This window comes from Denticeps clupeoides, chromosome 20, assembly GCF_900700375.1.
Source record: "Denticeps clupeoides chromosome 20, fDenClu1.1, whole genome shotgun sequence".
In the NCBI taxonomy this organism is placed as follows: Eukaryota; Metazoa; Chordata; class Actinopteri; order Clupeiformes; family Denticipitidae; genus Denticeps; species Denticeps clupeoides.
In genome coordinates, this window is record NC_041726.1 from 14,397,489 (window position 1) to 14,673,454 (window position 275,966).

At 41.5% G+C, this 275,966-nt stretch overlaps 9 protein-coding genes across 19 annotated transcripts; 4 read left to right on the forward strand and 5 right to left on the reverse strand.

Annotated features, from left to right (window-relative positions):
* Positions 1–17,039: 17,039 nt before the first annotated feature.
* On the reverse strand, positions 17,040–49,403 carry ramp1 (receptor activity modifying protein 1). The gene is made up of 3 exons (XM_028963236.1): positions 48,925–49,403; positions 31,221–31,356; positions 17,040–19,178 (listed from the first exon to the last, which is right to left on the reverse strand). Exons 1-3 carry the CDS (start codon positions 48,989–48,991, stop codon positions 18,923–18,925), a joined length of 459 nt encoding a protein of 152 aa, XP_028819069.1. The 5' UTR covers positions 48,992–49,403; the 3' UTR covers positions 17,040–18,922.
* Positions 48,902–88,041, forward strand: LOC114769895 (band 4.1-like protein 5). Of its 3 annotated transcripts, none has more exons than XM_028963232.1 (26): positions 48,902–49,034; positions 57,764–57,966; positions 63,083–63,187; positions 64,655–64,697; positions 64,968–65,046; positions 65,195–65,239; positions 67,041–67,093; positions 67,905–68,025; positions 68,892–68,979; positions 69,066–69,154; positions 69,250–69,340; positions 70,612–70,781; positions 71,235–71,341; positions 71,426–71,444; positions 72,367–72,406; positions 72,529–72,650; positions 81,071–81,219; positions 81,402–81,502; positions 82,653–82,781; positions 82,944–83,008; positions 83,300–83,419; positions 84,813–84,894; positions 85,023–85,100; positions 85,324–85,374; positions 85,474–85,571; positions 86,419–88,041. In XM_028963232.1, exons 2-26 carry the CDS (start codon positions 57,787–57,789, stop codon positions 86,483–86,485), a joined length of 2,292 nt encoding a protein of 763 aa, XP_028819065.1. In that variant the 5' UTR covers positions 48,902–49,034; positions 57,764–57,786; the 3' UTR covers positions 86,486–88,041. The 3 variants fall into 3 exon arrangements, with proteins under 3 accessions (XP_028819065.1, XP_028819067.1, XP_028819064.1); XM_028963234.1 differs by lacking the exon at positions 48,902–49,034 and adding an exon at positions 51,629–51,882 and having other exon boundaries at positions 81,405–81,502; XM_028963231.1 differs by lacking the exon at positions 48,902–49,034 and adding an exon at positions 51,631–51,882.
* Positions 88,042–88,562: 521 nt separating this feature from the next.
* Positions 88,563–97,348, reverse strand: lix1l (limb and CNS expressed 1 like). Its single transcript, XM_028963235.1, has 6 exons — positions 97,030–97,348; positions 95,004–95,167; positions 94,082–94,222; positions 93,907–94,002; positions 93,349–93,426; positions 88,563–91,309 (listed from the first exon to the last, which is right to left on the reverse strand). Exons 1-6 carry the CDS (start codon positions 97,346–97,348, stop codon positions 91,055–91,057), a joined length of 1,053 nt encoding a protein of 350 aa, XP_028819068.1. The 3' UTR covers positions 88,563–91,054.
* Positions 97,349–99,158: 1,810 nt separating this feature from the next.
* Positions 99,159–100,344, reverse strand: LOC114770473 (type-4 ice-structuring protein LS-12-like). The gene is made up of 4 exons (XM_028964427.1): positions 100,114–100,344; positions 99,921–99,991; positions 99,533–99,656; positions 99,159–99,436 (listed from the first exon to the last, which is right to left on the reverse strand). Exons 2-4 carry the CDS (start codon positions 99,967–99,969, stop codon positions 99,223–99,225), a joined length of 387 nt encoding a protein of 128 aa, XP_028820260.1. The 5' UTR covers positions 99,970–99,991; positions 100,114–100,344; the 3' UTR covers positions 99,159–99,222.
* Positions 100,345–103,428: 3,084 nt separating this feature from the next.
* On the forward strand, positions 103,429–107,673 carry vps72a (vacuolar protein sorting 72 homolog a). The gene is made up of 6 exons (XM_028964110.1): positions 103,429–103,812; positions 105,130–105,282; positions 105,625–105,742; positions 105,964–106,140; positions 106,372–106,516; positions 106,993–107,673. Exons 1-6 carry the CDS (start codon positions 103,696–103,698, stop codon positions 107,384–107,386), a joined length of 1,104 nt encoding a protein of 367 aa, XP_028819943.1. The 5' UTR covers positions 103,429–103,695; the 3' UTR covers positions 107,387–107,673.
* A 623-nt stretch (positions 107,674–108,296) lies between these two features.
* Positions 108,297–124,176, reverse strand: mrpl9 (mitochondrial ribosomal protein L9). Of its 4 annotated transcripts, none has more exons than XM_028964592.1 (9): positions 124,100–124,176; positions 111,909–111,953; positions 111,418–111,528; positions 110,427–110,586; positions 110,229–110,353; positions 109,299–109,352; positions 109,044–109,145; positions 108,804–108,887; positions 108,297–108,634 (listed from the first exon to the last, which is right to left on the reverse strand). In XM_028964592.1, exons 3-9 carry the CDS (start codon positions 111,505–111,507, stop codon positions 108,479–108,481), a joined length of 771 nt encoding a protein of 256 aa, XP_028820425.1. In that variant the 5' UTR covers positions 111,508–111,528; positions 111,909–111,953; positions 124,100–124,176; the 3' UTR covers positions 108,297–108,478. The 4 variants fall into 4 exon arrangements, with proteins under 4 accessions (XP_028820425.1, XP_028820424.1, XP_028820423.1 ...); XM_028964591.1 differs by lacking the exon at positions 124,100–124,176 and adding an exon at positions 112,429–112,485; XM_028964590.1 differs by lacking the exon at positions 124,100–124,176 and having other exon boundaries at positions 111,909–112,207.
* On the forward strand, positions 123,280–177,831 carry LOC114770550 (semaphorin-6D-like). Of its 3 annotated transcripts, XM_028964569.1 has the most exons (20): positions 123,280–123,335; positions 123,661–123,936; positions 134,619–134,652; positions 162,218–162,422; positions 163,326–163,440; positions 163,808–163,865; positions 163,955–164,011; positions 164,098–164,199; positions 165,390–165,480; positions 165,570–165,695; positions 165,821–165,909; positions 166,092–166,309; positions 166,809–166,940; positions 167,135–167,293; positions 169,054–169,227; positions 169,633–169,770; positions 170,096–170,173; positions 171,149–171,207; positions 172,321–172,371; positions 175,483–177,831. In XM_028964569.1, exons 4-20 carry the CDS (start codon positions 162,293–162,295, stop codon positions 176,754–176,756), a joined length of 3,051 nt encoding a protein of 1,016 aa, XP_028820402.1. In that variant the 5' UTR covers positions 123,280–123,335; positions 123,661–123,936; positions 134,619–134,652; positions 162,218–162,292; the 3' UTR covers positions 176,757–177,831. The 3 variants fall into 3 exon arrangements, with proteins under 3 accessions (XP_028820402.1, XP_028820404.1, XP_028820405.1); XM_028964571.1 differs by lacking the exon at positions 134,619–134,652; XM_028964572.1 differs by lacking the exons at positions 123,280–123,335; positions 123,661–123,936; positions 134,619–134,652 and adding an exon at positions 136,104–136,230.
* A 14,703-nt stretch (positions 177,832–192,534) lies between these two features.
* On the forward strand, positions 192,535–198,557 carry LOC114770552 (leucine-rich repeat and immunoglobulin-like domain-containing nogo receptor-interacting protein 1). The gene is made up of 4 exons (XM_028964576.1): positions 192,535–192,629; positions 192,793–193,100; positions 195,240–195,324; positions 195,552–198,557. Exon 4 carries the CDS (start codon positions 195,564–195,566, stop codon positions 197,409–197,411), a length of 1,848 nt encoding a protein of 615 aa, XP_028820409.1. The 5' UTR covers positions 192,535–192,629; positions 192,793–193,100; positions 195,240–195,324; positions 195,552–195,563; the 3' UTR covers positions 197,412–198,557.
* A 4,414-nt stretch (positions 198,558–202,971) lies between these two features.
* Positions 202,972–252,957, reverse strand: syngap1a (synaptic Ras GTPase activating protein 1a). 4 transcript variants are annotated; one of them, XM_028964566.1, is made up of 21 exons: positions 252,907–252,957; positions 251,595–251,755; positions 235,639–235,698; positions 235,284–235,378; positions 230,760–230,881; positions 230,452–230,605; positions 229,509–229,607; positions 228,214–228,453; positions 222,954–223,289; positions 222,671–222,815; positions 222,010–222,154; positions 221,166–221,402; positions 216,870–217,071; positions 216,304–216,482; positions 216,012–216,213; positions 214,723–215,319; positions 212,470–212,904; positions 212,148–212,321; positions 211,403–211,614; positions 210,181–210,253; positions 202,972–208,075 (listed from the first exon to the last, which is right to left on the reverse strand). In XM_028964566.1, the coding sequence occupies exons 4-21, from the start codon at positions 235,326–235,328 to the stop codon at positions 207,818–207,820; spliced, it is 3,855 nt and encodes a 1,284-aa protein (XP_028820399.1). In that variant the 5' UTR covers positions 235,329–235,378; positions 235,639–235,698; positions 251,595–251,755; positions 252,907–252,957; the 3' UTR covers positions 202,972–207,817. The 4 variants fall into 4 exon arrangements, with proteins under 4 accessions (XP_028820399.1, XP_028820398.1, XP_028820400.1 ...); XM_028964565.1 differs by having other exon boundaries at positions 251,595–251,774; positions 252,907–252,928; XM_028964567.1 differs by lacking the exon at positions 252,907–252,957 and adding an exon at positions 252,127–252,845.
* Between the last annotated feature and the right edge of the window lie 23,009 nt (positions 252,958–275,966).

The following is a 275,966-nucleotide window of genomic DNA, read 5'->3' on the forward strand; positions in this document are numbered from 1 at the left end:
TGACTGCAAAGGATTTGCAACCAAGTATTGAAATGTATAAGTTTGATTTATGGTTCTTATTCTGTCCCATTACTTTGGGTCCCTTAACAAGTGGGAGGCACATATGCAAACTGTTGTAATTCCTACACCGTTCACCTGATTTAGATAGATACATCCAAATAAAAGCTGACAGTCTGTAGTTAAAGCACATCTAGTTCGTTTCATGTGATATACATTGTGGTGGTGTATAGAGCCAAAAATGTTAACATTGTGTCGATGTCCCAATATTTATGGACCTGACTGTACCTGCTGTCCCCATGTCTCTGTATGGTCGAATAAAATTAGTAACCCCCGCGTTGTCCGCTTGTCATTTCCAACTGTGATTGCACACGTTCTGCAATTTTGGAGAGACTCTGGCCGAGTGCTATGTGGTTACAGTAAAACTAGTAAAATACCTCTTACTGTTCCATTCTGGGATTCCCTCTGGGACAGAGAGAGAAGGAGAGGCTAATCAGCAGGCTTACTTCCTCAGGGGAGGGCTGAGTGACTGGCAGCACAGCTCTGGGACACTTTATCGGGTCCACAATTATACAGCTTGACAGACAGGGTTGACTGGCACCCTGGCCACTGTAAGGAACCACGGGCATGTGAACGGGCTGAAACTATCCCCAGCTATTGACTATTAATGACTTCCTGTCAACTTTTCCCCATAATGATGAAAATAAAAATGAAATCCACATAAATTGTACATCAGTCCAAAATCCCAAATCGATCTGACGTCAATCATTCATGAATATTTGTGACATTTGTGTATAGATACATCATTATCCTGGAATACAATCCTCAGTACGTGTTGTCAGTACATTTATTTAGGTGGAATGTGATGTGAAAAAATATTTGTTTAAAAAGTTGCAACCTAAACTTCAATTCAGCATGGGTTGCACCGTCGAGAAGAACTGCACAATGCTTCCCTTTCTTATAGTTGCACGCTGCTCGGTTAGATGCTGTTGATGTCTGGTCGCCGTGTTTATGCAAGTAAACACACTGACAATGCACGGTGATGTGACACTTTCAGACTGTCAGCAGCCTTACATAATCCAATTAATCCCATGAGCGTACACACTCCTCCTGCCATGACGGCTGCTCCAAATTCATCTTTCAACAAGACTGGCAGCAGTAACAATCATTGTGCCAATCATTAATACGCATATTTCACATAATACTGTCAAATAAATGTACATCGCAAGATCACCAGAAGCTGACAGATAAAAGCATCTCTAACTTTCTACAATCGAAATGTTTCTGAAAAGGATGGAAATTTCACATTTGATGATTTTTCATATAGGGAGCTCTTTGTAATTATAATATTTGCATCACTGGAATTTCAACATGGACTAGAAAGAGTGTAAAAATAATGTATTTAAATGGAATATTTAATTTCAGAAGTAAGCCTAAAATGTCTGGTACTGTAAATACTTTGGTCAACTTCCTCTTCTTCTCACTTGAGTTAAATGTAACACATTTTTTAGCATTTCGCCAACATTTGTTTCACACAATTGTAGAGTGAATGCAACAAGAAGAGCATATTCAGGTAGCTTTTCCCCAGTTTGCTATATTATTAAGAAATGGTCCAGTAAAAAGCAGCCCCGTAATCAGAAGGTTTCCAGTTCAAATCCCGAGCCGCCAAGGTGCCACTGATGTGTCACTGAGGACTGTCCTCACACACTGCTCCCCGGGTGCCTGTCATGGCTGCCCACCAAGGGTGATGGTTAACAGCAGAAGACACATTTCGTTGTGTCACCGTGTGCTGCAGTGTTTCACTGCATATATTATATATATATATATATATATATATATGACAATCACTTCACTTTCACTTTCAAAGCGAACATATCACTGGCAGAAAAATGTATGAATTCTACCCGTCTATAAATATCACTCCAAGCGTAAAACCAACATAAGGATCTGCAATGGAATATTTCAAGCATCATAAAAAGAAGAGTTTGAATGTGATTGTTTTGCCTCACTGCCTCATAATAATAATAATTCTCACAATGATGATAATAATAATATTAGTGGACTGTTGTACCAGTAAATGTAAATTAATCTTGGAAGGGGAAGGTGCAGTGGATATTGAGAAATAGAGACTGTTCCGTAAGTCGTGTGAGCAGTCAGGTAGCATCCGAGCATCGCTTGCAATTTATTCGTACAGTTTGAGCTGGATGTTTACCCCACGACAGGAATCGACCAGGAAAAACCACTCAGTTTAAGCAGGGAAGAGCAAAACGAACGGGAATTTCTACCGACTGGTAAGATAATTAACAACCAAAAAAATACATCTATATTTGTACAGCCAAATGGGGGCTAGTCCACTGTTCTTCTCACGGTTTCAGTCTCGTAGAGAAGTGTTTCTTTCTCGATCCCACAGGCACCAGTGGCGGCCTGCCCCTTTCTTTTGTTTTGTTAATATTGGCAATAGTGAGTATAAAAAGTGTTATATTTGGGTTTGAATATATATGTTAAAGTTTTGTTTTAGTTATAATCTGATTAATATTTCATTTTTAGTCCCCTTCCTGAGGAATTGCAATCTTGTCATGGTCAGGTGGTTTGTGTGCCTCTATGACCCTAAGCTTTGGCTGGGACATCCAAGTTGGACTGGTCTTAGGGTAGAGGCCAGACGAAGTGCAATCCTACCAGCTCCACCTACCACCTGCCTATTGGTCACCACCACCTATATAAAGAGACTTCGGATGGCTTTTGGGAGGTCCCCTGGGTCTGCTAGGCCCTCACTCTTTTGGGAGGTTCTCAGGATCCACGGAGAACTGCAAGGAGCTCCATTGGGGATCTCATTTGTGTTTCTTGTTGCTTTGTGTGATAGACCCTTTGTTGCCTGTGTTAGCCTGTTAGCTCTATGTGCCCTTTTCGTGAACTTTTGTGCATGTTTGAGTTGTACCCGCTGGACCGTCGCTTCCTTTAGGCCTTTAAGAACTAAATAAAAGCACTGTTTGTATGCTTTGTTTGGTTGTGTGTAACAGTGGACGTCCTCCTCTCCACACCCTTGTCGCGTTTCTTAGACCCCTAGACTTAGGAACGTGACACAAGACACCCCACATCACCCCTTTCCCACCGGCCCTGGTTACACACTGGAAACACGTTTATATATCTGGGCCCAGGAGCCAACAAGCTTTCCTCATTTCCATTTCCATTTCCATTTAAGGCATTTGGCAGAGGCCCTTATCCAGAGCGACTTACAATTTACAACGTGCTTCCATGTTACAATCAATAAAGAGATCAATTCCTCATCAGCCCTGGAGCATGAAAACTCCACACTAACATTCTGGAACATTAAGTCATCTTTATCTTTATGCCTTTTGATGATCAGTTCACCTTCTGTTCACTTTAATCAAAATAAAATATATTTTGCCAAACTTATGTGAAGTCCTGACTGAGCTGAAGGAAATGTGAATGAAGCAACATTCTTAACCAACATTCTTTACCAGTCTGTGGAATGTAGCCTCCATGAATGAATGCTGTCGATCTCTAGTACTCTTTTCAAAAACCCATTAATTAAATTAAATGGAATTAAAATGATGAACAACTCCAGACAGGAACCACTTCTTCACATCTTTGGGTTTAACAACCTTTCTAAGACTGGGAATAATACTTTCACTCAGTAACTGATCCAGGGGGCCTTGGAGGCTTTCTCCATCAGTGGCGGTATCCTTTTATTAGTGCTAAAGGTCCATGCCTCCACCTCTGCATTAATTAGCCCTTAACTTGACTGGTGATGGATGAGGAACACAGGTAATAAAGAGCACCCCTGCCATTTCTGGCATCCAGGAGCTCATTAGGCACCATGTTGAGGACACGTGTCTCTAATAAATGCTTATATAATTAGAGGCCTGGAAATCCCAGGCTGACGAAGATCTAATGACCACGGTGCTAATGGAGAGGCACAGTTGTCTGCTGCCACAATTTGTTGAGTCCTTCATGGACCTGGCCATTATTGGGATTTCTTGGCAGGCTTACACTGCAAACCAAACACGTTGTTTAAGAATGTCCTCTCAATCAGCAGCGAATAATAATAATTCTGCAGTTTTCATGTATTTATTGAAGCATTATGTACATTGTGTAGATATTGAGTGCCGTGAGTGTTTCAGAGACACTGGCACGAAGGTACAGGGTCGCTGGGTTGATGTGTCAACTACTGCCTTTTTAAGAGCAGAGATAAAATAGGTTATGAAACCATACTTTGTCTCACTGGGATCACATTACATGTAAAAAAAAAAAAAAAAAACTGCAAAATATTAAAAAAAAGTTTAGACAGATTCTAAGATAATAAAAAAATTTCAGCGGGTGAATCTCCTAACAGGATTTACACATTACCCCCTTAGCCTCCACAAAGACATAATGAACATGTTGCTTTAATTAACCTCAAGAAAGAAGTGAAATGGCTCCTCCTCTTTATTTCAATGAATGCAAATGTCGCAGGGACTTTTATGATGATCACTACAAATAAAAACAAAATTCACTTGTGAATAATTTGCGCTTTAAAGTTGCACAATTTAAAAATAAAAAGACAGACAGTCTATAAATCTATTCACAGGGGGTTGTAAAGTTGTTCCTTAATGGCAACCTAATGGTGTATGTGGTTGGTTGGAAGCAGATGGGAACTCTATCTCGGTCCAGGCTCGTTGTGTCAAGCTGACACAACGAAATGTGTCCTCTGCTTTTAACCATCACCCTTGGTGAGCAGTGGGCAGCCATGACAGGCGCCCGGGGAGCAGTGTGTGGGGACGGTGCTTTGCTCAGTGGCACCTTGGTGGATTGGGATTCGAACCGCCAACCTTCTGATTATGGGGCCGCTTCCTTAACCGCGACCACTGCCCCAAACAAGATTATCTGTCAGGGGGCGCAACACTCAAACACACTACGGGATTTAAATTTACCAGGAAGTTGTTGTCCATGTACGACATGACACGCAGGCAGAGACATAAACCCTAATACTGAGGGAAGGGGAGCGTGTCGTGGGGGTGGAGCCGGTGCGGATGTGACACAACCAACCGATTTATGTTTAACTTTTATTTTCCCTATTAACATCTAATTAAACAATTAGATAAATAATGATAATTAACTAAATAACTAAAATTACGATTCAAACAATTGAATAATCATAACAGGAGATTGGGCGAAAATTACTTTGGAATTTAATTACATTACTTGTGGTAGTACCCTGGGGGATAAGACACTTGCCTATAAACCCACTTACTACCATTGTGACCCTGATCAGGACTCTGAACCCTGAATGTCTCCAGGGGGACTGTCCCTGTCACTACTGATTGTAAGTCGGTCTGGATAAGGGCGTCTTCCGTTAAAGTGTGTGATGACTTCATCTCAGCTTCTGCTCTAAAGCACTGCCACGTTGTACACTTTAAATATTTAATTTAATGCCATTATATTTAATTATTTCTGGGATTACAAACAGCTCAAAGAGCATAACCGAAAAAACATTCAGCTGTTCCAGTGTGAAAACATTATTAACTTCCAATTAATTTCAAATTCTTCTGATTACAATTACAAAACAACTGGGAAAAAACAACGATTTTGCAAATTCTTTTGTTCTTGGCTGTAAAATGGATTCAATCATATTATACATATACTGTATAGTATGGAAACACTGTGAGAAAGAGCTTCATGAGTTGGTCCAGAAACTGCATTCAAAAATGAGCTCTCATACCATATAAATGCAAATTAATACGGAACTGTCTGTGTCATGATCCGGTCCGGCAGGGGCTACTCCGGGTCCGGAGTTTGGACCAGAGTTTCATGTTGGTCCTGTGTAATGTTTCCTGATCGTGTTCATCTGTGTCTGATTGTATAAAACTGCCCTGTTTGTGTCTGTTTGCCGTCGGGTAATTGTTTGGTGATGTTCCCATTGTCCATTGTCTACCATGTATTAAACCTGTGCGTATGCGTCCTTCTTCCTCGCCATGTCCATCCATCGTAACAGTCTGACATAAAGCCAAGCTGTTCAGTAATGTAGCTAATACTTTATATATTATTATTGAGATGAGATGCTTTGGGATGTTGAAACTGAACTAGAAATTACGTTTCCTTTCCGTTCTGTTGATCCCTCAGGACAATGATGATCATTCTGCTTTTAATTCAGTTCATACAGTCTATTCTAGCAGCTAAAAATAAACAAACCTAAAGAGACCAGTCTTGTTTCTGTGATTGATGCCCCATTCTAGTGAAGGTGGTTGGCCGAATAAATCACAGTTTAGCCCCTTTACAATCCAAAGGGGCAAATCAATGAAAGCAAGGGGCGGTAGACGGAGTCATAAATGGAAACGGGGGCACATAAACCCCATCAGCCTCTCCTTGTTGGCTTAGATTACATGGCAGCATAGGTTCGACATTACTGTCTAAGTAGTGGATAAAGTCCATGGGAGGACTCCTGATTCCATAAGTCCATGCCATGAATTAAAAAGAAGTTATTACTTCCCACCAACCGCAAACATTTTTGTTGCAGTGAAAACATTTGATCAAACAATATTCCTCTGTGCATACTCTTATGAATCCGAACGCAAGGAATCTTCTAGAACATAGCCAAAAAATAATGAAAGTTGAATTCTAGCAGTGACGTATACAGTATAGACCTCAGTTCCGTGGCCAGCGTTTTTGGTGCAGAAGTGAGCTTAATTTGTGGCCGTCTTCTCTCTTTTTTTGGCCTGGACCGCCTGAAGTGTTGCAGCACCTCTGTGGGTCAGAGTTTTATGTGTGTGTTCCTGTATACACATAATTGTGGGAAATGAGAGTGTCTGGATGACGCTCACAAGCTCCTGTGTGTGTGTGTGTGTGTGTGTGTGTGTGTGTGTGTGTGTGTGTGTGTGTGATTCCCTGCCAGTCTTTGTGCGGCTGCACCTCTTCACTGTCACCCGTATGCCTGGAACAGAGCGGAGCTCCTGCCCACATATCCACTGCATGGTATAACCTACCAGCCTCTCCCACACACACACACAAACACACACACACACACACACACACACACACAAACACACACACACAAACTCTGTTATGTCAACTCGTTCTAATTTCCTCTTTTCGCTTCCCCATCTTTACTTGGCAGACGCCATCTCTAACTTTATTTTCTTTCGGCTACTCTGCCTGCAAATTTATCCCACTACCATCCAGACGCCACAAAAACAGACTCTGAATTTAGCTCTTCTCTGTTTGTCTAGACAGCCAGCACGCAACATTATATTATAACATAAGGTAATTCCTTATGACAGTAAAAATATGTCAAACGTTTAGGATTTTCATAAATAGTATGTTACATTCAATGTTCTCGATACATGAATTAAGGACAATTTGATATAAAGACAGCGGGTTGCCATGTGCTTTCTGAGATATGTGCATAAATAAGATTATAATAGAGGAAATGATCTAGCCTGTGATGGGCTGTAACTGCAGATTGGGTTGAGAATGCAGGGGGTTCTTCACACCTTCAAACTGTATACATAAGGTAGGTGTACTTAATTTACAAGAGTAAGGAACGTAGGCACAAGTGGCCGGTGAGTGTTCTCTTTTAAGGGATGACGAGCATGAGCTGATGTCATCATGCTGCTGTTGATGCTCAACAGTGACACGTTGGGGTTAGTAGCCAGTAAAAATAATGAAATATAAGTCTGGGGTGGTGATAAATGGCTATTGCGATATCATTCACACAGACTTTATACACTTTCCATGCATTAGCCATTTATACTTTTCTCATTTTAACATTATGAGAAAAGTTTTGAAGTTAACTCTTCAAAACGTGCAACTATCATGTCATACCACACAATACTATGATTTCTCGGACGTGCAGAAAATATGTTGAACTGACTTCTGAATCACTGCAGTTCAAGGAAAAGTACAAAAATGGCCTAATCTCTCTGTGAACGTCACATTGCACAGGGACTGAAGGGCCGATTCCGCGTCACTGCCTGTCCGAGGAGAAGTGCTCCAGTCCTGGGCAACAATGCTGAAAGGAAGGAAAAACACTGATAGAGTGAAAAAGACTGATATAAATGTAAAGATTTAAAAGCTTTTCAAGATGTAGACAATTGTTTCCATGGCTTTTGAAATGTACCTTTTTAAAACATTTGACAGAATTCAGGACACTAATGGACTTATGTAAGTGAAAGGGCAAACTTAGGCTTTTATGAACAAGTATTTGATAATTGTTCTTTTTTAATGGAGTTAAATCGATTATATGTTACAGCAGAATGACTTTGAACAATCGAGCACATTTGTTCATTACACACAGTCAACACATTTATCATAGATTTTGTATGGATGATTGAATATCCCTGGGTTGCAGCTAATGTGATGATAGGCCTCCACTGGTTCCAAACGGCCGCCCAGATCCATGATGGTCACTACAGAGTGACTTGTTGCTCTTCACCTACCAACAAGAACACAGTTAGATTGGTTATATCCTCCTTCAAGACCACCGCACCCAAGGCAGTCCCATCCTAGGCTGTTCTCTCCATGGCAACCAGATGATGGAACACACTCCCAACCACCATCAGAGCAGCTCCATCACTCTTTGTCTTCAATAATCTCTCTAATTCAGGGATCGCCTCCTCTCTTAAACTAATAAGTATTTGCACTTTCTTTATTTTCTTGCCCAGGTCTGAGAGCATGAACACAAGGGAGGTACAGGTGGCGCAACTGCACAAGAGTTGTGTTTACTTGCAAACACATTAAACACTTTCCTGGTAATCTGTGAGACAAGACAAGGCACAATTATGGTCAAACTGAAGGTCAGATGTGTCCTAGCGGTTAAGGAAGCGAACCCCTAAGCGGAAAGTTGCCGATTCGCCTGTCATGGCTGCCCACTGCTCACCAAGGGTGATGGTTAAATACAGAGGACACATTTCGTTGGGTCCAGAGTGTCCAGTCCTTGTTAGGAGCACCCACTAAGCATGTGAATCTGAAATTACATATAATTTTATATTTCCAGCACCTCAAGTTGAGCATCACGTTCATCTTTTACTGTCTAAATCCTAATTTAAAACCATCTGTAAATTGCTCTGCATAAAAGCATTTAATAAATTAACATACTGTAATGTATTCATGTCAGTTACCTTGCTATAATTCAGGCATGCTGTCCCACACTGGAACCAGTTGTCACATTACTGATGGAATTATTATATCCCAATAAAACCTCCTCCTGCCTTCTGGGATGAGAGTTGTCAAAAAAATAATGGATTAAAAAGTGTCTTTTTTTGTAAATGCTGCATATGAAATAAAAACACTATTGACTTTGTACTTTAGCTTTCACATACTTTGGAAAGTGTTGATTTTATATTCATATTATATGCTAATAGAAGCTCCCGAGGTCATCATTCCTCTGTTTAGTAGATTTGGCTGCAAGTTCAGATTTATATTAACATAGTTTTTATTTGATTTCTTTTTTCATCCTGTTATTTGTTTGTGGTATGTGTTTGCGGTTGTTAATATTTTTTTAATCATCAAGAATATCCAGCATAAATGTTTATTCTTGCCCCGAGGTTTCACTTTTACAAATAGATTGTTAGTCTTATTTATCTGAATTACCCCTGAGCAGAATCTAGTTTCCTCATTTAGATGTTTACTTGTCCAGCACAGTTTATCCAATGTGACATTGCCTAGACTGCAAATAATTCTACCAAAATTATGTACAGAGAACAGACCTGTTGGGAGAGGAATGCTGAGGATGAAGCTGCCAGGCAAGAGGCATTGTGTCCCTCAGCAGGACACTGTCCTTGTATCTACTGTTTAGTCACTCTGGATGAGGGCATCTGATAAATTCTGCAAATATAAAAATGGAATTTTATAGGTGGTTGGTGTGGAGGATGAAGATGCAGGGTGAAACGGAGATGATTGATCCGCTGTGGTGACCCCTATCCAAAAAACAAAAAAAAAATTATTGGATTTATATTTATTTGTTTGCACAATATTTTAACTTCAATAAGAGGGTTGATTTATCTTTGAGGTGGAGAGAACCCTGGTAATATAATACACATGTTCCCACACGTTCATTATTTTTGCTGAAGAGTTAGGAGACTGACAGAAATGTGAGATGTTCGAACATGGCACTAAGTACTGGAGTATACTCACATATAGTATATTCTCGCCCCCCATATTTGCCTGATCTCGTTTGACCTCTCACCCCATTATAGCTCAAGGCACAAAGTTATTCTGGGTGCAATCGACAACCAGTTTAATTGAAGGATTCATTCAAATGATTAAACCACAGTAGTTCTTAAAGTGAGACTATGAGGAGGAGCATGTGTGGGGTGTCTACTCAAACCCCAGAGCTGAAAATCAGCACATCTCCAAACAAGTTAAGATTGCAGTAACACAGCTCCAGACTTCAAACTGTAAAACCTTCAACCCCCACCACCTCAAATGAAGGCTGTTACAGGCACTATGGACCACAGTCTTACCCATAAACCTGAAAAGTAAATAAAGCTTTACTACCCTGCTTTCTGATTGGTCCAGCCTGCGACATGGACATTTTATTGATTCTTTTGGGCAAATAGGCAAGGGCCTTTGGTTGGTTAATTACTGCAGTGATTCATATATTTATTCTTAACTGTTACAGGGAATAACTTCTAATTTCTTAAACAAGACAAATAGCATGGCCACTTGGACAAATTGTTGGACTTCATCAAGCAAACACATTCATGTGATTCAGGCTGTCCTAATTCCTTAGTTCAGTTAGTTCAGCTTGATTTTTCAAAGAAACAAATTATTTAATGAAGTTGATTAGAACGTGATTTGGCAACATAAACAAGAGAACCAGCAGCGAGAGCGAAAGGCTCACAGACGAGAGAGTAAAAGTGCGAGCTGAGCAAAAATCTTATCTGGTCAAAGAAATATATTTAAATGTTTTTCTTTCAGTTTTATATTTTTAGAAATATTCTAAAAAAAAAATGTTCATTGGGCCACTATCTTTCTATCTAGTCATCAAGAGCTCGTAGGTTGCAAGAAGCATCACTAGGGCTCAACGCTGAACCTTAATCAGCGCCCAGCTCATCATCTAACTTCCATGTGCTTGTGCTCAACGTGGCACAGCTGGCCGCATCCAGCGCCGAATCAATGCCGATTCAATGCCGATTCAATGCCGATTCAATGCCGATTCAATGCTCAACCCAATAAGCCCAATAAACAGTTCATGCAGTTAACCGTGCGTAATTAGTTACTTCTTGGCATAACAATGTGGAACCAAAGCTGATGTCCTTGCTGGTTTTGATTTGAATATGTGATTCAGTCATAATTAATTTAACACTGACCTGCACAGCCTGAAAACAGCACTGAGCGAGGCATTCTTTGCAGAGTGACACAGAGCAACTCTCACACGAGGGAGGAATTTAAATCACCCCTCATTATAACATAATGTCTTTACATTTCTCATTACCAGTGAACCCAATAACAGAAATAAAAATGTAAAAAAGTTAAAGTTACAAAAGCAGAACAGAGATGTACACTGGATTTAACAGCCATGAAGCAGAAGACCACAAAGTCACAGAGTAGGGTGTCGTGGCCACCACTCGTCCAACAGGCCAGCAGACCGGGGCGCCTCTGACCCAGAAGTGACAACAGCTAGCATAAAATGGCGCCACGCAGTGAAAACAACGCAAACTCGTTCGTAGTGTTTTGCGTCACGTTGCTGTAAACCTTTTTTTTATGATTGCCATTGCCTCGCACAGACTGTTGCCTCCCCTGACTATTCTCTTTGGACTACTCTCATTTTGCACATTAACAACAGTGTTATGCAGTGAGTAATACACAACAAGAATAATAATGTTGCGCAGTATAGTTCACAGTACCATTGGTTTTAAGAATTGCACAATTGATGAATTCCGGGGGTTAGACAACTGCATGCAGTCAGTGCATATGAGAGTTCAGAAGCGTAATGGCTCTTGGGGAAAAAATATTCTTGAGTCCATTTCGGTTGTTGTGATCCTCCAGTGGGGAATCATGGGAATGGGGAGTTGCTGGAGCATTGGATGAAAACCACACTGTACTGTCACAAATCAGTCAGTCAGACCTCCCTGGCTGCATTGTGTGAAGCTTTGTGAAATTTATAGTTTTATAAAATTTAGATTTTGAGTTATAAATGATAATACCAAAATAATGTCCAAAATAATAATCTTTGCACCGTTTGCTCCCTAAGTGGAAAAACAGGAAGCTGAAACAGCTTCTTCCAGAACTCTGCCGGTGCAATTTCAAATCTTCCTGTCACGTCCGAACCACTTAAACGGATTTGCGCTCACAGGAATTGTGTACAGGACCATGACTAACGATTGTATAATCCTCAGACGATAATTAGAGAGGAAATTTGTCTAAAGGGCTTTATATTTGCCACATCATTTGTCACCCCAATATTTTTAGATCCCCAAAAAAGGGGTAAAAATGTGATACATTCTAAAATGTCTCACCATGCACAATTATGGTTTTCTGTCAGATACAAAAATGCCGGTGCACTATCCTGTAACTGAAATGAAAAATGGGTGAAATGGGTTTACAATAAATCACACACACACACACACACACACACACTTAAAAATTATTTAACTTTTACATTTATAGCATTGGGCAGACGCTCTTATCCAAAGCAACTTCAAAAGTCTCTATTGTTGAATTTCAGACCACTGGCAGATCTATTATAAAATACTATCTGAAATGAAAACACAGCATCATTTACTTGATTTATCTCTAGTCACTTTTCTCAGGAGAAACAGATATTACACCATGAGATGTTATGAATGTGAGTCCCGCACGTGGACAATTCACAATGCAGATCCCTGGGCAGGCTTTGCAGCACCGGGCAGGGGGGACGCAAACGCTGAAAAGGGCTTCAATTACCAAACCATGAAACATGGCAGGAAACCCCCCGGGTGGCAGGAACAACGCACGCAGACTCAGAACATTTAGAACAAACTACAGGTGACGCCAGTCAAGGAAATTAGGAACACAAAAGAAACGGAACGCCCGGAAAAGCCCGGAGTGCCAGGGAAAGTTTGACATGGACATGAAAAATCCAAATTAGTCAATTAGTCGCTCCGCACATGACCCTCCCATCTGCTTGGGGGAAATCGTTGCTGTGCAGCGCTGTGCCAAAAACAAGTCTTAAAACGGGACCCTAGTTGTGTCACCTGTTGTGAAAGTGAGATATAAATTTCACGGGTGAAAAAGCACAGCAGACGGTGACACAAGGAAATGTGTCCTCTGCTTTTAACCATCGCCCTTGGTGAGCAGTGGGCAGCCATGACAGGCACCCGGGGAGCAGTGTGTGGGGACGGTGCTTTGCTCAGTGGCGCCTCGTGGCACCTTGGCGGATCGGAATGGAACGGGTCTGTTTCCTTACCTGCCAGGCCACCACTGCCCTGAAGATATCCGAGGTTCTGGTGAAGAGAGTCAAAGATGAGGCTGGGTGAGAGTGTCAGTGTCTCTCTCATTGTCCTCAACAACACACACACAAGGATCTTATACATTACTATCTACTGTGTGGGTCTGAAGCACATCTGGTGGCGTAAGAACCTTATCAGAGCTTGGCCTTGCAAGAAAACCATTATTTTTATAAAAACAAGGGACAGAGATTAGAGAAAACTATATACTATTTATATGTAAAATCCATCTAAATTAAAACCATCACACAATACTATTTTCTCTAACCCGTTTCATTAATGTCTTTCTTTTGAGTGTCTAGAGGAGCAGTGTTATTAGATTAGTTATTAATGCAGTTTTCCACGATTCTCTTCGCCTGTCTATCGTGGAATCATAAATGTTACAGGGAATAAAATTTGAATCAATCTGGTGAGATGGTGGTGATCGTGGAAAATTGAGAATTTTAAATGTTCATTATCCAATAAACAATATTTTTATTTTTTCTTGGAACGTGCATGTTAACTTTTAAGAAAAAGCTGTCTGATGACTGGGCTAATCCATGCCACATTGTCCTCAACGCTTAACAGCCTGTGGCTTAAATGAAGAGCTTGGCTGGGCACCGTTGCCAGAGCAGTCGCTAGTTGCCTCGATGCTCCAGACATGGTTTGTTCCAAAGCCAGCTTTGCTGTGCAGCAGAAAAATACAGGGATGAGTACAGCACTGATTCCTGCATCAACTTTCATCGCCCGGGACCTCCAGGTTTCACCTGCAACAAGCGTAAAGAGAAGTCCATTGAACTATGAGGTGCGTTCCTGAAAAAATGATAAATAATAAAATTCCAGGAACGGTGGGTTATATTACTCTGCAGCACCTTCTATGTATTTCCTCTGAGAGAAAATTATCTACAGTGGAGGTGGAGGGACAGTCGTTATGAAACACTGTGGCATCGGTGGCACCTTGGCAGTTCAGGATTCAGGATTCATACAAAAACGAAATCCCTGCATCTTAAAAAAAAGGTTATTTCACCGGCAACTGGACTTGTTATGGATCCTTGACAACGTTTCGCCCTTCCATTCCAGAGGGCTTTCTCAAGTCTTAAATCAGAGACTTGAACCCGAATTCAAGGAAGGGCGAAACGTTGTCAAGGATCCATAACAAGTTCAGTTGCCATTGAAATAACCTTTTTTGAGATAACCATGACCTGGATGACTGAGAACCTTCACAGATATAAATCCCTGTACCTACGTAACATGGAATATCTTGAGGGATATGGAGCAAGGTCTGCTACGTCAAGCCTCGGGTGTCTTCTCTGAGGTTGTTCGGCCCTTTCGCATCAGAGAAAGTATTCTACAATACTGTCAGAAGCACCCCGCTTTTTTGCACCAGGAAAACGTACTTTGTGGAACTAATTTACCTTCTACTTCCGGTTATTGTGTACGCCGCTACATTGGGAACCATCAGTGATGTAAGTGTGCATTGGTTGGTCGAACACACACTATACAAAACCACCAGTTTTCCTGAACATGTCCTTTATTCTGGTCTGTTTAAACATGCTATACCTCTTGTGTGGCCTTTTTGCAGGTTACAAGACTGATTTGCAAATATTACACATGAATCTGATTTAATGGAGTCACCTCTGTTTACCTTCATGGCTGCTTTGCTCACTATTGCCAAGCCGTTTGACGAGATGCTCATTAACATGAGTGAATGTTAAGAAGGTGTTCAGCATTAAACCTTCAGGACTGTTCGAACTCATCCCCATTGTCCAACTTAAGGCCAAGAGTGTGAAATGCGGCAATCACAGCAAAATTTAGGTTATTCTAGCCATGAGGTTATTTCAGTTTTAAATCCAACAAACGTGTGCAAACTCTGGTTTCTATGAATTCCTCTGTCTAAACATTTCATTATTAGCTTTCATATGACCTGCACAAGGATCCATGAGATGCACATTAAGACTGCTGTTTAAAATTGCTTTTGCAGAAGCAATTTTAGTCCAAAATCCTGATATATAAACTCTTGGTTACCTCTTCACTCAGTGTAGTGTGCTTTAAACCATCAAAACCACCCACTCACCTTGCTCTCAGAGCACCGGAGTGTCATTTTTTAGCCCTTTTTTGTGTTATTGAAGGGAAATGAAAAAAAAACCCCACACAATTACTGAATGTGTAGGAGGTACCGTGGAGAGAGACTGTGCTTCCAACGCCTTTCAGTTCTGCCAAATTAATTACAGGAAAAAATGACAGAAAACATTTAGCATTCTGGGCTTTGTGTTATGTCCCTTTTTTTAATGACTGCCCCCCCCCCCACACACACACACACACACACACATACAATGCAACTTTTTAATGGTTTAACCAGACGTGTTTTGCCAAGGGACAATTCAGCGACAAACACACAAAGTGTGGAACAAATAGTATTTTTTTATTTAACACGCTCACAGCGTTGTGATTGTCTCTCACTTTGTTGCTCAGAGGTTCAGACAAGAAGAATTTCGACCGCCTTTGAACTGCACATTTTGACCAGGTTAAGGTAAGTTTTCACAAAGATTATTTACAACACGAATCCTGGAAAAGTTAAATTGCTTAAAGTAATATAAAATGAGAAATAAAACAGTTTCTTATTTTATTCGCCACATGTCACAGATTGGACTGTCAAATTCTACAACTTTACCCGTAAAAAGGAGCACATTTCAAATTTGATCCCCACTACAGGTCCCAATAAAATTGACACAGGGGCAACTAATGTCTGAAAAAGCAAGAACAATTTAGCTGGGAGTAAATGTATATCAGGTCTGTAACATGATTAGCTATAAAAGGGATATCTCAGAGAATACAGAGGACACATTTCGTTGTGTCACCGTGTGCTGTGCTACAGCGTTTCACAGTGACAATCACTTCACTTTCACTAAAGCTCTATCATGCATATTTCAACACAGTCCAAACGTGAAGTGGAAGGAACTATGAATCCTGGAAGGTATATATATTCTTTAGAGTACAGAAGTCCTTCCCCTCCAGGGAAGACCATTAGTATTTCAGCTGGACAATGCAAAACCACATACTAAAGGGATTGTCATTGTGATGAAGAAATTGTGTCATTGTGAAGAACGAAATGTGTGGTGGTTCAGGATTCGAACTGGCAACCTTCCGATTACGGGTCCGCTGCCTTACCCACCAGGCACACCACTGCCCCCTTTACAGAAAATATGAACTAATTTGAAGGTGTTAGCCCCAACTGGAAAATATGGTCTTATAACAGGCATTTGAAGGAAGATATAAGAGAATTTTGTATTAGTTATAGCTTCTGATGGTAGTAACTAAACTCAGTATTTACTCATTAGAAATGTTTTCCCCTAATGTGTGTTTTTGAGGATTTTAAGGATAGATACTAAAGTTTGTTTTATTAGTCATAAGATATTATTTGTGACTTTTTTTAAAAACACATTTTGTCTAATTTTGTAATCTATTCAAAAACCACAAAAGTGGTTTTAATTAAACTAATTTTTGTAGTTGCCTGTTTCATGGAGGCATTCATGTGTTTTCTCGCTTGCCGAACAACACTGACGTAAAAAAAAAAATTACATATTACACTGCATGAATGTAAGGGGTTCACAGACAAGCCCATAAAGTCCATGGAGAGAACTGCAAAGAAAGTGTCCTTGTTCAAGGCCTAATATTCCACCATTTTTTATATAATTGGCTGTTTATTTTTATTGTCGTGGCTGCTTCTATATTGAAACATTTATTTTTAAAAATGTGAAACGCCCAAGAATTCTTAGAAGGAACATTCTGTCTCATGGATATTTTCCTGTTTGCGTAACCTCCTGTCACCAACGGGCACAGGGAATGCCCGGGTACAGCATTTAAAATAGATCTTTTTTAGGTTGGTTACCACTGATTTTTACACAGCAACATGCAGTCTCAGCTTCATTCATGTTTTGTCACTGTCGCAAAATTAAAATACTATTAAAAAAACAGAACCAACCAGACATAAGCAATAGCCCACCATTGGCTTATAACAGCTAGTCTTGATTTAAATGTACACGGGAACTTGTTAAGATTGTTTAGTCGCCCAGGGTGCCAATCAGGCCAGAATCACAACGGCACTATATACATTTTGTCAAGGTTTATGCATAGCTCTGATCAACAGTCTTATCAGTAGGGCATAAAGATTTGAATTAGCTTTTAACCATCACCCGTGGTGAGCAGTGTGTGGGGACAGTACCTTGCTCAGTGGCACCTTGGCTGTCCAGCATTCGAACCGGTAACCTTCCGATTACAGGACATTGATAGGCCACCACTGCCCCATATCAACGTGAGATTTTTTTTAGTGCTATTCAATTTAGTTTTATAATTAGTAATTTGCCAACAACAAGAACACCCATGACAGTCAGAGATTTTTAAGAAAGTAACTTTACCATTTTTTTGTCTCATATTTCACTTCATCCTGGCAGGAAAAAGCTCTAAAATTAGCTGCCGTGAGAACCCCATGAACAGCACTGCTGCTAACATCATCTCTCACATCAGTGTTACCTGTGAGAGCTATCCAGAGTAAGAAACTTACGTAAGAGGCTTTGGGAAACATGACGTCTAGCATGATGTGGCCCATTAAGATGTCTGTTTTCCTTATTATCCAGGAGCTTCTCCTTAACGCCCTGACAATCAAGCTGTTTTTTCACCCCTGTTTTAGTCCACTTTTATTCCTCTTGATGGGGATGGCATCGGTGTTCACCAGGAGTGAACTGGCCAATTCCAAGCAGTAACAACATAACTTCAAAATCACATTGTTCTTTGCATTTCCATGAGAAGAAATGGCTCGTTCATTTTTATTAACCCAGACACTTTGGATGCACGTGACAGTGTATTTCCTGGTGCCAGTTCCAAGCCTGTGTGCAGTGATTCCTAAAATCCTTCCAAAAAATTCAGCAATACTGGGTGCATTTATCTAATCAGCTAATGGCATCGGTGTTCAAAAAGAGCCCTACATACAACATGTTACTAGCTATGGAGGGAAAATATATTTTCCTGTGAATCCCCACTCTAGTTTACAGTACAGGCCACATTCTTAGCCAACAGCAATGATAAAAATAACCCAGTCTACAAGATTAACTTAATTTACATTTTTTTAATGCATCCTGACTTGGTTTAAAGTCGTCAGTCACCATGTGCACGGTATCAAGAAAGAAATGCAGTCCTTCATTGGGTAGAAAAGCTCATATTCTACACAGCATTTTCTTTCCAGTAATTTGTATAGTGGTGTACATGATGTGGCACATTATCAGGAAAGGTCAGAATTCATGGACAAGATCACAGCATTCAATTCAATACTTTTGCCAATTTAGCAGTGTCTCGTGTGAACAGACCACACCCACCCTCTGAGGACTTTTCCAGTTTTTTAAGTCTTTTAAGTCTTAAGAAATATCTTTATTATCTTCCTGCATCCTCTTCGTAGATGGTGCATTTCTAGTAATAAAATGTCACAAGTTGTCTTCATGCTGAACCTGTGAAACCAGTAAGTGCCCGCACTACACAATGCCCTCACTGCGTTTACTCCTCCACACCACCAGCGCCGTCATGAGCAGAGTGATGAGCACGGGCACCACGATGAACGGCCCCAGGACGCGATTGGGCGGGTCGCGTAGCAGGCGGCCCGTCAGGGAGCAGTCGTGGAAGTAGTGCCGGTGGACCTGAATGAAGAACTCGTCCACCAGGCGGTTGGGCCAGAAGCAGTTCATCTTCAGCGCCACCAAGTAAGTGCAGTTGGTCAACTCTCCATATAACCTGCGGGACGTGATAAAAGATGACATTTCAAATTAGTTATCCTTACTATAAGATATGCTATTTGGCAATTTTTCCCCATCAGATTTTTGAGCATTATTTGCACTCAAATTCAAACAAGCAGCGTAAAATAAATGATTAAGAGACGTTAAATCTACAACCCCAAATCAGAAAAAAGTTGGGACAGGGTGGAAAATGTGAACAAAAAAATAGCCTGAATGGCAAGAATGGATATTTATTTACAAATCAAATGATGTTGACAAGAAACAAAATGAACACACATTTTGTGTTGTGAACCAACACTGCCAACCAAGATGGCATCAGTTAGACATGCAGAGATTTTGAAAGCAGCATATGGATCTAAGGGAGGAAAAGAGAAGATGAGTTGTGTGTCATCAGCATAGCAGTGGTAGGATAATCCATGTGAGGAAATGACCTCACCAAGTGATCTCGTGTAGAGGGAGAAAAGGAGAGGACCTAGTACTGAGCCTTGAGGGACACCAGTAGAGAGTCTACGTGAGGCAGAGGTGAATCCTTTCCAAGTCACTTGGTAAGATCGCTTATCAAGGTAGGAAGCAAACCACTGCCATGCTGAGCCCCGAATTCCAAGCCTCTTCAGGAAAGACAAGAGAGTGGTTAACTGTGTCGAATGCTGCAGAGAGGTCGAGGAGAATAAAAACCGATGACAGTTTTGGCCGCATGTAGCTTCTCAGAAAGAGCCAGAAGGGCAGTCTCAGTAGAATGAGCTGTTCTGGACCCAGACTGGTTAGGATCCAGGAGGTTGTTCTGTAACAGATGAAGAGATAGCTGATTGTAGACACAGCGCTCAAGGATTTTAGAAAGAAATTAGGAGAGAAACTGGTCGGAAATTGTTGATGTCTGTAGGATCAGCGGTGGGTTTCTTTAGTATTGGAAGAACCCTGGCTGTTTTAAAGGCGGATGGAACATGGCTGGATGTGATTGAGCGGTTTAAGAAATTAAAGGGATGAAATCAGGAGAGATGGTTTAGAGCATTGTGGAAGGGTTTGGATCTACTGGACAGGTTGTTGGATAGTGTGTAGATATGATCTGAATGATTTCATCCGATGTGAGCTTAGAAAACTGATGTCGAGCAATTGTAGAGTCTTCAGAGGGTAGAGAAGGATTTGTGGTGAAGAATGTCTTGCAGATTTGTTCAATCTTCCCTGTGAAGAAGTTGCAAAAAATCATCAGCAGTTAGGGAAAATGGGGCAGGGGGAGTCGGAGGGTTGAGTGGAGATTAGAATAAGTTGTTTTTGAGGATTGTTGCACAGGGTTGTTGTACAGGGACAGTCCCCCTGGTGTCTTGCTCAGGGACACAATGGTAGTAAGTGGGGTTTGTGACTTTTGTGTAATCTACTAGACCACCCCTCACCCACTCACTTGCACATGTGAGATTTATTTTTGTTGAAGAATTCTAATATTTTCCAAAAAAAACCACCATATTTTGTTTTCTTGTTTTCTTATTTGATTACATAGATAATGTGATCGTATGATAAAGAACAGTGCTGCAATGTGTGACTGTCCGTGTCACTACTGATTTAAAGTCACTCTGGATAAGGGCATCTGATAAATGTCATAAATGTAATGTAGATGTATGAAACTGATCAAAATAAAATTAAATCTGCCAAAAGTGTTTTGTGCATGAGTGAAGTGAAAATGTCCAGTGCAAAGACCTTCTCATAGTAACAACACAGTGTGGCCACAAGCCACAGCCCATAACTTTCTATAAACCTTCTATAAATAAACTACCAGACACTTGCATTGGACGCCTGGCATAGATCAACCAAGGTGTTTCTTGGAGACGGCGGCAGATGTCCCCACAAAAAAAGAATCGACAAAAGCATGAAGCAGAGCTTGTGCTGTGCGCTGTCAGCCGCTCTTCTACAAAGATTCTACAAAGGGGTGTTGGAGGGGGTGTGAAGATGGGGTGAACTATAGATATTCCCACACCGCATGTCAGTGACAAGTTACTTCAGATCTTGGCTACTGCTGGTTCATTCTGAGCTCAAAACACTGCAGTATTAACTCCATTAAAACTCAGAAACCAGCTGGAATCAGTGCTCCTGCGGACAGATACTGCAGATATTAAGTATATTTAATATATTCAAGCAGTGATATTGAATCATTAAATGACTTAAAATGCATTAAATTATTATGAACATATGTGTGCATTTGCCCTATAACAAAAATACGGTTTGCTATTTGTGCCACCAGTGTTTCAGACATTAAGCTTTCATCCATATTTAAATACAACGAATGTGACAGTGCCATTTCCCCCTTTATTTAATTTTTTTTGTTGGTAGTGGTGAGGTGCTCGGTGGTGTGCAACCAGAACTGAAAGAATGGGGACACACTGTCTTTCTTTCTTTATTTATTTCTAATGGCCAAGTGCAACACACACAACTAAATGACTTAAAGAATTAAAGAAGAGTGATTGTTTAATTTAAGGGCTCAGTCGCTGCCTTATAACAGCCACAATGTTCCAGTGCAACAAACATGAAGTATTCCTCATAGCACATCTCCAGGATGGTGCTTTAGTTTTAGATAGATAGATAGATTAGATAGATAGATAGATAGATAGATAGATAGATAGATAGATAGATAGATAGATAGATAGATAGATAGATAGATAGATAGATAGATAGATAGATAGATAGATAGATAGATAGATAGATAGATAGATAGATAGATAGATAGATAGATAGATAGATAGATAGATAGATAGATAGATAGATAGATAGATAGATAGATAGATAGATAGATAGATAGATAGATAGATAGATAGATAGATAGATAGATAGATAGATAGATAGATAGATAGATAGATAGATAGATAGATAGATAGATAGATAGATAGATAGATAGATAGATAGATAGATAGATAGATAGATAGATAGATAGATAGATAGATAGATAGATAGATAGATAGATAGATAGATTGATAGATAGATAGATAGATAGATAGATAGATAGATAGATAGATAGATAGATAGATAGATAGATAGATAGATAGATAGATAGATAGATAGATAGATAGATAGATAGATAGATAGATAGATAGATAGATAGATAGATAGATAGATAGATAGATTAGATAGATAGATAGATAGATAGATAGATAGATAGATAGATAGATAGATAGATAGATAGATTGTCATTGTGTTTCACAATGACAATCACTTCACTTTCAACTGTGGGAAACAGGTGCATGTAGGACTGTATCTGAGAAAGTGGGAGACACGGACATGGCTGGAAAAATCGCTATAATGATGCTCTCGTCCATGCGAGTGGCAGTTCTGTCTGGTTGCTCTCGCTAACATTGAACCCAGTTCATCACAAAAGGACACATCTAGGTAATCTAAATGGTCTTAGGGGCCAGTCATCTTCATGGTCCCTGAACATGTCAGTCTTTTCCTGAACATGTCCGGCCAGGTTTTTAGGCCTGTCTAGGTGATTAAACATCCGTTGCGCCATTGGCTTCTACACACATATCTGTGCTAGTACCTGCAAGGAAACACATACAGTCATCATTGTGTTGCATAAAAAGGGCTCACAGGCAAGGGTGGTAGTAGCCTAGTGCGTAATACACTTGCCTATGAACCAGAAGACCCAGGTTCAAATCCCACTTACTACCATGAGCAAGACACTTAACTCTAAGTTGCTCCGGGGGGGACTGTCCCTGTAACTACTGATTGTAAGTCGCTCTGGGCGTCTGATAAATGCTGTAAATGTAAGAATATTGCTGCTACTAAGATTGCACCTAAATCAACCATTTATCAGATCATTAGAAACTTCAAGGAGGGAGGTCCAAGTGTTGTGAAGAAGGCTTCAGGGTGCAGAAGAAAGTCCAGCAAGCGGCAGGACCGTCTCCTAAAGATGATTTAGCTGCGGGATCGGGGTGCCGCCAGTGCAGTTTGCTCAGGAATGGCAGCAGGCAGGTGTGAGGGCATCTGCACCCACAGTGAGACGACACAGTAATGAGCTGGTGACGAGAAGTGCAGTAAAAGAAGCGACTTGTCTCCAAGAAAAACATCAAGGACAGACTGATATTCAGCTAAAAGTACAGGGATTGGACTGCAGAGGACTGCTGGGGTGAAGACATTTTCTCTTATTTGGGGCATCTGTAAAAATGATGGTCCGGAGAAGAAAAGGTGAGCGCCACCAGTAACTTGTGGTTAATTCTCAAGAGGCGGGTGGACAATCAAAAACCCACAAATTCCGACAAATTCCAAGCACTGATTATGAAGGAATGGGTCACCATCAGTCAGGATTTGGCTTAGAAGTTGATTGACAGCATGTCAAGGTGAATTGCAGAAGGCTTGAACAAAAAGGACCAACACTGCAAATATTGACTCTTTGCATAAACTTGATGGAATTGTCAACAATACTTAGAATAAAATGCTTATAATTATACTTCAACTTCACTCTACCACATGAACAACTGACAAAAACAGCAAAGTTTGTGAAAAACAGTATTTGTGTCATTCTCAAAACTTTTGACCATGACTGTACATCTTTATGTGACCCTAGTCTGGATTGTAGAATCATATGACCCTGAAAAAGATCTGAACCTTCAGTTAATAGTTGTTCACGTCCTCACAAGCTTACCTGGGACATGTCCAGTGGCACATGATTAGCAACCTTTTACTTATAGTATCATACTCCTAATGCTCCTAGGGCTCCATTTTGAAGATCTGACATATTGCCTAAAGTAAATCTCTTAATTATTCAGAGGTTATTTCGTACACAAGGTCGAATTGCAATTATAACTGCACGGCTCAGTTTATGGGTCAAGGAAACCTGTCTGTGTGAAAATGTGCAAGTACTGTACAGTAGAGCTGAAGATCTTTGCCCCAACCCAATGAGGCCCAATGAGTTTGGTTTGGTTTGGGCTTAATTTCTAGTATTTTACACATGCTTGGGCCAGGCTCACGCTTGCACGGTAAATGAGCGGTCAGGTGATTGTCAGGATTGCCTGCAGCTGGGCTCCACACCTGACTCAAATCCTGACGCCCCATAAATGCCGGAAGTTTCCGCCCCTTCTGGGTCTCTGGCATTTTCGTGGACTCTGCACGAACTTGACCTGGTTTTGCTTCATATGTGTTTTGAGTTCTGGCAATCGCCACACGCCTATGGGTTAGTTTATGTTCTTTATTTAAGTTAAATCGTTTTCGGCCACCGCGCCATTGTTTATTTGTATTTCTTTGAGTTTGTTTATTTGTTGTATAATAAAAACCCCTTCCCAGTATGTCAGACCTCTGCGCTTCCTTCCCTCGTAAGTCCGTAGTCGTGACAGAATGCCAGAGACCCCCCCCAAAAGCGATGATGACGTGGATTTTCGATGGGCGTTCGTTGCCGGGATGGCTCCGCCCAGCGTGCGCGTCCGAGATCATCGCGGCATCCGTGATGACCCATGTGACTTCCGGGGGTACGAGGTGGACACGGACGACGACCAGGATGACGCCGTTTGGGCAGTCGGTGCCGGGATGGCTCCGCCCATCGCGCCCATCCAGGATCGTCACGAGGTCCGTGGAGACCCACGTCCCTCCCAGCAGTGTGAGGAAAGCTGGTGGAAGAGGGCGACGGGAGGTCGCCAGCCAGCAACTGCGCTGCCGGGACTGCCTCGCAGGGAATCCTCCATTCCTGCTCCAGTCGCCGACCCGCCTTCCCTCTGCCCGGACGTTCCCCAGCGAAATGGCAGCGCAGCACCAGCGCCCACACCTGCTGGAGAAGACGTCCACCCCCCTCCACACCACACACCTACCACCATCTCCAGCGACGTGCCCAGCCCCGTGTGGGACAGCCCAATTGTCCCGGGACCCTTCAGTGGGGCAGCAGACACTGATAAGACCACCACCATCCTCTCGTGTCTGCTTGGGTCAGCATGGGGCTGGAGCGCAGCCCTCTGGCAGCAGGGAGAGACAGACAGCAGTTTTCGGGACTTCCAGCAGAGACTGAGGGCGGAGTTTGATCGGCCAGAGCCTGAGCCAGGGATCGAACTCTGCCCCTCCACCACGTCCAGCGCCAGTCAGGATCCGGGGCAAGAAGACCAAGCACTGGCGGGCGACGAGAAGGTCGCGCCTCCCGAGATCCTGGCTGTGCCCCCTGAGGAGGTCCTGGAGAGCTCAGAGAGGGAACTAGACGACCCTCTCTTCTGTCTGTCTCTGTGTGTGTGTGCGTGGCATATGTGTCCGTATGTCGCCCCCACTTCCCCTCTTTGTGTCCACCAGATGGCGACCCAGCCGCGGAGCCGAACCCCAGGGAGGAGGTTCCTGACCTGAATGTGCTGGTCCAAGGCGAGGTGGACAAGCCCCAAGGTACCCCTAAGTCCAGCCGGGGGGGGTGCTCCCCCAAATAATTTTTTGGGGGGGTGCAGTTCAGGTTGGGGACTCCTCCTGAGGGGAGGGGAGGTGGGGAAGCGATGGAGCTGGGTCCTCCGGTAGCCAGTGAGGAGGGCGGGCCAGGCATGGGCCTGCATCTGCCTCCAGAGGGGTGGAGTGCCATAGAGCCCCCGGGTAGGCATGAGGACCCAGCTGGGACAGACAGGAAGAGGGCCTGCTTGTCCCAACGGACGCAGAAGGGGCTAGCCGGATGGTCTGGCAATGCACCCCCCTTGGCACCAGGGCCGGGCAGCGAGAGGGGCTGCATAGTCCCAGAAGGCACCAGCCTGGGGTGCCTGGAACAGTCGCCGGAGGCTCTGGGACAATCTCCCTGCGCGGTGCAGGAGGTGACACAAGACGTGTCAGAGGGGACATGTGGAGACAGGGCCCACACGTACCCAGATGGATCGGCCCTGATTATTGTGTGCAGGTACGGGAGTCCGGGGCCGCCATGCGGGACCACGCCGGGGAGCCAGGCCGAGGGTCCGGGGCCGCCACGCCTGACCACGCCGGGGAGCCAGGCCGAGGGGACCGGGGCCGCCACGCCTGACCACGCCGGGGAGCCAGGCCGAGGGACCGGGGCCGCCACGCCTGACCACGCCGGGGAGCCAGGCCGAGGGACCGGGGCCGCCACGCCTGACCACGCCGGGGAGCCAGGCCGAGGGACCGGGGCCGCCACGCCTGACCACGCCGGGGAGCCAGGCCGAGGGACCGGGGCCGCCACGCCTGACCACGCCGGGGAGCCAGCCCGAGGGACCGGGTCCTCCAAGGGGAGGATACAGCAGGGCAGGAGCCCTGTGGTTGCCGCCGTCCGCCCCGCCGCCTCCACTGATGGTACTGTTGGGGCTCCGAGGACGTAGCCCTTGGAGGGGGGGCTCTGTCAGGATTGCCTGCAGCTGGGCTCCACACCTGACTCAAATCCTGACACCCCATAAATGCCGGAAGTTTCCGCCCCTTCTGGGTCTCTGGCATTTTCGTGGACTCTGCACGAACTTGACCTGGTTTTGCTTCATATGTGTTTTGAGTTCTGGCAAACGCCACACGCCTATGGGTTAGTTTATGTTCTTTATTTAAGTTAAATCGTTTTCGGCCACCGCGCCATTGTTTATTTGTATTTCTTTTAGTTTGTTTATTTGTTGTATAATAAAAACCCCTTCCCAGTATGTCAGACCTCTGCGCTTCCTTCCCTCGTAAGTCCGTAGTCGTGACAGTGATGTTTCGATTAGCGTGGGCTGAGGAGGTGAAATGGAGCGAAAGCGAAATCTGAGATGTGGAAAACGTATTCTTTACAAAAACAAAAGATCTGTGTGAATGTTCAAATGTGCTCAATGTCGAAATATTAACAGATTCAAGCTTTTAAAAAGCTTTTTTAAAAATCAAAAAATACTTATTGGGCTCGAGCCTTGTCAGGCCTAACTTTTAAGCCCTGATTATATCTCTACTCTACATCATGCAGGTACATTGTGGAACCACTATTCCAATAAATCAACTGCTTAGTCCTGCGCTGTGTTGGCCCATTCTGGGACACTGGGTCCAGGGCGGGGACTAACTCACTCACACAAGTCAGAGTCGCCAATCCACCCAGTGGACATTCCTTTGGATGGCAGCAGAAAATAAAATAACCCAGAGATAAAAACAGGTAGTGCCAAAGTGCAGACTGATACATATGCAGCATATATGTGAATAAGGGAAATAGAGGAAAATGATCTATGCAACCACAATAACCTACTGATGGAGTGACAAGCCTGGGTCTGAATATATGACATTTATTTGATAATATAATGCCACAAATTCTTTTGTTACAACTTCAACATTGATTTATATTTAGGGCCCGATTTATCAAACTGGTGTTAAGTGTAGCACTATGTGCTAAGCATGGGACTAGTTTGCTAGTGTACGGTCAATGACATCCTCATGACTAACAGAAATAAACACATGAAACAAATTATCATCAATAATGTCTCCACATGTGATAAATTGACAGGATGAGGTTTAAATCATCCAGAATGAAGTAGTACGTTACATGCCTTGCGTGTGACCTTTAACTTGAATCTAGTGCAGACTACCCTTTGTGAGACAGTTACGTGCTTTTCAAAACTCAATCTTTATGCAGTGAGCCCTCTACGCTACCCCTAATACTAGCCATAGGCTGCAGTGCTATAGGAAAACACAGGAAAAAACAGTCATTGCATGGGAGTCTCAGATGCTGAGTCAGTTGGTTTTCCTTTGACTCTTTATCAAAGCCAGTAAAGATTTTTAGCGATTTGGGGGTGCCTTAGGCATAAATTAGCATTGGGTTCCTACCTACAAATGCTACCCCCTGCGCTCAGAAACGTCAATATTTATTGGTCCGGCATGCTCTCAGCGGGGACAATATGTGGTACTGTTGAGACGGCTTGTGCAAATGCCTAAGGCAGTTTTTTGGTACCTTGTTGAAACACTAAATCAGTAAAAGCATTAAAACCACTTGCCTAGTGTTTATACCCCAAGTGTCCCGTGGTGCATTAGCAGCAGATCCTTTTTTTCAGAATACTGTATTATCCTGGTAAAAAAAAGACACTATAATTACAGAATGGTGTATGATGCCTGTGACAGTCTTTTGGTGGTAGGTGGTATGAAACATCTATATGAATGCAGTAGCCAAGTTTTCCCAGCACAGCATCTCATTCACATGGACTTACTGACCACATGGCACCGGACTGACTGAGGACATTTCTTGGACCTTTATTTGGTATCAACCACTGGATACTGAAAATACTCTTTGGTCCTACTTTCAACATCATAAGTTCCAGGGCTGGATGTTCATTTGTAATCAGTGTTATTCACTTCACATGTCAGTAGTATTAAGGAAGTTGACTGGCGCATCTTTAATTGTATATTTACTGGGGTATTATTGAGGTACTTTCCATAAAATGTATACCCGAACTATTGGATAAACAGTCCTGCGACTTAAATGCCCCCCCTTCCATAACCATACTGAATATTTGTGCATTTCCTCTTCATCATTCAATCATTTCACCATGTGGTTTGCACGGCAGCCTGAATGCAGTGCGCAATTCAGAGAGCTCATGATGCCAATCAGTCACCCAGCACCAAATGTTTCTCAAACTGACAGCAGAATGCAGTTAAGAGCTGAACCCCCAAGAGGACGTCTGAGGGCTGAGATGAATAATATGTCTGTGAAGGCTGAAAAACTATTATCAGTAACTGAAAATTCCCACAAAATCAAGAAAACATTGCACATATTCAGTGAAACTATATTTCATACGCAGATTTACATTATATATATAGCATACAAGCTTTGCTCTAAATAATGATATAAAACAAACCAAAAAAAATAGGAAATATATTGGAAGCAGGTTCGGTGTTATAAAGGATCAGGAACATTAATATGTTGGTATGATCGAAAATAATTCAAGCAGCCACTTTTTTTATGCCTGGTGATGCACCATGAACTTTGACCCTGGTTGTGAGCCCCTGTTTTATTGTTATTGGTTTAGTTCTGGAATGAACTATATTGCTTCCCTTCTCCTGATGACATATTTCACCTGAAAATGAATCTGGTTTGGCGAACAGGTCAGTGGGGTATGAAGGGATTAAACCCGAGCACTGGAGCACCTGTAAGCTGCGGACTGTGAGAGAGGCTCCCAGGGCCGTTCTCAGGGTTATGCTGATGTCACGTGTTTCTCACACTGCAGAAAATGACACTGCATACACCGCAGCCGGCCGGTGGGGGTAACAACGAAACAACAAGAGAAACTGAAAAAGTGCACGAATATATTATTCACATTTATGTCATCAAGTCTCACTGTCACCGCAGACAAAGCTATTGTTTCATTGTGTTTGATTTGTTTGGCTTGGGTAAATAAAGCTATGCAATTCAGAGCTGGCACATTTCAAATGTCAAACATTTCAAATCATTGTTTTTCTTGTGGAAGCACCAAGAGCCTAGTGTAATTTTATTTATTTATTATTTTGTCTATTCACGGCGCCAAGTAAACACAAAATCAAATGCCAGCGGTCAAGGTCAACTCCATCATGGCAAATATTACTCACGGTTAACGGAACCCATGAGTCACAGATGAAGGAAGGCAAACAAGCTGGCTAAACAGGCCAAGCGTGTAATTAAGGGCACATGCTTGGGCGAGTGGGAGCAGCCTGGGAGCTTCTCAACTGCAGGGTCAAAGTAACAGTGTGGACAGCAATCAGGCTCCCATCTGCATCCCTACCTGGACACTCAAGTAGAGCTTGGCAATATGGCAAAAAAAAAAAAAAAAATCCAATATACATTCCCATATCGAATTATTCGGTTTCTATCAGTATTTTTTTCTATTGTTGTCAGATTGAAACCGAAGACAGTGTCGAGTTTATTGACATATAAAACCAGGACAATCTCAGCCATAACAGTTATCAGTTTTCATAATTTCGGTCCTAAAATCTTGTCTGCACTGAAATCTGATATAAGCAAAATAAACCAGTCATAATGCTCTTTGTCTATGAAATCCGATTTGTGCCAAAATGATTGAACAAAACTTTTCTAATATTAAGCAAAAAAAAAATGCTAAAAGAAATAAAAAAAACTTCAGGTAGAGTACACAAGAAAAAAACAGCGAGCTGTAAGCCAAAAACGAATGTGGTAAAAGAAATTAAAACAAATGTTTACGCGATTACATAAATAATTTGGATGCACCTTTCAGCTTTTTATTTTTGCTTAATATTTGAAATGTTTTGTTCAATACATTGTCCAAAAATCTGATTCCATAAAAATGTAAATACACAAACAAAATATGCAAATTTCTGCCATTTTTATGATGATCGGCTGAATTTTATCGCAATCATTGATCAAGATCATATAATCGCCCAGAGCTACACTCAGGTCTCCAAAACCTATTTTCAAAGAGCATCGCCCACCAGTTTAATTAGGCATTCAAGTTGTTCACCGTAGTACTCATTTATCAACCAAAGAGCAGGGACATGTGGTAGTGTACTGATATTACATCCACATTTTTGTAGTCTAGCCATCATTATTGGCATCATCATCATCATAGAAAATGTCATTGCTGTCAGAATCTAAATATTTCATTGTAGGATAAAGGGGACCACTTAAATATGGTGAGCCTTCCCTTGAAAATGTCCTCCACAAATGAAAGTGAAAGTGAAGTCATTGTGATACTCTGCAGCAGAGCACATGGTGCACATAATGAAATGTGTCCTCTGTTTTTAACCATCACCCTTGGTGAGCAGTGGGCAGCCATGACAGGCAGTGGAGCAGGCAGGGAGCAGTGTGTGGGGACGGTGCTTTGCTCAAGGGGACCTCAGTGCGACCTTGGTGGATGGGGATTCGAACCGGCAACTTTCTGATTTAGTCTTTCATGCTGCAGAACATGTTCCTTTGGTTTAAATAAAGAGTTATTGGCACTGTATGAAAGTAAAAAGGGTGAAAGTGAAGTGGAACACAGGACAGCACGCAGTGACACACCCGAGGAGCAGTGTGCGGGGATGTTGCTTTCCTCAAGTTGGTCAAAAAAGAATCTTATCAAGCTTAAGATGTTCAAGATGGTTACAAGACATCTAACTAAAACAGATGCATGTAAAATGTTGCAGATGCATCTAAATAAACTGCTGTGTTTGCAGAGCTACTTACTCAACGGTATCTTCCCAGTTGCACCAATGGTGCTGATCCAGAACCTCCATGTCTAGCTTGAACCTGGCCAGACAGAATTCCTCAATGGCATACTCGTATGTGCTGCTGCAAGCCTGAGACAGCGTGAAGCAGTAAACTAGAACACAAAACAGATATTTTCAAAATTAACAGCAATAGCACACACCTTGCTTTGGGTTTGTGGGTGATACTGTTGTAATGGTGAGTACTGCAGCCTAGTCACAGGTTCAAACCCCACTTACTTAAATGTAAAAAGGAGTTTTGTAGAACTTATATGAACAATATTTGTTATGGTACTTTTGTACTCTTGTTGTACAGTTCCTGACAAAAATCTTGATGCTTGTGTACAAAGTGCCGCTGAAATATATTTCAATTTTTTTTTAAAGAAATGGTTCATTTTATTCCCAACAGCTTTTGTAATAATGTTTCAGTGCACAACAAAACTGTCAAAAAGTATTCTAATATTTAAAGCTTAGTATTGCCCAATGAGTAGATTTTTGCAAAGATATAAGTGTTGCCGCCTTGTCATATGAGCTTCATCTGTGACTAATAATGGATCAATTAGGTGTGAGGTGTGTATAAAAAGAAGCCCAGAACACTAGACCTTCACATCAACTGCAACTCTGCAAACATGCCTAAGATTCATCCTGAGACTAAAGTGTTGCTTATCAAGAGGCTGAAGACCAGATCCACTGCTGATGTGGCAGACACCTTCAATGTGTCTCAGAGTCAAGTACAGTGGATTAAAAAAAAAAAAAGAGACTGGAGATGTTTCTGACAAGCCCAGGTCAGGCAGACAACTGCTTGAGAGGACCATTTGTTGGCTCGAAAATCCAAGGCCAGCCCACTTCCCACTCCAGACCTGGTCACCTGAAGTCCCTGTGTCAACTAGAACAGTTTGTCGGATTCTGTCTCGAAATGGCCTCCATGGTGGAATCAGTGCCCAGAAGACCCACAGCCTGCTAAAAGGATGGATGCTGGAAAAGTGGCAGAAAGTGGGTTTTTCAGAATTACACCAAATATTACAGGAGACCTACTGGAGTCCACATGGATCCGAGATTCACCCAGAAAACAGTGAAGTTTGGTGGCAGAAAAAAAAATTATGGTCTGGGGTTACATCCAGTATGGGGGTGTGCAAGAGATCTGCAGGGTGGAAGGCAACATCAATAGTCTGAAATACCAAGAAACCTAAACTACTTTTAAAAGAGGCCAAACCATAAAAGAGGCCAAATTCTGTAGCAGGATGGTGCTCCATCACATACTTCCTTCTCCACATCAAAGTTCCTCAAGGCGAAGAAGATCAAGATGCTCCAGGATTGGCCAGTCCAGTCACCAGACATGAACACGTGTGGGGTAGGATGAAAGAGGAAGCATGGAAGACGTAACCAAAGAATATAGATGAACTCTGGGAGGCATGCAAGACTGCTTTCTTTGCTGTTCCTGATGACTTCATCAATAAATTGTATGAATCCTTGTCAAACCACATGAATGCAGTCCTTCATTTGGATTTGGATTTGTGTTTACAGTAAATTTGTTCAATTTCTGTATAGGCGACTAAACATTTGTCTTTCCAAAATTTGACCTTTCTGTCTTGATTAAATGAAAAAAAATTTCAGTGAAACTAATTCATTTCAATGCATTAAACATCATTTGGTAGGGTTTTAGCTTTTCATATGAGCTATTTCTAACATCAATTGATTAATTAAAAGGTTAATAGCAGGTGTTTCTACAAAATAGATAAGCGACAAGACTTTTGTCAGGGATGGTACAACAAGACTGCAACTTCACGTTTCATTTCATTACCAAAGGTCTTGTGAGGTCTAGTAACCTGCTATAGTCATCTGTTACATCGCTGGACGTATGCTCAAACATTTTCTGTGTGGCTGGCTGTCTTTTTGTGTCCTGTCTCTTTTAGGTTGACTTCGTGGGAGGAGTTGAAGCCAACTGGTTCCGCCTACCATCTGACTACTGGTCACTACCACCTATACAAAGGGACTTCAGATAGTGTTTGGGAGGTCCCCAGGGTCCTCAGAGAGCGAAGGAGCTCCACTTGTCATGTTTCATAACCCCTAGACTCAGGAACGGGACATCATGATTCAAACTAATTCCAGTAGTTCTTGTAGTTCAGGTGTCTGAATGTGCAATGGAAATGCCTCACCCTCTACAAAAATGTATTAATTTTTCATAATGTACTGATTGTAAGAAACTATGGAAATAGAGGGATATTCCATAGGCCAAGGAAGAAACCTCAGCAAAACCCTACTATCCTTGTCCTAATAATTCTGTAGATCCTGGAAAACTGAAATGTGATCAAACAGCCAGTGTAAGATTCCTACACGAATCAGTCGGGAATACATATATTCTACGGGAATATACTGTATGTAAATATTTCCAGACATACATAGTTTCTCCTCACACAAATTTGCAAATACCCTTGCTGGCGGTCTGCAATGTTTTTGAAGGAATACAGCAGTTTTACTGCAGTATGAATAGACGAATGAATAAAAAGTAAATTAACCAGACACATGAGCTGACATATGCATTGACGTTCATGGAAACGCCCCTCTCACGAACACCTCCCGCTATTAATTCTCCCAGCACGCACCATGAATAATGCAGTCTTCTTTAGAAACTAGAGCAACGTCAGTAACGTGGCTCTGCCGTCTCTGGTTCATCTGATATCCTCATACCAGCTGTCAGTGCGAGTGTGAAGTCTGCATGCACGCGCAGCTACATCCTGCAGCAGTTGTAAGGTTAATCCTTAAAGGGAAGTGAAGTTGAGTGCTTCTTTTCTCAAAATAGATGAACCAACCTCTTACTTTTGAAGGGGGTCGTTTAAAGGGCACCACTTTTTCATGCGAGAGACCCTGCCTCTGGCAAAGTTAAGCTCAAGAGATGAGGCTACGGGACGCGTTAAACACGGGTAAAGGCACTCATCACTACTGTAGCTGTGAAATCCCAATCCTTCCTTGCATCCATATTTAACCATAATGGTGGACCTCAGCAGTGAACTCAAACATCATGTTGAGCCAAGTCTATTGATCCTGGCTTGTTACCAGAAGACACTGGGCCTCACGCCCAATTCACGAACCATATTTCTTTCGAAACCATGATTTTTGAAAGTGGTTGACAACACTAATACTGTGTTCAAATGTAGGAACATGAAAACCTTTTCTTCATAATTTATAGTAATTAAAGGGACTGGACTATTCCTTTTATAAATACTAAATTACAATTAATCAGTATTGTGTGTGTGTCTATATATATATATATATATATATATATATATATATATATATATATATATATATATATATATATTTTTTTTTTTTTTTTTTTAGGCCACAGAGGTCTACACTAAGTATCATGCCCTGTTAAGTGGGGCTGTTTCTTATGTTAATAACTTATGTTAATAGAAATGATGATCAAGTGGGATTCTTTATTCAGCACTCAACTCTTCACGTCTGATCCTGCCCTTAAAAGAAAATTGTCATGCATGGTAGGAAGCCAGCGGCGAAATCCAGTCCTAATCCTCAGAAACATTCCAGGAATCCACTTTTACTTTTACTTCAAGTTCCATCCAATTACATCTAGAGAGTTGCGTGATTTGAGTGTTGTCTCCGGCACCAAATTAGATCGAGAGGACGAGCACCTCCTCCGATGCACACAAAGCTACCAAGGAATGGTGGCTTGGCTCAGGACACCAAATCCCGTTGTATGTAAACACCGTAGACATCATGGGGTGGCAGGATCAGGCTTCCTGAAGCTAAATATAAAACACAGCGCTTGTATTAGCAGAATCTCGCAGTGTGGACGTATTTATAGTGGAATAAGGATGCTGTGTTTTGTTGCATTCTCATGTTGCATTTGTTTTTTTTTTCTCTTAGATCTCAACATGACTGAGTCTTTGCACAACAGTCATTTAAACAGTGGACACATGCTAGACATTATCAGATTTATGTTCTTTTCCACTGCATGAGGATGAAAGACAGAAGAATATGAGGAAGAATGTTGGGTAATCCCGTAATTACTTGGTTGCATAATGCATAAATGCATGCCTGCAGACTTCAATAGGCTGTGGCATCTGCAGATAGACCGGGCCGTGCAGGAGCGGGTAAGTCGCTAGAAATCAGTCTGATGCATCCTTGTTCGAGCTGGAGCGCCTCCCTCTTCCCAAATGCTGCCTTATCATTCCTCGATTCCTCATTATGCTTTCTTGGGATGGCTGGAGTTCTGCATTTTTACTAATTAATAATGCAGGTAGGTGGGGCAGAGTGGTTTTAATGGCTGCAATGATGTGTGTGATAATAGATAATTATTGATGCTCATGCTCTTTGTGCTCCTTCACATCTTGAGCTTAATATGAATAAATTAGTGTAATTAATGATATGATGTTATAATGTGTTATTATTTACACGAATGGTAAAGAAACACTTTACATTTACATTTACATTTATGGCATTTGGCAGACGCCCTTATCCAGAGCGACTTAAAAACGTGCTTTCAAGTTACCATCGATGAAGAGATCAATTCCGGTTCACTAGGACCCCAACTATGAATACATCTATTTAATTCACTCTGTTGTAGATTCTGTACACAAAGTTCGACAACAAGAAAATTACAATTTAATCTAAATATTCTCTAAAGAGGAAGGTCTTGAGCTGTCGTTTGAAGGTGCTCAGTGACTGAGCTGTTCTGACCTTGAGTGGAAGTTCATTCCACCACCGAGGGGCCAAGACAGAGAAGAGTCTAGATGAGTGTCTTCCTTTTACCTTCAGAGATGGAGGGACCAGGCGAGCAGTACTGGAGGCTCGGAGTATACGAGGTGCAGTGCGGGGTGTAATAAGGGCTGTGAGGTAGGATGGTGCTACTCCATGTTTGGCTTTGTAGGCCAGCATCAGTATTTTGAACCTGATGCGTGCAGCTACTGGGAGCCAGTGGAGGGAACGTAGCAGAGGGGCGGTGTGGGAGAATTTGGGAAGGTTTGGGAAGGTTTTGCGGCAGTTTATTTTTTTCAGATTCGAGCCAGCAGGCATCAGCTTAATTTTGGCCACACTAGAAGGCATCATCTGGGGAAATCCTCCAGGAATTCCTATTTTCCTGCTTTTCTCCCATATTAGTCCTCTCTCTGACAAAATGTAGAAATATGAAAAGGAACCAACATGTAAATTAGACACATTACATGCACACCTTCCTATTCATTCGATATCATGAAGTCTGGACTTACAGCTTCTAGAGTTCACAAGGGGCCGATTGTTGTACTCTTAAAATTCTTGCATACTGAGTTACCTTAATAATCCGATGTTCATAATCTGTGGTGCTTCCTCATATGACAATAGCCTCATTGCTTGGACTTAATCGGTTCTAATCAGTTTTTTACCCAATTTGAAAAATGCTAATGCACATTAGCAATCATCTAGAAAATGTTCTGATTGTCAAACCATGACAAATGCATTGATCCCATTAATCCACGACAAAGGGTCAGAAGCAGAAAAAACTCTTCAATTGAAGCCCTAGGTGTAAATAAAAACCGTTTTCAACTTTTTCATATTTCTACTTCCTGTCCAGATAAGACAGTGTGAATATGAGACAGACCTCAGAGCCTTTTGTTAAGTCACCTGAACCTACACGCAATGAGCAATTCTTTGGAAACCGACGCAGTCAGCAATGCAAATTAGCGTCAGCGGTTAACGTACTAACGCAGAAATTCTCACGTGCTTTAACACACGCTGCTTCCCCATCTGTGGGGTGTTACGGACACGGGTGGGCCGTTGAGTAAATAGCTGCTTGCAGCATTTAGTGTTTAATGATTTGCATATGTTGCCTTGATAAGTTGATAAGTAAGTTGTGTAGAGTCACCAGACTTCCTCTTTGTCCGGGTTTTCTGGGTGATGAAACATTTGCCACGTCACCGGCTTCAGTATCACCCGGCTGTCCTTTACACGTGTACTCTGTGCCCCTGCCTGGCCCCCCCAAGCAAAAACTCTAGACGCGCCCCTGTTACAGAGGGGTCGACGTAGAGAATTTCTCAACTGTGAGAATGTGCATATTCACTCACTTCGGCGAATTAGCGAGAGCTAGCCTCTGCGGACAATGTGTTCGTATAATCTTCCGCTTGTCTGTGGGAGCGTGTGATTGAAAAAGTACAACGGCTCTAATTTCGACGCTGTGGTCACTGTAGCTTCAGACTCATTTGACCTGACCTCGGCATTAACCTCTATGGCATTAACCATTATGTTTAGGGCCAGTGGTGGCCTAGTAGGGGCAGTGGTGGCCTAGCGGTTAAGGAAGCAGCCCCGTAAACAGAAGGTTGCCGGTTCGAATCCCGAGCCGCCAAGGTGCCACTGAGCAAAGCACCGTCCACACACACTGCTCCCCGGGTGCCTGTCATGGCTGCCCACTGCTCACTCAGGGTGATGGGTTAAATGCAGAGGACAAATTTCACTGTGTGCACCGTGTGCTGTGCTGCTGTGTATCACAAGTGACAATCACTTCACTTTCACTTTTTAATCGTGGTGTCAGGATCAGGGAGAATCTACATTTTTTTTATGAGTTAAAAGCTCTGGTATACAGTTTCGTGCCGGCAGATTTTTACCTGTTGTCTCTGCTCTGCTGAATTTCTTTGTGTTGCGCTACGTTGTTTTTTCGTTTCTATCTTTCTTTTCTTTTCTGTTCTCAAAGCCTCAAATCTCCTGTTAGACAGGAAGTAATGTGCCTGCAGCTTCGCCCAGACAGTCAAGCAGAGCAACGTCAAAGGTCACGTCTGAGGACACGAAAAGCACCTGAGAAAGGTCTCATCTCCTGAAAGTGCCGTTTCTCCTGGTGATGCCATTTCAGAGGTGTGGGTGCCGATGTGGTCGAGCAGCAGGGGTTGAGCATTTCCTTGTTCTTACAACAGGGGTGGAGACCTCATCCTATTCCATGCAGTATGCAAATTGCATATTTAAAGCATCCAAACTATTTTACTGGCCCACCCTCTATTGTCTCTTGGTACTGTAGGTTGAAAGGTTATCGTTATTTTTTTGTGTGACACAGACTGTTGTGTGTCAACATGATCTACATGTTTTCTTTATTTTCTTGACCATTTACGTTGGTAGACGTTGGCATCAGAACTATGAATGAACACATGTGGAGTTATGTACTTAACAAAAAGTGGAGACCTGACCTCCACAGTCACCGGACCTGAACACAGTCGAGATGGTTTGGGGTGAGCTGGACCAACAAGTGCTAAACACCTCTGGGAACTCCTTCAAGACTGTTGGAGAAGCATTTCAGGTTACGACCTCTTGAAGCTCATCGAGAGAATACCAAGAGTGTACAAAGCAGTAATCAGAGCAAAGAAACTAGAATATAAAACATGTTTTCAGTTATTTCACCTTTTTTTGTTAAGTACGTAACTCCACATGTGTTCATTCATAGTTTTGATGACTTCAGTGAGAATCTACCAACGTAAATTGTCATGAAGATAAAGAAAACACATTGAATGAGAAGGTGTGACCAGACTTTTGGCCTGTACTGTACATTAAATCCATATAATCTACAGTGCAAATTCTATCTCTGCAAAAGACAGCATGCAAGAACATTAGCGTTTGCAGAACGTTTGCAGGCAAATATGGAGCACGGTATACAGGAGTATATTCAGTTATATCCTCCAACAAGGCTCTCTTTGTGCTGTCAAATCAGACACGCATCCATCATTTTTATTCTAATTGGGCCCAGAGACTCTGCCAGATAACTTAAAAAGTTTTTTTTATTTTACTTTCATACGTCAGAAAAGACTTTCTTTCATATGTCAGAAGATTTGATTGACCTCAGGATGTAACCATCGCTCCCTATCTCCCCCTCACACACTGCTAAACACACAGAGGGACGCACAGGCGCACACACACTGCCAATTTGTTATTCTCAATTGATAACGGCCCTTTTTGGTGTAGTAATTATCAGGACACAAAATGCCACCTCATTCAGTGGCACCACTGACAGATCACTCCCTGCCATTACATCAGCGCTCGTCTCCATTAAGAGGGGCATTTGGGAGTAGCTGCAGTAACTCCCAGCAGCACCAGGTAATGGTAACTTAACACTGCACAGCCATTTTCCAACTCAGCCTTTGCCGTAGGCAGGTCCTCACATGTGTTTTTATTTATAAATTTAAAGGCAAATGTGACTTTTTCATCATGAAAATTCATGTCCATATATTGTGATGTCATTTTCCTCCTGGAAAATCTCGACATTTCATTGTATTTACTGTTGTCCTTTTAGGATTTTTTTTTTTATAATGAAATCAGAACAGTTATGTCCTAGATTTAAGATATGTAAGATATGTAAAAATACTTGTAAATCACACAAACAACTGTATATATGAACTGCATTAAACATTTCCAGTGTATTCTAAAAATAAGACATGTCTTCACATATGTAAGGCCAAAGGTGTCTTCTGGAACGAGTTTACTAAATAAAAGTAGTATGTGGCAAATAAAATGTTAATTAAAACTCTTAATTAAAAAGTTCCTTCTTCAAAATGACTAGCATGCGCTTTTCTTGTATCTATTTTCTGTACTGCGCAAAAGTTTGACAACTTGCACAGTACTGTACATACATCCTAAGGATGCCTTTGACGTTACACTAGTGAACATTTATCACATGCTGCTGAATTTAGTGCCAGTTTGAAAATGTACATTTATCCTATATTTTCTTTAAAGAAAAAATCAAACTGAACTTAGAATTCAAATAAATTGAAAGAAACCAAAGAAATGCATTAGAAGACCCTAAATGCTGACAGTCACCCATAACAAATTCAGTGATGATCTCGCTCAGGCACTGAGGTGCATACTTAGACTCTGAGCAAAGGTCTGTGCAGGACGCACTGTGACTAAGAAATCACTCTCGTGCAACAGCAACAAGCGTGCAAGACGCGAACACAATGGAGACATACTTGTCCCAGGGATCTGTAGACACATATAGAGCATACATACAAGACTGGTCTCCTCTTTGGCCTGATCACTGAACCGGAATGAAAAACTACGCAAAAAACACCAACAGAAACGTCTGTTACCTACATGTCAGGTATCATGACAGTCTGTTATTATTATTATGATTTAAATTTAGAAATAACCCTTTAATCATTTATTTTATTGATTATTTATGGTCTTATTATTTTTTGCACAATGTGCTATGTGCGCGAATACAACCAAACACGGGATGCTGCTTTGTGATGTACAGTACAGGCCAAAGGTTTGAACATGCCTTCTCATTCAATGTGTTTTCTTTATTTTCATGGGCATTTACGTTGGTAGATTCTCACTGAAGGCATCAAAACTATGAATGTACTTAACAAAAAGTGGAGACCTGGCCTCCACAGTCACCGGACCTGAACCCAACCGAGATGGTTTGGGGTGAGCTGGACCGCAGAGTGAAGGCAAAGGGACCAACAAGTGCTAAACACCTCTGGGAACTCCTTCAAGACTGTTGGAAAACCATTTTAGGTGACGACCTCTTGAAGCTCATCGAGAGAATGCCAAGATTGTGCAAAGCAGTAATCAAAGGGCGGCTATTTTGAAGAAACTAGAATATAAAACATGTTTTCAGTTATTTCACCTATTTTTGTCAAGTACATAACTCCACACACATAACTCCAATGAAAATGGTCATGAAAATAAAGAAAACACATTGAATGAGAAGGTGTGTCCAAACATTTGGCCTGTACATCTTCCACCTCCTTTACATCTTCCACCTTAAATGATGCATTGTGCTTGAGTTTGCACAAACTAGGGCATGTTGCCATATTGGGCAGAATTAAATCTGATATTTTGGAGAAAATTCCTTGTTGGTATTAAGGAACTGAAAATCTATAGGTAAATTCTTATAAAATGCAGGTTTGAACAATTTAGGCCTTGCATGACTGGTGTGTGACTGCAGTGGGTTTAAATCTTCTAGAAGAAGAGCTGTCAATAATCACCATTAGCTTCTCCCATATTATGGTTATTAATTAGAGTTAATCTTCAGGTTGTCAGAAATAATTACACACAACTAATACAAACAACTGGTGGGTAGTTGGTTTCTCCTGTCCAAGAAGGCCATAGAAAACCAACGAGATTGCAGGTTTGGTGGATGACCAATGATAAATGAGTTCTTCTGAACAGCAGTTTCAGGCATCCCATTGTGCAGTCTAATATGGTTCAGATAATAGAGGTGTTCAAAACCAGTAGATGAGCTCAAACTCATCTCTTTGGGTAACCTCTACCCCCCACACAGCAAGTGACTGAAATAAAAATGAGGTCAAGTAAAAAAAACTGAGGCTGGACAAACCACCACGCTACCAAGCATCCATCAACACAGGGTTGACTTCATTCCTGCAGCGGGATCGTGGGAAATGGAAGAGTGGATGCCGTGTGTAATTCAGGCCACAGGAACAAACAAGAGAGAGAGAGAGAGAGACAGACCCCCCCTGTCACCATCTACACTTGATACATGTTTGTTCTAGATATTTTATGAGTAAAAAGTAACACCAATCTTGCTCATACCCTTTTTATTGTCCCCATGCCAGAGGGCTGTCATGTGAATAAATCTCTAATATCCCATTTCTTATTCCGAGGAAAATCACTCATGTCCGAATGGGTTTGTCCACTATTGAGTCGACGCTCCTCGTGCTTTGGGGAAGGCAATGGGGCATCCTGTCACTAAAAGCAGATTAGGAGCCACTGCAGACCCTCTCCCAGGCAGGGCTAATTATGCAGTAGCAGATCGAGCGGCATCATAATCAGTCTGGGCCCAACCATGGCAACCTCCAAGAAACATTTGGCTCTGAGGTTCAGTGGGCCCAGAGCGGTGCTTCCCCTTTTCACTCTGGCTTCGGATGCAGGAAGTGTCCTGCCAGTTGCACAGAAAGGTTGACGCATTAAGGCCGCATTCATCTTGTGTTCGCCTTGCCTAGAATAACGCACGCCATGGAGTCCTCTGAATTCTTAATCTGCATATTAGCTAATGAAAAAAGGAGTGTCTGACGTTGGTGGGGGAGGGGTGCGAACATAACTTTTCACTTCATACTGACATCTACTTCACCCTCTCACAACAGGGCTATTACCATTACCTTATTACCAAAACTGAAAAAAATTCTAAGAAAAATATTTACAATAGAACAAAAATGTGTCATGTTACAAACCAAAAAAAACTACGACAACACAGAGAACTGAAATATTAAATATGGGGCTAAGCTGAAAATGATATGTCCATGACCTTTTTCTTTTATACCTTCAGACTGTCTGCTTAACCACTGGATCCTACACTCAATGTGTTTCTGTTTTTGAATTTTAGTAAAGCAAAATAATTTAAATACTTGTTTTATACCAGAACTCTTTCTTTTCTTTTTTTAAAAACATGTTATCACATTAACTGAATTGCACAGAACAGCAATGATACCATCTCAACGACCATTTTGTGTGTGTGTGTGTGTGTGTGTGTGTGTGTATGTGTTTTTGCCTTTTTGACTCTTTACTCCTAATCAGTTTTAACAAAAAAGAACAACTACAGAAGAAGTTGTTCTTCTACAAAAGAACAAAAAATTATGAGCTAATTTTAGACTGATGACATCTAAGGGTTAATGCTGAGCCACTAGATATTTTATAGGACAGAATAACTTTAATATTCAGGTGAAATATTATTTTGAGTAAGTGTTATTTCTAAAAAGTGTTACTTTTGAAGGGTAGCATTCATTTCATTCACTGTTCGTGGTATTCAGTGTAAAATAAAATAGCGAAACATCTCAGTGTGCTGCTTCATTTGAACCTGCTGAACCTTCCATTTACCTCTTCACGCCTGTTGACTTCAGTTAGCAAATCCTGAAGGTGGGTCTCATTCAAAGATAAGTGGAAGAAGGGAACAGTGGCGAACGAATTAATAATGCAAGTTGGAGCTGCACTTTTCAATGCTGCCGCGTATCTCTCGCCTGGGATTTTTCTTTTATAAACTTCTACACCACTACTCCTGCTATGTGTGATGAAAGACATTTACCCTGGCATGACATTTACATTTACATTTAGGTTCTAAAAAGAGATGGAGAGGCTTCTACAACCCGAATTCCCCCCCCAAAAATTGGGACATTCTTTAAATTTAATACACACTAAGACACTTCCAAATAACTCAATATTTTATTTTCAGCACAACACGGCTAACATGACAAATCCTTAAATTGAGAAATTTTAGTATGTGTTGATGTAAAACCTTTATATACCTTCCAGCATTCATAGATCCTTACAAGACATGCAAGCTGCCCATACTGTATGCCCCTATGCGCCCCCATACCATCAGAGATGCAGGATTTTTTTAAATGAACCCTGGAAGAACTCCCTACTCTTTAGCTCGGAGGACACAGCATCCAGGATTACTTGCAAGAATGTCGAATTTAGACTCGTCTGAACATTTTCATACTTTGAAACAGTCCGTTTCAAATTAGTCTTGGCTAGTGTTGTTTTTGTCAACAAAATTTATGATGAAATATTTTAATCAAAGGACCTTTTTGACGTGATGAAGATGAGATGACGTGATGACAGCTATAACAAAATATATCTTGTAATATTGTTGACAAATAAAGATGAGACTAAATATGGATTACAAGGTAAAACCTATACAAAAAAGGCTCTTAATTTTTGTTGACTAAAACGAGACGCAACGTTATTTCCTCGAGTTTAATCCCGGTTTCTGTTTCCTGTATCTCCCATCCCGCCGTAGAGACAATGTCACTTCCGCAATACGCAATAGCAGCAATAATTCGATTTCAGGATACTTCTGATGGGTGGGAGAAAATGACGAATCTTCGGATGCCCTTTCTTTACAATGAAGTGGAAAAGAGAACATAACGTGGAAAACACGAAACAAATCAGAGCGTCTTCCTTGTCTGGAATGGATGTAGAATATTCTTGAGTCTATAAGGAAACAATAATATAATAGTAATATTTGACCCTTGGGACCTGAGCTCATTTGGTAAATAAAAGTGTACAATTTCTCAGTTTAAACATTTGTTAAAACATTCGTGTTCTGTTGTTAATAAATTATTGCCTTGTGTGATTTGAAAGTCTTTTAGTTTTCAATTGACTCAAATTTAAGGAACTTTTCAGCCATCCAGGATGTAGATGTAATGCTGTCTGAGAACTTGGGTGACTGGTTGTGTGGATGCTTGTTGATTTGTGCTGGTAGGAAGGTCACAGAGCATGTTAGCGCAGTAATCTAATCGGGAGGTAATAAAAACATGGATTACTGTTTCAGCCGGGAAATGAGAGGAAAAGATTTCGGCCAGGTGGGAGAAGCTGCCTTAACAGTTACACGAACGCCTGTATGGTATTGTAAGGAAATGGTTTACATTAAAGACAGTACAAGGGCTGGTGTGGTTCCCAGTGGTTGGTTTTATATTGTCCTTTTCCTGATATGAAGGGGGAAGTATAAAATATTTTAAACATATTTTATTAAAACATCTGTCAGAACAGAGGATCGGTGCAAACAGGACTCATACGTTCGACTTTCACAAGATGGCGGATTTATTCATAACAACAGTACACAAGACTGGACCATGGAAACACATGGACAAACATTCAATGACCCGACAAGGACTAAACACAAGGACGCAGTATAAATACAAAAAAAAGGTTGGAAAAAGTAAAAAGTTTGCAGCTGGTTGCCTTATATGTTTACGTTTTTACGCAAATCTTATCTTTTCTTATTTCTATCTAGTTCTGTGAATCCTGAATACTGAAGATGCTACAAGCGTCATTGCTCATGGATAAACAGGGCTAAAAATGCAGAGCAATCCATGACATGCAGTACTTATCACTACAGCCATTAACACAAACAAGACAGAGAGTCTTTTAATAATAAATAAGTGGAATAAGTGACATAAGTAGACATAACCCATGCAAACACCTACTTAAAGCCACCGATTGCAATGGCACTATGGGATGTCACATCATCATCAGGGGCAGTTGTGGCCTAGCGGTTAAGGAAGCAGCCCCGTAATCAGAAGGTTCCCGGGCAGAAGATTTGATCAGAAGGTTTGAATCCCGATCCACTGAGGTGCCACTGAGCAAAGCACCGTCCCCACACACTGCTCCCTGGGCGCCTGTCATGGCTGCCCACTGCTCACCAAGGGTGATGGGTTAAAAGCAGAGGACAAATTTCACTGTGTGCACCGTGTGCTGTGCTGCTGTGTATCACGTTCACAATCACTTCACTTTCCCTTTCGTCAAGTGTGCCTTCTGAAGATCTAATCTTGGAGAGGAGACACCCAGCTGTCATCTAGGGGGTGAAACTATTTCCAGAGATTTAAGGAAGTTTGTTAAACATATCAGGACCATGAATGCCAGTGGTTCCCAACCTTTTTTCCCTGAAGCCCTGCCTGCCTGCGTCCACGACAAGCCAGGACCCCCCAACCCCCAAAAGGGTGGTAGTAGCTTATTGGGTAACACACTCGCGTAAAACCCTTGTGTCCCTGAGCAAGACACTTAACCCTGAGTGTCTCCAGGGGGACTGTCACGGATCTCGTTCAGCCGCCAACATAAAAAGGTTGGCCTTCCCAGTGGCACCCCTTGGGTTTCATTGTTTGTGCAACACGCCAGTGCCATATGCTATTTCCATTGCTAAAACAACGAGCTACGGTGTCCCTCGACCTTCGCCGGCCCATCGTTTATGCTTTCTGCCTGCCGATTCCGTCAGACTGTCCACGCTGTTGCTGAACTTTTGCTGTGTGACTATGACTGTCCATTGTCGTCCCCCCCGCGGCACCACGGAACTGCCACAACATTAAGACCAGACGGCGGTCTTCACCTCATCCCAAGTGATGCTGGATGCTGCCTCCTCTCGCCCCATGTCCGCGCCGCGTACAGACAGGAAGTTCACCCGACCCGACCCGACCCGACCCCATCCCACCCAGGCCAAGATTTACAGCACTAGTCTACACAGGATAATACAGAGTTCTGATTATCCAATTGGCTGTGTTATTTGGATCATACACGTTTAATGTTTGTATAATCTTGCTGACGTCAGCACAGATACAATTTTGCCCCCCACCCCCACGATCTGTGGTGCCCCCCCAGGTTGGGAACCACTGATGTACACTACCAAACGGAACACGCAGATAGATTCTGAACTAGCGTCTTTGGTGGACAGAACAATTGTTTAACCAAAAAAAAAAAAAGGACGCTTCTAAACGATCCGAAACTTTTGAACGATAGCGTACGTGTTTATTTTTTCCGGAGCAGAGCGGCTTTCACTGATAACACAGACACTACGCTACACTTCGCACACGCGCGCGTGTGTGTGTTAGTGTGTGTGTTCTGATGCAGCGCCGCCTGCCCATCTCTCAATATTTGATGAGTTGGGGTGAGAATGGTTTTGGTTACATGACCCAAGTGATTGTAACGTAGACGTGAAAAGGGCCTCCAGGGGACACTCACCATACGACAACTTTGACTCATTGCTATAAGTTGTTTAATTATATATCATTTGATTCATTTAGTCATTGTTTACTGAATTCATCTAACTTCACCCAACATCCAATGATCATATCATACTTCACTAGGCTCAGCTAAAGTGAATTCAGTAAATGGAATTACTGACCACTGTAAAACCGGGGTAGAAAAGAGTAAAAAACTCTCTCTCTCTACACACAAAAGCACTGTATTCAAACCACTCCAACTTGATGTTTCCTGGCTGAAAGAGGCATGGCACAATAGAGGTTAAAAGGATGAACAGTTTCTAATTTATTAACACCAGTAAATGTTTATTGCAGTTACATATGAATATTGTAAGTAAAAAGGTACCAATGTTACAGAGAAAACCAAGATGAAAAGAAAGAGTAAAGGGAGAGAGAGAGAAAAGACTCAAAAAGCCGGAAGGCTTCCGATGGAAAACAGCTGAGAAAGAAAGATAAAGTCCCTTCCCCACATGTGAACAGATCTTTATACCCCTGGCCTACAGGAAGCTGTCACAGACCAATCAGAACCTGTTGTTTCTGACGTCACGCCCCCTGTGCCTCCTGTCTGGGGAAGACAAAGAGAGCGGGCGGTCCCGACGGTCCCGACCTCACACGTTTGGCTCGGAGGAGGGCCGGCAACTGTTGCAATGCCGTTCGACAAAGGGCATGCAAAAACGGGGGTGTTGAATCTCCATGGACAACAAAGGAACAGGAATGTCATGGCTCCATGACGTCCCATCTTACACCACCGAACAGAAACCGTGTGGGTAACATATAAAGAAATTAACTGTTGATTCTACACTCCTATAATTGATATTAAGGCAGTAACTATAATCAATAACTGTTGATATAATCATAATTTCTCATGAATTTTACCAGTTAAAGCAGACCGTGGGGGCTCTCACTGCTGCTCTCACTTTTCTCAAAAATCTCATTATATCTTATAATGCATTAAAAATGTACTGCGGATATACTGCAAAAATGTATAGCACTGCTACAAGGTTTATTGTCCGTGGAACAAGATGTCTGTCCTTTTCATTGAATGAATGAGAGAGGGAATAAAGGAATTAACAATTTTCACATGAAAAAAAGATTACAAACCTCACAACATGCATTTAGTAAATTTAATGTTAAATTTGCCCTTTTGGCAACACCAAAAAAAATGTTTTAAATCCTTGCATAATAATTGCACACAGTGGCCCTACAACTTTGTTCTTTGTATGAAGCTCAATGCCAATGAAATCTATTTGCCGCAATGTGCATCGAAAGCCCTTTCAGCATCTCCTTTCTCATTTCTGTGTCCATTACAACACATGTACACTAGTGGGAATCCTTCTGAATTCATCATTCGAAAAGCAGCAACTAAACGAAGTGGGACCTGAGTCGCAAAGCAATAATTGCGTTAAAAAAAAATAATAATAAAAACGCACCCATGTTAGCTTTTGCATTATAGGCAACCTTGTGGAAAAGTGCCAAGGGCCTAACACTGACCAAGCTTCACTGTCCTTCTGGTATCTCTGTCGCCAACACACACACACACACACACACACACATAAATAAATGCAGGACAATGAAACAAGCGCGTCAGACAGCCATTGTTCAGCATCACACACACACTCACACACACCCGATCTGTCAATCAGTCAAAAGGAGTCAGAGGCATGCAGTGACACGGGTGGCATCACCACCACCGCTGGAGATGGCACGATTCTGCAAAGTAACCGCCACTGCGTGCCCGATCCCATCAGGACACATTTCATTACATGGCACACTGAAATGTAGGACGGGGCCAGCGGGGTCCAGTTCAGATTGTTCCAGAAATAAGTGTCGGAACTAGTACTTATATACTATTTAAATGAGCCACAAAAATATGTTATACAAATCTCAATAAACTCATGAAAACATTATAAAACATGTTTAACACGAATGTACCTTTTTATAAATGTCTTCATAAATAGCATCACGGAAAAAGCTTCTTTTTGAGTTTTGTCGTCGATTATGAATTATTGTATTAGTCATGTGAGGATGGCATAAGGTCCCTGCTTTTTCTAGCGGTGACGGAAGGGGGGATGAAATAAAGTGTGCCAACTGTGCCCATCACGAAACGTGTATGTAATATAATATCATGTATATATATATATATATATATATATATATATATATATACACACACAACACACACACACACACACACACACACACACACACACACACACACACACTTACCCGCAATGAAGAAAAGCGGGAGCGGTATCGGCGCCAGGCAGGATGCCATCATCATCATCTTCATCATCGTCGCCGTCTCATCTCAGAATGTGACTCCGCTGCTGGTCCAGGTGACACCATCGCGACACCGGGGGTTGGAGTTCTCGGGTAATTCGCGTCTGATACGACGCGCTGCGTGTTCCCCCGCAGGACTCCCACGCCGCGAGAGACCTCACTTGCTGCGCTTACTCCGTCTCCGGGAGGGGGGGGGTCGCCTTGTCGCCTTGTCGCCGTGTTCAACGTTGTATTGGCGTTGTGTTAACGTTACGCCGTCTGGTGCAGGAAGCGTCTGGGAGGGACTGGCCGAGAACTTGCTTGGTGGGATTCTAACATGCTGGTGAAGTGGAGGTGTGTTTACGAACACGAAACTCGTTAAATCCTCTTAATTTCCCATAAAGTTGCCCTTTTCTATATTTTTCAAAATATATAAAAATGGGAAAAAAATGTCGGCTACGTGGTTTGCACTGAGCGCCACACTGAAAGTGTACGAGATAGAAATATTTTTAAACGTGTGCTATAAAACTACGGACAGAAGTGGAATTTGTTAATAAGCCTGTCAGCAACACGCCAAAAAAAAACATGCGAATGAACAAACTGCTATAACCGCATTTAATTTTCACACATTCTGCCACGTTAACTAACATACAGCGTCGTCTGCTGCCATCTACAGGCCACTGTGCGTCACTGCAGGCACCTATACAGCAGATACTCACTTAATTATTTGTGATCCGTTTTTAAATTCTACTATTTTTTTTTCGTCTTGTTGCCCGACAGAACAAAGTTGTGATATCATTATTAATGTGGGCAACACCGTGCCATATAAGAAATAGACGTTGTTAAGTATCATTTTGTAATGTCCCCTTTTTGGATGGGACACTACCTTTTGGCGCATTAAAAAGACAGTCCAGTCCAGACGTTGTTCATTCTGTAAACGACTGGGGGTCAGTGGTGGACTAGCAGGTAAGGAAGTGGCCCCGTAATCAGAAGGTTGCCGGTTCGAATCCCGATCCACCGAGGTGTCACTGAGCAAACCGCCTGTCATGGTGCCCACTGCTCACTAAGGGTGATGGTTAAAAACAGAGGACACATTTCGTTGTGTCACCGTCTGCTGTGCTGCGTTCAAGCTGTTTTTTGCTGTTTTTTTTTGCTGTTTCACAATGACAAGCACTTCACTTTCCTTTCCTATTTGGAAATGCCTGTATATCTACATACATGTAGAGAGGAACTTTATCAACAACAATTAAGCCTTTAAAAGCTTCACTGATTCACTTTTCTTTTTTTTTTCTTGTCTTTTTCTATTAAACCCCATTTCGTGGGAAAAACAAGGACATTTCTACATAACCTTAAACTTCTGAACGGTAACGTGTGTTGACAGTGTTCAGTACTGAGAGTTATCAGTATAATATGCTGCTTTTGCTTTTAGTTTTAAATAAAACCGGTGAACATCTGAATGAAATCTTGAGTAAATGGAGGCGTGTCCTGCATTAGTCCTGTATGGTCATTATCAGCCTTTCGATCAGCCTTTCCAAAACCGCTGAACACTGACTCATCCCGAGAGAACTCACTGTGTGTTGCCGTACGATCCCGTTTCATGCTGGGAGTTTAACTTTGTACACATCATGTGGTTTAGTATGTTGACCCGAACTGGAGCGTTTGGACATTCTTTGGTCTGCAGACGTCAATCTTCTGAGCACCACATTGCCGACAGTTGATCCGGCGGACTCAACAACGACAAGACGGGAAACATCTCAGACGTACACAAGACACAACATGTCATGACATGAACTACTTTTCTCTTTTAATGGATAAACAGTTTAGATTTCTCCACTTTTGAGCATGCAGTTACCATTGCTACATTACTTTAGCTAGTAGTATTATTTTCATTTATTTATCATGCCATGGGACCGGGGGGAAAAAAAGAATGGCATTTATAATAATAAGCTGTAAAATGGAAATTCTCCTGGGATTTTGGCTGAGACTTGTGAGTCAACCTAGTTGACTAACTGGTCAACCTCCCAGTTAGTTCCTCATTCTGAACAGGCACGGGGCTACCCGCTAGGGTACCCACTGCTCACCAAGGGTGATGGGTACACATTTTGTTGTGTCGCCGTGTGCTTCACAATGACAATCACTTTAACATTAACAGCATTTCCCAGACGCCCTTATCCAGAGCGACTTACAATCAGTGGTAGTAAGTGGGGTTTGAACCTGGGTCTTCAGGTTAATAGGCGAGTGTGTTACCCACTAGGCTACTACCATCCATTTGCACACTTCACTGTACAAACGTCTGGAAAAACAGCTGTATCAGGACCTCGAGGGCCCTGCCATAGTGGAGGGGGGGGGAAGTAAAATAGGTGACCAATAGATGGCGCTCTTGTAAGATAAATCGCTTAAGAAGCGGTCCATTTCACGGTCCAAATTTGTAAAAACTTTTCTCCGTCGATCGTCAGTTTCATTCGTACAACGCACTGTAAATTGGTGCAGGACAACATCGTGGCCCATGTTAAAACTATCGCGGAACAGCAAGAAAGTATCCGACCAGCATGTCTGGCACCGCGAGGTAATATCTCGCCCCGGAGCTGCCCCTTTAAATTCAAATCCACGTTTGTTTGGAAGGGGGGGGGGGGGGGGATTTGCGTCATCACGTCACTTCCTGGGAGAAACGCATCCTCGCGAAAACCTCCAACAGTGGCTTATTGTGTTTTAATTAGCAGCGGGGCTGCGCTCGGAACTTTTTTTTTTTTAAAGGGGGGACGGAAATATGGTTAGCGCGGAGTGCCACGTTTGTTTTTAAAGAGATAAAAAAAACCACAAGAAAATTACCAAGAAAGAGAAGCCGTCGCCATATCGGGGACTTTTGAATCCACAAGTGGACTGAGGGAGAGAGACGCAGTACCGCCGAGTCCCGAGTGAATGCTGGTAAAAAAAAAAACCGCTTTCTCTCTTAATTGTCTCCCGAAGCGAAACTATGTTTAGCCGACTTTGTGAAACTGTTTCGTATTTTACGTAAATTGGACGCTCTGTAGGAGGTTGGATAAAACGGAGCACCTGCTACCGCGAGGCGTGTATTCATGCGCCCGGTGTTGCTAGGCAATCCCGTAGCTTGTGAAAGAACTACATTCCTCGGCGGAAGAAGCTGCCACGCCGATTTCCACTGTCGTTAAAAAGTGCGCAACTTCGTTTTCGGCGCGGCCGTATTATCTTCTGTAAGCAGATTTGGCGCTGAGCTACGCGCCGGGCGCAACTGGCGTAAATAGCAGCGCGTTGCGAACGTTGCGTAAAGTGTGCGCCTCGAACCACCTGCTTTTTTTTTTTAATATGTTGAATTGGCTGCCCGCCCTGTTGAAAGCGCCACCTGCCTCATCGTTGCCCGAAATGTTATTTTCTTTTTTTTGTGCTCGGAGTTTTTTGGATATTTGCTCGGGCGGCTGTGAACACGGTGGCAGAGGGAGGTGAACTATTACGCAATGAACCGCGCCATTCTTGAACTAAAATGTCATACCTGTAGAGGTTTTGGTAGGAGATTAACTTGTTTTCTGTGTTAAGAGCAGAAGGGGATGATTCTGAATGATCCTTATCCCCCCTTTTTTGTATAATTGTATGTTTTAATATGTTCAGTGGATCCTTATGAAATATTGAATAATTCTTGTTACTGATTCATACAGCAGATTGGTTTAAATGTATATAAAGGATTGAAATCACAGGGTGACCCAAAGAAACATTATTTTTCATAAAAAAGATGGATCCCAAACATACGTCATTCTGCCAGTCCAGCAAAATGTGATGAATTGCAGTACATTCATCTGCAATATGCATATGTATAGAAAAAGAGTAAAATACATAAAAGTATATCAGTGTTATATTAGTAGCCCTGTCGTATTGATTTTTTTTTTTCCTCCCACCAGTAACCCTATACTGGCAGTTCAGGTTAACCGGTGTCCTTCTGTGTATAATTACACTAATACTTATTATGCCTGCTGCGTTAAAAACCGTGAACTGTGTTCGTCCTGAGAACCGATTATGAGATGAATTGTTTCTACAACATGAGTATAAGGCCCAGGGAAGGTGTCACGGGAGCATGTTAATGTGCATGTATCAGAGACGTCTGGACAAGGGTTGTAGTATCTAGGATGTCCTTGCCTGATCAGAGTATGGAATAATGATGTTAGACCAAGCAGTGTTGTGGAACTGGAGCCAGATGTGGCTGTGATGTTTAATAATGAGCCATTTATGAGGCAAGACATTGTTCCTGCTGCCTGAGGGGATGAGTTGGGAAAGTATTGTGGCTTGTGTGATTTTGGAAGCTCAGTGTGCTTCGAAGCCTGCTGACAGACAGACGTGCTGAACACGATACTAAATGTGAAGGTGAAGTGATTTCCATTGTGATACACTGCAGCACAGCACACAGTGACACATCGGTGACATGCAGCGCCCAGGGAGCAGTGTGTGTGAACGAACACACTGCTTCCGATCACGGGTCCGTTTCCTTACCCGCTGGGCCAACCACTCAGTAATGTTCATAAAGATGAAGTGAAGTGATTGTCTTTGTGATACAGTGAAATTTGTCCTCTGCATTTAACCCATCACCCTGAGTGAGCAGTGGGCAGCCATGACAGGCGCCCAGGGAACAGTGTGTGGGGGCGGTGCTTTGCTCAGTGGCACCTTGGCGCTTCGGGATTCGAACCGGCAACCTTCTGATTACAGGGGCCTGCTTCTTTAACCGCTAGGTCACCGCTGCCCCAGTAAGTTTAGATGCTGAAGATTCTAAAGATTTTGTGTGGTTTCAGGCACAGGTCGAAACTCCTCGTCCTAGAGGTGAGAAAGTTTGAAATAAAACCAGAAAGAATCATAATAATCAATCATGTTTTCACACGTGATTTGCTGCTTTGAATCATCCAGAATGAGGAAGATGTATGCGCAAGAGCTGTCAATCATCAGACTCCTCCCATTTTAATCTCTGTTTAAAAAACATCGTTTTAATAATTACATTATGCTGATTTACTATATCTAATGGCAGACGTGTGGCAATGTGACTTGGCTATCACTGCCTCGGTTATTAATGTCTTTGGGTCAGCTGACCTGGGCCAGGCATTCTGTCCAGACTTTGAACTGTCAGACCGAGTCACTTTCTTCCTTTGTTAGAATACCAGCCGGGCTGGCTTGATTGGTGACAGAGGCAAGCCTGATCTTGGCATGGTGGTGATGGTCAGGTGATGAAAATCTGTAAGTTAAGCCAGCTGACATCAGTGGCTGCTTCAGGAACATCTGGGAAACGATTGTCAGCACCTTATCACATCTCACTGGCGCAAGAAAAAATCATGAACATTCTAAACGTCTTTTAGTTTCTAAATTATTAAGATTTAAAGATCTGTTAATAGTTAATAATAATATTTTTTGTTTGTTTTATATATATATTTTTCATCTATAGTGAATTATATGTTAGATTTTGAAAGATTACCCTTCTATTAAGCGTTTATACAGTGGAGGGACATTTTATACCTACTTGCCAGAACAGAGACACATTTTGCATGTGATGGAGGGTTACCTGTAAGCATATTAGGCACCATATCACGATCCAAATAAATTTGGGTAGTATTTGGACTTCGGACAGCATTTTTGGGTAAAATAATACAGATGCCTCCAGTAAAATAGCTCTGTGATATTTTAGGTGGAAAATAAAGGGCTGTCGAATATGGAAAATTATTTCTGTTTGATTCCTTTTGATGCCAAGTGAGATGTGAAGATGGCTTAATTTTGGTTTACATCATAATTAAGTCATTATTATTTAATTATTACTGTTATAATCGTGTGTTAAACAAGACAACTTTATACCTCTATAAAGTTACTGCAGTTACTATAGTGTCAAGTATAGTTGTTTTTGTTGGAATGTTTTATACTAGTCTTAGTGTCAAGCTTTCATTTTATTCTTTATTAGTCTGTCATGTCCAGACTCATTTCAGTCGACTCAGTCAAGTTTCAGTGGACTAAAAGTAATAGCATTCTAGTCATATATTGACTCAATATTTAAAATTTTGTCTAGTTTTAGACTAAACTGATGACATTTTAGTCTAATTTTAGCCAGTGAATGGTTTATTGTAATCTCTTTAACGCAGTCAGTATAGTACAAGAACAGACAAAAGCAACATTTTGTTTGTCAAACCCATTTCATAATTAAAATAAGTTTATCTTATTATTATATTATTTAGGGCCGGCCCTGACAAATTTGGAGGCCTAGGTAAGATTTTAGGTGGCACCCCCTTACATCGCAGTAAATTCCACCGCTAGTGTGGTTTTCATTAAAAATTTTATTATTATTGTAGTTGTGAAAAGATATACATTGCACAGACAATTCAATAACATTATTTAACCTGTTTAGAGAGAGAGAGAATATGTCAGTAATCCTTTGGTTACTTGTTCTGAACAGGCGGTAAAACACTCAGCTTTGAAAAACTGATGTTAATTATCTGGGCATCGTTCTCTTAACAGCAGTTAGGGTTATCAAATCTCATTATCATGTGTCAGATAGGGGTGTTGAAATTAGTCGTATAATTGATGCCTCGCGATACAGGATGTGTACTGTATTGCATCAATGCAGTGGGTAATAATCAATAATCGACATAATGGATTACATCACAATGTTGCTTGATTATTTTTCTGCCGTCGGTATAAAAAGCCTTGGTAAAAGAGACTGCAGCGATTTGACCCGAGTACAGCGCCGCTTCGGGTAGGAGTTTAATGCTGGGCGGCGCAGCTCCCGGTGGTCTTGTTCTCCGAAGACAGTCATTTGTTGAACTTTGAACTTTGACCGCTGCACGCTGTGACGTATTTTTACTCAACCAATGGAATCCAAGCAAGTGAGTGTTCTTTCTGCCGTTTTGAAACACACACAGAGAGTGGGAATGGAGAAAAGGCTGATCTTTCTCTGAGTGTCCAGAGATGTACAACTAGGGCTGCACGATTTGGGGAAAAAGACATATTGCAATTATTGAGATCAATATTGCGATATGCGATTACGATATGATAAAGGACACTTGCTTGTATATCAATGAAAAGTCGCATACAAATTACTTAGTGAAATGTTTAATTTCAAAGTGAAACATACAAACTACTTATAACAACTTGAAATGCCCAGTGCTTTCAAAATACAAAATTAAATAATAACAAAAAACTCTTTACATTACTGTCAAACGACAAACCCTGATAAGGCTAAACAACTGTTTTGATTATATTTGGCCATTATAAAATCCCGTATTATAGTTCTTACGTTTAACCAAAACGTTGTTTGGAGGCTGACTTGAACACAGTGATGCATAGCTTTGCTAGCTTAGCTAAGGTTAAGATTTGTAAACTGAGGTGAATGTCTTTAGGAAACCTTCAAAGTTTGAGAAAAGTGAACTAAACAGCTAAGAACAGTCTAAATAGTTAATGCCTACGTTTAGCCAAAACGTTGTTTGGAGGCTGACTTGAACACATGAATGCATAGCTTCGCTATCTTAGCCTAGCTTAGCTAAGGTTAAGACTTATAAAACAGGGATTTTATAATGGCCAAATATATTCAAAACAATTGTCCAGCCTTACCTATGAAATGTAATCCCCCGGGATCTGGTTTGGAGCGTACAGCTGTTTGTACAGACCCAAGCAGCACAAGAGTGAGGCATTTTTATGCACTTCTCTCCATAGACATGTATATGCTTCACGCCACAGCAGAGCCTCTCGCAATATGGCGGCGATGTTGACGTACGATGCAGCTCATCATGCGACGTCTACCCAGTCACGAATCTGAGGTCTCCATTGAACCGAATCGAAAGTCATGTGACCAAACACGTCACATCAGACTGAAGTGAGACTTCAGTCAGCTCGCAAACTTTGAGAGAATGGAGCGGATATTTTGCCGATCCAATCCATGTACTAATCATTTAAATCACAGCTTTTTGCGTCATGTAATCTCACAAACTGACATCACGATTAGGATTGCGATTAGATTAATCGTGCAGCACTGTACAACACAACATAATTGTCTTACCGGGAGTTAAGAAAAACACCAACGAGATCTTAACGCTTGTATTTGAAAGCATCATGTGAACATATATAAAAAAAGTCTATTGGTTGCCATGCAATTCATGGATATTGAGGCATTGGTATAATCGTAATCGAATCGTGAAGGTTCAGACCTCTAGTGTCAAACAGGCTGTGAATTTGTTGTAACATAAAACAGAAGAAGGAGAATCACGGGAAGAATCACGGGAAGAAATCCTGGATGCCTTTTCAATAGTGGTTGTGTTGCATTTTACTCTGATTTGCTGTTGTCTAGTCCCTTTCTTTTTTGTGATTGGCTGGTGATTGACGGGCTCTAGGACCCAGCGGAGATATGCTTGTTTCATATTGAGGCACAACTGTGCCTCTGGATGGGAGATACAGGAAACAGAAACCGCAATATAATAACATAATTTAACGAGAGGAAATAACGAAAAGAGACATTTTAGTCTAGTTTTTATTTTGGACACTATTTTGTCTCATTTTTATTAGTAAACAATTTTACATGATATATTTCATTATAGTTATCGCATAACAAGCATTTATGTCTCATCTCAACTTAATCACGACAAAAAGGTTTGTTGATGCAGATATTTCGTCATAAATTTTGTTGACTTAAACAACCCTAGTATCAACAGCAGAGACTAGACAGATAAGAGTCTTGCAACTTTTCTGGTGACCATTACATCCCTAGATTATGGGCATGAAACAGGAAGCAGACCCTTCAAAATTCACAAGAGCCTTTTTCTTATTCCTCTCCTGACAGATAAAAGTCTCTCGACTCTGACGATGCTGAGTTTCCTCCGCCGGACGCTGGGCCGGCGGTCTGTCCGCAAACATGCCGAGAAGGCCCGGCTACGAGAAGCCCAGCGCGCCACCACCCACATTCCTGCTGCCGGCGACTCCAAATCCATTATCACCTGCCGAGTGTCATTGCTGGATGGCACAGATGTCAGTGTGGACCTGCCGGTGAGTAACTTTTTAAATCTTGTGTGAGCATTCCACAAGACCAACTGCAATAGTAGTTAGTAGCCACTATTCTAATTGGCTTTGGAATATTCTGGAATTTTTAGTTAGCTGAAGTCTTAGTTTCTGTTGCTGTTAGGCACAAGAAGATCTGACCCTGTGTTCCTGGCATTTCCCTGACAACTCACATCTGCCAAAGTCGGAACTGTATATGTTATGGACTGTGGCCCAAGTGGATATTTAAGGAGACCCAAATGCTTACTCCAAAATATGAAGGTTGCAACATGGAATGTCCAAGCAATAGTCGTACGTTATTGCTGCTACTTTTTCCTCATCATAACAATTTCTGGTGCATTTTATGCCATGGGCACACTTTCACCATGCACTCTGTCAGCAGCAGTTTTTGACTCTTGCTGTCACAGTGCAGTAGTATGGGGGTACGTTGTTGGGGGTATGTGGAAAACACAAGGAATGGGCAATACGGAAAAGAAATATATCAGGATATAAAGCAAATCACAATTTCTGTTAAACTTCTTGTGAATATGTGGTTATTATTACTATTATTTTTGTCTTTTGCCAGTTTTAACAAGTCAAATGTGGAAGGTGGGAAAGACTTCTTGTAAAATGCCTTTTGGACACTGTTGGATTGATTAAAATGTGAATGTTTTCGTCAGCAAAATTTATGAAGAAATGTCTTTCAACTAACTTTTTTGATGTGTTGAAGACAAGCCAGATGCTGGTGTAAAGTAAAGTGATTGTCATTGTGAAACACTGTAGCACACGGTGACTCAACGAAATGTGTCCTCTGTATTTAACAATCACCCTTAGTGAGCAGTGGGCAGTCACTGTCCCCCCAGTGTGTGAGGACGGTGCTTTGCACAGTGGCACCTCAGTGGCATCTTGAACCACCATCCTTCTGAATACCGTGCCCCTGTGTTATAATAAAATAAATTATATAACGTGATGTTAAAACTAAATATATCATGTAATATTGTTGACATAAAAATTAGACTAATTATAGTTTACATGTTAAAAATAAAAAATTAAAGTAAAAAATTAGACTTCATGTTAAGATGCTATTTCCTTTTGTTTAATCGTGTTATTGTATCACGTTATCTCCCATCCGGTTGTACAGATGGTCGCAATACGTAATCGCTTCATTAATTAGATTTCAGGGTGCTTTTGATGGATGAGCAGATGGCTGGGAGAAAAAGATGAAGTGTTTTTTGTACGCACTTTCTTTGCATTGAAATGGAAAAGAAAACCAAATGTGTGGTTGGAAAAACATGGCACAAATGAGAGCGTCTTCCGTGTTTGGAATGGATGTAGACTAATTTGGGTCTATAAGACAACAATAATATAATAATAATTATGAAATGGGTTTGATTAAAATATTTTTTTGTCTCTTCTGCTAGGTAGTATACAGTCCCTGACTAGTCTTGTCGCTTTTGTACAAATTGACCTAAAGTGTTGCTGAAATATATTTCTTTTTTTTTTTTATTTACAAGTAATGCCTCATTTTATTCCCAACAGCTTTTGTAATAATGTTTCAGTGCACAACAAAACTGTCAAAAAGCTTGGTATTTAAAGCTTGGTAAAGCCCAATGAGTCTATTTTTGCAAGGACAAAAGTCTTGTCACCTTGTCACATGAGCTTCATCTATGACTAAAAATGGATCAATTAGGTGTGAGGTGTGTATAAAAAGAAGCCCAGAACACTAGACCTTCACATCAACTCCAACTAGACCTCTGCAAACATGCCTAACATTCACCCTGAGACTAAAGTGTTGATTATCAAGAGGCTGAAGACCAGATCCACTGCTGATGTGGCAGACACCTTCAATGTGTCTCAGCGTAAAAAACACAGAGGATAAAAAAAAAATATTTGAAGAGACTGGAGACGTTTCTGACAAGCCCAGGTCAGGTAGACAACTGCTTGAGAGGACCATTTGTTGTCTTGAAAATCCAAGGCCAGCCCACTTCCCACTGCAGCAGAGCTCCACGAGACCTGGTCACCTGAAGTCCCTGTGTCAACCAGAAGAGTTTGTCGGATTCTATCTCGAAATGACCTCCATGGTCTAATCAGTGCCCAGAAGACCCACAGCCTGCTAAGAGGATGGATGCTGGAAAAGTGGCAGAAAGTGGGTTAATATCATATTAGGTATTAAATTTGGATTTGTATTTGCAGTAAATTTAAATTTCTGTATAGTGACAACTTTTGTCTTTCCAAAATTTGATCTTTCTGTCTTGATTAAATGATAAATCTTTTTTTCAGTGAAACTAATTCATTTCAATGCATTAAATATCATTTGGTAGGGTTTTAGCTTTTCATATGAGCTATTTCTAACATCAATTGATTAATTAAAAGTCAGGTTAATAGCAGGTGTTTCTACAAAATAGATAAGCGACAAGACTTTTGTCAGGGACTGTATTGACTGGGTTAAATTTTTTCCATTTTTTTAATATTCATTGACTAAAACTAGACTAAAATATTAATAGATAATTCTGACTAAAATATGACTAAAATGCTCAGACTTTTAGTCGACTGAAATGAGTCTGGATGTGACCAAGACTAATAAAGTCTAAAATGACAGCTTCACATAATGACTAGACAAAAACTAAACAACTATACGGCAAAAACAACTATACTAAGACCATTTTTACTATTAGGGTGTTAATACTTACTACAGAACTGCACATCTGGTATCAAATGTGAAATGAGCCCAATTTTTTTATCTATGTTCTGGGGTGAAATTTTGAAATTCTAATTTGTATTTTGTGACATTAGTGAACCCTCCCCAAGCAAAAATGTTCACCTTTACAGAGGCAACCTGTGCCTGGAATATCTTCTGGACAAAGATATAGAGATGATTGGTCATGAGCAAACCATTATTCTTTTTAGAGCATGTGTAACCTTGTCAGTGACCTTTATTCCGTGCTGGTTTGGTTTCCTCCACTCTTCAGAGAGCCTTGTAAATAATGTTACAATGATCTACTTTTCAGAACATCTTCAGTATGTACCTGAACATCCTGATCTGCGTTCTTCAGGCATGCCTGGCCTGCATGCAAGAAATATCATTAGGAGTGTAAGAGCCTCTAAAGACAAACTGTTGTCCTGGCTGGTGGCAAACCTCTGGTGAACAATGTGAGACCAAAGCCGGTGGAGTTTGCCGGAGAGCACAATGGTTCCTTTGTGTCCGTTTTTGCATGGGTGCTTTGTGCACTCTGCCAGTTCACTTGGGCCTGCGAGAGCCTCCACTGCTCCGGGCTCCATGGCTGCGGCACGGCTTCTTCAGCAGGAGGTATCTGCAGAGAGCTGTTCCAGTGCGAGGCGTGGAAACAGAAATCCACTCACAGGGAACAGATGGGATTAGGAACTCTGCTCTCGCTTTTCATTTTAATTGGAGACTAAACCTGTTCTTATTGATTTTTTTTTTTTTTTTTCCAGACACAATCCAAATGTAGAAAATGTTTCTTAATTTGTTTAAGTGCTATTGAAAAGTTCATATTTATTTTAATATGTACAAAGGTAAGGAACCCCTAAGATGTTCCTTAGGTGTTTTCTCACAATAACTTTTCCATTCCCACAAGATACAGATCAGTTCCTCTTGTCCACATTTATTTGCTGAAATGGACCAGCTTTCAACTAGGATTCACCAATCCAGCTATCTCAGCTGTGATACTGATACAAATAACTGGTATTGGATAACATGCTATGAATTTTTTTTTTTTTTTTTTTTATATTTTTGCTGTCTGACATAATGCTTCTGGGGTGTTTTATTAAGTTGATTTGGTTACACTTTGCTTTGTTAGCTATTGCTTTACAAAAGATGAAATTATATCTCTGCACCTTATACCCAAGCACAGGATGTAGTGCAGTGTAGGAAACCCACAATTTAACAGAATTAATCAGTTTCATAGGTCTGCACACTGTTATCGATATGTAATCATCTTATTCGAGACATCATTTGATATATGGATTGGATTGGTGCATCCCTACTGGAATCATCCATTAAATATGCATTTTGTCCGGCATGATCAACATCAATATTTAAACGTGTTTTTGAAATGTACTATAATCTTTAGGATGCTGTTGGTTTTATCTGTAGACAGTAACTGCATTCTGGACTGCTAAATAGTTATTGTATGGTACCACCAGAATGTTTCCTAGTTTTTTATTATAGCACCTTCCTCTCTTATTGGTTGCTATTGGTGTGGTTAATGACAACCAAAAAGCAACTTTACTGAAATTCGTGTACACCGTTATTGAATTTAAGGAAAGATTAAAAAAAGAAAAAACAGCTGTGACGTTTTTGAATGCGTCTTGTCTTAGTCACGTCAAAAAACAATGTAGTTGCTGGTCAATTTATCATTTAATATTGTTGTTGACTGATAAAAATTAGACTAAATATACAAAATTGCCTATTCCTTTTCATTGACGAAAACAAGACAAGACATTCATTCCTTTTGTTTAATTGGGAGGTTATTTGTATGTAGTATTTTTGTTTCTGATTTCATATCTGGTTGCAGAGATTATGTCGCTTCCGCAATACGCAATTGCGGCATTCGTTTAGATTTCAGGAGATTTGTGGTGGGTAAGCAGATGGCTAGGACAAACGATCTTTGGATGCACTTTCTTTACAATGAAGTGGTAAGGAAAACTGAGCGTGTGCTCAATAAACATGGAACAAATCAGGGCGTCTTACGTGTCTGCAATGAATGTAGGGTATTCTTGAGTCTATAAGGTAACAGTAATATCATTATGTGTTAACATTGTGTTAATTATGAAATTGGTTTGACTAAATTTTTTTTTCCTTCTACTAGGTACTTTATTGATTGGGTTAAATAGAATTGCATTACTTAAAAAAAAAAAAAACAATTTTCATGAACTAAAACTAGACTAAAAAGTCATCAGTTTTTGTTAACTAAAACCAGACTATAACTAAACTAAATTTAGACTAAAACTAAAATTAAGACATGCCACTAAATCAACTATACTGTTGGTCAGGGCTGTCATACCAGAAAAGAAACAGCTACCAGCATTTATCTTTTTTTGTCAATTAATTAAACAATTAAGTAAATATTTGTGAAGTTTGACATTTCCTGTCCCTCTTTCCCAGAAAAAAGCCAAAGGTGAAGAGCTATTTGACCAGATCATGTATCACTTGGACATTGTGGAGAAGGACTACTTTGGGCTGCGCTTCATGGACTCTGCACAAGTGCCAGTAAGAATCGCTTCTTACCACTTAGATTCTTTTGTGATTTCTTCCAACCCCACGTTCAGAATTCCCACTCAGATGATCTAATTAATCATGTGATCTATGATGAACATGTTTGTTTTTTTTTTCTTTGTTTCAATCTGTCCTAACATTGAGTGCTAATACCTGGTGTTGGCCATTCTTGTGCTGCCGCTTTTTCAGGGTCATCCACTTTCCCCTGATAACTTTTTATAAACATGGCAGACTGGTAGTTCTCCCTCTCAAAAATAAACACAAATGTTATCCATTCAGCAGTTTGTCAAGGTTGAAGATTTTAAGCATGTCTCTCATTCTGATTGGTTCATGAAACCTAGGTATGTAGGCTTGCATATTTCTGTTGTAACTGAAATAAAAAAAAAAATTAAAAAAAGATTAAATCCTTGCCGAGGACCCCAGGGGCCCTGGAAACCTTTTTGAATGCTTTAATGTCCAGTAACCCCAAAGATGTTATCGAGGCTATTTAATGGCATGACTCAGTGCGGGTCAGTGACTCTTGCTGGTGAACCTTGAATACTCATAAGCAATACGCTGTTTAAATAAATAAATGTGAGGTAACAATTTCTTCAATATACATCAAAGCATAATTTCAGTAAAGTATACCTAAGCAGTTAGGACAGATTCACTTCTCAGAAGAGTACACGATGTGTTGCATTAACCAGAAAAGACGCGTGGGGCATGCTGGGTACAAATGAAATGTAATCAAAATTCACTCTATTATTACATGAATTACATGAACCGAATGTAGAAATACAAATAATTCAGATGAAATTAAGTGATCAGTTAGACAACAAAAAGTGCAGTCATATAGATCATGCCGTTACTCAAACACGTATGATCACATTATCCAGGTTAATGTGCGCTGCGGTGTCTGTCAGCTTTAGGAATGTAGGGGAGACCAGAACAGGACTTTGTTATTCAGAGTCCCTCTTTCTTCCCCCCACCCCCCTGCTCCATTTCTACATTGTTCATGCCTCACAGATTCTCAAATTCAGTCCATTGTGGCCGAATAAGAAAGGATTTTCTGGTACTGTGGAAAAGCTACCAATCTGGTTTCTAAACATTTATAGACAGGCCTGTTTTAAACAATTTTGATGTTATATTCATCAAAGTCATATCATCATTTTGTATGAGTGACATATTATATACCTATTGGACTTGGATTAAAGCATAATATGTGAATGAGCAAAACCAAACCTTCTTCACAAGGTTCAAGGTAATTGTCCTGGGTTTTTATAGAGCTGTGTAAAGCGGCAGTCAATATTTAATTTATTGAACAATTCACAAAAATGTCTAAGGAGTGATGACGTGACATTACATTGTTCCAGTAGCATGAGAGAATCTGTAAAACATCTTTATCTGTTGGTTATTGAAAATGTTAAATGGATATTATCTTTACATTTTCTCAAAGGTTTCACATTTTGCCCTTTCTTGCAGCATTGGCTGGACGTTACAAAAAGCATAAAAAAGCAAGTTAAGAGTAAGTATGCAGCTGCCTGTCAGTTTAACACACATTTCCTACTGTGTTGATCTTTCTAGTTTTCAACTGTTGAGTGAGTAGTTTATCACATGGGAGGGAGGGAGAGGTCCCAAGGTTCTTTTCTGTTTGGAGACACTTCTTATCAACTCCCTTCTTCTTCTGGCTTTACCATAAGGTTAATAGTCTTTAAAATTGTGTCTTTTGTGTATAGTATAAGTGTGCACTTAGAATAATAAAAGTTCTGTGCCTGCCTTTTCATGTCTGCCACAGTTGGACCACCATACTGTCTGCACATGAGGGTCAAGTTTTATTCCTCCGAGCCCAATAACCTTCATGAAGAGTTGACCCGGTATGTTAACTCAAAAAATATATACACACACACACACACACACATATTATGTATTATTTAATACCAGAACCCTGTCAATGTAGGGTTGTTCCTTTCACTGGCTGAATGAGTGATCTAAAGAAATCTGCCACATCTCTTCCTTTCACAGATACCTTTTTGTGTTACAGCTGAAACAAGACATCCTCAGTGGCAAGTGAGTCAACTTGTACTTATTATTAATATTTTTTCTATCAACATAACAGCAGTGGTGGACGAAACTACTTGAGTAAGAGTAGTTACCCAGGTTAAAGTTTTAATCCTATAAAGTAAAAGTCCTCCATTTAAATTTTTGCTTGAGTAAAGGTACAACAGTAATTGCCTTCAAATGTACATAAATATGAAAAGTAAAATATTTTTTGTGGCTCTCATGTAAATATATGTACTTTTACGACATATATCAAATGCTCTTATTCAGAACAACTTACAATCAGTAGTGACAGGGACAGTCACCCTGTCAGTCATAATATAATATAATGGCTGGAATCGTATAATATAAGTAAAATGTATTAGATGATATGTGGTCTACGCATTTGAAAAGATTGTAAATACTATCACCTAATTGACCTGTTAATGAAGCGCATGGCTGTAGCCATGTTCATTTTACCCTTTCATTATATCGTTATTTTATGGTTATTTTATTAGCACGACCCTATAAAGATCTCTGTTTTCATCTGGCACATACATACTTTGCTTGTTTATGTGCAGTCATCTCACATGCTTTTACAGCCAATCAATGCAAAATGTAACACTTAGGCATCAAACTCACAAAATTATTTAATATAGATCTATTACAATGGGCTGATAGAATGAATCTCTGCTAACACAAAAACTACAAATCCCATAATGCAGTGCTTGTGTTGCCTTGCGAAACACGATCCGTTCTGTTGGTACTATAATATTCAGTCTATGATAATCTGCTTTAATAACACATTACCTGAGCAAATTATGTGTGTACAAAATTCTCAAAATACGATAATTTTAAGATGCTAATTTTAAGATGCTGGGGCAGAGGTGACCTAGCGGTTAAGGAAGTGGCCCTGTAATCATAAGGTTGCTGGTTCGAATCCTGATCCGCCAAGGTGCCACTGAGGTGCCACTGAGCAAAGCACCATCCCCACACACTGCTCCCCGGGCTCCTGTCATGGCTGCCGACTGCTCACTCAAGGTGATGGGTTAAATGCAGAGGACAAATTTCACTGTGTGCACTGTGCTGCTGTGTATCACATGTGACAATCACTTCACTTTATCATATTTTAACATTTAGGATCTGGCAACACTGAAAACATACCATATTATAAAATACAAGGAATGGACTAACACAGAAAATAAGTCCTTTTTCTTTTCTACAACAAAAAAATTCTCTCAAATAAGGCCATGGATGTCCTGGCAAACTGGATTATTGCAGGTGAATATCCTCGCGCTGTAATTTGATTGGTGTACTTACGTAAACCATAAAAAAGGAACACCTTGCTTTCAAAAAAGATTTGACATTGAAATTTGCCGGAGTAAAAATAAAAAGTCTCCACCAACGTAAATACTTTAGTTAAGTACAGATACACATAAAAAATACTTCAGTACAGTAACTTTTGTTACTATGCACAACTGCAGAACAGCTGCATGACAACACAAACTGCACAACTCATTGTCTTGTGATTCATTTGTAATGTGAGATCTCGCTCTGTGGTCATAAGCGTCATTGCATGTGAGGCACCAGTGTAACACACAAAATGCTTTACTCTACATTTCTAATTATGGCCCGCTTTGTTATGCTGGTTTCCACAAGGTAATCTTTTGTTGCCGAACATTATTCTATCTTAACGGTGACCTTGGAAGAGCGGCATTCCATCAGGGTTACCAGGTGACTGGGGAAATAACTGTGCAGATTTATATTCTGCTGAAAGACTGCGGAGAATGTGCTGAAAAGGTATCATTGTTCGCTTTTGCCTTAACGACAGGTTGGAATGTCCGTTTGACACGGCGGTGGAGCTCGCCGCCTTCTCTCTGCAGGGTGAGTGGACCCACCTGATTCCCTCCCCCTCCATTGCCCAGAGCTCGGGGCTTTACTGTAGTGCAATAACTTTCTGCAGATCTGGTTAAAATTTAATATCTTTGTGGGGCTCCTGTGCCTGGAGTATGGTGCAAAAGGGCAGCTCTTTCATTTCACTTTCACAGGTTAGTGGAAGCTGCAAATGTTTTTAGGTTGTACCCCCAGTGCTCGTTTATGTCAAAACATGTTGCGTAATGACCAGGGGGTATAGGGCTGTAACCCCTCTCTGACTGCCGCCGTCAGCTTCTCCGAAACAAGCCTTGGTTTTCCTGCCAGCTCATTAGAGACCGGGCCCCATTTCAGAGCCCTCTTCCCAGGCTTCCCCAGCACTGCCTCATGGGAGACGCTTCATAATAAATCACTTTTAGAGTTTTTTTCTTCTTTGTAGCTCCTGATTATACGTATGCCGCTCCTTATTCCATGACCAACTTCAAAACGTATTAGTAATTTTTTGTGTTTGTGTTTTTTCCTTTCTTTAGTCTGTGCTCCTTAGATTCTTATGTTTCTGTTGGTTCTGATTTAATGGCAAGCTTCTTTTAATTTCATGTCCTATATTAGCAATTTCTATTAAAACATTGATAATAACATATTTCTCCACACGTGCCCAAAAATGTGGACAATTATTCTGTTCAGACAACTAAGAATGTTAAGAATTCATGAAGAATTCATATTTATTTATCTATCCATCCCCAGACTATTTGTCATTTGGCATGAGTGTCTGTAAACATGCACTAGGTTTGGCATGATTGAACTTGGTTCTTTGATCTTTCAGCTGAGTTGGGTGACTGTGACCCTGCAGAGCACACACTTGACCTGGTATCAGAATTCCGATTTGTCCCCGAGCAAACAGAAGACATGGAGCTGGCCATCTACAACTACTGGAAGGAGTGCAGGTGAAAATCCAATCAACAGTTTTGTTTTTTAATTTTAATTATATGCTTTATGTATTTATAGCAACACATGACAGATCATGACATTGGCTGAGCTGCCTTTCTACACAGCTATGAATCTTTAAGCATAAACTATGTTAGCATTGGACTTAATTGTGTTCAGTAACTAAATCATATGCAATACCCCAGACAGAATGTCACTCAAACATAACAGGACATGCCTACCAGGGTTTGCATTTCCCCTAAAATTGCATAAATTGGAATATTTGGAATTTCTTTTTCTAAGAATTTCACGAGTCTAAAATTTCATGTATGTCTGGATGTGTGTCAGACATGTCAGGACTGGCAACTCGACATATTCAACTAACAATATCCGCTTCACAGAGCTCTGATTAGCTGACACAAATATCACTCCTGTGATTCCCACTACACCACTATTAAATGTTATCAGCAAGGTTTTTTATACTAAATTAAGAATGAACTTTTGAAGAATGAAAATTGTAATCATGAACCTTTCAATAACTAAGTAATTTAATTACACGTTTTCCTCCAGTAACTGTAACAGATAAAAATTATTGCATTTTCTTTTATGTAAACACAGTTACACAGTTACATGTAGCTCTTACTTTAGGGAGTAGGGTTGTTAAGTTGTCCAGTACAGCTACGTGTTGATAAAATGAAGTTACTCTATTGTGCCTGGTCTCTTAGCAACCTCTTAAAGTGATTATATTCTATAATAGAAATATATTTGGCACAGTAGGGAAAACGGTGGTGCTGGTCCTCCTATAGCAGCCCCAGGCATATGCATGCACTGAGATTTCCGTGCAGTGGAGGTGATGAGAGGGCTTAATGGCCTGTCTTCATTGTAGGGGACAGATGCCAGCTCAGGCAGAGATAAACTACCTGAACAAAGCCAAGTGGCTGGAGATGTACGGCGTGGACATGCATATGGTGAAGGTGAGCAGGGACTGTATCTTATGATAACGATGTAGAGATGCATTTATTTGTGATTTTCTCATGTTTATAATGATGTCACCTTGCAGGCTCGAGATGGTAATGAATACAGTTTAGGACTCACTCCTACTGGAGTGTTGGTATTTGAGGGGCAGACTAAGATTGGCCTCTTTTTTTGGTAAAGACTTTCTTCTTCGTTCCTGATTTGATCTAACATTTGAACTGGCTCTTCTGTGTGGAAATTGAAGTGTGTATGTGTGTGTGTTATGTTAGGCCTAAAATCACACGTCTAGACTTCAAGAAAAGCAAGTTGACCTTGGTTGTGGTGGAGGATGATGAACAGGTAGTGCAGGAGGCTGCAGAGGTAAAGATATGATTTCCTGTATTTTGTATTGCACACACACACACACAATTTAATACATAACACAGTAATGTTAATGTAAATCGGTGGTTCCCAAAGTTGAAAATATTTTCACACTAATTTTATTTACCAAAGCTTGTAATTTTGCTAGACAAAAACCACATTACAAGCAAAGAGATGTGTTGACAGTAGTGATTTTAAATAATTTAGAAATGACGTTGGCTGTGTGAGAGCTGTCAGTCACCCCTATAGGGTCCTTCCTTTCTAAACTTTTTTTGTAAAAACATCAGTAATATGTGCTCAGTTCTTTCTCCTTTTGTATTTATTTAATTCCATTTAATTTATTTAGGAATGCATACTTTGTATGATATTTAGTTAGTGTGTGTTAAGTCTTATTTGGTGCTCTTTTGGAACATCCTAAAGGACACCATGATACCACCATGCCCAATGCTCTCTTGGATAACTTAAGGTTCAGGTTATCCAAGTCATTTTAATTGTTCAGTAGCGTGTAGTTCAGCCTGCGCACCTGGATGTGCAGCTTCTTCATTTCTGTTCGTCTTGAGTTGCCCATGTATTCCCCCATTTGATGCCCCAAGCTGTCATCAGCTCTTGGTACTGAAGATGACTTTCCCCCAACAGCTGAACTGGGGGAGGTGGTATCCCAAAGGCCATCTTCAGTAGTCTTATATCCGCTTGCATAGCTTGAGATGAAGCTGATTCATGCCGGTTTTGAGCTGGTCTCTTGAGCTGGTTTCTTCTCTTTACACTTTGAATACCTTTATACCCTTTGGCTAGTGACACAATCAAGAAAAATGAAGTGATTTTGATTCATTTTACTCACCGAAATGATTCCCGAATTTTGAGTTGCTGGTTTGTATAGGATATGCTTTTAATTCTTCTCTCTTTTCTCATTATCTCATCTTAACCAAGGTTGCATTCCCAACCACACATTATTTTCTTGGAACCACAATATAACAATCGTTTTTATTGCAAGAAAAAAAACGTTGCATGTCCTCTACGCTGTTTGATTCCCAGACCCTTTGATTGACTGACTGTATTTAAACCGAGTTTTAAACCTCCACCTGTCAATTCATCACATGCAAACATCATTGGAGATCACGTCTTAGGGGGACAGAACTAATTATACACCAACAAAAAGGGTATTTAGTTTAGCTTCTTCGGGATCCAGATATACAAGATACAAGAGTCTGCTGCACTTTCCTGTTGACTCCTACATTGTAGGAGGAATGTTTATCTGTTCTTGCGTCGCACAGGGCAAAGAGCAGGAGCACACGTTTGTCTTCCGCATGGATCACCCCAAGGCCTGCAAGCACCTATGGAAGTGTGCCGTGGAGCACCATGCCTTCTTCCGCCTGCGCGGCCCCGTGCAGAAGGGCTCTGCCCGCTCCGGCTTCATCCGCATGGGCTCCCGCTTCCGCTACAGGTGAGGGCATTTCGGCAGATGGAGAGATTTCCTTCAGCTATTGTGCAGTTTTCTGTTAAACGTTGATTAATTATTGTTTCTTACAGAAAAACTCTGTATTACAGTATGAGCTATTGCAAGGAATATATACGTTCCCACAGGTCCCGGAGATCTGGGTGGTCTGTAGCCACCGCAGACCCTCCTGGTCTGCTGCGTTCCGGATCAGGCGCTCCCTGCATGCTTCGTTCTAATCTCTAATCAGCAGCCAGACATTCCAGCAGAGCTGTGTCAGCGTGTTGAGCATGCCGCCTCCTCCTCCTCTTCGATTATGAACAGATTAGCACATGCATACTGTCAAGGACGATTATTTAATTGCCGTCATTAGTCCCATTATATAACTGTCGAGCTCTTTGTTGGTCACGTGACCAGTCTGTGCATTCACACTAAAACTTTTACCAATTTGTCACTTTTCAGCGGAAAGACAGAGTATCAGACAACAAAGGCAAACAAAGCTCGGCGGTCAACGTCGTTCGAGCGGAGGCCCAGCCGGCGCTACTCTCGAAGGACCATGCTGAACAGGAGTGAGTGTTCTCTACTCCCCCAGTGATTCAAAAATACACTATTTTTAAACCGACTAGTAACCAAGGCTTGTCTTTTTCTTATAGGTCCAATCAAAACTCAAGAGTGAGTGTCTGTTTCCTTACTTCAAATGTCTCCATTGTAGTTTTTTGTTTAGGTTTGTGTATAATAGAAAATGGTGTCTACCTTGGCATAGTTGAATCCAATACATGGAATTTTCACACGTTGAATCGCAGACATCGAGGCATAACGAAGTGTAACATTTTAAAGCTTTCATGAAAGTCACTCTGGACAAGCGCGCCTGGCAAATACTGTAAATTTAAATGATTAGCTGAAAAGTTACTGTATAGGACAATTTCATTTTGCCTGTAGTTTGACAGTTTATTTTGGGTAATGTGAGTGAATGTGTAAAAACTATTACGAACATGAGTGGAATGATAACAGACAGACACAGGGTGGTAGTAGCCTAGTGGGTAACACACTCGCCTATGAACCAGAAGACCCGGGTTCGAATCCCACTTACTGCCATTGTGTCCCTGAGCAAGACACTTAACCCTAAGTTGCTCCAGGGAGACTGTCCCTGTAACTACTGATTGTATGTCGCTCTGGATAAGGGCGTCTGATAAATGCTGTAAATGTAAATGTACAGGCAGTTTTACCAAAAAACATGGTTCTTATTGCTGGTCTTCTGACAACAGCTTATTTTTGTCGTAAGCAAACCTTCTTATTTCATAATGACAAGAAAAAATGTTGAAGTGAAGTGACTGGCATTATGATGCAGAGCGCACGGTGCGCACAGGGAAATGTGTCCTCTGCTTGTAACCATCACTCTTAGTGAGCCGTGGGAAGCCAGGAAAGGCGCCCGGGGAGTAGTGTGTGAGGAAGGTACTCAGTGGCACAACCTTCCAATTACAGGTCCATTTCTTTACCCGCTAAGCCACCGCTGCCACTGTACAGCAGTACAAAACCTGTGAAATTTGCTTTTGTTTTTTTTTTCATTCTTTGTGCTCTTCTCTGTTCTCCAAAGCACACACAACAATGGCCTGAGCTCCAGGAAGGACAGCAAGGTATTGCGGATCATAGTTTTATTTTTCCCCCCTTCTTGTAATCATAAAAATGCACACAATAAGGCAGAATCACTTTTTAAATAATGTTTAAAATACATTTTCTGCATGCACTGGTCTTAAAGCCGACCCAGTCCCAAACGTCATGGTCTGGTATACCGGTGATGAGCGGACAACCCACAACTACAGGACCAATGGAAATTGAGACCCTCCCTCGGAGCCCTGGTGGGAGTCATGCAGGGAAGAGGTGAGTCTCAGTCTGTGGACATTCATTTTGAGCCAAAATAAAAAAAAAAAAATTCTAGTCATTGTATGTTTCAATACTAGCATTTTTAGATATTGCATGTATGCATAAATACATAGAATATTTTATATGCATCTGTAATATCAGCTAAAAAGCTAGAAATGAAAAAGCATTTTACCTTGTTTATTGTAGTCTGCGGTTCTGAATCCATTCTTGCATTAATGTGAGGTATGTACCCTTGAGTTCTCATCGGCTCCTCCTGTAGACTTGCTTCAAATCAAATGTCTTTGCTCATGGGATGGGGCTTTGGAGGCGTTTTTATTTTTTCCTGGCTGTTCAAATGAGCTTCTTTGCGTGTTTTGTCCTCCTTGTTGATTTCCTTCTCCTCTAATACCAACCCAATCAATGGAGGGATAAGTGCCTTTATGTGATGGTGGCTGTGGCTTTGACCAGTGCCCACTGCCATCAGCACATGCCCGTGCAGTAGGTGCTGCCTGGTAGCTGTTGCCAGATGCTGTGTTGAGAGCGTAATCATTTAGATGGTGAAAGCTTTAAGGAGTTGAAGACTTGAATTGAAGTATGACAATATGAATCGACATTGCATTTTATTATTTTTCCTCAGGGTCCAAAATTACATTAGTTACAATTACCAGTTACTGGTAGAGGCTAGTTACTTATTATCATAAGTACTTCTGCACTCTGTGTTAATCGAGATTACATCTCATAAACACACTACACAAAGATCACATGGACTTGACTTCACATGTCACGTCCATGTTTTTAGGGTTTTGTAATTTAGGGTTTTGTGGTTTTGCTTTATGAATCGCAAAATATCCTTCTGTAATGGCTTGGTAATAAAAGTGTGAAACTTTAACTCGATTTTATGAATAGAACAAAACCCATTTCTGCGGAGGCTGACCGTCTACTGGTAGTGAGCACATTCTGAAAATATATTAGGTTACAACTACATTTTGTGTTTGGTGCCCTGTCTTCATTTGTTTTTAGTTTAAGTCTAGTCTTTGTGTCAAGCTGTCGTTTTAGTTTTTATTAGTCTTAGTCACATACAGACTCATTTTAGTCTAGTCAATTTCAGTCGACGAAAACGATTGATTATCCCCTATATTATGTGTATTACAAACTGTAGCACAGCCGTACTGAAATATGAACTGAACTAGAATACCATGGCAGGAAGTAAATATGGTGAACCGATCAGGCAAGTGTTTCGGATTCAGCACTGACAACCACTCTTGCACCACGCAAAAAAAAAAATGTAAAAAATCAACCCTTGCGCGAGCGCAGTGAACTTTGTTTTACTCTGTGAACGGTGTCTCCCCACACTCCACCCATTCAGCTGCATTCGCCATTTCCCCCTGTCCTGTTCTCCCCACCACGCCATTGCTGCAGCAGCCTCTTCTGCCTGCATTCAGTCTCACTGACTGTCTCCAGCCAGCCCTGACATTGAATTGTTGCGATTTGTAAATCATGTTTATTCAGTGGTGGCAGTGGCCCCGTGATCAGAAGGTTGCTGGTTCAAATCCAGATCCGCCACATTTTACTGTGTGCATCGTGTGCTGTTCTGCGCTGCTGTGTATCACAATGACAATCACTTCATGTAAAATTGCGATTTTGATTCAATTTCGATATATATCGTACTCTAGAGTTTGACCAATTTGGCGACCTAGTTTCTCAATGGAGCGACAAAAAAAAAAAAAACGGAGGTTGACCAGGCGTTCGGGGGGAAAATAGACACATATTAGTTTTGTGTCGCAAACCAATCACAGATTGCGAAGATCAGAGCCTGCCTCTGATTGGCCATGGTCCTGATATTCCTGTACGTTTGAAAGTGCGTGTGCTGCTGCAGTAGGGTGAGTAGCCTGGACCTGTCAGATAGACAGAGCGGATGTAGCCATGAATTAGAGCTTTAATCAGGCCTTAAATGTTCGTCAAGTGAGCCTCACCTGACACCTGATGCATCACCTGACCGCTCATTTACCACCCAAGCCCATGTAAAATGATAGAAGTAATCAGCTGAAAAACCATAATGCATCTATAAAACACAAACTTTTCATTTAGATTTTCTATTTATTTAATATAGATTGTTTTCATTTCAGCTCAGTGAAGATCTTTAATCACCAACACATTTTCTTGTAGAATTGTGCTTTAAATAAAGAACTTTTGTAACCAGATCGTTAGTGAAAATTGTATTTTAGCCTCTTTTTATTTAGTAACGCAATTCTATTTAACCCAGTCAATATAGTTCAAGTACCTAGTAGAACAGGAAAAAGTCAAACCCATTTCATAATTAAAACAAGGTTATCTCATTATTTTATTATAGTTACCTTATAAAATGAAGAATACTCTACATCCATTCCAGACACTGAAGGCGCTCTGATTTGTTCCATGTTTTCCGACCACACGTTTGGTTTTCTTTTCCATTTCATTCTAAGAAAGTGTGTCCAAAGTCATTTTCACATTGCCATCAAACAGCTAAAATCTCAATTACGACACACATGCGGATTGAGGAAGCGATGTCTTCTATGTGACCGAATGGGAGACACTGAAAAAAGAAATACTGCATAATAATAACTCTATTAAAAAAGAGGAAATGAAATTGAAGATCACATTATAATGGTTCATTTACCCATTAGTTTGTCCCAAAAAATATTTGTATTTATTTTTTAATAGTTTTTGTCATCCCCCTGTGACTCATGACCTTATTTAAAACGGGTGGTTACCTTGCTATCCTCAGGTATTTATTTACCTGTTATAGAATCAGTGTGTATGATGGTTGTAAAGGAAGATTTTTCAAAAGTACAAAGTGGACAGAGACATGAATTGTTCAGTTTATTTCTACAGATATGCATCATGCATTTATGTTTACGGCATTTATCAGACGCTCTTATCCAGACCAACTTACTATCACTAGTGACTGGGACAGTCCCCCTGGAGACACTCAGGTAGTAAGTGGGATTTGAACCTGGTGACTTTGTAGTCTTCAGGTTCATACCCACTAGGCTACAACCACCCAGTTTTTTTTTTTTTTTTGCGGAATGGTTGTTATTTGTAACTCATTCTCAGGGTACATCATAGAGCTCTAGCGCTTTGGTGTAGTCTCTTTATGAACGACTGGATGGTTCAATTCTTTACCTGCAATGTTAAACAGTGCCTTCAAGTCTTCACACTGATTTTAATTAGCCACAGGGACTACAAGCAGGTTTCCTGCAGGTTTTGTCACAGGTTAAAAATGTGTTTCATAAAGGATTAATAAAAGTCAGCTTAAAAACAGCTAGCTTTGTAGTGAAACTTAATTTGAGATGGATTGAGGAAGGACCTGCTCCACCAAAAGCCATTAACTGAGAGAGAGACTTATAATTACAGCACGGCAGCTTTTTTCTGGTTTTTATGTTCTTTTATTTTGCGGTTCCACTGTGGCCAGCATGATTTCTGACCTTGTGAGGGCCAGGTGGGACTTTGGTGCTTCTTTCTTGACTAGCATGTTGCTCTTCATCCCTCACCTGATCATCTCTTCCACTAACTCACTGTCTTCTACAGTATCTACAGCAGGCCAATTAACCACAGTAAGCCACTGGATTCTGCTTGCATGTCATTGTTTATGTGCATGTGGTGATGGGCTGATATTGGATTTTTTTTTTATGATTGATTGTCATCCTGGTGTAACATCAGAATTCCATTATTCCTTTTGAGTCAGCATTCATTTTCTGTACTTAATTTTTGTCTGACCTACTGTAGTTGAAAATTTTATTAGTTCCAAAACATCCATGTCTGCTCAGACCTAAACAGTGACACACAGTGGGCTGTGGTTTGTTGCATTTTGATTGGAAAGTTGGCTGCGATGGTTCTGTGATGTCATGGGACTGCAAATAATAGTTACCTAGTAACTATAGTTAACCGTTCTTGGCTTGGGTGGCTGGAAGTGTAGTAGCAGAATCTGTCATTGTGCATAGTCATATTTTTAAAAATGACCATTAAAAATAGGTCTGTATGTAAGGAAATTAAATGAAATAAAAAAATCTAATTTGCACCCACATAAAGTAATGAATTTATTCATTATCTAAGGTTTCATTTTAATGTGTGATCCAAATATTTTTGTTCTGTCTTAAGACGGTGTAAGAGCTGTCTAACCAGTAATACAAACATTTTTTATATTAAGGAAAAATGTTCAACCACAATATATGTTATGTGCTCAGAGCACATTATTATGTATTATTGTTTCTTTAAAAAAAAAAAAAAAAAAGCTTATTATGAGAATTATTACATGCAAAGAAATATAATGTCAACGTGAGAAAAAAAAAAACAGGACAAGCATTTTTCAGACGTCCTTATCCACAGCACCTTACAATCAGTAGTGACATGGACAGTCCCCCTGGAGACACTCAGCATTCAGTTTCTTGCTCAGGGACACAATGGTAATATGGGGTTTGAACCTGGGACTTTGTGGTCTTGTGGTTCATAGGCGAGTGTCTTACCCACTAGGCCACTACCAACCCAGCATGATATTGAGATCCCAAGGCTGTCATTAGCCTGTTGTAATTGTGCGTGAAAGCTGTCTCATGCCACAGAACTATTACTCTAAGCAAATCGCTAAAAAAATGTTTAAAAAAAGGTAATTTTTGCATTCTGTCATAGTGGCCATGTTTTTGTTGCATTTTAATTCCTTTATCTTTTCAAACTCACTGTATGTTGCTTTATCTTTAGAATATAGTTTTTTTTATTTAATCTAAGCGGATGTCTGAGCTGTAAATGGCATTATTTTTCTTTCAGTAGTGGTGTGTAAAGGTTAAAGGTTTATTTCCTCGTTCCACTCAAAATTCCCACTTGTAGAGTTCCATCCTCCCTGTTTCTTATCAACTCTCCTTCACATTCCCCCCCCCACCTCTGCCACATTCCTCTCCTCTAACATTCACCTCCTCCCAGCCTCTCCTCTAGGCCCTCGTCCTGCACCCCCGCAGCTCCTGCTCCCACCGCCTTCGCCTGGACGCGGACCTGCAAGCCGAGAGCTCGGGGAGATGAAGCCAGTTACGTTGCGCAGCCTTTTCTTAAAAAAAAATTACTCATCCTTCTTCGGCGCGTCACCTCCCCCCCAGGCCTTATTTAACCTGCAGAGACCTCCGGCCCACCCCCTACCCCCGTCACTCAGACTGACCCTTGGCCGTATCAGTAGATGGGTGATAATGGGCCTGACTGAGGCGGAGGACCCTGTGCTCCCTCACCAGACGCCTTACTGAAGAGTGGTTTTTGTTACACGGAGGAATGTCCTCCAGCTTGCTTTTAGAAACTTTTTTTGTTTTTTTGTTTTTTTTTGCGGGTGGGGGGTCACATCTGGCTAGAATCTTGTATTTTTTGCACTTTGTATTTAACATGTTGAGCTATATTTTAAATCCAAAGAAGGAATCTAGTTGCGCACTTTGTTTAAGACCCAGCTCTTGGGTTTTACAAGCTTGGTCAATAGCTGAATGAAAATGTTGTATATATGCATGATTAATGAATACAGTGATTTTATATATCATGGGCAGGCTTGAAGTCTAAATGAATAAAAAAAATAAGAAGTGTAATTCTTGGGAGTCGTAAGCAGTGCTGACTTTACTGTGATGGGTGCAGGAAGCAGGACGTTTAGAGGGATTGGATTTATTCCTCCTTGGGGGTGTGGATCTCCGGTCATGTATGGAATGTGACCTGCTGTCTCCCCCAACAGGACATCTATATTATTCTTTGTGTGTGTGTGTGTGTGTGTGTGTGTGTGTGTGTGTTCAGGATTATATGTAAAGCCAATGCTTTAAAATGGGTACAAATAACACTCTGGACCATTTAGTGCCACCGTTATACTTTACTACTTCAGTATCCCTACTGTTGTTTTTCTTTTTTTTTTTAAATAGCATATTTTTTAAAGTAACACCAGAAATCAGAGTTGTATTTGATAGAATACGATGGCAGGTAAAAATTTTGAGTTTGTACTGAAATTACTAGTACGATTTCAAAATTTTAACCTGACTTGAGCCTCGCCAACCTTCAGATTCTAGCTGCTCTGAGCATAAAACTGTAGTGACCATCTGTCATGGAAAAATAATAAATTGTATCTCAGCACTCCTGTCTTGTTTGTTCTCAGTAAATCAGTTGTACACACACAAACAAGCGGCAATGGCTTGGTTTTCTAGCTTGTACTGGAAGGCGTTCCCACATCTGCGAATCCGAAATAGGGCTGAGTGATGGGGCCTAAAATTAACATTGCAATAACTTGCAATTTTCTCTTAATCGATCAATTCAGTCTGTTTGTATGGCACCCCGTTTCTATAGTGTGGGCCTGAATAGCGAGCAAATCGGACAGTGATGCAGCGTTCCGCAAACCTCTGGGGACACCATGGTTTTCATAAGAAGCACGGCATCAAAGTGTGCTCTAAAACAAGATGGAGGAGAGGTTGATTGTAGCAGTTGATTGTAGGAGTGCAGAATTATTAGGAAAGTTGTATTTTTGAGGAATAATTTTATTATTGAACAACAACCATGTTCTCAATGAATATCAAAGCTAAATGTTTTTGGAAGTAGTTTTTAGTTTGTTTTTATTTTTAGCTACTTTAGGGGGATATCTGTGTGTTCAGGTGACTATTACTGTGCATAATTATTAGGCAACTTAACAAAAAACAAATATATACCCATTTCAATTATTTATTTTTACCAGTGAAACCAATATAACATCTCCACATTCACAAATATACATTTCTGACATACAAAAACAAATCAGTGACCAATATAGCCACCTTTCTTTGCAAGGACACTCAAAAGCCTGCCATCCATGGATTCTGTCAGTGTTTTGATCTGTTCACCATCAACATTGCGTGCAGCAGCAACCACAGCCTCCCAGACACTGTTCAGAGAGGTGTACTGTTTTCCCTCCTTGTAAATCTCACGTTTGATGATGGACCACAGGTTCTCAATGGGGTTCAGATCAGGTGAACAAGGAGGCCATGTCATTAGTTTTTCTTCTTTTATACCCTTTCTTGTCAGCCACGCTGTGGAGTACTTGGACGTGTGTGATGGAGCATTGTCCTGCATGAAAATCATGTTTTTCTTGAAGGATGCTGACTTTCTTCCTGTACCACTGCTTGAAGAAGGTGTCTTCCAGAAACTGGTAGTAGGACTGGGAGTTGAGCTTGACTCCATCCTCAACCCGAAAAGGCCCCACAAGCTCATCTTTGATACCAGCCCAAACCAGTACTCCAACTCCACCTTGCTGGCGTCTGAGTCGGACTGGAGCTCTCTGCCCTTTACCAATCCAGCCATGGGCCCATCCATCTGGCCCATCAAGACTCACTCTCATTTCATCAGTCCATAAAACCTTAGAAAAATCAGTCTTGAGATATTTCTTGGCCCAGTCTTGATGTTTCAGCTTGTGTGTCTTGTTCAGTGGTGGTCGTCTTTCAGCCTTTCTTATCTTGGCCATGTCTCTGAGTATTGCACACCTTGTGCTTTTGGGCACTCCAGTGATGTTGCAGCTCTGAAATATGGCCAAACTGGTGGCAAGTGGCATCTTGGCAGCTGCACGCTTGACTTTTCTCAGTTTATGGGCAGTTATTTTGCGCCTTTGGTTTTCCACACGCTTCTTGCGACCCTGCTGACTATTTTGAATGAAACGCTTGATTGTTCGATGATCACGCTTCAGAAGCTTTGCAATTTTAAGAGTGCTGCATCCCTCTGCAAGATATCTCACTATTTTTGACTTTTCTGAGCCTGTCAAGTCCTTCTTTTGACCCATTTTGCCAAAGGAAAGGAAAGGAAGTTGCCTAATAATTATGCACACCTGATATAGGGTGTTGATGTCATTAGACCACACCCCTTCTCATTACAGAGATGCACATCACCTAATATGCTTAATTGGTAGTAGGCTTTCGAGCCTATACAGCTTGGAGTAAGACAACATGCATGAAGAGGATGATGTGGACAAAATACTCATTTGCCTAATAATTCTGCACTCCCTGTAATACGTTGCAATACTGCACCATAAAAGCCTGTTTTAAAATGGCATTAATATTTTTACTCCATGTTTATGATGTTAAGTCATTTACTGCATTGCACGCGGAACAAATCACGATTGGTAAAGTAGATTTAATATATCGCCCACCCCTCCATGTTAATATGCGGTCATTTTGCATTCTCATGCATTGTAGTTTGTGTCTTCTGATAATGCACCCCTAAAATAAATACTTGACTGGTTTGAATCTCCTGTGAAGATTATTGTCATGAGGTGCTTTCTGTGAAGCTGTCCTTTAGGTAAGTGGCCTCTACCAGCCTACCAGCGTTGTAGAAGGTGACTGTACCCAAAGCCGGTCTTGACCCATCTCCTCTCATCCCATCCTCCTCACCCTACTCCCCCAAAATCTGTACCCCTTTCCACTCAACACGCTACACAGCCTGCTTCACACCACGGACCTGCTGGAAACCTGCATTGATGACATCATCATGGCGCCAGTTTCCATGCAGATTGCAAACCCTCAAGATGAGGTGGCTCCCAGCGTGCCTCTCCCAGGCGTGGCTGTGGACGACGGAGTTTCTCTCACCGGTGGGTGCAGCATTTCTTGTACATGGCACCTTTAAAATGCAGAAGCGCGACATATCTTTCCATTAAAAACTAAACTCTGCATGGAATAACCTCACAATGGAATAATTGTGATAAAATAAGGGCACTTTTTTTATTATGCAATTAGAAAAAAATTAAAACATGAAAGTCTGGTTTCAACCTAGAAGCAGCCACGCGACTGAAGCAGCTGGAGTTTGAGAACAGCTCAGCGCTCACAACCCCGTCCCGACCGAACGTCAACATCAACGTGAACATGAACAACCAGGTCAGTGCATCCACTGCAAAGAAAGCCGGGTGGTCACACTTCACACGAGGTATACAGGGTTAAAGTGAGGACATTCACTTTGTGGCCTGTGCAGCTCACCATACATCTTTACCCCGCTACATCTTCATACTAGGATTTCCCATTCCTGCTGGAGGTCCCTGCTCAATGTTTTTTTTTGTGGTTGTTAAAAGGTGATAATTGTCATGGAGAATTTTGAGTCTATAGGTTCTTCAGAAAAAAAAGACAAGGTCTGAAAATAAAGAAGTGCTGCAAGCTTCTTTAATACGGATTTCAGCAGTCGTGGTCCTGTGGGAACAGCTTGCATTGCTTGAGCCAATATGGCCATTACAATATTAATTAGCATATAGTCGTGGCCAAAAGTTTTGACAATGCCACACATACTGGTTTTCACAAAGTTTGCTGCTTCCATTTTTATTATGGCAATTTGCATCTACTCCATAATGTTATGGAGAGTGATCAGGTGAATCACTATTCAAATTTTTGAATAGTCTAATAAAATGGGATAGGTTCAGTGTTTCAGTGATCGAGAATGGAAGGGCCCGTGATGGGTGGGGCATCAGGTGCAGTATTGGGAAACGCTGTAAGACCAGTTTGAGAGTAAGATTGTGTCGAGAGCTGTTTGATGGTATAATGTATACATCTTGTGTTGTAGCTGTTTAATAGTAAAACATTATGAAACAAGATTGCTGTGGGAATTTTCTTGGGAAATTTCCGTAACACCTGATCCTGCAGGAATCTTTGCGTCAGGCACATCTAATCATCGTTTATAGGCTTCCACTGCCATCTTGTGGTCATCCACTAAAATAATGTGCTTTATTTATCTAGGGCTAGTAGAAGAGGTATTGATAAATGAATTTAATCATAGTCTGTCTGTTGATTCATTTAAAACCGTAAATGTAATGTAAATTACATTTACATTTAAGCCATTTGGCAGACGCCCTTATCTAGAGCGACTTACAACGTGCTTCCATGTTAATCAATTAAGTGATCTAAAAAGTTATCCTGCAGATCTGAGTTTTGTGTTTTCTCTCATTCTGAGCTATACAGTTCATACAGTAAATGGTCCAGTTTTCTTTTGCGGGTGCCTGCACTGTAGACTGCAGGAAGTCATGCATTTGTCTGTGTCCAGGAGGATGTGGTCAAGCTGAAGGAGAAATGTCTGAACAGCATGAGCAGCAGCCCGGTCCTCACCCCAGCTCCACCCTCGGAGGACCTCAAGAGCAACATCCTCAAAGCCCAAGCTGAGGCTGCCCTCAAGGTACCTATATGCCTCGCTTATTTATATTCATTTCCTTTGATTCCCAAGTAAGAGGAAGCATTGCCCCTGGGCTGCATTGCTATTGCTAGCTGTAATATTTTAAATGAAAAATGAAAATCGAGTGTTTTGCACAACATAAACCCGAATTGTCTGGATTGTCAGAGCTCGTGGGAGGACCCAGTGTCAGCGGGAGACAAGAACACCAACCTCCATCAGGCGGCTGCCAGGTGAGCCGTGCTCAGGAAATCAGTTCTTAACCTTCTGGTATGATGGTCCCTTTCACTTTTACTCAGCTTCTCATCATGCCAAGTAAGAGCAGTTGCTTATGGAAGCAGTGCTTGGACGCATTTTTATCTGTTTTTTTGTCCCTCTTTAATATATAATAATAAAACAGACCTGTAGTGTAGTGAAAATGATAGCGGCATAATTAAAGCCAAAGGTTTTGCGGTAGAGGCTCTCCTAACTTGTGTATACTATCCATGTACAATGCCAGTAAAGGTAGTCATTCGCATTTTTAGGCTGAAGGGCTGCAGTGGCCGCCCGGGCAGCACCTCATCTCTGGTAGCAGTAGCACCTACGGAGCGGCAGGACTCCTGGGACCTGCTGAAACCAGCCATAGTCCAGAGCCCAGCTGCCGGGTATGTCTGTAGCTGTGTTGAATGGCCTCTGCAGGCACACGCTGACGTTAGATAAGACCACAATGTCTCAGTAACGTGGGTGATGATGAAATAGGTAATGCACAGCATTAAGCAGCAGAGTTACTCTTTGTTGTTGCATTTCAGTTTGCATTTATGACTCCAGACTCTCTTGGTCTAATAGGATTAGAATCAGCCCAGAAACGCAAACATTAGTTCATTTACACAAATGCATAAATAGCTTCCTGTGATTGTGTGTGTGTGTGTGTGTGTGTGTGTGTGTGTGTGTGTGTGTGTGTGTGTGTGTGTGTGTGTGTGTGTGTGTGTGTGTGTGTGTGTGGATTAACGGCTACCAGAGGTAATCCTGCTGGGAAACGGGCTGAGATTACCCACTGGGATTTTGGGAATAAACTGGGCCAGGGCAAGATTAAAAAGGAGCCACCTGGACCTCCCTCTAGATGTGGCCAAGCTCCATGAAAGAGCCACAAAAGAATGATAAGTTGCTCTGGGCAGATTCTGGGAAATAGTGCATTTTCATGGAAAACGCAACCGCAAGATACGGGAAATCATTGTGGCAACCTTTTTGAATATTGTTTATTATACTGTTTATTATGTTCTCTAAACCTTTTTCAGAAAGAAATCTATAGATCAATAGGTTTCCTAGTATTTGGTATCATGTGAGAAATCACCACTAGACTGATTACTGATCAATTTCAGAAACAACACCTATAGAGTTTGTATTGCCCCCTTGTGGTCTCCAAATTAAATAATTTCAGACTTCAGTGAAAGTGAAGTGATTGTCATTGTGATGCACTGCAGCACAGCACACGGTGACAAAACTAAATGTGTCCTCTGTTTTAACCATCACCCTTGGTGAGCAGTAGGCAGCCATGACATTTTGCTCAGTGGCACCTCAGGGATTCGAACCAGCAACCTTCTGATTATGGGGCCACTAGGGGGGGACCACTGTCCCTTAAAAAGAGGACTGGGAACAATTAACCGGAATATGGGCACATTTTTTCGGGAAGTCACTGCAGTTCATTTATAAGTATGTAACGAGTTAAAATTTCTGTTCGGTACCAGACCTATGGGGAACCACTTCATTCCAGCCAGAAACAATTCCTACATACAGGTGGAGACGGGCCGTTTCAAGGACTGCTCACCTTTTGCATGAATATTTGAAACATCTTCAAATGGCGATGCACGTTAAATGCGCACAGTGCATTGACACTAGATTAACAGCACTGCAATTTACAATTTATGGACATCTTATGTTGTCCGTAGTCTTATGTGCATTCACTACCATATTGTTATTTACTGCTATTTTATTTCAATTATTCACATTCTATTTTTTTTTTTTTTAATAGTAAATGTGTATATGTAATTATTTTCTCAGTGTTGAACCCAAGACAGATGACCTTCTTTCTGCTTTACCGGTGGCATCATTGGAACCTTTGACTGACCAGGTCTCCACGGAGGTAAAAAGTAACTTTTTCTTTTGTGTAATTATTATATTGTGTTGTGGGATGAGTTCCCCATTTAAGCCCTGGCATTGGTTCATGGATTACCAACTTGAATGCTCACATTGCTGCATCTCTCAATCCAGGATAAATCCAAGGAAATGGAAGCTCTTGTGCAGTCAGTGAGTGACAATCTGATAGACTTCACTGGGTCCACCAAAATTGTACGTTTTTTCCGCTGTTGAGTAATTATAATTCACTTTGATTAATGTATTATTTATAATGCATTGCTATATATCTCTTTATAAACTCTTAACATGCAAGAAAATTTGCAATGACATAATATGAACAGTATAATTGTTTAAATATGTATGTTTAATGTGGTGTACTTTTCGGGGTTTCAGTTTAAAAATATTTTTGTCTATGAACTACTTCTTCTTTCTTTAGGTGCAGCCTAAACCACTAATAACGCCTCGGTGGATCATTCCAGCAAATCCTGTGAGTTCTTTCCTCTGTGTGTTTTTATTTCCAGTCAGATTTCTCTCTCTCTCTTTGATGTCTTATTGTGACAAACTCTCTCCCCCCACTCATGTTCAGCCGGTCTCCTGTACCAACGGCCTTCTCGGCCCTGACTGTACGGCCCCCATTGCACCGTTTCACCCGGAGGCGGCAGGTCTCAACACTCACCCTCAAAGGTACAACCTCAGTCAGATACGTGCGTCACTGCACTTAAGCCAGTCTAATTAGATTTGAAGCACATATCATGAAGTCTCAGCATCATTATGTTGAAATATTTGGATAATATTTTTTTTGTATTAATGATGTATTATTTATTTGTTATTCATTTATTCATTTCAATACTAGTGAAACATTTGTTGCAAAATATTGTATTTAGTACCATCTGCTGGTATCCACAGATGACCATTCTTCGTTTTGGAATAGGTGTCCCAATATAAAACTCAGTAGGTGCTACTGTTTGCTAGTCTACGGTCAAATGCATACATGTTTATTTACATGTATAGTAGAGAGTGATAAGACAAGAACATGTGATTTATTGACAGGTGTGAGTTGAAATGATTCAGAATGAGGATGTAGCATGAGTGAGAGCTGTCAATCATTGGGCTATTCATCATTAAAGATCATGTTCTATGATGATGATGATGAGAACCCTTTATTGCTGTTGCAATATACCATGTCAATATTAACAAGTACCACTAAAAACCCGACCATACATATACACAACACAGTATCACATTGGGGGGTGGACAGGTCAGGAAGATAGGGAAAAGCAGGCGGGGGGTTAACCGAGGAGAGGGGAGGAGAATAAAAAATAATAATAATTAGACCACCATAAATGGTAGTTTGTTCCTTTTCTTCAAGATCCATGTAAAATACCAAGTGGTTCGTTCTTGTTAATGTAAACCTTGAGGACGTAGGACCTTCCAATAGCGATCAAAAAAGGCCAAAAAATAGTACTCACTATGTACAGTTGTCATCATTCTAAAGCTGAATGAATATCGTCAATATGTTTTCCCCCAAAAGCCTTGTGACCCACACACCCAAGTTGGACGCCCACAAGCCCAAGGGCCTGCTGACGACGGAACTGTAAAAGCTGGAGATTGTTCAGGACTGCGCTGTCTGTGGATGTACATGCTGCCAACTACACTGGCCAACAAAATGGAATCAGCACTTTTTTTTTTTCCTGGGACATCCCAGTGAAGGAGATCGCTAGCAGACTGTTTCCCTGCTCTCCCTGTTCTTCAACCTCTGCTTCTGAGCCCTGGATGCATCACCACTGTGATTCACAGTAGATCACCGACACTGGATTTTATATTTACAGAGACCAGGGGTGAGGATCCCGAAAAAAAAGAGCTTAATTAGTCAGTATTATAGTATAGTAAGTACAGTAAAGTGGCAGTATATCAGTAATCGTAAGTTACATATTTTAAAGTAAATCTTTCCCATTGGAGAGTAATCACATTTTAACAAATACTTAAGAATTGTCATAAATTGTGATGAGCATGGATGGTCAAGGATTCCTTTTTTTGCACCATTATCTCTATATCTAGAGTTTTAGAGTTTTTAAAAAAGTATGCATGTGGTTAATTAACACCTAATTGGATCATATGCGAGATGCACAACAGGCAACACTATTTATCTGGGAGCTCAGCATAAAAATACATTCCCCTGTTACATTTAAAACACAGTGGAACCCCAGTTGTACCCCGCTTTTATCACCACCACGTTTACTATAGCATCGTTTGTCACTGGTGTAAAAGTTAACATTACTCGGGAGGGTGTTGCTCAAGTTGAACACTGTGCCTGCCGTCTTTTACACTTGGTGGATGTTCGCGGTGCTCAGCTTACATTCGGGAGACTCACCCCAGGGGCAGATTGTTTGTTCTTATTTCGCTCTACTGTAGTCTTATGACGTCTCGTTCAACTTCACAATACTATTTTAAATGGACAACACATCTAGCCTGTATGGACACACTTAAGTTTTTACTTTTCATTGTTATTGTTGTCATCATTTTTTTATCTGAACTCAATGCTGTATTTTAAAAGTTGTAGTGACAAGCTGCCTTATTAGCCTTTTTTTCCAGATGTGAGTTACCATTCAACCTGTAGGCCTGGGTGCGACAAACAAAACATTGGATCGGCACGGTGGCTGGGACACTGTTACTGCGATGATGATGATGATGATGATGATGATTGTTACAGGTTGGAGGTGCCTCACTATAACAAAGCAGTAATTGCAGCTACTTTTAATGTGAAATATTATCTGAATGTATAGAGAATAACTTGGTTTTAGCCAAGTAGTCCTTTTAATGAACTCGTCAGCTCATTGGTCTGCATGAGCAATCATTTGAACATTATAGGGGCATATATTTCAGATTTTAGATGAAATGGGAAAACCTTACAGGGGATTTGTACATGTATTTTAAGTGTCCAGTGACTATAGGAACCTAACGCTGTGTTATCACATGGTAGTTGGAGCGTAATGATGTCACCATACGGTGTGATGTACGTTGTGTGTACAATTGTTAGGGCGTTCAAGACTAGCAGTAGCCTTGATGTGTTCCACGTTAGTCATAAAAATACTTTGTTACTGATCAAAAATGGAGGTAACCCCATTTTAAAAATACAATAAAACATTTGATAAGATCTTGTGTGTGTTCTTTAATTTGTATGTGTAAATACATATTTATTTTGTAACTGACTTAATTGAAACTTCTTGTAACTCCTTTTATTGGGGAAAAAAAATTATACTTGATTTGTGTTATAATCGTATAAGAAGGGGCTGGTATGGAGTGTATGTTTATGTGTATTAATTGATTTCATGTGCTGTATTGATTTTTAAACACATTTCCCACCTAATGTAAACAACTGAAATAAGGTGTTTGTTTTCCTTATATTTTATTTGACTGTACAGATTAACATCATGCACATCCCCAACTGCAAAAGCAAAAGCTTCCATTGAACTGCAACAGACATCACTGGACAGAAGCTGGTGTAGCCCCTTCCTTATTCAAAATATTTGCACAATAATGAAATATAACTAGAAATGTTTGGAATTTGGGGTTTGTTCTTGCTGTAGATTCCAATGCCATTTCTGGTTATTTTTCGAGAGTAAATGTCCACTTGACAGATTTCCATTAAATTTATGAAAAAACAGGACAGTGCAACTCTTTTAACTGGGCTACTTTATTGCCTTTGTGTATATATAAAATCCTACATTTATTTTTAAAAAGTTGACATACTAAAAAAGGCCTATATAAAATTGAATACATCGCTGCTGTATTCATAATACATGCACTGTTCAAATGAAAGCATTGAGTACAATTAGAAATTATAAAAAGCATTACTAATGTGAATATACAAAAATCGTAACAGTCTACATTTGTTTAAAAAAAGGCATTTTACATGTAATGAATCTCAATAAGCTGGCATTCTTCATACATTTAAAGGACATTAGTCACAAATTGGCTGCAGGTTTAGTGTAGTTGATGCATTAAAAACATTACATTGAGGAAGAGAATGGTACCTCTGTACAGGAAGCCAATCATAAGGTTCGCCAAGGCATTGCACTCATGCATTTGATTACTATAAACTGAAAAAACAAAGGTTCACTCAGTTGATGACACTTGTGTTTGCTGAAGAATGCTACAATAAATGAAATAGTCAAACACCCCATCTTTACCTGGCAGTTTTCACATTATGTTTGTCTTAATATTAGTGAACTGAACAATGAATGCACCTACTTATTTCCCGCACTTTTCCTTAATTTTTGTAATAGAATTTTGCCTAGCAGGCTTGTTCACGTGGTAGTTCACTAGAGTTCACGGTTTCCTCAGATCCCTTTTTTGTTACGTTTGATGTCAAATATGATGCTGGTCATCTATCCAATCTGCTCCAACCTTTGTACCTAGCCAGCTACCAACTGCACTGTGCACAAAGAATTGCATTTAAGATGCATGCCCACACAGTGTCGCATGAAGTGCAGGCTATGCAAGAGGATCTTCCAGAGGGATTATTTAAAGTTTCTGACACTAAGATCAGAAATTTGTTAAGATGACGCCAACATCCCTCTGCTACAGTGTCAGATATCGAAACTGCAGTAGAGATGGAGGTCTTACAATGTATTAGAATGCCATTTTAACAAACAATTTTCAAACAGAAGGTTAGGGAAGTGGTCTGAACCCTTGGTGGTATCTGGAGAGCCAACTAAATTTGGAGGTGGTATTCATCACGAAAAGTTTCAGAAGAACTGGTCTAAATTTGCCACAGTACATGGACAGACAGTTCAGATCAGAAAAGTTACACTGAAAAAGTGAGCTATTTGATCCCTAAAACACATTGAGGCAGGCAGTACTGCGTTATACTGCGGCCAGCCAGCTCAGTTAGACTTGTGATTGCTTTACTTCACTTGTGTGTCAATTTCAAGTTTTGGCCCAACTTTGCTGCTGTTGCATTTCTGTTGCTGACCCCCGGCCTAAAACTTTTAAAATTGTAGACGCGCACGTTAAAAATCACTACAAAACAGAATGGCCCAGAATGAATCCCATTCACCTGGGGAAGACTTGAGCAAGTTAACCAATATCAGTGACAAAAAGACAAAATCCCGGGGACGTTCCCAACGTCTACATAAAAATGGATTGCACTTGTGAATATGGCTTCTACATGGTTCTCCTTCATGTGCTTTTCTGTGGCATTGGGAAGAGCAATATTCCTGTTAGTACTGCATCCCCAAAAGGGATTCGGGGACATAAATATGATGTCAGTAAAATGGGAACAGTTGAAAATTGTAAAAAAAAATTCTATATTGCACAATTGTCCTCTTCTTGTGTTAAAAAAATATATATAAAAAATGAAATAAAATAAAAACAAGCATTTAAATGCAAAAGTATACTAACTTGCTATGCGATTGCCTTCTTGGTATCAAAAAGAACCTGAATTGTGAAATTCACTGTATGTAATGGCAACTGTATGAATATTGTCATAGTTTTGTTTGGTTACTATGAGTGTGAACATGTTTAGCTGTTTTTTTTTTTACGTATACACGATAACATTTTTAAAAAAATCACATATAAATGAATGCTCCATATAATTATTTAGTTTTTTTGGAAAAATCTTATTTGCTATTTGAGCACTAATGTGTTCTTCAAACAAACCGTGGTTAGCGTGGATAGTTTTGGGTGGATTACTTAGTTTACGCCAAATGGGGACACATGGGGACACAAAATGTTCCTATATTGACCTTTTAACGCCAGATCCCAATAGGGCATCCTTTACACAGCTTTGGCTTAAGGTATAGGGATTATTTCCTAAATACCCTAATAATGTTTATTGATGTGTTCACTCGACCCTCAGCCCACACAGATATAAGACCAACGAGGAAAAACGTGATCTGAACTGATGAAACACAATAATGTAAAACTCAATGTAGCAAAAATCTTGATTTTACGTGATGTAAAGAAAATGTTAATACCACGCCATCTCGGAATTCAGATCTTGGTTCATCTCTCAGTCTTACATGGAACAGGTTATGTGCATTTCATACTCTGGTATACTGGACAGACATTGGTCTAATTTGGCTTTGCGTTAACATGACACCATCCCATCAGGTCGTCTGGTACAATCAAAGCAGCAACATCTTTACCACCCTGACCCCTGACCCCTAACACGCACAAGGCAACGTGGAAGTGTTCGCACCACCCAACTGACCCACAGCCAACATCAGGATGTCCTTCTTTTCCTTGTAAAATCGCAGCTCCCGCCCTGCTAGCCTCGCGTCCTCCAGCTCCCGCTCTGTTGCGGCGATTTCTCGGTTAATGGTGCCGGAAACAGACTGCTCCCTGTTCACCCAGTCAGCAGCCATCTGGGTGCGCATGTCGTCGTCCAGCGCCCGATGGGAATAGTGAGCCAGCACTTCCTGTTGGAGGACACAGCAATGACGAGAAGCAAGAGTTGCAATCATATACAGTAAATAATACAGTAATTCTACCACTGATAGTTCTGGAAATTTGCTGCGCTATGGGGAAGCCTGGAAGTGACCGTGGGCCCTATTTTTATTGACATTTTAATTTTTACAAAACTTAACTGACTTCAGACCTGATACAGAAAGTATTTTCCACATTTTGTTACGTTACTGCCTTATGCCAAAATGGATTAAATGAACTATTTTTCACTCCTGGATGAAAAGCTGCTCCAGAGCGCTCTTGAACTTGAGACTGGGGTGACGGTTCATATTTCAGCAGGACAACAACCCTAAACACACAGCCAAGATGTCAAAGGAGACGCTTCAGGACAACTCTGTGAATGTCCTTGAGTGGCCCAGCCAGAGCCCAGACTTCAATCTTATTGAACATCTCTGGAGAGATTTTAAAAACGGCTGCACGAACACTTCACATCTTTCAGAGGTGCTGCAAAGAGGAACACGCCAAGGATAGGTGGGCCAAGCTTGTGGCATCAGATTCTAAACTTATCAGGTCTTTTTATTTTTAATACATTTGCAAAAACCTCAAGTAAACATTATTTTCACGTTGTCATTATGTGGTGTTTTATACAGAATTCTGAAGGGAAAATGAATTTCCCTAGGAAATTAGTGCTGCACGATTAATCTAATCGCAATCGTAATCGTGATGTCAGTCTGTGCGATTGCATGAACGCAAAAAGCTGCGATTTAAATGATTAGTACATGGATTGGATCGGCAAAATATCCGCTCCATTCTCTCAAAGTTTGCGAGCTGACTGAAGTCTCATTTCAGTCGGATGTGATGTGTTTGGTCACATGACTTTCGATTCGGTTCAATGGAGACCTCAGATTCGTGACTGGGTAGACGTCGCATGACGAGCTGCATCGTACGTCAACGTCGCCGCCATATTGCGATAGGCTCTGCTGTGGCGTGAAGCATATACATGTCTATGGAGAGAAGTGCATAAAAATGCCTCACTCTTGTGCTGCTTGGGGCTGTACAAACCGCTGTACGCTCCAAACCAGATCCCGGGGGATTACATTTCATAGGTAAGGCTGGACAATTGTTTTGAATATATTTGGCCATTATAAAATCCCTGTTTTATAAGTCTTAACCTTAGCTAAGCTAGGCTAAGCTAGCGAAGCTATGCATTCCTGTGTTCAAGTCAGTTTGGCTAAACGGAGGCATTAACTATTTAGACTGTTCTTAGCTGTTTAGTTAACTTTTCTCAAACTTTGAAGGTTTCCTAAAGAAATTCACCTCAGTTAACAAATCTTAACCTTAGCTAAGCTAGCAAAGCTATGCATCACTGTGTTCAAGTCAGCCTCCAAACAACGTTTTGGTTAAACGTAAGAACTATAATACGGGATTTTATAATGGCCAAATATAATCAAAACAGTTGTTTAGCCTTATCAGGGTTTGTCGTTCGACAGTAATGTAAAGAGTTTTTTGTGATTTATTTAATTTTGTAGAATATTGTATTTTGAAAGCACTGGGCATTTCAAGTTGTTATAAGTAGTTTGTATGTTTCATTTGAAATTAAACATTTCACTAAGTAATTTGTATGCAACTTTTCATTGATATACAAGCAAGTGTCCTTTATCATATCGCAATCGCATATCGCAATATTGATCTCAATAATTGCAATATGTCTTTTTCCCCAAATCGTGCAGCCCTATAGGAAATGATATATAATATACACACACACTATGGGCCAAAATTTTGATGCCTTTAGTGAGAATCTACCAACGTAAATGGTCATGAAAATTAAGAAAACATTGAATGAGAAGGCGTGTCCAAACTTTTGGCCTGTACTGTGTGTGTGTGTGTGTGTGTGTGTATGTATGTATGTGTATGTATGTATGTGTATGTATATGTGTGTGTGTGTGTGTGTGTGTGTGTGTGTGTATATATATATATACACACACACACATACACACACACACACACACACACAGAATACAGGCATTTTATAAATATTATTTATTTAATATACCTGACGGGAACACTGTCTCTCCCTCATTGCCTTTAGGCTTCCATTCCAGTGCAGAAGCTGGAAAACAGTCATCAGTTCCTAGGCACAGACATTTGTCAGAAATAACAAAATATATTTTTATTAGTAAACAAACACACACACATATATATTGTGTAAGTTGACTCATTAAAATTGGATATACCCCCTGCGTACCCAATACTGCGTTAATGTTGTGCAGAACGCGGCAGATTCAGCAATGCACACACACACTTAGCTGCAGGCTTTTCCACCTACACATACGTACGTCTAATGTAGTTTATGCGCATTTGATGTAATTAGTTGGTCAAAGTTGCACGTTATTTTTGAAAAAAAAAAAAAAAAACTTCTGACCGCCAAAGTCAACAAGCATTTTGACAATTTGCAATATTTCATAAGCCAATCTTTCTGAAGTCACGCTCCATGGGCATGATGTGACTGTGAGATGAAGCACATATCTGATCATACCAAAATCTGAAAACTGGATCCAATGTCAATACTTTTTTTTTTTTTTTTCGTCCCTTTTCCATGATATATATTTACCTGGAACTCAAGCATGGACTTTCCCTTGTTGGATTCCAGCATGAAACGGAACGCCCCAATCCCAGTGTTGGGGTTGTCCGCTTCTTCCCTGTTTCCCTGTGGATGGGGTTCAGTCATGTTATATTACTGTGGAGTCCACATTATATTCGAAAGTAAACGCATGTTCGCCGCTCACGTTAAAGGAGGATAAGGCTTCACACACGCTCTTCTCAATGAACTCATCTGTAATGCGGCGGGAGGGATGCTCATTGAAGACCGAATTCATTAAAGCAATTTTCGCTGCACTCCGTCGTGCCTCAGCCTTCGTTGGACAAAACTGTAACATAGGTTAAACAGCAGCTGCTGAACAGTTCCAATGGCTGTAGCGCAGCAACACAATGCAATAATATTTTCTAGGAAATTATTATTTGTATTACACGTTATTGAGATCTAAAAGCAGTATTTTTTTTAAATGCACAAAATTCGAAATGTATTATTTCCTGTGACAAAAAAACTTTTTGTGGCATCTGCTTGTAGTGGTTGAGTCTTCTTTATGTTGATAAATGAAATTGGTAAATGCCATGTAGCTAATAAATGTTCTATGTTTGGTTATGAAAAAAAGGGCAACATATTTTATATACACTCTCATAGTCACAATTCAGAGATGTCACTTCACCTAGTGTGGATGATGGGAGGAAACCGGAGAACACTGAGGATGCCTGTGCAAACGCAGGGAGGACCTTGCAAACGTGGAGGTCTAAGGCCATGTTGCTAACTGCTTATACAGTTTATTTTAAATGATGAAAATCTATTATTTAACACCCGCCCAATGTCCTGGGATGGGTTATTAATTAAACTATTAATTAAGTCATTCATTAATCTGACTTTTGTAATGCACCCTCACTGTGATTTCACAATGAGCATCACAAATCATTCAGTCCATGTGGACCAATACATGTGGGGACTATTTTACAGCCTTGAGGACATAAAAAAAAACATTTCTAAAATTTTTTATACTCAATTACACGGTAATGAGAAGCATGTGCTGGTGTGAGGGCTTCCTAGTAAATGTGTTTTGGGTTTGCAGCATTTGGAAATACGTGGTCAGGGGCTCTTACTTGGAAGCTTCCAAAGCAGCTTCCTCCAGGGAGGCTGACATAACACACGTAGGGCGGGCTGTTGGACGGAACCATTTCATACACCACCAGCGCCCCGTTTCTGAGGTCAGCGCCCCGTGACTGCTTCATCTGCCAAAACTCCTGCAACGCCTCCACCACGTTCACTGCGGAGACAACCAAACATTGAATCAGCAAAACCGAAGATGAATACTGAAAATAGAACTTGAGCGCTTCTCTCTTTAACAAATGCCTAGATGCATATAACAGTACGTACAAAACCAAACAAACCAAATAAAGGTTCTGTTGATTCTAGAGCTACGATAGTAAAGCTAGATCACTTTCTGGTTCGGAAAACCTAGATTTGATCCCACTAAAATATAAAGTGCCGCTCTAAAGTGGTTTACAGTCTGTCGGCACTGGCTCCAGAAGAAGAGCACACATTCAAGACTCTGTATACACACGCGTAGTACGTTTACTTTAGTGTAGCGGTGGGCGATCTACGTGTCTACGATCTGCCGGAGCAGAGAGGTCACGGTACGGTCGCTATTGACTACCTTCTATCTATCTTATCCGGTTCTATGTAGTTTTTCCTTCCTCAGCCAGATGATGACGATGTGTGTTATTAAATCAGAATTGGAATCATCTCTGTACGATAGAACAGTGTTGCACTTTTATTTTTAAGTTCACATTTACAACCTTTATTCACCCTTTTTATTCTGAAGTGTCATTTTTAGTGTAAAAAAACATTAAAATATGTTCAGCAATGTTCTTCCGCCTAAGTGCTGTTTTGTTCTTTAGGACTATATTTTTACAAAGGAAACTAGATCGCTTGTGCTGTTCGGTAACTTGCTGGACGCGGGCGAGACACTCGCCTATAAACCAGGAGGCCACAATGTCCACTTAATACCATCGTGTCCCTGAGCAGGACACTTAACCCCGAGTGTATCCAGGGGGACTGTCCCTGTTACTACTGATTGATAAGGGTGTCTGATAAATGCCATAAACTCTGGGTTTTATGTACACTACCGTTCCAAAGTTTAGGGTCATTTAGTAATTTCCAACTTTCAGATTTGGATTCAGAAATGTTTAGATGAAAATAACTCTGGAAGTTGGGTATGTCTGTTAGTGGTGGAATATCTGTACACGTGTAGAGAAGAACTTTATCAGCAACAAATAGTGTTGAGTTCCAGTGGAATGAGAAGTAAAGCTGAAAACAGTTACACAAATTAAACAAGCTCTAAACCTGGTGCGTCAGTTATTATTCTAGAAATTTCTTATTTATAGAATAATAACTCCTCTTCAAACTCATTTATCATGGGAAACAAGTCTATTTCTGCATGGCCCTGAACTTTTGAACCGTGGTGGAGATATTTTGAAAGTGAAGTGATTGTGATTATGAAAACACTGCAGCACAGCACACAGTGACACAATGAAATGTGTCCTCCGCTTTTAACCACCACCCTTGGTGAGCAGTGGGCAGCCATGACAGGCGCCCGGGGAGCAGTGTGTGGGGACGGTGCTTTGCTCAGTGGCACCTTGGTGGATCTAGATTTGAAGCGGCACCCTTCTGATTACGGGGCCAGGCCACCACTGCCCCATTTGGTTCATGGTATACAATGTTTGAACCTCATTTCAGTAAACACCTGATCTGTGACGTTCTGTGCATCTGTTATCATGGTACCCGTCACATTTTACTTTTTGCGCATGTTCAGTCTTTTATGTTCATTTTATAGTTACAGCATTTATCATACGTACGTACGGTCAGTAGTGACAGGGACAGTCCCCCCCCCCCCCCCCCCTCCCCCCCCACTTAGTGTCCTGATCAGGGTCACAATGGTAGAAAGTGGGGTTCGAACCCGGGTCTTCTGGTTCACTCTAGGCCTATTGCAGGTGATATTTGCTCATTTATTGTCCTGCTCGGTTTGCAAAACAGAAATTCCACCAATGACCCAGGCTGAGCTGGACTACAGAAAAGTTCTCCACGCGGTGAGGAGGACCAGAGAGGAACCTTTTCCACGGAACTCACCTCGCCCGTAACCCTGCGTGTGTTTCGCGAAACTCCGGACCACCGCGTCCACCGCCTCCCTCAGCACGGCGGGGTTGGCCGGGTTGCACAGCCCGATTCCGGCCATCCCGGCCATCCCGAGCCCCGCGGCGCCCATCACGCCCATCCCCACGCCGAGGCTGTGCAGCTGGAGCGGCGGCGGCGGCGGCGGCGGCGGCGGCGGCCCGGGGGAGGCGGACAGGGGAGAGACGCCGGGACGGAGGGACGAGCGCAAGGTCCCAGCGGCGCTCCCCCCATATCCTACCCCCGGCTGCAGGCGCTGAGGACGGAGAGAGTCCATGGTGCGAACAGGGCCGCCCGGGGAGGAAACGGAGAGCCCGATCCGGATCGGCCCGGTCGGGGCGGGGCGGGGCGGGATGGGCGATTTGTCGCCGGACAAAAAGAGACAAACAACGTCGGTTCGTTCGGTTCCGTGCGTCCCGGGGAGGATTAGACCGTCTGGCTGCCAGACCGTGTTGCCAGATCTCGCTTTTATTCACACGGTGTGATGTGTACACACATGAATAGAAGAAAATATCCAGCCTGACCCTTTATTACTCAGTTGAAGTACACGAGCCCAAAACAGCCGCATTTATTCGACGGAATCATTTTTTTATGTAGGAAAAAGCAGTCAAATTGGATCTTAATAATCAAACCTGCTAACCAAAGTTCCTATTTCGAAAGCTTTGTACTCTCGCCCACAAATAAATAAATGTGTTGCCTGCAAACAGGAATGATGTGATCGCATTTTTGGTGACCATGTTTTCTTATCTGAAACTAAACTCGAAAGAAACAAGCACATTTATTTCGGCCTATTATTGTTATTATTGTTTGCGGCGTTTTATTTAATAATTACGATGCCATGTCTGTCCCATTTCGGATCTGGACTACCTAGCTGAAGAATAAAACAACATTTTAAATCTAAATTTTCCCCAGAAATAAAATCCATTCATATTCGCTTATATTTAGCGGACATGGCAACAAGGCCATTCAGGCTTGCAAGCGGTCTGCTCCAGTTGGACGACGCGTTATGACGCAATCGCGTAGCCACGTTTAAGTCACCACTGAGAGAACAGTTGAAGGTAGAAATACAACAACTTGAACTCATTCTTGAAGACAGAACAGAGAGAGGTGGTCTATAATTTATAGTTCTATGTATCAAGAGTTCTGTAAACAGAACCTGGAGCAAAAATGTTAACAGAAAACACATTACAGTACATAGAGTACAGTAGAGTTTGTACGTTACTTTTTGTACATTGTGGCTGTTCTTGTTCATTTAGATTCGTATTTATTTCATTTTTCAATTTTATGTAAAGCATAGTGCAGCTCAGTCTTTGGTTTGGATTATGGTTGGATTTATCAGTGTTATTTCATTTTATCATAATAGTGCATGTTGTAATGCTGTTCTGCATAAGTTCCATAATTAAATGCATTTGGTGTGTACATTCAATCACCGTACATTTAATATGCCTGCATATTCCCGATCCCCTCCAGGCAGAGTCAAGCACTGTTCATGTTTAAGCTTGAAACGTAATATAAAACACAGTTTCATATAAAACTGGAACCTCTGCAAAGGTTCTTTATGGTGCTGAACCATTTAGGGAAAGTTGTTTAAATGTTGCTGTAGTGAAAGTTAAGTGATTGTCACGGTGAAATGTGACAATTAACCCTCACCTTGAGTGAGCAGTGGGCAGCCATGACAGGCGCCCAAGGAGCAGTGTGTGGGGACAGGGCTTTGCTCAGTGGCACCTTGGCTGATCGGGGGGTTTTGGTGTTATTATATTATTATAGAGCTGATCGGGTTTTGCTGATTTTGTCCTTGATGGGGACCTTGGCGAGTCGGGATTCGAACCGGCAACCTTCTGATTACAGGGCCACTAGGCCACCACTGTTTCTCTGAATAGCCAGTGAACCAGTGCAACAGTAATACACTGGCAAAGCCTTATCTTAAGATGTTGGTACTGGCGTGCTGAAGTTGATGACGAGTCCATCACTCATGGTGTAACACAACCTTGGGTGTATTACAGAGAATATTGCCATTAATATTTGTACTTTTAAAAAGTAATGAAAAAGAGTGGCTCTAGCCAATAAAAACCCACAGAGAAAGTGCATCAGTTCTAACAGTCTTTAATGATGTTCTTAACAACTGTAGGCATATTCAGAGGCAGGACAGCTTTACTGGCCAATGGCCTTGGTCTTCTCCATCAGCATCTTGAAGATGTCCTCCATCTGAGTCTGGACGGAGTCGGCCAGGGGTTTGAGTTGGGCCTGGACGGACTCGGCAAGGGGTTTCAGCTGCTCCTCCATATTAGCAGCCAGGGGCTTCAGCTGGGCCTGGATCTTCTCAGCCAGAGGTTCAATCTGTCCCTTACCCTCCTGGATGTAGGTCCTAAATGGTACGAGGCGAGGTGTCCGTTACAAATAAGAAACCCTAATTTGCTATTAGGTAGTGAAAGGTTAGGGTTAAAGCAGAAATGTTACTCACTGTGCCTGACTGACCAGGTCCTGGGTGGTGGATGACAGCAGGGCAGACATGTCCTCAAGGTACTTGGTCAGCTTCTCGATGTCGGCAGGGGCTTCACGTTTCACCATTGAGGCAGACTCACTTCCTGTATGTTTTTTTTTTTAGTATAGAGATGCAATGAAAGTGACGTGATTGTCATTGTGACACGACGTAATGTGTCCTCTGCTTGTAACCCATCGCCCTTAGTGAGCAGTGATCAGCCGTGAAAATATATCGCTATATTGTTGTAAGTTCAGTGCCAGATGAAGTTAACAGTCACATGTTGTGATGCTACTGTTCACATCTGGAAAAATGCTTTTACGCTTCCTTTTATTTTTCAGTAATAATGCAATAACAAAACATCCCTTACCGTGAGCCAGAGCCAGAACAGCAAGGACTGCAACAATGAGGACTTTCATGGCTGATGATTTCACAGGGACCCTAATGGACAAAGAACAAGGTATTACAACGTATTACATTACACCGCCTGCAGTGTCCTTGCGATCTGTAAACGTTGTACGTTATTTTCTACAGTGAAACGAGCAGGCTGAACCGACACTCACCTTCACGGCTGGACCTTTTGCACCCGATGGTACCGATGCCTTCGTTTCCTCGCTGTCTTATACGTGTGTGGAATGCTGGGTAGACGGTTTGGAGGGAAGCCCATTGGCTGCCGGAGGACGGGGCTGGCCGTTCGTGAGGTGACCCTTGTTACAGGGCCTGCCACCCGGGCATCTTTTTTCAAAGTCCAGTTGTCCCTCCCCGTCCTGTGGGAGTCGGCTAACAAACGGGACATTTCACCGTGCCGACTGGCGAAAGATCAGGAGCTTGTCTGATCTTCAGACACAACGTAACCCGATTCAATCAATCACTCACGTTTGATCTCTGAGCGAACAGTTACCGGCTTTAGAATAAACATTCACAGCACACAGGATTTACTCCAAGTATCGTCCAAATCAAAGTATGAACCACTTCGTATTGCTGATGACATTACACTGGTGTGACCAGTATAACATTACCACATAGTACCTGTTTCTTTATTGCACTTATTTACAGCACCGTTAAGCACAAGTTAAGGCTCATTTAGAAATGTCCTAAAGGGTTTTGTCCAAAAAAACAACATAATGTATTAAAAATTGTTGGTTTTGTAAATGAATGTGGTAGCTGGAAAGTGGTGTTAATGATTAAAATATCTGCATACGTGTAGAGAGGAACCTTTATCAGTCCTGAGTTCCGGCGGAATGATGTGTTCGCTGCGGCTGGGCTTCTACCTCCTACCACGTCATCATTCCTTTAAACCCAATGGGGAGGGTCGCATCCGCCATAAACCTGTTGCCGGGTCAACTGGCGACCCCTAATGGGAGCAGCCGAAGGGAGAAGAGGATGATTTTGAAATATTTCGCATCAAACTCATTTTTTCTGGAGGGAAAAAAAAGGAACTTTTTTTTTTTTTTAAACCAAATCGAATCAACCAATTCAAAGAAAACCGTGAAATTTACGCCATCAAGGCCTGGCATGAATGTCACCTTTTCTAAAAAGACAAGCAGCTGGCCTCTTCCAAACCATTAAAATTGTATCTTCTCCAAGCTGAAGGACAACGGCCGTAACAATGTGGTTTCTTTTTTCAGAACATCCGTAAGGGTTTTTGAAAATTGTCGCTTCTCCGAGCTGAAGGACGATGATTTAAATAATGTCGCTGCTTCTTTATTTAGAACATATGTAACTCGTTTTAAAATGCACCCCCGCCTCCTAATCATTTATTAGTGTACTAAGTTCCAGCTCAGACAAAGTACAGTACATATAAGCAGATACCATTCAATTCATATCGGCCCAATCGGAACTTTGACCTGCACTTTAAAATGGCTTTAAGATAGTCTGAGACCATGAGAACCCCAGCGTGATGAGTAAATAACTTTAAAGTTGACCTCAGCGTGGAGAGTTTCATTTCAACAACAGTTGGGTCACATGGCTTTGTAGATACAAGCCGTGGGTCAGCACAAAGATGCCAAACCACACGAGGACTGCAGAGGCGAGCAAGGCACCGTCAACACCTATTGTGGAACAGGTTCAGAGAGGGATCCAGTCAAATCGGGAGGCAGAGAAAAACTGATTAAATGGATTAAAACGGATTAATTTTTATTCACATTTACGGCATTTATCAGACGCCCTTATCCAGAGCAGCTTACAGTCAGTAGTGACAGGGACAGTCCCCTTGGGGACACTCAGGGTTAAGTGCCTTGCTCAGGGACACAATGGTAGTAAGCTGGATTTGAACCTGGGTCTACTGGTTCGTAGACGAGTGTGTTACCCACTAGTCTATCGCTTTCAATTTAAAAGAAGTAATGCAACCACCAATAAGGGACCGTCTACAAACTGCTGCAAGTTGTCCAATTATCTTCTGGTGGTGGTGGTGGGCCTAGTGGGTAAGGAAACAGACTCGTAACCGAAGGTACCGTCCGCATGTGCTGCTCTCAGGCAGACGGGGGACAGGCAGAGGACACATTTCGTTGTGTGTCACAATGACAATAAATAAATAAATCAATCACTTTCACTTTTTTTGGGACAAAACAATCCCTTTCACTTCTGAAGGCAGTTCCTTGTGCAAGTGAATGCGAGTCACAGTAACACACACACTGATACACAGTTGCTTTTCTGCAAATTCCACTGCCCAAGAAGTTAAATAAACTGGTCTTCAAAAAGGAATAGCTGTGCCGCGGATCTGTCCGGCTTCTTTCCCGCTGTCCAAAGTGCCTGGAATTAACCTTAACCTGTCCAGCAGCAATACAGCCCGCTATCACAGGCAAACGTGGTGAGTTATTTATGGGTGTGATAACAGTGCATGCGGCAATGTGTCTCGGTGGCAGACGGGGTGACTCATTGGGACAGAAACGGCATCACATCAACATTGCGAGAGAGGCGCTTCCGCTCTGCCAAAACACGACATGCAACAAGTGACCTGTGGAAAAAGAGGCGGCAGAATGGACCAAAATGACAAGTTTTTTTTTATTATTAAAAAGTGTGAATGTTTGCATTACAATAATGTAATTAGCATGATTGACCTTATATTTTGAGAGCATTGTGAGTGCATGTTCCCACCCAAAAAACCTGATAAAACCTCAGAAAGGGCCACCTGTGTGTTATGACACCTTTCAATCAGAATGGACTTTTTATCTGATTTAACCTGCTGTAGTTCCTTCCTGCAGCTTTAGTGAAAGTGAAGTGACTGTGAAACACCGCAGCACACGGCGACACGACGAAACGTTCCTTACTCGCCAGGCCACCACGGCCCTGAGATGTAGGCCATCTATTCATTTTACATTTACATTTACAGCATTTATCAGACGCCCTTATCCAGAGCGACTTGCAATCAGTATTTACAGGGACAGTCCCCCTGGAGCAACTTAGGGTTAAGTGTCTTGCTCAGGGACACAATGGTAGTAAGTGGGATTCAAACCCGGGTCTTCTGGTTCATAGGCGAGTGTGTTACCCACTAGGCTACTACCACCACCCTGTGACCCTATTCATCACATTAAAGCATGTTGCCAGGGTAACAGGGTTATCACTGACCTGTCCGTGGTCATAAGTGAAGGTGAAGTGATTGTCATTGTGATACACTGCAGCACAGCACACGGTGAACACAGTGAAATGTGTCCTCTGCATTTAACCATCACCCTTGGTGCGCAGTGGGCGGCCATGACAGGCGCCCGGGGAGCCGTGTGTGGGGACGGTGCTTTGAATTTGATTTGAACCGGCAACCTTCCGTTTAAATATAATTGTATACATATTGTAAGTGCAGGGCTGGTGGCCGGGTGGCTTACATCGATGTACAGTAGGTGGCAGTGTCAGCGCACCGTGCTCTGACAGCCAGTTCACGTAAATAAGAAGCGCCGTGTTGATGATGACGTATGTAACCCGCGCCGGATGTTCCGATATTATAAACTATTTGAGCCTCATTGTCTAAAAAAAAAAACGATATTTCTGAAAATAATTCCCACATCTTTGGGACACGCGTGTCGGTGTTTAACTGAGTAACTAAATGTGTAGTGTGGTTTGAAAAATCGTGAAATTTCGGTCTTTCGAATCCTAACAAGTGCTTCACTTCTCAGTGTGATTATTAGAATTTGTCCCAAAGTTCGTCAATAAAAATGAGTTTAGCAACGAGCCGGGAGCAGCGGGCAACTGCGGGGAACCGCATGTCCAAGCTGCTGGACGCGGAGGAAGAAGACGAGTTCTACAAGACGACATACGGCGGATTTAACGACGTAAGAACTTGCAGCTTCATTATAGTGGATAACTGGTCCTGCAGCTTCCTTCAAGTAGATCACTGGTCCTGCAGCTTCCTTCAAGCAGATCACTGGTCCTGCAGCTTCCTTCAAGCAGATCACTGGTCCTGCAGCTTCCTTCAAGCAGATCACTGGTCCTGCAGCTTCCTTCAAGCAGATCACTGGTCCTGCAGCTTCCTTCTAGCCGATCACTGGTCCTGCAGCTTCCTTCAAGCAGATCACTGGTCCTGCAGCTTCCTTCTAGCAGATCACTGGTCCTGCAGCTTCCTTCTAGCCGATCACTGGTCCTGCAGCTTCCTTCTAGCAGATCACTGGTCCTGCAGCTTCCTTCTAGCCGATCACTGGTCCTGCAGCTTCCTTCTAGCCGATCACTGGTCCTGCAGCTTCCTTCTAGCCGATCACTGGTCCTGCAGCTTCCTTCTAGCCGATCACTGGTCCTGCAGCTTCCTTCTAGCCGATCACTGGTCCTGCAGCTTCCTTCTAGCCGATCACTGGTCCTGCAGCTTCCTTCTAGCCGATCACTGGTCCTGCAGCTTCCTTCAAGCAGATCACTGGTCCTGCAGCTTCCTTCAAGCAGATCACTGGTCCTGCAGCTTCCTTCTAGCCGATCACTGGTCCTGCAGCTTCACCTGCAGCTTTCTTCTATCGGATCGCTTCTTCACGTGGTTGTTGCTTCTGTGTCTGTTTCTAACTTTACATTTAATATAAATTTGTTAAACCACACGTTTTTCCCTCTTTTTTATGATTGTTTTTCATATACACGTCTATACAAATGTTTCGTCTTTTAGACTTTCCCTTGTGTTTTAATAGAAATTATTTCAAAATGAATAAGAAATGTTAATTGACAATGTTTGAAATAATGATGTTGCACCAGATTCTCCATTCGTGCAAAGAAGGACATTTTATTGTTGATTTAATCAGTTTAACTATTTTCTGACAGACTTGCATAGGTGAACACAAGTGAAAGTGATGCAACAAAATGTCCTCTGCATTTAACCCATCACCCGGGGAGCAGTGTGTGGGGACGGTACCTTGATCAAGGGGACCTCATTGGGATTTGAACCCACAACCTTTCGGGTTTCCTTAACCACCAGACCAGCACGACATTCCACTGGGACTCAAGATTAATTGTTCATTTCTACATTTATATAGAAATTCTGTTTCTTCTCAGTTTGTTAGTGTAGCAGTATTTAATGGTTCTGTGTCATAACCAATTTTGCATTTTAAGTTAAAGCAATTTTCCTCATAAATACAGATGCAGTTAATAAAACATGTGATTTGTGTGATTTCATGTAGGAATCTGGTGATGATGAATACAAAGGAGATCAGTCCGACACCGAAGATGAGGTGGACAGTGACTTTGACATTGACGAGGGGGATGAACCAGACAGTGACCAGGAGGAAGATGCACCTCGCAGGAAAAGCAGAGTCGTCACCAAGGCCTACAAGGTGGGTTTAAAACACACAGATGCCCTGAACCTGGTAGGGTGGTAGTAGCCTAGTGTAACACACTTGCCTGTGAACCAGAAGACCCAGGTTCACATCCCACTTACTACCATTGTGTCCCTGAGCAAGACACTTAACCCTGAGTGTCTCCAGGGGGTGACTGTCCCTGTAACTAATGATTGTAAGTCGCTCTGAATAAGGGCGTCTGGTAAATGCTGTAAATGTATATGAAGCGGATCCCAGAAATATGTGCAGGTTACAGTGTCACATATGCTCTGTGGTCATTTTATTATATACTAATACTAATTAATATTTTCCACTTCTTGTAACCCCCCCACCCCACAGGAACCAGTCAAAGTAGCAAAGCCAAAAACCAAAAGGCCATCAGAGGAGCTGAAGAAAACAGAGAGAGCTAAAGCTACACAGAAGCGTAGTGTGCAGGAGTTCCAGGATTTTGGGGAAAGTGAGTTGACCATAAAAATACCATTGCTGTGGTTTGAAAACTTTTGTCATCTTAACTGTACATAAATCATAAAGGAATCCACCTGTTTCACCGTGTTTTATAGCATCAACTGGTTCAAGTTTAACAAAACCAAATTTTGAGCGTTTATATGTATTTGCAATTTAACAATGAAGTCTGGTGATCTTTTCAGCTGTTTGTAATATTTGTGTTTTTTTCCAAAGTTCGTAAGTCGGTGCGACAGTCGACCAGCGAACACACACGTAAAACCAACCTTCGGCTACAGGAAAGGCAGGAAGCCCCACGACGGAGGAGGGGAGCCCATCATGACCGGCCGCTCACCCAGGATGAGCTGCTTGCTGAGGCCAAGATCACAGCTGAAATCAACCTACGGTCACTAGGTAAGACAAGAAAAAACAAGAAAGGGGCAAGAAGGGGAGCCGTTTTTGCTTTGAATGAAGCCAAGAATTAGCAAAAAGTTGATATATCAGAGAATCAGGGAGATTATAATATAATTTATGTACATGAACGAAAGGGAAAGTTTACAGGGAGGACAGAAAAGGACCATGCGCTGAGCCCTGTGGGACGCCAGTGGAGGGTCTGCTTTGTCTTAGGGCATCTCTTGTTGACAGAAAACTATGAGCGGCTGGAGGCAGACAAGAAGAAGCAGGTCCACAAGAAGCAGCGTTTCGATGGGCCCACCATCCGATACCACTCTGTGCTCATGCCACTGCTGTCCGACTCCCTGCTTAAAGAAGAGAATGTGGATGTGGAAGGGTATGCACTCAGCTCGTGTTTGCTTTTAGTGTAAAATGAATACTCCTTAGTACATAAATCATCACTGGTATGACCTGAAGTTTTAAATATTATAAAAACTTTAAATCTATTCAAATGTTTTCCAAATATTCCATTATTTCCAATCTCCATTATTGTGGGTCATGCTCATAAAATCTGGTTCCAAAAAGTCTTACTGGATTGATTTGAATGTAATATAATTTAAATGTTACATATTTAACTAATTTGTAGTTTTATTCTGAAAATGGTCGTTAGTGACATGGTGTCACACCTCCAAAGTGTGGTGCATTGGTGCCCCGCCCATGGTCCCTAGATGGACTAATGAGTGAGAGTAACATGTTGCAAAAGGTTGAAACAAATCAACATTCACCAACAACTGATTATGCGAAGTGTTGTAGGTACTGCACATGTCTTAGTTACAAGTTTAGATCGCTGAAAAATCCCTTCCTTCATTTTAGGCTGGATCAAGACACACCACAGACCGCCGCCTCCAGCACCGCCTCCCAGAATTCCTCCGGGGCTCTGTGTTCCCGCAGCTTCATCACCCTCAGCGACCAGCAGGCGTTTGAGGCCGCATTCCCCAGCTCGGTGCGTGCCAGCCTCCCTCTCCCTGTACAGGAAGTGTGCCCCATTACCCACAAGGCAGCGCTGTACCGCGACCCCGTCACAGACATCCCTTACGCCAACGCCCGTGCTTTCCGCATCATCCGCGAGGCCTACCGCAAGTACGTGGCCGCCCACGGCTTTCCCAGCTCCGCGGGGGGGCTCGCGGGGAGCAGCAACGGCGACGCCTCGGCCACCGCTAGTGCCGCTAAGGGTGTTCGCCAGAAAATGGTGGTGAACGCGACATAGCGAGGAGTTGATGGCTCGTCTTGACCACACTGTGAACCGAAGCAGTTCGCCAGGGTTCAGGAGCATTTGGGATCAGAGGATCCAGTTTACGAAAGTCTGACAGTCAGAAGAAAGGTTGCTGTGATCACAAATCGATTTAGGTTCCCTCGGCAACAAATGGACAGCCACTTTGACACAATTCCCCACAAATTTACACCTTGATCTTTTTGCCTTTAATAGTTTTTGTAAGACTTTTTTTTTTTCTTTCAATAAATTGCTTGCGTCTTTAAATAAACTTCACTAAAGAATGGTGTGTTCTGTACCATTTGTTTGCAGTTGGTCTCTTTCTCAGATAAGGATGCATTATTTGGTGCTCTCGCACTTTACGTGTCAGATTAACGGCCACAATGCATGATCAATGAATGACCGCATGGAAATTCTCGGACTTGAGCAGCATGATTTCTGAAATATTGTGCAACATATAACACTGCAGCTAAACTGAACTATTAGGTACTGCTCATAAGGCACGTGATAACTGCCGCAGCTAATACAGGGTCCTTATACATTTTTACTAATGATTTCCATGACGTCCCCACACACTGCTCACCAAGGGTGATGGTTAAAAGCAGAGCACACATTTACACATTTCGCTGTGTCACCATGTGCTGTGCTGCAGTGTTTCACAGTGACAATCGCTTCACTTTTAAGGCAAAGTTTTGGGACCATATTTTTGTGGAAATTTCTGTGCGAATTTTAATAAAAATCACAATAGGAACCTTGTAAATATAATTAAAGGAAACGCAATTTAATATTAACAACAGGAACCTTAAGAGAGGTTTGGGAGTGACCTTAGGGATATATAGTAAAAAAAATTATATATCTAAAAGACACTGTATATAGCGGATGCCTAAACTAGAATAAACATGTAACATTTCCACACAAAGTATTTTATAATATATTAAACACACAAACACATTACAACTATACAACGTTGGCAATGCAAACTGGAAACAAAGCTTTGTGCTAACGATCCATTGGACATTTATTATTAATATTTGACATCATTATTACAGCAATTGTTCAGTCTCTATGGTGATGAAAAAAACCCTCTAGTTATTCCTTTGGGTTAGTGACCCCATCCTCCACTGACTCCTCCTGACTGGAAACGAGGCTCTGCTGAGCTTCCTGACGCCGCTTTTCTCGTCTTAATTTTGGTTCCACGAATGGGATGACCGACACAGGAACCCGAACTGTGTCCAATCCATTCACCTGCGAGGGCAACGTGGTAATCATTCTAATATAAACGCCACATTATTCATGTTTAAGTGAATCTTAACTGCTGAAAAGCTTCGTATTAGGATTCATAAAATGCACTATACTACTGAAACAAAATAATAAATGTAGGGCATATGTAGTAAATACTTTTCAGCAAACCTACCGTTACTTCACACCAATACTCCCCCGGCTGAGTGATGGGCTCGTCCGGCAACGTCAGAGCATGCGGAGGCACCACCAGCCCCAGCTGAGAAGGAGAAACGAAAAACACCAAATTTGGTTTCATCTACAAGCAGGTACGATCAGTTCAACAGATGAGTGGCGGCCTTGTAATGTACAATTCCATTTAACACAAATTAACACTTGGCATTTCAGGCTTCATATTTCACGGTTACAATGTTACCTTTCTTAGGAAGTGTCTGCAAACAATCTCTTTTGTTATCTGGTACTGGATGGAGGTGTGCAGCCCAACTTCAAGGTGCGTATTCTTCAAAAACTTGACTGTCTGCAGGTATATACAAAATAAAAATATCAATATATCACACACACACACACACACACATTAACAGCTAAACCTGGAACTAAATGGATCACACAAAATAGGGATTAAATGAGCAGCTCATTCATTAATTTCTTACATTTTTTTATTTCAACTCACCAGCTCTCCAGTACGAGTCTGGATTTTGTCCTCTGCTTTCCCTTCCCGTAGGAGCTTAAAGAAGACACAAGATTAGACTTTCAGCACCGCAACGAACAATCGATGCATCACGGTGTCGACACAGTGCAGATTATACATTACACAATCGTAATAAATTTAGCATAATAAAGCTGTTTGGTGATTTTCTGGCCACGGTATAAAAATTCTTGTTGAAAAAGTAGTGCCGGTAGTGACAGTGGCGACCTGATCTGAGAACAGCGCCACTCTGGGTCAGAGTTTCACGCTGCGTGGACTGTCCCTGTAACTACTGATTGTAAGTCGCTCTGGATAAGGACGTCTGATAAATACATGCAGAGAAAGGAGGCCCTCCCAGGAAGGTTTCCATCACGCTCTCTATTTATTAAGCGCCTCAGTTCCACCATGCTCCGGGTAAATGTGGGTAACCGCTCATACACGACAGGGACATTACATGTACCAAACATTACAGTTTTTATTTAATACAAAAGGAAATAATGAAGGGACCACGGGAGCTTGGACCGGTATCCTCGGTTCCTCTGCTTGGTGGAGAGTCGATCTGCATCAGGCAAACATTAACTCCACCCACAGCATTTAAAGGAGAACTACCAAGGACTGAACCCCGGGATGCATCATAATCCAATCGAATCGTGAGACCAGTGAAGGTTCACACCTCTAGTGATTATGGAACAATACATGACATGTCAAGGCATGTAGACATGAATTCATACAACCAGAGGTTCTCACACTTTCCACGATGACGAGCACCAACTCTGAAAATAGGTTGGTGCTCTCCGTGCACAGACATTACAAAACATTAGAAAGATTTAGACAATTCATTTGAGATTAACACTTAAGTTAAAGTTAACTTAATAGTTAACTTAAACGGTGAAGCATTTGATGAATTAAACTCACCCGTAGCTCATCTGCAAACATCGCTTTGTTTTCTGGAGACGGATACACAGCCAGGCCTTGGGGCAGCAGCTTATTTCGACCCACCGACTTCTTTACAAAAACAGTGTCACCCCGGCCCCCCAGCTCTGTGCAGAAATCAGTCTCTCTCATTTACACGAAAAAAATGTAATTGTATTCAATTTAAAAAATTATACTCACTGGACACGGTCTGTGTGAGGATGAGGGCCATCTTTTCTTTGGGGGCGTGTTTTGTATCCTCCACAAACCGGTATACTCTGTGTCGGCGAGGGTACAGTCGGGGTGGGCGGCCCTCTTGGGACAAGGGGACCTGCCACCAGCGTTCCACAATAACCGTGCTCTGCTTACAAAAAAAAAAACAATCAGGAATCACACTTTTAAAGGTCCCTAGACAATTTTATTAGGTTTTAGTGGTCCCCTAATACTGTCTCAGAAATACAGCCACTTTGATCCAGTTCCACAATGAGATTTCCCCAGGACGCGCCGTCTCAGTGTCTGTAGCTTTAAATGCAAATGAGGAGGAGTGAGGTGGGACGAGGAGGAGAGCGACCTATAGAAGTTGAGTGGGCATTCATGGAAATGACGTCATCAGCACCAAAAAATATGTAATTTGTGCTCATTTTTACATCCAATCATCGGGGGAGGGGAGGGAAATTCCCAGGGTGGAAAAAGCATGAGAAAGGGGAGGTAACCTTTCCCCTTATGACGTCATTAGGGGAGAAATTCCAGATCAGACCGCCTGAGCTGCCGCTCTCTGAAGCAGACTGACCAAAGCACTCTTTACACCTATCGCCAGGCTAGGGGAACTCCTATTAATGTTTAATAATCTCACAAATAGGGGACCTTTAAATACGTTCACTTTAAGAATGCCATTTAAGGTGCAACGATGATAGAAGCTGGTTAGGTGTTTTGACACATATTTTACAAAAAGCTTAGTCACCAAAATTTGACAAAGACGTTATAAGACGTTTTTTTTTCTTTCTTGAATGTGGCTAGTATTATAAACTGGAATAGAAGGGCTTGCTCGGGTCAGAACCGCAACCTGATGATAAGCCAAAATATAGAGATTTGAACGCTGTCGCGAGTGAAAAACTGAAAGCCAGACCAGGCTGAGGACCTCGTCCCTGAACGAACCGGTGGCCTGGTCGCCCTGATTAAAAACATCTCTTACTTTACATGTCGTCTGAGAGAAGCGCTGCGCCAGCTGCGCCCGGGGAACCTCCGTCAGCAGGTTAGCGACCGCCGAGCGACAACTCCACATGCTGCCACAGCCTGCTCTCTCCTGCGCGATACAAGTATGCGACTTTGGGAACCATGTAATTGGAGGAACGCGCATGCGCAGAGTACAGACGAAGGACCTGTAGGTGTCTTAAAGTGTGCCTGAACGTAACGTTACGTGGCCACAATACACACATACACACACACACACACACACACATACATACAGACATATACACACACATACACACACACACACACACACACATATACAGACATATACACACATACACACACACACACACATACAGACATTTAGATACATACACATATATACACACACATACACGCACAGATATATAGATACATACATAAATACACACACACACACATATATTACATGTATATATATAATTTTTTTGTAAGAAGAATTTTTTTTCTTACTTTACCAGTTGCGTTCTCTAGACACTAGGTGGCGGCAATACGTCACTGTGGAAACAAAAGAAATCTGACTTTAATATTCAAACATCCAAGCTGATTAACCATCTCATCTTCATGGAATTCAGAACAGAAGTTCCCCAGTTCGAATTCATATCAGAACACATGGAATGATTGAGATGTGCGTAACTGCCGGGATAATGTCGCTGGATCTTCTCATCTTTCTCCTCAGAGCAGAACTCCAGCGGGGTTGTTTTTTCCAGAAAAAAAAGATGCAGTAGGTCAACACTGGTCACCTTTCCAGCCCAAGATATGAGAACATGTCTTACAAGCAGTGGACAGAAGTTGTATCATTTTATTTAATGAAGAAATCCAATAAAAAAAAAGTATTTGAATCTTACCAATGCTGACTTTTGCACGGAATTATTATTTATGGTAAAGATCATATTTTATTAGGCTAGGACCATTATGGTTATTTCACAACAAGTTAAAATAGAATTAAGTCTTATTTATGTGATGTTTTTACCTTATAACGTATATTCCGTGAATAAGGCAGCACAGACCAAGTTTTTTTCTCTCGTCCATCTGTGCAGTGGGGGTGTGCTTTTAAACCTCTGAAGTGAGAGAGATCCTGGGAAATTGCCGCTCGGGCCTGTTGAGCTGCCCTGGCTTCAGTCATGCGGCTACCCTTAAGGTCAGGCCCCATGAGAAGGATGGCTGGATCAGGCTTAGCAGTGGGAAAAAAGATTACTTCCTTGCCTGGTGTCTGTAGATAAATATGCAGATGGTAGGTGGGGGTAGATATGGAGATGCAGAGTTACGTATGGGCAAGATGTTTCGCACCTCTGAATCAGGAGGCAATGGTGTTTCCACTCTCCCAGCAGAAGAGATCAACATTATTATTATTATTATTAATAATAAATCAATAATTACATTAGAAACCAAGAATAAAAATTAATTTGATCCCACCTACATACATTCACATTCAGCCATGAAACAGCTCACACAGAAAAAGTAGTGCTGGGCAAGATGCTAGAAAATATTCTGGGCAAGGCACTGTACTATTTTAGTAAGCTGTTTTGTTTGGAACACCTATGACACGCCATGCAATATGTTTACCCATCTGCTATGTAATAAACAAATGAAAAATGCATTGAAAAAGTAAACAAACCAAAATAAATTGCATTGCCTTTATATTAGATTTCTGTTTGCACCAAGGTTTGGAGGATATACTCTTCACCAATTGTGTCCAGATCCATACAAGAAGTGTCTCTGTGGGAGACTCGAATTCAGTTACAGAAATCTACCTTAGGTAATGTACCCCAGGTTAATGTAAAGAAACCGTATATATACATATACACATTTAATCGCTGTTCAACAAAGTGCTTGGGCATTTACTGTTCGCTCTTGTAAAATACTGTGTGCATTTCATGTAAAGAACTAGTTCACAATATTACACATTCTTCCTTTTGTAAAATAAAAGTGCTTCACATTTGACCTCAACATAAAAAAACATATCAAATAAATAACCATTGGGTAGAACTGGAATTTAAAAAAAACATGTGCGTGCTTGAGCTAATTTGCTTCTTTTCTCTGTTTCTGATATATGTTATTGACTGTAAGTGTACGTCACATATGTTACAAAAGAACTGCATCTGTGACTGTCCCAGGCCCTGTTATCAGGGGAAAAACCAGTCTGGACAAAGAGGAGTCTCCCGGGTGAATAACATGAAGCCCGTGGCAACAGCCCAACCCACAGAACACTCCACTGGCTGCCTGTTGAGCCCCGATTCACCTCGAAAGCTCCCTTCCTACCCTACAACAACCTTAATGGACCCCCGACATCCCTGACTCACTGCACCTACAACATCTACCCACTCCATGACAAAGCCGTGCAGCATGGGAGACTTAAATATATATTTTTTAACTGTTTACTGTGCTTGCATTTACATTTAAGGCAATTAGCAGACGGCCTTATCCAGAGTGACTTACTTAACCCCGAGCTCCAGGGGACTGTCCCTGTAGCTACTGATTGTGTCTTGCTCAGGGACATGATGGCAGTAAGTGACCTGTGACTTTGTGGCCTTCTGGTTCTTAGGTGAGCGTGTTACCCAATTGGCTCCTACCAGCCCTTACTGGATTATCATGAAACACATGAATGCTGGTTTTAATTTGGACAATTTCAGTGTCTTGTTAGATAATAACTTTCCTTCCCAGTTTCCTCCAGTTTTGGCAGATTATGCTGCTGGTTAAAACAATGGCACATACTCCTAGGCAACATACCAGCAAAAATAACTAATTTGACAAATGCATCTTAAAAACGTGACTTTTTTTTTTTTTACAACGCAAAGCCACCTCTAATAAATCACACCAGCCAGGAACCACAAGTGACAAGAGCTTGTAACTGAGGCAAGGCAGCGAATACATGTGAGACAGGCGATAGAGAACACCGAGCTGTCTGTCGGCTGTTCTCTCTCAGTACATGATGTCCTTGTTGTTTGGCTGCTTTTTAAACTTTAGCCTACGTCACTTCAGAATCTCTTACAGTGGTTTCAGCAGTCTTTGAAAATCCTTCGCTGATGAAACAGGTAAATGTAATAATTTGTGTGTGTTTCTTGAGCTGTATCTGATTGTGACTGACCATTGTTACACTTTAATAGTATCCTTAAAAGTACATTTTTTGCAACCTGGCGGTGAAACCTGACCCTGAAATCAGTTTCTTTTGCGATCCACTAACTCCACTAAAAAAAAAAAAAACTGCCTAAGAACACAAAATTCTTCACTACACAGAGACAAAGACGAACCAGGAGAGAACATCCTGCCTTGAAAACAGCTTTTCCGTAACCCACATCCTCCGTTCTGCTAGCTGCTCCTTCCTTTCATCTTCATCATCCGAGAGGAAGAGGACCTCTGACCCAGTGAACCCTTTGTAGTATACTCCTCACTTTGTAGCATAAAGAAATGTACTTCATACGGAAAGGTTCATACAAACAGCCCCACTTTGCCAATATAACAGAATCTGAGAACTGAGAAGTTATTAATATTCACTTTAAATAACTGTAATAAGATACACTTGGGGTCCAGCTCAGGTCAGGGGCAGATAATATGCTTTCTGTCCTTTAACTTTGGACTGTTATAAAGTCACATCTTGTATTTCTCTGAACAGGAAACATGCAGCAGCGAGAGATAAAATTGAAATCAGATAAACAAAACTGTACATAGACCACAAAGCAAGAGTTTTTTTTATTAATTCACTCACAGATGCTGTTGATCACCAGACTGTAGTAAAGGCCATTGTTGCCAGATTTGGACAGTTCTCTGACCTTTTTAAAAAGTAACACACGACATATCATACAGTATACCCAAAATGCAGGAAATGGATATGGAAAATGCTCCCAGGTTTTCCTCCTCTCTAGGGTATCTTGCTACATTTTTTCCTTGTTGTGTGTAATTATTTTGTGGTCTGCTTTTTACATTTAAAAAAAGTGTTAGAAAAGTGTTAAGTTACACTAAAATTGATTTGCAGTTTTCTGTATAAACTGGAGACCAACAGTTGACTCTTGTCTCTGAACATTAACTGAATGATATGAAAGCACATGTCTATTAGTGTCGAGGGAAAGAAGGCTTTTATCATTTACAAAAATTGGATGGACACCATGTCCATTAAAATGATGCCAATATCCGGCCTGAATAGGAATATTTACTGGGAAGGATGTAAATCCACACAAGACTGCTGTTGTGACCCACGGGGAGACTGTCACTGCTTTCCCAGGCTCCCTCTGGAGGGGCAAATGGCGATAGGAAGGGTGGGTGGGTTAAATATGTGCAAGGTCTGCTGGGGAAAAACAAAGTCCAAATATAGATGCAAGCAAGAACACCGCCTTTGGTGATTTACAGGCTGTTCATAATATGTGCTGTGCATATTTTAATGCATTTAAAAATAAGATGTTTGTTAAGACGCTTTCATGATGCAGTCTGATGCAGCTCTTAGGATGATCTTGAGCATTTTATCCTTAGGATTTCATCTTTAAAACCCTCAGATATGACTTAGAGCTGAAACCCATCATAGAATTAGGGACAAACATATTTAGCAGAAACATTTCTTTTTTTGTTGATTCCTTAATTCTTTATGGCTGTCCAGGTCACCACATGACCTAATTCAGGACTATGACTGTCATTATCTTTTTCAAATGTTGAATAAATGGTATTCATGCTCTTCCATACGGGGTGTGTCACATTGCAATTGATGAAGGGGTCTGTAGGCAGGCAGAAGATCTTCCAAACGGTGACTAATAAGTACTCCATTTTGGCCACCCTTTCCCTGCAGACCTGTCACATTTATATGCAGCACACTAACCCACTTATAGGCTGCACATACACTACAGGCCAAAAGTTTGGACACACCTTCTCATTCAATGTGTTTTCTTTATTCTCATGAACATTTACGTTGGTAGATTCTCACTGAAGGCATCAAAACTATGAATGAACACGTGGAGTTATGTACGCAACAAAAAGTGGTCACCAGACCTGAACCCCACCGAGACGGTTTGAGGTGATCTGGACCGCAGAGTGAAGGCAAGTGCTAAACACCTCTGGGAACTCCTTCAAGACTGTTGGAAAACCATCTCAGGTGGTTTTCACGACCTCTTGAAGCTCATCGAGAGAATGCCAAGAGTGTGCAAAGCAGCAATCAGAGAAAAGGAAATAGAATTTAAAACATGTTTTCACTTATTTCACCTTTTTTTGTTAAGTACATAACTCCACATGTGTTCATTCATAGTTTTGATGCCTTCAGTGAGAATCTACCAACGTAAATGGTCATGACAATAAATAAAACACATTGAATGAGGTGTGTCCAAACTTTTGGCCTGTACTGTACATAAAGCATACTTTACATGTGCACGCCATGTGTGCTATGTGACATACTAATGGTGTGCCCTCTCAATAATATATGCTCCAAAAGTAAATTCCATGCCTGCGATTTGACGGTTTGAGTGGTTCAGCGCGGAGGTGACTTGAACAATGTTTTATGAGAGCTTGCGGCAGCGGGTACAGGCTGCCGGCCTGCTGTTTGCCATCTGTTGAATTTATATTAGCTCTAATGTTCTCATATTGTCTCCAGTTCTGAAGGAGCTGAAGCAACACAGTAAATAATTCTTTCCAAAGCAGTACCATTCAATTACGGATATAGCTTGGCCAGATGTTTTCTGCAACAGATAATGACTAATTTTCACATCACAAATGCAGAAAAACTGAAAAAAAAAAAAGACAAAATCCGGAGTTTTTTTTTTTCAACTTTTGAAATACAGGAACTACTGAACATTATTACCAATTTGACTTATTTCCCTTAGAGAGGCAGAGTTAGCCATTCAGAGTTCATCTGGTGTATAGTGATCATTTGGATTTTTTTTATGGATGTCCTAATTCTCATAATCATTCAGTGGTGCATTCTTGCTATTTGCTATTGGGATTTGCTATTGAGATGGACATGGCTATATTACCTGGTTATTGGTTTGGTCCGTTGTGACATGTATAATGCCACGGTGTACCAATCAGAACAATAGTCAGGCTGTGTCATTTAAACAATGCTCAAATGGTACCAATGAGCCCATACAGCACCATCAGTTTAGGCTGTCGATACGAGGCAGGATGGATGGATCCCTGATGTCCAGCTTTAACCAAGACTAATCAGGCCAGGCAATTTTCTATCGTCTAATTTTGGTGAGCCTGTGCAAATTGTACCCTCGGTTCCTGTTCTTGGCTGACAGGACTGACACCTGATGTGGCCTTCTGCCGCTGTAGCCCAAGGTTCAAGGTCAGATGTGCATTCAGAGGGGGTGTTCTGCACACCTTGATTGTAACCAGTCTGCCTGTTCTTCTCTGACGTCAACAAGGCATTTGCAGCAACCGATCATGTGCACCTATTAACTTAAACAAATGCTCTAGTAGAGCATTAAAATAAACAAATAAATAAATAAATCTGATTTTTCAGATCGACTTAACCGCCAATGTCGAGTCAAAAAGAGTCATCTTTGCATTTGCAATCCCGGCCGTCAACTTTGCACTTTACCTCCTTATCTCCAAAGGGCATTTCAACACCCCCCCAAAACATATATTAATAATATAGTAAAACCAATCACACTGTAACGCATGGTAACACTGGTAGTAATGATCCATGCTGGCCAGGTTCCTGCAGCAGACTCTGCGCACACATCACCGCGGTGAATAGCAATCCTCCTGAACGACGGAGGGCGGCACGCGACATGTTCAGTTCCGCAACTTCTCAGTTTTACATTTACATTTACAGTGTCTTAAGTGTCTTGCTCAGGGACACAATGCTGGTTAAGTGTCTTGCTCAGGGACACAATGGTAGTAAGTGGGATTCGAACCCAGGTCTTCTGGTTCATAGGTGAGTGTGTTACCCACTAGGCTACTACCACCCTACAGGGTCTCATTTTCTCTTTTTTAAATCGCTGTGCATGTAGGCAATATTAAAACTTAATAAAGTTCACTGTCTACCCCTATTCCACAAACTGAGGGTTGGATGAAAGGCACGCTGCCTGGATTTAAATGAGTAAATAGACAATAGCCTTTGATTGGTTAATTGTTTCATTGATTAATATGTGTCAGGTGGCAAAATGTTATTTAATCTGAACTGAATCATTTCTTATTTAAACCACCTTGACAGAAGATAATTTCAAATGGTCATCAAATAGTTAAATGACCTTATTAAAAAAAACAAAGGCGATTGCTGAAAGGACAAAAAATTGGTTAAGAACTGTAAAAATGTCATTAATTTTTACATTTTCTCCTTTTTAAATCACTGTGCATATAGGCAATATTGACATGTAAATGATTGAATATCCGTCTGGTTAACATACGGTTCTTTATTTGAAGCGCTATTCTATAAGAAAGGTAACTAAAAAGGTGTTGGTGCTTAAAGTGCTTCACTGATCTGAAATCGAATCAAGATTTAAACGAAAAAAAAAGTGCATGTGTTTTAAGGGCTTGAACTTGATTATCATGTCGGTCTGATGATCTGTTTGCTGCTGCCTGTTGCTGGAAGGAAGAGTGGAGAGGGGACCCAGGGCCAGTACATTTATCACTGAGCGGTAAAAGGATGCTGAAGCAAAGGCTAGCTTCTGGCGTATACGAAAGCCAAGTATGGGGTTGTCGATTTATGCTTCTGACATTGATACGTTGGCTTTTCTGTTAATGCTGTAACTGTTACCAGTGAGAAACATGTATCTAATGAAAGGCACATAGCACATTTTCAGACAGTGGTCGGACAGTGCAAAAGTACAATAGGGCCCTTGTTGATGTGGTGGCATCGTAGTCTGTTACCACGACTTCTATACATGTTTGACTGCTACGCAGTGTGCTGCATTCATGTATTTATATAGGAATTTCTCTGCGTTTCTGGGTGGAACGCCCGTGGGCAGCTATTTGAATAGGCCAGTTTTAAAGTCTAAAATTATACCCTTTGAAAAGACTGGATTAACATCACTCTTACATATAATATGTCTACAAAAATCATGCTTCTTTCTTTGGAAGATTTGTAAAATTGGACACCCTCTGTGCTGAATTCACACATTCTCTGAATGCTTGAATGGACATCCAGAGACATGCATCCATGGTCCATCTGCATGGAACCATGCATCTGTGGGTTGTTCTGGGAAATGCTGGGATACGCTCCAGCTTTCCCACGGCGCTGATATGCATAAACGGATTTATGAAATGGATGGGTGTGTGATACGCCCACATCCTTATATTTGAGTACCTTACACCTGGATTAAGTATACATGATTCACTCAGGATTTGTTAATGGGACTATTTGAATCACACAATTTTTCAAGCATTTTTTTCCCCTAAAAAAATCTTCTCATTCCTTGAAACAGATTCGTATGGCTGGTGAGAGTCGGTCTAAGGTGTTGTGCTTTGTGCATTTTTATGAGCAGTATTTATGTGCAGAAGCCTTTCAGGAGAAATTGATTGGCCCCGTAATTTCGGTTTGAGATTGTAAACTGTTGTTTCTAGGTTCCAATTCACTTGCTGACCCTGCGTAATTCAAAACAGCCCTCAGTCAAAAGCAATTGGATTAAGCCAAGTCTCATTCCCTAGTTCACTGCCTACCCCTATTCCACAAACTGAGGGTTGGATGAAAGGCACGCTGCCTGGATTTAAATGAGCAAATAGACAATAGCCTTTGATTGGTTAATTGCTTCATTGATTAATATGTTTCAGGTGGCAAAATGCTATTTAATCTGAACTGAATCATTTCTTATTTAAACCACCTTGACAGAAGATAATTTCAAATGGTCATCAAATAGTTAAATGACCTTATTAAAATAAACAAAGGCGATTGCTGAAAGGACAAAAAAATGGTTAAGAACTGTAAAAAATTTGATTAAAACCTGTGACAGTGGAGACCCATCGTCTCAGCAGATGGTTCCTTCGTTCTTCTCTCATGTCATTGTCCATTTCACCTTCACCTGCTTCTTTTGGCCTCATCTCATATGTTTTTTACTCTGCCTTTGTTGCCTTGTTCATAAAATGGTGTATTATTTAATTGTTTCTAAATAAGATCTTATTTGTACATAACTTATTGTTTTTCGCATTGTATTGTTCTTTTAAGTGATACTCTATATAGTGTTGTGTCGCTTGACACTATGGCCTAAGTCAAATTCATTGTAAGTGTTACCATGAATTACTTAAACACCGCATAAGAGCACTTCAAATTGTAGAAAATTGACAATCGAACTCACAGCTCTGTTTAATAATAATGATTAAAAAAAAGATTTTCACATGCAATGTGAACTAGCTTGTTTGTGGAGCTAATCGTATAAGAGGCGCCAGGAGCACAAAGAGTGGACATGGAAAATGAATGGGGACAAGGTCATGTGATCCGACCTACACATCAGGGTAAGACAGGAAGTGCATCCTGCATAGTCCCTTCTGTTCAATCCTGTGGAGGCTGTGTTCAGATCGGGCGCTGCTGGTTGGCAGTAGCCTAGTGGGGGTAACACACTCGCCTATGAACCAGAAGACCCAGGTTCAAACCCCACTTACTACCATTGTGTCCCTGAGCAAGACACTTAACCCTAAGTTGCTCCTGGGGGACTGTCCCTGTAACTACTGATTGTAAGTCGCTCTGGATAAGCACCGTCCCCACACACTGGCTTGGGTTAAAAAGCAGAGGGCACAATCGCTCCACTTCCACATAAGTCAGTGTCTGAATAAACTCCATGACCAGATCTTTTTTTCCACAGTCCCACTGAGAAATGTTGGGATGTGTTGGGACTGTGGCCAACAAAATAATAGAATGCATGTTTTTGCTACGGCAGGCAGTGCATGTATTATATGCTTTCATAGTAAAAATCATGAAGAGACCGTTCCTATGTGTTGCCGTGCATGGAAAAGCGGATTTAGATATCTGGTGGCGGTGGTGGGGCGGGATCTTCTGCGTCACTTCTTCTTAATAAATACATTTGTCTTGGGACCCCATTGGCCCATGAGTGCAAATGCAAATAAAAAGGCTCATCATTACTCTTGCACGTCAGGCTAATTATCTGAAGCCAGTTTGGTTTGTCCAGGGTGGCGCAGGAATCAATTTCCATCCGGAAACGTGCGTCTTGTGCTCACGCCGCACCCACCCTGGTGACGATGCATCGTGAAGTGCGAACGCGCACAGCTCGCCGATGCCCGGTTTGCACACGTTTCGCCGTTTCTGACAACTTTGCCGCAAAGCACGTTACTTCACTTCGGCCCTGTTGTGCTCAGGGCTGGGGGTGGGGCAGCTTCTAGCCCTCGGGGGCCCAGACCGAGATAAGCCGCTGGTAGAGATTAATTAAGACTGAAAGAATCAAATGAATATGGATGAACAGGCACTTGGTACATGCATCCTAGGGACAAGACAAGAATCTTATTTGGCCAACTTAACCAAGGTTACACCGCTGTGTAACAAAGGCTGCATTTGTGGCCCACTTTGCACCGTTCTGAGATCAAAAGGGAAAAAATAACTGGGGCATACCTTTAGAGTCTGTAATTTAGAGCACCTTAATTTAGTTTGGGGGAAATTTAAAAAAAATAATAAAAAGACAAAACACTGAAGGATGTCAATGAGTGCGACCCAAATGGAACGTCTCTCAGCGGGTCGGTGACACCGTTTTTTAAATACATTTCGACCATTTTTTCCATTATGAAAGATCAATTATTCCACTACAAACAGAGGAGAAGCTGAAAAATGGAACCACCTGGAGGTACATGAACAAATAGACAAGAGCCTTTGATTGGTAATGTTTCAACCAGTGACATTTCTTTACCGAACATTTCAGGAGGGTCACATTAAGAGACTGAAGTGATTGTCATTGTGAAACACTGCAGCACAGCACACGGTGACTCAACGAATTGTGTCCTCTGCTTTTAACCAGAAAGCAAGCTAATTCTAAGAATCCCAAAGATGGGACCAATGGATAAAGGTTGTGGGGTCTAGAGTCACCTTGCTGCTGAGTGATGGGTGCATCCTGCATCGTCTCGCATAGACACAAACGTTCATTTTAATCAGTGCTACTGTGTCCTGCTATTTCCATTCAGGTTAAAAGTGGTAAAATAAGAGTGAATGGTACATTAAAGTCACTGAGTTTTACTAACTGACCCTCTTACTGGACATTTGTCAAATAAGCAGCGTTGAAATGCAAGCATTTTACTGACAAACAGAAGTGTTGGGTTGAACAGAAAGAGAGCATGATGGGACATGCCATGAACCGAATGATTACTATTATTATTTGTTATTTTTCTACTGTTGTAGTTGTTAGTTCTACTGTTCTCTGTTGTAGGGTGGTAGTAGCCTAGTGGGTTTGACACGCACCTATGAACCAGATGACAACAACATACCAGGTTCAAACCCCACTTACTACCATTGTGTCCCTGAGCAAGACACTTAACTCCAGTGTCTCCAGGGGGGACTGTCCCAGTCACTACTGATTGTAAGTCGCTCTGCATAAGGGCATGTGATACGTGCCATAAATGTAAAATGATGATATTATTAATTATGAATCAAACAAGAGTAAAATATAGAACAGAGTCCAAATGTTGGTACCTGTGTGGAAACTCTTTCATCTCCTAAACTACTTTTTCTTAGTATTCAAAAAACTTTTTCCCAAACATGTACATTAAACCTCAGGTACATGCATGCATGAAGGACTACAAACAACCTACAGAGACACACCGTTCAAGTTCATAATAGAACATTTTCATGCATATTCCAGTTATTTAGAAATGGTGTGAGGATGCTGATAGGTCGTTATCCTGGCGACCACCCCGTGCTTCCTAATTGGCCGGATAACTCACTGGAGGACACGACGAGGGTGTGTCCATTGAAAGGGAGCGAGTCAAAAAATGTTGCCAAGTCTGTACCTTTCCTGCAAACATGAGGTTCGTTTTAATCTTTGTTTTTCGTCGTTTAAAGGCTAGATATTCTATAAAATTATGTTGCATTTAGAGACATAAACCTACATTTAAAATACATTTGAATTAATCAAGTATTGATGATTCTATAGTAAAAAGAGCCTCAGGTTCCCCCACGTCTAAAGTTAATTGTTTTGATGCTGCCATGTGCTCTATTACATATAAATGATTAAAAATATATACAATTTATAATGTATATGTATTTATATTGTATATATATAATATACAACTATATACTTTTTTTAATATACTATAAAAATATTCATTATATAATGTATATATATATTTACAGATACGTTGTACTGTCTGGGTCGGACTGGTAGAGAGACAGGCTGCGTTTTTACTGCCACCTGGCAACACCGTCTTCGATCCCCACGGCGGCGATGTGGCCGTTTTGTTCCCCAGTTCTGCCATGGAGTGTAACGCAGCCGCACAGGTATCGGACCCGAGTCATTATCGCCAATTAACCGGGAAGGGAGGCGTTCAACGGCGCTTCACCTCATGCTAGTGGGACGGGCGGATTATCATTGTTCTCCGGAGGACGGCAACTAAACAACTGGCAAGAGAGGTGAGGCACAACAGTGCATTTTTATCCTGATTTTTTTCATATTCATGTTTTTTTTTTTTCATATTTACACACGATTTGGTTGTATTATTATCGGCACCCCGTAGACCACCATAACCTGTCCGCTTGCGCATCTCTGGCGTGCCGGCAGCCGTGGGTTCCGTACCGGCGTCCTGCGAGCTTTTCTCCTCTGGACATTTCCAGACAGGAGGGTTCCACGCAAAACCGCAGAAACTCTGTGACAAGACGAGAGGCGCTCCACGCCCGAACCCGCGCAGCCACGACCACGCACCACACTTTTTATTGTCCGGAACACGCGCGCTCCGTGGGCTTTTTATTTCAACGCAGACGGGTTGCCAGACACTCGCTCGTTTTTCCTGCAGGGACCGTAAACGTAACATTTCTTTTGAAAAAACTTCACAGGACCGCGCCGTTTATGGTCGGCGTGACGAGGACAAACTTCGCACGACTCCGGACTCGGATTCTTCATTTTCCGCGATGGTCTCTGGTCACGTCTCGTAATGTGACGGCATGAGCGCAGGATTAGGGATTTGGGTTCGAATGAGAATGGGGCAGGGTGGTCTTCCATCCACCCCCGCCATCCGCCTATTGTCCTAATTGTCCCCGCAGGCGGGCGGGGGAGGACGGGAGCTGCGGGCTCCGTGTCAGGGATGTCGGGTCCGGCCGGGTCCGAGAGCGATTTGATGCGGGTTTCGAAATTCAGGCGAGATTCCTCGGCGGCGTTGCCAGATGCTGTGAAAAACGTGCGAATAAAAAGGCCGATGATGACAGTCCAGATTTTCCTTCTATAAAATCAATTTACTAGCTACGTGTTGACGTCGGGGTTTTAAAAAACATTGCTTCTCAAATGCAATATCTATCTTTTTTTTCCAAATAAAAAAAGAGTGACAAACATGCCCCCGGTGACTTCACACACTGTAAGACATCTTGTTTTTTTGTGGCGTGTTTTTGCACAGTGTTTGAATTGATGGAACGACCAAAATAGCAAAGCACCTCAATATATTTACCGATGGACTAAAGATAAAAAATAAAACTGATTGACTAGTTGCCTAGACTAAGTCGTTTTCTTACAATCCCCTGCTCTAAAAAAAAAAAAAAAGGGAGGGGGGGTAATTTTTGGCTTATGCACCATTGATATTCCGTGTAAATACTGCCTAATCTGCCCCGCTCACTCCTACTGAGCACATGCTGCATTTACATGCCACCAGACTGTGCCACAGTTGTCCACATTTCAGCTTGCAGATCACTTATGGCGTGTTGGCAGCGACGTGTTGCCAGTTTATTTCACTCTCAAGCCTGTTTCAAAAGTAACCCATCTCGGTGTGAAAAAAAACCCCCCACGACTCTGGCAACCCTGACCCGCCTGGGAGTCGGTGGGAAATCCTCCTCAGAAGCAATATGGTCCAAAGAGAGCTGCGGGTCACCCTCCCCGCAGCCATCGTGTGCAAGACAAGGGGTTGATTAAGACAAGAGGACCGGTGATAATTGGTAGAAGATGGGGGGAAAAAAATACCCTACAATCCTCCACTGCTATAGATAGATATGTGGGTATCTGGGTTCAGATGCATGCGCCCCTCTTCAATGACGCACCCCGCTCAGAATGGGGATTGTCTGCTTGGAAAGGCTCTACATAATTTATAACCGTAGGACCTTATTTTATTGTCTTGGCCCGTAACAAGATCCTGTACTAATAAACCTTTACACCTTTATGCATCCATTCAAGCAGCGCGCAGTGTTGAATGTCAAACTGTCGGCAAAAACTTCTAATTACACTTTAGACTCGAAATTGACACTTTTTCTTGACTTGTCGATGCCGAGGACGAGTTTCCTTTTTTCATCCCCAGAATAATTTTTTTTTATTTTTCTCTCCAAGGTAACAATGACGGTACACAGATGGTGAAAGTGAAGTGATTGTCATTGTGATACACTGCAGCACAGCAGACGGTGACACAGCGAAACGTGTCCTCTGCTTTTAACCATCACCCTTGGTGAGCAGTGGACGGCCATGACAGGCGCCCGGGGAGCAGTGTGTGGGGACGGTGCTTTTGCTCAGTGGCACCTCAGTGGCACCTTGGCAGATCGGGATTCGAACCGGCAACCTTCTGATTACTGGGCCGATTCCTTAACCACTAGGCCCCCAATAGAACAGATGGTGTATTACTGCAGAAATTGTACTGATTTGCAGTTTTAGTGGACATTCTACTAACTGACACGTAAAGAAGAACGGATCGTATTCTTCAAACGAAGAATACGATTGTGCGGCGTCCCCCAGGAACATTGACTTGCATTCCATACGATCTCCTACGTCAAAAAGCATAATTCACACTCAAACTCCGAGTTCTTGTGCAATGGCAACAGCCATAGACAACCGTGCTCTAAATAAAAGTCAACTTAAAGCATGTTAATGAGTGTTTAATGAGTAATATATATGTTAATATGCTTTCATGTAGCCGCCATTGTTTCCTCGTGGTCATGTTTCATTATGATTTCCTTCTTTGAATGGAATGGCAGGTAAATAAGTTCTCGTCCCTGCATCAGTAATATTACTAACGTCAGAGCCCAAGGAAGCCCTTGTACCTTGTCCACACGTGCCCACACGCCACCAGCTGCCTCCTGTGGCGATTTTGCAGCATCTAGTTAGGTTTTTCTGAGGCTGATGTGACTTTTTGCCTTTTTGCCGGCCGTCTTCAGGCATAATTCTACAGGCCAGTGAACCACGTCATTTTAACGTGTTGAGTTCTAGTCGTCTCACCAGTGGTGTCTTTTGCAAGGTTCACACTTCTTAACCCCAAGAGCTGAGCTAAAACTTGGCTAAAACTCGCTCTGCTTTTGTCGTCTTTCACTCGACCTCAGAATTCGGAAGAACGCCGGCAATGTCAAATGACTAATCTCAGAAAACTGAAAAGGGTTCTACTCATCTCACCCAGACTTCAGTATCAGAACCAGAATTTTGCAGATCTAAGGATTTAGAACTTTGTCAGAGAAGGTGAATTTATGACCGAGGTGTCCCAGGTTTTTGCGGTTTCCGTTATTCGTAACAAGGTAGACCTCTAGGGGTCAGAATGAGCTGAGAACACCTGCCTAAAATGGACTAGTCCACCCAAGGACCTGGTTTATTGTATAAATTCAGAAGAAAGGCGCGGCGCATATGTGATGTCAGGGGGCGGGGCTTGCTGCACTGAACATGAGCAAAACATTTGCTGTATATTGTTGCGCTAATATTTAAAAAAAAAAATAGTCCCTATTAACTGCAAACATTTAGCTATACGACTGCGTTCGATGAAGTTACAAACAATACATTTACTTCTGCTGAACTGTTAATATGGCTTCTTTCATATGTTTTAAACGTTGCAGATTCCCACTGCCATTCAATGCGCAAAAATAACCGAGATAGTGTTGGGAAGTAGAATACTTCAGCGTCGTAAGACAAGAAACTGTAATAACTCATAACTAAAAAGGAACAGATTTTGCATAATGTAATGGAGGACTTCTATTTGACTTTGAAATGTAGCAGAGTTCAAATATAAAGTCACCCAGAGTGAAAATGTAAAGTGCAGATGCGTGACAAAAGGACAGAAGCGATTTACATTTCATTTGGTTTTTTTTTCCTGCAGTTCCGCACGCCCTTCCTCTATGCGCAGTCATTTGTACACCGGACTATTAAAAGGTACGGTTTACGTTTCGTAGGCGTTCGGCCGCGGCATATCGGAAATATGCTCGTGAGCGTTTCCTTGGCATCCCCGCGAAAGATTGGGCGGGGCCCTCTCCCCGAATTAGCGCTTAATCTCACGCCTAATCCCTTTTAATATTCTCCGCCAGCCTCCTCGGTACCAAATGACGCTGCGCTCTTGCCAGACGGCCCGAGGGTCCCGTCGCCGAGTGCCAAATGGCCTCTCATTCGCTTCACGATAATGTATCGCTCGCACCAACACTATTGATTTAATTGTTGGCAAACGCTCAACTGTACGGGCCTTTTTTTTTTTTTGCGGAAGGCCGCCGCTTTGTCGGAGGGAGCGAATGGTGGCATTTACAAGCACTTGTGTGTGCCGCCGCGTTCTATGAGAACCCATTCTGATAAGCCAATGCCGACGCCAGCAACGTTGTAATTAGAGCGTGTTGCTGTAATTAATACGGCGCGCTTATTAAGCGTGCATAAACTTCATAAAGGAATGCGTTCGGTAAGCGAGCGTCTTGAACCGGGGGATCGCGTCCCTGAAGGAACGGGCAATTTGAGTTTCTCCAATTTAGCGACTCAGATCGGAGCTGGTTTGTCTTCCTCACCTTCATGTTCCATGCCTGGCCGCTTGTTAATAAAGTGATAAAGTGATAAAGTCAAGTGACTTGCACAGCACACGGTGAACACAGTGAAATGTGTCCTCTGCATTTAACCACCACCCTTGGTGAGCAGTGGGCAGCCATGACAGGCGCCCTTGGAGCAGTGTGTGGGGACGGTGCTTTGCTTAGTTCTGGATTCGAACCGGCAACCTTCTGATTACGACTGCTTCCTTATCCGCTAGGCCACCACTGCCCCTGAAATCTTAGGGCGCTTTCCTGTTTTTCCCTCTCTGTTTCCTGTTTCCTCGTTTCCTTACCAAAGACAGAAGTGCTTTCAAAGGGCAAGCGCATGAAAACAGCCAAATGCTCCAAAATGTGGGAAGAATGTTTGAGTTGGAGCGGTGAATGGTGGGTTCCTCAGGCTGAACCATGTTTGTTTCATAGAGAGGAAGGAAGTAAAGAGGGTAATGCATGGAGTCCTGATATATATACACACACTCCACCATTAAAACCGCCTTTCCGAAACCTTCGCATGAATACGAGTGCCCCTGGCACTAGAAATGGCGCTTCGCCGTTCAGAGAGCGGCACATCAGACGGCCGGATCTGGAATTTGTCCCCTAATGTTGTCAACAAGACAACTTCCTGTCCATGCCAAACATTGTGGTTGGTGAACGGTGGTGTTGACGTCATTTCCGCGGATGCCACCTCAACTTGTATAGGCCGCCCTCCTCCTCATTTGCATTTAAAGCTACAGACACCGAAACGGCGCGTCCTGTGGAAATCTCATGGGATCAAAGTGGCTGTAATTCAGCACCAAGGCTGAATTTCGGAAAGAGACATCAGACACAGAATTAGGGGACCAATATAAAAGCAAAAAAAAAAAAAAACAGGGTCCCCCTCGTGCCACCAAAACAGCACTGATCCATCAAAGTTTGAATTCAACAGAACCTCTGCAGGTGTCTTGGTGGCATCGGCCTCATTTTGGAGCAGATCCCACAGATTGTAGACCGCACTGAGATCAGGGGCGCGCCTGTCCGGGTGCGTTATCTTGCTGAAAGAGGACGCTCACCACGAGGGGACAGGCGCTAGGTAGGTTACATGCACTTTATTGTAGGACTCAAGGTTCTTTGAGCCGAACGTTGACCATCTTGCGGCCCAGCTTTTTTTTTTTGTCTTCCCGTAGTGCATCCTGCTGTGCCTCTTATCCGTCCAATCCGTACGAGGGACTCACTGCAACCTTTTAGACCTGTCCCCGCGCACCAAGACGTGCTGTTTTGCAGATGCTCTGACTCAAAACATTACAAGTCTGGTCTCTCGGGTCTTTCATTTGTGAATTTTGTGCATGTGATTTATTTTTTATTGATGGTTGCATTATTATAAAGATGAAAAGATGGTCTACCTTCCACGCTACATAGGGGCAAAAGCAAATCTTTGATTTAATTATTAGCTGTTATTGGCTAAAATAGCCCTGGTATGCTTGTTCATTTACATTTCATTTATTTATGTTAAATATAGTCCTCGGCGCTGAACTGGAATCTAATTACGCAGCAGTGACACTCGCGTTTCGTTTCTTTGCCTTCAGTAGCTCATTAACGCGGTGCTGCCGCAGTAATCAGCCATCCTGTCCCCTGAACTAAAAAAAAAAAAAAAAAAAATCACTCATTGGTCAATTAACATAATTTATTCCGTCCAAAATGAAGATTCACAGCTTCAAAAGTCTTCCTCCACTTTTGGGGATAACGTCATTGAATTTTAAACACACTTGCCATGACCGTGCAATTACAGTGTCTTGGTGGTGACGGAACAGAATAATAAACGAGGCCATCTTCTCAACTGGATCTGGAAGAGCCGAAAAGAAGTGCAGTCACAGAACAATATTGCATTTGCCAATGAGAGTTCAAGGAAGAACTTGAAATCCTTGTGTTCTGCAGCGGTTGGTGGTGAAGGCCTTCCCTGCCAAAATGCACAATTCATAATTATTATAATAATAGAATGATTCAATGTTGTTGAACAATAGAAGGCAAATAAAGACGCTGCCAGACACAAAAAAAAACTGTTAGAACTCACAGTGATGTTGTCACAGGTGATAAAGAAGAAGCTTTTTTTATGCAGTACCGTTCATTTGTTCATTCATTGCATAAAAGATCATGCAAAAGAATAAGAAAAAAAATAGGAAATTAATGAAACAAGAATAATTAAAAATAATGGCGGCTGAAAAAAATTAAAACATAAAGGAAGATATGAGTGATGTTTTTTTTTTTTTTTTTTTATACAATTTCACCATATAGCTCTGCTTTAATGTATATTTTATTACAGTTTAACAAGTTTTTCAGCCTGGCTATTTTTGGAGACTTTCTGGTTTTCAGTCTTCTGTTTAAGATGAAGGGATTTTTCACAACCCCATGATGCAGTGGGTTAAAAAAAGAAACAAGTTTAGGAACAGGACTCTGGAACCTTGATCAAAAGGACTGTTTTTCTGTTGTGGTGGGTACAGTGACAACGCTTTGTATGCTGTGATGAATAACGGCAAGCCCTGTCGAGTTAGCAGAGGCCTTCACCCCCTTCTTCTGTGGAACGAGCTCAGAAATAATAAACAGTTCATTTTTCCAGGTCCCGCGGGAGGAGATGGGTTCTTGTATTTGGAAGCAGACCACGGTCCCTTGATCAGCCACGGCCAAATCGATTTCTCTCTCCTGTTTGCACAGTTGTACTTCGGAATTGTGTTGGGGGCTGGCATAACTGTGCAAAATGGGATCCCTGGATAACAGATAATCGAGAAATCCTTGGATTTGCACCGCAAAGGCTTCTTTGTAAGCCGCGCCGTCTAGATTGGAAGTATCGAGGACTTTTAGCATTACACAAGAGCAGAGTCCTTCAGGCCACTTTTCCTCTGGGAAAATCAGGGCACCACCTTGAGATGCCCTCTCATTCTCTTCCACAAAAGCCATTTGCAATTTGACTAATCACTGGAGTAGTCTGCAGACTTAGCCGGTCATCATCCGGGATCAAGCAACAGGAAAGGGGATCAGAGCCAGTACTTAGGACAAAGAGTCTGTCCTATCGTGCAAGTCACTTTAATAACATTAACACATATTTCCACAGAAGAATAATCGCGGCAGCGGTTGGAGATGCTTCCAGTCTTCTGGATTTTGGCGAAACGAACTGCTCGGTTTACTGGTGTGTCATTATTTGTCACCCAGAAAACAAACTGATTTTAAAGCGGGCAGAACTGGAGACAATAAGTGACAGCTGCCATGCGGCGTTTTAAACCCCGTGCTGTCGAAACATCACATGAACAAAGTTATTTCCACTAGCAGTCATACGTTTGAATGCACCTACTCTGTGGTTATGGAGACGAAGATGGAGCCATATTGAAGATTCCCATGCAAGAATCATATTTAGTATTTGTCCTATCAGGAGAAAGTGAAGTGTGTTTTTCCTCTTTTTACCTTCATGGCTGCTTTGTTCACTATTGTCATATTTAAAAGCTGCTTCATGAGATGCTCATTAACATGAGTGAATGATAAGAAAGGGTTCAGCATAAACCTTCAGGACTGTTGGAAATAGTCATGTGTTTTCAGTTTTGATCCATAATGTTAAATGTTAAAGACCCATAAATGAGTATACTATAAAAACTTTTCTCAACTGTGAAGAAGAAGAAGTACGGTTTATGCCGGACAGTTCATTTATTCAATACAGTGTAAAAAAAAAACGTAAAGATAATAAAGTGTGTTTGCATTTGTGTTTACATGAGGTTTGAGTTCCTCAGTACCAGCATGATTTCCCATATCAAGTCAAATCTGGCAACAGCGAGCTCCTGTTTACGTCCAGGTCCTGTCCTCAGATGTGGTCCACGTCCATTGCCAAACCAAACATGAAGACATATTATTAGTGCTTTTATGAAGAACTTCTGATGGCCGTACTAGTCAATCCCACACTCCTGAACACATCCATGTCTCAAATTAACGCCTCCAAAATGTCCCTCCCAAAACTCATACAAATATTTAATATTTGTTGAACATGTATTTCACCGTCAAACGTTTAACATTTGTGCGTCATCAGTAAAAGTTGGACAACAACCTCACACTGAAATATGTGTTCACATGCAGCACCAGACTTGAACTATGTGTTTATAATGCGTGGACATGTGGATCATGAGGAAATGCCTTTTAGTTCATGGTCATCTGGCTGACCTCTCCACAGGGTGAGCGAAACATTCGTTTTTCTTGGATTGGGTTCACAATGTGCGAGAATCAAATATTCTGCCTCAAATTCGAACCTGAACGTGCCAGGTTCAATTTAGTAACATGTACTTGTGAGGTTGCTTAATAGCTAATATTAGGTAATGACACAACAGAGCAGAAATTGGAAAACCTCCACGGGTTCCAGAGCGAGACTGTTCTCAGTTCCCCAATGGGAAATAGCACCAATATGCAGTAGTGGCAACAAGCATCTTTGTTGCTTTCCATCCCGTTTGCATTTAGTTATTCGGTGACAGATATGTCAAATGAGTTCCAATGCGTCATTCCAGGGACAGTCCCAGTGGAAGGAATGACTGCTCCCCTAAAATAAAATACTCATAAAAAAGAAATGGCCAAAGAATTCTATATGGAAAAAAACAATGAAGGTGGTAGAATCATTTGTTAGAATCTGTTCACCCCTGTGAAAATAGCAATGTCATGTATGTAATGTAACAATGTGATTTATCAGCTTTAATTCAATGTAATACATGAAAATTGTGATAATTATATGAATGCAGTTTTTTTTTTTTTTTTTAGAAGACTGATTGTCATTGTGATTGTCAAATCAAAAGTGATTGTCATTGTGATACACTGCAGCACAGTACACTGTGGCACAACAATTTGTGTCCTCTGTTTTTAACCATCACCCTTGGTCAGCAATGGGCAGCCATGACGGGGCGGTGCTTTGCTCAGTGGCACCTTGGCGGATCGTGATTCGAACCGGCAACCTTCCGATTACGCGCCCGCCTCCTTAAACGCTAGGCTTATAGTGTTATGAAGGTTTGAAAGTAAACACCATCATGCCAGCTCCGGCTTGGGTTTTCTCGTGCAAATAAGATCTCCAAGATGCCCTGTGTACTCTAAACCTCAATGGACGACCAAAACACATGGTATCACTTTTTAAAATGCGGTAATAATGTAATTGCTAATTAACATTTCACAATGTAACGTGTATGTGCATTGCTGGTTATGGCTTTTGCACACTTTTGACTGTTAAAATCAGACAAATGTGACCGTTCCCGCGGGGAAGTCTCTTGATCAGGGGCACCAGGGTAATAATAGGATCTGTAAGAATAGGGGATCCAACTTGTGACTTTGTGCCGGTTAATTGGCAAGTTGGCTGACGACGAGGCTTCCAACGCTCTAAACCTTTTGAGCTTTGTCTCGCCATTCAAGCTCCGTCACTGGAACTGATGATAATCCATCATTTGATGATCCATGTTAACGTCGTGAAACGGCACCGTCTGTGTCGCTCTGGAGACGACGGCATCGGGATCATTTCAAATTTGGGAAGCGCGCTTCAGATTAATTGGGGCTGCATTGTTCCTTAACCCATTAACCTTGGAATGCACTGTGCACAGTCGATTTAGTTCCTCAAAGCCAAGATCTGACGCAGCCTTCTAGCAGCGGGCCTTTATTTATTTATCCATCTAACTATTTATCTATTTCAGTTCAATCGCAGGCAGATGGCACGGGGTGTGTACACGATTAATCCTCTCTCAATTCAGACATGCAAGGCTGCGTGTCGGCCTGTGGTGTTGCCACGTCCCTTCCTCAGCATGGAAACATGGTGACATGGGGCATTAAATAACCTCTGAAGGCTCCAGACAAGGCAGCATCTAAGTGCTCTGATATAAAGGAACGCTTTATATAAGTAGGGGTTCGGTTCTTACACCATGGTACGTGGAGTGAACTTCACTGGGTGCTTGGATCAATGTACCCTGGCTGCTGTTCCATGCTAGTAGCTCAGCTTGTACTTAAAAGTCCGAAAACCAGACCCTCCATAAGCTTATAACATGACATGACATCACATGAGCTGCCGCTCTCCGAGCGGCGAAGCAGAATGGGCAAAGCGCGTTTTATGCCTATCGCCATTTCTAGCCACTGCAGGACCATAGGCAGGCTAGAACTCATATCAATGTTAAATAATCTAACAAAGTGAAATTTTCATCATAGGGGACCTTTACGAAATGTTAATTACGAAAATGTTCATTTAGATGCTTGGTGATTAAATATATAGTGATTCGGGGAGTCTAGGTCACGGGAAATTCCCATTAAATTGCTGTTGAGGCGTGACTCTCTGTAGTATCTACACGTGTTATAATTATGATACTCATTCAGCTTTTATTATACAACTTCTTCCACAGAAATAAAGCCTCTGCAAGCCACTCGATACCTCAGGTAAGAATTCTATGGTATATATTTTGATGTTAATAATGTTAATTTGCTATTAATCATGATTAAAAGGGCTCATTTGGTGGCATTTAAAACCTTTGTACTACAATGGATTATCTGCATAGATGGAGGGAGACGCTCATTATCTGCAACAGTTCCAATGAATGCCGGGTTCACTAATGCAAGTCTGTCACTTTGTTAATTGATTATTAGCTGAAAACTGTTGTATTGATTAAAGAAAGCAATAAAACTGTGAATAAAAATTCACGCTAGCTGCACATCTGATACATCAGCAAATGTGGGTTTTTCAAACTAATTATTCTTGTAATATTTTCTAATGATGCTCATTTAATTTTTTTTTTTTCATGGAAACAAGTTGGAAACAAGCAAATCTAATCTTTTAAAAGGCATTGTACATGCTAATTACAATAGTAATATTACATTAACATTAATGGCATTTAAGCCTCTTCTGCTGTTCCATTGTATGTAGAACACTGTGTTAATTGAATGATGAATTTAAAAGAAAAACTCAGCATTCCCCTATTTGTTGGGTTATTAGATGCAACTAGATCCTGCTGGTTTTCGGCTTTGGAAAATCTCAATCCATCTGAACGCCGGTGCAGAGTGCCGATTACACTCCATTTAACTAACCGTGGGGTTTGGAGGGATATTTAATTATCAGCTGATGCACTGCAGATGGCTTCAAATGACTGGAAACGTGGCGGAAATGGCCGAGCTATTGAATAAATGAATTAATGAACTGAACAATTAAAAGTACGTAAATCAGCTTCAGCGTTGGACTGTCGTGACTCAGTTCGCTGATGGCTTAACCCTACAAAATCCTACAGTTCCAACAAACAATGACCCAGGACTATTGTCCTGTAAATGTAGGGTGACCAGACGTCACCCTCTTTTTGAGATTTTAGTAATGGCCACGATCGGTCTCCCCCCTCTCGTGGACGTTGAAGTATCGCGGTACCCCTTCCCCCACTCGTGCCAAAGTGTCCTCTTTTTCCACAAGTTGAGGTCTGGTCACCCTATGTAAAAGTGCCTATTTTATCTCACACTTTGGTCCATGGTCTCTTGTGCATTTAGCATTTTATTGATTCATCCGGTCGCGTCTGATTTTGACTGGACAGCTATTACAAACCGTGGATGAAAAGCTCTATTTTATGTTCCCACTCAAACGAAACAACCAAAAAAGATATGTTTGATGGCTGAAGACAAGGTAAACCCCTTTCAAAAAGCCCATCTTAATCTTATTCGCTCTGGCCCTGTGGGGGAGGGGTGCTAAGAGATAAATGCATTTGCAGATAATTGGGTTGAGAAGCTCCTTGGTCAAGAATGAAAGGCTGCTCGGGGTAAGCTGGGGGAGGGGGGGTTCAGGATCTACAACTGAATGCAAAACCTTTGGGGAAAAAAAAAAAAACCCTCCTCGTTTCTGCCGTTCTGTACGGATGTTGTTCTGTACGGATGATCACAAGCCTTACCGTCATTATGACGGACATGCTTATGACAATGGATGCCCAGGTGATGCACAAGATGGTGGAGGGTGCAGCGGGCGAGTCGCAGTTTGGGGTCACGGTGAGGATAAAGTAAGATTTGTTTTTGTTTCTCTGCTGACCCCTTTAACCTGACCCGGTTAACCCGACCCTGTTAACAGAAAAAGGATTTGCTGATTGCTTTATTGGCTGAGAGACGGTCCGATTCTGGAGCAGATAGTTAACAACGGGCACTCCTCACGCTCAAGACTTTCTTATCAACAGCAATGCTTAACATGAAAGGAAACGTACTTTCATACATGGAATATCCATTCTGTATCTGAGCAGCCACGTGACTGGATGTATGTGATTCAAATGTATAATGTTACAGCAACATGCACAAAAAGATTAGGCAACTTAAATATTTCAGTGTTCAGTGCTCAAGCTTTATGGTTGAACTGACTGTTTTGGGGGGGGGGGGTGCATACCAGAGTGTGTGTATGTGTGTGTTCTGGCAGGGTCCTGCATCTGACTGTGGATTAGACAGGATAAGATTACCCCCCCCCCTTTCAGTGCGCTAAACACCCTCCGTTTAGCCTGATAAAACAGACGGCCCACCAGGATGTGAGGGTATTTGCCTTAATTTGAAATGTCATTTCCAGCTTTGGAGGTATGAAACGGCACATCTTTAAAAATGTGTCACTTCCACATTATATACAGAAAATATTCAGACCCCCTTTAATTATACACTCTTTGTTATATTGCAGCCATTTGCTAAAATCATTTCAGCTCTTTTTTTTCTCATTAATGTACACACAGCACCCCATATTGACAGAAAAACTGAGGTCTGAATACTTTCCGTACCCACTGTGTGTGTGTGTGTGTGTCTGTATGCGTGTGTGTGTGTGTGTGTGTATGTATAATCTTATCCTGTCTAATCCACAGCCAGATGAAGGACCCTGCCAGAACACACACATACACACACTCTGGTATGCAGTCACACTTCTGTAAAAAAATAACTGGCCACAAATATGGGCAATTAGCAAGACGTCCCCAATAAAGGCGTGGTTCTGCAGTTGGTGACCACAGACCACTTCAGTTCCTGTGCTTTCTGGCTGATGTTTTGGTCACTTTTGAACGCTGGCGGTGCTTTCACTCTAGTGGTGGCATGAGACGGAGTCTACAACCCACACAAGTGGCTCAGGTAGTGCAGCTCATCCAGGATGGCGCATCAATGTGGCAAGAAGGTTTGCTGTGTCTGTCAGATTAGTGTCCAGAGCATGGAGGCCTTTGTGCAAGGAGGAACAGGAAGAGCACTGCCAGAGCCCTGCAAAATGTCCTCCAGCAGGCCACAAATGTGCATGTGTCTACTGAACCAGGTGGGGTTTGTGAACACATGTTACAGACGTGACAGAGTCTGGAGACGCTGTGGAGAACGTTCTGCTGCCTGCAGGATCCTCCAGCATGACCGGCTTGGCAGTGGGTCAGTAATGGTGTGGGGTGGCAGTTCTTTGGGGGGCCATACAGCCCTCCATGTGCTCGCTAGAGGTAGCCTGACTGCCATTAGGTACCGAGAGGAGATCCTCAGACCCCTTGTATGCTGGTGCGGTGGGACCTGGGTTCCTCCTAATGCCACACCCACTACTGAGCCGCAATTTGACTTGTTTTAAGGACATTACATCAAAGTTGGCAGCCTGTAGTGTGTTTTTCCACATAAATTTTGAGTGTGACTAAATCCAGACCTCCATGCGTTGATAAATTTGATTTCCATCGATAAATTTTGTGTGATTTTGTTGTCAGCACATTCAACTATGTAAAGAAGAAAGTACAATAACAATATTTCATTCATTCAGGTCTAGGATGTCTTATCTTTGTGTTTTTTGAGCAGTGTGTGTATCTATATATGTATATATATGTAAATATGTTTTTTTTATAGTATCTATGTTTGACATGTTACTTACATGATATTTTCTTGAGGCACAGTCTGTCAATTTTAATTTGGCGAGATGATATTCAAATGTTGTATTTGTATCCTTTTGTATTGCTAGAAAAAAAAATTTGTATTGATAAAAATCTGTCCTCTGACTCTGAGTGACATCATTTCGGCATCATTTTTTTTACTTGGTCCTTTTGGTTCTAATGAACTGATGCTTGTTTGAGTTGTCATTGGTTGAATCTAGACTAAAAATGAAAGATTGTCCCTTTGAATCTCATCTTACAGTACATGAAAGCTCATTTGTTTAATGCAAAATGAAGTGCCAGATGCTCACCTCCCAGCTCTACACCTTCAGAGAACGTAAAAAAATGATGCAAAAGTAAAGATTTCTGCATTTCTTCTCTCCATCACCAATCTCCAATAGATTATTTGCTCTCTTGATAACATTTTTGTCAAGTTTTTACGTCTGAGTGCAAATCACAGTCACATAAAAACAGTGGCCAGATTTGGATGCTTGGAACCCATAAAAGGATTTTATGGCATCACTTTGATTTTTTAGCACAGACATTCCCGGGCATATCAGTCATCCACGTATAAGCTGCAATGGCCAAAAAATGCAAAACATATTCCAGCAAAACAGAGCAGCAAGTCCGTGAAGAAATCAGACATAGACATTTATTTATTTATTTGGTCTGTGGTCCAAGTGAATGACAGTCCAATGATTGATTTCCAAGCTTGTGTGTGTGTGTGTGTGTGTTGCAATAACCATAAAATCCTGTAGTTGGTGCCTATTTATCTTGAGTGCTATACACTTTTGTGGTTAAAAAAATCAGTAGCGTAATTTGTTTGTTTATTCCCTTATTCATTGATTTGTTTGTTCGTTCAGTTGTAGTCATATTATTAAAAATGTCCCGATCCCTTTGTCCTGACAAACACACACAGTCCAAATACTTTCTGGTTCGGTGAACTGGGAATTTTTAACTGACCCTGTGTGTGTGTGTGTGTGTGTGTGTGGTATTTAAACTGTCATGCAATAGCACTCTGTCCAAGGGTTCTTCCTGCTTTGCACCCAAAGAATGCTGGGATCGGATCCAGCCATCCTGCAACTCTGACCCAGAAAACTAGATGGGCTGATGTTTTTATTTTGTTATTATCCTGAGGGCATTAAACTAAATACCTACTTGGAACTTTGAATGCAAAATGATCATTTGATTTTTCCATGAATTCCCAATCCCCATGAATGCACAAGTGGTTAAAAATAATAATAACTTGATTTCCAAGAATTCACTCTATATATTAATATATTCATTTATACTTTTCATTGATTGTAGGTATTTTTTTGTAGATTGTATGTAGTCATTTCTGATCAGCAATAATTGTCATTATTATCTGAGTTATCTAGTCTGAGATACCGCATTCAGCAGGTCAGACTGACCTTTAACCCTGACCGTACAATCCACTGTACATACCACTGTAAAAAAGGGAATTAAAATCGCCGAAGACACCCACCATGGTATGAAGGTCACCTTGTCCTGATTCACACCGCAACTGAATTAATGTGTTTATTCAGTTTTGTTTGTGTGGTTATGCAGATATGAAATGATTCATACGCTCAGGGAGACTTCAATGCCGCCGTCCTGATCTCATGTCTTATCGCAGATTTGATTAAAGCTTTAGCATTTCGCTTTCGAAAACTGTCATTTGACCGGGACAATTTATTTACCCAGTATTCCTCTGATTAAAACATGACGAGGTCTTCATTTATATGGAATGGTTCTGCTTAAAATATAATACAAAATATATAAAAGGCTCTTCTCTGTTCTAATTTGAAGGCAAATTGTTAGTAAAATATTTCATTTCTTCTCTTAGGCGCAGTGCTGTGAGCAAAGACAATTTTCTATTATCAGCACGAGGCATATAAGAAGGGTGGGAGGTAGGACAGGAGCAGGCCGAGGAGTGGGTGGACATTTCAATGATGACGTGTCCATAAGATTTAGTGACCCCCCTCCAATCCCCAGAGAAACATGGGAAATCTGCAATAAAGAGTCAACAGAGAGTCACTATTTCTCTTACTAAGCAGAATTGGTTTAGTAGCATGAAAACGTTTTTTCCGTCCAACTGCAAGAAGTACTGTGTTTGTTGCCATGTTTGAGGGTGTTAATGTGACTGATCTATAAATACTGGTTCGGACGTTGCCAGTTCTCTGCTTTCATTACCTTTCTCTAGTGGTGTCCACGAGTAAATTACTTATTGTACAGGCTTCATCAGGAAATGAACTAGAATTTCATTATGCATCATATGGGTAGGTTTTAGTTTTGTGAAGCTAGTGTCTCTCAAGCAAAATTGTATTTAAAAAAAAAGAAGAGTAATTTACAATATAGTCAATTTGTATACAGATGTATTTAAGATTTCTGTAAATAATACTTACAGAATGTATACTGTATATTAATATTTTTATACTGTGGTGCTTGAGAGACACCATCAAATGGGATCAAATTCCTTGTATATGTTCGCTCACATAATAGGCCAATAAATGTGATTCTGACGCTGATATACTATCTGGGCATGATGGCATAATTTCTCCAAATCCTCAGAACTCTTGCTCATCAGTTTCTGGAATCAGTTTTTTTAATTCACGGGGTCATGTCTGTCTATCAGTGACGTTCCAGTGTAAAGTAATGTCTCCATTTTCACAGCAATACAGAAAGGCTAAGAACCTTCAGAGCAGAACAACCGTCAAAATAACGTGAAAATACGCATTTCACTGTCACGCACAGGCTCCTGTTTGCACACGCTCCCCAGTGCACTTAGCACAGTCTTCAAACGTATTCTTTTTATTTATTTTTTTGTGCTTTATCTTGCCCGCTGATCATAAGTACTGCATACTGTTCTGGCACATGCACTTAGATCTATATCTATACACACACACACACACACTCACAAGGGTCTCTACATTTATTTCCAGTATTCATCAGAGCTGCACTGTATCAGTGGTTGTCGGTCTGTTGGCTTTTAGACCATTGGTGTGTGTGTGTGCACCGTGTGAGTGATTAGAGTCATTTCTTAGGCCATTATTACAGCTGGAAACCCCTGTTTCTGCAGGAGATCATGGGAAAATGGACAAGTGATTATTGTTTATGCGCCCCGCAGACTGACTCTCCACCTTCTTCCGTATCATATCAGTATAATACGCACTCGACTGTGCAGTTGTGAGCCTGGTTAAACAAGGTTTAGGGTGGAACACTGGAATCCCTGCATAATCCCGTCATACAGAGTTGAGGGATGAATAATGGAGAATGAATAAGAGGATTGCATCTTTAAAAAGGAAAAAAAAAAAAACTTGTCCTTTTTGCTCCTCAATCTTCAGCAAACAGCAGGAGGGTCCTGGCACAAGAGAGAGAGAAAAATCTATTTCTTACCATCTGCTCAGTGGACAGGGCCAGATTAATTTATTATAAAAATGTTACCAAAGTCTATTACATTTAAACAGTACATTTGTATAAAGTATAAACTATTGAAATGTGTGCATTTGTCTTTGCTCTGTGATTGGCCGAGAGTCAAGTATGTTATTCCCTTATTTCTACTAGCCGTCATAAATATTAAGTGTGGTGTAACTCAAGGCGAGTGTGGTGAGCACCCAAATGGCAAAAAAACAGCTCTTTATCCTCTGTCCCCATCTGAGTTGGACTCCCAAGTTCATGTCCCCGATCATCTGAAGCCTCAGAAGCATTTGGCGGCTCTGTCAGACTACGAGATGAGAGAGAGAGAGAGCCGAGGCTGCATCTCAGGGCTTCTCATTGACGGCTGTCACCAGCGTGTTGACAGCTTGCCGCTGTCCGTGGGGCTCAGCATTGATTGCGTTTAAGTGGGAGGCGGAGAGTAAATACCACAGCAGCCAAACACCACATTGGTGGGGGGGGGCATCTATGGAAGTGGGATTTGGGAAAATAAGAATACTGTCTGGAATAGGACTAGGATGTTTTTATGTTTTGTTATTATGGATTTGTGCTGAATAAGGAACTGTTTTTGAGCATTCGGTGTTCCAGAAATATACAATATATAATCAATATATTTAATAATTGATCAACTATTTGATAATTGCAAGTTCTGTGCAACATTAAAGCAATTCTAAAATGTCATGAGACAAAGTAATTTGTAATATGTGGGTTCAGGGGGGTCATATGGGCTCAACAAAACAAAGCCAAAAGATGACATAAGCTTTATATATTAGGGTTAAATCGGACACGGGACAATAAAGATCAATTCGGGCAAATCGGGTGACATAATAAAAGTAAATGCTGGACATTCCCCCCAGGCTTATAAATGCATCCCTCACTGAACATGAATATGATTAACATAACAATTTGTGTGCTAGTTCTGCACCACAGTTTATATCGTCCATGCATATATTGAGACCTTTTCCACACCTTCCAGCCTGGCTATTTAACCTCCAAATGATATTTACACATGCATGTTGCATGGTATTATATGTGAGATCACAACAGTGTCTAATAAAAACATTAATATGGTTGCTGTATAAATCCATATGATGGACATACTGATTTTTTAACATTTTTTAGATCTGTATGTTTTCTATGAGTGGTGGCTTTATGGTGGTGGATTTATGGTTTAATCCAGCAAACGAGTTTATCATACAGTCTATATACACTTCCAGCCAAAAGTTTGGATGCCCCTACTCTGTGGAGGTTATGGGGACAAAGATGGAGAGCCCAATGCAAGAAACATATCTAGTATTTGTTGTAGGAGGGAAAGTGAAGTATGTTTGATGAGATGTTCATTAACATCAGCGAATGACAAGAAAGTTTTCAGCATAAACCTTCAGGGCCGTTTGAAACCGTCCCCGTTGTCCAACTTAAGGTGGAGGAGAGAAGACAAGAGTGTGAAATGCTGCCATCACGGCACAAGCTCCCTGATTTGGAGACACGCAAATGTTTTGCCTGGTTTGCTCTTTTTTTTATTTTGTTTGTTACATAACCTCACGTGTCACTTCAGTGTCCTTCAATGTACATTTTGAAACATAGTTCCATGATTGGCATTACCGATAATTCAGCTTTTTGGCTTGAACATGAAATTGCCCTGTACTCTGGAAGAAAAGGTTAACTGTGTAGATCAATTTCCTGTAATGGGAAGGAGTGAACCGAACAGAAATCAGTCCATGTGTAATCCTGTACGTCCTAATAAGGAAAGTGACCTTGAGATGTGTCCGCACTGCTGGTTACAAAATTACAATTTCCAGTCTATTAGAAGACGAGTTTGAACGAATGTGCTATGAATTGTTAATATTTAATCAGTCATGAGACACGTTTGAAAGGATGAAGAAATGTTAGGCTGTGCACTTTTCATTAGCTGCGTTTTTGGGAATGAGAATAGCTTGGAGGTCCAGAGGTTTCACTAACAGTTAATAATTGCTGTTTGGAATGAAAAAAATGAATATGAGTCATAATCACAATCAGCATTTCTTTTCAAAACTGCTTCCAGTTTTGTGGATAATATGTGGAACGTGTAGACTGCAGCAAGACACATGTAATGGTGATTCACATGAAGTATTTTTACTGCATTTAGTAGGGGTGTTAGATATTGATATTGCGATATTTTACATAGTGATATCGTAATTATACAGGGACATCAAATTTCGATCTTTTTGTATACAAATTTAGTCCACCGGGTGGTGCTGGCTCAGTCCTCTACAAGCACCCCTAATATTTACAATTTTTTTAATGCTAAAGAAACTATTGAAGTTTAGAAGTTTTAGAACAATTGGCTGCAATATCAAATGTTGATGATGGAAGATAAAACAAATATTGATGCTGATATGCCAGTTGACATGCTGGGATGTCCCATACAGGACTTCCATGTGTCTGTGACGATCATATTTAATGCTTCATCCATCAGTAATATCTAATGATCACATTGGTATTTTTTTTATGTTGATGCTGATATGGTAAAAAGCAGAGAGGGTGTTGTGCTCGTGGGTTATCACAGTGCAGTACTATGTCCAGTCATGCCTTTTAATGACAATAAAAAAGTACACAGTTTTAATCCATTGAAATGATAAAGTGAAAAACATTTCACTTATTATGGTTTGAGACTGAAATGATTTTGAGAAATTATATGTGTACTTCATGCATATAAAAAAGGGGATTTTGAATACATTATGCACTTTAACAGAATACATTACTGAATAATGTTCTCAGCATTCAGTAGTCAATACTATTTTGATGAGTCCTAATTGTAGAGGGAGTGATCAGTTGCTTCCATAATTCCTTCATTTGTTGAATCATTGGACTCTTGCCTGTCCCCTGGTTGACATTGTCCTCATTAGTCTACAAACATTTACATTTACAGCACTTATCAGACGCCCTTATCCAGAGCGACTTAGAGTCAGTAGTTACAGGGACAGCCCCCCCCCCCCCCCCCCCCCCCCCCCCCGGAGACACTCAGGGTTAAGTGTCTTGCTCAGGGACACAATGGTAGTAAGTGGGGTTTGAACCTGGGGCTTCTGGTTCATAAGCAAGTGTGTTACCCGCTAATCAACTACCTCCCTACATTGCGGACATTGCATTCCATTTGTTTTTTCATTTTTCAGAATTATTGTCTTATGAAAATTTCACCAACAAAGCATCAGTGAACAAATGAAATCAGAGCTTTTATGTGAGCTGATGGCAAGCTTGCTTTGACAGTCCTTGCCATCCACCACCACAGCCCCCAAGTTCTGAAAGTTTCATCAATCATCATAAAAATCAACTTCAGTCACATGCTCTCAACGTCTCATCAAAGCCCAAACGTGTACAAGCTGCAAACTCCCACCTCTGGTGCAGAGCATTTTACATTTTACATATTTACATTTACAGCATTTACCAGACACCCTTATCCAGAGCGACTTACAATCAGTAGTTACAGGGACAGTCCCCCCCTGGAGCAACTTAGGGTTAAGTGTCCTGCTCAGGGACACAATGGTAGTAAGTGGGGTTTGAACCTGGGTCTTCTGGTTCATAGGCGAGTGTGTTACCCACAAGGCTACTACCTAGTAGCGTTTAAGCAGGACTCGCTTCACCTCTGCTTCCTGCCACGGTAACAGACCAAAGGGACTAGAGCAGCAACCTCGATCCCGAGCGCTGCACATCATCTTGGCGATAGTAGAGTTGGTGCATTCCAGAACCAAGAGATGAGCGTAGATGAGCAAACCCGTTTAGATGGAATAAAGCCCAAATCATCATTAGACCCCTGTAATTATTTACGCCCGCACTGATGAGCCAACCGAGGGAATCATCCCGATTCCTCTTTTTGTCTTAATCACCAGTGCCGACGGCGAGCAATCACCAGGCCATTTTGCCGCCAAATGGAACGCCATGATTCGGTTTAGACGAGTGAGGCGGAGCTTCTGAGCCGTCTGCAACGCTACACAACCAGTCATGTAAACAGACATCATCGTCGATCGCCGACTCCTTAACTACAAAAAGAGCTTCTGATTGGGGAAGTTCCCTCAAATCATTGCCATGTGGACCGGGGCCCATTAAACTCTTCAAAATCAAGATGCAGGGAAGAGTCGGGTGATTCTCAGCATATACCTGATTTAAAACTGTATGAAAAAACGTTTTCGGAAGAATGATGGTGATGCCGCCCCTCAGTCAGATTCAGTGGCTGTATGAACGGCGTGAAATTATTGAAAACAGATATGCGCCGAGACGGTTCCTCCCTCTCGGAGATTATGACAGTAATTGAATTGAACTTATCTTAATGCTCCGTAAATCCGTCTTGCGCGCTCTTCGCATAAGCCTGCCCGCTACCTACCTGACTGCTGACTTTATGACGTTGCTTAGCAACAGCACCAGCAGCTGTTCGGCGATGGAACAATTTTGCATTGTTCAAGCTAAATAAAAAGTTTCTGCTTTTTAGTCTGTACTCTCATTCTCATATATAACAAAACCGAAACGTGATTATGTTCCGTTCCAGAGATCCGAAGCCTCTCAGCTAAATAATTCTGGGCTAGAGCGATATAGAACGGTTAAAAAGGCTTTTTAGTCTATATAATGTGGGGGTTAGGTTTTCATTCCGGTCCACTGTAGCGGACGCTTTATTCTCCTATTTTTCACGCATGTAGCAAAAGCCAACAGATAAACTATATTAAAATAATCATATTATCATTACATTTTTTTTGATCCACACTACAGAATTTTCTGACCAGGTGACCAGGTCATAAGGGTTCGTACCACACGCTTGATAAGTATGAGGCACGCACTACATGATGCACAGCCTTTCAAACAGAAGTTTTAAAAATGGATTCTGCTCTGTTCCAGAAGTGTGTCCCTGAGCGTATTACCGCAGAAGTAAAACACGAGCGCTTTGTCTCAGCGACACCGCCATTTGCAGTCGCTAAGTGGCCTTCATCCGGCGCCCCCGGCCACGCCAGCCGGCCATGAAGCACCTCACTACGGCGGCGGATCTTTAATTAGTTCTGCCTGGTGGCCCTTCCCTCTCCCACCCACCATGCGCCTCTCCCTCCTCTCGGTTTTCAGTTCATCTCAGTTTTCGCAGCTTTAAAGCCGCAGCCGTTCTGTTCTAGGTGAACAGGTGACCAATAGGTCACACACACACACACACACACACACACACACACACACACACACACCTCGTATCTCGTACACTGGTTAAAAAAAGAAAAGTTCATTTCGAATATTCAAATGTTTTGTTCTGTCAAGCTCACATAACTTTTTTTTCTAACACATCCAAGCATTCACACACAGACACGTTGCATTTTTTTTTTTTTTAAAGAGAATGAGCTTCTAAATGAACTGCCAGCTGGTGATGTGTTGGAAAGGATCTGACGATACGATACGTATCACGATACATGGGCCACAATACGGTCATATCTTGATATATTCGGATATATATTGCGATATTTTACAGTTCACTGAAAATGTAAAAACAGGGCTGATATACAAGATGCTGTAAATCATCAATTATGTATATCATTGTTACATTAACAATTCAGCCAACAGAACATCACTTGTATACAGAAATATTGATGTCCCTGTATCGATACAAAACCACGATATATTGCTGTATCAATATTTTTACTCTCAAGTAATGAGTGGAAATAATTTGTAATAAAAACATTTGAAACATGATTTGTACCATTTGTGGGTGTTGTTTGTGTGGGGGAGAAGTTTTGAGGTTCACTGGCTGTAGCTGGAGGTGGTCTGGTTTGTGTGCGGCTGCTCAAGTGCGGTGCTCCCGTTGACTGTTCGATTGTTCTACATGCTGTGCAGCGATGCTCAGGTCCCCGTCCGTCTGTTACCAAGGGCAACGAGCAAATGGCAGCCATTTGTGGCCCCGAAAGCCTTCTCCCGTGGTCCAGACAGACATGCCCACACCTTGTGAAATGATGAGGGGCATTTCGAAAAAACTGCAGGGGTGCAGAGGTGGGTTCAAAAAAATTAGAGGTACAACAGACGCGGTGGAAGGGCTGAAAGTAGAGCAGTTTTTCCACCTTAGATTTTCCACTACAACTAAGCTGTAATTGTATGTAAATAACCTCTAGATATGAATAATTTCACTGTTTTTATCATTAGGATAACCCTCTTACTGTAGGAGAAGGAGAAGTCTCCCTAATTTTTTTTTTTTGAGGTCTCCAATGGTCACGGCCCAAAATCGCAGCGGTGAGGCAAATCCACGCTTGATCAGCGATGGTTAACAGCGGCATCCTCGAGGACACAGAGATGAGGGGAAAATGTGTGCCAATCCACTGATCGTTGCACAAACAAGCCGTTTTTGCATTTGTCCATTCATCAAACTCCGTTTTCGTGACAGGGTCGGGTTACTTCCCTTGTTAATTCTGGATTCTCTGACAGAACGGTGTTTTTGGAGACCCGTCAGAGGTAAAAGTTTGTGTGGTCTGTAACCCCCAAATCAGTCACATGACAACCCCACAAGTGAAGATGTCTAGTGTGAACTGTGCGCGACATAACTACTTTCTGGCTGACTGACTACAACTTTTATAGTACTGACTATAAATCTCCTTCCAATTAGAACAACGCTTTTTACTTTTTCCGTGGTGGTGAAATTAGTGAAATAAAGCATGTTTATTGAAACATTATAATTAGATTTACTACAAATTGCAGATTATACCTGATATGGATGGCAATGGTTATGTTAATAATGCAATTTTTGTTTTATTCAACTTGTTCTAGATTTAAGAAATTCCTGTTCTCCTCTTTGGAGCCATCTCTTTTTGTTTGGTCATGCCCCTGTTGCTGATTGGCTGGAGGAGTTTGCATTTGGTCAGAACCATGCAAAAGGTTTCATGTCATTTGGTCTTACAGGGGCAGTCGTGGCCTAGCGGTTAAGGAAGCGGCCCTGTAATCAGAAGGTTGCCACTGGATTCCCGATCCGCCAAGGTGCCACTGAGCAAAGCACCGTCCCCACACACTGCTCCCCGGGCTCCTGTCATGGCTGCCCACTGCTCACCAAGGGTGATGGGTTAAATGCAGAGGACAAATTTCACTGTGTGCACGGTGTGCTGTGCTGCTGTGTATCACAATGACAATCACAATCACTTCACTTTAAAAAGATCAAATTAAAATATTGAATGAACAGTTTCCCTGCAGTATATGTGCTTTGTACCTATTTCCATAAACTTATATTGAGAAAAAAAAATTATTGACCTGGTCAGCACAACTGCCCAGTAACCAGCAGTCAATAGTAGTTTGTAATCAAACCGGCGTCTCCTTTTCATGGACTTGCCCGCTCAGCAAAGCAGCAAGGTCGGTCGGCCTTCACCGCACTCCCGGGCCTGTTGGCTGTAAAGTATTCTCTGGCCACAGCGCACCATATCCGGCTCCACCACCAGCAGGACATTGTCTAGTGGTAATGGCATTGCTACGGTTCTTTCCGGCTCCCATTCTCTGGCAGTGACTGGGTATTACCCAGCATTCCACTAGCTTTGGAAAGCATGTTACCATAATCTGTGATGAGCTTGTGTATGTATGTACAGGGTACCCGCAGGGTCTTAAAAACTGGATATTGTAAATGAAGGCCATGAAAAGTTATGGAATTTTGTTCACGGGTTTTGGAAGCCACACCTTCCAGGATAGAAATACATTTTTTGACAAGCAGAATTCTGAACATGAGAAAACAAATAGAAAATAAACTAAAATTTCTCATGCATTTTAGTGCAGGGATGCAAGTTGTGAATGTGTTTATGACGACGAGTGTGTACCAGGTTTGGTGCATGTAGGTTAAACTGTCTTTCCACAGGAAGGAAAAACTATTTGAAATGTCTGTGGTTTAACATATCTTAAAGTCCTCATTACTGCTTCAAATGGAACTGCTTGACAACATCCTGCCCAAATTTCACGTGGTTTTGATGGACCGTGTATGAGCACGATATGGAAAAGTAAAATCTGACACTTTCTGTGAACACTTGGTGGCGCTATACAAAACCGCCAGGATTTTTACATGCGTGTGACCAGGGTCTGGCCTTAAAGAGAGAAAAAATCCTGACGTATGAACCGTCATGTCCAGTCAGATTCTTTGCAGGTTCTTTCTTTCTTTCTTTATTTCTTGGAGAACACTTTCTCCTGTGCCGAGGAGTCCTGCAGTCAGTGAAATAGCAGCAACTGTGACCCGACCGGCTGAGCGTGTGACCCGTGGCAGGCAGATAATGGCCGTTAGATCCATGCCGGTGGCAGACAGAAGAACCTTTAGCCTCCTGGTCTGACGTGCCATTTTATACCCGTCAGGCCTGTAATTACATTGACTTGATCATTTCGTTTAGACGTTTGTCACTTGCCAGTGGCAGGGTAATTGGTAATTGGTAATTGCGCAATCTACTGGAGTCCCTCTACTCAATAATTCACCTGTGTCAAGTATTCTGAGATTTAATTTGCAGAATTTCTATGCGTACTTATTTCAAAACAATAGTTTCTTCGCTTATTTATATTCAGTATCTCACAAAAGTAAGTGCACCCCTCACATTTTGGTAAATAGTTTGGACATTTTCACTTAGGGGTGTGTACTCAGTTTTGTAGCTGGGGGTTTAGACATCAGTACCGTGTTGTGCTTAGTCATTTAGAAGTGTCATATTTTTGGTGTTGTCCCAAGGAAAGACATAAAAGAATATTTACAAAAAATGTGAGTGGTGTGCACACGTTTGTGAGATGCTGTACATGTATTGTTTTATACCCAATAAGTGAAGACCGCCTTTATCCTTCTCAGATCAAAGATGTTCTGTCAGATTTCTGCTGAAACGTTTGGTTGGACTGGAGAGATCAGGTGTAACCAGAAATTGTTTTGTTGCAGTCAAAATTCAAAATGTCAGAAAGCAGGACTGAGGGTTTGTGGTCGATACAAAGTTGGGCATTGATTCGGATTGAGGCAAAAAAAAAATAATCACCCCGTGCAGCCACTGCATTTGAGCTATTAGATTGATCATATTAGTATGGGGTGTTCCCAAGTGCCAATGATTTTGTAACGATCATACTATTGTTTTTTATTTCCGTAAAACAACTCTGTTAATGGACGAGTGCTATTGAAATGACCTTTTATATAAATTCTTTTCATTTGATGTACCTTTTAAGGTACTGGCCATCATTTGAATTTTACAGATGTGACTTGAAATCAGAATTAAGGTGGCTTTGAATATACAACTATGTGGTTTAAAATCATATTTGCACATTTGGGAAATCAAATGGCTGCTAACAGTTCCAACATCATCATTCAACATCCTACCAAAGTCATGTCAAACTTCACGACTATCTTGGCGCTTTTACTGAGCATGTGGTGGTGGGTGTAGTACTCAAGTTCTGAGGCGCGCCAGTGCTCCGAGTCACACAGGATGAGATGGTTCTGCCCAATCTGGCCACCAATCTGGCTTTGAGGATCCAGCCGCACAGAGAGATGTTCAGACCCAGGTCCTGGAGTTTCCCGTCCAGCCAAGAGAGAACGGTGGGCTCTTGAATGCTGAACTGCAGTCTACAAACAACACTGTCACACATGCATCCATCTTCTCCGGGTGGGAGAAGATGAAGTCCATGACCGGGGGGGATTGAGGATCAGGGATCAACTGGTCACCTGTCATTTACTGTTGGGGCAGTTGACAGTCCACCCTGTCCCCACAAGCCCTCGCCGAATGTGTAATAGGCGCATTTTATACCTTATGCTGCAACATTTCTTGCTCTGAACAAAAGTTGAGTTGTATTGAGCTCGACTCGGGATTCTGAGGGAGGAGAGGGAGTTGTTCCTCTGACGTTCTCCAGAGCCCTGCTCTTGTTAGGACTGTGATTTGCATGTTTCCTTGAGAACTCCAAGGCCTCTGCACACGTCTTTGAGGAGACGGGGAAGTGTGAGATAAACGCTGCAGCGGATGGGAGTGGCCCAACATCAAGACACTTTCTCATGCTGTTCTTGTGTTTTTTGGAAGCATCAAGCGGGGTTCGGCTACTCTGCGTCCGCCAGCCTTTGTTTCACAAGTCTACATTTGCTGAGCTCTGCATGCATTAACGTGGTCTTCTCTGTGTTGAGGCTGAAGTTGGCCCTCTCGTGAATCATCTGAAGGAGTTAATCTGAGCTGGGATTTGAGATTTTTTATTTTTTTTTTATGTTTGTTTCAGCGCTGCAAATTATGCTCGAGCTTATGAAAATGATAAACATCTTTCTGTCTCTGTGTTTTCCCTCCATGCACTTTTAATTGCAGCTTCTCCCATGGCATTATATGGATCAGCTCCATAAATCCCACACTTCTTGTCCTGGTGCTGCTGAGCTGATATGAATTTTGCAGGCCTTTTCCATTTTCTTTGAACCTAATATAGCGCAATGTTAATCAATATTAGAAATATGTTTTCCCATCCCAGCTTCTTCCCACAGTATTACTACAATTCTGTTTAATACTTAGTGTACCATGGGTAGTATACCATTTGGTACAGATTGTTTGATCCGTCTGGTTTCCTTGGTAGACAGATGGACCAGCATGGACCAAGGAAGAATCTGTTTCATTTTAATACGGTTCCAAGACGGATTCTGGAATTTAGATTCACCTTCACAGCATTTCCTGCTGAATGGAGGTTCAGTAATACTTTCATTTTTCTAATTGTCTTTTTGTAAAACAGACTTTGTAGTGTGGGGCAGTGGTGGCCTAGCGGTTAAGGAAGTGGCCCCGTAGTCAGAAGGTTGCCGGTTCGAATCCCGATCCGCCAAGGTGCCACTGAGGTGCCACTGAGCAAAGCACTGTCCCCACACACTGCTCCCCGTCCTGTCTCGTGCCAACAGTAAAGCATCCTGAGACCCTTCATGTGTGGGGCTGCTTCTCATTCAAGGGAGTGGCCTCACTCAGAACACAGCCATGAATAAAGAATGGTGCCATAAGACCAAAGTGAGAACTAAGCAGCTCGGGGAACAAAACATAGAAATTTTGGGTCCATGTCCAGGAAACTCCCCGGAACTTAATCCAATTGAGAACTTGTGGTTAATTCTCAAGAGGCGGGTGGACAATCAAAAACCCACAAATTATGACAAACTCCAAGCACTGAGTATGAAGGAATGGGACGAAGTTGATTGACAGCATGTCAGGGCGAATTGCAGAAGGCTTGAACAAAAAGGGCCAACAGTGTAAATATTGACTCTTTTGTATAAACTTGATTGTAAGTAATAAACTTAATTGTCCCAATAAAACTTAATTAAATATTTGTAATTACGTGCCAATACTTCACAGAAACGACTGACAATAAGATCTAAAACACTGAAGCAGCATACCTTCTGAAAACTTTTGGCCACAACTGTATATTCTTGTAGATTGCATTGAATTTCAAGTGATTAAGCAGCCATTGTTAGAAATACAATGACCTATTATCACAATACATTTTCACACATGCAGTTGGACAGATATTCAGAAAGCAGTATTCATGCAGCAATCATTCTAATAGTAATGAATAAATTCAAATATAAATTGTGTTATCTATCATAAGAGGGGGGGTCAACATTTCTGCAAGTCTTCTGGTGTAATTTGCACATTTATTTCTACAGCATAACATTTTTATATGTTATATAAAAAAAGATATATGTTTCATATGTTAGTGTTATGTTCACCAATAAGGTCACCGTCTATCTGTATTCCAGATATTTATGGACACACCTCCAAATGGAAACCCGAAACCCACTGGATTATTTCTCATCCATTTCTGTTGTACAGGTAGCAGGTTTTCTGAGAACTTCACAAAAAAATGATAGGAAAAGATGAAGTGTGAGAAAATGATGAAACGAGTGATGCATTTCTTTTTTATTATATAAAAAGCCCCATAGTCATCATCAAGCTGAATGATTTCTCCTCTTCGCACTTCCCTCTCTTTGCAGGCATTTCTTTGACTTTCCCCAATATGACTTTGGCCACTCAGTCTGAGTGTCTTTCTCATTCTGCTGAAAATCACGTTTTCGTGTGATGTAGCCACTAATCATGCTGACGAAAAGCAGGGATAAAAAGCTCTTAATCGGGTCGGCCTTCTGAGTCCTTGCGTAGGGATCCTGCACCAGGTTGGAAAGACGAGATGACACCATCTACGTGTTCAGCACTTCTGGAGAATTCTCAATTGGGTTCACCATGTGCGCATCTCCTGAACTTCTTATCATATTCCTTATGTCTGAGAGTCACGGTCACACAACCCATGTTGGTGATTTGAAATAGTCAATTACTCTTTAGTGCACGGATTTACAGAGCAGAAGAAAATAGCATGAATCTAAATGAGAAATGAGAAAACTGGCAATTCAGTGACTTTCAGGAAAGAGAAACTTGGAGTAGCGCAAATTAGTGTTGAGTCAAAAACAAACTAACTCCTATTAAAGTGCGTCGCAGCGGTGATGCCAGATATGACGCATGCTTGCAATGTCCATTCCGACGTTGCTCAGGCAATCTGCTTCAATAACACATATCATCATATACTGTGCATATTACAGTGTTTAATGCAACTAGAAACCACCTCTGGGCTGAACAGCGCCAGAACAGCCCATGTTGCAACAGTGACAGAAAGCTTTACTGTTAGTGCCCCCCCGGTAAAACTCCACGCCTAAACCACTCATCATTTGTTTACTTTGTGCATCAACACGTGTTACGTCATATATTGATTGGTTGTAAATTGATTGGTGTATAAACAAGACAAGTATGTCTGTGCAGCCAGATGAAAACAGCTAATGAAATAAATAAAATGAAGGTATTTTAGAATTTTTGATTGATCATCATACAAATTCAATAATTATTGTACATCTGGCAACACTGTGTGGTACTGCAGGGGGTGTAAAGTATGTAAGCACAAATTGGTCCGAATGCCCAGGTACGGGCGTGACAGTTGAAAAGAAAAGACTTTAAACATTAAATCATGTTTACTTTATAAAATTTGACAACTATATCAGCTACAAATAACTGCCTAACCTGACCTAAGGAGGACAAAAGTCAGAGCAAAGTCAAGACACACGATGCAAGCTAATATTATTCAGTATTAAAATTAAATAATTCAATATTACATTAATAATTCGGTCTAAACAACATAACTCAGAACTGAGTTTTCGGATTCAATTTGTATACAAAATTATCGACACACAATCACTAGGTAAAACATCATATATTGTCATATTGCTGTATCGATATTTTGATAACACCCCTACCATGCACACACTTATACATGCACCCTTAGTGCCTTTTCAGACATGGTAGGGGCATCTATCTCGCAGCTTCATTTAGTTTCTTTCTGTGCCTAGAAAAACAAATTCAGGCAGCTGTTCAACTAGAGGTGTCACCAACATGTAGGCCTGTGCGTGTGGAGGTTGAGGGTTCGACTGCGGGCGCTGTTCATTATTATCCTCTCCTTTGCCTGAAACCCAGCCTCACGTCCTTCTGCTTCTACCGATTCTTCCTCACCTGCTGACTCCTCACCTGCGGGTTTTCATGACACTCCGTCCTTTATTCCGTCCTCCGGAATGATGAATTTGTCACACAGACCGGCGGAATTTTTTTTTTTCCGTTTCTAACTTTTTCACTGATACTTTTGTTTCTTTGACTTTTCTTTTTTTCAGCCTTTCCTTCTGCCAACATTAAAAGCAGAAGACTGGTACACTTCGTACTTTTTTTTTTAAGACTTCACCTTTTCAACAGAGCATGGAGAACAATGGGCCTTTGGTACCCAACTGTCCTATTTTTCAATTCTGTTTAAGATGCGAGCAACGCACAGCAAATCAAACACTTCACACTGAGTCACTTTCTCAAGCGGCAGCCGCAGCAACAGTCACATGCGGCGCGCCCTGCAGGGCAAGGTTCTCACACTTTCAAACACCAGGCCCTGGTCGTGCACCCAGGGTATCAAGTTTGACCCCCAGGGCAACCTTAAGGAAGTGCCTAGTTAGCGCAACAGAGGAACTCCGGCCGAAAAGCCGCTGACCGGCTGCGGTTTTCCTGGGTCTCATCGAGCCTCCTCCTCCGCTCACGTTTCTGCCGGCCCAGCACATTTGCGGCGCGGCGCGTGGAGCTGCCCAACGCAGCAGTTAAATAGGACCATGCTGACCGCACCTCAGTTAACCCTTCCGTTCTGACAGGGCAACGCGCTTCATTCCACCCTGGACTGTAAAAATGTCTTTTTCGTCTTCATCAGTTTAAAAAAGTCGTTTCAGTGAGAAATTTCCTTTACGTCCTGATTATAACATCAACAGCAAGAAATGTTAACGCTTAATTATCCTTTAAAAAGGCTTTTTTTAATTGCCGGGTACAGTCATACTTTTAAATTGTCTAATTAGATGTAATGAATCGTGATATTTAATGCAAAAAATTAATTTTGGTCCAAAATAAGTTCACTTGGCAGACTAGGCAGTCTCTCAGGGGTGCTCACACCTAAAGGACATGTGTGATCGGTGCAATTCTAAATTGAGCCTGTGTGTGTGTTTGTGTGTGTGTGTGTGTGTGTTTTCAGGAGATGAAAAGTAACTGGAATTAGAATCTAGGAATAGCTGTTCCGCTAACGTGACTCTTGACATGATGTGAAGTGAGCCATCTGCTACGTGTACGTCTGCGGTTTACGCCGTGTGCAGTTCTGTGCGAGTCATGCCGTAAAGAGTTCGCATTGCCGTAATCATAAACATTTTTGTACCGTTTCCTAAAAGGTCTGTTTTCACGCAGACATTTCCAATTTTTTCGTCCATTCATTTTGACAAGAGGAACTGGCCGTGACGCTGCAGCGCGGGATGCGGTCACGTCCCGAAGCGTGACGCGTGACACTGGCCAGACTGATCACATCACCATTACCATTCATCAGAGGCTGCCGGGGCCCTTTATGCATGCTGGGCGGCGGCAGCCCCAGGTGGGACCTGTCTCATTTCAGAGCTAATAACGTGACCTCTACCTGCCTGACAACGCGCCTCACCCTTTATTTCAATCTTCGCCCACAGAACTAACAGTAAGGTTAACAGCGGATCGAATCAGGACTTAGATGAGAGAGATGACTCTACGTAACATTCGTTCATTAGTGCCCTTTTAACCGTGTGCTTTGTATTTATACCTTATCAAGGACAAAATGTCCTCACAATGATAGGTATTCATGGAGTGAAGTGGGTAGATTTTACTTGCTCCCACCAGGAAAGATTATAGAATTTTATATGTGAAATGAATGATGATGATTTTTAAACTACTCACATTACATAGATGTGACAGATATGTGAATGTGCATTTCATGCATGCAAAATTGCAAATAAACCAAACTTTATTAGACTTGAGGTGACACCTCAGACATGAAGGATCAAATGTCTTATATTTGGGCCAAGACAGTAAAAAAAAAAACGACATTTAAAATGAACAAAAGTAAAGGGGTTCCTTGGGGTCGGTTTAAATTTGTGGAATAGTTTAACGCACCCCTTTGGTTTATAACATTTAAGTTTGTAATCTCTGACCCATTTAGAAATTTGACGATTGTGGAAAATCTGAGGTTTTATAAATTGCTGGACCTTGTGCTTATGGACATCGAATCGCTTTTAGTCCCGTTTGTTCCTTTTATCGCCGCTGCTCGTATAATTGGACTCACATGCCGGCCTCCTTTGAACCCGTGTTAATCCTAAAATCCATGTCAGCAAGAACTCATGAACTTCCTCCTCCTTCCTGCCTTCAGACCCCAGTGAAGAACGTTACTGGCACATTCATGTGCTGCTGTGTGCGGTGCGAACGGGGCGGTAAACAAAGGTGCGAAGGGAAGTGAAACCAGCCGTCCCGAGCAAAATCAACCAACAGGGTCCAGGATTACAGCGGCTCTGCTGTTTGGACGCTCGTCTCCCGAGACGAGGATTTATTCTCGCATCTCCGACTAAGCTGTCAGTTTGGAGGTTGCCAGGTGAAACGAGGGGCAGGAGCTGAGCGGGAATGTGGCCGACTGAGGCTCTCCGGCCCCGACGGTAATCAGCTCACCTCTGGAGAGAACGTCCTCTCATCGCCCCACGGTAGGGACGCCAGATGTGGTCCCCAACCAGATTCTCTAATTGCTGCATGAAGAGATATATACATATTTTCTTCTGAAAGGAACAGTTGATGGGGCAGTGTGGGGGGTAGTAGCCTAGGGTAACACTCTCTGCTATGAACCAGAAGACCCAGGTTCAAATCCCACTTACTACCATTGCGTCCCTGAGGGGGGGGACTGTCCCTATCACTACTGATTGTAAGTCGTGAATGAAATAAATGAAATGATCGGTTGGTGCCACTGAGCAAAGCGCCGTCCCCACACACTGCTCCTCGGGCGCCTGTCATGGCTGACCACTGCTCACTCAGGGTGATGGTTAAATGCAGAGGACACATTTCGTTGTGTGACCGTGTGCTGTGCTGTGTATCACAATGACAGTCACTTCACTTTCACGATGCTCAGCACTTACCTATCCTATAAAAATTGCATATTGAAATACCACCATTGAGAATCCCCCCCCCTTTTTTACCTCTGGTGATGTATGCATCAATGTACATATTTCAGATAATTTGACAGCATCTGGTAATAATTTATGTTGCTGCAAACCTTGTTACATGTTGCCATTCATTTGGCCTGTACTCTAACCCAAACCTAAAATTCATACGAAATATACCGTGCATCCTAATCCTGAACTTCGGTACACAATGCAATGAATAAATTCAATGTTTGTCATGTTCACTGGTTTTGTAGAAAGTTTCATTGGGACTGTTTCAAGTGACTGAAAATGTCACTTAATTTACTTCCAGGGTTGGCACCCTTCTGGCCATTCTGAAAGCTTTCTGTTTTGCAGTCACAGCCAACATTGGTTGTATATTGCTCTACTAACTACGCTGAAAAAAGTGAGCACTGGCTAAACTTAAATAAATTGACACTATTTTTCAGTGTATTACATTTACACCGCTATGTTAAAAAAGGCATAGAAAGGAGCGCCACGTGGTATCCAGCGGTCAGCAGATGCGAACCAGTGGACTTGGTTGGTCAGCAGATGTTTCCCGTGCAGCGTAAAGGTATGCCTGTCTGTCCCTTCACAAATTATGCTGTGTGTTCACAAGGACCCTGGTGAGCACAAAATTGGGGCCCTTTGCTTGCTTCCCTTAACAAAGCTGTCAAGTGGCCACAATAACATTGAAATTAATTTGAAAATGATTTGATCCCCTGCTGATTTGTAAGTCTGGCTACTAAGAAAGAAATGATCAGCCTGTGGTTTCAATGGTGGGTTTGTTGTGAGAGAGAGAACAATGACAAAAAAATTATCAAATTTAAATCAAATATGCTAATAATATTGTCTGTAGGCTATTTAAACAAACACTCATAATGATAAATAGGAAGTCATATTAATACATTAAATAATGCCTTTTTTTCTTCAAATTTATTCAGTATTGACAGCAATTATTTCATCCTTTTGTTATGTTTTTATTCATGTAATTTTACTATACTGCCAAACTGCCTGATGCATACGGTACAGACAGAATATTGTAACATTATGATCAATTAAAATGACAATTTCTAGTGTACTTGGACATACTCCATAGCTCTGCAGAGATTTGTGCTTTGCAAATCCGTCCCAGATGCACCTTAATTAGGCTGCTTTATGCTGTAAATCGGCCATATGCTCGTTCAGTTTTGTGTGCGTCTTTACATTTCACACTGCACTGAGCAAATATTTAGCCAGCCTCAGCTTCCACACCCTGTCAGAGCCCTGGCATTAAGGATCATTTTTTTACATTTTTTTATTTTTATTTTAAATCCCACACTCTGCATAGCATCCCTTAAGACTATTAGCAAAGGCCTAGTGGGCTAAAGCCCTCAGCAGGATACGGTGTGTTCGGTGCCAAGAGTGGAAATGTCAGTCGCTGGCGATGGAGAGCAGGGATCAGGCGGTCCTGGCAGCAGGTACCAACCAGCATCAGGGGGGGACGAGGGGGAGGCATGGACTAAACAAATGCCAGTAGCAAGCTTTGGGTAGTCCTGGGTATGTTTAGAAGAGGCCGCATCTCATTGGTCAATTGCATCAGAATCTCGATTGTCTGTTACGTCCAACCTTTTTACAATGTGACATGATAATATGTGTAATTTCACCCAAAAAATATGTGTATGTTCAAAATACGTTTGTGTTATTATTACATTTTGAGAGATATTATATGTTCTTAGTATATTTTCATTGCAAATTTATTGCAAAAATGCTCTGTGAACCGCGAGTGCACACATCACAACTCTCCACATTTCCCATCAGAGAGTTAAGTTGTGTTAGTAGGATTGCACATGATTATCACCTGTCTTGTGATAATCGGAGGAAGAAACGCCATATTTATTGCTGTCAGACTACCATAATATCTACCGTAATATACCGTAATTGCAGCCTTGACGTGATAAAAAAATCTCGAGTAGAAGCCTGCATGTTGGTTTCATCCTTTTCTTAAGTTGGCGCACAATTTCAGACACATTTCATATTTGTATTTTTAATGCAGCTCTTTTTTTTTTTTTTACACACAGAACCATGCCAAGAACATATGTTAACTTAAAGTTAACTTTCTTCATTTTTTTCCCACTGATTAATTTTTCAAAACAAGCAAATATAATTCAAACAAGATATTTAAAGACTGAAATGTGCATGCCCGCCATGCCAGCCAGCCACACAAATAGAGCCTGTTGGCCGTTGCCCTTTGCCCGTGGTGATCTACTGCCATGCATAAGCGTTAAGAAAAAGAAAAGTCACTGGATTTCTAAGTGGCCTACAAAAACATTGTTGAAGATTTATGGCATCAAATTTTGCATGGTGCTGAGGGCTGCTGTGCCGCATCTGGCTGTTTACAGCCTCCAAGAATCTCAGCTACGGCCTTGTCATGCCGCAGACATATTTATGGCCCAGCAATTATTTCCCGTCTTTATGGCTAAAAGTTTGCCATGTGCACCACGTCCCAGACTGGCCGTTCCGTAAAATGTAGTCACTGGGCAAGACAGCAGATCCACTGAGTTTCTCTTTCACGGCACGTGACACTTCACCTTGGCATCTTTTCTGATGCCATTGACTTTAGTGTTATGTAGTTCTGTATTAATGTTCAGTTGGAAAAGAACAATCCACGGTGCGAAATGAAATATGACTCCATATCAAAGAAGTAAGGACAACTTTTCATTTCCTAAAACAGTTTTTGTTCACAAAATACGGTAAGCATGTGACTGTCTGACCTAGACTGATAGTCTTTGTTGAGGTTTATTTATTTCTGACACAGATGAGTTTAAAATGGGAGGTCAATGATGGACAGGTCTCATGCACCCTTATTCTTCATTCTGGATTATTTTAAAGCCCCCCTTATGAATAAATCATATCATTAGCACTTTCATGAATGGATTCTGATCCATTCTGATTGCAAGTCGTAAATGAAATGAATGAAATGATTGGTAAACTGGTGAATCTGACATTTGCAAACCCTCCCCCCCCCCAGGGAATGCCAGTGTGTGTTAAAGATGTTTCGAGGTTAAGACTTACAGATTTCTGAGGATGAATGTTGGTGTATCTGATCTGCTTTAGAGTGGGATTTTGGAAAGAAAATTTGTTTTAATGTATAATGCGGCATTTCATACATGCAGCATTTCATGCAAGTGCCAAGCATTTCTAGTCCCTTTTATAAACAAACTGGCTGCATATTCGGGTCTTTTGTATTTTTATCTATTTATTTATTTGCTTTTGCCACGAGCAGATTTTGGCCAGATGGCCAGTTCGACTCCTGGGGCGTCGGTGTCAGTGGTGGGTTTCCTGATATCTTTTAAGCATTCCCCAGGGAGCGTGGATGAAGGTGGATGGTTTTGTTTGCCACAGGCTCAGTGCGGTTGTTGAAATCCATCTGTCCTTTAGATGAAGTACATCACAGCATTAGACTACTGCTTTGACAAGTGAGTCACAGACGAAATTGGATATTTTTTGGGGTGACCAAAATTTGCAATTCTCATGAAGAAAGAAAAAAATATATATATAGCCTGCACTGAGTCCTCGGAATTCGTATTTCGCTAGATGATACCATATTAGTAAGTAACACAGACCATAGACCACAGACCATATCTGTACCGGGCAAAAGTTTAATGAAAAGTACAGTGAATCTTTTAAATAACAAAAAATCTTTAGCGATCTACAGGCTACAAGAACATACTCCATAAGGCTAATTAATGAGCATCAATGTAAGTCAACGGTACATATATCATGAGTACACGAAAACGTGTTTTAACCCCCCCAAAAAACATAAAATTAACCAAACATAACTAATCAAACAGGCATTCCAGACAAATTGTCAATAGTACAATCATTAAACCAATTTCATTCATTTTTTAGATAATCACTATTACCACTGTTTATTCATTAAATGAATATGCTACAAACATTTGCGAAACATCATATTAGTCACTGTATAGCAATATTCCTTTTCTTTGGTCTAAACCTTGAGTGTAAGACATCACTACGTTCTCATGTGTATTCTGAGAAAATAAGAAAATATGTAATATTTTTGCTTTGTGATATTATATATGGTATTATAGTATTTTACTATACAGTGTATATTATTCTTTTCAGTATACTTTAAAGTATACTTATTATACCATACCTTTCAGTGTGTGTGTGTGTGTGTGTGTGTTCTACCTGCTTATAAAATGCCCTTCTTTGTTTTTTATAGTTGATGGGCTAGGGAGACTCTGAGATGGCCCGCTGAAAGCCCCTTTATTACCAAGCAGCCTCTTCCTCGCTCAAGATGGAGCCTTCCCAGCAGCCCCAGCTCTCCCTTCTGACCCTTATCTCACTGCTGCTTACCACCCACCTCACAGCTTCACCTTCACCCTTCCCTAAGGACCTGCAGCCAATTTCCATCGTCGGACAGGAGCGTGAGTAGCTTGCTGTGTAATTGCTCTTTGCATGGAATCATGTCATGTGATTAATTATTTCATAATGATTTCTGACTGGATGACCTTAACGACACTGCGCTGCCCTCTGTCTGGGAGCATAGTCTGCTTATTATTGAATTGGTCATTCAGGTACCTGTTAGTATCGGCTGTCTAAAATTAAGTGGAGGGATGTGTTATATTATATTAAGATTCATGTTTTTTTTAAAAAGAAGAAGAAAAAATAACATAACCAAACATAACCAAATAAAAAAGAAAACATAGTGTCTTTACAAGAAAGTCGGAACCTCTGGACTGATTACATTGGGCATTTGTACAAAAATAGGCACACATAAATAAGCAGATATGTAGGTCTTAAAATATTTTATGCAGCAGTACTGAATCCCTTGAACCTAACTTAAAGTTTTTATACATAAATCTGTATGTCTTCGCAGTATAAGCAATTGAAAAATATATTCCCTGCGTCACAATCATGATATCACCTTCTGTATGCTCACATATTTGTAAGCCTGTTTGATAAAATGAAAAGACTGGATGAGAAAGTTAAAATGATAATCATCTCAGAATATCTCTCTTATTGTCTTTTTATTTTTTGTTATCATATGATATAATGTCCGTGATTACTTGCTGCTGTAAATAAATGTTGAACTGTTAAACTGTGTTCTAATTCCAGGAGTAAACGTAAGGTCAAGCTATATTAAAACACATCTCACAGTGTAACCCATGCAGCGTTTTTTAGAATGGTTTCTAAAGGTCATTTTCTCTCGTCTTGGTTAATTAGAAGATATGATATGCAAAGTTAGCACAGGCTGCGCCAGTTCTGTAGAAGTCCCAGTAATGACTCCCATTCTGGGGAAAATGTTGCTGCTTTCGGTTCCTCCACAGGCTCCAGCCTCTACCCGGGGTTCCAGGGGCTCAGCAATGATGACGGATCAGGACGTCTTGGTCTGGACTTCCAGAGAATGCTGCGAATCAATCACATGCTTTACATCGCGGCCAGGTACTGCGCTTCCCACAGCAGGCGTTAAAGCAACATCTGCTTTCCTGTTGTCAACTGGAATTGCCAACAGTGGCACGAATGAACTGTAAAGAATGTGGTCAACTTTGACCTCGATATTTAATCATTTGATACGCCTTTTTGACTGCTTTTGACCTACATATAATGGTCTCCCCGTTCAGATTCAAGCAGAACAAAGGCCTTATAATCTACTTTGTAGAATGGTCGGAACGTGACCATATGATGTTTTTTGCTTGTGTCCTTTGATTTAATGAAAATGAGTAAAATCTGAACGCTTTATTGATTGAAAAATCCAAATGATATGCTTGTTAGTTATGTATATTACGTATATTTCACGTGATCTTTCCAGGGACCATGTGTTTGTTGTGAATCTCACTTCAGCGACAGAGAGGATCGTCCCGAAGCAGGTAAAGCCTCCTTTTTTCTTCCTTTCCACTCAGTCTGACGACAGTTAATGGCACTCTGATGGTAATACTTTCCTCTTTATTTAACCCAGATACTGACATGGAGGACGAAAGATGTGGAGAAGTGTACGGTGCGGGGTAAAAACAGCGTGAGTTAGCCTGTCTTCAAGTTGCTGGCAGATCAGGCCTAAAATTCAAAAGAGTTATTACAGAAAACGCACTTCCGTTTTTGCAGGATGAGTGCTACAATTACATCAAAGTGCTCATACCGCGGAACGACGAGACGTTGTTCGCCTGTGGCACCAACGCCTTTAACCCCACATGTCGGAATTACAAGGTAGTTACATTCAAAGATCCCTTATTGATTAAGTAAGTCATCGCCGAGTGCAATACTTTTACTCTTACTTACCTGAAACGGAACAGCGTAATTAGAGTGAGGAACCGCGCTGAGTCTGTCTGACTCCCATCGTGTTGATGCGAAAGGTTAAAGTGGCAGAGCTGTAGCTGAAAATGTCATTTTAAAGGCCCAGATATGACATTTCTCATCCGATCAGTGATGATCATCCGATTTTTTTATTTTTATTCAAATATTTATAATATTTCTCATTTGAATAAAACTTGTCAGACAAGTATGTACTGCTACTTGTGTAATTGGCTTAAAGATTTTATTCAGAAACAATTACAATTGAGGGCCTTGTCTGTCAAAACTCCGAGACACAAAATAACAGAAATTGTAAGAGAGGTACAATTGAATAAGGGGGGAAAAAAGGAAAATACATTTTAACTCTTAACAGAATATTAAACGTAACACACAACTGCCTCGACTAAACAATACATGGTGGGAACCGTAACTAAACCTAATTGCAGATTAGCAATTAGCATAGCAAATTGAAACATACATTAAAACAACAAATTTATTAGTGCCTCCTTGTGATATTGTGGACACAGTTCCCAGCATATCAAAGTGATGTTTATTGAAGGGAATTATTATGATAATACCCATATTATGAGGTGTGTCTCATAAAGAGAAAGCCCTCTGGAATGGAAGGGCGAAACGTTGTCAAGGATCCATAACAAGTCCAGTTGCCGGTGAAATAACCATGACCCGGATGACTGAGAACCTTCACGGGTGTGATGTTAACAGTAAGATGGTATATGTGTACATTCAAGTGAAGTAAAAGCGATTTGAACAGCAGGCACAGCACACGGTGCCACAACGAAATGTGTCCTCTGCTTTTAACCATCACCCTTGGTGAGCGGTGGGCAGCCATGACAGGCGCCCGGGGAGCAGCGTGGGGACGGTGCCTCGATCAAGGGGACCTTTCGGTTACGAGTGCGCTTCCTTAGCTGCTAGGCCACCACTGCCCCTGCTCCAAGTCGGTTAATTATGATGTCCAACAAGGTACCATCTTACGACAAGCACTTGAAGGCAGCATCTGTGCTAACATGAACATTTCATTTGTTTTCACCATTTTTTCATGTTTCTGAGTACTACTTCCAATGGTCATTCCTTCTCCTTGTCCCCAGATGAACACTCTGGAGCAGGTGGGTGAGGACGTGGTGGGTCAGGCTCGCTGCCCATTCGAGTCCCGCCAGTCCAACGTTGCCCTTTTCGCTGGTGCGTGACCACACGACAGCTACATCAAGCTACACAACCGTTTTTGCCCAGTCTAAGTGCAGATTTCAGTGCTTTTCTCTGGTATTTAGGGGGTAGTTTTTACTCTGCCACCATGGCAGACTTTTTGGCCAGTGATGCGGTCATCTACCGAAGCCTGGGAGGCGAGGGGAGTCCTGTCCTCCGAACTGTCAAGTATGACTCCAAATGGCTCCGAGGTTGGTGACTTCTGCAGACGTGAATATGAATACGACATTTGAAGTGTATATGATTGCAAAAAGACCATTTTCCACTTTTCCCTTCGCCTTCAGTACAGGCATCTTGTTTGACTTTGTTTCCGCAGAACCTCATTTTGTCCACGCTATTGAGTATGGAAATTATGTTTACTTCTTCCTCAGCGAGATTGCAGTGGAGTATACCAGCCTTGGCAAGGTGAGGCAACTGGGACATGCAGATCTGATTAATGTTTTTTTTTTTTTTTTTATGAAAAAGCCGTGTCTCTGAGGATGGCTAATAGTCTTGTGAATGGTAAATAATATGAGAGAAGAGCAGCAGCGGGCTTAATAGCGGAACATAAATCATCCCTCGTCTCCTCATTCCCCCTCCTCTCACAGGTGGTGTATTCCCGCGTGGCACGGGTTTGTAAGAATGACAACGGAGGGTCACCGCGCGTCCTAGAACGCTACTGGACCTCTTTCCTGAAAGCGCGGCTCAACTGTACGGTGCCGGGCGACTCGTTTTTCTACTTCGACGTGCTGCAGTCGGTCAGCAGTGTGCTGCAGATTAATCGCCGGCCTGCCGTCATAGCCGTCTTCACCACCCAAGCAAACAGGTGAGGCCAAAAATTCTGCATTTTTCATAAATAGATAAGATGCATAAAACAAGAGAGAACAGCTTGGTAGTTATCTATATCTAAAAGATTATTTCTGTCACCCAGAACACGATCTTTAATGACTTTTTTATAATCAGGAGAAATTATTCAACAGCCTTTAACAGCCTTAAACTTAAAATTAATATACTGGACACCCTCCAGCATATTAATGCAGACAACAATAAAGCCAGATAAATAAAACATTTTATTCAGAAAACTGTATTATTATTATTTCTTACATTGCAGTTTATTTCTTACTATGCAGGAAAAAAAAACAAGACGTTTAATACTCAGTACAGTACATGTAATTACTACATTCCATTCAGCCAGTAGTAGCAGATCAACGCAGGGCGTTTTGCTCAGGGCCGCTCGTAGTTGTAGGCATTGTAGTCTTCTGCTTCATAGTTTGATAGTTTGTTAATTATTAAAGAATGTATGGATTATTTGTGGTGTCCCGCAGTATTCCGGGGTCAGCTGTGTGCGCTTTCTACATGGACGACATTGAGAAAACATTTAACGGGAAGTTCAAGGAGCAGAAGAACAGCGACTCAACGTGGACCCCAGTGCCTGAGGAACAGGTTCCCAAGCCCAGGTATTAGAAGCAAATTTGCAGATTAACTGCTAGATTTCTATTTCCCAGAAGTATAGATTATATATTCATTATTAGCATGTATTTGTCGATCTATGAAAAAAGACTGAAATAAAAGTCATAATGTCATAATTTTTATGTCGAAGGCATGATTTTGTATGTTTTGGATGTGAAACTTTCCTTTTGCTGTCCTGTAGGCCGGGCTCATGTGCGGGAGATGATGGCCTTGCTTCAACCCACACGTCCTCCACCAGCTTCCCCGACAACATGCTGACCTTCATCAAGTCGTACCCACTCATGGATGAGGCGGTCCCCTCTGTCAATGACCAACCCCTCTTCATCCGCACTGCCAGCAGGTACCCATCATGCATGAGTGAGGTGTGTCGGACATTCAGGACCGATCATAAACAGGCCAGGTTGGCAGAGCTCTTTCTGGAAGCAATTAACTTTGCAAAATTCATTGAGATCATTGAGAAACAAAGTGTTACTGGAACTTGATGAAAAAGTTTTCATAGCAGAGTGTAAGATTAAATCCTCGTGATTCACACAAATTAATGAAAAAATAAATCATTTAATCTTGAACACAATCTTTAATTGTTTAATGGGTAGATTTATGAATGCTACTTCATTCTGGATCATTTAAACCTACTCTCACCAATTCGCCACATGCTACATTATCCCTTGTTTTATCTATTCATTGTAAAACCTGAGGATTCCATAAGTAGTGCAACAGAAAGAGCACAGAAGAACTCCCACAACCACTTAACTTGATTTTTAAAAATGGTGAGTGCTGTTCTGTATAGCATGAATTCTCCAAATCGTTTGGTAGTTCCCTACACTTTAGTAGGAGTTACATTCCTAGAACATTCCCAGAAATAAAACTATTCATGGTTTTTAAGAGGGGGAGCTAATGCCAATAATAATGTGAACTGTAAAATAGTTCCTCGGGTGAGAAAGGGCCTAATATCTGACCATTTAATAGTGTATTATTGTGACCGTGCAAGTCTGTCTGAGTCCTTCATTGATCTGTTAGGTAGGTTGCTCAAATAGAACAAGGAGGTACATCCACTCCGGTCTTTTTTTAATCCAAAAATACTGTTTCCTGCTTAATCATCACCGAAAGCTGACTCAGCACTGACAGGAGTCGCTGTTGCGCTGACGTGACGTTTACCCAGACCTCCTATTAGCTTCCAAAAAAAAAAAAAAAAAAAGACCCACACTACATTCCATCAGGCCGCCCGTGAGAGGTGGATAAAAGGAGTCTGAATTCAGCCCTCTTATCTCATCGGTGCTCCAATGACTATTAGGTTGTAGAACATTCAAATAACACGATGGCATCAGACGTTCAAACCTTGGTTTGGACAGCACAAGAAACCCTCACTGTCTCTGTCCAGCACAAGTCTGACCAAGGCGGCAGCAATATTCTCTTGTGTGCACACTGGTGTCTGCTCAGGTGAAAAGGTCATCTTTTATTGATGGCTGCATGTTTCTGCTGTGATCAAACAGAAGAAAAGTGAAATGAAACACAGCGTGCCTTTCAGAGCGGGAAAAAAAATGACACACGGAAGCCAGTTTACTTGTCCCACATACATTTTTTTTTTTTACATTACATTTACTCTTTGGGCCGTTAACAGCATGGTCACATGTGCTGACTCCATATTCTCCCAGTGGGTTGTGCTGGAAACACAAATCTGAGCCATGAAGGCACCACCTACCAAGGATTTTCAACGAATGACCCTGGTGCTTGATATACCCAGGCATACCTTCAGAGGTCTAGTGGAGTCAGTGGAGTGTTTTGGTGGGAAAAGGGGTATATACTTGATATAATAATAATTTTATTACCCACATATACAGCTATATTGTGAATTTTACTCTAATCTTCTTCTGTACTGACACTCAAACAGCATGATGCCATTTCTCTTCTGATATGAGTCCAGGATAGTGGTCAGTACTTTAAATTCATGGCCAAATTGCCATGAAGCTCTCCATTACTCATGTTTAGAGGCTGTCATGTTTTTGCACCAATGCATCTCACTTTCCTAACTGTGATTGGAAGTTTATTGCTTTCATTAAGGCAAAACATCATATTCGCTTGACATATGACATTTTTGTGCAGATACAGGTTGAACCAGATGGCTGTAGACACTTCTGCCGGACCCTACAAAAACCATACAGTGCTGTTTCTGGGGTCTGAGGACGGACATATTCTCAAAGTCCTGGCCAGTACCAACCCTGAAAGTACGATTAGCTCCCAGCTGCTGGAAGACATAGATGTCTACAACCCGTTCATGTGAGTATCTGTCACTAGGCCTGTGTCGGTTGAAAGAACATCACATCATTATTCCATTCCATTTTAAAAACACTTCCAGGTTCTATGGCTTGGCAGAGGACCTATCGATCCAAAATTCGATTCTCTTAATGTGACCATGGCTGCCATGAAGAGTCTGGCAGAACGAAGCTACTGTTTCAACAGAGCTGTTAGGCTGCCCTCCTTTTTACTTTTACTGCAATAGGAGCAACATTTTATTAATTTTTTATTTTGTTTATAATAGAGCTGGAAATTCATTGGTCAAGAAAGTCTAACTATCTAAAATATTTAATAAAATGAGCTAAAATGGTTAACAGAAGACACTGGAGTGTTGGTAAATTTCATGCACAGTTACCAGTCATCTGCCTCTGCAATGTGACACTTCAGATGTGGCCAGCAAGAGGAGGACAGAAGGGTTCTGGGACTGGAGATGGATAAAGAGCACCATGCTTTATACGTGGCATTTACTTCGTGCGTTATCAGGCTGCCTTTGAGCCGCTGCACAGATCATGGCAACTGCAAGAAGTGAGTAATTTCATGCCCATTCTGGATTTTCACACACTGATGAAAGTTTGCCCTTTATAGGTTAATTTAAATTAATTAATAATAATAAGCAGTATGATGTTGTTATTATTCATGGGTTTAATCGTTTAAACACTGCTTAAAAGTATATGCTACTTATCTCTCTTTGTAAGAATAAATATTGACCGTGACGTCCCTGTGTTGTTCCAAAAAAAGACAAAAGACGTTTCCACAGATGAATTTCAGACAACCAGCCACTGAGGTCTCTCATGGGCCTCACGAAAAAGAAATTTGGGCTTCTAGCATAAACTCTTTGTTGTCATTTCAGAAGCTGTTTGTCCTCCCGTGACCCATACTGCATCTGGATTAGAACTGGGAGCTGTGCCCACATGGCGCCAGGGTTCAAGTAAGTGAACTCCTGTCAAAACAAACTGCTAAGAGGTGTAGCAGCAAAAGCCATAAAGCTGCTTTCTTGTGAGTGCTCTGCAAGCTTCAGCGTAGCACCATCGCCATCAAAATGATTCTTGATGGTTATAGCTGACAGCGCTGTTGTGCATGAACCGACTCAATCAACCACTTGATTGAGAAAAAAAGTCAGAATGAGAACGGATTTCTTTTAAAAGAACGTAGTTCTTTTACAGTGTTAACAAGTTGCGTGCCGATCAAGGTGAAGAAATTGGAAAGTGTACATATTAGGCATCTTTTCAAATTGTTGGCTAATTTTAAATCACTGGGGCCTTAACATATAATTATCAAAAAAAACATGCTAATGATGGATCAGTTATCAATGGATCAAAATCAGTACAATACAAAATTCAAGTCACTCCACAATCCTTATTAATGCCAGATTCACTTCGTATTAGGAGTCCATGGAAATTCAGCTCAGACACATGGTTCTAGTATGGCATCCCGTCATGAGCCATTAAAATCTCGAGACCAAGGTCTGTCATCCTAAAAGCTGTGTGACTATCTCAACAGTTTACATGACATCTGGAGCGGGATTGTCCTTTAGCAGCCAATTTCCTTGGCAAGCACAGAACCTTTATTGGTAATAAGGTGGCCACGTCTTTTACAGTCTGATTGTTCCAGAGGGGTGATTGGCGTCTGACCTTTCTCAGCCTTTTCCAGTCCCTTGACAAACACACTCTAATTGGACAGCCAGGTCTGGAAAAAAATGTCAGGCATCATTCCCTGTGTCCCCGTTTTTTTGTTTTTTTTTTAATTGTTCTTTTTCTTTTCATGAAACCTCCTGCCAGGATAATTGAATTTATTTCATGTCAGTGCATCACCAGCTTAAAGCGAGGTGTGGTATGCTGTAAACCAGTGGTCAGATGAGTGGTGTCTTATCTGCTGTGATTTTGTCTCTCCTTTCCCCACCCAGGGCAGGGTTTGAGCAGGATATCGGGGGAAATTACACCAACTCCCCAGACAACTGTCACCGTAAGTATGTGGTGCACTTTCAAGGGTACTCTTGCAGACATAGCTCTTACATCACAGACAATTTAGCAAATATTGCATATTCTGTACACCCAGGATGCCAGTTAGGCTGTGTCTGGCTTTGCTATGATTTTGATTGGTTTGGACCTTTTTCTTCCATTTTATAAAGAATCCCAGCATTTTGCATTCCAATGAACTACAACATATACACCAAACTACTGACAGCATATCCCCTTACAAGGTGTTAATTATTTGCATATGGATGCAAATGGGATATTGAAATTGATGCACTGGACGCCACTATGACCACTGTTCTAGACATCATCTCCATACCAGTTTCTATAGGTTGTTTGCCACACATGGCCAGGGAAAGGGAAGAAGCAGCGGGTGAACTGGAGATGGTAGCGCTGGGCCGTTTGGGTTTCACCTGGGAGGCTGCGGGAGGCTGCGGGAGGCTGCGGGAGACGGGGAGCGAGGATGAGGAAGGAGACGGGGCTACAGCGGGAGACGCAGCGCATGGCAACAGATAAGAGCCTGGGGTTACCGTGGTGTAGGCGTATCGTGAGGTCCGGTGCAGGAAGAACATGAACATCGGAGGGTGAGGCGAGAGTACTTTTAGGGGATGCGGTCAGTTGGCAACATTCGTAACAAAGAAGGTACAGGCAAGGAGAACATGAAGAGAGGTCGTCGTGAGATAGTCAATCCAGGTAAATGGCAAGCAGCAAAGAGAAATAATCTGCAATGAGTGTGCAGCGTCCAAGATGGCCGCCAGATGTTTGTCCAATGCCGACCTTGGTCTAGTCTACTTCTGGGTGGCTGTCCCCTTAGGCCTTGACAGCAATATTTTAGTGGTAGGAACTCGCCGTTCAATGTGTGTGATCAGTGTAGACTCGCTTGTCTTGGTTCTGATCACAGACAACCACAAATAGATAACCGTCATAATGCTATCAGAATGCACATTGCAGAACATTTTGAAAACTGTTAAAACGGGTATGTTGGGACCCCGGTATGTATGTCTGGGATTTTACTGCGTGTCAAATGCAAGAAAATGTTTATAAAGATTTTTTTTTCCCTTAAAGAATGTCAGAAAAATAAACACAATGTGTTTTTTCACAGATTTGTTGTCGACTACACGGAACCAGAACTACGCATCAGACTCTGCTTATGGTTAGTTCTTTTGAACTCTTTGTTTTTTCCTTCATGTGGGTCATTTAGTAAGAACTGTAGATATCAGTTATCTGTCACTCGTGCATAATGTTTCCTGGAGGAGGAAGAAATTACTGTTAATCAAGCCGTATGTGAATTAATCTGCCATTAGTTTATTAAAATATACAATGCAGCAAAGCTTCACTAATGCCATTGATATTTATGTGATTAAATGCCAGTGGGGTGTTGCTGTCATCTAGAAGATGCTGTTCCACAATAATTATGAGCAAGTTAATTTAATGAGTCTTCCATGAAGCAGTTCTTTATTTTTGCTTTCAGCAAATAATCTCTTAACCCCAACAGAATACTGTTTCTGACTGAATAATCATGGTACAACATTGTATTTTGTGTTTATAAAAATATTAAAAACCTGTTTGAAACACTTCCCTATGGTAATTCTAACATACTTTGATTTGTCTGTAATATCTAAATAGCAAAGTTCTTCTGCAGATACATAATAGATACATTTTGAAATGTAGACTCTCCAGTGTGTCACTTTTTGGTTCAGTTTACCACCTTATCACAGCAAGGATTAATCATGTAACATAATGACAGTTACTTGCTGGTGCCTATAAAAATCCACTGAGACTGTGGATGAGGACGTTACCTGGTCAAGAATGAATTAATGAAAAGTCAAAGTGATTGGTTGTGTGATTGTGATACACATCAGAGTACAACACACGGTGACACAATGTGTCCTCTGCATTTAACCAATCACCCTTGGAGAGCAGTGTGTGGGGACGGTACCTTGATCAAGGGGATATCAGTGGCACCTTGACAGTTTGGGATTTGAACCCTGGTTAAGTCCACTTCCTTACATGCTAGGCCACTACTGGCCCAATGGGTTACTACCACTTCAATAGCATTAATATTATCCTAAATTTATTTTTGATTGGTTGATTGTAGCATTTATTTTGTATTACATATGTAATGATGTAAAAATGTACGTTAAAATGAATGTACATTTTTGGATTTCTGAGCCAACACATTGTAGCAAGGTCTTTATTTGTGCACGGGATCCCGTCTGCATTCTCCTTTTCAAACACAGCAAGGAGCTGATGAGCCATGGTAATGCCACAGCTTCAGATGCTTACAGGAGGACTGTTTCCTTTCAAGTCCCCAATGCTGCCCACTCAGAGGGAGGTCTGTGCTAAAGCCTACATGCCATCTGAACATTGCCAGTCTGCATTATACCGTGCCATGCATACAGGGGGAAGGATTTTGAAGGAAACAATACACCCGGTGTTGCATGAGGAGATCCTTCTATAGATCCCCTGCACATTAGAGAGAATCATGAGACCAGAGACTCTTAAAATAGCCGTGTCTGTAATGCTTATTCTCCCCATAGCTCCAGACAGCATGCTTCTTTCCCTTTTGTTTTCAAGAATCAATGTAATTTCTGTGCCCAAGCCACTTTTTATGTCATCACAGCTAAACATCTGAAGTATAGTGGCAGAATATCTGGTGAAGCATGTAAAACAAGGCTATGCAAGGCCTTTGAAAACAGAGGGACGTCTGTTGACTGCACAGCACAGCAATGCATGACAGATGCCGACAAGATCCTTAAAATAAGAACCAACTGAGCTGATGCTGGCATAATGGTCCTCCAGCCCTACATAAGAAAGCAATTGAGTCCTTGCCGATTTGCATAAACATCATTCAATGCAAATCATGACTTTCTGCTGTAGCCAAATTGCTGGACAATAAGTCAAATTTCCTTTAACGGCCTCCATTTTTTTTACATTATGAAGCTGTCATCATGGAAACAAGCCTCTTAATTAAATGTATGAAGACTTAATCGCTTAACACAGTTCCTGTTGGACGACTGTAATTAATCTACTCACAAAAACGAGCAGTGTGCGTCACATCCCCGCTGGGATGAGTCAAACCTGTAATGGGAATGTATCCTCTAGACCCGTGCAGCACATTAGCGCCACATTTTTTGGCCCCTTCCTCGCATTGGTGTTTCCACTTATTAGCACAATCGGTGTGTTGAGTTTGAGAGGAAGCAGGTCAATCAATGTTTACTCACTGTGCAGCAAATCGTCCATCGATCACCCACATCCACCCGGGAAAAAAAAAACAGGAAAACATCCAAAATGCTACAGACTGTCAGCATCGATAGGGAGATGTAGCCACTTGATCAATTTTTATTTCAGTGCTAAGCTGGTTAGATTGGGGCAGTGGTGGCCTGGCGGTTAAGGAAGCGGCCCCGTAGTCAGAAGGTTGCCGGTTCGAATCCCGATCCGCCAAGGTGCCACTGAGGTGCCACTGAGCAAATCACCGTCCCCACACACTGCTCCTCGGGCGCATGTCATGGCTGCCCACTGCTCACTCAGGGTGATGGGTTAAATGTGTAAACCGTGTGTGCACCGTGTGCTGTGCTGCTGTGTATCACATTTGACAATCACTTCACTTCAGATTTGTGGGTGGTGACCAAAACCCTGAGGCTGTTGACCGAAGCAGCATAAAGAACAGTGGAAGGCAAGCTCCCGTGCTGGTGGATCATGTGATGTGTTAAATGTTTCATCCAGAAGATCTGAATTGTGGAAAATTTGGCAGCGTTTTCAGGGGGAAATAATTCTGTAACGTGGAAATAACGACAAGTTTAGAGTCACCGAAACAGGAGGAAGTGTTTGAAATGGATCACAGTGCCGTTCGTGGCACATTGTACCCACTTGAAAGGAAACTTTAATGGAGTGAATTTCCAAAACCCTCTTCTAAAGGAGAGCAAGAATCTCACAATAAATAGTGTAGATATCGTTTCCAGGTGTTTCCCATTTTTATACCAACCCGACCTTTAATTTTTCAAAAAGGTTTTCATTTGTTGATATGATGTATGATACAATATGATGGTGAGCTGTGTGCGGGAATACATGTCCCGATATCCGGATTTGTGCTGTTGGGTGCAGTGGCAGCCGAACACAGACTTGGCGATATGGAAGAAATAATTCCGTGACCCCTGTCTCTGTGTGTGCTACAATTTCAGTGGCAGGGAGATAGCAACAAGATAGGCAGTGTAAAATAAAATATGCCCTGTTTTGATCTCGTTCTCTTTCATTCTTTCCCCAGGAGTCAAATCCTCCGCAGACGCTGAAAATTCCAGCAACAGTGTCCACTACACGCTGCTCATAGCATGCGTTCTTGTAGCCTTTGTAATGGGCGCCTTTCTCTCTGCCTTCCTGGTGTCCTGCTATTTCAACAACAGTTCCCATCGAGCCCAACAGCCTGGCAAGGAATCAGAAGGCCCCATGGCCCACGCCCTGTCGCTCCACAGCTTGGCCAAGCTGAACAGCCTTCTGGAGAGGCAGCCCAAGAATGGGAAGAAGAGCACGTCCTCGCCCAAGCTCTACAGCTCCTTCATCACCCACGAGGAGCAGCGTCCTTCAGGCAGCCAGAGCACCCTGGGAGAAGACAGCAGGGACCTGAGCCTCCAGCAGGCCGAGGACCTGTCAGGCCTTCCCACTCCAGACACCACCCCTGAGCTGCCCATCAAAAACATGGCGGCCTTGTCCAGCCACTGGGACCACGGCCAGAGCTTCGGCAAGGCCCGCGACCCCGGAGTATCGGAGCTGAATGACGGGATTACCACGTCGAACCACGGGGTCAGCCAGCAGTCGTTCGCCTTCGGCCCCGCCGCACCAAATGGCCAAGCGGCGGGTGTGTCCGAAGGCAGGATGGTCTCCAACAGCAAGCAGTCGGTGGCGGCAGTGACACCCGTCTCCTTGTTGGTTAGACCGTACCCCCGTTCCCCGCAAGCTGTAGATGCTGCAGTCCTCGACGATCTCCTGAAGCACATCCGCGAAGGTGGCGACGGCAGAGCGAGCAGCCGCGCCCCCGGACAGGGACTCACCGTCCTAACGTCGAGCCTCCTGCCTGGTCCTGGCGCCGCCACCTTCTCTGGCGTGGTGCTGCCGCAACGTTCTCATTCGCAGAAGCCAACATCGTGTTACGCCTCATCCGCACAAAGCGCGAGGCAACATTCGGACGAGGCCCTGAAGGCGTCCGACCAAAACGCACAGTCGCCGTCGGAGAGGCCAGCGGCCCGCCATCCGGCGCCAGTCCGCTCGCTAATCAAGATGGGCAGCGGAGGGAAGGCGATGCCGCGCCACCACAGCTTCAACCAGCGGCTGGTCCACGTCAACTCGACGGGCTACGAATGCAGCGACACGCAGCAGCTCTTCATCTTGAGCGCGGGGGGGAGCGCGTGCCTGACCAGGCAGCATAGCTACAGCGAGCCGCCGCACGCGCACCGCGGCGCCGTCGTGAGACGAGCGGCTTCCCTCAAGCCTCAGGTTCCGCCCAAGCCCCTCCTCCCGCTTAACCAGCAGGACAGATTCAGCTAGGCTATGTGCGTCGACCGCGCCTGTCCTCCCATTCCAACGTACCCAACAGGAGTCAGAGTGGAACAGCCCACCCCTGGCTAGCTAGCCCCAGCTAGCCCCAGCTAGCCACAGCTAGACATACCATATTGGTATTTTTGTACTACCTTCTTACAGTTAGCAACAGCGAGGTCATTGCGATCCTGGTGCTACCCAGGGACCTAAGGCCACAGTCCTTAACATCCGTGGAAACGGTTTGCTTCAGGTTTAGCGGCGAGTGCGACTCGAAATTTAACAGCAGATGCCGTCTGGATTCGTTCACGGAATGTATTGCGGATTGTTGAGTGCATAAACGGTAGGAGCAGCGAGACTCGTCTTCCCAGCATCGTTAGAGGTCAATATCGCTCCCCGACTCTTTGATAAGCAATAACCCAGCCGTGAGCACTCAATTTTATATGCACCGACGTCAACCGCGAGTAGGAACACTGTAAAAGTCACTGCAGCTTTTAAACAGACATGTGATTCATATTTCCAAGAACGTAAATGTATTGTTTCTGAAGGTCTCTCCTAACAACAAGCAGTTGCCAGATGAAGACCATTTAGGCCTCTTTTCTCAAAACTGGACTAAAGGTATAAACGTGTCGCTCAAGCACCAAACGTTGATAACAGCGCCCCCTCATGGACTGAACTATAACTTCAGCAGCACGTACAGCAACTGCATCAACGCTATTATAAATAATTGTGGACAGTGATGTACATAAAGAATGTTTTGATGTCTTGTAAAACAATGTAAGTGTAAATGTGTGCCTTAATTAATGTGATTTTAAAAAGGGCAAGAGTCTCTATATGGACTGAGAAATGTGAAATATGTTTTCAGATTGTACTAAAGAAGGTCTTTATATATGTATTCCTTATTTTCTTAATTTTATGTATAGCTATGTGTTAAGTGTTTGTTTCTGTCTCAGTATTATGTGACGCCATTCACAACATTTTACGCATTTACACAAAATAAGCAATTGAAGGTTCAGTTTTACACAAATATTTGAAGCCTGTATTATCTCTTTTATTAAAGTCCACATGGTCATGAATACTATTAAAATAAGTCTCTTTTTTATATTCATTACCATTATTACTTAAGACCATACTAACAAACAATTTAATGTTGAGCAAATTTTAAATATGTGTTGAGCACATGTTGATGAACCTATAGTACTAACATTCAGCATACATCTTACGTTTCTTTCCCCCCAAAATACACGGACGTTAAAAATGAGATGATTGCACTCAGCCATATATTTATTTACAAAAAAAAAGGCAGGTCTCAGTATTTCTCTTACAGGAAGTTCAGATGAAAGCTGAGAGAAGGGCTTTTACTGTGGATCGAACTTTTGACAGATGTATTCTCTCAGGATTCTCTCTTGAGTACTTTTGTAATTTCCATTGCTTACAGAGGACTGTGAAAATAGAGGGGAAAAAACAAACATGGTTTGCATTTATATTATATTTGTTCTTAATGGAAATGAAATTTTAACTTTACACTTACCAGGTTGGGAAATCAGGGGCTAACCAAGAATGCATCCAGTCTGTGAACCTGGTGTGTTTAACATCAAACACGCTGTTGCCATCCACGCTGCCGCAAGCTCCGCACACTTTGTCAGCTATCTGGTCACCAACGCTCACGGTGATCTTTGCTGTGTTGTAGGACATACGAAGACCATTCACCTTCTCAATGACCACTGCCTCTGCAGAGACTCTAATGGAAACCCCGTTCTGCAGGAGGCTTGGAAGGTTAATCTTCTTGCCATTGAACTGCAAAATGAAAGGTTGTATTGAGTCTTGCATATTAGCGTCCTAAATCATGGCTCCATTTGCACTGGAAAAGAAAACACCAGTTACCCAAGTTTCGTGTTTGTCGTTTACAATGACAACCCCGTCTTCAAAGAAGGCATACACGGCCATGATGCGCTTTCCAAATTCTTTACACATCTGCAAATCTGCCACCACGCGGAACCACTCGACTTCAAGCATGCCGTCACACACTTTGACTATCTCGTAGGCTCCCATTGCCTCAATGGTGCCCTCCAGTCCCTCAAAGAGGGTCGTTTTGCCGTCAGATCTGATGGAGCACTGTTTAGGGAAGCAGCCTCGTGCTTGGTTTTCCTCCTTGCAGATCTCATTGCTTTTACATTGCATGTGCTCCTGCTTAACCACGCCAGAGGGCTGGCAGGAGTAGCGCTCACGGCAGTCCTTTGTCACCACGGTCTCACCGATCTGAAACGAAACCAACACCTTAGCATGCTCCCGCTCTTTGCTCTGCGGATCTGTGGCCTGCAAACATTTCATGTCCATTGAGAAATAATGAAGCATGCACCGTGGCGTATACCATACCTGGTAGGTTTGTCCGTCGAAGTAACAGCTACACATGTCTAATTTTACACATCCTGTCCCATTGAAGTAATAATCGAAGTCACAAGCACAACCCTCTGCACACGTCGGTGGGCAGCTGACTACGGATGTGAGACCAGGGCAAGGCGTGTTGCAAGTCTCAGCGCAAACTTGATAGTGGCTGTGAGCGGGGCATGTCAAGGCTGGGACAGAGAGAGTCATACGTGAATAAATGACATTAAAAGACGTATTCAGACATAAACTGGGCGAATTGAGTCTTATTCATTTGTCCTTGCCAATTTCCTGGACACTTACAACAGAAGGTGGGGGTTCTCCAGTTCTTTATAGGAACTCCAAAATCTTGACAGTCAGATACGTATGACGCTATGCTGTGGCAGAGCATGTCTCGGTCACCCTCCCCAACACAAACGTCGTAAACACAATCCCTGAAATAGGGTTCTGGGTCAATCACGTTGAGGCAGGCAGCGAATGGACCACTGGGATTCCTAATGATGCTGCAGTCGGATTCAAATATGCGTTTCTTCTTCTCATCACACTTGGGACAGAGGTCACCACTGCACCCGTCATCACACACCACACCTTCGACGCCAACTTTCCACGCTGCCCCAAAGTCCTTGATATCGTTGGTCTCTTTGCCATCAGGCAACTGGAAGTCATCGTCCTTGTTGCCGTTGAAGTTTCCACAGAGTCCACAGGTCTTACCATGATAGCTGGAAGGAACGGTGACCGTGACGTAGTACACCAGGTCGTAAGTCACTTTAAGGCCAAAGTCAGTTATGATGACATCTTGCATGCCATCCTGATAGGCCTGTATCTGACCATCATTCAGATTTAGTGGCAAATTAGTCAAGACTCCATCCACCTGAGGTTGAAATCAGAAAGCCGTACATCAATATCATATCGATATCACAATCAATTTTTTGAAAAGCATTGTTGAAATACTTACCATAATTTTTCCAATTTGGTTTCTGCGTAGAACCAATGTCTGGCCATAGACCGTGACAGCGACCAGTTTTGCCACAGAAACCTTTGGATCCTTCGACATGGCGTACCATTTCTCGTTCTCCACCACCACTGAGAAAGGCGTGAGATCGGTGCCGTCAACATGGCAGGTCTTGGCAGCCGTGTAGGTGCACGTCCCTTGGAAATTGTAGGTGCGGTTGTCGAAGGTATAGTAATGGGGGTCTCCCAAAATGGAGCATTTGCCATACTTCACAGGGTAGCAGCCGCGAATTCCTTTGACCACCTTGCACTGCGTGAGCCTAGCGTCTTCGTAGGGACATTCGGACGCCTTGCACTTCACTTCACCGTCACCGCTGTCGCATGTGCATTTTGTCCTGCAGTTCTCGTCAGCCCAGAAGGATTTTCCGGGAGCCAAATAGCTGCCAGTAGGCTTGTACAGGCAGCCACACTGGGACTCTGGGACGCACTGGTTTCCTCGGCGCACGAAGCCTTTATCGCAAGTGCACCCCTCCACACATGGTGCTCGGCACTTAGAAGGCGCGCCGGGATCCTCGCAGGTGGCTGGACAGGCGACTCCACACTGTTCGAAGTGGCTGTTCTTGGGACATTTTGGTAACGCTACGAAGGGAAAGAGCACAAACGTCGTGACCATGGCTTCCATCAACCGTTCTGACATTGTAGCTGTTCTCTGCAAAGAAGATGAATCGCTTACGACAGCCGGCGAGCGGCCTCCAGTCGAACACGCGAACACCGGCCCTCTGGCAGGCATCGGTGTAAACCTGCAGGGTGTTGCACAGGAAGTTGCGCATGCCTTGCCCCATGCAGACATCGTACAGGCAGTACGCGTTGTACATGCTGGGCGGAATGACGGCGCTGCACAGCTTCAGCGGTCCGTTCATGATTTTCGTGAGTAAGCCGCAAAACACCCTTCCAGCCATGTCGTCGAAGACGTTGTGGAACTTGCACTTCTGACATTCCCCTTCACACTCATCGCGGCAGGAGGCATCGTCGGCCACGCCGGGCACCCTCCAGCTCTTTGCCAGCGCCTCCGCGCTGTCAGCAGCCTTCCCGCTGGGAGTGACGAGGTCATCGTCTCCCTTGTTGTTGAAGTTACCGCACATGCCGCATGTTTTGCCCATGAAGGTGCGTGGCACCATCACGACTAGGTACTGGTTCCAGTCGTACTCAAGCGACAGGCCAAAGTCAGTTTCCAGCAGAAGGGACTGGCCACTTAAATAGACCTGAACTTTGCTGTTTTCCACGAACATGGGAAGATTCCAAAGAGCGTCCTCATACTGTGATGAAATCAAATGAAATGTTGGAGCCATCGTTGAAAAAGGAGAAGCGCACATTCTATTAGGAGAAGGTCACTTACCCTCACAAGCCCGTATTCTGAATGGTAAACAGTAAAAGTGTAACCATGGACCTTGATCACAACCCTTTCAATTATGGGGACCTTGGAGTTGACCCGGTTCTGATTCTGAACCTCCACTTCAAAGGCAGGGAAGTTGCTGTCGACGTGGCAGTTTTTGGCCAGGGTGTATGTGCAGTTCCCCATGAAGTTGTAGTAATGGTTGTCGAAGGTGCGATAGTGGGGATTGCCCATGATCCAGCAGATGCCCATGTTGGCATAGATGTTTGGTTTGTGCAGCTCTGTTTCCTTGTTTTCTGCTGACACTGCAGCAAAAAGTCCTAAGACTAGAAGATGAAAATCAATATTCTTCAATCACTGTATAAAGTCAATCACTGTATTAAGGCTAATTAAGATTATATTTTTTATCTCTACAAAGAAAGATAGTGGGTTCTTATATATTATCTATCGTTTCATAACTTACCAGAGAGCAACAGAACTGCAAGACCACCAAACGTCCCCATTCTCGCCACCATGGCTGAAAACAAAAGCACATTTTTCATTCAACTCGTTGTCTTAACATATATGTTCCCCCCTGATGAATTTCATAAAGTTCTACCCTGATGGATGATGGATGGATTCTACCCTGTCCTTAGCACACCTCCCTTCTCTTACCTGAACCAGTCCTGAAGACAGCTTGGTGGAAAAAGACATTGAGCGTTCAGTTTAAATTTTCTCCAAGAACCGAGGCATAGCCAATCAGACTTCTGCTACCACCTCTTTTCTGGCATGGAATATGGCACACGGCAAGGTGTGCTGTTAGGATGTTTGCAAATCTAATATCTTTAGGTTGGGCTCCTGAATGGACCAATGCGTTATCTTAATCGCTGCCGTGTGAATGACTTCACAGGGCAAAATCCAGATTCATATTCACCAGGAATCTCCAAACGGGTGCCTTTAAATGATAATATTTTTGGACATATACATTCATATTTAATATGTCATATGAAATAACATGGACCATCCAAAACTCAAATATCTTTTGAGAAAAACACCGCACATTTTAGCAAGCCAGAGGTATCAAAATCAGAGGTGTCAGAGGTATAAAAACCAAGCGATAACCTGGATGGATAACCTCAGATGGAAATCTGAGATGCAGGTGTTAATGAAACAATTACGCAGAGCAATTCTGGAATGATCCAAAGAGAAGGGGTTAAAGTTCAGATGCACTGATGTGAGACAGAGGTGTGGATAAACAAGCCATTACAGGTAAGTGTCACGCATGAGGTCAGATCTTCCTCCAGCCTCAACATCCACATTCACTGTCTTCCTCCTCTGCATCTTTGAGAAGCCGGATCGGCGATGACACCTACCCTCCAGATGATGGATGACATGGTTGATGCCATACCCGACATCTTCTTCATCCAGCTTCAACCCCTGCGTCCGCCATCTTCCTCCGCATCCTCACTCCTCGCCTTTCGCTCCCCCGGAGGGGCCAGAGTCACCACCGTGGGGGCCTTCATCCACTGTGCACTTAGGTGACCAGGTGTGAGCCTGTTGCTTCGGCGAGCTGCGCCAGCTGGTGGTCTGGTGGTCTCTGAGAAGGGGGGCTGGGAATGGTGTCCATCTTCTGTCACGACCGAGCGGGGAACGGAAACGATGGACACCGATGGTTGGGAGAAAGGAACACAGTTTATTAGGAATGGGCATAAACAAAGCCACCGGACAGAGTGCCCACCGGTTCGGCCATATGTAGACTCCATGCTGCTTGCCACTGCTGCCTGCTTGTCCTTGTACAAGTCCAACGCCTTGTACAAGCCCATGAGAACCCTGCAGCTATTCTGAAGGCCAGCAGCGCCGGACACACCGCTCTGCCTCATCCACAGCGCCGCCAGGTGATATGGATCACGGCGATGTGGCATCCAGGGGATGATGAAGGTCACAAAGTCAACCAATGAATCAAGGAATATTAAAAAAGAGAAATATTATCTAACCATAATCAAATCCACTATACATCATTTTACATAATTTACACAAATGTACAGTTTATGAGCTATGTTATTTCCTGTTTTGGCTATATACACACACACACACACACACACACACATATATATATATATATATATATATATATATATAATGGCAAGCCAAACAGGAAATAAATAATATATATATTGACAGGGAACTGAATATATGGAATGAAAGTCTGAATATATGGAATGAAACCCGAATATATGGAATGAATGTCTGAATATATTAATTCCATATATTCGGGTTATATATATATATTTATATTTTTCCATTTGCAATATGTTCTTTTACACACCGTGAATCTTCCAAAGTTCACAATCTCATTTCTCCGAGTATATGGAGGATATATGGTGAGATGACAATAAAGTTCACTTTGACTATACAATTCATAACCAATTTAAGCAAGTAGCTTCAACTTAAACATTGTGTGTACAAAAAGTCTAAACATTGTGTGTGCAAAAGTATTGTTTATGGGAATTTTGACAATTTTTCCAAAAGAATATTTGTGAAGTCAGACACTGACATTGCATGGCTTACACCTAATTCACCTCAAAATTGTTCCACTGGGTGCACAGTCATGTTGGAACAGGAGACATCCCTAAATTATTCACACAATGTTGGGATCATAAAAAGTGTCCAAGTTTGGCTGGTATGCAGAAGCATTCCTGGTTCCTATCACTGGCGCTAAGGAACCCGCTGTTCCCAATTGCTTCCACTCTGTTATCATGGCAGTAGAATGGACTGTGGAACATTTTGAAGTCATTTTACAATCGCTTCACTTATTTCACTTATCGTACAGCTGACGTCCTTTCACAGCGCCACAGTGCACAAAGCCAGAAAGTCACCGAGCTCCTGATTTCTTTCACAAATGTTTGTAGGTGCAGCCTGCATGCCTAGGTGTCCATAAAAGTGACCGAAACACCAACTGAAAAACACCAATTCAATGATTTGGAGGGTCGTCTCAGTATTTTGTGTGTATTATTGTGTGGACTTTGTGTGTATTATTTGTAATTGCTGTGTGGAATTTGTATTCTGGTTTTGCAAAACATATGATTCAAATTAAGATTTATTAATACTTTAAACTGTAAATAGATGTTAAAATAAGAGCACTCCGGATAACAGGATGTTCTGTAATTCATCCATATTCTTCCAAAGCTGAGTTTTGTCTAGCTTGTGTTAAAATTATTCACATTTCTCTCAAGGCAAGCCCACTCATGAGTGGCACCACCTGCGCTTTAATACTGAAGTATTCATGCTTCTTGACTTTTTTGGACGCTGGAGATTCCTGTCATGTGTTGTCACTGAATACGTGTGGGGGAGCTGTCACTGGGCAGATAAGTCATAGCTGCATGTGTTTTGCAAGATGAGTCGCTGTCACATAGCGATGATGCACAAGTCTCCCACCCTGCAGCGTATGTCAATGTACCCTGAGGCCTTTTATTGCAAAACGATTAACTTGTAATCACAAAATCTAATCACACCCTTATTAATTGCTTCATATCTCCCGGGTTCGTGGACACAGCTAATTAAAAGAGCTATATATCTTGATACCATTGTATCGATGTACAGAATAATAAAAAAAAAAACACACAAGCATTTATTTAGTCACCATAAAGGCACTGCCAAAGTATGATTTTTGATGAACACACAAGTACAGATTATACAGTATTTAAAATGAAGCAACAATTTTATAATCGCTCATTTGAAACATTGGTGTTGTTTACTTGAAAAATTTCTATATGATTTCTGACTAATAATGGAAAGCACTAACTCAGTCAATCTGATCTGGTAATTAAACTATAAGAACAAATTCATAATTCCTGCATAATTCCTGTTTTACGTAAGTGTTGTATTATGTTTATGCAAGGCATAATCCACATCGAGGTGCATTGAAAATCCTTTAAAATTATGTTCAACCCGTTAATCCTACAGGAATAAGCCACATAGAAATTCCATTATTATTATCCATTAAACACATGTTGTTAATAAAGGGATATGTACAACAAATGTGTGGATTTTGTCTGTGGACATTAAAATGTTACATGGAAATCATGTAATTCTGCTGAATAAATAGACTCTTCTAGAAATTAGGTTTGAATTGTTTTGTTACTATGGTTACATTGGTTCTTCTTTGTTTTATGACTAAATAAATGTAATAAAAAATAAAAATCCATTCATTCTGACACAACAAAGAGACACCCACTTTTATCATTTTGTTTTATTGACCCTTGATCAAATCAGATTTTGTCACCCCTCCCATGTATACCAAACCTGCTCATCCAGTGCTATAGCAATCCTAAAAATATCGGCAGGGTGTAGGCTCATGGAAGCACGTAGAGAACTTTGTGTTGGAATAAAATGTCAGTTTGTCATATTCAAGGTGTTGCCTCTGGATATTAGTCATGCTGTATATGTATTTTAATGATAACCTTTCAATTTTTTCGGCATATCAAATATTAGTAAGCAAATCTTTCATTGTATCTTAGACAAACAATGAGAAACCTTAGGCAGTTAATTCCTGCTAATTTATCAGTCTGATCCACGTGACTTAAATGCTTATCTTGGACCTACCAGAAGGCTGCTCTAGGGAAGTTCATATGAAGCCGGTGTGTTAATAATTTGTTTCATGGACTGAAAGAATCACTGTTAAAGAGTTTGAATTTTTTCTTTTATTGTTTATTTGTCACAGTTTTGAACGACTTGACATTGTTTTGCCATTAAGACTCATAAATGTAAAATAATGCATATGCTTATGTGCACAAATTATTCTAAAAGATTATTTCTGACAACATGATTCTGACACTAACAAACGCTGCTTTGAAAAAGTACTGCTTACAGAGTACTGGAATTAGACGAAGCCCCACTCTCTCCACAGTATTAGGACAGGGGTGATATTCCAGAATTAATTGGCATATTTTATTATCTTAAATCTACATTCACATCATTTTTTAGGCTACTACCACCCATAGTTTAAGTAATCTGAACATCTTGACTGTACACCATCTGTTTCGACCAGAGCTGAGAAAGCGTTTCTTCTTGTACAAGGAGACAAGTCAGCACGGCGGTACAGGCTTGTCTGAAGAGGAACAGGCTGTCTGTACCTTTTATACAGTAGATATTAGAAGGCAGTATTAGTACAGCGAGAGGAGCTTTCCATCATGTGTCAGCGTTTCTTCAAGGTGTTAATATCTGTCAACAAGTTCAGTTGTATCAGTTGAGACCTTCGGCGTCTTCTGTCTGCAATAATACACTCCTGAAATCTTCAGATGTTCAGACTGACCCAGATACGGTTCATGTGACTCTCATATGTGGAAAGATGCTTAAATAAGATTATATGCTGATTAGTTGAATATAGTGGAATAAAATGAGTAAAGAACAACAGGCACACACCATAATTGTCTTATAGACTGTTGATTAGTGCACTAATCAACAGATTTTATTGGTTAATGTTTTCACAGATTTGTAATGGCAAGTTACCAGAGAGCAACAGAACTGCAAGAAAAGCAAGAGGTGGGGTGACATTTAACATTAAGAAAGTGATGCTAACTAAATGAAAGAAAGGATTATGGGGTTGGTAGCAGCCTAGTTATTAACACACACACATATAAACCAGATGAAAACATTCCCGGGTTGAAACCCCACTTACTACCTTTGTGTCCCTGAAAATGACACTTAACCCTGAGTGTCTCCAAGGGGGACTGTCCCTGTCACTAATGATTTTCAGTCGCTCTGGATAAGGGGGTCTGATAAACGCCGTAAATTTAAATGGTTAGATTTTCTGAGGAGTGGCTCTTATTTTAAGGGACAAAAGCAAGTACCAAGACAAAATTATTTTAATGCCACAGTGTTGCAATTAAGATGACTAAAATCAAATCTTAGACTTTCAAAGCATATAAGATAAATTTCATACTGTCCACATTTTCCCAATGAGTGCACACACAGGAATGTAAAATGTGTATCTATTAGAAGGCTATCTAGAGGTGTCTCAAAGGTGTGTTCCTCATATCAGCACGTAAGTGCTGTGACACATATTGTGTGATAACATATTCCGTAATGATGCCAGTACTGTGACAATGTGTTTTGCAAGGGAACAGTGTCAACTCTGTTATGTGGAAAAGTCAATGACATTGTGGCGGTTGCCTGGCTGCCCAAGGAGTGTGGCCAATTGTGCTTGTTTGGTTAAAGCGATGCTTATTTAAAGTTGACAAAATCTAGTTTAGTTCAGATTTAACGAATTCAGGTTTTAGCATGTACTACACCCTTGGACAAACCATCCCAAGGAAGTGATCAATGCTTAAAATCCCTGTAACATCCTGGCCCACCAGGTGGCGCCATATCTCTGTTCTGCCTTGTTAGCCCTCCATTGTTGCTTGTCTTATGTGCACATTCCATTACGTTTGGGACCCCTGAGAGTGATATTTTCTGTTGTGTTTTGGCCATCCAGCAGTCAATATGTTGTGCACCTGTGCCTTGCACCTCCTCCCTGGAATGACACAACGAGTGACCAAAAGAAGAGGCGCAGCTGACCAAGAGATAAAAAGGGTGAGGAGCATGCTCTTCCAGTTGACTCGGTGACACACACGATGGGAAGTCTGCATGATGGGTTTGACCTCTCCGCTGTCCAAGTGACGCTCCACACAGGGATTCATTGGTCAGACCGGAGGTCACTTCACAATTCCGGAGCTACTTGGCTGGCCGGACTCAACGATTACGACTACCTATCTCCAAGAACATAGGAATTCCACAGCATCACAGGTACTCTCACCACCACTCCTGCATCATCTTCTGGTGGTCCATGACAACATTTTGGCTGGCTCCACAGGGGTCCTGTGATCCTCACGTGTCCAATGATCTTCACGTGTGCTCCATTACACTGAATAATTGTTTTAATCACTGTGATCCTCAAATTTTGCTCGCCTTGTGTGCACGGTGCTTCATGTACATGTAACCTTTTTCTGTTTAATTTGTTATTAAAACATCAATATTTCGTGCACACGTCCCCCTTGCCTCATCCCTGGCAAGACAATCCCACTCTAGCATCTCTCTTGCAGGCTAAGTATCTGCAAAACCTCAAAACTTGGTTTCATCAGTACATTTACATTTACAGCATTTATCAGACACCCTTCTCCAGAGCGACTTACAATCAGTAGTTACAGGGACAGTCCCCCCCTGGAGACACTTAGTGTGTTGCTCAGGGACACTAAGTGGGGTTTGAACCTGGGTCTTCAGGTTCATAGGCGAGTGTGTTACCCCCACTAGGCCATTACCAGCCCACATTTAACCAGTTTAGTCCATAGTTTAGGAATGATAATGGACCTAAAAGGGAACCCTGGGTAACCCCACCTTGGACACCAGCCTATTTTGTGCCTCTAAGTGCCACTTCCTGTCTAATGTACATTAAGTACATTAACAAAGCATGTTGCATGCTTTCAGATGTATAAATATCTGCAGTTTTGTGCATGCTCAATGAACACTTTTTAAAAACATTTTATGAATTTGATAGATGAATTTGAAGTTTATTTTAATTTGTATGAACTGTACTTCAAACTAGTTCACTTTTACTGTGTTTTTCAGTAATAATGTCACGTCTGAATGCACGAGTCACAATTACATCACTTTGCGAAGTTTAATGAACAAACAGAAAAAGATGCATAAGGGACCACAAAACATTTGGGAAAATATTCACTCCAGGCAAAACTGAAAGGGAACAATAGAGATGTGAAGATACAGGGCTCTGTAACACAGCAGGCAAGCTACATTACAGAGAGAAAAAGCAGGGGCTTAAGGGATGTAAATTAGGACAATTAGGACCACACGAGGAAAATAATTAGGGCTAGAACAATGACAAACAAGAATATTGCGCTACCTGCTATGCATGGTACACTTCTCAAAATATTAAATGGATACATCAGATCTCATGATTTATATGTGTGTGTGTGTGTGTGTGTGTGTGTGTGTGTGTGTGTATATATATATGTATGTATGTATATAAGTGTGTTTTCAAGGTTTTAGCTGTCACTAGACACAGAGGCTTTGCATTAAATCAGTTTTGCTCTCAGCACAGGGTCAGCCACAGTTCAGGAGTATCTGGAGATTAAACAGACCTGAGAGCCACATTGCGATCCGCTTGAATGGACCGTCACTCTAGCACAAGTCTATTCAGCAGAACCAGGATTGGCCGCCGTGTGCCATATGCTGCCAAACACACATACAGGGAGGGATGAGGGCAGATGTGTGGTTTACTGTGTGACAGATCTGCTCTTCTGTTCAACCCGGTGGTCAGTCAGCCTCTGCCAGCGTCTCTGACTCCAAGGACGATAGGATGACATAAAACCACTAATCCACCTGCAGTGTAACAGGGCTCCATCTGGTGGGAGGATAAAGAAATCTTATGTAATGCTTATGGACAAATCTGAAGGAAGGCAATTCAAGAAAGAAAATTATTATAGTTGTTATTTATTTTTATTCCACCAACCAAAAGGTATTGAATTCCCAAGCGCATGACTTTTCAGATAGATCGATAAATATGTAAATAAGTGTCGTATGCTGCATTCCTGTTTGACACACGACTTAATTGCAGCATAATGTAGATCCTTGTAATATTGATAAGCCGTTTTGTGTTTTGGCGATGCATTGCAGTCCCAGTCGGTGGAAAAACAGAAGAAAATAACGCTGAGTCAGTTATACTCAGCAGTCAGGTGCTGGCCACCTGTCCAGCTCCCTCCATATGGCATTTTCACAAATACAGTCATGTACTGTTAAGAACAAGTACAAGTAGAGTGGTGCCATTAACTTGTGTGTGTTCGCTTTTAATTGTAAAGAAATAATCATTTTTGCAAATGAGTGGCTCTTGATTTGCAAAACTTTTGTCCCTCAAAATTAGTCACATATTTATTATAATGGATTCAATAATATATTATCTCTATTCTCTTTATTGCTAACAGAGATAATAGGCATTAAACAGTATTTTGTTTTGTTGAATTTTATGATGCACTTACTATAATGTAATCAACTTTAATGCCTATTTAAAGTAATCTATAAACAATCGAAGGATACAATCTTAAAAAATTACATTCATTACATATAAATGCTGCAAAACTTTAATGATTTATTACTAGTACTGTATGTGTTCATGAACTGAAGTACAATCTGTGATTTATCCTCTTCCAAAAAAAAAAACCTACAGACAATTTTTCACAAATTTACATCATCTTGTTTTTCAACGTGCAACTCTTATCTGATATAGTCATAAAAGTCCTTTTTGTCTGTTATAGGTTATTACTCACAGAGCTACAGCTATGTCTAGCTTGGTCAATATGCAATAATGTGACATTATTCTGATATTTCATTATTCATATTTCATGCTAAAAACATGACAAATATGTGAACAGTTATGATGGAAAAGTGTAGGGCTGTCAGCAGCGCTGTCAAATAAGGCACCCTCTAAGAGCAACCGCAAGCAGTGCAAAACATTACAGGGAAGAAAACCCATCATTAAGTCAGTTCTATAAATGATCACAAATTACAGAAAGACAGAAATACAGAGAGCACTGGTCTCGTAAACCAGGGGTCATGAGTTTGAATCTCACTGAAGCCTTCAAATGCAATGGTGGCCTATCGGTTTAGGAAGTGGCCCCATAATCAGAAGATTCCCGATCCGCCAAAGTACCACCGAGGTGCCACTGAGCAAAGTACCGTCACCAACTACTGCTCCCTGGGCACCTGTCATGGCTGCCCACTGCTCACCAAGGGTGATGGGTTAAAAGCAGAGGACACATTTCACTGTGTGCAATGACAATCACTTCCCTTTAGTCTTCATACCTGTACAGCTCGACTTAAATCAACCACTTCTGTTTAACAGAGATCATCAGCATCAGTTACACACCACCATTAAAACCATATTACAGTGCAAGAAAACCTCACACTGTGAGGAGAACACCCATTGCAGAATACCCATCGGCTGTTCTGGTGGTAAAAGAAAGTTCCACCACTGAGAAGATAGAACTGAAAAGTTTTATAGTCGGGATGCATGCCTCGCTTGTTTGCTGAGAGAAGAGAAGCGCTTGATGCTGTGCAAAGAAAGAAACGTAACTCATTAATGGTAAATCTATTCATCTCTTATTCCCATATCCCCATCTCTTATGTACCACAAGACATTTTTTTCTCAAAATGTTGATTCATTTCTTTTGTGCACTTTTTACTGCCTTAATATGTAAGTCGCTCTGGATAAGGGCATCTGATAAATGCTGTAAATGTAAATGTAAATGTAATATGTGACCGTGGTGGTGTCAAACTGACTATAATTTACATAAAATAGCAAGCCCTGTTGATGTATGGCCTTCCTTCCACGCGGTGACCCCTAAAATGCTCCTGGGTAAAAGGTAAGAGCCAGATGCGCTCCGCCCGTAATACTTCCTTTCAGCTACCATCTACACGGCCACTTAGCACAAAGGGTCAGAGTTTGTTTGTCCTCCCCACGGCTTTACTTCATATGAAAAGCGCTAAGCCCTGGGCAGGCTTACTAGTAAACAAACGTTCATCCGGCGTGATCAGTCGCAGAAAAATATCTAAAAAAACACCAACAACAGTTTACATAGGCAACATCAACTGTGGCAGCTGGGAAAAAAGAGATTATTCTGGAGTGTCATACACTGTACGTCCTGATGGCCTTGCTCCGGTAATAGCCACCGATCTGAGCGCTGCGATGCCGTTTGCGTCCTTTACAAATTGACAGCACATATGTGACATGAATCCATCACTACATAAATGCATCTTCATTCATAACCAAACCCCATTCATGACCATAACCATGTCGGTATATTCTCATAATAAATCCATGCAATGTCACATGCATGTGCAAATAGTCATTTTTTAGTCATTGAAATCAGTCAGAGTGAATAATTTTTTTATAAATAACAGTCAGGTCAATATCATATCAACATGAATTCATCCTGTTTGAACTTTTTTTTTTTTTTTTTTAATAACTGATATGAAAGCAAATGACTTCTAGGTGGCTTTTGCGCCACAGAGCCTCTGCTTGAATCCAGTTCTCAGGATCCATCTGGTGCTTTTCGCCAAATCCCCAGATTTGGAGGGCCGGTCCACTCCTCCCATCATCATCCCTTCAGATGAAGCCGCGAGCAGGAGTAATGCAGCACCCTGGCCGCGTTCCACGTCGTGTTTATTAAATATAAATAAATAAATAAACCGCTCCAAATCCCCCCCCCCCCCTCCCCCAGCACAAGCTTCTCTCTCTCTCTCTCTCTCTCTCTCTGTGTGTGTGTGTGTCTTTTTCAACTATTAATATAGCTGTAAACTGCAGTGAAGGGGGGGAGAGAGAGAGAGAGAGAGAGAGACCGCAGAGCAGCTCGGAGGAGTCGCGTGAGACGGAGGGTCCAGAAGCTCTCGGCCCCCCCCCAAGCTTCAGAATTCATGCAGCAAAGTGCTGCTCGCGTGCTGGGACGTTCAACTAGAAAATATGGAGGTGCGCCTTTGGGACCGGGGAGGGCGACCTACATACCCCGCAAGCCGCTGACGGGGTTACTGTACCTGCTGTAAACGTGGAGGGTCCGGGTGGAGGGTCCGGCTCGGCCAGCACCGAGGACAGAGGCGCACAGGTGAGATCTCAGCCGCATGAAGAACTCGGCGAACTTTTACACGCCGTCCAATTTAAATGCTTCCTCTTCATTACTGTTCTTGTCATCATTATTGCAAAATTATTCCCAATAGAGTGTAAAACCATCATATATAGACATATCAAACATTTCAAATGTATCTTTATTTTGGTTTCAGCAAGTTAACGACTGATTTATTTCGCATAACCCTGACCCCACAAAAAATTGCTTCGTTTTTATGCCACAGATACAGCCGTACAAAAAATTCAAGTGAAAGATAAAAACGAAACAAAATTAGAGGCAGTGCAAATATAAGTGCATGTTAAATTTTCCTGTAAAATAGGTGCACTGAGGAATGGCTGTGGTGCAGCATTTGACATCAGAGTGACATGCAGTGTTAACTGTGTGCAAAAATGACATATTTTGAAATATTGTTGTGCCTGTGCTAAGCCAAACTACTGACCCAGTTGTGTGTGAGGATCTGCCACATTCTGCTGTTAATCCATCCATATCAGATCAAAATCTGGGTTTACCTTTGTCTGCAGAATCTCGTCATTTTAGTCAAATTCTGAAGTTATGGGGTTGATTTGGTCAGTTTCACTGATGCTAGTTCTTAATGGTTCAGGGTCTATAATCACCACCCTTGGCACCAAAGAAGAACCGATGACCCCCAACAACAGTGGTGGACACATAACCAACTTACAAATACTCATAATGGTCCTGAAAAAGTTAACTTAACTGAATGATGCATGAAAATAATGTTATTTTGTTTGGATGTGTTTTCAATTATATCCATTAGTGTAGTGTTGTGTAGCACATATTTGGACACATTTCTCTTTTGCCATCATTACCACTGGAGTTAAGCAGGCAGACTGGAGGGTTGTGTCCTCGGTCCATAGCTGCTGCTGGCATCTTTAAAACCTCATTTAAAACATTAGTACCACCAACCTAACCCTAGTACCCCACCGTCCTTGTGGTTCCAAATGTGCAAATATAAGGAGTTTCAGTCACACTCAATTTATCAAATATAAATTCTTGTAAATAACAGACTCTTATTTCACCCCGTATTTAAAACTACTCTGATTTCGGCAAAATAAAAGTGCTGACGGTGACCAGTGCCAGTGTACCATTGCCAGCAGTGTTGCATGGCCAAGACCAGATGCCTCGCTGAAGTCTGCAGGAAATCTCCTCGCAGGGGGTGCTGACGCAAGCCTCGTGCATCAACCTTCAGCAAGGTTAAGAGGAGGACCAAAGTCAGTCATCAGGAAGGTCAATCATGGGTCTCAGTAGTATTTGGTTAGATAATTCTGTCACTGACAAGATTGGACTATTATGCAAACAGATGAGCTTGAGTGCACCCTCCCTTCTGAGAAGTAAAAACTTGCTTAATTGTGTACCTGTGGCACATTAAGCACAATAATGAACTGCTGTGCACTACTGTTTCAAAATGTAGGGTCATTTTACTCATTGGAAACTCATTTACTCATTTACCCGTGTAGGGTTTTCTTAGTCAGTGTTTGAGTGGCAGAACAAAAAAATTATGCAATAATAAACAATCATTGGCAAACCTTTGAAATAGTGATGCATAATGTTCTGATGGACTTATTGCTTCTTTCAACAGTGCAACTGGCTTTTTAAATGATCAATGAAGCTTTTAAAGCCACAGACAACATTTCATTGGAACACAGCATTCCATTGGGACTGAATCCATTCAGTCTTTTTTACAGTCATTTCCAGCTACCATAGTAATTTACACCATGATCAATGGCTGGACAGGAATTATGACCAATTTGATGTCCTTTAAAGGGACCTAAAATAATTTCCTGTCAAACCAAGGACATTTTGAAATTATCTTTTTTTTAGGTCCCTAAAAAATTAACTTTTAATGGTAGTGTATATTAAAAGAATACATGTTACTTTGGAGCAGCCCAGGCTTAAGTGTCTGATTCGGGATCTCAGTTGTAGTAAGTGGGCTTTGAACCATGACTTTGTGATCATCGGGTTTATGACTACTATATTCCAAACACACAACCACACATAATACCTAAACTATAATAAGGATAATATTTTACATTTATATATTCAACATGTATGCATTTGGTTTTTAAAAATACATTATGTTTTATATTTTATACTTCTCAGGTAATAACTAATAGGTCAGAAGAAGGTGAAACTTGGAGAAGGTGAAACTACTGGTTATGAGAAGCTGTAGCCACGCGGCCAACAGGTAAGCACAACACAAAACAAACCTTCAAAGCTTCAGCTCCAACCCCCAAGTATTGGTCCTTTTTAAACAAGTGACCTTTTTCCATGGCATTCTAATTCGCACTTGGAATTAGTGGAGACACTGGTCATCATTGTAATGAATAAACCTGCATCCACAGTGGCTGGAGATATCTTGCTGGCCTGGGCTCCTTCCAATCCAACCTGCTGTCTTGTTTTCTGGTCTTGTAGGCAGGACACCAGATGTTTGTGGCGGCTGCTTTCTGGAGGAAGGCATGCTGGAGGGCCCTCCTTTTGTGGGCTGCAGGTTTAGCATCTGCTGCTGACTCACTCTGGCCATGCCCACAGCGTTGTGAGTGCTACCCAGAGGTCCTAATGGCGAACTGCTCTGGGCGCAACCTCGCATCTGTCCCTGAGGGCTCCTCCAGTGACGCCCAGCGCCTCGACCTCTCTCACAATCGACTGAAATCACTGGCCCGCCGTCAATTTTCCGGACTGGCACAGCTCCGGGAACTAGACCTGAGTGACAACATGCTGTCTATGATTGAGGTAGAAGCGTTCATGGGCCTTCAGAATTTGTTGACGCTGCGGATTTGCCGTAACCACCTGAAGATAATCTCTGTAGGGGTCTTCTCGGGGCTGCCCAGCCTTCGTCTGCTTGACATCAGTGAAAATGAAATTCTTGTCTTCCTGGATTACACCTTTCGAGAATTGGCAAACCTACAGTACCTGGAAGTGACTGAAAACGACCTGGTCTTCATTTCCCAACGGGCGTTCACTGGCCTTACCAATCTGAAGGAGCTCAACATTGACCGCTGCAACTTGACCTCTGTCCCTACAGAGGCTCTGTCCCAACTCACAGGCCTGGTACAACTAAGACTTTCCCGAATTGGACTGAGTTCCTTGCCAAATGCTTCCTTCCGCAAACTGGGTCGGCTGAGGGAGCTGGTCATGATGCATTGTCCATGGCTGGACACGCTGGCAGCCAACTGTCTTTTTGGACTCAATCTCACCTCCCTCACCTTAAGCCACTGTAATCTGAGTACACTGCCCTATGCCCCCCTTCACCACCTTGTGTACCTGCGCTACCTAGACCTTTCCTATAATCCCATTACCTTCATCCAAGCAAATTTGCTTGGGGACCTTCTAAGGCTTCAAGAACTCCATTTGGTTGGGGGCGGGTTGCTTCATGTGGAGCCTCAGGCCTTCCGAGGCTTGGCATATTTGCGCATCCTCAATGTGTCCTATAACCAACTTGTCACGTTGGAGGAAAGTGCGTTCCATTCCATTGGCAACTTGGAGATCTTACGACTAGAAGGAAATCCATTGGCGTGTGACTGTCGTCTCCTGTGGATAGTGCGCCGACGTCTGCGTCTGCACTTTGACGGTCATCCTCCGGTCTGTGCAGAGCCAGTCCAAGTGCAAGGTCGAGTGTTCCAGGATTTCACCGAGGTTGAGCTGCCGAGCCTTTTCACGTGTCGACAAGCGCGCATTTTAAGACGTAAACCCCAGGAGGTGCGAGTGGACGAGGGCCATACGGTGCTCTTATACTGCAAGGCCGATGGCGACCCCACGCCCTCCATCGCCTGGCTCAGCCCAAAGCATACACTGTTGTCCTCGTCAGGAAGGATACGCGTCCTAGCGAACGGATCGCTAGAGGTACGTTATGCCCAAGTACACGACAGCGGGTCCTACTTGTGCATAGCATCCAATGCGGCAGGAAATGACACTTTCCCAATAAGCCTTCGTGTCCGTGGATTCCCTTCCTCTTCTTCATCCCACAACCGCTCTGCCCCTTTCTCCATGGAAGGTTGGAGCCTGCCATCCCCCCAACCGGCCACCAATGGCTCCTCTCAAGGACTGCAGCCCTTCCCATTCGATGCAAAGACGCTTGTGATTGCTGTCACAATGGGCTTCCTGTCATTCCTCAGCTCTGTAGCCATTTGCTTTGTGTTCATGTTCTTTTGGAGCCAGAGCAAGGGGCAAATCAAACACACGGCCACGATCGACTTTGTTCCCCGTGCCTCAGGTGGAGCTGGGGCCGGTACAACCAGCACAGAGACTGGCAGATTTACAATGAAACTTATTTGAGTGAAACTGCATGTGTGACATTCATCTATGGACGGCATGGCAAGCATGCATGAGGCTTAAAAAATGTGAGTGTCCAGAAATCTTGATTTTGTATAAAAGAGTAGGGGAGTCATTTCTACCAATTCACGTTTCAAACAAGATCCTATGTCAACCTTGCAATATATGTTAGTTCATTTAGCATAATATACTATTAAATATCAGCCTGTGAAATAAGGTATTTAAATGTAATTGTTTAAAACTGAAGCCATTATTATAATACATTATATTTAAATGATTAACATAAACATAATATCTCAAATTATGAAAACTAGCTGTGTAATGTGTAATGATAAAAACATGATTATTTTTCTTATTCTTTTTTTTAGATATGCAGGCATAAAATGTATAATTGTCATGTACTTTATATTAAGTTTATTAATTTTATAATTATTTCTATAATGCAATATGTTTGTAGTTCTTGTATGTATTTGTTATGCTTTAATGTTGCTTTCAAAAATGTATGTCTTTAATTTCTTTTTTCTTACAAGTTAATACCGCCATGGTTTTATGGCATATCATTTGCTTGTTTTTCATAGTAATTTCTTGGTCCTGTCAGAAAAGGCATTGAGAGACAGTTATGAACTCATCATGCATGGACACTTTGAATTTAGAGTAAACTGATATGAATGGAAAATAAACTGTGTTATGTATGGAACAGCATGCTACTTTTAAAATAGGTAAAGGGTCATGTGGTGCAAAAGTTTGATGTCAGATCATTAGCTAATTTTTTTAAGTAAAGTATGTTTTTCTCACGGATGAGTCGCATCTGCTCCTGTTGTACCACAGCTGCTCAGGTTTGTAAAAAACAAAAATGCCCTAGAGTGAAACTTCCTCTGTGAACACGTTCAGTTTGTCCCCCCAGGGATATTCTGGGTTGAAATGCTTTTAGAGTTTTCTTTTGGTTCCTTTTTTCCTCACATGCTCCTGAAAGATCAAGAATCCATGTTTACTGTGCTTTACGTAGCAGGAGTCACGTTCAGTGACCATATTTTACTAATTTGGAAAATAAAATACGTAGACGACATCATTGAAAATGTTGATGAGCATTTGAATCCATAATTTACTACCTATAGGAAAATGTCGCAGCCCTCCACATCCATGTTTTTCCTCCCCTTAGCCTCGTTCAGTTGGCTGCCCATGTGCATGTTCAAAACAGAATTTCGGTATTGCATTTTTTTTTGGCTTAATTATATTTGAATATATTTAAATATGTTTAAATATTTTTTCAGCCTTGCACTGTACTTTAAGCACAATTACAATGCACTGGAGTGGTTGTCATTTACATGTTTTATTCAAATACTGAAGAACGAAAAACATTTGTTGCTATTGAAAGTGAAGTGAAACCCTCAGTGACAGGCGCCCGGGGAGCAGTGTGTGGGGGGCGGTGCTTTGCTCAGTGGGACCTTGGCGGGTCGGGATTCGAACCGGCAACCTTCTGATTACTGGGCCACTTCCTCAAACGCAAGTCCACCACTGCCCCTATTAATTCAGTTTAATTGGAAATATGGATCATGCTTATGTCCAAGTTGAAGTTCAAGTGAGTTTAATTGTCATTTCAGCTACATAATGATTACAATTTGCATTTAAACAAAGTTACGGACTTGTCATGTGTGCAACATAGACAGACCAGGCTACATAAAGTGCAAACATGGGACACAGCTTAACATTTAAGCCCAGCAAAACATGTAGACAACAAAGATTACAGACAGCGCTTAACCAATGAAATGAAAAACATAAGGTGCCAGGTTATGTGACATACCCGGTTAAGGGTAACTTGGTGGATAATCTCAACTTCGGTCACTTTCTGGGTATGTACGTAACCTTAGCAACTTACTTTCTGAAGTTATGTTCCATTAATTTATTTAACACATCCTTTGAAACCGCTTATTGCAAATGCCACAAACCTATGCACTTAGCACTTCGTTTTTTTGCGTCATGGCATATTTTGTACAATGTACAAATGCGATTCAGAGCATGTGGGAAAGGCAACTGTGTGTAGATCCGTTCTCACAGTGACGCATATTTAATATGTAGTCATACTATTTATATCTATACATGTATTCATCCTGCACATACACTTTATGCTTCCACATATGGTTTTCTGTTTCAGGGTTTCCAAAAAGGGTGCACTGATAGCTCCTTCAATAATGTTAATAGGAAATCTATTCATAGTATCAATGTGCAGATAACAACCTTAATTTTCTGCCTTTTTATAATCATTAAACTCATTACTTTCTTCTTCTAACTATAGGTAATATGTGAGGAAACCCACATCATTACTAATGTTGAGGCAAAATGGCCAGGATCTGTGCATCATGTCATAATTATACCAGACATTTCAGCAGGTTAAGTTTTGCTTTATGCAATGCTTTTTCTTCTTTTTGCCATATTTGTATTGTACATTTGACAGAGGATATCCTTGTCTGCCCTATTTACTGATACTGCATACACTGCTTTTTTGTACATTACACTTTTAACATGGAACAGATTAATATTCACACAAGTTCTCACCTAAAGGCGATGTTCCATTTATTCAATTTCCAGTGTTGCTTTTTTCTTCTGCTTGTCTTATTTGTTTTTGAAGATGGACCTTATACAGCTCCTTTGCTATCAACTAGGAAGGCAAAAATAACTAAATAAATGAGATTATGTCAGACAATAAAATGAAAATATGGACAGCTGCACACCAATTCTAATTATTTTGCATTATAATAAAAGGGGAGGCTATATTAAATTTACAATTTAATACACTCAGGCATTTACCCTGTTCGTTATTTTTTGCCAAGCCAACTCTCTTTCTTTAGCCGACGCAGCCATATTGCTTTTAAAATTAGTATTGGCTTGAATTCCCCATATGTGTGCATTAAAACCTCCAACTCCGCCTCTGTGAACTATGCCGCTCTCTTTATTTCACTTTTAATTTTAATCGAGTGAAAACGTTTTATGGATACACCGTGCACACGCATTAACTCTGGCTAACCAGTAGGAGGTTGATTAAACTTCCTCTTCTCAGGTGTTTTGGAACCAACATACTCATGGTATGCGGGTTTTGTGTAAATCAACCCATAGATAATGATTTACCAAATGGTAAGTTAACCAAGCTTTCTGGAATACCCCCATGATGTCTGATGGCCTGTGGTAGGAAGCTGTTGCACAGTCTGGCAGGGTGGGCCTGAAAGCTTCAGTCCAGCATAGACAACAGCAATCTGGTCCTGCAGCCAATGGAGGTTCTGGTCAAAGACCCGCCTGTTCACGTTGGGGGTATGAAGCGGTGTAGGCATGGGATGGGGGTGGGGAATGCAGAGAGAGCCCCCCTGCCGTGTCCTCTGGTGGCGGCCTTGGCCGAGGCCAATGCTGATTAAGGGAGCCAAATGCAGATAGGAACGATTGCACAGGATTTACTCAGCCACAACGTGTCAGTGCCTGTAAAGTAACAGAGAACTGGGTTATCATGGCGGAGCAGCTACATGCAAGCCTCACATTCACCTCCATTCAATTGAAATTCAACTTGCCTATAAAGTCTTGGGTGAAGCTAAATGGTTCATCTGGATGACCCCACATGTCATCATTTTCCAGTCCAAACAGTTTGAACCCTTCAGGGTCTGTTTTGCCCCGGACGTTAACATTATACAGCTTATTACATATTACAGTACTTTTGTGCAGTAGCCATAAAGTTGATGCGCCTCCATCACACTGCTGCTGATGTGGGCTTTACGTTCTCTGATTGCTTGTTCTGTGCATCGCTGCCAACCACAGCTTTTAACCTAATCCTCTTTTGATAAAAATGAATCGCCCCTTTCCATAATGGGCTGACTTTTCATAAGTCACACACTGTACAAGTAAACTGGATGAAGGGATGGGGGCATCTGTCCGATGCATTAAATATGTAGCTATTTCATTTAAAGCAATGGACAAACAAAATAGATCATTCTATAAAATGGTCATGTATTTAAATAAGATTTCCGATAACATTTAGCATGGATGTACTATTCTTGGACAAATCATGCTTTACAAGCACTCAACACTGTAAAACACATTATATAATATGGCCTCAATATCCATAATGATAAACCCAGTCACTTAAAATAGATTTTTCACTGCATGTACTAGGATAAATTACATGCTTGATATAAGGAATATAATGAAATTACAATATATGATATTCAATTAAAATCAGAAAAAAAAAGAAAACTATCTTGCAAATGACATTCGAGGAAAGTGGCAAATCGAGAGTGCAAATAACTCTATAGTGGCTGACCAAATATTGCTCAACACCATAATTCTTTACAGGCAAAACACTCACGTTGCTGCAGTGTCCTGCCACAGCCCTGAGCTCAGAAATCACTTTACTGTCACTTTGCCCCGGAGCAAGTTGAGAACGAAAGAGACAGATTGAGACTTATCCTTTGGAAATACAATTCTTTGCACCCCATGGGTGAAGACAGACTCAATCTTTTCTGAATGAGGGACTTGCCTTAGGTTGCATCATGTCTCAGCTTAATAGTTTTTTCTCTTCACTAGAGTGGAGCTTTAAAGTTCGTGAGAATTTTAGAATTCTACATAAAAATGGCCTGATGCTCAGTTTATGATATTATATACACACACACACACACAGACTCTCTCCATACTCTCTCCGTCTTGGTTCGGGTTCTCCGGTTTCCTCCCACGGTCCAAATGCCTGCACGTTAGGTGAATTGTTCCTCCAGCAGTATCCCGGGATGGGCTCTAGTAGTCATGATGTTCTTAACATATACATCTTTAATAAACACAGGCACGGCTAAACAAGAACTAAGCTGCACGTGACTGATGTCAGGACCAGTCCAGGGCTGCTTTGGCATCACAGTTACTCATATGCAGGTGATTAGTGTGTGTACACCTATATTTGTATTCATTATTTTATTTTATTAAACATTTTACAACTATTATAATTATTATAATAATTTTTGTATTTTTTTGTTTTTAATGTGTATTTTTATTATTTATTTTTTGTTAGCCGACAGATTTGTATAAAACAAAGTTTTCAAAAAAAAAAAAAGATGAGCTAGTGCCACAGGTACGCAAAAAATCTTCGACAAATATTACTCCAAGAACCCAGGGTAAATCCTAGACCAAGTCTAAGATTAAAAAAAAATAAAACATTCACAGCGAGACATTTGAGTTTTATTATTTGTTCATGTTAGACTTACAGTTTGGATAAGTCTGGATGAGGTCCGATAATGTAAAAGGTTTACAATAATTTAGCTTCTGATGCCAGGAACTGAGGAAGAGACATGGGATGCATAGAAGTGGCTCTAATGCAGCAAAAGAGACAGCCTCAGGAGACGGGGAATGGCCATTCTTCAAGGTTCTTCGGTTGAATTCAAACGATTCCATGATGACATTGCCTACAGGAGGATGAACACTCACTGGGTTGCGCACACTGAGTCATAATGCAGTCTTTGGTCTATAGTGGAATACATGAAATAATGTAAGGACACCCCGGACTCAAAACAAGGTCACTCAGCAAGAAAACACAGACGTCTTCATAAAGAACAAAATTTATTTCCTCTGCATTTACCGCAGGATGACATAATTCTTTGACTTTAGTTTTACTCATTCATAATTTTTTTTTACATATATCATAGAACTCTGGTGTCTTCTCATTGCCATGAAATATTCATTTTGTATTTATGGCCAAATCCTTCTCTATCATTCACAGACAGTCCCTGACATGGTGCTTCTATCAGCAGCAAATTCAGCTCAGTAAGGACTTCATTTCCACTTATGAACAAGCATCAATAGTACGGAGCGAACACATTGAGAGATTTTGCTGTACAACACAGACAACTGTTCTCGATATAACACACCGGAAACACACAGATTGTTCTGACCGTGATCTGGACATTATTCAGTGAACACTTTGATGCCTCAGAAATGTTTAGCAAGGGAAAAGCAAATGATTGTCAGCCATGGAAACAAATTTTATTTGTCATTTTTCCAATAGGTTAGTTCTCAGGGTCTATACAGGTTGGGTACCTATATATTTATATCTATATCAATTTTATTTTAGAAAAGCCCTGCTTTGTAAGCTGATATGTGACTAGACACAAAGCCCCACCGTAACAGGAAAACATGAATCCATAGTACTAAAGCTCGGCATGGTGATCTTTTGTCTATTCTCTTCAAATGATAAAGCAGAATTCATACATTCCTGTAACAACTTTTTAGATTATGTATTGCTTTAACTCGTCTCGTTTCAAAAACAAGACTCTGTCCTAAGAATCTTTTCTCTAAAGGGGATGCTTTTATCCAGGACTTATTACATGTATCTATACCATAAAGAACAGTAGCATACTGTATAGCCCTTGGTTCTCAATACTAGTACGTGTGGTTCTCCAGCTCCCACTAGTCGGGAGTTTAATTTTTTAAATAATATCCTCAATGAAGACCATTTAGTACATTAAGTATATTCACTTGCTGTGTGTTTGACACTGGATGGCAGTTAAAAAGTACATAATACTTATTTTACAAATAACATTAAATTACTTTACTGTCTTAGGTCACAGTTTTTCTGATGCCGATAGTAATGGTGGTTCTTGGAGAACCGAAAGTTTGAGAACCAAGGCTTTTAAGCCAATCCATAAATCCATAGTTAGATTGTATAACATTTGTTACAAGGCATGTTTCAACGACCATGTATAGATATAGATGTAACAAAGACCTATAACATGTGAAATATTATGCACACGTTATTCATTTTATTAACAATTTCAGCAGTTTTTCCAAAGAACAGTTGCAATTTGAAGAGGAATTTGTTGTAAATTCCTGTTCTGCATTTAGCCTTTTTTGGCTGATGCTGATCCTCTCTAGTCAGGGCTCTTGTTATTGTACAAAATAATAAGAAAACTCATCCACATACAGAAAAAGCACACGTCCTACAATTGATTCACACACTTTGAGCGTTTGTGTTCAGGGGCAGATATACACACCGACTTCAACACTAAAGCATGATCCAGCTTAACCACCAAAAATCCTCCATGCCCCATTTAAAAGAGCGGCTTGATCAGAAGAGATTCAGCTGCAGTCCTGTACCGCTCATAACAGAAATGGCTGAAAAAAGCAAATAATAAAGTAAAAAAAAATCAGTTCACCTTAGTAGTATAATAAGCATCATACTTAAAATGAGGTGTCGACCATAGACACCATATAACACAGTTTGCACCTTCCCTGGTACAAACTTGATTTATCTTAGCATGACATTCCCCTTCATAAAAACACAAAATAATAAAACCCCAATAAATCCAAGTGCTATTAATAATTCACCCACCTTCATTTTCAAAAGACACAAACAAACAAAAAGAAACTTCCACTGGTGCAAGCAGCAAGCAGATGGTACCAGTTGTGCTAAGGCTGTGTACCCTTTAAATAATGCCCTGAAGCTTACATTAAAGACTGCCGTCTAGACCAGAGGTTCTCAAATGGGGGTCTGCGAAAAACTGGCAGAGGGTCTACAGAAAGTCTTCAAATTGCTAGTGTATCCTCACAATTGTCATGAAGCAACAACAACAACAACCTAATCTCACCATTTAATTTTAAATAAGGTCAAATTTATTGTACAAGTCTAATTGAACCCTATATATATAGACCATGGATCACTCCCACCCTGTGCCACAGAGACGTCCGTCCAATGTACCCATTTGTTCATGGCTTAGATCTTATTTCGTTCTTATTTCTCACGCATTTCCTAAAATTCCTTCATTCATTGGTCATCCAGTGTTCAACTGGTGCCAGTATATAAGACCCTGTTCACACCACAGGACATTTCAGGATTTGAAAGTAGAACGGTCCAGAACAAACTTCTTGAGTGGTTAGTACATGAGTACATTCAGCACAAAACTAGTGGACGTTTTTACTTATTTATCCTGGAACCTCCATCTCTGCTTCAAACCTTGAATTCAGATTAAAAATGCATTATGTATTCACAAATTGAGAGAATACGTGCAGAATGAACAGTCCAAACCAATTACAGTGCGATGAGGCAACGAGAATTTGGATGTCATGGGTCCAGGCCAATGTCAACCGTCAACACGGTGCATCTCAATTCAGGGGATGGACATTTTAAACTAGACGTTGTACAGATAGCATCTACAGATAGATAAGGGGCTTTGTAGGCCATTTTCTTCTTTGTTCATGCTGTTCCTTTACACTTATTCCAGTTTGGATAGTTTTGGGTCGGGAAAATAACATATCTGGGCTGCATTTAACGTAACCCTTGAAAAAGAACAGTGAACAATGATGCTAGTCCAAGGGACAATGTACTAAATGATGGCGAATGGGAAGTGAGATCTAATTCTTTATGACACGTGTTAGGGCCCTTTTGTAGTTGGTCTAAGTTTCTGTGTAATGTCTCTAACCTCTGTGTATTGGGACGCCCTTCTTCTGCTTTGTGCAGGCAAAGAACGGCCAACTTTTGTGCAATATGATGTGTGTCTGATTGTCAAAAAAGGCCCCTTAATATTTATACTTTCAGCTTTAAGGTCCCCAAATTGTATCTGAGTACAAGGTCTGAACAGAGATGTAACAAAGCATGTGACAGAGGTTTTATTCAAATACATTCTTATTATTTCAGATCCTCTGGACTCTCTTCAGTCTAATTAAAATGCATGGCAGAATGTCCCCTAACCAAAGATACGGCCTGCTGAAAGTCTGTGTCCGTCGGCCTTTTTGTTTTATTGTGCCTGTGCAAGAAACGTAACCCAAACCAACATAGTAGCCCTTTTCAAGGACCATCATCACTCTCAAATGCATTGAATTGTGTTATGTTGTTCCATTTTCTTTTCTGCCATACAATTCTTCTCACCCAAAAGAGGCAAAGGATGGCTTGAAATCTCATAATGGCAGGAAAGCAAAGAGTATGGTTCAATATTTTACACTTCTGCACAAAATGATTGGACTAATGATGTTTATCTACAGGAACCCATTTCTGCAGGACCCCTTCCTCCTTCTGTATTGGTTGGACACGGCATGAAACAGTTCAGCCTGGCGAACTGCTGCATGAACGCTGCACCAGTGCACTTGAACATTCATTTGGCAGCATGAACATTTTCTGTTGTTTTATATATATATATAAAAACTAAAATTACATATAGTTTATATATATATATATTATATATATATATAGTTTATGTATATAAACTAAAATTACATATACAGTATTAGGATTCAACAATACAATTTTCGAACAAACTATTACAGAAAAAAAAGAGCTGATTGTCGGGGGGTAAAGGCTCAAGAGTAACATACTGTGGACGGTAACTGCGTGGAGTTGAGGTGAGTGAAGTTCTTTGACAAGCAGGGACCGCCCCGTCCTTCACCTCAAAACCACATTATGGCTTAGCTTGGTAAAGTGTCATTGGTTGATTCCAGGCGTCCAATACATCCATCCAGTAAGACTTCCTGCCAGTCCCTCCTGCTTCCCGCTGCGGCCTCCGTGTGCCAGTAGGAGGGAAGGTTAAGTAAGGTTGACAGAAAAAAAATATATATGGTTGTATGGTTGTGACGGGGAGGTGGGTTGGTGGTTGATGACTGGACATCCATTAAGGCAAACTACACTCCTCTCAATGGATAATCTGTCCATTTGCAGTCTTTCATATTTTGTATACAGTCCATTCAGGCCTTTTTGATGCCAATCATGAAAATATGGAAAAAGAGAATAGTACAGTTCTGAAGCAATGCCATTAAATAAGTAGTTCACTAATAATTGTTTTTTACAAACAAGTAATTTTTTACTCAATGTTACTCTGAAAATCTACTGAGGCTATTTATATATAGAGGATTTGTATATGCGGCAATATAAAATGTGGGAGGAGCCTGAAGCCTGGGGATTTAATAGTATGATATTGGAGATAAGAGAGGGATATTCAATGGCACTGTAAATACGATAACACATAAAGATCACTGCTGTGTGAGCATAAAAAAAAAATTTAACTTCATGACGTCAACACAATAAACAATAAATGAAGCCATGCAACACTTCCATTTATCATAACTTCCTAGTTCCAAAGCTTAAGCGATTTTGCCAGTGCAGCTACTTTTACTACAACGGAACAAAATATTTTCCAGTAAGCTACAAAAACCCAGAAAAGCATTATTATGAGACAATATGACAGTTGTGCTTTCTTCTTCTTTTTTTTTTTTTTGTTTTTATGTTTCACAAAACAAAAAAGAAAAGAGATTCTGTTATAGAGTGCATGAAGTTCCTGCCTTTCCAGCATGAGATTTCTTTCTCTGTCTCAGGCACAAAAAAAATAAAAAATTATGAACGGTGGGGGCTGAGGAGTGGTTCAGTGCTCAGGGTAAGGCTTGTGCTCTGTGTTGGCATCCAAATCTCAGCCAATCCTGCCCCCAACAAGGCCCGGGATCGATGCTCTGTCTGCGCCCCATGAGGTGGCGGCCCCCGTCGCCGAGGCTTGACTGACCTGCAGCTCCCCGTTGTGGCTGATGTGCAGGAGGGGAGGGAGGGCGCTGTTCCAGGGGGACCCGGCTGAAGAGGTACCCAGAGAGGAGTGTTCCGAGCCGGGCATCACCCCCTCCACACCGGTCACAACACAGGGGTCCACAGAGCCCAGAGACGAGAACTGCTCATCCTAAGGAAGCATGCAGATGCAGAGACAGAAGGTCGCCTTTGTTTACTCGTACCTACGCTGTTTATTCTGTGCTTAATGCATAATGTAATTTCATTCAAATACTGGATTGGCCAAGATATAACATGACATGCTTTTGCCTAGACTTGGGGTGTATAATAAGAGTGAAAAATTATATCCAGGGCCAATACTGTATTTTTAAAAGGTAGAAAAAAATATATGTAATGATGACTGAGTTTATAGTTGAGTTTATAGCATTCTGTATGAATCCATGAATTTGAAAAATAGTCCATATATATATATATATATATTAAAGGGTGAAAACTATAGAGGGACCAAAACAGTAATAATTTAACTAATTGTAATGTCAAATTTGAACAAATAATCTGCTCCCCTGGTCCTCACCCCTCGATATATACATATATAATCAAGATATGAACTTCAGGCAGAGAGAGGGATTTGTCCCCCCATGCAGACATTTTTATCATGTGAGCACATGGCATTCACATGGTGATGGTTAAAGAAAAACATGCAGTTACGCAGCAGTAATTTGCAGAGCAAGATGGAAAATGACACAGTTTTTCCACTTTGTTTGCAAGACAGAAATAGAAAAGAAAAATGTAAATTACAACGTCTGCCCACCCTAAAGTTGGGTTGACCTCTAATGGCTTGTAGAGGGTATTGCACATCCACTCAATGGCAACATTACTAGGCATATACGCACCTTCTAGTATATATATTGCCTGTCCAAAAAAGGAAGTTGCACACTCTAAATATTCAATTGGACTGCCTTTAGCCCTGGTTACGGCATGCCTTCACCATGACATTGTCTCAGTTTACCAGAAACACTGTTGACACTGAATCCCTTTTCTTGTCTCTCTTAATTTGTCTGAAACCTTTCTGAACCAAATTTCTGAACCCTTCCTCTTTCACAATTTGTTGGGAGCTTTCATGAAACAGTTGCACCAAAGCAATTAACAGCATGAACATTCAAAACCAGTTAATATCTCCGTTGTACCAATGATTAGTGTATATACAGTACAGGCCAAAGGTTTAAATAAACCTCATTCAATGTATTTTCTTTATTTTCATGACCATTTACGTTGATAGATTCTCACTGAAGGCATCAAAACTATGAATGAACACATGTGGAGTTATGTACTTAACAAAAAGTGGTCACCAGACCTGAACCCAACCGAGATGGTTTGGGGTGATCTGGACCGCAGAGTTAAGGCAAAGGGGCCAACAAGTGCTAAACACCTCTGGGAACTCCTTCAAGACTGTCGGAGAACCATTTCAGATGATGACCTCTTGAAGTTCATTGAGAGTTTCAGTTATTTCACCTTTTTTTGTTAAATACATAACTCCACAAGTGTTCATTCATAGTTTTGATGCGTTCAGGGAGAATCTACCAACGTAAATGGTCCTGAAAATAAAGAAAACACATTGAATGTGTTCAAACTTTTGGCCTGTACTGTATTTTACATTACATACACCTTATTCGGATTTAGCAATACAATGTGTAATTAAGAAATTATTAATGCAAAAAGCTGAATGTTGGTGGTATTGGTGTATTGGCTCAAGGCTAAGATTCTTGCTATTTTGTGCATTGAATACCCGTGTGTGTGTGTGTGTGTGTGTGTGTGTGTGTCTGTGTGTGTCTGTGTGTGTATACATTTTTCACAGACACTACAGTTTAACAGAAACATATATTCTGTATATTTCAAACCAATTTAGTCAAATCAAATGTTAATTTTAGCTCTAACGTTTTGATAATGCATGCATCATTTGATTTCACTGCTTTATGCAAGTAAATCATAGGGTGTAATAAAGCAGGAGCAAATTATGCAGGTTATTAAATCCTGTTAAAATTCAGAGTATAAATAGTCATTCATTCCAATATATTCATAAACACTTCATAAAACACACCTATTTATAATATCAGCAATTATGTTAGCAGAAAAACATGCAGTCGTTATTTCAGCTCTATTAAGCACTTTTAATCAGAAATAATTATTTCTTTTTAATGCAAAGAAATAATTGACATTCTGCATGCTTTTATACAATGAAACATGTAATGAAGGCAGACTCAAACAGACCTAACAAACCTGCTCTGTGAAAATTCGGGACTTGATATCAGGAATAGCCCCAGTTCGCAACTCATCCTCCACTGCCATGAGCCTGTTGAAGAGTGGAGAAAATACATATGCACACAGAAACCAGCAAGGTGGGCTAAAGTGGCAAAAGTGTCTCACTCAAATGCATGCACAAAAGCAATTTCTTTGTCTATGCAAGCAATTTCAGAAATACCATAACTGATCCAAGTGATGCCATAATAGATCCTTCTATGAAAGAAAAGCTTGCATTGTCACTGCTCAGGAGTGTGCAACCCTAAACCAGATGGTATATAACGATGCTAAAGTCATCATATATGAAGAAAAAAAAAACAAAACATTTTTTGTGTTGTGTTGGGTGAATTGGCATCGACTACTGAATAGTAGTCGGATGGCTGTGAGATCTCTTTTTTTGTGTGTAATTGATGCATTTAAATCTAAAATTGGTTGATCTGCTGTGGCGACCCCTAACATGAACGTTGCCTGGAAGAATGTTGCCTGGAATCTCAAGGTAATTTAATATATACAGGTCTCATCTACAGCACCAAAAAAAAAAAGACACGGTGACTAGTGTTATTAGCAAAATGCAAAGAGCCAAAGAACGAGACCAACCGGAACAGAAAACAAAGATCTAAATGACCTTGTATAAGCAAATAAAACAAAGACAGGACATGTCCAGCAGGTGGCAGATCTCAGATCTAATGGGCAGTAGTCTCAGATGAATAGTTACTGTTCTTGCAACCTGGTGTACTATTATTATTTTTCCATTCTAAAATTCTACGTTTATACGCTACTTAATTCATATTATAGCTGTTAACTTGAACATTTTGAACATGTCTAAGGACAGAGACCCAGTATAGTTTCTGTGTTGGCTGCTGGAATCTTTCACGTGTTTTTTGGGAGATAAACAACAAGTTGCACAAAATATGAAACTGAAAACATAGCAAATATTTTAGTTATATTGAGGACATTCGGCGAACACGCCTAGCAGATCTGTACTCTTTGAGCGTCTCGATTCACTCATGAAAGCAGTCGGCTGAATCCATTTGATTCGAACAGAGCTTGTGGTTGTCCTCACCCAGCCAGGAGAAACTGTGACATGGCATGGAAATAATTGGACAATTGTGACTGGGAGGGAAAGAGTGAAAAATGGTGAAAAATGCAAAAAACGTGCTATTATTCATGGGAATTTTTGGAGTGGCACGGCCGAGTTCACCTGTTTATGATGCCTTTGATTTGGGAGTCTTTCTCCACCTGCTGCAGCCGTAGCCTTCTCTCGCTGTCGTCAAGGCGGCTCTGGTACTGGAGCAGGATCTTGCTGGTCTGCTGTTCCTGGGACTGCAGTCTCCTCTCATATTCCTCCAGCTTGCGGTGAGACATCATTAGCCGCTCCTTCAAGGAATTGATTTCCTCTTCATACTCCCGAACCTGTGGAGATGGAGATCGTGCTAATGCAGTTTCCACTGTAGCCACCCAAAATGACAAAAAACAAGATCCTTTACCTTTTTACTCATTTAGTGTCTTGTTTAGGTGTAATTACCACTTCACAATCTACAGTAAAACCGAATAAATGCTATATATATACACACACACACACACACACACACACACCCACATATATATATACATACATACATACATACATACATACAGTCCAACCAGTGAGGCCCAACTAGCATTTGCTGATGCTCCAGATGCTCCACTTGTCGGAAGGACAGTTTTATAGATTTTTAAAACCAGTGCAAACGTTTATGATACGGTTCTCAGACCTTTCCATGTTTGGTAGGATTTGGTTGACCTGCTCATCTAACATGTAGAACGAGGAGTGATGGGGTTTCCATGGAAATATATATCTTATTTGCTAACAGTAACGCTAGTAAATGAATAATTAAAATCTGCTGTGGGTTGAGTGGGACTGAGAAGAGATGCATAATTAATAATTAATCATAATGGGAACTGACCCGCTCAAGCCGTGAATCATCCATGCTTTTAGAGTGGTCCTTCAGCTTTATGTCTTCCCTGTCCACACGAAGGCTCTCGATGTCAGCTGACAGGTGGGGCATGTTGGACACCCATGCCACTGTGCGCTCTGAGGCTGGGGTGGGCGGGTTCAAGGTCGACGGTGACTTTGAGGTCTGCACAGCAGAGAGAAATGCAAGAATTGGCACATTTCATTTTACCTCGTTTTGTAGACACTTTGATTTGGATTGATTGATTGGACAGTTTGATTATGCCGGGATTTTCCCTTTTATAGGAAAGTGTGCTGAAATTGTAGCTACTCACTTGCTTATTGCCTGTTGGCTTGAGTAGGTGCTGCTGCTGTTGCTGTGGCGGCTTGGGCGCGGCCGGGCTGGGCTCAGTCGTTTCAGTTGTGGCCTCCTTTTGGGTCTGGTTCTCCAACGCACTGCTTGCTTGGTGCACCAGACCTGGGGCTGGTCCATCTTTCACAGAGAGCTGCTGCCGCGGAGCTGGCCTGGCCCCAAAACTCGACTCCGGGGATTGCAAGAGGTTCCCGCTCTGCGGACGGACCTTCGGGGGGGTCGAGTTGGCGGCCGAGCTGACAGACAGCTGGTGAGAGGGTTGGGGCTTCACTCTCTGGGGTGGAGTTGGGGCCTTAGAGGCCTGACGGGCAGGGTGAATGGTGGTGGGGGGAGTGGCTACTGAAGCCGACATGGCCTGTGGGGGAATGCCCATCAGCACCTGCTGCTGGAGATTCTCCTGTAAAATGCACCATGGTTCATCAGGACCTGCAGTTATTTCTCAAGCTCGGTTCTAGTCTGTTATGTAACATTCCACTCCTACACATTCATTCGGAAAAACTCAACTTTTGCCAACTTTTCTCATATCCACCTTAAGGAAATATTTTCTTCAATGTATCTTTTGATCATTTTAATAGACATTAGTGCAAAACTAAGGAATGGGTTGTGATATTTGAGTCTTTTTACCTAAAATGTGTTGCTTAAGCAAGAGAAGTCTTACAAAATGAAGTCCAACATTAAAAAGACAGTCCTTTTACTTTCATAAATGCATTTTGAAGATTATGTACTTTTGGCCAAGAGAAGGAGAGGACATCTACTTTTACTCTAGTAATGTTAACCTTGGGTATCTGAAGAACTTTGTCCACCACTGCTTACAATGGTGTTTAAAAAGAAGCCTCTGGCTTTAGAGAGAAATTCAGCGAGTGGGAATGAGATGTGTTGAGGTTATTCAGTTCTGGCACTGTACTGTACTCTACAGTACTGTATTTTGAAACTTGCCATTTGCCTCAAGGATCCCCTAGCAAACTGAGCTTTTTTATGAACCTCAGTCATTTTGCATTACTACACAATAATCCATTTTCATCAGGTCCAATCCTGATGTCTGTGTAAACAAAACAAAATTTCAGTCCATTGCATAACTCCTTCATTGTGTCCTGTGGGTAAAACCTCTGTAGACATTTGCTTTTGAAGCTTCTGTGATAATTGTGTTTCATTATCAAATGATCAAATGTACCAAGTCAAGGTAAAAAAAAAAAATTCTTCAGAATAAGCATTTGTCTATCTAATGGGAACAGTAGTAAACATGCATACTGGAGAGCTGCAAATAAGCTGTGCTAACGGCAGTGTTGGCATCTGGGTGGCAAACACGACAGATGACACCTTACTAAAGCACATCAAATTTGGCACACATTCTGTGGTCTACCCATCAGACAGCTGCTCATCGAATGATCACCATATCTGCATCAAAATGCAATGTTTTATACTACAGGTACCACTGCACAAGAACAAATGCAAGCTATAAAGAAACTGTTACCGAAATGTGCAGGAAAAAAAGAAAAAGATGAAGTGAGATAAACAGTCGTATATTGGCACTGAAAACTCCCACCAGACAGACGTAAAAATAACACTGTGGGCATTATATAACAGAAGTAAACAAAACATTATAATGTTCCAAGTAATTGCATCATGCTGTTAATTATGTCCTATTAATCCTATTAACCCCCGTCAACTCTGTTCCTCTGTGGTTAGAATAAAGCCTAATGTTACTGAATAATGTTTACCGTGATTAATCTACCCGATGCTGTAATACATTACATGTGTTTAATGCTTTCTTCCACCTAATCTTCCCAAAAGGGCTATTTTTTCCCAGAGCTACATAAGACAAGGTGCTTGGTGCATGTTTGCACGTCATAACATGTATCTTACATCGACAAAATGATGTAAAGATGGTTTAATATATATATATCCAAAAAGGCAACAGCTCTTAGATATGATTGACAACTCTCACTCAACCCAGTTCCAATTTCTAGTCAATTTAAACCAGGGATTTAAAACAAAATGTGATCTAAATGTGATCTTGGAACCACGCCCACTAGCAGGACCAGCTTGAGAATTCTCAGTGTTTCAAGTCATGCATTGGAATGGATTAACCTCTGAATGTGACAAGCTACTTCTCACACAGCGGCGGAAAAAAACAAGTCTCTAAATCTGATGATGCAATGCGGGGCCGGCACAGCAGGTCCTGTCCCCTCAGTAAGAGAACCCGCGGCCTGCTTACCTGCACCTGGAGTGACAGCTGCCGTCGGGCATAATCCGCTTCCTGGTTCTGCCGAGTGAAGTCATCGCTGTAGCTGTGGGAGTGGATGACGCTGGACTGCACCATGCTGCTCTGGGAGCGCAGCGCGGACAGATCTTCGCTGCGGGAGAAGCCGCCGTGACCGAACGCCGGTACGTATGCGGAGTGGCCATTCTCGGGCTCTGGGGCCAGCAGGAGCGGTGGTGGCGGCGGCTGGTGGTGAGGGTGGTACTGCGGCCCGTCGGAGGCCAGGTGGAACAGGGGGTTCTGGAAGGCAAGCGGCAAGTGCATGGCAGCGGCCTGTTGCTGCTGCTGCTGCGAGAGCGAGTCTGTTGCCACGGCGACCCCCATTTGTCCCAGCCTCGGCCCCCCAGACATGCTCGAACCCCCGGAGCCGGCTGAGACACGGCCCCCAACGCGCAGAGGTCCACCGCCACTCAGGACCCTAAAGCTGCCAAGACCAGCGATTGATGCCTGCGAGGAGTTCAGCACGTCGCCCATGGAGTGGAGGTTGGAGATGCTGTTCATACGCGAGTCCTGGAGGTCCATCATGGAGACACTTTTGTTGACACTAAGCACCTTAAAACCAAAGAAAAACCAACAAGAGACGCAAAACTCAGCTCACAATTTCTAAAATATTTAGAGAAATAGTAATACGTCAATACTATTAAAAAAGTCAGAATTAACGCAGTTTGCCTCATTAGGTCATTGGCAGTAAAACTGCATGTACGTCTGCATGGTTTGCTGCACATTTATTCGACTCAATGTATGTGTTTTTTTTTTTTTTTTTGTGAAATAGCCCTAATAAAAAAACTGCTTCACTGTGAGATAGTTCAAAAGGTCAAACTAAGAGTGTTAATCGTGACAAGTTGCTTTAACGCCACTAATTTTCATGGCACAATGCTAAATGTAGGCGTGTTGCTCAAAGTTTTAACACATTACAACTGGGATGCGTTGCTGTGGGGACACATTCGACATTCTACATTCTGCTGTTACTGCTTTATGGAAAAACACAGTGGGACCTTGTAATCACCAATTCTGCATATTATATAACATTATTATGTTATGCATACACTATATTAAACATATTCACGTTCTGATCGTTTCAAATGTGTGGCAAGTGAGAGACCAACAAAATGTTCAGAATCTGGTGATTCCAGCTCTCAGCAAAGACCTACTGTGAATATATAGTAAATAATAATAATAGGTTAAAAGGAACGTTTTACAGAATTACAGCAGTGAAGTGCATTCACATTCTGCAGCTGCGGTACCTTTTGGTCTGGTTCAGTGATGTCTGAACTACTGGTGCAATATGCGGGGCTGGATCGGGCTAAGGGAGGACGGGTCACGTAAAACACGTCTTTCGACGGCCGATTGTCCCTGTGGCCAAAAGGTCCCATGCCCATGTGAGAGGCAAGACCGCCCGTGGCCAAGCCCGATGAAGGGGAGGGCAGGCGAGAGATATCTATGGAGCTAGGCAGAGGGAAGATAATTGGACAGAACCACAACATGGATCAGTTAATGAAATCTTTGCTATTCTGATCTGGTATTAATACTATCTACCTGTTGAGGTCTCGCATCATGAGGCTCTGAAAGTCAGAAGCCATCATCCGGGCAGGCCTCGAGATTGGCTGTCTGTCGTCTGGCTGGTGTGTTGCCTGTCGGTGTAGCTGTGGGTTCCTCAGGGCGACGCTGATATCATTCAGGATTCTTGGTAGGGGCCCGAGTTTAAGTATGGCGTCCTGCAAGGTATAGAAATTTGGTCATTTTTGGAGTATGGAGTATTCATATGGAGTATGAATTGAACCTTTTTTTCTAATGCAGGCATATTCTGATCTCTATCAAGTTCCACTGAACCCAGCATACGGGTTCAAGGGCATAGAAAAAAAACGCACCACAGGTCTGACAGCTGCCGGCTGGCTGCAGTAAATTGCAAACATTCCCACGTTCTTCACCTACGTTCGTCTAGTTATACGTTATTTATTACACGTAAATTTCTACGTTCTCTTGGAAATAAGACAACCGTAGCAGCAACCGCAGTATGGTGTGGGTCTACATAACATTTCAGATCCTACAGGAGTGGGTTTTTTTCCCCCTGAATGTTTTAGGTAAAATTGATATCTTGTGACCTTGCTAAGCTGGGCCATGACGTCCCACAGCAAACTGTGCAGCATGGACAGCTCTCGGCCCAGGTCTATGTAGCCCTCGAAGGCACCGGTGTTGCTCCCACACTCCAGGTTAGATATTTCATACAGGAACTGCTGCATGGAGCCCCACTCCATCTCCAGGAACTCATTCATGAAACACATGTAGTCATCCTTGCCACTGAATCTGTCATAGGGGATAAAAAAGAAGAAGGAAAAAAAAAAGAGTGTGGGAGGGAGAGAAACGGGATGGCAGGAAGAGGGACAGAGAGAGGGTGATGGAGGGTGACAGTGGAACAGAATGAAGGGGAAAGGTTGTTGAGAATTGTTGAGGTGACAAGCATAAATGAAATATGAGAAACAGTGAATATGGAGAAAGGGTGGGTATGAGGAAACAGAGGAATTGAGGCAGAAAAGGAAGATAAGGGCAAGACTTGTTGTCATCATACAGCCCTTTCTAACCATGGGATACAATTCACTTAAAAACTATTGTTTCAGATTTTTTAATGACTAAAACATTAAAAACAGGAAGATGCATGATGCTGTGCATGCAGTATGATGCTAAATTGCAGTGCGTTTTATGCACTGTAACCATAATTTATGGTGCAGAGCACACTATAAAATATAAAAAGCACAGTCTGTTCTCACAGGATTATGAGTGCTAACTATGATGTTAATAATTCAGAGGCAAAAAACAAATGCCTACGAAATCTTAATGCATAATGTATGTATCTTGAAATCTCAAAGCTTCCAAATGTTTTGGTTTGGATAATGAAACTATTTACATACGTGGTATAAAGCAAAGATCTCTGTATAATAAAGCATTGTGCTGCTACACAAATGTACTAGCCAACTGAGCACACTAATGCATTAAAAATGTGGCCATAATCTTCTTTAATTGAAACAGCAAGGGTGTCTAAAAATATACACACATTAAGGCCTACTACGACTTTGCCAGTTCACTTAGCACGAATGCCACTTTATTGCACGGGAGAAAACAGACAGAATGTCTGAAACGAGTCAAACAAATCAGTGATCGTTGTTCCAACAGTCTTGGAAACAATTTGGAGATTGTGTTACCAAATTGACCTAATGTTTTTTCCTTCAAGTACATCTACAAATGTGGTGCTGTCTTAATATTCAGGGTCTGGACAAAAAGGCAAGAAATTACGGCAAATATTTTGAAACAAGTGTTTTAATAAGGCTTGGGGATGAATCATATTTAGGGCTGTCTCATATTCTTGCAAAAATATATATGTAAAATATACTACTATATACTATTTAGAAAGATGTTCCATAAATCTAGCCATTTCCAGCTACCATTATCAATTACAACATTAACAATGTCTTGGCAGCATTGTTTTAACTTAATTTTATTAATTTTTTTAACAAAATAACAAAAAATGTTCTCTTTTCTAAAGGGCATTTCTAAACTTTTTGAATGGCAGGGTATTTGCAGATTAATGTGATATAAGCACTTTAAATTACATGCATTTGCAGTTAAAAAAGGGAGAAACTGGTGAAAGAGAAGAGGCTGAATTCTTATGCCATAATTTATCTGCTTTTTTTAAATCATGAAAACCTTGATCATGAAACGCCAAATGTCATGGACAGCAAAGAGGTCAAATTTTCGGTGGTAACATATTCACCTTCCCTTGTTGCTGGTTACTTTTCATGTCTGTAAAGAAAGCCGAAACACCTTTTTGTGGTGTGAATAAATCTAAATAATATAGCTATGCACACACAATATAGGACAAATCAAACATTTTGAATTAGAAACCACACAACACAATACAATACAACACAACACAAAATGAATAAAAATAAATTGAACAAAAAATTTAAATGAACAATCAAAAAATCATAAATAAATTATAAATAAACAACTAAGGATTGTAGCACTCAATTAATAACATTCTCTCAGGCTATATAAAACAGACAGGACATGGGATCAAGAAAACTGCCAAGAAACTGCTGTCTGCAGATAGTGGACTTTTCTTCATGTATGGCAATAAGAACTAATAATAAAGCTAATAATGAAAACTAGTAATAAACCATCTACAAACAGCCCACATTATGTAACCCCACAGACAGCCCTCCCCTCTACATAGTGATCATTGTCTGAGACTGAAGACTGGTACATAGTTTAACAAGTAGTTAAAGTTGATTGAAGAAATATTTATCCCCCTAGAGGGATATTTTTGAGTTGATATTAAAGACATAAAATGATGGGGGACATTCAAAAATCTAATGACAATGACATTTCCAGAATAACAAATGAGTGAGAGTGTCAATCCTCATCATGTCAATCATCATCTATGGTCCTCTCATTTTTAAATAGCAAGTTTATCTGTTTATGTCTGAAGACCTGATCTATGATCTGAGATCTATGACTGAATACATTATATGCGGTGCATCCGGAAAGTATTCACACGGCATCAATTTATTTTTCCTTATTCCAAAATTGATCCATTTTTTCCTCAGAATTCTACACACAACACCCCATGTAAAAAGTTTACTTGAAAAAAGTTTACTTGATGTTTTGCCAAATTTATAAAAACCAAAAAAAAAAAAAACTGAAAAATCACAGCTGGGAGCCATGGGCGTGAAAAGGAGCCCTGATTGGCCACAGCTGAGTAGAACCCGGTCTGATCAATCAGGGCACCATAAAGAAAGAGGGGCAGCCGCTGGGTGACGTGGCTGCATTAATGTGTACACAGAGACTTATCCTGTGCTTTTGTCCTCAGTTCTGGTGAATGGCACACAACTATGGGTTCATCTTGTTTTAGTTTTCCTTTTTTTGGCCCATGCACCATTTACATAAATCCCCGTAACCATGATGTTCTTTTCCCCCTCAGCCATTGGTCGTCACAGCCTTTGCTCAATACTTTGTCAATGCACCTTTGGCAGCAATTACAGCCTCAGGTCTTTTTGAATATGACACCTATTCTTGGCCAGTTATGCCCATTCCTCTTTGCAGCATCTCTCAAGCTCCAGCAGGTTGGATGGGAAGCTTCGGTGCAGCCATGTTAAGATCTCCAGAGATGTTCAATCAGATTCAAGTCTGGGCTCTGACTAAGCCTCTCAAGGACAACTCAAGTTGTCATTTGATATCTTGGCTGTGTGTTTAGGGTGTTGTCCTGCTGAATGATGAACCGTCAAAAGCGCTCTGGAGCAGGTTTTCATCCAGGACGTGTCTGTACATTGCAGCAGTCATCTTTCCCTCCATCCTGACCACCCTGTTCCTTCAGCTGAAAAACATGTTTTTGGCGGCCATAGTCTTGTCTTTGCGTCAAATCTAGTCTGGTCAAGTTTCAGTCAACTAAAAGCAGTGATTAGCCTAGCGGTTAAGGAAGTGGCCCCATAATCAGACGGTTACCGACTTGAAGGAAACAGAAACCACAATATAATAACGTGATTAAATTATGGTAGGTTGTCATGTGCCTTTTACTAAAAAGTGGCTTCCGTCTGGTCACTCTACCATACAGGCCTGATTGGAAGATTGATGCAAAGAAGGTTTTCCTCTGTCCAAAGAGGACCTCTGGAGCTTCTACAGAGTGACCATTGGGTTCTTGGCCACCTCCCTGACTAAGGCCCTTTTCCCCCCAATCGCTCAGTTTACGCTCCTGTTGGTTTTGAACGTCTTCCACTTACAGATGATGGAGGCCACTGTCCTCATGGTGACCTTCAAAGCAGAAGAAATTTTTCTGTAACCTTCCCCAGATTTGTGCCTGGAGACAATCCTGTCTTTTTTTTTTTTTTGCAGAAACATCTCAAGTATGATCAGGGGAAACAGGAGGCACTTGACCTCAGTTTAGAGTTTCAAGGCTGTGAATACTTAATGTACATGTGATTTTTCATTTTATTTATTTTTTATAAATTTGCCAAAACCTCAAGTAAATATTGTCATTATGGGTTGATGTGTATAATTTTGAGGGAAAAAAATAATTTAATCAATTTTGGAATAAGGCTTTAACATAACAAAATGTAGGAATATTTTCCAAATGTACCGTACATCAAAACAACTGGATTGAAATTGCACATTAAAATAACGCACAATGCATGGAGACAGCTGTATTCCAGGATAATGATGGACATAACAGACAGAAATGAGGGTTAAGGCAATGGAGGAAATATCACAGCTACGTGCCACCACCCATTTGAACAGTGCTATTGAGACAAATTTAGAGAAAACACCAGCTTTTCCAGACACTAACAACTTCATGGGCGTATATTTGGACATAAAATTAGCCTGAATGCTGGTGGACCCTAGTGACTGACTTGGAGAAGCTGGCCAGGTTCTGCACCACCTTGGCGATGAGCGTGAGGGTACGAGACGTCCTTTCACCCGGGTACTCCTGAGTCAGGTTGAAGAGAGAAGGCGACATGACGGCCGGACACAAGAACCGCAGGAATAGCGAAGAGCTTATCAAGTGATCAGCAATGTCTTCCCGTCCACGTTCGGCGCATCGCACCCGCCAGGATGCAAAGACTTCCTTTAGTTCCCGTGGGAACACACTGCAGAAGGGAAAAGAGGAAAAAAAAATGCCTGGTCCATGACAGCAACTTGAAGATTCTGCCAGGGTTTTGTCAAGTGTGAATTTCAGAGTGCACGGGAGTGCAAAAGACACAAAATGAACTTCTACTCATCCCAGCTACTGTGAATGACACCATTTAAAAATGTTCATCTAATAATAGCCTAATACTGAAGAATGGTTAATAACATTATTTCAAAATAATGTGTTCCCTGAGTGCACCAATCAGGGGCGGGCAGGAGATCATCGGAGGTTCATCTGCTAAAACGTATGCATGTTTATTATTATTATTATTATTATACTACTATTTAATTATTATAAATCTTCTTTAAATCAACTTTAGCTTTATGCCTGTACTGTAACTAGAAAAGAAATTAAAGGATTAAAGACAGAGTGTGCATGGAGCTGCACAATATGCACACTTAAAAAATCAATAACAGATTTACCATAATGCATCCTAAAAAGAATTACATTTCACATTGAAAATACAAAAACATCAGCAAAGTACAGATACCGCAGTGAATTACACTGACTTACTGTTACTGTCTCACTTCTTGTTCATTGAGAGACAGGGTGGGTTCTCCACTTACCAGTGCGAGTTGACAATCTTGCACAGAGCCAACTCACAGCACATGCGCAAATTAGCCTGATGGTCATTGAGGACAGAGGGCAGGGTTCGCATGGGGTCGACTTCACAATTCTCTTCTGATTCATACAAGGCACGAATAAAGTCGCCTGCAAAACATAATGATCCCTCTCATTACAGACGAGAAAAAAATAGCATACCAGGGGGTCTAGGGAAGAAGGAGAGCCAAGTACATCTTGCGTAATAATATTACATGGGAGCATTCTATGGCACAAACTTTTGGTACAAGCTGGAGTACTGGTGTGCCTAAGGACATCTGCATTGCCTTTCTTTCATATATAAAAGGCATTTAGACCTTCTGTGCACAAAAGCATACCAGGATTCAAGTGCATCTCATGATACAAATTGCTTCAAATTTGCCATTTGCCATTAATCTTGAAAGAAAAAAAAAACATATTTGGCATTCTCCAAGTCATCTAATTACAATAATATTCAGGAAAATTCAATAATGGATGATAGATGTCTATAACATTTTGCTATCTTTGGGGACACTACATTAAAATTAGTGCACATAGAGGTGAAGTGATCATTCATACTGTGAAAAGTCTTTAATACTTATTCATTTCACAAACCTAATGAGCATGAGCAATATCAAATTGTCTTACCAATAGCATCCTTGAGGTACCTGTGCCCAATTAACTTGAGGTACTCCTCTATGGCTTTGGTGGCCAGAGTGTTCTCCCTGAAGATGAGATGCTCATGGTCAATGAATCGGTCCACCTCATTCATTGCCATGTCTGACAGGAAGTCCTGCCAAAACAGAGTTCCAGTTCAGGGCATGAACATTGTACGCAGGATCATGGGTGGACAAAATACTAGATTAAAAAATATCACTGTGGGAAAAAAATGCCATATGCCCAATGCTGCTGGAATAGATATGAGAAGTACCTTAGCTTTCCCGGTGCTCTGAAGAATGTGTACCAAGGCGCATGCCACTTCCTCTTTACTCTTCACGCTGAGCACTGGCTCCAGAACAGTACACAGTGTATGGTAATTATTGGTAACATACTCTGCAAACTCTTTGTAGAGCTCCATGGGCAAGATGCTCATAGTCTGGTACCGGGATTTGACACGCAAGCAGGCATTGATGACTTTGCCACTCCCCATGGCGCCGCCCTTAGAGAGGACGCTGGGTTGGATGATTGGGTACCACTGCTCCACAAACTGTCTCCCAGTGATGCTGGAGATGGGAATGCTGACCAGACCAAGGTATGTGTTCTTCTCCTAGACAATAGTGGCAAAACCAGCATTCAGTGCAGTATCATATGAGTTTAAAAAGCTGATGTTTTTTTTTTTAATCATATTTCAATTAGAAGAGCCTCATTGTTTAAATTTTATTTTCTTTATTTCTATTATTTATATGTTTTTTTTATTAATGAATATATGTTTTGGGTGAACGCATGCTTTTTGAAGCATTTATTATGATGGGAAACACATATTTCATCATCATTAATCTTTTAATAATTGAATTGAGTTTTGGCTACACTTTATTGTTAGAACATGGAACCCTGATGTATTAAATTAAGGTTTCATTAAATCTGAACAGTCTACAATCTGAAAAAAAAAAAGTCCTTCTCCAAGTCACCTACCGATTGCATGACTACAATTCATTTGCATTGCATTGCATTCGTTTTCCTGCATATTTTCCATAGCGAAACCGCTTTGCTGCCGGTAAATTACCTTCGAAGTAGCACCCTCTCCTCACACAATTAGAGTTGCATAGTGTCTGGAAGCAGACACTATGCAAGATGCGGCATGCTGTATAAAAACAGCATGGCAATGTGAATTAATAAGACAATGTGATTCAAATGTATCAGTCAGTGCAAAGATTTATTTCCCAGGTCCTAAATGTACATCCTGAGGTGAAGTCAGACAACGCAAATCTGCTCAGGCCTTACACTCGAAATAGTTTCTTCTAGCTAATTAACCTTAGAAGAATAGCGTGTTATGCTGGATAACGCTGGACTGTGAAGGCTTGCAGACCATCAGCAATCTGGAAGGGGATTTATTGGTTTAAACATACAGAAAATGTCATTTTTGTATTTCACGGTTTGAGAACTACAGAAATGGCAAGTGAAACGTTCTACAGTGCAGAACAGCTAGGCTTGGAATGCTTTCACACCCAATGCACACACGGTCTTAAGAAGAATGATACAAGCACTAAAACAAACTTCAAATGCTTTCAAACTTTATGCAGCAATGAGACTCCAGCTTTGTGTCATGACAAAGCCTCTCTTTCCATGTTATAACCTGGAGGGATTTATTAGTTCAAAAATGAATCATTTGAAAACATCGTAATTCCATGTTGTAAGTCACTTAATAGCCACTGTTATTTTTTGTTTTTTAGTTTATTAAAGATATCTAGTAAGATTAGATCCTCCTTTATTAGTCAAATTAGCAATTTAATGTTAGCTCCAGTCAAACAGTCTTCGTCTTTTTGTCTTGTCTAGGGATCAGACTGCCAAAGCTCCCGCCTCGGTCTGCCACCCGATCCACATTCCACCGGACCCTTCATGGTCCTCCTGCTGGTGGTGGGTTCACAGTTGGATGAGCCCATGTATCCGGTTAGGCCACCAGGCGCTCACTCACAGGCCCCAACCCCAGGCCTGGCTCCAGGGTGGGACCCCGGTAACCCTCCTGGCCGGGTACACTTGCTCTTTGTTCTTCCTTCCATGAAAGGTCTTCTGAGCCGTTGTTTGCCTCACCGTTTACCTAAGACCAATTTGTCATGGGAGACCCTACCAGGGGCACCAAGTGCCCCAGACAACATAGCTCCTAGGATCATTAGGGCTTTCAAACTCCGCCACCACGATAGGGTGACGGTTCAAGGAGGAGCAATCAAACAGTTATACAATTCAATCAAATATGTTTGTACTTGAATAAAGGTTTTAGATTTTCTCTTTAGATGTTTCCTTTCAACATTTTTTTTTAGTGCTGGTGTTATAAAGCAGTTCTTTCCAAATGCATCTGATCCTCTAGTACCTGGCCTTGCTCTCCAGTCCCTGATTCACAAGGCAAAGGTCTGGATGGCCGATCTAGCCGCAAAGGGGGGCAAGGGAGAAGAGCGGTGTGGGCCCGATACCCTGAATCCTGAAGAGAGGATGGCAGGGTCAGGGCCCAAGCCCCAATTACCTCATTTCGACTACACCGGTGCTGGTGCCAGGTCCCGGTCCTAGACAGGACCTCGGACAGGAGCTCAGCGGGAGCTGCATGATAATATGTCACAGGTCATGCCCACAAAACAGAAATCACAGCACCGAATCCCAGCACTTTTACATTAGCCCGTTCTTTTTGGTCCCTGTTGTCTTTCCCTGTTATTTTTAGCTTGATGACAATTCGGTTGTTTGTGAGAAGCCTGGAACTTCATACACATTCTCTTAGTGCACTTTTTTAATTTTTGTTGAATGTCTGTGGACGTCCATATAGCTAGAAGAGCTTTCATTTCTTCAGTGCACCATGTTACTGAACTTTGGCTCTCCACCATGTTCCCTTCTAAAGCTACTGAATATTTGTGACGTCACAGGTTCTTGCAACTACAGCAGCAAAGTTAAGGGGCCGGTTCATTGCTTGCATTAGGGCCATGGAAAACTGAGCCACTGGTTCCAAAATTGCAAAAACAGCACAAGAGAGATGGCCTTCTGTGCCCAACTGGTCACTTCCCAGACCACAGAGTTTTTAAACTTGCGCTTGGTCCTTCATCTCCTTAACATGATATTTCAACCGGGTCGTGGGTATCAGTGTCCCAACCCTTTTTGAATATGCTTGACCCTTGAGTAAATTGTAATTTTGTCTAAGGTGACTGGTGGATTCCATAATTAAGATTATATATTGGAAATCATTAAGATTATGTTACTGGAGATTTATTGTATGTTTCAGTTTTTAAGACGGAGGCTGTACTTCCCTGAAATCTGTACTTTGGCATAATGATAATTGGGGATAATTTTCCTTTCAAGACTTCAAAGACAGGAGAAGGCAATCGCAGTCCTTAACTGACGATATCCTGCATTTACTCAGCTCAACTCCACTCCACTGTAAACCAATGCCTTACAACAAGGCATCTCACTAATTCAGTGGAATTACAGATGGTGTAAAAAGTAATGGCACTTGAGGACCGCATATTTTAAAAAATAGGTCGACTACAACAACCATTATAACCAAAAAAAAGTCCAACATCAATGAAACTGCAATTGTGGGTACAATTATGTGGCTATCATTCGATAAGTCTTCACAGAGAACAAAAGCTCCAAACGTCGATGACGTGAGGAGGAGTGTAGGCTAATCAGCAATGGCAGGAACAGATGGGGTTTGGCCAAAAAAAAGAAAAAAAGTTTTTTTCAAGACAGATAGGACTAAAATAACCATATCGAAGTGATGAAAAGAGTAAAGTTTGGAGAAAAGCCTGGAACAGCCAATCACTGTAGTGAGCACTGAGCTTCAGTAAAGCCTGGCGGAAGCGGTGGTTTGGGTATGCTCGGCTGCTTCTTGTATTTTATAACTGGCAGCATGAATACAGACGTAAGACACAAGGCCAATTTAGCAGGAGGACGGCAAAAAATACCGCGCATAGTTCATCAGAGCGAAAACATCCCAAACTGTCAGTTGTCAAATGTGAAAGTAGCTGAACATGCGTTTAATTGGCCTTCAAGTGCAGAGTTAAAGTCTGGCGAGGAAAACAGCAGAATTGTTTACTGACTACTTGGATGGGCAGAATGTAGGATGGGTGGAGCTGAAATGCATATACAATACAGACTAAAAGGTTGGACACACCTTCTCATTCAATGTGTTTTCTTTATTTTCATGAGCATTTACGTTGGTAGATTCACACTGAAGGCATCAAAACTATGAATGAACACATGTGGAGGTCTGTACACAACAAAAAGTGGAGACCTGGTCTCCACAGTCACCGGACCTGAACCCAATCCAGATGGTTTGGGGTGAGCTGGACCCCAACAAGTGCTAAACACCTCTGGGAACTCCTTCAAGACTGTTGGAGAAGCATTTCAGGTGACGACCTCATCGTCACCTGATCATCGAGAGAATGCCAAGAGTGTGCAAAGCAGTAATCAGAGCAAAGAAACTAGAATATAAAACACGTTTTCAGTTATTTCCCCTTTTTTTTGTTAAGTACAGAACTCCACATGTGTTCATTCATAGTTTTGATGCCTTCAGTGAGAATCTACCAACGTAAATGGTCATGAAAATAGAGACAACACATTGAATGAGAAGGTGTGTCCAAACTTTTGGCCTGAACTGTATATACATCAGTGGTGCTTCTATACAAGTCTATACAAAGGCAAGCAATTAATGGCACTGTTCTCAAACTACCTCTAAGCACAGTGCTATGTGTTAAGAGCTTTGACCCTAATCTGATGGGTTTGACTCAATTTCTACAATTTTAGTCACGCTCAAAATTGGGGTCGGGCTTGCCCGGTAGATGAATGGTCAGCAAACAGGAACTTCCAGTCTATAGTACCAAAATTAGTTTTGGTGATTGGTAAAAGAATTTCGCATGTTGTGCATTTGTTATAGTGAATATAACATTTTTAAAAGAGATGTTAGTTTAATTTACAATTCTCGGCCACCGAAAAAAATACACTGATGGTGAGTTTTAATTATTACGAGACAGATCAAATGGGCGATTATGTTTTAAATTATGTATTAGATTATGTATTAGTCTAGTGCTCATAGCGCGCAAAGAAGGCTGTACTTGTCGGGTCGGATTCCATCGCGCTTGGCCCGTTTACAGCGTGTAATGTCAAAAGCATCCTCAGAATTTATATAAAGTGTATTTACAGAAAACAAGATAGCTTGGTAGTTCGTTGTATCTTGAAGAAGTCTTGATGTGTAATAATTTTTGTCACCCAGAACTCCCAGATTTTTAGTTCTTTTGAAAATGTGCATCAAATACATCACATGCCCAAACATAATTAAAGTTTGTTTCATTTATAATTTGTCTATGTAACTCAACCTAAAATGAATGACAACTAAGATAAAGTTTATTGTTTTAACAATATTAAACAAAATCTGTATTATATGTTTCGAGTATATCAAGGTCGCAATGATTCAGTAATTTATAAAGAGATAGCTAGAGGCTTCAGCGAGAAATTCCTGAGAAACATTAAACTGTAGGAGTAGAGTTGACACACACCTTGCGTCTCTTCTTGTCTGTCTCCTTGTAGAGGTGGAGCCGTAAGCTCCGGATGGCAGGAACATTGTTAAACTCAAAGTGCTCTCCCCAAAAGACAGTGTCGGTGCGTAGTTTGCTGGTGGTCCGTGCGTATAACATGTCATCCAGACACAGCTCGCAGTAATAGCGCTTCTTGGCTGGCAGATCACGAGCCTCGATGATCCACAACTTAAGCACATTTTCAACTCGACGACTGTTGTCCTAGAAGATTGTGAAACATTTGTTCATCGGTTCTTCATTGCTGATTTATTGCACACCCCTGAACAAAATCTTAAGACATTTATAAAGATTTTCTTTTTAGCTTGGGCACACCAGACCAACAGAAGTGGTCCAACAAATACTCAGTTTATATTACATTTCTAATCGAATAGATGCTATATTTACTGTATATATTACATTACATAAGAATGTGCTTGCTGTTATGCAATCGCTGATGATTTACTGTGTCAAGGATCCACAAGGAGGTAGGGACAAAGTAACTTTATTTAAATGGAAAAAAAGGGGACTTGGCCCCAACAAGCTGGATGCCAAACAAACAACTAGCAAATACTAAGCAAGTAAGGAAACTGAAAAACTATATAATGGATGAGGAGCAAACAAGGCACAAGTGAGACCAGATGATAAAATAAGGAGGCACACGTGAACATGGACAAGCAATAAATCAAACCCTATGGGTTCAATTTTCCCAAATGTCTCATACATCCCCCTGGTGGCTGAAGCTCGCCAGGGCAAGTGAGTGACACTGTGATGATATAATACAGTATAATTCCTGAAGATGATATCACCTGAAGTCATTTCCAATAGGAGTAATGCTGACCTGCAACATCTTTCAATCCGTACAACATTTTTTCCCTTGGAACGTCATACAATGAAATTCTCGCTGTTCTTGTACATAGACCTGGTATGGTCATCAGAAGGACAGAAGGACTCCTTCATTAGCTGAATTCTCCCCATTGTACGGTCACTGTGGGTGTCCTTCGAGACATTTATGAATCTATACTTATTTAACAACAGTGTGCATTTGCTACTCCTATTTCATATGTCTGAGATTCGGGATCTTAGTAAATCAGGCCCTGTACAGTCTGTAACATAATCTTACATATATCCTAAAGACAACAAATGATTAAAGTAGCTATCACCAGCTATAAACACATTCTAATGTAATATATGTAGTAAATATATCATCTAATGAATCAGAAATGTAATATCAAGCGAGTATTATCAAGACAATCTTTAAAATCTTTTTTTTTTTTTACCTTGTTGGGTTTGATGGCCCGTTGCAGATTCTCAATCCATTTGTCCCTCTCAGCAGCTGAGCGGCAAGCAAAACACTTAGTTCCTGAAGATGTTATCACCTAAAGTCGTTTCCAAGAGGAGAAATGCTGATAAACGTTTGCATAACATTTCTATAACTTATATAATGAACTCTGAACCATGCAATTTGCTGCCTTAAGTTCACAGGTATGCAAAAACCACAAAGTCACAGGTTGAAGCCCCACTTTCTAACACTGCATCTCTGAGCAAGACGCTCCTCAGTAATGTAAGATTAATGTAACTCCCTGTTCATCAGTCTAGATCAGACTTCATCGCTTGCAGGTTGTCCACATTTTGACCCCTATCAAAAGGCATGACCATATTACTACAGTTCTGGCTTCACTTTTAGAATTTATTTTAAGGTGTTAATGTTGGATTGTGAAAGTCTTAATAGAGACCATAATGGAGACCATATCTTTCTGATCTTTTAATTGAGGCCATCAAACTACTGTGGTTTTAGAAAGCTGCTCAAAAAAGCTGGTCGAGGATGATACACAGTTTTCTAACACTTGCATACAGTTTATTATTCGTTCATTGAATCTTACATTGTCACTCTATTTATTGCTTTTATATGTTTTAAAAATATATTTTATATCATTTAAAAGTGCTGTATAAATGGATAAATGAATTTAATAAAATAAATGAAGACACTTAACCCTGAGTGTCTCCAGGGAGGGACTGTCCCTGTAATTACTGATTGTAAGTCGCTCTGGAGAAGGGCGTCTGCTACGTGTTGTAAATGTGAACTGAGATTCACCAATACTGCTTCCATATTTGCTTCCTTCTATTCAAATTCAAATTAGAACTTCGATCTGGAAATATCTTCAGAGCCACAGCAGGTATCTGTTATCTACAGTGTAAAGAACAATTCACGTCGCTACCCACCTCAAAGCAGTATTCCTGTCCGAGAATACTGGAGTGCACAGGCTTAATAATTGCATCCTCATCCAGCGTAAGGTCAAGCGCCTCTGCGGCACTGCTGGGCGAGAGAAGGGACTCGTGGGAATGGGACTCCTTGAAACTCTGCATCAGCCGTGTCCTGTGAAGGGGAAAAGTAACGTCACCGAAAGGACAACTTTTCCATTCGCTAAGTCAGGCAGAAGGTGCTAGAGTTAACCATATACGTCCAGATCAGAACTTAAGGGGTACAGTGATGTCCGTGAAAACACGGCATGACATAGATGGAACCTCACCTTTCTTGATCAGCACTGCGGAAGCGGGGCAGAATCATGTTGCGGAAGCTGCTTGTGCGGTCTAGCTTAGGTTGGCTCTTTGCCCTTTTGATGGAGCTCTTCAACCGTCGACTGAGGAAGCTCTGTTGGGCAAAGCAGGGTGCTTTATTTTCAGACAAAAGTACAGAAAACCTCACGTGTTTCACAACCACGTTATTTAGAAAAAAAACTGCACACAACGCATTTCATTTGGATTTAGAGTGACAGAAATAGAATATGCAGCGCCTTTTCTGCATTAGGTGATTTCTAAAGGATTGCACCGGACCATAAATAGTCGCCCTATTTCAAGTTTCAACATTTGACATTTCTTTTTCTGCAAGGGGTGAATCACCCATACTGCTACCCACTCAGTCTCTGAGCTAGCAAACAGAGCAGCCCTGCAACGGCACTGTTGAGGGTTCCAGCACACACTGGTCGTGATTTGGCCAAACTTTCATGAAGTTACTTACCTGCAACGACGTGTATGCAACTACGAGAAATTAAATTAAAAAAAAGGCGGAGGGACTTGATTCAAACTTATTTTGCAAGCAATCTGATGTGCCTCTTTCTGATGTGTACTTCTCAGGGTGGTTTACTTACTAGCATTGTGTCCCTGAGCAAGACACTTAACCCTGAGTGTCTCCAGGGGGGGACTGTCCCTGAAACTCCTGATCGTAAGTCGCTCTGGATAAGGGCGTCTGATAAATGTAAATGTCTCAGAGTTGTGGTTCATTCTGACTGTAAATTCCCTAAAATGTTATGTCCTAATCTGATTTAATGTATTCTATAAACACGTGACAATGATTTTGTAATCCAAGTAAAGATGCAAATCAGCTGAAATGTGCTTAAACAAGCATGAGTGAATATTATAAACCAGGGACCATCCTTTTACTGCATACTTATAGGGAAAAGCAGGAATACCAAAAAATTTTATGTAGACAACAAGTCAACCATAAATGTAAACTTGCAAAAAAATTCATTCTAACAGTTTCACAATATTTCACAATTAAAATGTGTAAATGTGTTTACATCATGTGTAAATTCATATTTGCAAAACATCCCTTTTTTTAATTGCATGAAATTAATTTTTAACATTTTTTATTTTAACTTTTTGCACAGTACTACATTTAGACAGGTGTGAAAAATACTATCAACAATATAATATTTTTCCAATATATCACCCAACCCCTGACAATGTGAATATATTTAGGAAATTACAACCTAAACTATCTAAATAGAGATGGCTGACCAGAAATAGTCTGTCAGAAACCTAAACTGTACTTCGCACTGTACTTCCAAATCAGAAAGTGACAGAGTGGTAATATGGTCTAAGTTTCTATATAAATATGGCTCACTTAGTATATTTCTTCTTCTGCCTTATTTGAGACATGCCACTGCATTTCAATGCATCTGAGGTCAGAACGCTGACTTTGCTGTTTTGGAGTTTCTTCTCTCTGTCGACCCTATTTTGAATCACGGTCACGGCCCCAGTATAATGTGGTTCAGCATAACCGAGAACAGCCTGCTTTTCTTCTGTGGAGTTTACCAACACAACTGCACCAATGTTACAATGGAAGATGTAAAAATGCACATTGTTTTAAAATGAGACTAAAGACTGTAGACTTTAACATGTTATTTCTAGACCAACAAACTACGACAGCATGGTCTAAAATGAAGAAAAATGGTTTTGTGAGACAAGTGACAATAGGAATTATTTGACAGATGGGACGACAGGTCTGTACTTTGTCTCTGGCTCTCAAAGATAGGTGTGAATGTACAAAAGACAACATTCTCTCTAGTTCTAATATCTTTCACACAATTTGCTGTCATTTGCTGTCATCTCACTCCAAGCGGGCCACCTAGCCAGCTATCCAGTCAGTTGCTGGGGAAAAGAAATGTGACCCACCGTAAAAATATAATGAGCCTGAGCCACAGCGACTACTTAACCTTAACTTACCCCCGTCGGTGTGAAGGGAACATATACTGTTATTAGCTACTGGGACACCAAAACTGTGCCGCAGAGCATAAAAAGGGCTCAACGAGTTCGTTAATTTCCAAAGACAATGAAAAGTTGTGGCTATTAATGTCTTATTTTTAGCAACCATACAATGTATGAAAGATATAACTCCTGTTTCTGACAAGCAGTTAACCATTTGGTACAAAATGCCGTTTGGACAGTGGACAGTGTGAATAATAGCATTAACAATGAAACATCACATGCCCCCACACAAGCTAATTAAAGCATGCACATTATTATTAGCCTGTTTAAAATGCAGTCACACTCTGATTCAGTGGTGCACACTGGCCACCTGGTCTCTATCGTCTATCAAAAAGGAATATCTTGGATTTATAGGCTATAAAACTTTTTTGGTACATATTTACTAGAAATGCTAGAAATACTGCTGCTTTATGAAATATAGGTGACATGTCTTAAAAGACATTCTCAAGTAAAACTGCTCGTGAAGGCCAGCAGCAGCGGTTGTGTGAAGTTTTGTGTCAACTGGTGGAGGCGAGGCCAGCAGCGTTGCTACTGATACTCTTACAAACGATCATGGAAAAAAAAATCAATAAAAAAAAATCCAAGAGTGATTTTTACTATCAGTTACTGCCTGAGTATCATTGTTATTTTTTTTTTTTTTTTGTGAAGTGATTGTCATTATGATGTACAGCAAGCACAGCACACAGTGACACAACGCAATGTGTTCTCTGTATTTAACCATCACCCTTAGTGAGCAGTGGGCAGCCATGAAAGGCGCCCGGGAAGCCGTGTGTAAGGACGGTACTTTGCTCAGCGGCTTGGGATTCGAACCGGCAACCTTCACATTACGGTTCCGCTTCCTTACCCACTACGCCACAAGCTGGCTAGATGGCTGGATGCGAAACACAGACGGTCCTGAAACAGCAGGCGTTAAATGATTGGCCTGAAACATGGTATGGTGCAGCCGCTCTGCAAATGGATGCATCTCAGAATCGACATGTTGGGTGCTAATGGTGCTAATTTGATAGCATTGAGAGAGCCTGGTGAGCACAATACCCCTCACGTCTCGCCCATGCGATGGCTCGTCTCCTCCTCTGCCTGAGCGGCAGTCTGTGACATATTATCAGTGAAGTGGCAAATGGATCTTGACGAGGAGACATGGTTTAAAAGCTCGTTCTTCAAACACGTGGTGTTTTTCGGCACATTACATGGTAGACTACATGCAGGCCTGCTTTTTCAAAACTCTTGGACCATTTACGATTGCCTGGTCCTTTGTGATATTCCGAACAGCAACACACAATACAAATTGTGTGAAAATGCGATATTAGTGCAATAAATAGACTAAACCCTATAGACTTTAAGGATGTGGGCAGTTTATGAATGATGTACAATGGCAACGTGTGTGGGGTGAAACTAGGATGAATTTAGTCCATATGTGGCACATGATAACACCCGACACTCTAAACCTCTCATATAATGCAGACTTTTTTATTACTAAAATCAACGTGTTTGGCCAAACGACTGCATTGACTGAAGAAATATTTGCGTTTTATTTATTGACGTTTATTGCCTGAAAGCCTTTGCTTCCGATGCATCAGTTGCCAACTCAGCTGCATGTGGAAAGTTGTGGGAAGCGAGACAGGGAGGGAAAGGTTTTACAGAGTGCTAAAACTGCCACAATTCACCACTTAAGAGGGGTTTTCTAAAACAGTGGCGTAAAATACCTATTCTTCCAATAAAACATTGTATTATGTAGATATACAGCGATTTACTGTTTTAAAAAAACAAGTGAGATCCATTAAAAAACTCAGACAAAACTAAAGTCATTTAGCCATGTAGTGTTGTACTGATTTTTTCCCATTTGAACTGATTTGAACTTTAATTGATTCGTGAACTGTTAAACATTATTTTCTTGTATTTCTAATGTTAACATAATTTTCTTGGGTTTTTTTTTATTGTCACTGCATTTAAATAAAGGTTTTTGGCAGCAACAAATGAGCTGCACTTCCTATAGATGTGTAAAGCGATTACTTTTTATTACTACAGCGATTACACATTTTATTTTTCTAACTATCTGAAAAGCTGCAATAAATGGCATCAGAAGTTCAAACCCTTTATATAAGTGTTTGTGTGGTTTATATATGTTAATACAGTTATGATATGAATTCACGTAAAATAATCGAGATAATTGTGAAACGAGGATTATTTCTCTGAATACAATGGCACCACCAAAATCATTACCCCCCCCAGTAATTTGCTCCGGATAAGTGCGTCTGCTAAGAGCCATAAATGTAATGTAATGTAATGTGTTGCCAGATTGGATAGTTTCCTGCCACATAGGGTAGTTTTGAACTGTATTTTGCAAACGCAGAGTAAATGGTTATGGATGGAGTGAACAATAAATGGGCTGTTTTGAGGACACATTCAAATTCTTAGATAAAACAAGTACCCAGGCACATCAAAGAATTCCCCAAATACATCTAGCAAAAAGGCAGAGCTGCAAGACATGAGCAGAATGGAATACTCACAGATTGTCGGAAGGGTTGAGAGAGGGCAGAAGGAGGTGTTTCCATGCTTGCCTGCCTTGCAGTGGCAATGCTCTTCCTGTGTGCACAAGTGTGCTCTGAGCAGAGAAGAGGAGAGGAGAGGAGAAAAGGGGGGACCAAGCACATGTGAAATAGAAAAAGGAGAGAGCAGCAAAGAAGAATGAGAGCAGCTAACATCACTACCTGGAAAAAAAAACGGGTAAACCAACACATTTGAAGAGAACATGCAGAATAAAAATAGCAAAAACACCCCCCCCACCTCCTCTTAATTACTCTCATTCAAACTTAACAAGGACAGTACGAAATGAGAGGAGATAAGCAGTGGACTATCACCTACCAGCAACTCAGCGTTCCTTCCTGTCTTAGATCCCCTGTCCTTCTCAGACACATTTGGTCTCTAATAAGAAAACAGAGTCAACATCAACCCCTCATCATTCATCATTTGGCCTAATAACAGCAATAGTGCATTAGTGCATAGACAAAGAAAGTCAGACAGAAGCTAAGTCTCACAGATAATTGAAGCGAGATCATATCAATATGATGAACACTGATTTTGCAATTGATAAGGCCAAAACACATGCATGAATAACCCAATTTCCATGTATGATTTATTTCTATAAGTAGCGAAAAATTATTCTGTCCATGCTAATCAAAAACACTGTTTACCTACAAAGTAGTATTTTGTGACAAAAATCACTGAAAACATTGAGACCATATTTAGGCATATCATCCATAATTCAGGGGCATTTTCACATTGCATTCAAAGACCTAAAACAGTGGTGTGACAAGGCTGCAAAATTCTCCCAAACTATCCTGGCGTTCACTGTATGCCAGTGACAGCTGCCATTACAAATAGATTCCAGAGCTCAGAATGTCCCATTTAACAATGCTCTGGGGCTGCAGCCTTGGAAGGACACAATTTGTGAAATGGACCAATGTTAAAATGTTGTGCACATCCAATAACCAGTGTCACACATTCTGGGAACACATTAATAAAATGTTCAGACAACATTGGCCAATTAGGGCTAAAATGGCCCAAAGGGAACAGAACATTAGGGGAATACATTAGGGTAGACACTAGTTTTTTCAGCAATCACTCTAGACAAAATATAGTATCTGATCTGATGACCAAATTTTCTGGACATATTCATGTTCAACTTGGCATGCATGCTATTTCTTGAACAATAGAGCTATTGCTTTAAACCAATATGAGGATCAATATCTGTGCAGTTTACATTAAATAAATGTAAAAAAAAGGGCAAGGTTTTGTTCACTTAAATCTGCCTAAATATTGATCCAAGCCCTTTAGTTACTGATGTGACCAAATCAGCATACCAAGATTTGTTGTGCTGGTTTAATTTGGAATGACCCAGTTCTTGATAAAGTTTAGAGTTATTTTACTCCACAAAATATGTTTATTTTGCATAAAGAAAACAAAGCACTCTTAGTTCTTTTTTAATTTATGAAAGTTGGGGTTCCTGTCCCCTATCACTGGTGATGTAGCTGCTAAACATGCTGACTCAAGCCCAACCCAAAGATTAAATTTGAACAGTGGTGATGCACAAGATTATCTTCAGTTGGACACAGACTCCCAAACCCCCACTGCATCTGATATGAGCATCCCACTGAGCATGCCTAAGCCCCCATTATGGCCCACGCAACTGAAACAGCTTACGGAAACCAGAATGCCAAAATACTGCAGGGCACCTCAAAGCTAGAATACAAATAAAGAGCATACTGACTGAAGCCGGATCTGTAATTCTGGATTCCCAGCATCCAGTGTTTGGACTCCATTCAGCTGCAGAGTCCCTTTTTGGTTGCGCTCCATCACTCTTGGTAGCCTTGATTTGGTAGTGCTTGACTTAATTATGCAATCGATTGTGTTGCTTAGACTACTTTGCATTTAATACCACATAGCCAAAGCAACAAATAAATGTTCAGCAAAAGACACCACTGACCAATCACAGTTGTAGAAAAATGGAATCAGACAATACGAACATCAAATACAGCATTTCTACAAGATGTAAGGAGTACAACATTGCTACCGATCTTGGGATGACCTGTTATTACCTCTTCAACTTCACTCAGACAATACATCAATCATTATTCTATGGGACAAGATAGGTGGGCTCGGATTTCAGCATAGTATCAGAGGCCAATTTCAGAACGTCATGTGCTATAGAGAGCGGCACTTCATACACCACTCACTTCACCTGAAATGCATGCAGTCATGGTCAGTGGAGGAATGCGATATGGAACGATTAGTCATGCTTGCTTTTGTCTGTCAGTGGACGCAGTGCTGCAGTTGCTGAGCAAACTATATTAAATCTCGCTGCAACCACTGCATAAAAACACCCTCGTTTGCTGCACTTAGAGCGACACTACATTGGCAAATCAGCTAATCGAAGTTGTTCCAGACAAAAACGTCAAATAAGCGAATGCATGTAAATTAAGCACACACTCATCACACTTTTCTAATTATTAGTGCATTTTATATCAATCAAATTGTTAGAAAAATGTATTACTAACTAGGTGTGCTAGGTGAACCACTTCACTGCTCATCTGGAATTATTCTTTCTAATCTTGAAATCACCTTGAAGAGATTGGGGAACACAGACATTTTGGACTAATTAAAATGAAATAGCAAGTTTCAACTGGCAAGGATAATTTCCTCTTTTTGAAAAAAAGGTTCGATGGCCACTGGAATACATTTTAATTCTGCCTATTTTTGCTCTGGCTGTATTCCGAATAATCAGAGTAGCAGCTTTATTTGAAACAAAAGAACCCAGGCCATCAAGACCAAAATAGCTCTGTTTGTAACTGACGATGGGTTTTGACAAAATGTGCATGGGTTTGTGCAGGAGTTTCTCTGTCTCTTTTTTTAAAACCCATACTTCTGAATAAAGGATCTGTAAAAAAAAAAAAATGTGATTCTGGCCATTTCTGAGCTTGCACAGCATCTTTCATGCAAAGCCTTTGCATAGTCACCTGCCACGTGACTATGTAACTCTCTGTAACTGCTAGGAAGGACAAAAAAAATTTTGCTCCATTCTAAAATTTCCATGAAACATTGCAGACCAATACATAACCTGCTCGTGAATGAAAAGGTCAATTCCACTGTACAAAACTCATATAAAAGCTCTGTGGTTTATTAATCAAGGTCAGCATTTTCACAGGGCCTGAGTGTGGCTGTGTAAAGGCACCAGATGGAATTAGACTTTTGGATGAGGTCCATTGTAGAGAATTTGAAGACCAGTAGATGTCAGCGGAGATCCAACTGTTGAGCACCTTGAAACGCCCACGTCTGAATTCCATCCACTAATTCAGAACTTCTATTATTTTTTTTGTTAATTTATTACAATACATGTATTGTATTGTACTGAAATGCATTTATTTCTAATAAGGTGTAATTCCAACCATCAAAACACTGAAATGCACCGGTGGAAATGCTGCATCAATTTGTGTCTACGATGGTATTTTAACTGTTGTTTTGATGATACGAAAGCTGAAATGATCAAGCACGACAAAACAAGAATATTCATGTCAATGCTTTTCACTGTCTTGTATAAACTACAAGTGAATTGCAACAACTTTACAGTAAGAGGTGTGAACCTTCACTGGTCTTACAATTCGATTCGATTATGATTATCAATGCCTCGATTATCGGTGCATTACGAGGCATCCCATGCAATTTTCCTGCATTACTTCACTTTATGTTTTCAAATACGTCAGTGAGGTGAGAGTTAAGGTCTTGTTCACATGGACGTCTGAACCAGCCGTTTTTCTGGCATTCATCGCATCAAATGAGTTTTTCTGCTCACTGGAGCAAATCAAAGCTTCTACACAAGCGTAGCGTTCGGTCGGCTGTGTGTTCGGGTGGCATCAAATAACTGCTGTAACCATAATGTACAGGTCTGGGTTTAACATGAATGAAATGATAATCATGCTGGTTATGTTGTAACAAAAACCTCTGATGTGTCCCTATTCCATGGAGGCACATCCACAACGATCACATTTCGACATTCACTGACTTCCTATGAAATGATGTCAAATATATGCATGCTGTCACACAAAAACAAAAGGATGATAAAGACCATCGTCTCGGCGGGGTTCAACTTTATAATTTACATTTTACATTTACAGCATGTATCAGATGCCCTTATCCAGAGAGACTTACAACTCGTAGTTACAGGGACAGTACCCCCTGGAGACACTCAGGGTTAAGTGTCTTGCTCAGGGACACAATGGTAGTAAGTGGGATTTGAACCTGAGTCTTCTGGTTCATAGACGAGTGTGTTACCCACTAGGCTACTACCACCCTACCATAAGAAATTACTTTAAAGTATGGTCTTGTCATTGTTAATGTTAAAGTCAGCAACAACCAGAAATAACTTTTTTTTTTTAAATAAATTTATGCAATTTGTGGTCAGTAATGGCGATTGCTTGAAATAGCTAAAAAAAAAAAACTAGCAAACAATTTTAAGTCATTTTAACTGAGCTAATTTTAGATATATTGAATATATATTTTAGATATATATTTATGTATTCTGCTACAGCAAGTAAGATGTTTCTGAAAAGCAGGGGTTTTGTCTGGCAACCTCGAAGTTCCTGCGTAACAACACCCCCCCCGCCGATTAATCGAGTCTGGTCAGTGGGCTGGCAGGGCCGTCGGGTCTGTGTGACTCCGGAGTCCGGCAAGTGTTGGTGTAGTGTGCGCGAGTGCTGAATGAACGACTGAGTGTAACCTCTCCTTTTACCATTTCCACTTACAATTGCCCCAAGCAAGTTTGTTCGTCATTACGATAAACTGTTTTTTATTTAAGGACCTGCGTCTGGGTCCTCCCCTTCTTTGGTGATGTGACATCCTACTTGTGTTTCATATGCGCTCAGTTTTTTTCCCTTTTTTTTTATGTTTCAAGATGTCCTGTAGGCGGATGATGTCTGTACCCATTAACCCTTTCCCATCCAATAGTAAGAAACACTTACATACATACACTGAGCATTTTCCTCATGGCATTGACGTGTGATCAGATCATTTCAACTACTTCATTTCATTTACAGCATTTATCAGACGGCCTTACCCAGACTCAACACAACAACATAACAAAGGTAAGAAACGTATCAAGTGCAGTGTGCAATACTTCAGTAAGCCACATGAGACTCAGGATGTCCAACCTTGCTGCACTGAACTGTCCATACACTAGACTTTTGAAGATATGATGTTGCTGTCTATTACCAAGCTCTCAGAAGCAGATTTATAAGGCTTTGTAAGCCGTGAGGCTTATGGTGTCTCCATAAACCGTACTTGCTTTTTCCAACATTTCAGGCAGATACTTGAAATCCATTTTATTTTTTCCTAAATTCCGTTTTTTCCATTTGAATTTTTCAAAATTTTTTCTGTTATAAACACATTTATTCACCTAAAAACTATGTGATTATGGAGTGGGTTGTGAAAAAAAAACCCGCAATATGACAAATCACATTTAGTCATTGTTCAACATGGGCGTTTACTGTTCGCTTTTGTAAACTATTTACATGTAGATAATATGTGCATTTCATGCAAATAACTATTTCACAATATTACACATTCTTCCATTTGTAAAATAAAAGTGCTTCACGTTTGACCTCAATATAAAAAAACGTATCAAATAGACATTGTGGAGACCTGAAATACGAAAAAAAAAAAGCTGTGCCATCTTGCATAATGAATTGAAACCCTGATGATAAAATCACGTTCTAAATCAGCTGACTTGTTTGCATGACCAAGAGTTTGCTGGCCTGACTAGTTTGCTCTGTTTCTGAGTAATTGATTGTAAGTTGTTTTTCCCATTCATTAAAATAAAGTTTGAGTATTGTTCCACTCGAAACATAGCAATTTGAGTCGAATTCCATAATATTTGAATATGTTGCGTATGTGCGGAACCGATTGGCCAAGTGGTCCGGATTCGGCACTGGCCGCCTCTTCACCACCCCTGAAGGCACGTTTATGTTGCGTTGGTGTGCGAACCAGAAACATGTATGTGGTGGGGCTGCAGCGGCCAGAAACGCTAATTATACACAATTCCGCGTTTTATAGCGGATTCCGTGTTATTTGTTGGATTCTGCAATTACGTCCACGTTTTCCGCATTGCGGAAATCATCGGGCCCTAGATACTTGTCTGGATTGAGATCTGGAGAATTTGGAGGCCAACTGCTCCTCAAACCATCGCTTAACCATTGCAGTGTGGCATGGTAGATTCGCTTACTAAAAGAGAGCACTGGCACCAGGAAATACTGATTCCATGAAGGGGGTGGACATGGTCATCAACAACATCATGCCATAGTGCATCCCGGTGGCCCTCATGCATCACTGAGCCTTTGCTGCCCATGACACCATCACTAGATCATTGCTTTCCCTTCTTTGGACCACTTTGTGTAGGTCCTGACCACTGCAGAGGAGGAACATTCCACAAGAGCTGCATTTTTGGAGATCAAACCAATCAAACAATTTTTGACATTCGAGCCCGTCAGGAATCGGGCCTGAAGGCGCACATGCGGACATTCTAGCAAAGGGCTTGAGGTAGGGGACCTGGGGTGTGGACGCAGATGGTGTGTGCTTGGTGGGTTTGCTGAAGTCGAAGGACCGCACAATGGCAGTGGTGAAGCACCGCGGTGTAGGGCAGGTGAGGGCAAATACAGGAATCGAAAGTCAAGAAACAGACAGAGAGTTTGAAGCAAGGTCAGTCAGAAGAATAAGCTGGCAACAACAAAGGGTAAAACCGCGATGCTGGGCGGTTACACTCTGCGGTGACCTCGCTCGTGTCTGCGCCCCCTGTTGGTCGGGAGGGCCGACCGGGGACTGTGACCGAGAGCCCATCACACCACCACATCAGCTTCAAGGATGTCACTTTAACAAGATAATCAACATTATTCACGTAACCAGTCATAATGCCATAATGTCATGGATGATCAGCATATATACTTATAAAGGATTTTACACAATTGAATTAAAATTTTAAGATATTTAGCTTGTATTTTCTATATTTTCACCAAGATGACGAATTGCGCAGAGGGTGTGGGGAGATTACATCAACACTGTATATGTAAATTACTCATAAACTAACAGCGGGGCAGAGCACTTCTTCTTTTAGGGGATTAATGTGGTGGCGCGCGGTCCCAAATTACCGCCGAGCAGCCTGACAGGAGCTGGATTCCGTGTGGTATTCCCATCCCCCACGGCCGCAAGTAACCGAATCAGAGGGTGCTAATTTGGCCACCGCTTGAAGAAACACTGAAGCCTTTCAGAGCCTTGCGCCTGTTCTGCTCCGCACGGAAGAAAGCGCTTCAAAAGACAGTGGCTATATTCGAACGCAGCTTGAGGACTTCCAACAGAAAAAAATAAAGCATCTTCTGTTCTGTTTTGTAGCATGCCATCTTACCGTTTTGGAGGAATCACAAATGTACATCAATCTGGGCTTTACACACACACACACACACACACACACACACACTAATCTGAAATGCTCCACCTACTGTGACTGGTGCTGTTTTTCACCTCATGGAATGGTATTATTGCACAAATTCAATAACGTTTTTTTCATATTTGCAAAATTACGCTGACTTTTTAACTACTTTTTAACTAAGTCAACTGTTTGCATGTCCAAGAGTGGCTCTTCCTGTCAGTTGCACTGCTTCAGTTGTCGTCTCTTGCACCATGTGTAGGGTTGTTGCGTGTTGCACCATGATACTGTGAGGACTACTTAATAAATACATGGGGATGTGGCTCAGCGGTAGAGTGCCTGTTTTGAATGTATGGGGTCTTGGGTTCAATCCCCAACATTTCTATTGTCATGCCTGTTTAGTAAAACAGTCTCTTAATATGTAGGGTGGAAGAATCTTAGTGAGTGGACCACAAAGTCCCAGGTTCAAACCTCACTTACTACCATCGTGTCCCTGAGCAAGACACTTATCCCTGAGTGTCTCCAGGTGGACTGTCCAGTAACTACTGACTATAAGTCGCTCTGGATAAGGGAGTCTGATAAATGCCATAACTGTAAATAACTTATATGACTACTTCTCTTCATTGAATACATTCAAACCGCAAAATCAGAAGAGCTGTAATTAAAACCACTGCTAACTCATTTTTCAGTCCCAGACATAATGTCCCAGGGCATAATGAATGAAAACATTTTAATGCTTAGACATGGAATTTGGTGGGCTGCTGACACTGCAGTTCCTGGTGCTATCCACAAAGTTTCACCGTCAAAGCATCATGGCGAAGCAAAAGGGTTGCACTTTGTTGCTTATGGGATGCTTGGGCATAACCCCTTATTGCACCTTAATTGACTGCTGTTGTGGTGTAGCCTGGTCACGTACTAACAAGATGTGACATTGTGTGAGCAGAGCATCTACGGTGACAGCAGGAGAGGCGCTCATCTTCTATAAAATGTAGGTCGACCACCAAGTGACAAGCATTTACAACATGCGGCACGGCTTGAAAAATGTTTGCATTACCAAAATAATCTAATTCTGAAAATGATTCCCATTTATGCTACAAATTATAAATTACTGGAATGCTTTTAATTGAGATATTCATTTCAGCTCTTTAGGTGTACATTATTGTCTTCATGCAGCACCAATAAAGTACGAATAAAATACCACACCACTGACAATTGAACAGTTTTTCGTCAGTCAATCACTGATGGACAAAGTGCTTTAAACGATATGAGTGCAGAATGGAGCATTGCTTTTTACCTTCTGCCATTCCGTATACGCTGTTCAGCATGGCTGCAAATCTTACAAAGGGGGTTTTTCCATCCCTTATGAACCTCAGGAATCAGAATAATGGGGCAACTCCTCTTCATTCTTCATTGTTCTACCTTATTTTATTCATGGAGCAGCAACACAGAATAAACACGGAATACGTGGAATGGGAATCTGGAATCAAATGAAATGTTTTGGCAGATACGAAGTGAGGGGCAGCCACAACACAGCGCTTTCCACTGATTCCAGCAGAATTCATCTGAAGGTCAACGGGTTATTCTGTCTCGAGCACACATAATAACACTTCTGCGGAAAGGCCTTTTGGTCCAATGCATATTCCTAATGCTGTCCGCAATGCTTGTGCTAAGCAATCTTTACGAAATGTTTTTCCCATGTACCCTCGTTTCTGCCCTGTTTCTCACTTTCACATCCGCTCTCACAATTTATCACTCTTTCTGTCTTTTAGATATATTACATATTTGTAATAGTTCCAGTTCCAAATCAATGTTAAAATCAGGATGAAATCAAAATTGTGGTTTAAATGTAAAAATAATTGTGATTTCATATAGTGGATATCTCTGCGGTAGGCCGGGAAATAATAAAATTTATATTGCCAACCGTTTATACCACGCAGCCCTGCCTTTAATGCCTTTAATATTTTGTTAGGCTGAGGATTGTTTCCTGCTTGTGCTAAAATGTGCCTTTATGCAATATTTTCCTAACTCCATTTCAAAATGAAAGAAATTCTCAACAAAATGTCAAAACAGCTCACAAGGGTCTCTCCAGCGGAGAAGCAAATGCGCTTTTAAAGGTCCAAGTGCTGATTGCATACTTAATCACTTGCTTCCCAGTAGATGCAGATAAATCAGTGCATTTGCCATACGAGATTCAAACTGTTTGTATGATGCATCATTAAAAAGCATTCACAAAAAAATGCACAAAAAAATTATTATTAATATAAATCATGCTTCCGAGGAAGCATGCAGTGTTCTGTGCTCCAGTTCTCCCTGCATCTCTGTGAATTCCATATCTTTGTTTGGTCTCCATGGCAACATCTCTGCCAGTTTCCATTTAAGTTGCAGAAGATATTGCACAAAGAACCCTTACCACATATTCTGAAACCCCGGTCACAAAATTCTAATAAATAAAGTGCGGTAGCAAAATTAGCATGCATACATGCACTGCACACAAAAAATGCTTTTGTTAAATGTGTGCTACATGCTTATGAAGCAATGCACATGCAAGCATTTTTCCTGCCATGGCATGCTTAAAGACAGTACCCCCCCCCAAAAGACCACCCGGCAAAGATCACCTTTTTTTTCCAAACGTCTCATTAAAAGGAATTAAAAATGTTCTCACTGTGCTAAACTGTACCCTAATGTGCATGCTCAGTCCTCTATTCCGAATGTAAATGTGATGTCAAGCTGAAGTATGTGTGGGTGGGAAGAGCTACAGCTTCCAGCTATTGATTTAACAGAGGACGAGAGAAAAACAGATAGATAGAGAAAAGAAGAAGGGGGGCTGGATGTAGGTGTATCAGAAGTTTACAACAGATGTAGGTTTTGGATATTTGTGGGGGGGGGGGGGGGGTTTACTGCCATTTTAAAGCATCAGAATGCAAAGGTGTCAACATTGTCCAATCACAGCACAGCATATTTCTTACAACTGAGGTCATTACATAATACCACAGACATACAGTGTGGACCAGATAATGGATTTTCTGTTTGACGCGCTTGATCCCGTGTCATTACTCCATCCTGCTTGTGTGTTCTGATGCTCCAAAGGTTCTTGTATTAAGAGCAAAGAATAAACCACAAAGCAGTCTGTGCACGCTTCAAATGTAGTCATAACACGATTATATGACACTCATTTTATTGTGCATATCAGTGTAGTAACCTGTGTGCTTATTTAACAGGCTACAGTCAAGTTATATAGCTAGCTTGTGGTTCTTATGAATTGGCATTTTCTGCAAAACTGCCAGTTTCAGATTGTATTTTCTTGCTCACATTTCAAATTCTACATGACAAATATCATGCTATCTATCAAGGAACAGATATTACAGTCTGTGTACAGTATCACAGTCAAGGCAAATAAGAAATCAATTTGATCGAGAACTTTTCTGTACTGTACTGTATCAGATGTAGTGCATGTTCGTGCAACCATGGTCCTATCAAATCTATAGTATAGTGTAGAGAAATGTATCTAATAATCGTTGCATCATGATGCAGATGTGCACGATTCTGCATCAATGCAATGCAGAACGTAATCGATTATATCATAATTACATAGATTTTCTGGCGGCGGTATAAAAATTCTAGTCACAAAGTAGTGCTGGTTGTGACAGTGGCTGCCTGATGTGAGTACAACGTTGCTCCGGGTAGGAGTAACTCTCATTTCACTGATGTATTAAAAGCATAATGTGAATTAATGTCGTAAAAATTCATGGGATGCATCGAGATATCGAATCGAAATCCCTGACATAATAATCGTAATCGCCAGTGAACGAACACACCACTATAGAGCACATCTTTAATTTGATATAAGCGAATACCTGGTTTATTTACTTATATTTGCCTATTGAACTACAGGTGTGCACGTCAACCTGAACTTCATGCACTAGATGCGTTTGGTGTGGGAAAGTCTCATGTGACAGAAATCCATCCCAGCAATGGAAAAAATGTATCCATGGAACTAAATGTTTGTTTGTCTGAATCCGTGTTCCCAACAGCGCATCAAAATGTTCCCAAAATTAAATAACTTAATGAAATGCCAGAACAGAATGCCGATCAAACTAAATTGAAAGGTCCCTTTCATGAACATTTTACTTTGTGAGATTATTTAACATTAATACGAGTTTCTCATATTAATACGAGCCTGTATGTTGTCCTGCAGCAGTTAGAAATGGCGATAGGTGTAAAGAGTGCTTTGGTCGTTCTGCTTCACCGGTCAGAGAGCGGCAGTTCAGACGGTCGGATCTGGAATTTGTCCCCTTAAGACGTCATAAGGGGAAGGGTTACCTCCCGTTTCTCATGCTTTTTCCACCCAGAAAATTTCACACCCCTCCCCTAAAACATTATCTCCTCCGACCGTCACGGCTTGAAAACGTTGCTGTTGCTCGGTGCAAATGTAATTTTTTTTGTTCCATCACGCAAGACCCAGTGGGTTCGTTTTATTTTTTCTGAAAAAATCCGATACGGCTTCTTGTCCGCAAATGCCCCCTCAACTGGGGCAGTGGTGGCCTGGCGGGTAAGGAAACGGACCCGTAATCAGAATCCTGATCCGCCAAGGTGCCACTGAGCAAAGCACCGTCCCGCCTGTCATGGCTGCCCACTGCTCACCAAGGGTGATGGGTAAAAGCAGAGGACACATTTTTGTTGTGTCACTGTGTGCGGTGCTGCAGTGTATCACAATGACAACCACTTCACTTTCACTTAACTTCTATAGGCGTCTCTCCTCCTCATTACCATGTAAATACACACAATGAAACGGGGGAGATCTCATTGTGGGACTGGATCAAAGAAGCTGTAATTCAGCACCAAGGCTGAATTTTAGCAGGTTTATGTCAGGGGACCTATAACTAGATTAAACATCTACAAACGAATAGTTCAATATCCTCTTTATGATAATTTTTATTATCTCAACGTTATCGCAACAACATTCTCAAATGTCTTTTTCCCTCACTGGTTGTCCACTGACCAATTAACAACTTTTTAGAGTAAGTCTGACTGAAGGGCCTGGCGCAAATACAAAAAAATGACATAAACCAACCACAGCTTTCAATGCCACACATCATTTACCCACGGCATGATTTACTTTACAATTTCAAATGAAGAGCTTCCCAAAATCCAATGTAAAAATCCTTCCCTTTAATTCAATTAAGCGATAAAACAAAATGAGTCCCCATCATGACAGGTTAACCCTGCCTGGCAAAAGCATTTTGAGAAAGCTTACCAAGAGTTGATGAAGGGGGTATTTCATTTAAGCACAGGGTTACCACAGCAATATGATTATTGATAATTATGAATCTCAGCAGTTCTCTTAGAGCGACTACACTGACATATTTACACCGAAAACAGGCACATAACGTGACTACATATCCAGGGCTCTTAAACAGAACTTTAATTATGATTTTCACATTTACTCAAATAAGTGGTAGACTTCGCAAATGTGTTATATTTCTGTTTAAATTAAATTAAATTACTTTTGCAACATTAATTATTCACGTAATGTTCTTAAGCATATATTTGTAATCATAATGGTGGAAATGGGCTTCACTTCACACGTAAATCACAATGTCCACAACTGAGCAGACATTCCATGTGGTAAATTCAGCAAAATGGACAGGTTCAGAGGTTCTTAGCAATTCGTATTGAGAATGAGATGGTTTTATAAACTAGAAAAACACCAAATCTGCATATTCTCAGCAGCAGCAGAAGTAGCAGAATGCACAAGTTGTTCTCAACCCAGTTCCCATGTTTGAACAAAGTCCCCAATATTTGAACAGAACAGTCTGCCTGTCAGATAGCTACCAAATACATTTACCGATGATGTGGGGAAACAGTGGGAACGTGGCAATTATTTGATCATGGCCTCCTTGCCAGTCCTGCTATTAGCTTGTGCTTTTAAAAGCTCTTGGCAAAGGCTACCAATGAAAAAAAAATCATCTAATGGGTGCAATTTTGATTACTTGTATCAGTGTGAATTGCGCAATGATTTTTGTGCTTGATCTAAAAGGCCGTGGGCAATTTCGAATTCATACCAGTGCCATTGTCACATTTGTCATACTGATACTGAATAAAACGCTGCATCGATATTACACAACATGTTCAGCTGTATGAATAGTGTGACAGGGCGCACTGTGGTGATTTATGTGAATATTCAACGGCTCGTGGCCAGTGACCTCTCACCTTCAGAAAAAGTTTAGTTCCAGTTGATTTGGAATGGTGTGATCGCCTGTGGCCCGATACTCGGGCGGAGGCATCGGCTGAAAGAGGTACGTTCCCCCCGTGAGTCGTGTTAAATTGTGCGACCAGTGTCAGCATGTAACACTTCCGCGTGCGGTACAGGTCAGCCCGTGTCTGGAGCTGCAATACTACCCGCTTTTCTACCCCGCCGGCCTCTTCAGTCTCCTCTTCGTTTACCGCGCGTCTGAATGTTACCGTAGCTCTCCCCGAGAGACTACGCCCACCCGCTGCCTCATTATGATACAGTAAGGGGAGAATTGGATTCTCAGGACGTATCACTTATACCCGCTCACGGCGTTCTGATGACTATGTAGTGCTGAAAAGGGCAATTCAGCCTTAAAATAAATGTAAAAAACAATTTGTTATGCAGTCATTAGCAGCACTAAGAAAAAATTTGTATTGAATATGGTTAAGCATATAATGAATATGCAGAGCTTAGTTGCATTAATTAATGTGTCACTTGGATGTCATTGCTTCAGCTAACATCCAATCGTGTAAGCAATCAGCATCCTTACACAATTCTCCTATTTTAGTAGAAAATCAATACAATGAGACAGTTAATATTTAAGGGGACGCAAGAGACACCAACTGAAGTAAAATTAAATGGAATACTGTTGAATAGATTGGTCCTCTTGATAATTAATACAAAATGCTGTTAGTCATTTTATGCTCATGGCATCAAATAAAGAATAATATTTATTCTATAATTAAGGCATTTTTAAGGCAAATACGTTATTAATGTGGATATTTGATGTAATCGAGAGTGTTTTTCACATGTAGTACATTTAGGAATCTAACATTGGCAGGTTTTTTTTAAATAACTTCTCCTTTATAATGTTTATCAGATGCTTGTAATACAGGATGGGAACATTTTGCTTCTTTGTTAATACAAGTAAAAAAAAAAAACATAAAATGGTCCTTTAGTACTAAATAAACTCCATCAATGGTTCAGTGTGCAAAAGCTCCACATTTTCCACAGTTTGCGAATGTCTAAATTAGGGCTGGCCGTTAAATTTGATATACTTTACAATATCAAATGATTCAAATTTTTTTTTATAGATTTTTGAGGTGCCACTGAGCAAAGTAGCTTCCCACTATCAGTTTTCAAAGTTATCACTGCATTCCTCGAAAAGTTTCTCCCCCTTTCTCTCGCTCTCTCTCATTCCATCATGTTCGCACTTCTCTCAAGTGCGCGATGCCCACGGTACTGTCTCGTGCACATGCTCTTGGTTGCTTGCTGTATTTGATTCAATTTGCGGGCATCAGGGAGATCCCCAAAAAATGTCCAGTCAAAAAATATTCTAATCTCATCGTGATCATGAAAAATGCACAAAGCTGATCCCCGAGAGTGAGCTCAATTTGATTGCGATCGTTGATCAAGATCGTATAATCGCCCAGCCCTAGTCTCAATTAAATCAATTGTGGAGGTATCATTCTCTCAGATGGATTAAAAAATAAAAATCTCCAAAAAATTGGATCCCCAAATGTGTCTTTAAATGCCAGAACTGTCATGGACTTGCACTAGTGCACACACAGGAGGTTTTACTCGTTAAAAATAAGACATGTGAGAGAATGAACTGAATGATTTGGTTGGTGAATTTCATCAGGTTTTCAGGAAAGTCAGTAACTTGGTTGCTGGTTGACCTTTAGGCAAACTGAGTAATCTAATAACTTTCCACCGAACAAATCCCTCGTGGTTTCGAACAGTTTAGACCCTTTCAGAAAGTCTCGGTGACTGATGTTTTTTATACAGAAAACTGTTTTATGAATTAAATCTTGTTTTTCTGTTTTAGTGTAATGGAAACTGATGTAACAGTTGTGATGTGCTGATTCGACACCCTTTTTGTTCTATATTAGGAGAAAGTTGGATTGACATTAGAAGCATTAGAATAGATGAGCTGAGTGAAGCCATCCTGCATCAGCTCTTGGGTTGGTCCAACATTCAACCTTCTAGATGTGCTTATTCGCACATCTAGATTATGGCTAATATCTATTTAATAGAGAGCCACCTTAGTAAACTGTGTGATTCAGATTTTTTTAACTTTTTCCAGTAAATGTCTCACTATTGCTAACTTTGACCGAATCCTCCGAGTATCGTGCACAATAGAATTAAAGATGGACGCGTTTGCATGAGCACATTTCCATCAGACAAGACGGTGGGATGTATTGGAAATACAACTGCTGATGATCGGCCTGACCCTTATCGCAGTACATCTCCGACGTTCACTCCCCCAACATACTTCAAGTTGTCTCCTGCGTACGATGTAAATCCCTGATCTGTGACGCTCATTTAGCATCAGTCTAGAAGAGAGATTTTTTTTTTTTTTGCAAACTGTAACCATCTCCTAGGGAACACGATGTGTGGGAGGAATATGCTACTTCTCTCAGCTTCCCTCACAACTCTGTAGACTGCCCATAATAGACGGGGTTCAACCGAACCACTCTCGCATCCAACCAGCACGATTCCTTTGCAAGAGATCCCAGCAAGGACAAGGGCGTGAGCCCAGACTCCAGCAATGCATCAGCAGGTTGTGCAAACTGGACGTCATTTCAGATCATTTCAATCATTCAAACATCTTCCACTTACCTAACGGTGCAGCAGAATTCTTCTTTTTTTTTAAATGAAAGAAACTTTGGTGAGCGAGCCTTCAGTTTCTCCAGTCTTCAGCTCTCAGTTTGCGAGATTTCCATTTTCTCTCTGCAGTTCATTCTTCGAGTGCATCAGTGGCTCCTTTTGCACATTCTCTCCTTAAAAGAAATGCGAGAGCTGCACAGGTCGTCAAACGTGTCTATTCCTCAGTTGCAAATGAAACCCCCCAAAAAAAGGTGAATATGCTTCCAGGCAAGATTTTTTCCCCCAATGCAAATCGATCGAAAATCGTCGCGTTACATAATTTGCTTGAGAATAACTTGATTAGTTGGGGATGTCATATCGTATGAATTCACTGGGACTGATCAGCCGGGTCGCTTTACTATATAACTACTGTTACTGATCTCCATTTAACACAAACGAAGCATTATTGCGATGCATTTATTCGATCATGTTAAAGAAAACGAGCGAAGAAGAAATAGATTCGGCGTCCCGAACGCGCATGCGCCGCAGAAACACGCCCGCTCACCGTAACTCGGACGCTCCGCCACAGGGCAGCGTTTCCACGCGTCCCCCCCAAAACACGATGTCGACGCGCGTCGGGCAAGTTAATAAGGCGAGCGCATCCGTCCGCCCGCCCCGGCGCTCCATGCTTTCCGGAGAGGGGCTTCTCCCGCGAACCCGCGTCCTCCGCCCGACCCGCGGCGCTGGCTTGCCCTGTCTCCCCCGTAAGCGCCCGACAGCTGGCCGGGGCTGAAATGTCTCATGCTTTGCTGGTTTGATCGGCGCGTCTCTGCAGCCACGAACGGGGCTATATTTCGCCTCGCTTCACAATATTCCGCAATTCGAGTAAATTGTGCCGTGTTGCCAGATCCGAGGGATTTATTCCAGCCGCCAAACTGTCGGAGAGCCGAGCAAGCCGGGCGCACAGAGCCGCCCCGAACGTCCGAGCGACTGCAAGGCTGCGTGGGTTGCCGCCCACGTCCTTAACGCGAAATCAATTAGAAAAAACACGAACCCGCCCGAAATGGCAACGCTCGCGCCCGTCGAACGGAACGATCGGAGTCGATCCGCTGTCGGGATGAAAGACAGAACCCGTCCTGCAGACCCCCCCTCCTGCAGTCCATCTACGCCGAGGGCGCCGAATCCGAGCGAAAACGCATCCTCTTCACGTCCACTCGCGTCCCGCTTCCCCCCAAAACGGCGCAGATCCAGCCCGCTGCGTCGGCGAAATATTGCAGGAAGATTTGTGGTGAGAATATGGTGCCTCAGAAAACGATTCCCCCACCCCCGTGCTCCTGGGTTTTACCTCTGCAATTCTTCATCCTCTTCATAATGGATAAATCCTACCACTACCACTGCTGCTACTGCTACTATTACTCAGAAGAAGAAGATTCATAATAGTTATTGATTATCAAAATCATTCAAACGCAGTGCAACTTGGCATACGGTTGCTTAAAATTTGAGAATACTTTCAGAATACATCTTCTTCTGAAGAAAAAAAGATTAATATTAGTTATTGTTATTAATGATCATGATCATCAAAATCATAAAAATGCAGTACAACATTGCATACGGTTGCTTAAAATATGAGAATACTTTCAGAAAACATCTTCTGAAGAAGAAGACGGTTGCTTAAAATATGAGAATACTTTCAGAATACATCTTCTGAAGAAGAAGAAGATTAGTAATAGTTATTGATAATCAAAATCATAAAAACGCAGTACAACTTTGCATACGGTTGCTTAAAATATGAGAATACTTTCAGAAAACATCTTCTGAAGAAGAAGACGGTTGCTTAAAATATGAGAATACTTTCAGAATACATCTTCTGAAGAAGAAGAAGATTAGTAATAGTTATTGATAATCAAAATCATAAAAACGCAGTACAACTTTGCATACGGTTGCTTAAAATATGAGAATACTTTCAGAATACATCTTCTTCTGAAGAAGAAGAAGATTAGTAATAGTTACTGATCATCAAAACCATAAAAACGTAGTAGAACATTGCATACGGTTGCTTAAAATATGAGAATACTTTCAGAATACATCTTCTGAAGAAGAAAAAGATTAATATTAGTTATTGTTATTAATGATCATGATCATCAAAATCATAAAAATGCAGTACAACATTGCATACGGTTGCTTAAAATATGAGAATACTTTCAGAAAACATCTTCTGAAGAAGAAGAAAAGATTCATATTAGTTATTGTTATTAATGATCATGATAATCAAAATCATAAAAACACAGTACAACAATGCATATGTTTGCTTAAAATATGAGAATACTTTCAGAATACATCTTCTGAAGAAGAAGATTAATAATAGTTATCGTTGTTAATGATCACGATAATCAAAATCATAAAAACGCAGTACAACTTTGCATATGGTTGCTTAAAATATGAGAATACTTTTAGAATACATCTTCTTCTGAAGATGAAGAAGATTAAGAATAGTTATTCTTATTACTGATCATGATAATCAAAATCATAAAAACGCAGTACAACAATGCATACGGTTGCTTAAAATATGAGAATACTTTCAGAATACATCTTCTTCTGAAGATGAAGAAGATTAATAATAGTTATTCTTATTAATGATCATGATAATCAAAATCATAAAAACGCAGTACAACTTTGAATACGGTTGCTTAAAATATGAGAATACTTTCAGAATACATCTTCTTCTGAAGAAGAAGAAGAAGATTAGTAATAGTTACTGATCATCAAAACCATAAAAACGTAGTAGAACATTGCATACGGTTGCTTAAAATATGAGAATACTTTCAGAATACATCTTCTGAAGAAGAAAAAGATTAATATTAGTTATTGTTATTAATGATCATGATAATCAAAATCATAAAAACGCAGTACAACTTTGAATACTGTTGCTTAAAATATGAGAATACTTTCAGAATACATCCTCTGTGATATATACAAAAACACATCTGTTTCAAATGTTGATTCTTTATTTATGTTGATTCTTGGGGTATTTCAATAAATGTTACTCACAGCTGTTTTACACATGAATTTAAAAAAATCTTAAAATTTTAATTGTATTCTAAAAGTATTAGATTAAAAGTATAGATTTCATTTTATTTGCCATAATGGAATACAGTACGGAATAGGTTTGCGTCATAGGTTTTGTGGTTGTCCAAACCAGATTATATGGCAGGATGTTTTCATTTCTCTGTTTTATATTCAGTTTCAGTCTTATATTTTTGCTAATCCAGAGGACAGATATCTGACCCATACAAGGAGTGAGAGCACAGCCTGGAATCAGATGCAGACCCAGGTCCCCACTGAAGAATCAGTGTATTTGCAACTGTAGTTGCTGGTCACAATGAACAAGGAGAATTATAAGGCAGCATCCATCAGTATTTAGAGAATGAATTATGCTTATCTGCAAAAAAAGCAAGTGCTGAACAGAACTGAAAAGGGGCCGGAAATCTGCTGCCATTGCATGCATGTATTCACTGATGGCAGATGGTAAGTGAAAGAGATTTGGACAATCTAGATTTACAAAATGTACACCAGCTATTTGAGCGGTGCCATTGACAGGTGGATGATGCGATTTCCCACTTGTGGGACTAATAAAGGTTTATCTTGTGATGAAGAATATTTTTAGTTTTTTTCCTGAAATGCATAGTGCAATATTGTCTTTATTGTCACAATGTCAAACCGGCATTTCTGTGTGTCGTCCTTGGTGGTGTCTAAAAAAAGTGTGCTTTAGCTTTCATTAAACATGAAACATGTTTACATCAGTCTACATCGCCCTTACAAGCACTGGAGGAGGAGCTTTCAGCAGACAACTCACGGCCCCGTGTGGTTCAAGTCGACGTAGATGCGTTGAAAGAGAGAGGCTCCGTAAGGCATGCTCTCCAGCAAAGGCTTCGTTGTCGGTGTCCCAACACATGATGAAATGCCATTGTGATAAAATAATGTGGCTCGGCAGTTTCGTTTTCACCACGAAATTCTCTGCCCCTTTTGTCCGTACTCAGGAGTGTAAAATATGTAACTGGCACATTAAGATGATGAAGCTCTAGTGCCGCAGGAGCGATACGATGAAGCGGTCTGGTGTGGATGCCCCCGTCATGGCAGCCTCGTGGGGGTAGTTGCCTTTTCCCTCTTCCCCTCATTCCATTGCCGACTCATGTTGTGCAGCATTATATCCAGACTAGTGCCACTTTACCTTATCGAGTGCTTATCGAGTAAATCATCAGAAGGGAGAGGTAACAAAAAAATTGAAATAGAGTATTTGTTGGAGCATGGTTTGGCAGTGCCGAGCTCAAGTCTGTGGAGCTCCCAGTGTTTAGTAGTCCCTAAGCCAGATGGGACATGTGCCGATCACCAGCGTCTGAATGCAGTCACCATTCCGGATTCGTTCCCATCCCGTGGAGGTTTGCATAGACGCTGTGGAAACGGCTTGTTTCAACAGGGTATTGGCGGGTGCCATTTTGCAATATACAGTCATGCCGTTCGGTCTTAGGAATGCCCCCGCCACTTTTCAACACCAGGTAACTCTAGTGTAGGGTGGACCAGACTGTGCAGCTTATCTAGACAACCTCATTGTATATTCCACTAATTGGACCGACCATCTAAGCTTCTTATCACCGTTGCTGCAGTGTCTTTCTGATGCCTCTCTCACACTCAACCTGGCCAAGTGGGACATCAGGTGGGACATGGTACGGTTTGGCCCACCGATGCAAAAATAGAAGCCATCTGTAACTACCTAAGGCCCTCTACTTGGCGGGAGTTTCGACGATTCCTGTGAATGCCGGGGTACTATCGTAGTTTCCACCCTGTTTAGTCCCAAGAATGCCGATTGTGAATATGCTTTTTACTGTGTCAACGCTCGGTTAACACCCCTGTCCTCTCTGCCCCATCCTTTTTATTTAATTCCAGGCTGGAGGTGGATGCTAGTGCTGTGGGAGCGGGAAGAGTGCTGAGTGGAGCATCCGGTGTGCTGTTTTTCGCACAAGCTCAATATACATCAGGCCAGTTATTCGACCATCGAGCAGGAAACACTGGCTATGTTGTTGGCACTGTACCATTTTGAGGTATACGTCAGTTCCAGTTCTCTACTACCCACCGTAGAGTTAACCGATCATAACTCACTTGTGTTTCTGGACAGTATGTACAACCACAATCAACATCTGATGCGATGGTCTCTTATTGCTTGAAATTATACCCTGGATCACCGCTAGGGAAAGGGGTGGCCTAGCGGTTAAGGAAGGGGCCCCTTCATCAGATGGTTGCTAGTTCGAATCCCGATCCGCCGAGATTCAAGATTCATGATTCAAGATTGGTTTATTGTCAATACAACAGTATACACAGTATACCGTGTATTGAAATAATGTTTCAAACAGACCCCTCCATAGTGCAATCATAAAATAAAAATACATATACACACTAAAAAATATACACCAAACTATACTAACTAAAAACTGAAGCTTAAATACTGTACAGGTTTCTCTATAGGAGAAAAGTTAGTGTCTATGTTATATGTAGGAGGTTGGGAGAGCAGGTTGTGTCATATCACTTATTCACTGTGAATAAACACACTATATTTGCACCCTCGGTTGCACCCAGGGGCAGTGGTTAAGGAAGCGGTCCCGTAATCAGAAGGTTGCCGGTTCGAATCCCGATCCGCCAAGGTGCCACCAAGCAAAGCACCATCCCCACACACTGCTCCCTCGGCTCCTGTCATGGCTGCCCACTGCTCACCAAGGGTGATGGTTAAAAACAGTGTTTCTGTGCTGTGCTGCAGTGTTTCACAATGACAGTCACTTCACTTTCATAAGTGATAATGTGGTAGCAGATGAGTTGTCACAGGCACACTGTTAGTGGGATGTGTTATGTCGACTATGTCTTTAAGGGGCAGTGCATGCGCATACATATCACCCCAAACACCCCTTACACTGCCCATTTCATCCATTTAATGAATCAATACAGTCATGGCCAAAAGTTTAGTGAATTACAGAAATACTGGTTTTCACAATGTTTGCAGCTTTTTATTATGGCAATTTGCATCTACTCCAAAATCTTATGAAGAGCATTCAGATGAATTGCAAAGTCCATCTTTGCCAAGAAAATGAACTTAATCCCCAAAAAATGTATGAGCCTCACTTTTCCCAGAGAGAGCTCTCAGTTTCATATTCAGTTTCAGAAATTTGCATTTCGTCCCTGCCACAAATGGACCTACTGAGATCATTTCAGTGATCCTCTCATTAACACAAGTGAGAGTGTTGAGCACAAGGGTGATGCTTGAAATCATTGTTCTTCCCCTGTTAACCATGGTTACCTGCAAGGAAACACGTACAGTCATCATTGTGTTGCGCTAAAAGGGCTTCGCCGGTAAGAATATTGCTGCTACTAAGATTGCACCTAAATCAAGTGATGTGAAGACTTAAGGGTGCTGAGGAAAGTCAAGCAAGCACCAGGACCGTCTCCTAAAGATGATTTAGCTGCGGGATCGGGGTGCCACCAGTGCAGAGTTTGCTCAGGAATGGCAGCAGGCGGGTGTGAGGGCATCTGCACGCACAGTGAGGCTAAGACTTTTGGAGGATGGCCTGCTGTCAAGAAGGGCAGCAAAGAAGCCACCTCTCTTCAAGTAAAACATCAAGGACAGACTGATATTCTGCAAAAAGTACAGGGAGTGGCCTGCTGAGAACTGCTGGGGTGAAGACATATTCTCTAGTGAAGCCCCCCTACGATTGTTTGGAGCATCTGGAAAAATGATGGTCCGAAGAAGAAAAGGTGAGAGCCACCATCAGTCCTGTCTCGTGCCAACAGTAATAACTAAGTGTGTCGGGGGAAAAAAATGTAGAAATTTTGGGTCCATGGCCAAGAAACTCTCCGTACCTTAATCCAATTGAGAACTTGTGGTCAGTCCTCAAGAGGCGTGCCAACACTGCAAATATTCACTCTTTGCATAAACCTGATGTAATTGTCCATAAAATAATTTGAAGCATATAAAGTGCTTGTAATTATTTCTCAATAGACCACAGAAACAACTGACAAAAAAAATCTAAAAACACTGAAGCAGCAAACTTTGTGAAAACCAGTATTTGGCCATGACTGTATACTCAAGGTCATTTTGCAATTTAAGGCCACTGGCAATACACTGGATTGAGTTCTTTATTGCATCTGCACCAGAGCTTGACTGTTCATATTGATTCATTGTTGTTGTGACAGAATCCTCAATGCGTAACTATAGGACGTCCATCATGAAATAGATTATTTCTGATCCAGATGTTAATTAGCAACATCATTTAGACAACAGCTGCTCATTTGGTGCAGTGACAGTATACTAAACAATGTAATAAGGCAGAACTAGAAACCAAAATTCCAGAGGAAATTTTGATGGGCCTGTCCAGGCGTTTTTTGCAGGAGCGGGCATGGCCTCCTGAGCTGGTCTCAGCTGTAAAATCAGGTGGTGTTAGTAAAGTAGCCGATGGAGCAGGCAGTCACGTTAAATTTGGCGAAGTTTAGAACATGTTGAAAAGATGTTGACATGCTAACATAAAAAATGCTAACAGGGCGTGGCCAAGACGCATCACATTAAATTGCACTAATGACACTACAAGTTAGGGATATTGTGAGACACTTAGTGGATGTCATAAGTAGGGTGTTTGTTTCACTTCAGACATTTTTGGTATAGGGAGGCAATTGTAATTCCCTTCGGGTCGGTGGCAGGCAGTCAGAGGTTGCTCGTAAACTTGGCGTGTCTCAAAGTGTCATCAAGACACAGAACTACAGGTAGACCCAGGAGTGGAGCCCCACAAGTGACAGACCGCAATGATGACCAGTTCTAAGGACCAATGCACTCAGACATTGTTATGCAACTGCCACACAGCTACAGGCCCGTTTACGAGATGCGAGGGGTACTAGGGTTTCCAGACAAACCATTCGAAACCAATCCACCGTATTGGCTTGAATGCTAGACGACCTTTGCAGGTGACTCCACTGACGCCAAGACACCGCCGTGAATGCTTGCAGTGGGCACAAGACCATGTGACCTGGACAATGCAGCAGTGGCCTACCGTCGGGTGTTGGGTCACCTTGCACAGAAATGATGGTCGTCAGCGTTGCTGGAGAAGGCAAGGTGAGCGATACGCTGAGGTCAACATGGTCCCCAGGGTTTGCTTTGGTTGAGGAGGTGCAACAGTCTGGGCAGGCGTCACCAGTCAGCACAAAAGTCTGGGACCAGTCTTTCAGTTGAGGACCAGTTGATGCAGAGATTGAATGATCGTACCCCACCCCCACGTGACCTGGCAGAATTGTGTGTAGCACTTGTGGAAGAGTGGAATGCATTGCCCCAGAACAACATCATGAGGCTGGTGAGGAACATGAGACGTCGCTGTCAAGCTGTCATTGTGGCAAATGGAGGAAACACCCGCTACAGAAATTGACAAATTTTTTTGGGGGGGATATCCCTGTTATTGTCTAAAATTTTGGGGTGATAAATATTAAACTTATTACAATGGTGTTTCTTCTCATACATTAGAAAATAGGAAAAGCACTCATGTAAATAACAATATCCCTAACTTATTGGGAGTAGTGTATAACTAACTAAACTAAGACCTGCAGAGGCATGATTTTGATCCTATCTCTGCTCTGAAGGTAACCATGGTAATAATTATTACTGTGCTGTAGGAGCGTTGCTTATAAAAAGCAGGGTTCAGGGAGAGGGGAATGATAGGCTTTGATTTTTTTCTGTGTCACTGCATTGCGCCTTCCCCTTTCTGTTGTTTTTACATCTCTTTATTTCTCTGGTAATTCCCCTGTTCATCATGTGAACTGTCCCTTTAGTGGTACAGAATGCTATAAATCACAGGTTTACTGTTGTCATGGAAACAGAAAATACTCAGTGCTCCCTCTGTTTTTTGTTTTTTTTTTTAACAATGAACAATGTTGCTTTAACTGTTAAATCTTGCTCTTATGTTTCATAAAATTTACATAGAAGGCCGTTTTCTTTTAAATCTAACTAACTATCTAAAAATGAAATATGTTTAGGTAGGCGGCCTACGCATCACATGTTTCATCAGTTTTTGTGGGAAGTGGATTATTTTAAATACATGGATCTTGTACAAAAATTTATGTTAAAAAGAATGGAAAAGGCACTGATGTATGAATACAACAAAAACCTTTGAATACCATGAATACTTTTAGTCAAATTAAAAGTAAGTGCACAGCCATTTTTGTATCAGCTGGCTCATGTAATTGTAATAGTGAGGATTTGTAGCCTTCTCTCCGGACATTATTATTTTACCAAATGCTAGGCTGCAATTGAAGTCTGGGGCCTCGCTAAAACAATTTTTGTTATAATCATTCTTGCCTAGCCATGAAGAACATCTTGACAATGGTTGAAGCAGATCAGAAAACCTCCCCCAGGCCACAGTAAATGGAAGAGGTTCAGCAGGAGCAGGCGAGATTGATGAACATAATGCTGCCGGCAAAGTAGAATGACCTCAGTGGGACTATCTGTTCCACAGGCACAACAGCTACTGAACTTCATTGATGCTACTTTAGTGGGAATTTCAGCCCAGGGCTGTGAGCTGCCACAGAGGCCATTGACCATTCCACTTGGAAGCCTCACTATCAAAAACATCACCTCAACCTGCATTTAAAATACACTAGGCTGTGTCTCATATAGAAGATGACTATGTTTTTTTATGGGATATGACGAGTAATTATGACCTAACGCCGTTACACAATTTAATTGCAAATATAATTGTAATCTGTTACAGTTACTGGCGGGAAGGTGTAATTAAATTACAATTTTAGTTACATATTAATATTGTATACAAAACCTTGCTGATATGGCATAGCAGGAATCATGGGAGTGGTATTTGTGTCAGCCAATCAGCACTCAGTCCTTATAAAACTTCCAGGGAAGCGGACATTGTTAGCTGAATGTGTTGAGTCGCCGACCCTGACATCGAGCCTGCCTGTTTGGATGATGGGACGGGCAACAGTATCTATGTTGCTATTAAGTGAATGACATTATAAAGTAAAGAGATGTCAGAAAAAGAAAGAAACACACTCCAAATAAACATAAAATTATTGACATATAGAGCTTCTGTGCACACCAAGTGTTGTTATGAAGCGGCTCTGAAACCAAGAAGGAAGAGAGACAAGTTGATAAAAGTGATTTAATTAAAGATCCCCTATTTTTATTTAGTTTCTTGCTTTTATATGGGTCTTATTGATCCCCTAATACTGTATCTGAAGTCTCTTTCTGAAATTCAACAGTGGTGCAGAATTACAGCCACTTTGATCCAGTCCCACAATGAGAATTCCCCAGGATGTGCCATTTTTGTGCCTGTAGCTTTAAATGCTAATGAGGAGGAGAACGGCCTATAGAAGTTGAGTGGGCATTAGTGGAAATGACGTCAACACCATCGTTCACCAACCACAATGTTTGGCACAGACAGGAAGTCGTGTCTGCGTTTTTTAAATGAACCCACTGGTTCTTTAGAGTCTCGCATGACTGAACTAAAAAAATATAAATTTGTGCTAATGTTTACTTCCAATCACCATGCAACTGAAATGCTTCGGACATTTGGAAGCCATGATGGTCGGTGGATTTACTTTTTTAGGGGAGGGTGGGAAATTATGGCGATAGTTTAGTTTCAAGATTCATAAATCAATATCACACCACTCACAATACATTTCATGCCTTACAAATAAATGTAACACCATTCACAAATGCATTTCTCGACTCAAAAATAAATGTATGTGATGCACAAATGTCAGTGCAGTTTATTCACAAACCGATAAACCTGCTCATTTCATGAATGCCAGTTAGCCAATCAAATGTCTCCAGAGTTTGTAGCCAATCACATCAACTGATGTTCGAGAGGATGATTTAATGGTTACAACGTTGCACTACTTTCGCGCATTGTTGTGGTCTCTAGGTAGGAATTGCGAAAACACAAATTTCGTATAATGAATCAGGACAAAAGTCATAAATATAATGCAAATCCTGCAGTGTTTTGTTGTCTCTTTATGTAGTAACTGTGTTTCTGCTGAATTTAGATGAAAGTTTCCCCACTCGCTCATGTTAACCCAGACAGCCTGGTGTCTGGACAAACCCTGGATACAAGAACATGATCAAAAATTCTCTGAAGATCAAGTGCAGTTGCTCATCATCAGACCATTTTATATCGCCTGTATTCGCAGCGTGATAAGTCGCAGCTTCCCGAGAGCTGCTGCATTTTAGAACGTGTCTTGAATCCCAAATGACTTTTGTCTCGATTCATTTTTATGAAGGTTGTGCTTTCGCAGTTCCTACCAAGAGACCATGACAATGCGCAAAAGTAGCGTAATTTTGTCACCATTAAATCATACTTTCAATCAAGTTAATGTTATTAGCTATAAACTTTGGACACATTTGATTGGCTTCCCGGCATTTGTGAATGGTGTTATATTTATTTGTAAATCATGAAATATATTTGTGAATGGTGTGATATTCCCTATCTCCATAGGGAAATTCTCTGGATGGACAAAGCATGAGAAACGGGAGAAACCTTTCCCCTTATGACGTCTTAAGGGGACAAATTCCAGATCCGACCATCTGAGCTGCTGCTCTCTAATCAGTGATGCAGAATGACCAAAGCACTCTTTACACCTGTCACCATTTCTAGCCACCTAAGGACCATAGACATGCTAGAACTCATATTAATGTTAAAGCATCTCACAAAGTGAAAATTTTCATAATAGGGGACCTTTAAACAGTATCATCTTACCACAACACCATGAGGAAGTCAGTCTGCTGGGGAATAATGTCAGATGTTTCAGACCTGTGTTTGACAGTGAACATGTGCTGGTATACAGTACAGAGTTGAGGAAAGACACTTTCTATATTATATTTATTAAACTGTTCAGTTTGACAGTAGTCATTGTTTAGTACTGCTGTAAGGTTGCACAATTTAGAATATTCTTTTATAATTTACAAAAGTAATCTAATGTAGTTAGATACATTACTCTCATATAGTAATTGGAATAGTTACACTACTATTACGTTTTAAATAGGGTAACTTGTAATTGTAATGAATTGCATTTCCAATGTAATCTGCCCAACACTGGATATGAATATGGAGTATAATATTGCTTACTTGCTGCTTCCTTTTTCATTCTTTCTAAGCCAGTCTGCACAAAATTCCTCAAAAGACTTTCAGTGAGTTTCCATCAACTGACATCACTACATATCAAATTAAGTTAGCTGATATACATAAAGGATATATAAATCGCAATCACAGTCATCTTCAATGTACAACCTGTTTAGGCGAATACCTGCATCTCCATTGAAATGCTTAAGTGCAGAGTGCAGTTAAGTGGGCACAGTAGCTTCTGTAGCTGATGTGTATGTTAATTGATTGTTAAATCAAATAGGTGTAAACTTATCAATAAATTAGGTTCGTTCTGGCTCAGCATCTTAGATTTGAACCATGAACAAAATGCCACGAATCCTTGCTTGTGACACTGTCGTAAAAGTGAAAGTGATTGTTTTTGTCATTGTGATACTCATTTTGTCATTGTGATAGAACATGAATTTAACCCTTCACCCTTGGTAAGCAGTGGGCAGCCATGAAATAGCTCAGTGGCACCTTGGAAGTTTAGGATTTGAACCCGCAACCCCTCTATGTATTAAGGGACAACTAATCACGCACACACAGGCAACCAATTTACAAAGAGCAAACTAAGCAAACAACTCAACCGCATCCACAGGGCGAGATCTTTAGCAGACCACTCTCATTATATATGTTGAGGTGGCCAATCAGAATGTAGTAGGCAGAGCCAGTAGGCAAGGAGCTACTACCACAAAAAGCATTCAATTAATGAATGAAGAAAGAAGGTCTTTAATTGAAGACCAATGTTGTAACCAAGCATTAAACTTGCAATGAAAGTGTTGTATGTCACATACTGCTCACTCATAATCATTTAATTTTTTTCATATACAGTAAGTGAGTGCATTATAATTTCAGACAGCTGCTGGTTGGTGTTCATTCACAATCTCAGCATTCTTTGTTCAATTATGATACAATTGTCAAAATAAAGAGAACTTGCTTTGTATTGTTCAGACCCCCCAGGATTTCACATTTATTAGGTGATTTTTTTGTGATCAGATAGGTGTCTTTTCTCAAAATCTCTTTTGCAAATGTTATGCCCTTGGTAAACCCCAAATAGGATTAGAAATACTCAAAATGAGTGATAGAAGTAACAAATTGACAATTAGACAGATGTATTGCAAAAAAATGTATTGCATTACTTGCTCCCTCGCTAAACCCCCCTGCCCCCCAGCCCCCGCTCACTTATCTCTTGGATCCACTGTTGTGAGAGGAAGTGAATAGACGTGTAGGATACTATTTTATAAGAGATGCCAATTTCCGGATCTCTGGGTCTTTGTGCTGGCCCTTATCGACTAAAAGAGTGTGAAGGTGACAGCAATGTTGTTGAGCATGGGAAATACTGCCACCAACGGGTGTTGGGTAATTTTTGTGAAAATTATGCAAAATTTGGGTTAGCAAAAATATGCTGTAAATTGCTGATTGTTCAGGATATGACACAGTCACAAATTTGAGAAAAACTGGAGGGTCTGTTGCTGTGTAGGAAATCGTGAAACTCTTCTTGTGATAGTGATGTTTTTGCAATACACAGCATACTGTGCACTATAACTAGCACAACTAGGCATTCAATAGCTACAACCTGCTTTTACTGCACATAAGTTTTCAAAGCCCAGTGTATTGACATTGGAAACACTGAATATATACATTCTATTACACATTCCAATTGTCTTTAATTGAACTATCTCTGTTGCAGGGGTGTTTATGTTACTGTGGTTGTCTGAGGCAGATCAGTGGGTTTGTGTGTGTATGTGTGTGCTTTGTCCCTTTTAGGTAGACTGAGAGGAGGAGCAACCCTTGGAGGAGCCAAAGCCACCTTGTCACCTCGTCAAGGAAGCCCCTGCCCTACAGACGGGGCCTGAGTGCCTTGGAGGAGTCTGGAGTGTGGAGACTGAGTAGTGTTGTTGGAAGACTGAAGGAGTTGGAGAGCTTGTGCCTTGGTCTGTGTTGTCCTCTGTGGTAAATACTCTCCCAGTGTCCTCCTTCTAGTTATTGGTTAGATTCAAGATTCAAGATTGGTTTATTGTCAATACAACAGTATACCGTGTATTGAAATAATGTTTCACAAAGAAAAATATATATGTATATACACACTATACCAAACTATACAAAGTAAAAAAACGAAGCTTAAATACTGTACAGGTTTCTCTATAGGAGAAAAGTTAGTGTCTATGTTATATGTAGGGGGTTGGAGGAGGGGTGAGAGCAGGTTGGGTCATATCACATATTGACTGTGTATAAACACACTATATTTGCAGCCTCAGTTGCGCCCAGTGGCAGCAGTTAAGGAATAAGTTCCATAATCAGAAGGTTGCCAGTTCGAATCCAGATGCATCAAGGTGCCACTGAGCAAAGGACCATCCCCACACACTGCTACCCAGGCGCCTGTCACGGCTGCCCACAGCTCACCAAGGGTGATGGTTAAAAGCAGAGGACAAATTTCATTGTGTGCACCGTTTGTCATTATTTTACAATGACAATCACTTGACTTTCACTTTCATGTGCATTTGGTTCCGTGGTTCGCATGTCCCTTTTTGTAGTAGCATTTGTCCTCAACCACCAAGGAAAGCATCCACTATATTTGTTCAATTCTTTCAGGTGAAAGAAGGGACATGTTTGGGAAACCTTTTGTCAAGATTATGTCTGTGTTTTGAAATCTAAGCTTGTGGTTATGTATTACCTTCCACTGCCTTCTCTGGCTGTTGTGTTACCATTGGGCACAGAATAAGAAACATCAGGGGATGCTTGCATGTATTGAGCAACTACCCAAGCTGTCACTGCGGGGTACAGATGACCCATGAGCAACAGAAATGTATTTAGAAAATACTTGGAATCAAACATGATCGAGGGACCTAAAACAGGTCACACAGACTAGCATATACTGAACTAGGGTAAACAGACAGAACAGATAGCAGAATTAGACGGGGACATCAATAGACATCCCCATAAACTTGCACCAGACAGCACAAACGGGTGAGACCTTGATTGCTGGTGAGCCCTTACGTAGAAGAACTGATCAGGGCAGACAGTAAATGAGCGTGAACGGGGCAAAGGGGTGTATGCTACCCCAATGTCCTACATGCTTGGGTTTTCATGAAATGCGATTTGCTTAGCATTCAGGATTCACATAAGTCTGTAACAGTCTACTTTATTTTTCACATTAATATCTGTTCTCATTAAATTTACGCTGCGGTTGTAGCTGTTTAACGCCGTTAAAACAGCTACCACTTCACAATTAATTCCTCAGACAACAATATCTGACTAAGTGTGAGACTGTGAGACTTGTAACCACAGCAGCTACAGTCTCATTAGTCTGTAGATTTATTGAAGCTTATCTGGAGGAGTGTTAGACATTTGTTCCTAGAATTTGTAATGATTTATATATAAAAAAAAAAACTTGTGTGTGGAAATGTGTGAACTGAAAAGGGAAGACACCCAGGATCACATTATATTGTCAGTTTTTGTTCCCCAATGTAAGCTTTTCATCTTTGAGGCAAGATTTCCCTCTAGCTTAACAATGTGGAAACTGAACATTTGCTGATCATTTTATTTATTTAATAAATTACCTCTAGCATAGATCAGGTAATTACTCAAAAGAAAAAATATTGTGCAAAATTTTATTTTTGAGGGAACACAGCAGTGAATAAATAGGTTAAAAATTCCTAGGTTTGGAAAAATTTCCACCCACATATGGGTTAGCTATAAGAGACATAGGATGGATGGAAGAGTAAAAGACTCACATCTGTTAAGGTTGCTATGGGAACAAACTGTTGGCTCCTTTTCCAAAATAGCTTCTCTTTCTGCTCTCCCTATCATAGGTTTCTTCTACTATTTCAGTTTCAGTACCAGTGTGAAACTCACTGTCACATATTTCTTGATTATCTTCTGTCATTGTGTCCTTGCATATTTCTCTTTTATATCTTTTTTCTTGCCTCATCGCATATCATGTGCCCCTTTTTTATACACTTGCTCTTGGCTGGTTTTCTACTCTGTTGTCATGACAATGGACTGAGGGTGAGTGGGAGAGTGTGAGGAAGTGGGTGTCTCGGAAGTGACATCTCCTGGGCTGTAACCCAGCTTCCCGTGGAGTATCTCGTGTAGGGGCAGAACTCGCATCAGGACTTAAAAAATCTCCTTAGTGGGATAAGGGGGGGGGGGGGGTCTGCTTTCCTCACGATGATTCTGGAAACTACGCGTTTAATTACAGTTTGGTGAAATGTTTGTTCTTTAATGACTAAAGACAGGAGGGAAATCCTTCAGGCCTTATTTTGACCCTTGGTTAAGCTTAAAATGATTTAACCACTTGCAATAACCCATGTCCTTGACATGTCTCTAAGGTGTATGTAGCTGTTTTGGACCACAAGGTGGCCCCAGGAACAACATCTATTTATCTTGTGTGATATCTATTTATCTTTGCACTAGGGCTACCGCAAACAAACAGCACAGTTGCCCCTTGTTGCCTAGATGATGAAAAGGACAATCCCTCAGGTTGGTCCTTGAAGGGCCCAGACCAGCCAGGTATGCACTGCTGTGGGACTACAAACAGGGCCTAAAATGAAATGATCAACTGAACAAATTAAATGAGGGTGATCGGAACCAATAAGGCCACCCTATTTACCCCAAGCACTGGCTACTATATCTAATAACATCGTACATTCTGTCAAAGGTCTTACTTCTGAAGCTTAAAATATCTCACAGACAGTGTTGGGGAGTAACGGAACACATGTACCGGCATTATGTATTTAGAATACAAAATATGAGTAACTGTATTTCATTACAGTTACTGTTTAAATGAGTGATAATCAGAATACAGTTACTTTGTTGAAATAAATGGATTACACGGTGGTCTTTTCCTATTTCATATGTTAGGCTATCCCCTCTGTATCTTCTCTCTAATTAAGCTAATTCCATGCTGCGTGGACCACGCATAACACAGGTGTACTGTCGACACATGCTGCCTATCAAGTTGTGCTACCTAGCGGAATCTGCGCCCATAAATTCATGCTACCCCTTTAATTCACTATTACACCATGATCTTTATATTGGTGCCATTTAAAGTGATTTGTACCATTATCAGAAATGCACAAATTGAAATGGAACCCTATACGGTAGCACCGGCAAAGCAGCATAAATCGTCAGAACAATGGAAACCCAAACAAAACACGCAATAAGCGGCTCTAATGTAAGCGTCCTCTTAATGTTGATGGACCTGGAGCCAGCACAACAGAGCCAGCAGTGGCTGGGCAGGAATGCATTTCTTACTTGGAAATTCCGACAAATCTGTTTGCCAGCAACCAAGCTGCTCTCAGCATCAAAAGACTCCACATCCAACCTAAAGAAACATCTGGAAGTAAGTTATTTAAAAAAAAAAATACCGTTTTTGTCCTAATCAGGAAGAGGGTCATTGAAAATGCTGCTTTTTTCCCTTGTGCAAGGCTACATTTTATTTTAACTAATTGATGGAATATGTTGGTGAACAGTAAATACTTTTCAATGGCATATTTTATGTTTGTCTAATACTCTTCCATTTTTGAGCTTTATAAATAAAGAAATGGTTAAGGAAAAACAGGGCTTTTTTATTATCTGTGATTGCTACATTCATGTAATTGTAAAAAGCATGACAATATATTAAGTAATCCAAAGTATTCAGAATAGGTTACTCACATTGAGTAACTTAACAGAATACGTTACAAACAAAATTTTAGGGCATGTATTCTGTAATATGTAACGGAATACATTTTAAATGTAACCTTCCCAACACTGCTCACAGATGCACTTTCATAAAAAAAAACTGAAATCTACCTTTTGCCATCTGGATGGTGTGGAAGAAGTGGCATCTCAGCTCTACCATATGCGCCAGGACACCACATCCTTCAGCCACTTCACAGCACTTCACTTCAGAACAAAGACTCCCATGGACCCCCATGACCCAGATACTTTACTATGAAGGCCTGGGCTCCCGGATAGGCAGCGATCAGCTGATCAGCCTGTGGCATGATCAGCTGGAAGACGTGGCATCTCAGCTCTACCATATGCGCCAGGGCACCACGTCCTTCAGCCACTTCACAGCACTTCACTTCAGAACAAAGACTCCCATGGACCCCCATGACCCAGATACTTTACTATGAAGGCCTGGGCTCTCGGATAGGCAGCGATCAGCTGATCAGCCTGTGGCATGATCAGCTGGAAGACGTGGCATCTCAGCTCTACCATATGCGCCAGGGCACCACGTCCTTCAGCCACTTCACAGCACTTCACTTCAGAACAAAGACTCCCATGGACCCCCATGACCCAGATACTTTACTATGAAGGCCTGGGCCCCCGGATAGGCAGCGATCAGCTGATCAGCCTTGGGCCACCCCCTCCACCCCCTCAATATCAAAGCCATCAGCTTCTTCATCACATCCATCATCACTTCTCATCTCCTTCTGTGACACCCCTGGCTGGCCACCCACGAGCCACATCTCTCCTGGTCCTCAGACTCAAATCCTGTTATGGACTGGGAGGAATACTGAACAACAGGGTGGGACCTACGGGGGGAGTACATCCTGAATTCAGCCCTGCTCTAAGAGCCCAAACCGGATACATGGGCTCATCTAACTGTGGACCCACCACCCGTAGAAGGAACACGAAAGGTCTGGTGTAATGTGAATCAGGTGGCAGACTGAGGCTGGAGCTTTGGCAGTCCGATCCAAGGAAACTGGCTATTGGGACATGGAACGTCACCTCTCTGGTGGGGAAGAAGCTGGAGCTTGTGGAAGAGGTTGAGCAATACCAGCTAGATATAGTCTGACTCACCTCGACACATAGCATTGGCTTTGGAAGCCAAGTCCTTGAAAGGGGAATGGGTCCTGACTGTTGTTTTTGTGCTTATGAGCCAAATAACAGCTCAGAGTACCCAGCCTTTTTGGAGTCCCTGGGATGAGTGCTAGATAGTGCTATGACTGGGGACTCCATTGTCCTGCTGGGGGACTCTGGCTGGTCTGTGGGTCTCCAGAAGCAGCAGGCAGGTACCGGACGGCCAAGCGGGTTGCAGCAGTGGCAGTTGCAGAGGCAAAATCTTGGGTGCGGGAGGAGTTTGGTGAGGCAATGGAGAAAGACTACCGATTGGCTCCAAAGAGGTTGTGGCAAACCCTCCGACACCTCAGGAGAGGAAGGCAGCAACTCGCTCACACTGTTTACAGTGGGGATGGGGAGCTGCTGAAGTTGACTGGGGCTATAGTTGGCCGGTGGAAGGAATATTTGAGGAGCTCCTCAATCCCACCAATGCGCATTCCAAGGAGGAACCAGAGCTAGGATGCCTGGGTATGGACTGTCCAATCTCAGGAGCAGAAGTTGCTCAAGGTACTGGAGAGGAGGGTCCGGTCGATAGTTGAATCTCAGATTGAGGAGGAGCAATGTGGCCGTGGAACTGTGGACCAGCTCTTTACCCTTGCTAGGGTGATGGAAGGAGCATGGGAGTTTGCCCAACCAATCCACACATGTTTTGTGGATTTAGAGAAGGCTTATGACCGTGTCCCCAGGGGCACCCTATGGGGGGCGCTCCAGAAGTATGGGGTGGATGGCCTCTGTACCAGAGGAGCGTGAGTTTGGTCCGCATAGCCGGCAGTAAGTCAGACCTGTTCCCGGTGAGTGTTGGACTCCACCAGGGCTGCCCTTTGTCACCGGTTCTGTTAATAACCTATATGGACAGAATTTCTAGGTGCAGTGTGGAGGGTGTTGAGTTTGGTGGCAGGAGAATCTCGTCTCTGCTTTTTGCAGATGATGTGGTCCTCCTAGCTTCATTAGACTCTGACCTTCAGCTCTTGCTGGGTGTGAAGCGGCTGGGATGAGGATCAGCACCTCCAAATCTGAGACCATGGTTCACGACCAGTAAAGGGTGGCTTGCCAACTCCCTGTCAGGAGAGAGGTCCTGCCTCAAGTGAGAAGTTTATGTATCTCGGGGTCTTGTTTACGAGTGGGGGAAGAAGATGTATGTAGATGCGTGATGAACAGTGTTGGGTGTAACGCGTTACTTTGTAAAATTACTTTGTAACGCGTTACTCTGCAAAATACCGATAGCAGGGACCGATTGCACAAGTACAGTTGTTTGTAGTTATTTGTGCTAGACAGTGCCAGTCTGTTGTTGGTGTAATAAAGACCCTAAAGAACACTCCTCCTTTGTATGTTCTCCCTCCATCTGATGCATCTCAGGCAATTATAGAGTAATTAAGAAAAAAAATATAACTAGTAATATAACTAGTAATATAACTAGTTACTTTCTCCAGGGAGTAATAAAGTAAAGTAAGGCATTACTATTTTTGAGAGTAATATGTAATATATTTTTTTTTTTTGGAGTAACTAGCCCCAACACTGGTGATGAATATAGAACGACGTGACCGGGTCTGCCTCTCTGTCCCCGCCTTCCTGGACCGCCTCCAGACCATGTTTCAGGGCGAAACCGGGCGGCGTGCTGCGTCGCTGCGGCTCATGTCACTGCACCAGGGAAATCGGAGCGTAAGTGATTACGCAATTGAATTCCGAACCCTGGCGAGCGACAGTGAGTGGACGGACGCCGCTCTCCCCGTCGCGTTCTACCAAGGCCTCCGCGATGGTGAATCGCGATTGGGGAACCACGCTTGACAGTATAATCACGCGGGCCACGTCCATCGATCGACGTCTTGCCGAGCGCGGCCAAGAACGGCGTAACCACGCCCCTTTCCCTAGTACTCCCACAGCACGCTGGCCCAACGCTCCGACGACTCCGCCCCCCCCAGACGTCGACGAACCCATGCAGCTTGGCCAAGCTCGACTCCCCTGCTCACCCCAGGCGCAGAGCCCCCTGGTGAGCACCAAAGCCTCCCCCTGCTCCACCACCCGCTGCTTGTTTCCCATCACCATCTGCTGGAGAACACCCAAACCTGGCCGTTATGAGGGACAAGCTCTGGTGGATTCTGGGGCAGCCATGAATCTAATTGATATCGACCTGGCCACCCGACTCCAGCTCCCGGTCACCCAGTGTAACCCACCACGTGCATTCAGTCATGGCCAACGCGCCTCCAGCCCGCTAGAGGGCGCCTCACCAGCCTGGCAGACGACGACCCGGAAGAGGAAATGGAAGCGGGTGGTGGCAAGTATAAAAGTGAGGTAACCCCAAGGAGACACGGCCGATCTTTGTATGAGTTTACTCACCAGAGACGTTAGCTTTCTCACCCACGCCCCAAGATAATTGTGATTCGCCTGCCCACGACTTCGAGAATTACCTGATCCCCTGGAAACCACAAAAGAACCCTGGCCGAAACTTCCTGGCTACAACCTCTGCCTGCCCCTGACCTTGAATTTGCCTGGCCCATCGGTTAAGACGGGATTCCATGCTCCCCTACCTTCCTGCCGCCCAAGACCTACTCCCGTCCAGTCCAAGATCCCGGACCATCCTGAAACCCGCCGCCTTCCGGTTCTCCTCTGTCCCGGTGCTTCCCAAAGATCCCGAGCTGACTCCCCGCTGCGTTGCAGCGTGTCCATTGCGTCCTCATTCCTCGCCGGCCAGGCACCCCCGGTCCTCCTGCCCCGCTCGCCCAGTGTCCTCTACCGATATGACGGCTTATGCCCACGCCCATAGTATGACTGCAAGTACGTCATCAAATTCCCCCTGTGACAGTGGTGTATGTGTGAGGTTTGTATGTGCATTTTTGAGGAATATATGGTGTATGTGTGAGGTTTGTGTGTAGATGTGTGAGGAATATATGGTGTATGTGTGAGGTTTGTATGTAGATGTGTGAGGAATATATGGTGTATGTGTGAGGTTTGTGTGTAGATGTGTGAGGAATACATGGTGTATGTGTGAGGTTTGTATGTAGATGTGTGAGGAATATATGGTGTATGTGTGAGGTTTGTATGTAGTTGTGTGATGAATATATGGTGTATGTGTGAGGTTTGTATGTAGATGTGTGAGGAATACTTGGTTTATGTGTGAGGTTTGTATGTAGTTGTGTGAGGAATATATGGTGTATGCGAGAGGTTTGTATGTAGATATGTGAGGAATATATGGTGTATGTGTGAGGTTTGTATGTAGATGTGTGCGGAATATATGGTGTATGTGTGAGGTTTGTATGTAGATGTGTGCGGAATATATGGTGTATGTGTGAGGTTTGTATGTAGATATGTGAGGAATATATGGTGTATGTGTGAGGTTTGTATGTAGATGTGTGAGGAATATATGGTGTATGTGTGAGGTTTGTATGTAGATGTGTGCGGAATATATGGTGTATGTGTGAGGTTTGTATGTAGATGTGTGCGGAATATATGGTGTATGTGTGAGGTTTGTATGTAGATATGTGAGGAATATATGGTGTATGTGTGAGGTTTGTATGTAGATATGTGAGGAATATATGGTGTATGTGTGAGGTTTGTATGTAGATGTGTGAGGAATACTTGGTTTATGTGTGAGGTTTGTATGTAGTTGTGTGAGGAATATATGGTGTATGCGAGAGGTTTGTAGGTAGTTGTGTGATGAATATATGGTGTATGTGTGAGGTTTGTATGTAGATGTGTGAGGAATATATGGTTTATGTGTGAGGTTTGTATTTAGATGTGTGAGGAATATATGGTTTATGTGTGAGGTTTGTATGTAGATATGTGAGGAATATATGGTGTATGTGTGAGGTTTGTATGTAGATGTGTGCGGAATATATGGTGTATGTGTGAGGTTTGTATGTAGATGTGTGCGGAATATATGGTGTATGTGTGAGGTTTGTATGTAGATATGTGAGGAATATATGGTGTATGTGTGAGGTTTGTATGTAGATGTGTGAGGAATACTTGGTTTATGTGTGAGGTTTGTATGTAGTTGTGTGAGGAATATATGGTGTATGCGAGAGGTTTGTAGGAAGTTGTGTGATGAATATATGGTGTATGTGTGAGGTTTGTATGTAGATGTGTGAGGAATATATGGTTTATGTGTGAGGTTTGTATTTAGATGTGTGAGGAATATATGGTTTATGTGTGAGGTTTGTATGTAGATATGTGAGGAATATATGGTGTATGTGTGAGGTTTGTATGTAGATGTGTGCGGAATATATGGTGTATGTGTGAGGTTTGTATGTAGATGTGTGCGGAATATATGGTGTATGTGTGAGGTTTGTATGTAGATATGTGAGGAATATATGGTGTATGTGTGAGGTTTGTATGTAGATATGTGAGGAATATATGGTGTATGTGTGAGGTTTGTATGTAGATGTGTGAGGAATACTTGGTTTATGTGTGAGGTTTGTATGTAGTTGTGTGAGGAATATATGGTGTATGCGAGAGGTTTGTAGGTAGTTGTGTGATGAATATATGGTGTATGTGTGAGGTTTGTATGTAGATGTGTGAGGAATATATGGTTTATGTGTGAGGTTTGTATTTAGATGTGTGAGGAATATATGGTTTATGTGTGAGGTTTGTATGTAGATATGTGAGGAATATATGGTGTATGTGTGAGGTTTGTATGTAGATGTGTGCGGAATATATGGTGTATGTGTGAGGTTTGTATGTAGATGTGTGCGGAATATATGGTGTATGTGTGAGGTTTGTATGTAGATATGTGAGGAATATATGGTGTATGTGTGAGGTTTGTATGTAGATATGTGAGGAATATATGGTGTATGTGTGAGGTTTGTATGTAGATATGTGAGGAATATATGGTGTATGTGTGAGGTTTGTATGTAGATATGTGAGGAATATATGGTGTATGTGTGAGGTTTGTATGTAGATATGTGAGGAATATATGGTGTATGTGTGAGGTTTGTATGTAGATGTGTGAGGAATATATGGTGTATGTGTGAGGTTTGTATGTAGATATGTGAGGAATATATGGTGTATGTGTGAGGTTTGTATGTAGATATGTGAGAAATATATGGTGTATGTGTGAGGTTTGTATGTAGATGTGTGAGGAATATATGGTGTATTTGTGAGGTTTGTATGTAGATGTGTGAGGAATATATGGTGTATGTGTGAGGTTTGTATGTAGATGTGTGAGGAATATATGGTGTATGTGTGAGGTTTGTATGTAGATATGTGAGGAATATATGGTGTATGTGTGAGGTTTGTATGTAGATGTGTGAGGAATATATGGTGTATGTGTGAGGTTTGTATGTAGATATGTGAGGAATATATGGTGTATGTGTGAGGTTTGTATGTAGATGTGTGAGGAATATATGGTGTATGTGTGAGGTTTGTATGTAGATATGTGAGGAATATATGGTGTATGTGTGAGGTTTGT

Coding starts and splice junctions, on each gene's coding strand:
- ramp1 (XM_028963236.1), bottom strand. CDS start 48,991: ATGATGAAGATGATGATGATGGCATCCTGCCTGGCGCCGATACCGCTC. Junction 31,357..48,924: donor CCCGCTTTTCTTCATTGCGG/GTAAGTGTGTGT, acceptor TTTGTGTTCTAG/TTTACTGCTTCACGCTGTCT. Junction 19,179..31,220: donor AACTGGGAAGATACCGTTGA/GTAAGTAGCTCT, acceptor CACGTCCCGCAG/GTTATATGGAGAGTTGACCA.
- LOC114769895 (XM_028963232.1), top strand. CDS start 57,787: ATGCTGAGTTTCCTCCGCCGGACGCTGGGCCGGCGGTCTGTCCGCAAA. Junction 63,188..64,654: donor TGGACTCTGCACAAGTGCCA/GTAAGAATCGCT, acceptor CCTTTCTTGCAG/CATTGGCTGGACGTTACAAA. Junction 85,101..85,323: donor TCACTGGGTCCACCAAAATT/GTACGTTTTTTC, acceptor TTCTTTCTTTAG/GTGCAGCCTAAACCACTAAT.
- lix1l (XM_028963235.1), bottom strand. CDS start 97,348: ATGGACTCTCTCCGTCCTCAGCGCCTGCAGCCGGGGGTAGGATATGGG. Junction 94,223..95,003: donor GCTGCTTTGGAAGCTTCCAA/GTAAGAGCCCCT, acceptor CCTATGTTACAG/TTTTGTCCAACGAAGGCTGA. Junction 91,310..93,348: donor AGAGACAGTGTTCCCGTCAG/GTATATTAAATA, acceptor GTCCTCCAACAG/GAAGTGCTGGCTCACTATTC.
- LOC114770473 (XM_028964427.1), bottom strand. CDS start 99,969: ATGAAAGTCCTCATTGTTGCAGTCCTTGCTGTTCTGGCTCTGGCTCAC. Junction 99,657..99,920: donor TGTTCTGGCTCTGGCTCACG/GTAAGGGATGTT, acceptor AAAAACATACAG/GAAGTGAGTCTGCCTCAATG. Junction 99,437..99,532: donor GACCTGGTCAGTCAGGCACA/GTGAGTAACATT, acceptor CGTACCATTTAG/GACCTACATCCAGGAGGGTA.
- vps72a (XM_028964110.1), top strand. CDS start 103,696: ATGAGTTTAGCAACGAGCCGGGAGCAGCGGGCAACTGCGGGGAACCGC. Junction 105,283..105,624: donor TCGTCACCAAGGCCTACAAG/GTGGGTTTAAAA, acceptor CCCACCCCACAG/GAACCAGTCAAAGTAGCAAA. Junction 105,743..105,963: donor GTTCCAGGATTTTGGGGAAA/GTGAGTTGACCA, acceptor TTTTTTCCAAAG/TTCGTAAGTCGGTGCGACAG.
- mrpl9 (XM_028964589.1), bottom strand. CDS start 111,582: ATGCGCGTTCCTCCAATTACATGGTTCCCAAAGTCGCATACTTGTATC. Junction 110,354..110,426: donor CCTCACACAGACCGTGTCCA/GTGAGTATAATT, acceptor ATTTCTGCACAG/AGCTGGGGGGCCGGGGTGAC. Junction 109,353..110,228: donor TGTTTGCAGATGAGCTACGG/GTGAGTTTAATT, acceptor GTCTTCTTTAAG/CTCCTACGGGAAGGGAAAGC.
- LOC114770550 (XM_028964569.1), top strand. CDS start 162,293: ATGGAGCCTTCCCAGCAGCCCCAGCTCTCCCTTCTGACCCTTATCTCA. Junction 162,423..163,325: donor TTCCATCGTCGGACAGGAGC/GTGAGTAGCTTG, acceptor GTTCCTCCACAG/GCTCCAGCCTCTACCCGGGG. Junction 165,481..165,569: donor CAACGTTGCCCTTTTCGCTG/GTGCGTGACCAC, acceptor TCTGGTATTTAG/GGGGTAGTTTTTACTCTGCC.
- LOC114770552 (XM_028964576.1), top strand. CDS start 195,564: ATGTTTGTGGCGGCTGCTTTCTGGAGGAAGGCATGCTGGAGGGCCCTC.
- syngap1a (XM_028964566.1), bottom strand. CDS start 235,328: ATGGAAACACCTCCTTCTGCCCTCTCTCAACCCTTCCGACAATCT. Junction 216,483..216,869: donor TCATGGCCCAGCTTAGCAAG/GTCACAAGATAT, acceptor TATACCTTGCAG/GACGCCATACTTAAACTCGG. Junction 215,320..216,011: donor TCACTGAACCAGACCAAAAG/GTACCGCAGCTG, acceptor TTTGGTTTTAAG/GTGCTTAGTGTCAACAAAAG.